Source organism: Spermophilus citellus, assembly GCF_964194105.1.
Source record: "Spermophilus citellus genome assembly, chromosome: 7".
Classification (NCBI taxonomy): domain Eukaryota; kingdom Metazoa; phylum Chordata; class Mammalia; order Rodentia; family Sciuridae; genus Spermophilus; species Spermophilus citellus.
The window spans coordinates 13,963,927-14,252,284 of NC_138188.1; positions in this window are offsets into that span (position 1 = coordinate 13,963,927).

Here is a 288,358-nt window from a genome sequence, read left to right on the forward strand (position 1 = left end):
TTGCCCATATTTCTGGAGATTTGTAATTTTAGGAAGCTTGGCAACCCCTTTCCATGAAAGTGTTTCTCCTCAGTCACTGCTTGGGGCTACATCAAGAGGAAACAAAACATAGAGATGGAATGTGAAATTACTTTATTGTGTCAAGTTTCAAGAAGCTAGCACAAACCGTGTTGGATTTAGAGTTCCAAATACATCTATCAATATAGGAGAAAACAGAGTGAAACCTAAAAATTCAAACTGTTACTGGAAACGAACGCTTCAACATAGAAGAATGACATTTGGGGAACCAAGTCGCCTTAGTGTACTGATCATTACCTGAAAGTATCATCCAGTTTGGGTGAAAAAAATATTTGCTGAGATTTCTGGAGATTCGTAATTTTGGGAAGCCTGGCAACCCCTTTCCATGAAAGTGTTTTTTGCCACTCACTGCTTAGGGCTACATCAAGAGGAAACAAAACATAGAGATAGAACGTGAAACTGCTTTATTGTGTCATGTTTCCAGAAGCTAGCACAAACCGTGTTGGATTTAGAGTTCCAAATACATCTATCAATATAGGAGAAAACAGAGTGAAACCTAAAAATTCAAACTGTTACTGGAAACGAACGCTTCAACATAGAAGAACGAAATTGGGGGAACCAAGTCGCGTTAGTGTAGTGATCATTACCTGAAAGTATCATCCTGTTTGGGTGAAAAAATATTTCCTGAGATTTCTGGAGATTCGTATATTTGGGAAGCCTGGCAACCCCTTTCCATGAAAGTGTTTCTCGCCGGTCACTGCTTAGGGCTACATCAAGAGGAAACAAAACATAGAGATAGAACGTGAAACTGCTTTATTGTGTCAAGTTTCAAGAAGCTAGCACAAACCGTGTTGGATTTAGAGTTCCAAATACATCTATCAATATAGGAGAAAACAGAGTGAAACCTAAAAATTCAAACTGTTACTGGAAACGAACGCTTCAACATAGAAGAACGAAATTTGGGGAACCAAGTCGCCTTAGTGTACTGATCATTACCTGAAAGTATCATCCAGTTTGGGTGAAAAAATATTTCCTGAGATTTCTGGAGATTCGTAATTTTGGGAAGCCACCCCTTTCCATGAAAGTGTTTATCGCCAGTCACTGCTTAGGGCTACATCAAGAGGAAACAAAACATAGATAGAACGTGAAACTACTTTATTGTGTCAAGTTTCAAGAACCTAGCACAAACCTTGTTGGATTCAGAGTTCCAAATACATCTATCAATATAGGAGAAAACAGAGTGAAACCTAAAAATTCAAACTGTTACTGGAAACGAACGCTTCAACATAGAAGAACGAAATTTGGGGAACCAAGTCGCCTTAGTGTACTGATCATTACCTGAAAGTATCATCCTGTTTGGGTGAAAAAATATTTCCTGAGATTTCTGGAGATTCGTATATTTGGGAAGCCTGGCAACCCCTTTCCATGAAAGTGTTTCTCGCCAGTCACTGTTAGGGCTACATCAAGAGGAAACAAAACATAGAGATAGAACGTGAAACTACTTTATTGTGTCAAGTTTCAAGAAGCTAGCACAAACCGTGTTGGATTTAGAGTTCCAAATACATCTATCAATATAGGAGAAAACAGAGTGAAACCTAAATTTCAAACTGTTACTGGAAACGAACGCTTCAACATAGAAGAACGAAATTTGGGGAACCAAGTCGCCTTAGTGTACTGATCATTACCTGAAAGTATCATCCTGTTTGGGTGAAAAAATATTTGCTGAGATTTCTGGAGATTTGTAATTTTAGGAAGCTTGGCAACCCCTTTTCATGAAAGTGTTTCTCCTCAGTCACTGCTTGGGGCTACATCAAGAGGAAACAAAACATAGAGATAGAACGTGAAATTACTATATTGTGTCAAGTTTCAAGAAGCTAGCGCAAACCGTGTTGGATTTAGAGTTCCAAATACATCTATCAATATAGGAGAAAACAGAGTGAAACCTAAAAATTCAAACTGTTACTGGAAACGAACGCTTCAACATAGAAGAACGACATTTGGGGAACCAAGTCGCCTTAGTGTACTGATCATTACCTGAAAGTATCATCCAGTTTGGGTGAAAAAATATTTGCTGAGATTTCTGGAGATTCGTAATTTTGGGAAGCATGGCAACCCCTTTCCATGAAAGTGTTTCTTGCCAGTCACTGCTTAGGGCTACATCAAGAGGAAACAAAACATAGAGATAGAACGTGAAACTGCTTTATTGTGTCAAGTTTCAAGAAGCTAGCACAAACCGTGTTGGATTTAGAGTTCCAAATACATCTATCAATATAGGAGAAAACAGAGTGAAACCTAAAAATTCAAACTGTTACTGGAAACGAACGCTTCAACATAGAAGAACGAAATTTGGGGAACCAAGTCGCGTTAGTGTAGTGATCATTACCTGAAAGTATCATCCAGTTTGGGTGAAAAAATATTTCCTGAGATTTCTGGAGATTCGTAATTTTGGGAAGCCACCCCTTTCCATGAAAGTGTTTATCGCCAGTCACTGCTTAGGGCTACATCAAGAGGAAACAAAACATAGAGATAGAACGTGAAACTACTTTATTGTGTCAAGTTTCAAGAAGCTAGCACAAACCGTGTTGGATTTAGAGTTCCAAATACATCTATCAATATAGGAGAAAACAGAGTGAAACCTAAAAATTCAAACTGTTACTGGAAACGAACGCTTCAACATAGAAGAACGAAATTTGGGGAACCAAGTCGCCTTAGTGTACTGATCATTACCTGAAAGTATCATCCTGTTTGGGTGAAAAAATATTTCCTGAGATTTCTGGAGATTCGTATATTTGGGAAGCCTGGCAACCCCTTTCCATGAAAGTGTTTCTCGCCAGTCACTGTTAGATCTACATCAAGAGGAAACAAAACATAGAGATAGAACGTGAAACTACTTTATTGTGTCAAGTTTCAAGAAGCTAGCACAAACCGTGTTGGATTTAGATTTCCAAATATATCTATCAATATAGGAGAAAACAGAGTGAAACCTAAAAATTCAAACTGTTACTGGAAACGAACGCTTCAACATAGAAGAACGAAATTTGGGGAACCAAGTCGCCTTAGTGTACTGATCATTACCTGAAAGTATCATCCAGTTTGGGTGAAAAAATATTTGCTGATATTTCTGGAGATTTGTAATTTTAGGAAGCTTGGCAACCCCTTTCCATGAAAGTGTTTCTCCTCAGTCACTGCTTGGGGCTACATCAAGAGGAAACAAAACATAGAGATGGAATGTGAAATTACTTTATTGTGTCAAGTTTCAAGAAGCTTTCACAAACCGTGTTGGATTTAGAGTTCCAAATACATCTATCAATATAGGAGAAAACAGAGTGAAACCTAAAAATTCAAACTGTTACTGGAAACGAATGCTTCAACATAGAAGAACGACATTTGGGGAACCAAGTCGCCTTAGTGTACTGATCATTACCTGAAAGTATCATCCAGTTTGGGTGAAAAAAAATATTTGCTGAGATTTCTGGAGATTCGTAATTTTGGGAAGCCTGGCAACCCCTTTCCATGAAAGTGTTTTTTGCCAGTCACTGCTTAGGGCTACATCAAGAGGAAACAAAACATAGAGATAGAACGTGAAACTGCTTTATTGTGTCATGTTTCCAGAAGCTAGCACAAACCGTGTTGGATTTAGAGTTCCAAATAAATCTATCAATATAGGAGAAATCAGAGTGAAACCTAAAAATTCAAACTGTTACTGGAAATGAACGCTTCAACATAGAAGAACGAAATTTGGGGAACCAAGTCGCGTTAGTGTAGTGATCATTACCTGAAAGTATCATCCTGTTTGGGTGAAAAAATATTTCCTGAGATTTCTGGAGATTCGTATATTTGGGAAGCCTGGCAACCCCTTTCCATGAAAGTGTTTCTCGCCGGTCACTGCTTAGGGCTACATCAAGAGGAAACAAAACATAGAGATAGAACGTGAAACTGCTTTATTGTGTCAAGTTTCCAGAAGCTAGCACAAACCGTGTTGGATTTAGAGTTCCAAATACATCTATCAATATAGGAGAAAACAGAGTGAAACCTAAAAATTCAAACTGTTACTGGAAATGAACGCTTCAACATAGAAGAACGAAATTTGGGGAACCAAGTCGCGTTAGTGTAGTGATCATTACCTGAAAGTATCATCCTGTTTGGGTGAAAAAATATTTCCTGAGATTTCTGGAGATTCGTATATTTGGGAAGCCTGGCAACCCCTTTCCATGAAAGTGTTTCTCGCCGGTCACTGTTAGGGCTACATCAAGAGGAAACAAAACATAGAGATAGAACGTGAAACTACTTTATTGTGTCAAGTTTCAAGAAGCTAGCACAAACCGTGTTGGATTTAGAGTTCCAAATACATCTATCAATATAGGAGAAAACAGAGTGAAACCTAAAAATTCAAACTGTTACTGGAAACGAACGCTTCAACATAGAAGAACGAAATTTGGGGAACCAAGTCGCATTAGTGTACTGATCATTACCTGAAAGTATCATCCTGTTTGGGTAAAAAAATATTTCCTGAGATTTCTGGAGATTCGCATATTTGGGAAGCCTGGCAACCCCTTTCCATGAAAGTGTTTCTCGCCAGTCACTGTTAGGGCTACATCAAGAGGAAACAAAACATAGAGATAGAACGTGAAACTACTTTATTGTGTCAAGTTTCAAGAAGCTAGCAAAAACCGTGTTGGATTTAGAGTTCCAAATACATCTATCAATATAGGAGAAAACAGAGTGAAACCTAAAAATTCAAACTGTTACTGGAAACGAACGCTTCAACATAGAAGAACGAAATTTGGGGAACCAAGTCGCCTTTGTGTACTGATCATTACCTGAAGGTATCATCCTGTTTGGGTGAAAAAATATTTCCTGAGATTTCTGGAGATTCGTATATTTGGGAAGCCTGGCAACCCCTTTCCATGAAAGTGTTTCTCGCCAGTCACTGTTAGGGCTACATCAAGAGGAAACAAAACATAGAGATAGAACGTGAAACTACTTTATTGTGTCAAGTTTCAAGAACCTAGCACAAACCTTGTTGGATTCAGAGTTCCAAATACATCTATCAATATAGGAGAAAACAGAGTGAAACCTAAAAATTCAAACTGTTACTGGAAACAAACGCTTCAACATAGAAGAACGAAATTGGGGGAACCACGTCGCCTTAGTGTACTGATCATTACCTGAAAGTATCATCCAGTTTGGGTGAAAAAATATTTGCTGAGATTTCTGGAGATTCGTAATTTTGGGAAGCCTGGCAACCCCTTTCCATGTAAGTGTTTTTTGCCAGTCACTGCTTAGGGCTACATCAAGAGGAAACAAAACCTAGAGATAGAACGTGAAACTGCTTTATTGTGTCAAGTTTCCAGAAGCTAGCACAAACCGTGTTGGATTTAGAGTTCCAAATACATCTATCAATATAGGAGAAAACAGAGTGAAACCTAAAAATTCAAACTGTTACTGGAAACGAACGCTTCAACATAGAAGTACGAAATTTGGGGAACCAAGTCGCCTTAGTGTACTGATCATTACCTGAAAGTATCATCCAGTTTGGGTGAAAAAATATTTGCTGAGATTTCTGGAGATTCGTAATTTTGGGAAGCCTGGCAACCCCTTTCCATGAAAGTGTTTCTCGCCAGTCACTGCTTAGGGCTACATCAAGAGGAAACAAAACATGGAGATAGAACGTGAAACTACTTTATTGCGTCAAGTTTCAAGAAGCTAGCACAAACCATGTTGGATTCAGAGTTCCAAATACATCTATCAATAGAGGAGAAAACAGAGTGAAACCTAAAAATTCAAACTGTTACTGGAAACGAACGCTTCAACATAGAAGAACGAAATTTGGGGAACCACGTCGCCTTAGTGTACTGATCATTACCTGAAAGTATCATCCAGTTTGGGTGAAAAAATATTTGCTGAGATTTCTGGAGATTCGTAATTTTGGGAAGCCTGGCAACCCCTTTCCATGTAAGTGTTTTTTGCCAGTCACTGCTTAGGGCTACATCAAGAGGAAACAAAACCTAGAGATAGAACGTGAAACTGCTTTATTGTGTCAAGTTTCCAGAAGCTAGCACAAACCGTGTTGGATTTAGAGTTCCAAATACATCTATCAATATAGGAGAAAACAGAGTGAAACCTAAAAATTCAAACTGTTACTGGAAATGAACGCTTCAACATAGAAGTACGAAATTTGGGGAACCAAGTCGCCTTAGTGTACTGATCATTACCTGAAAGTATCATCCAGTTTGGGTGAAAAAATATTTGCTGAGATTTCTGGAGATTCGTAATTTTGGGAAGCCTGGCAACCCCTTTCCATGAAAGTGTTTCTCGCCAGTCACTGCTTAGGGCTACATCAAGAGGAAACAAAACATGGAGATAGAACGTGAAACTACTTTATTGCGTCAAGTTTCAAGAAGCTAGCACAAACCGTGTTGGATTCAGAGTTCCAAATACATCTATCAATAGAGGAGAAAACAGAGTGAAACCTAAAAATTCAAACTGTTACTGGAAACGAACGCTTCAACATAGAAGAACGAAATTTGGGGAACCAAGTCGCCTTAGTGTACTGATCATTACCTGAAAGTATCATCCAGTTTGGGTGAAAAAATATTTGCTGAAATTTCTGGAGATTCGTAATTTTGGGAAGCCTGGCAACCCCTTTCCATGAAAGTGTTTCTCGCCAGTCACTGCTTAGGGCTACATCAAGAGGAAACAAAACATAGAGATAGAACGTGAAACTCCTTTATTGTGTCAAGTTTCAGGAAGCTAGCACAAACCGTGTTGGATTGAGAGTTCCAAATACATCTATCAATATAGGAGAAAACAGAGTGAAACCTAAAAATTCAAACTGTTACTGGAAACGAACGCTTCAACATAGAAGAACGAAATTTGGGGAACCAAGTCGCCTTAGTGTACTGATCATTACCTGAAAGTATCATCCTGTTTGGGTGAAAAAATATTTCCTGAGATTTCTGGAGATTCGTATATTTGGGAAGCCTGGCAACCCCTTTCCATGAAAGAGTTTATCGCCAGTCACTGCTTAGGGCTACATCAAGAGGAAACAAAACATAGAGATAGAACGTGAAACTCCTTTATTGTGTCAAGTTTCAAGAAGCTAGCACAAACCGTGTTGGATTTAGAGTTCCAAATACATCTATCAATATTGGAGAAAACAGAGTGAAACCTAAAAATTCAAACTGTTACTGGAAACGAACGCTTCAATATAGAAGAACGAAATTTGGGGAACCAAGTCGCCTTAGTGTACTGATCATTACCTGAAAGTATCATCCTGTTTGGGTGGAAAAATATATCCTGAGATTTCTGGAGATTCGCATATTTGGGAAGCCTGGCAACCCCTTTCCATGAAAGTGTTTCTCGTCAGTCACTGCTTAGGGCTACATCAAGAGGAAACAAAACATAGAGATAGAACGTGAAACTACTTTATTGTGTCAAGTTTCAAGAAGCTAGCACAAACCGTGTTGTATTCAGAGTTCCAAATACATCTATCAATATAGGAGAAAACAGAGTGAAACCTAAAAATTCAAACTGTTACTGGAAACGAACGCTTCAACATAGAAGAACGAAATTTGGGGAACCAAGTCGCGTTAGTGTAGTGATCATTACCTGAAAGTATCATCCAGTTTGGGTGAAAAAATATTTGCTGAGATTTCTGGAGATTCGTAATTTTGGGAAGCCACCCCTTTCCATGAAAGTGTTTCTCGCCAGTCAATGCTTAGGGCTACATCAAGAGGAAACAAAACATAGAGATAGAACGTGAAACTACTTTATTGTGTCAAGTTTCAAGAAGCTAGCACAAACCGTGTTGGATTTAGAGTTCCAAATACATCTATCAATATAGGAGAAAACAGAGTGAAACCTAAAAATTCAAACTGTTACTGGAAACGAACGCTTCAACATAGAAGAACGAAATTTGGGGAACCAAGTCACCTTAGTGTACTGATCATTACCTGAAAGTATCATCCTGTTTGGGTGAAAAAATATTTGCTGAGATTTCTGGAGATTCGTATATTTGGGAAGCCTGGCAACCCCTTTCCATGAAAGTGTTTATCGCCAGTCACTGTTAGGGCTACATCAAGAGGAAACAAAACATAGAGATAGAACGTGAAACTACTTTATTGTGTCAAGTTTCAAGAAGGTAGCACAAACCGTGTTGGATTTAGAGTTCCAAATACATCTATCAATATAGGAGAAAACAGAGTGAAACCTAAAAATTCAAACTGTTACTGGAAACGAACGCTTCAACATAGAAGAACGAAATTTGGGGAACCAAGTCGCCTTAGTGTACTGATCATTACCTGAAAGTATCATCCAGTTTGGGTGAAAAAATATTTGCTGAGATTTCTGGAGATTCGTAATTTTGGGAAGCCACCCCTCTCCATGAAAGTGTTTATCGCCAGTCACTGCTTAGGGCTACATCAAGAGGAAACAAAACATAGAGATAGAACGTGAAACTACTTTATTGTGTCAAGTTTCAAGAACCTAGCACAAACCTTGTTGGATTCAGAGTTCCAAATACATCTATCAATATAGGAGAAAACAGAGTGAAACCTAAAAATTCAAACTGTTACTGGAAACGAACGCTTCAACATAGAAGAACGAAATTTGGGGAACCAAGTCGCCTTAGTGTACTGATCATTACCTGAAAGTATCATCCTGTTTGGGTGAAAAAATATTTGCTGAGATTTCTGGAGATTCGTATATTTGGGAAGCCTGGCAACCCCTTTCCATGAAAGTGTTTCTCGCCAGTCACTGTTAGGGCTACATCAAGAGGAAACCAAACATAGAGATAGAACGTGAAACTACTTTATTGTGTCAAGTTTCAAGAAGCTAGCACAAACCGTGTTGGATTTAGAGTTCCAAATACATCTATCAATATAGGAGAAAACAGAGTGAAACCTAAAAATTCAAACTGTTACTGGAAACGAACGCTTCAACATAGAAGAACGAAATTTGGGGAACCAAGTCGCCTTAGTGTACTGATCATTACCTGAAAGTATCATCCTGTTTCGGTGAAAAAATATTTGCTGAGATTTCTGGAGATTTGTAATTTTAGGAAGCTTGGCAACCCCTTTCCATGAAAGTGTTTCTCCTCAGTCACTGCTTGGGGCTACATCAAGAGGAAACAAAACATAGAGATAGAACGTGAAACTGCTTTATTGTGTCAAGTTTCAAGAAGCTAGCACAAACCGTGTTGGATTTAGAGTTCCAAATACATCTATCAATATAGGAGAAAACAGAGTGAAACCTAAAAATTCAAACTGTTACTGGAAACGAACGCTTCAACATAGAAGAACGAAATTTGGGGAACCAAGTCGCGTTAGTGTAGTGATCATTACCTGAAAGTATCATCCAGTTTGGGTGAAAAAATATTTCCTGAGATTTCTGGAGATTCGTAATTTTGGGAAGCCACCCCTTTCCATGAAAGTGTTTATCGCCAGTCACTGCTTAGGGCTACATCAAGAGGAAACAAAACATAGAGATAGAACGTGAAAGTAGTTTATTGTGTCAAGTTTCAAGAAGCTAGCACAAACCGTGTTGGATTTAGAGTTCCAAATACATCTATCAATATAGGAGAAAACAGAGTGAAACCTAAAAATTCAAACTGTTACTGGAAACGAACGCTTCAACATAGAGGAACGAAATTTGGGGAACCAAGTCGCCTTAGTGTACTGATCATTACCTGAAAGTATCATCCTGTTTGGGTGAAAAAATATTTCCTGAGATTTCTGGAGATTCGTATATTTGGGAATCCTGGAAACCCCTTTACATGAAAGTGTTTCTCGCCGGTCACTGTTAGGGCTACATCAAGAGGAAACAAAACATAGAGATAGAACGTGAAACTACTTTATTGTGTCAAGTTTCAAGAAGCTAGCACAAACCGTGTTGGATTTAGAGTTCCAAATACATCTATCAATATAGGAGAAAACAGAGTGAAACCTAAAAATTCAAACTGTTATTGGAAACGAACGCTTCAACATAGAAGAACGAAATTTGGGGAACCAAGTCGCCTTAGTGTACTGATCATTACCTGAAAGTATCATCCTGTTTGGGTGAAAAAAATATTTCCTGAGATTTCTGGAGATTCGTATATTTGGGAAGCCTGGCAACCCCTTTCCATGAAAGTGTTTCTCGCCAGTCACTGTTAGGGCTACATCAAGAGGAAACAAAACATAGAGATAGAACGTGAAACTACTTTATTGTGTCAAGTTTCAAGAACCTAGCACAAACCTTGTTGGATTCAGAGTTCCAAATACCTCTATCAATATAGGAGAAAACAGAGTGAAACCTAAAAATTCAAACTGTTACTGGAAACGAACGCTTCAACATAGAAGAACGAAATTTGGGGAACCAAGTCGCCTTAGTGTACTGATCATTACCTGAAAGTATCATCCAGTTTGGGTGAAAAAATATTTGCTGAGATATCTGGAGATTTGTAATTTTAGGAAGCTTGGCAACCCCTTTCCATGAAAGTGTTTCTCCTCAGTCACTGCTTGGGGCTACATCAAGAGGAAACAAAACATAGAGATAGAACGTGAAACTACTTTATTGTGTCAAGTTTCCAGAAGCTAGCACAAACTGTGTTGGATTTAGAGTTCCAAATACATCTATCAATATAGGAGAAAACAGAGTGAAACCTAAAAATTCAAACTGTTACTGAAAACGAACGCTTCAACATAGAAGAACGAAATTTGGGGAACCAAGTCGCGTTAGTGTAGTGATCATTACCTGAAAGTATCATCCTGTTTGGGTGAAAAAATATTTCCTGAGATTTCTGGAGATTCGTATATTTGGGAAGCCTGGCAACCCCTTTCCATGAAAGTGTTTCTTGCCGGTCACTGCTTAGGGCTACATCAAGAGGAAACAAAACATAGAGATAGAACGTGAAACTACTTTATTGTGTCAAGTTTCAAGAAGCTAGCACAAACCGTGTTGGATTTAGAGTTCCAAATACATCTATCAATATAGGAGAAAACAGAGTGAAACCTAAAAATTCAAACTGTTACTGGAAACGAACGCTTCAACATAGAAGAACGAAATTTGGGGAACCAAGTCGCCTTAGTGTACTGATCATTACCTGAAAGTATCATCCTGTTTGGGTGAAAAAATATTTCTGAGATTTCTGGAGATTCGCATATTTGGGAAGCCTGGCAACCCCTTTCCATGAAAGTGTTTCTCGCCAGTCACTGTTAGGGCTACATCAAGAGGAAACAAATCATAGAGATAGAACGTGAAACTACTTTATTGTGTCAAGTTTCAAGAAGCTAGCAAAAACCGTGTTGGATTTAGAGTTCCAAATACCTCTATCAATATAGAAGAAAACAGAGTGAAACCTAAAAATTCAAACTGTTACTGGAAACGAACGCTTCCACATAGAAGAACGAAATTTGGGGAACCAAGTCGCCTTAGTGTACTGATCATTACCTGAAAGTATCATCCAGTTTGGGTGAAAAAATATTTGCTGCGATTTCTGGAGATTCGTAATTTTGGGAAGCCACCCCTTTCCATGAAAGTGTTTCTCGACAGTCAATGCTTAGGGCTACATCAAGAGGAAACAAAACATAGAGATAGAACGTGAAACTACGTTATTGTGTCAAGTTTTAAGAAGCTAGCACAAACCGTGTTGGATTTAGAGTTCCAAATACATCTATCAATATAGGAGAAAACAGAGTGAAACCTAAAAATTCAAACTGTTACTGGAAACGAACGCTTCAACATAGAAGAACGAAATTTGGGGAACCAAGTCGCCTTAGTGTACTGATCATTACCTGAGTATCATCCTGTTTGGGTGAGAAAATATTTGCTGAGATTTCTGGAGATTCGTAATTTTGGAAAGCCTGGCAACCCCTTTCCATGAAAGTGTTTCTCGCCAGTCACTGCTTAGGGCTACATCAAGAGGAAACAAAATATAGAGATAGAACGTGAAACTACTTTATTGTGTCAAGTTTCAAGAAGCTAGCAAAAACCGTGTTGGATTTAGAGTTCCAAATACATCTATCAATATAGGAGAAAACAGAGTGAAACCTAAAAATTCAAACTGTTATTGGAAACGAACGCTTCAACATAGAAGAACGAAATTTGGGGAACCAAGTCGCCTTAGTGTACTGATCATTACCTGAAAGTATCATCCTGTTTGGGTGAAAAAATATTTCCTGAGATTTCTGGAGATTCGTATATTTGGGAAGCCTGGCAACCCCTTTCCATGAAAGTGTTTCTCGCCAGTCACTGTTAGGGCTACATCAAGAGGAAACAAAACATAGAGATAGAACGTGAAACTACTTTATTGTGTCAAGTTTCAAGAACCTAGCACAAACCTTGTTGGATTCAGAGTTCCAAATACATCTATCAATATAGGAGAAAACAGAGTGAAACCTAAAAATTCAAACTGTTACTGGAAACGAACGCTTCAACATAGAAGAACGAAATTGGGGGAACCACGTCGCCTTAGTGTACTGATCATTACCTGAAAGTATCATCCAGTTTGGGTGAAAAAATATTTGCTGAGATTTCTGGAGATTCGTAATTTTGGGAAGCCTGGCAACCCCTTTCCATGTAAGTGTTTTTTGCCAGTCACTGCTTAGGGCTACATCAAGAGGAAACAAAACATAGAAATAGAACGTGAAACTGCTTTATTGTGTCAAGTTTCCAGAAGCTAGCACAAACCGTGTTGGATTTAGAGTTCCAAATACATCTATCAATATAGGAGAAAACAGAGAGAAACCTAAAAATTCAAACTGTTACTGGAAACGAACGCTTCAACATAGAAGAACGAAATTTGGGGAACCAAGTCGCCTTAGTGTACTGATCATTACCTGAAAGTATCATCCAGTTTGGGTGAAAAAATATTTGCTGAGATTTCTGGAGATTCGTAATTTTGGGAAGCCACCCCTTTCCATGAAAGTGTTTCTCGCCAGTCAATGCTTAGGGCTACATCAAGAGGAAACAAAACATAGAGATAGAACGTGAAACTACTTTATTGTGTCAAGTTTCAAGAAGCTAGCACAAACCGTGTTGGATTTAGAGTTCCAAATACATCTATCAATATAGGAGAAAACAGAGTGAAACCTAAAAATTCAAACTGTTACTGGAAACGAACGCTTCAACATAGAAGAACGAAATTTGGGGAACCAAGTCGCCTTAGTGTACTGATCATTACCTGAAAGTATCATCCAGTTTGGGTGAAAAAATATTTGCTGTGATTTCTGGAGATTCGTATATTTGGGAAGCCTGGCAACCCCTTTCCATGAAAGTGTTTCTCGCCAGTCACTGTTAGGGCTACATCAAGAGGAAACAAAACATAGAGATAGAACGTGAAACTACTTTATTGTGTCAAGTTTCAAGAAGGTAGCACAAACCGTGTTGGATTTAGAGTTCCAAATACATCTATCAATATAGGAGAAAACAGAGTGAAACCTAAAAATTCAAACTGTTACTGGAAACGAACGCTTCAACATAGAAGAACGAAATTTGGGGAACCAAGTCGCCTTAGTGTACTGATCATTACCTGAAAGTATCATCCAGTTTGGGTGAAAAAACATTTGCTGAGATTTCTAAAGATTCGTAATTTTGGGAAGCCACCCCTCTCCATGAAAGTGTTTATCGCCAGTCACTGCTTAGGGCTACATCAAGAGGAAACAAAATATAGAGATAGAACGTGAAACTACTTTATTGTGTCAAGTTTCAAGAACCTAGCACAAACCTTGTTGGATTCAGAGTTCCAAATACATCTATCAATATAGGAGAAAACAGAGTGAAACCTAAAAATTCAAACTGTTACTGGAAACGAACGCTTCAACATAGAAGAACGAAATTTGGGGAACCAAGTCGCCTTAGTGTACTGATCATTACCTGAAAGTATCATCCTGTTTGGGTGAAAAAATATTTCCTGAGATTTCTGGAGATTCGTATATTTGGGAAGCCTGGCAACCCCTTTCCATGAAAGTGTTTCTCGCCAGTCACTGTTAGGGCTACATCAAGAGGAAACAAAACATAGAGATAGAACGTGAAACTACTTTATTGTGTCAAGTTTCAAGAACCTAGCACAAACCTTGTTGGATTCAGAGTTCCAAATACATCTATCAATATAGGAGAAAACAGAGTGAAACCTAAAAATTCAAACTGTTACTGGAAACGAACGCTTCAACATAGAAGAACGAAATAGGGGGAACCACGTCGCCTTAGTGTACTGATCATTACCTGAAAGTATCATCCAGTTTGGGTGAAAAAATATTTGCTGAGATTTCTGGAGATTCGTAATTTTGGGAAGCCTGGCAACCCCTTTCCATGTAAGTGTTTTTTGCCAGTCACTGCTTAGGGCTACATCAAGAGGAAACAAAACATAGAAATAGAACGTGAAACTGCTTTATTGTGTCAAGTTTCCAGAAGCTAGCACAAACCGTGTTGGATTTAGAGTTCCAAATACATCTATCAATATAGGAGAAAACAGAGTGAAACCTAAAAATTCAAACTGTTACTGGAAACGAACGCTTCAACATAGAAGAACGAAATTTGGGGAACCAAGTCGCCTTAGTGTACTGATCATTACCTGAAAGTATCATCCAGTTTGGGTGAAAAAATATTTGCTGAGATTTCTGGAGATTCGTAATTTTGGGAAGCCACCCCTTTCCATGAAAGTGTTTCTCACCAGTCAATGCTTAGGGCTACATCAAGAGGAAACAAAACATAGAGATAGAACGTGAAACTACTTTATTGTGTCAAGTTTCAAGAAGCTAGCACAAACCGTGTTGGATTTAGAGTTTCAAATACATCTATCAATATAGGAGAAAACAGAGTGAAACCTAAAAATTCAAACTGTTACTGGAAACGAACGCTTCAACATAGAAGAACGAAATTTGGGGAACCAAGTCGCCTTAGTGTACTGATCATTACCTGAAAGTATCATCCTGTTTGGGTGAAAAAATATTTGCTGAGATTTCTGGAGATTCGTAATTTTGGGAAGCCTCCCCTCTCCATGAAAGTGTTTATCGCCAGTCACTGCTTAGGGCTACATCAAGAGGAAACAAAACATAGAGATAGAACGTGAAACTACTTTATTGTGTCAAGTTTCAAGAACCTAGCACAAACCTTGTTGGATTCAGAATTCCAAATACATCTATCAATATAGGAGAAAACAGAGTGAAACCTAAAAATTCAAACTGTTACTGGAAACGAACGCTTCAACATAGAAGAACGAAATTTGGGGAACCAAGTCGCCTTAGTGTACTGATCATTACCTGAAAGTATCATCCTGTTTGGGTGAAAAAATATTTGCTGAGATTTCTGGAGATTCGTATATTTGGGAAGCCTGGCAACCCCTTTCCATGAAAGTGTTTCTCGCCAGTCACTGTTAGGGCTACATCAAGAGGAAACAAAACATAGAGATAGAACGTGAAACTACTTTATTGTGTCAAGTTTCAAGAAGCTAGCACAAACCGTGTTGGATTTAGAGTTCCAAATACATCTATCAATATAGGAGAAAACAGAGTGAAACCTAAAAATTCAAACTGTTACTGGAAACGAACGCTTCAACATAGAAGAACGAAATTTGGGGAACCAAGTCGCCTTAGTGTACTGATCATTACCTGAAAGTATCATCCTGTTTGGGTGAAAAAATATTTCCTGAGATTTCTGGAGATTCGTATATTTGGGAAGCCTGGCAACCCCTTTCCATGAAAGTGTTTCTCGCCAGTCACTGTTAGGGCTACATCAAGAGGAAACAAAACATAGAGATAGAACGTGAAACTACTTTATTGTGTCAAGTTTCAAGAAGCTAGCACAAACCGTGTTGGATTTACAGTTCCAATTACATCTATCAATATAGGAGAAAACAGAGTGAAACCTAAAAATTCAAACTGTTACTGGAAATGAACGCTTCAACATAGAAGAACGAAATTTGGGGAACCAAGTCGCGTTAGTGTAGTGATCATTACCTGAAAGTATCATCCTGTTTGGGTGAAAAAATATTTCCTGAGATTTCTGGAGATTCGTATATTTGGGAAGCCTGGCAACCCCTTTCCATGAAAGTGTTTCTCGCTGGTCACTGCTTAGGGCTACATCAAGAGGAAACAAAACATAGAGATAGAACGTGAAACTGCTTTATTGTGTCAAGTTTCCAGAAGCTAGCACAAACCGTGTTGGATTTAGAGTTCCAAATACATCTATCAATATAGGAGAAAACAGAGTGAAACCTAAAAATTCAAACTGTTACTGGAAATGAACGCTTCAACATAGAAGAACGAAATTTGGGGAACCAAGTCGCGTTAGTGTAGTGATCATTACCTGAAAGTATCATCCTGTTTGGGTGAAAAAATATTTGCTGAGATTTCTGGAGATTCGTATATTTGGGAAGCCTGGCAACCCCTTTCCATGAAAGTGTTTCTCGCCGGTCACTGTTAGGGCTACATCAAGAGGAAACAAAACATAGAGATAGAACGTGAAACTACTTTATTGTGTCAAGTTTCAAGAAGCTAGCACAAACCGTGTTGGATTTAGAGTTCCAAATACATCTATCAATATAGGAGAAAACAGAGTGAAACCTAAAAATTCAAACTGTTACTGGAAACGAACGCTTCAACATAGAAGAACGAAATTTGGGGAACCAAGTCGCCTTAGTGTACTGATCATTACCTGAAAGTATCATCCTGTTTGGGTGAAAAAATATTTCCTGAGATTTCTGGAGATTCGCATATTTGGGAAGCCTGGCAACCCCTTTCCATGTAAGTGTTTTTTGCCAGTCACTGTTAGGGCTACATCAAGAGGAAACAAAACATAGAGATAGAACGTGAAACTACTTTATTGTGTCAAGTTTCAAGAAGCTAGCAAAAACCGTGTTGGATTTAGAGTTCCAAATACATCTATCAATATAGGAGAAAACAGAGTGAAACCTAAAAATTCAAACTGTTACTGGAAACGAACGCTTCAACATAGAAGAACGAAATTTGGGGAACCAAGTCGCCTTAGTGTACTGATCATTACCTGAAGGTATCATCCTGTTTGGGTGAAAAAATATTTCCTGAGATTTCTGGAGATTCGTATATTTGGGAAGCCTGGCAACCCCTTTCCATGAAAGTGTTTCTCGCCAGTCACTGTTAGGGCTACATCAAGAGGAAACAAAACATAGAGATAGAACGTTAAACTACTTTATTGTGTCAAGTTTCAAGAACCTAGCACAAACCTTGTTGGATTCAGAGTTCCAAATACATCTATCAATATAGGAGAAAACAGAGTGAAACCTAAAAATTCAAACTGTTACTGGAAACGAACGCTTCAACATAGAAGAACGAAATTGGGGGAACCACGTCGCCTTAGTGTACTGATCATTACCTGAAAGTATCATCCAGTTTGGGTGAAAAAATATTTGCTGAGATTTCTGGAGATTCGTAATTTTGGGAAGCCTGGCAACCCCTTTCCATGAAAGTGTTTCTCGCCAGTCACTGCTTAGGGCTACATCAAGAGGAAACAAAACATAGAGATAGAACGTGAAACTACTTTATTGCGTCAACTTTCAAGAAGCTAGCACAAACCGTGTTGGATTCAGAGTTCCAAATACATCTATCAATAGAGGAGAAAACAGAGTGAAACCTAAAAATTCAAACTGTTACTGGAAACGAACGCTTCAACATAGAAGAACGAAATTTGGGGAACCAAGTCGCCTTAGTGTACTGATCATTACCTGAAAGTATCATCCAGTTTGGGTGAAAAAATATTTGCTGAGATTTCTGGAGATTCGTAATTTTGGGAAGCCTGGCAACCCCTTTCCATGAAAGTGTTTCTCGCCAGTCACTGCTTAGGGCTACATCAAGAGGAAACAAAACATAGAGATAGAACGTGAAACTCCTTTATTGTGTCAAGTTTCAGGAAGCTAGCACAAACCGTGTTGGATTGAGAGTTCCAAATACATCTATCAATATAGGAGAAAACAGAGTGAAACCTAAAAATTCAAACTGTTACTGGAAACGAACGCTTCAACATAGAAGAACGAAATTTGGGGAACCAAGTCGCCTTAGTGTACTGATCATTACCTGAAAGTATCATCCAGTTTGGGTGAAAAAATATTTGCTGAGATTTCTGGAGATTCGTAATTTTGGGAAGCCTCCCCTCTCCATGAAAGTGTTTATCGCCAGTCACTGCTTAGGGCTACATCAAGAGGAAACAAAACATAGAGATAGAACGTGAAACTACTTTATTGTGTCAAGTTTCAAGAACCTAGCACAAACCTTGTTGGATTCAGAATTCCAAATACATCTATCAATATAGGAGAAAACAGAGTGAAACCTAAAAATTCAAACTGTTACTGGAAACGAACGCTTCAACATAGAAGAACGAAATTTGGGGAACCAAGTCGCCTTAGTGTACTGATCATTACCTGAAAGTATCATCCTGTTTGGGTGAAAAAATATTTGCTGAGATTTCTGGAGATTCGTATATTTGGGAAGCCTGGCAACCCCTTTCCATGAAAGTGTTTCTCGCCAGTCACTGTTAGGGCTACATCAAGAGGAAACAAAACATAGAGATAGAACGTGAAACTACTTTATTGTGTCAAGTTTCAAGAAGCTAGCACAAACCGTGTTGGATTTAGAGTTCCAAATACATCTATCAATATAGGAGAAAACAGAGTGAAACCTAAAAATTCAAACTGTTACTGGAAACGAACGCTTCAACATAGAAGAACGATATTTGGGGAACCAAGTCGCCTTAGTGTACTGATCATTACCTGAAAGTATCATCCTGTTTCGGTGAAAACATATTTGCTGAGATTTCTGGAGATTTGTAATTTTAGGAAGCTTGGCAACCCCTTTCCATGAAAGTGTTTCTCCTCAGTCACTGCTTGGGGCTACATCAAGAGGAAACAAAACATAGAGATAGAACGTGAAACTACTTTATTGTGTCAAGTTTCAAGAACCTAGCACAAACCTTGTTGGATTTAGAGTTCCAAATACATCTATCAATATAGGAGAAAACAGAGTGAAACCTAAAAATTCAAACTGTTACTGGAAACGAACGCTTCAACATAGAAGAACGACATTTGGGGAACCAAGTCGCCTTAGTGTACTGATTATTACCTGAAAGTATCATCCAGTTTGGGTGAAAAAATATTTGCTGAGATTTCTGGAGATTCGTAATTTTGGGAAGCCACCCCTCTCCATGAAAGTGTTTATCGCCAGTCACTGCTTAGGGCTACATCAAGAGGAAACAAAACATAGAGATAAAACGTGAAACTACTTTATTGTGTCAAGTTTCAAGAACCTAGCACAAACCTTCTTGGATTCAGAGTTCCAAATACATCTATCAATATAGGAGAAAACAGAGTGAAACCTAAAAATTCAAACTGTTACTGGAAACGAACGCTTCAACATAGAAGAACGAAATTTGGGGAACCAAGTCGCCTTAGTGTACTGATCATTACCTGAAAGTATCATCCTGTTTGGGTGAAAAAATATTTGCTGAGATTTCTGGAGATTCGTATATTTGGGAAGCCTGGCAACCCCTTTCCATGAAAGTGTTTCTCGCCAGTCACTGTTAGGGCTACATCAAGAGGAAACAAAACATAGAGATAGAACGTGAAACTACTTTATTGTGTCAAGTTTCAAGAAGCTAGCACAAACCGTGTTGGATTTAGAGTTCCAAATACATCTATCAATATAGGAGAAAACAGAGTGAAACCTAAAAATTCAAACTGTTACTGGAAACGAACGCTTCAACATAGAAGAACGAAATTTGGGGAACCAAGTCGCCTTAGTGTACTGATCATTACCTGAAAGTATCATCCTGTTTCGGTGAAAACATATTTGCTGAGATTTCTGGAGATTTGTAATTTTAGGAAGCTTGGCAACCCCTTTCCATGAAAGTGTTTCTCCTCAGTCACTGCTTGGGGCTACATCAAGAGGAAACAAAACATAGAGATAGAACGTGAAACTACTTTATTGTGTCAAGTTTCAAGAAGCTAGCACAAACCGTGTTGGATTTAGAGTTCCAAATACATCTATCAATATAGGAGAAAACAGAGTGAAACCTAAAAATTCAAACTGTTACTGGAAACGAACGCTTCAACATAGAAGAACGAAATTTGGGGAACCAAGTCGCCTTAGTGTACTGATCATTACCTGAAAGTATCATCCAGTTTGGGTGAAAAAATATTTGCTGAGATTTCTGGAGATTCGTAATTTTGGGAAGCCTCCCCTCTCCATGAAAGTGTTTATCGCCAGTCACTGCTTAGGGCTACATCAAGAGGAAACAAAACATAGATAGAACGTGAAACTACTTTATTGTGTCAAGTTTCAAGAACCTAGCACAAACCTTGTTGGATTCAGAATTCCAAATACATCTATCAATATAGGAGAAAACAGAGTGAAACCTAAAAATTCAAACTGTTACTGGAAACGAACGCTTCAACATAGAAGAACGAAATTTGGGGAACCAAGTCGCCTTAGTGTACTGATCATTACCTGAAAGTATCATCCTGTTTGGGTGAAAAAATATTTGCTGAGATTTCTGGAGATTCGTATATTTGGGAAGCCTGGCAACCCCTTTCCATGAAAGTGTTTCTCGCCAGTCACTGTTAGGGCTACATCAAGAGGAAACAAAACATAGAGATAGAACGTGAAACTACTTTATTGTGTCAAGTTTCAAGAAGCTAGCACAAACCGTGTTGGATTTAGAGTTCCAAATACATCTATCAATATAGGAGAAAACAGAGTGAAACCTAAAAATTCAAACTGTTACTGGAAACGAACGCTTCAACATAGAAGAACGATATTTGGGGAACCAAGTCGCCTTAGTGTACTGATCATTACCTGAAAGTATCATCCTGTTTCGGTGAAAACATATTTGCTGAGATTTCTGGAGATTTGTAATTTTAGGAAGCTTGGCAACCCCTTTCCATGAAAGTGTTTCTCCTCAGTCACTGCTTGGGGCTACATCAAGAGGAAACAAAACATAGAGATAGAACGTGAAACTACTTTATTGTGTCAAGTTTCAAGAACCTAGCACAAACCTTGTTGGATTTAGAGTTCCAAATACATCTATCAATATAGGAGAAAACAGAGTGAAACCTAAAAATTCAAACTGTTACTGGAAACGAACGCTTCAACATAGAAGAACGACATTTGGGGAACCAAGTCGCCTTAGTGTACTGATTATTACCTGAAAGTATCATCCAGTTTGGGTGAAAAAATATTTGCTGAGATTTCTGGAGATTCGTAATTTTGGGAAGCCACCCCTCTCCATGAAAGTGTTTATCGCCAGTCACTGCTTAGGGCTACATCAAGAGGAAACAAAACATAGAGATAAAACGTGAAACTACTTTATTGTGTCAAGTTTCAAGAACCTAGCACAAACCTTCTTGGATTCAGAGTTCCAAATACATCTATCAATATAGGAGAAAACAGAGTGAAACCTAAAAATTCAAACTGTTACTGGAAACGAACGCTTCAACATAGAAGAACGAAATTTGGGGAACCAAGTCGCCTTAGTGTACTGATCATTACCTGAAAGTATCATCCTGTTTGGGTGAAAAAATATTTGCTGAGATTTCTGGAGATTCGTATATTTGGGAAGCCTGGCAACCCCTTTCCATGAAAGTGTTTCTCGCCAGTCACTGTTAGGGCTACATCAAGAGGAAACAAAACATAGAGATAGAACGTGAAACTACTTTATTGTGTCAAGTTTCAAGAAGCTAGCACAAACCGTGTTGGATTTAGAGTTCCAAATACATCTATCAATATAGGAGAAAACAGAGTGAAACCTAAAAATTCAAACTGTTACTGGAAACGAACGCTTCAACATAGAAGAACGAAATTTGGGGAACCAAGTCGCCTTAGTGTACTGATCATTACCTGAAAGTATCATCCTGTTTCGGTGAAAACATATTTGCTGAGATTTCTGGAGATTTGTAATTTTAGGAAGCTTGGCAACCCCTTTCCATGAAAGTGTTTCTCCTCAGTCACTGCTTGGGGCTACATCAAGAGGAAACAAAACATAGAGATAGAACGTGAAACTACTTTATTGTGTCAAGTTTCAAGAAGCTAGCACAAACCGTGTTGGATTTAGAGTTCCAAATACATCTATCAATATAGGAGAAAACAGAGTGAAACCTAAAAATTCAAACTGTTACTGGAAACGAACGCTTCAACATAGAAGAATGACATTTGGGGAACCAAGTCGCCTTAGTGTACTGATCATTACCTGAAAGTATCATCCAGTTTGGGTGAAAAAATATTTGCTGAGATTTCTGGAGATTCGTAATTTTGGGAAGCATGGCAACCCCTTTCCATGAAAGTGTTTCTTGCCAGTCACTGCTTAGGGCTACATCAAGAGGAAACAAAACATAGAGATAGAACGTGAAACTGCTTTATTGTGTCAAGTTTCAAGAAGCTAGCACAAACCGTGTTGGATTTAGAGTTCCAAATACATCTATCAATATAGGAGAAAACAGAGTGAAACCTAAAAATTCAAACTGTTACTGGAAACGAACGCTTCAACATAGAAGAACGAAATTTGGGGAACCAAGTCGCGTTAGTGTAGTGATCATTACCTGAAAGTATCATCCAGTTTGGGTGAAAAAATATTTCCTGAGATTTCTGGAGATTCGTAATTTTGGGAAGCCACCCCTTTCCATGAAAGTGTTTATCGCCAGTCACTGCTTAGGGCTACATCAAGAGGAAACAAAACATAGAGATAGAACGTGAAAGTACTTTATTGTGTCAAGTTTCAAGAAGCTAGCACAAACCGTGTTGGATTTAGAGTTCCAAATACATCTATCAATATAGGAGAAAACAGAGTGAAACCTAAAAATTCAAACTGTTACTGGAAACGAACGCTTCAACATAGAAGAACGAAATTTGGGGAACCAAGTCGCCTTAGTGTACTGATCATTACCTGAAAGTATCATCCTGTTTGGGTGAAAAAATATTTCCTGAGATATCTGGAGATTCGTATATTTGGGAAGCCTGGCAACCCCTTTCCATGAAAGTGTTTCTCGCCAGTCACTGTTAGGGCTACATCAAGAGGAAACAAAACATAAAGATAGAACGTGAAACTACTTTATTGTGTCAAGTTTCAAGAAGCTAGCACAAACCGTGTTGGATTTAGAGTTCCAAATATATCTATCAATATAGGAGAAAACAGAGTGAAACCTAAAAATTCAAACTGTTACTGGAAACGAACGCTTCAACATAGAAGAACGAAATTTGGGGAACCAAGTCGCCTTAGTGTACTGATCATTACCTGAAAGTATCATCCAGTTTGGGTGAAAAAATATTTGCTGAGATATCTGGAGATTTGTAATTTTAGGAAGCTTGGCAACCCCTTTCCATGAAAGTGTTTCTCCTCAGTCACTGCTTGGGGCTACATCAAGAGGAAACAAAACATAGAGATAGAACGTGAAACTGCTTTATTGTGTCAAGTTTCCAGAAGCTAGCACAAACCGTGTTGGATTTAGAGTTCCAAATACATCTATCAATATAGGAGAAAACAGAGTGAAACCTAAAAATTCAAACTGTTACTGAAAACGAACGCTTCAACATAGAAGAACGAAATTTGGGGAACCAAGTCGCCTTAGTGTACTGATCATTACCTGAAAGTATCATCCTGTTTGGGTGAAAAAATATTTGCTGAGATTTCTGGAGATTCGTAATTTTGGGAAGCCTCCCCTCTCCATGAAAGTGTTTATCGCCAGTCACTGCTTAGGGCTACATCAAGAGGAAACAAAACATAGAGATAGAACGTGAAACTACTTTATTGTGTCAAGTTTCAAGAACCTAGCACAAACCTTGTTGGATTCAGAATTCCAAATACATCTATCAATATAGGAGAAAACAGAGTGAAACCTAAAAATTCAAACTGTTACTGGAAACGAACGCTTCAACATAGAAGAACGAAATTTGGGGAACCAAGTCGCCTTAGTGTACTGATCATTACCTGAAAGTATCATCCTGTTTGGGTGAAAAAATATTTGCTGAGATTTCTGGAGATTCGTATATTTGGGAAGCCTGGCAACCCCTTTCCATGAAAGTGTTTCTCGCCAGTCACTGTTAGGGCTACATCAAGAGGAAACAAAACATAGAGATAGAACGTGAAACTACTTTATTGTGTCAAGTTTCAAGAAGCTAGCACAAACCGTGTTGGATTTAGAGTTCCAAATACATCTATCAATATAGGAGAAAACAGAGTGAAACCTAAAAATTCAAACTGTTACTGGAAACGAACGCTTCAACATAGAAGAACGAAATTTGGGGAACCAAGTCGCCTTAGTGTACTGATCATTACCTGAAAGTATCATCCTGTTTGGGTGAAAAAATATTTCCTGAGATTTCTGGAGATTCGTATATTTGGGAAGCCTGGCAACCCCTTTCCATGAAAGTGTTTCTCGCCAGTCACTGTTAGGGCTACATCAAGAGGAAACAAAACATAGAGATAGAACGTGAAACTACTTTATTGTGTCAAGTTTCAAGAAGCTAGCACAAACCGTGTTGGATTTACAGTTCCAATTACATCTATCAATATAGGAGAAAACAGAGTGAAACCTAAAAATTCAAACTGTTACTGGAAATGAACGCTTCAACATAGAAGAACGAAATTTGGGGAACCAAGTCGCGTTAGTGTAGTGATCATTACCTGAAAGTATCATCCTGTTTGGGTGAAAAAATATTTCCTGAGATTTCTGGAGATTCGTATATTTGGGAAGCCTGGCAACCCCTTTCCATGAAAGTGTTTCTCGCTGGTCACTGCTTAGGGCTACATCAAGAGGAAACAAAACATAGAGATAGAACGTGAAACTGCTTTATTGTGTCAAGTTTCCAGAAGCTAGCACAAACCGTGTTGGATTTAGAGTTCCAAATACATCTATCAATATAGGAGAAAACAGAGTGAAACCTAAAAATTCAAACTGTTACTGGAAATGAACGCTTCAACATAGAAGAACGAAATTTGGGGAACCAAGTCGCGTTAGTGTAGTGATCATTACCTGAAAGTATCATCCTGTTTGGGTGAAAAAATATTTGCTGAGATTTCTGGAGATTCGTATATTTGGGAAGCCTGGCAACCCCTTTCCATGAAAGTGTTTCTCGCCGGTCACTGTTAGGGCTACATCAAGAGGAAACAAAACATAGAGATAGAACGTGAAACTACTTTATTGTGTCAAGTTTCAAGAAGCTAGCACAAACCGTGTTGGATTTAGAGTTCCAAATACATCTATCAATATAGGAGAAAACAGAGTGAAACCTAAAAATTCAAACTGTTACTGGAAACGAACGCTTCAACATAGAAGAACGAAATTTGGGGAACCAAGTCGCCTTAGTGTACTGATCATTACCTGAAAGTATCATCCTGTTTGGGTGAAAAAATATTTCCTGAGATTTCTGGAGATTCGCATATTTGGGAAGCCTGGCAACCCCTTTCCATGTAAGTGTTTTTTGCCAGTCACTGTTAGGGCTACATCAAGAGGAAACAAAACATAGAGATAGAACGTGAAACTACTTTATTGTGTCAAGTTTCAAGAAGCTAGCAAAAACCGTGTTGGATTTAGAGTTCCAAATACATCTATCAATATAGGAGAAAACAGAGTGAAACCTAAAAATTCAAACTGTTACTGGAAACGAACGCTTCAACATAGAAGAACGAAATTTGGGGAACCAAGTCGCCTTAGTGTACTGATCATTACCTGAAGGTATCATCCTGTTTGGGTGAAAAAATATTTCCTGAGATTTCTGGAGATTCGTATATTTGGGAAGCCTGGCAACCCCTTTCCATGAAAGTGTTTCTCGCCAGTCACTGTTAGGGCTACATCAAGAGGAAACAAAACATAGAGATAGAACGTGAAACTACTTTATTGTGTCAAGTTTCAAGAACCTAGCACAAACCTTGTTGGATTCAGAGTTCCAAATACATCTATCAATATAGGAGAAAACAGAGTGAAACCTAAAAATTCAAACTGTTACTGGAAACGAACGCTTCAACATAGAAGAACGAAATTGGGGGAACCACGTCGCCTTAGTGTACTGATCATTACCTGAAAGTATCATCCAGTTTGGGTGAAAAAATATTTGCTGAGATTTCTGGAGATTCGTAATTTTGGGAAGCCTGGCAACCCCTTTCCATGAAAGTGTTTCTCGCCAGTCACTGCTTAGGGCTACATCAAGAGGAAACAAAACATAGAGATAGAACGTGAAACTACTTTATTGCGTCAACTTTCAAGAAGCTAGCACAAACCGTGTTGGATTCAGAGTTCCAAATACATCTATCAATAGAGGAGAAAACAGAGTGAAACCTAAAAATTCAAACTGTTACTGGAAACGAACGCTTCAACATAGAAGAACGAAATTTGGGGAACCAAGTCGCCTTAGTGTACTGATCATTACCTGAAAGTATCATCCAGTTTGGGTGAAAAAATATTTGCTGAGATTTCTGGAGATTCGTAATTTTGGGAAGCCTGGCAACCCCTTTCCATGAAAGTGTTTCTCGCCAGTCACTGCTTAGGGCTACATCAAGAGGAAACAAAACATAGAGATAGAACGTGAAACTCCTTTATTGTGTCAAGTTTCAGGAAGCTAGCACAAACCGTGTTGGATTGAGAGTTCCAAATACATCTATCAATATAGGAGAAAACAGAGTGAAACCTAAAAATTCAAACTGTTACTGGAAACGAACGCTTCAACATAGAAGAACGAAATTTGGGGAACCAAGTCGCCTTAGTGTACTGATCATTACCTGAAAGTATCATCCAGTTTGGGTGAAAAAATATTTGCTGAGATTTCTGGAGATTCGTAATTTTGGGAAGCCTCCCCTCTCCATGAAAGTGTTTATCGCCAGTCACTGCTTAGGGCTACATCAAGAGGAAACAAAACATAGAGATAGAACGTGAAACTACTTTATTGTGTCAAGTTTCAAGAACCTAGCACAAACCTTGTTGGATTCAGAATTCCAAATACATCTATCAATATAGGAGAAAACAGAGTGAAACCTAAAAATTCAAACTGTTACTGGAAACGAACGCTTCAACATAGAAGAACGAAATTTGGGGAACCAAGTCGCCTTAGTGTACTGATCATTACCTGAAAGTATCATCCTGTTTGGGTGAAAAAATATTTGCTGAGATTTCTGGAGATTCGTATATTTGGGAAGCCTGGCAACCCCTTTCCATGAAAGTGTTTCTCGCCAGTCACTGTTAGGGCTACATCAAGAGGAAACAAAACATAGAGATAGAACGTGAAACTACTTTATTGTGTCAAGTTTCAAGAAGCTAGCACAAACCGTGTTGGATTTAGAGTTCCAAATACATCTATCAATATAGGAGAAAACAGAGTGAAACCTAAAAATTCAAACTGTTACTGGAAACGAACGCTTCAACATAGAAGAACGATATTTGGGGAACCAAGTCGCCTTAGTGTACTGATCATTACCTGAAAGTATCATCCTGTTTCGGTGAAAACATATTTGCTGAGATTTCTGGAGATTTGTAATTTTAGGAAGCTTGGCAACCCCTTTCCATGAAAGTGTTTCTCCTCAGTCACTGCTTGGGGCTACATCAAGAGGAAACAAAACATAGAGATAGAACGTGAAACTACTTTATTGTGTCAAGTTTCAAGAACCTAGCACAAACCTTGTTGGATTTAGAGTTCCAAATACATCTATCAATATAGGAGAAAACAGAGTGAAACCTAAAAATTCAAACTGTTACTGGAAACGAACGCTTCAACATAGAAGAACGACATTTGGGGAACCAAGTCGCCTTAGTGTACTGATTATTACCTGAAAGTATCATCCAGTTTGGGTGAAAAAATATTTGCTGAGATTTCTGGAGATTCGTAATTTTGGGAAGCCACCCCTCTCCATGAAAGTGTTTATCGCCAGTCACTGCTTAGGGCTACATCAAGAGGAAACAAAACATAGAGATAAAACGTGAAACTACTTTATTGTGTCAAGTTTCAAGAACCTAGCACAAACCTTCTTGGATTCAGAGTTCCAAATACATCTATCAATATAGGAGAAAACAGAGTGAAACCTAAAAATTCAAACTGTTACTGGAAACGAACGCTTCAACATAGAAGAACGAAATTTGGGGAACCAAGTCGCCTTAGTGTACTGATCATTACCTGAAAGTATCATCCTGTTTGGGTGAAAAAATATTTGCTGAGATTTCTGGAGATTCGTATATTTGGGAAGCCTGGCAACCCCTTTCCATGAAAGTGTTTCTCGCCAGTCACTGTTAGGGCTACATCAAGAGGAAACAAAACATAGAGATAGAACGTGAAACTACTTTATTGTGTCAAGTTTCAAGAAGCTAGCACAAACCGTGTTGGATTTAGAGTTCCAAATACATCTATCAATATAGGAGAAAACAGAGTGAAACCTAAAAATTCAAACTGTTACTGGAAACGAACGCTTCAACATAGAAGAACGAAATTTGGGGAACCAAGTCGCCTTAGTGTACTGATCATTACCTGAAAGTATCATCCTGTTTCGGTGAAAACATATTTGCTGAGATTTCTGGAGATTTGTAATTTTAGGAAGCTTGGCAACCCCTTTCCATGAAAGTGTTTCTCCTCAGTCACTGCTTGGGGCTACATCAAGAGGAAACAAAACATAGAGATAGAACGTGAAACTACTTTATTGTGTCAAGTTTCAAGAAGCTAGCACAAACCGTGTTGGATTTAGAGTTCCAAATACATCTATCAATATAGGAGAAAACAGAGTGAAACCTAAAAATTCAAACTGTTACTGGAAACGAACGCTTCAACATAGAAGAACGACATTTGGGGAACCAAGTCGCCTTAGTGTACTGATTATTACCTGAAAGTATCATCCAGTTTGGGTGAAAAAATATTTGCTGAGATTTCTGGAGATTCGTAATTTTGGGAAGCCACCCCTCTCCATGAAAGTGTTTATCGCCAGTCACTGCTTAGGGCTACATCAAGAGGAAACAAAACATAGAGATAAAACGTGAAACTACTTTATTGTGTCAAGTTTCAAGAACCTAGCACAAACCTTCTTGGATTCAGAGTTCCAAATACATCTATCAATATAGGAGAAAACAGAGTGAAACCTAAAAATTCAAACTGTTACTGGAAACGAACGCTTCAACATAGAAGAACGAAATTTGGGGAACCAAGTCGCCTTAGTGTACTGATCATTACCTGAAAGTATCATCCTGTTTGGGTGAAAAAATATTTGCTGAGATTTCTGGAGATTCGTATATTTGGGAAGCCTGGCAACCCCTTTCCATGAAAGTGTTTCTCGCCAGTCACTGTTAGGGCTACATCAAGAGGAAACAAAACATAGAGATAGAACGTGAAACTACTTTATTGTGTCAAGTTTCAAGAAGCTAGCACAAACCGTGTTGGATTTAGAGTTCCAAATACATCTATCAATATAGGAGAAAACAGAGTGAAACCTAAAAATTCAAACTGTTACTGGAAACGAATGCTTCAACATAGAAGAACGAAATTTGGGGAACCAAGTCGCCTTAGTGTACTGATCATTACCTGAAAGTATCATCCTGTTTCGGTGAAAACATATTTGCTGAGATTTCTGGAGATTTGTAATTTTAGGAAGCTTGGCAACCCCTTTCCATGAAAGTGTTTCTCCTCAGTCACTGCTTGGGGCTACATCAAGAGGAAACAAAACATAGAGATAGAACGTGAAACTACTTTATTGTGTCAAGTTTCAAGAAGCTAGCACAAACCGTGTTGGATTTAGAGTTCCAAATACATCTATCAATATAGGAGAAAACAGAGTGAAACCTAAAAATTCAAACTGTTACTGGAAACGAACGCTTCAACATAGAAGAATGACATTTGGGGAACCAAGTCGCCTTAGTGTACTGATCATTACCTGAAAGTATCATCCAGTTTGGGTGAAAAAATATTTGCTGAGATTTCTGGAGATTCGTAATTTTGGGAAGCATGGCAACCCCTTTCCATGAAAGTGTTTCTTGCCAGTCACTGCTTAGGGCTACATCAAGAGGAAACAAAACATAGAGATAGAACGTGAAACTGCTTTATTGTGTCAAGTTTCAAGAAGCTAGCACAAACCGTGTTGGATTTAGAGTTCCAAATACATCTATCAATATAGGAGAAAACAGAGTGAAACCTAAAAATTCAAACTGTTACTGGAAACGAACGCTTCAACATAGAAGAACGAAATTTGGGGAACCAAGTCGCGTTAGTGTAGTGATCATTACCTGAAAGTATCATCCAGTTTGGGTGAAAAAATATTTCCTGAGATTTCTGGAGATTCGTAATTTTGGGAAGCCACCCCTTTCCATGAAAGTGTTTATCGCCAGTCACTGCTTAGGGCTACATCAAGAGGAAACAAAACATAGAGATAGAACGTGAAAGTACTTTATTGTGTCAAGTTTCAAGAAGCTAGCACAAACCGTGTTGGATTTAGAGTTCCAAATACATCTATCAATATAGGAGAAAACAGAGTGAAACCTAAAAATTCAAACTGTTACTGGAAACGAACGCTTCAACATAGAAGAACGAAATTTGGGGAACCAAGTCGCCTTAGTGTACTGATCATTACCTGAAAGTATCATCCTGTTTGGGTGAAAAAATATTTCCTGAGATATCTGGAGATTCGTATATTTGGGAAGCCTGGCAACCCCTTTCCATGAAAGTGTTTCTCGCCAGTCACTGTTAGGGCTACATCAAGAGGAAACAAAACATAAAGATAGAACGTGAAACTACTTTATTGTGTCAAGTTTCAAGAAGCTAGCACAAACCGTGTTGGATTTAGAGTTCCAAATATATCTATCAATATAGGAGAAAACAGAGTGAAACCTAAAAATTCAAACTGTTACTGGAAACGAACGCTTCAACATAGAAGAACGAAATTTGGGGAACCAAGTCGCCTTAGTGTACTGATCATTACCTGAAAGTATCATCCAGTTTGGGTGAAAAAATATTTGCTGAGATATCTGGAGATTTGTAATTTTAGGAAGCTTGGCAACCCCTTTCCATGAAAGTGTTTCTCCTCAGTCACTGCTTGGGGCTACATCAAGAGGAAACAAAACATAGAGATAGAACGTGAAACTGCTTTATTGTGTCAAGTTTCCAGAAGCTAGCACAAACCGTGTTGGATTTAGAGTTCCAAATACATCTATCAATATAGGAGAAAACAGAGTGAAACCTAAAAATTCAAACTGTTACTGAAAACGAACGCTTCAACATAGAAGAACGAAATTTGGGGAACCAAGTCGCCTTAGTGTACTGATCATTACCTGAAAGTATCATCCTGTTTGGGTGAAAAAATATTTGCTGAGATTTCTGGAGATTCGTAATTTTGGGAAGCCTCCCCTCTCCATGAAAGTGTTTATCGCCAGTCACTGCTTAGGGCTACATCAAGAGGAAACAAAACATAGAGATAGAACGTGAAACTACTTTATTGTGTCAAGTTTCAAGAACCTAGCACAAACCTTGTTGGATTCAGAATTCCAAATACATCTATCAATATAGGAGAAAACAGAGTGAAACCTAAAAATTCAAACTGTTACTGGAAACGAATGCTTCAACATAGAAGAACGAAATTTGGGGAACCAAGTCGCCTTAGTGTACTGATCATTACCTGAAAGTATCATCCTGTTTGGGTGAAAAAATATTTGCTGAGATTTCTGGAGATTCGTATATTTGGGAAGCCTGGCAACCCCTTTCCATGAAAGTGTTTCTCGCCAGTCACTGTTAGGGCTACATCAAGAGGAAACAAAACATAGAGATAGAACGTGAAACTACTTTATTGTGTCAAGTTTCAAGAAGCTAGCACAAACCGTGTTGGATTTAGAGTTCCAAATACATCTATCAATATAGGAGAAAACAGAGTGAAACCTAAAAATTCAAACTGTTACTGGAAACGAACGCTTCAACATAGAAGAACGAAATTTGGGGAACCAAGTCGCCTTAGTGTACTGATCATTACCTGAAAGTATCATCCTGTTTGGGTGAAAAAATATTTCCTGAGATTTCTGGAGATTCGTATATTTGGGAAGCCTGGCAACCCCTTTCCATGAAAGTGTTTCTCGCCAGTCACTGTTAGGGCTACATCAAGAGGAAACAAAACATAGAGATAGAACGTGAAACTACTTTATTGTGTCAAGTTTCAAGAAGCTAGCACAAACCGTGTTGGATTTACAGTTCCAATTACATCTATCAATATAGGAGAAAACAGAGTGAAACCTAAAAATTCAAACTGTTACTGGAAATGAACGCTTCAACATAGAAGAACGAAATTTGGGGAACCAAGTCGCGTTAGTGTAGTGATCATTACCTGAAAGTATCATCCTGTTTGGGTGAAAAAATATTTCCTGAGATTTCTGGAGATTCGTATATTTGGGAAGCCTGGCAACCCCTTTCCATGAAAGTGTTTCTCGCTGGTCACTGCTTAGGGCTACATCAAGAGGAAACAAAACATAGAGATAGAACGTGAAACTGCTTTATTGTGTCAAGTTTCCAGAAGCTAGCACAAACCGTGTTGGATTTAGAGTTCCAAATACATCTATCAATATAGGAGAAAACAGAGTGAAACCTAAAAATTCAAACTGTTACTGGAAATGAACGCTTCAACATAGAAGAACGAAATTTGGGGAACCAAGTCGCGTTAGTGTAGTGATCATTACCTGAAAGTATCATCCTGTTTGGGTGAAAAAATATTTGCTGAGATTTCTGGAGATTCGTATATTTGGGAAGCCTGGCAACCCCTTTCCATGAAAGTGTTTCTCGCCGGTCACTGTTAGGGCTACATCAAGAGGAAACAAAACATAGAGATAGAACGTGAAACTACTTTATTGTGTCAAGTTTCAAGAAGCTAGCACAAACCGTGTTGGATTTAGAGTTCCAAATACATCTATCAATATAGGAGAAAACAGAGTGAAACCTAAAAATTCAAACTGTTACTGGAAACGAACGCTTCAACATAGAAGAACGAAATTTGGGGAACCAAGTCGCCTTAGTGTACTGATCATTACCTGAAAGTATCATCCTGTTTGGGTGAAAAAATATTTCCTGAGATTTCTGGAGATTCGCATATTTGGGAAGCCTGGCAACCCCTTTCCATGTAAGTGTTTTTTGCCAGTCACTGTTAGGGCTACATCAAGAGGAAACAAAACATAGAGATAGAACGTGAAACTACTTTATTGTGTCAAGTTTCAAGAAGCTAGCAAAAACCGTGTTGGATTTAGAGTTCCAAATACATCTATCAATATAGGAGAAAACAGAGTGAAACCTAAAAATTCAAACTGTTACTGGAAACGAACGCTTCAACATAGAAGAACGAAATTTGGGGAACCAAGTCGCCTTAGTGTACTGATCATTACCTGAAGGTATCATCCTGTTTGGGTGAAAAAATATTTCCTGAGATTTCTGGAGATTCGTATATTTGGGAAGCCTGGCAACCCCTTTCCATGAAAGTGTTTCTCGCCAGTCACTGTTAGGGCTACATCAAGAGGAAACAAAACATAGAGATAGAACGTGAAACTACTTTATTGTGTCAAGTTTCAAGAACCTAGCACAAACCTTGTTGGATTCAGAGTTCCAAATACATCTATCAATATAGGAGAAAACAGAGTGAAACCTAAAAATTCAAACTGTTACTGGAAACGAACGCTTCAACATAGAAGAACGATATTTGGGGAACCAAGTCGCCTTAGTGTACTGATCATTACCTGAAAGTATCATCCTGTTTCGGTGAAAACATATTTGCTGAGATTTCTGGAGATTTGTAATTTTAGGAAGCTTGGCAACCCCTTTCCATGAAAGTGTTTCTCCTCAGTCACTGCTTGGGGCTACATCAAGAGGAAACAAAACATAGAGATAGAACGTGAAACTACTTTATTGTGTCAAGTTTCAAGAACCTAGCACAAACCTTGTTGGATTTAGAGTTCCAAATACATCTATCAATATAGGAGAAAACAGAGTGAAACCTAAAAATTCAAACTGTTACTGGAAACGAACGCTTCAACATAGAAGAACGACATTTGGGGAACCAAGTCGCCTTAGTGTACTGATTATTACCTGAAAGTATCATCCAGTTTGGGTGAAAAAATATTTGCTGAGATTTCTGGAGATTCGTAATTTTGGGAAGCCACCCCTCTCCATGAAAGTGTTTATCGCCAGTCACTGCTTAGGGCTACATCAAGAGGAAACAAAACATAGAGATAAAACGTGAAACTACTTTATTGTGTCAAGTTTCAAGAACCTAGCACAAACCTTCTTGGATTCAGAGTTCCAAATACATCTATCAATATAGGAGAAAACAGAGTGAAACCTAAAAATTCAAACTGTTACTGGAAACGAACGCTTCAACATAGAAGAACGAAATTTGGGGAACCAAGTCGCCTTAGTGTACTGATCATTACCTGAAAGTATCATCCTGTTTGGGTGAAAAAATATTTGCTGAGATTTCTGGAGATTCGTATATTTGGGAAGCCTGGCAACCCCTTTCCATGAAAGTGTTTCTCGCCAGTCACTGTTAGGGCTACATCAAGAGGAAACAAAACATAGAGATAGAACGTGAAACTACTTTATTGTGTCAAGTTTCAAGAAGCTAGCACAAACCGTGTTGGATTTAGAGTTCCAAATACATCTATCAATATAGGAGAAAACAGAGTGAAACCTAAAAATTCAAACTGTTACTGGAAACGAACGCTTCAACATAGAAGAACGAAATTTGGGGAACCAAGTCGCCTTAGTGTACTGATCATTACCTGAAAGTATCATCCTGTTTCGGTGAAAACATATTTGCTGAGATTTCTGGAGATTTGTAATTTTAGGAAGCTTGGCAACCCCTTTCCATGAAAGTGTTTCTCCTCAGTCACTGCTTGGGGCTACATCAAGAGGAAACAAAACATAGAGATAGAACGTGAAACTACTTTATTGTGTCAAGTTTCAAGAAGCTAGCACAAACCGTGTTGGATTTAGAGTTCCAAATACATCTATCAATATAGGAGAAAACAGAGTGAAACCTAAAAATTCAAACTGTTACTGGAAACGAACGCTTCAACATAGAAGAACGACATTTGGGGAACCAAGTCGCCTTAGTGTACTGATTATTACCTGAAAGTATCATCCAGTTTGGGTGAAAAAATATTTGCTGAGATTTCTGGAGATTCGTAATTTTGGGAAGCCACCCCTCTCCATGAAAGTGTTTATCGCCAGTCACTGCTTAGGGCTACATCAAGAGGAAACAAAACATAGAGATAAAACGTGAAACTACTTTATTGTGTCAAGTTTCAAGAACCTAGCACAAACCTTCTTGGATTCAGAGTTCCAAATACATCTATCAATATAGGAGAAAACAGAGTGAAACCTAAAAATTCAAACTGTTACTGGAAACGAACGCTTCAACATAGAAGAACGAAATTTGGGGAACCAAGTCGCCTTAGTGTACTGATCATTACCTGAAAGTATCATCCTGTTTGGGTGAAAAAATATTTGCTGAGATTTCTGGAGATTCGTATATTTGGGAAGCCTGGCAACCCCTTTCCATGAAAGTGTTTCTCGCCAGTCACTGTTAGGGCTACATCAAGAGGAAACAAAACATAGAGATAGAACGTGAAACTACTTTATTGTGTCAAGTTTCAAGAAGCTAGCACAAACCGTGTTGGATTTAGAGTTCCAAATACATCTATCAATATAGGAGAAAACAGAGTGAAACCTAAAAATTCAAACTGTTACTGGAAACGAATGCTTCAACATAGAAGAACGAAATTTGGGGAACCAAGTCGCCTTAGTGTACTGATCATTACCTGAAAGTATCATCCTGTTTCGGTGAAAACATATTTGCTGAGATTTCTGGAGATTTGTAATTTTAGGAAGCTTGGCAACCCCTTTCCATGAAAGTGTTTCTCCTCAGTCACTGCTTGGGGCTACATCAAGAGGAAACAAAACATAGAGATAGAACGTGAAACTACTTTATTGTGTCAAGTTTCAAGAAGCTAGCACAAACCGTGTTGGATTTAGAGTTCCAAATACATCTATCAATATAGGAGAAAACAGAGTGAAACCTAAAAATTCAAACTGTTACTGGAAACGAACGCTTCAACATAGAAGAATGACATTTGGGGAACCAAGTCGCCTTAGTGTACTGATCATTACCTGAAAGTATCATCCAGTTTGGGTGAAAAAATATTTGCTGAGATTTCTGGAGATTCGTAATTTTGGGAAGCATGGCAACCCCTTTCCATGAAAGTGTTTCTTGCCAGTCACTGCTTAGGGCTACATCAAGAGGAAACAAAACATAGAGATAGAACGTGAAACTGCTTTATTGTGTCAAGTTTCAAGAAGCTAGCACAAACCGTGTTGGATTTAGAGTTCCAAATACATCTATCAATATAGGAGAAAACAGAGTGAAACCTAAAAATTCAAACTGTTACTGGAAACGAACGCTTCAACATAGAAGAACGAAATTTGGGGAACCAAGTCGCGTTAGTGTAGTGATCATTACCTGAAAGTATCATCCAGTTTGGGTGAAAAAATATTTCCTGAGATTTCTGGAGATTCGTAATTTTGGGAAGCCACCCCTTTCCATGAAAGTGTTTATCGCCAGTCACTGCTTAGGGCTACATCAAGAGGAAACAAAACATAGAGATAGAACGTGAAAGTACTTTATTGTGTCAAGTTTCAAGAAGCTAGCACAAACCGTGTTGGATTTAGAGTTCCAAATACATCTATCAATATAGGAGAAAACAGAGTGAAACCTAAAAATTCAAACTGTTACTGGAAACGAACGCTTCAACATAGAAGAACGAAATTTGGGGAACCAAGTCGCCTTAGTGTACTGATCATTACCTGAAAGTATCATCCTGTTTGGGTGAAAAAATATTTCCTGAGATATCTGGAGATTCTTATTTGGGAAGCCTGGCAACCCCTTTCCATGAAAGTGTTTCTCGCCAGTCACTGTTAGGGCTACATCAAGAGGAAACAAAACATAAAGATAGAACGTGAAACTACTTTATTGTGTCAAGTTTCAAGAAGCTAGCACAAACCGTGTTGGATTTAGAGTTCCAAATATATCTATCAATATAGGAGAAAACAGAGTGAAACCTAAAAATTCAAACTGTTACTGGAAACGAACGCTTCAACATAGAAGAACGAAATTTGGGGAACCAAGTCGCCTTAGTGTACTGATCATTACCTGAAAGTATCATCCAGTTTGGGTGAAAAAATATTTGCTGAGATATCTGGAGATTTGTAATTTTAGGAAGCTTGGCAACCCCTTTCCATGAAAGTGTTTCTCCTCAGTCACTGCTTGGGGCTACATCAAGAGGAAACAAAACATAGAGATAGAACGTGAAACTGCTTTATTGTGTCAAGTTTCCAGAAGCTAGCACAAACCGTGTTGGATTTAGAGTTCCAAATACATCTATCAATATAGGAGAAAACAGAGTGAAACCTAAAAATTCAAACTGTTACTGAAAACGAACGCTTCAACATAGAAGAACGAAATTTGGGGAACCAAGTCGCCTTAGTGTACTGATCATTACCTGAAAGTATCATCCTGTTTGGGTGAAAAAATATTTGCTGAGATTTCTGGAGATTCGTAATTTTGGGAAGCCTCCCCTCTCCATGAAAGTGTTTATCGCCAGTCACTGCTTAGGGCTACATCAAGAGGAAACAAAACATAGAGATAGAACGTGAAACTACTTTATTGTGTCAAGTTTCAAGAACCTAGCACAAACCTTGTTGGATTCAGAATTCCAAATACATCTATCAATATAGGAGAAAACAGAGTGAAACCTAAAAATTCAAACTGTTACTGGAAACGAATGCTTCAACATAGAAGAACGAAATTTGGGGAACCAAGTCGCCTTAGTGTACTGATCATTACCTGAAAGTATCATCCTGTTTGGGTGAAAAAATATTTGCTGAGATTTCTGGAGATTCGTATATTTGGGAAGCCTGGCAACCCCTTTCCATGAAAGTGTTTCTCGCCAGTCACTGTTAGGGCTACATCAAGAGGAAACAAAACATAGAGATAGAACGTGAAACTACTTTATTGTGTCAAGTTTCAAGAAGCTAGCACAAACCGTGTTGGATTTAGAGTTCCAAATACATCTATCAATATAGGAGAAAACAGAGTGAAACCTAAAAATTCAAACTGTTACTGGAAACGAACGCTTCAACATAGAAGAACGAAATTTGGGGAACCAAGTCGCCTTAGTGTACTGATCATTACCTGAAAGTATCATCCTGTTTGGGTGAAAAAATATTTCCTGAGATTTCTGGAGATTCGTATATTTGGGAAGCCTGGCAACCCCTTTCCATGAAAGTGTTTCTCGCCAGTCACTGTTAGGGCTACATCAAGAGGAAACAAAACATAGAGATAGAACGTGAAACTACTTTATTGTGTCAAGTTTCAAGAAGCTAGCACAAACCGTGTTGGATTTACAGTTCCAATTACATCTATCAATATAGGAGAAAACAGAGTGAAACCTAAAAATTCAAACTGTTACTGGAAATGAACGCTTCAACATAGAAGAACGAAATTTGGGGAACCAAGTCGCGTTAGTGTAGTGATCATTACCTGAAAGTATCATCCTGTTTGGGTGAAAAAATATTTCCTGAGATTTCTGGAGATTCGTATATTTGGGAAGCCTGGCAACCCCTTTCCATGAAAGTGTTTCTCGCTGGTCACTGCTTAGGGCTACATCAAGAGGAAACAAAACATAGAGATAGAACGTGAAACTGCTTTATTGTGTCAAGTTTCCAGAAGCTAGCACAAACCGTGTTGGATTTAGAGTTCCAAATACATCTATCAATATAGGAGAAAACAGAGTGAAACCTAAAAATTCAAACTGTTACTGGAAATGAACGCTTCAACATAGAAGAACGAAATTTGGGGAACCAAGTCGCGTTAGTGTAGTGATCATTACCTGAAAGTATCATCCTGTTTGGGTGAAAAAATATTTGCTGAGATTTCTGGAGATTCGTATATTTGGGAAGCCTGGCAACCCCTTTCCATGAAAGTGTTTCTCGCCGGTCACTGTTAGGGCTACATCAAGAGGAAACAAAACATAGAGATAGAACGTGAAACTACTTTATTGTGTCAAGTTTCAAGAAGCTAGCACAAACCGTGTTGGATTTAGAGTTCCAAATACATCTATCAATATAGGAGAAAACAGAGTGAAACCTAAAAATTCAAACTGTTACTGGAAACGAACGCTTCAACATAGAAGAACGAAATTTGGGGAACCAAGTCGCCTTAGTGTACTGATCATTACCTGAAAGTATCATCCTGTTTGGGTGAAAAAATATTTCCTGAGATTTCTGGAGATTCGCATATTTGGGAAGCCTGGCAACCCCTTTCCATGTAAGTGTTTTTTGCCAGTCACTGTTAGGGCTACATCAAGAGGAAACAAAACATAGAGATAGAACGTGAAACTACTTTATTGTGTCAAGTTTCAAGAAGCTAGCAAAAACCGTGTTGGATTTAGAGTTCCAAATACATCTATCAATATAGGAGAAAACAGAGTGAAACCTAAAAATTCAAACTGTTACTGGAAACGAACGCTTCAACATAGAAGAACGAAATTTGGGGAACCAAGTCGCCTTAGTGTACTGATCATTACCTGAAGGTATCATCCTGTTTGGGTGAAAAAATATTTCCTGAGATTTCTGGAGATTCGTATATTTGGGAAGCCTGGCAACCCCTTTCCATGAAAGTGTTTCTCGCCAGTCACTGTTAGGGCTACATCAAGAGGAAACAAAACATAGAGATAGAACGTGAAACTACTTTATTGTGTCAAGTTTCAAGAACCTAGCACAAACCTTGTTGGATTCAGAGTTCCAAATACATCTATCAATATAGGAGAAAACAGAGTGAAACCTAAAAATTCAAACTGTTACTGGAAACGAACGCTTCAACATAGAAGAACGAAATTGGGGGAACCACGTCGCCTTAGTGTACTGATCATTACCTGAAAGTATCATCCAGTTTGGGTGAAAAAATATTTGCTGAGATTTCTGGAGATTCGTAATTTTGGGAAGCCTGGCAACCCCTTTCCATGAAAGTGTTTCTCGCCAGTCACTGCTTAGGGCTACATCAAGAGGAAACAAAACATAGAGATAGAACGTGAAACTACTTTATTGCGTCAAGTTTCAAGAAGCTAGCACAAACCGTGTTGGATTCAGAGTTCCAAATACATCTATCAATAGAGGAGAAAACAGAGTGAAACCTAAAAATTCAAACTGTTACTGGAAACGAACGCTTCAACATAGAAGAACGAAATTTGGGGAACCAAGTCGCCTTAGTGTACTGATCATTACCTGAAAGTATCATCCAGTTTGGGTGAAAAAATATTTGCTGAGATTTCTGGAGATTCGTAATTTTGGGAAGCCTGGCAACCCCTTTCCATGAAAGTGTTTCTCGCCAGTCACTGCTTAGGGCTACATCAAGAGGAAACAAAACATAGAGATAGAACGTGAAACTCCTTTATTGTGTCAAGTTTCAGGAAGCTAGCACAAACCGTGTTGGATTGAGAGTTCCAAATACATCTATCAATATAGGAGAAAACAGAGTGAAACCTAAAAATTCAAACTGTTACTGGAAACGAACGCTTCAACATAGAAGAACGAAATTTGGGGAACCAAGTCGCCTTAGTGTACTGATCATTACCTGAAAGTATCATCCAGTTTGGGTGAAAAAATATTTGCTGAGATTTCTGGAGATTCGTAATTTTGGGAAGCCTCCCCTCTCCATGAAAGTGTTTATCGCCAGTCACTGCTTAGGGCTACATCAAGAGGAAACAAAACATAGAGATAGAACGTGAAACTACTTTATTGTGTCAAGTTTCAAGAACCTAGCACAAACCTTGTTGGATTCAGAATTCCAAATACATCTATCAATATAGGAGAAAACAGAGTGAAACCTAAAAATTCAAACTGTTACTGGAAACGAACGCTTCAACATAGAAGAACGAAATTTGGGGAACCAAGTCGCCTTAGTGTACTGATCATTACCTGAAAGTATCATCCTGTTTGGGTGAAAAAATATTTGCTGAGATTTCTGGAGATTCGTATATTTGGGAAGCCTGGCAACCCCTTTCCATGAAAGTGTTTCTCGCCAGTCACTGTTAGGGCTACATCAAGAGGAAACAAAACATAGAGATAGAACGTGAAACTACTTTATTGTGTCAAGTTTCAAGAAGCTAGCACAAACCGTGTTGGATTTAGAGTTCCAAATACATCTATCAATATAGGAGAAAACAGAGTGAAACCTAAAAATTCAAACTGTTACTGGAAACGAACGCTTCAACATAGAAGAACGATATTTGGGGAACCAAGTCGCCTTAGTGTACTGATCATTACCTGAAAGTATCATCCTGTTTCGGTGAAAACATATTTGCTGAGATTTCTGGAGATTTGTAATTTTAGGAAGCTTGGCAACCCCTTTCCATGAAAGTGTTTCTCCTCAGTCACTGCTTGGGGCTACATCAAGAGGAAACAAAACATAGAGATAGAACGTGAAACTACTTTATTGTGTCAAGTTTCAAGAACCTAGCACAAACCTTGTTGGATTTAGAGTTCCAAATACATCTATCAATATAGGAGAAAACAGAGTGAAACCTAAAAATTCAAACTGTTACTGGAAACGAACGCTTCAACATAGAAGAACGACATTTGGGGAACCAAGTCGCCTTAGTGTACTGATTATTACCTGAAAGTATCATCCAGTTTGGGTGAAAAAATATTTGCTGAGATTTCTGGAGATTCGTAATTTTGGGAAGCCACCCCTCTCCATGAAAGTGTTTATCGCCAGTCACTGCTTAGGGCTACATCAAGAGGAAACAAAACATAGAGATAAAACGTGAAACTACTTTATTGTGTCAAGTTTCAAGAACCTAGCACAAACCTTCTTGGATTCAGAGTTCCAAATACATCTATCAATATAGGAGAAAACAGAGTGAAACCTAAAAATTCAAACTGTTACTGGAAACGAACGCTTCAACATAGAAGAACGAAATTTGGGGAACCAAGTCGCCTTAGTGTACTGATCATTACCTGAAAGTATCATCCTGTTTGGGTGAAAAAATATTTGCTGAGATTTCTGGAGATTCGTATATTTGGGAAGCCTGGCAACCCCTTTCCATGAAAGTGTTTCTCGCCAGTCACTGTTAGGGCTACATCAAGAGGAAACAAAACATAGAGATAGAACGTGAAACTACTTTATTGTGTCAAGTTTCAAGAAGCTAGCACATACCGTGTTGGATTTAGAGTTCCAAATACATCTATCAATATAGGAGAAAACAGAGTGAAACCTAAAAATTCAAACTGTTACTGGAAACGAACGCTTCAACATAGAAGAACGAAATTTGGGGAACCAAGTCGCCTTAGTGTACTGATCATTACCTGAAAGTATCATCCTGTTTCGGTGAAAACATATTTGCTGAGATTTCTGGAGATTTGTAATTTTAGGAAGCTTGGCAACCCCTTTCCATGAAAGTGTTTCTCCTCAGTCACTGCTTGGGGCTACATCAAGAGGAAACAAAACATAGAGATAGAACGTGAAACTACTTTATTGTGTCAAGTTTCAAGAAGCTAGCACAAACCGTGTTGGATTTAGAGTTCCAAATACATCTATCAATATAGGAGAAAACAGAGTGAAACCTAAAAATTCAAACTGTTACTGGAAACGAACGCTTCAACATAGAAGAATGACATTTGGGGAACCAAGTCGTCTTAGTGTACTGATCATTACCTGAAAGTATCATCCAGTTTGGGTGAAAAAATATTTGCTGAGATTTCTGGAGATTCGTAATTTTGGGAAGCATGGCAACCCCTTTCCATGAAAGTGTTTCTTGCCAGTCACTGCTTAGGGCTACATCAAGAGGAAACAAAACATAGAGATAGAACGTGAAACTGCTTTATTGTGTCAAGTTTCAAGAAGCTAGCACAAACCGTGTTGGATTTAGAGTTCCAAATACATCTATCAATATAGGAGAAAACAGAGTGAAACCTAAAAATTCAAACTGTTACTGGAAACGAACGCTTCAACATAGAAGAACGAAATTTGGGGAACCAAGTCGCGTTAGTGTAGTGATCATTACCTGAAAGTATCATCCAGTTTGGGTGAAAAAATATTTCCTGAGATTTCTGGAGATTCGTAATTTTGGGAAGCCACCCCTTTCCATGAAAGTGTTTATCGCCAGTCACTGCTTAGGGCTACATCAAGAGGAAACAAAACATAGAGATAGAACGTGAAAGTACTTTATTGTGTCAAGTTTCAAGAAGCTAGCACAAACCGTGTTGGATTTAGAGTTCCAAATACATCTATCAATATAGAAGAAAACAGAGTGAAACCTAAAAATTCAAACTGTTACTGGAAACGAACGCTTCAACATAGAAGAACGAAATTTGGGGAACCAAGTCGCCTTAGTGTACTGATCATTACCTGAAAGTATCATCCAGTTTGGGTGAAAAAATATTTGCTGCGATTTCTGGAGATTCGTAATTTTGGGAAGCCACCCCTTTCCATGAAAGTGTTTCTCGACAGTCAATGCTTAGGGCTACATCAAGAGGAAACAAAACATAGAGATAGAACGTGAAACTACGTTATTGTGTCAAGTTTCAAGAAGCTAGCACAAACCGTGTTGGATTTAGAGTTCCAAATACATCTATCAATAGAGGAGAAAACAGAGTGAAACCTAAAAATTCAAACTGTTACTGGAAACGAACGCTTCAACATAGAAGAACGAAATTTGGGGAACCAAGTTGCCTTAGTGTACTGATCATTACCTGAAAGTATCATCCTGTTTGGGTGAGAAAATATTTGCTGAGATTTCTGGAGATTCGTAATTTTGGAAAGCCTGGCAACCCCTTTCCATGAAAGTGTTTCTCGCCAGTCACTGCTTAGGGCTACATCAAGAGGAAACAAAATATAGAGATAGAACGTGAAACTACTTTATTGTGTCAAGTTTCAAGAAGCTAGCACAAACCGTGTTGGATTTAGAGTTCCAAATACATCTATCAATATAGGAGAAAACAGAGTGAAACCTAAAAATTCAAACTGTTATTGGAAACGAACGCTTCAACATAGAAGAACGAAATTTGGGGAACCAAGTCGCCTTAGTGTACTGATCATTACCTGAAAGTATCATCCTGTTTGGGTGAAAAAATATTTCCTGAGATTTCTGGAGATTCGTATATTTGGGAAGCCTGGCAACCCCTTTCCATGAAAGTGTTTCTCGCCAGTCACTGTTAGGGCTACATCAAGAGGAAACAAAACATAGAGATAGAACGTGAAACTACTTTATTGTGTCAAGTTTCAAGAACCTAGCACAAACCTTGTTGGATTCAGAGTTCCAAATACATCTATCAATATAGGAGAAAACAGAGTGAAACCTAAAAATTCAAACTGTTACTGGAAACGAACGCTTCAACATAGAAGAACGAAATTGGGGGAACCACGTCGCCTTAGTGTACTGATCATTACCTGAAAGTATCATCCAGTTTGGGTGAAAACATATTTGCTGAGATTTCTGGAGATTTGTAATTTTAGGAAGCTTGGCAACCCCTTTCCATGAAAGTGTTTCTCCTCAGTCACTGCTTGGGGCTACATCAAGAGGAAACAAAACATAGAGATAGAACGTGAAACTACTTTATTGTGTCAAGTTTCAAGAAGCTAGCACAAACCGTGTTGGATTTAGAGTTCCAAATACATCTATCAATATAGGAGAAAACAGAGTGAAACCTAAAAATTCAAACTGTTACTGGAAACGAACGCTTCAACATAGAAGAACGAAATTTGGGGAACCAAGTCGCCTTAGTGTACTGATCATTACCTGAAAGTATCATCCAGTTTGGGTGAAAAAGTATTTGCTGAGATTTCTGGAGATTCGTAATTTTGGGAAGCCACCCCTCTCCATGAAAGTGTTTATCGCCAGTCACTGCTTAGGGCTACATCAAGAGGAAACAAAACATAGAGATAGAACGTGAAACTACTTTATTGTGTCAAGTTTCAAGAACCTAGCACAAACCTTGTTGGATTCAGAGTTCCAAATACATCTATCAATATAGGAGAAAACAGAGTGAAACCTAAAAATTCAAACTGTTACTGGAAACGAACGCTTCAACATAGAAGAACGAAATTTGGGGAACCAAGTCGCCTTAGTGTACTGATCATTACCTGAAAGTATCATCCTGTTTGGGTGAAAAAATATTTCCTGAGATATCTGGAGATTCGTATATTTGGGAAGCCTGGCAACCCCTTTCCATGAAAGTGTTTCTCGCCAGTCACTGTTAGGGCTACATCAAGAGGAAACAAAACATAGAGATAGAACGTGAAACTACTTTATTGTGTCAAGTTTCAAGAAGCTAGCAAAAACCGTGTTGGATTTAGAGTTCCAAATACCTCTATCAATATAGAAGAAAACAGAGTGAAACCTAAAAATTCAAACTGTTACTGGAAACGAACGCTTCAACATAGAAGAACGAAATTTGGGGAACCAAGTCGCGTTAGTGTAGTGATCATTACCTGAAAGTATCATCCAGTTTGGGTGAAAAAATATTTCCTGAGATTTCTGGAGATTCGTAATTTTGGGAAGCCACCCCTTTCCATGAAAGTGTTTATCGCCAGTCACTGCTTAGGGCTACATCAAGAGGAAACAAAACATAGAGATAGAACGTGAAAGTACTTTATTGTGTCAAGTTTCAAGAAGCTAGCACAAACCGTGTTGGATTTAGAGTTCCAAATACATCTATCAATATAGGAGAAAACAGAGTGAAACCTAAAAATTCAAACTGTTACTGGAAACGAACGCTTCAACATAGAAGAACGAAATTTGGGGAACCAAGTCGCCTTAGTGTAGTGATCATTACCTGAAAGTATCATCCTGTTTGGGTGAAAAAATATTTCCTGAGATATCTGGAGATTCGTATATTTGGGAAGCCTGGCAACCCCTTTCCATGAAAGTGTTTCTCGCCAGTCACTGTTAGGGCTACATCAAGAGGAAACAAAACATAGAGATAGAACGTGAAACTACTTTATTGTGTCAAGTTTCAAGAAGCTAGCACAAACCGTGTTGGATTTAGAGTTCCAAATATATCTATCAATATAGGAGAAAACAGAGTGAAACCTAAAAATTCAAACTGTTACTGGAAACGAACGCTTCAACATAGAAGAACGAAATTTGGGGAACCAAGTCGCCTTAGTGTACTGATCATTACCTGAAAGTATCATCCAGTTTGGGTGAAAAAATATTTGCTGAGATATCTGGAGATTTGTAATTTTAGGAAGCTTGGCAACCCCTTTCCATGAAAGTGTTTCTCCTCAGTCACTGCTTGGGGCTACATCAAGAGGAAACAAAACATAGAGATAGAACGTGAAACTGCTTTATTGTGTCAAGTTTCCAGAAGCTAGCACAAACCGTGTTGGATTTAGAGTTCCAAATACATCTATCAATATAGGAGAAAACAGAGTGAAACCTAAAAATTCAAACTGTTACTGAAAACGAACGCTTCAACATAGAAGAACGAAATTTGGGGAACCAAGTCGCGTTAGTGTAGTGATCATTACCTGAAAGTATCATCCTGTTTGGGTGAAAAAATATTTCCTGAGATTTCTGGAGATACGTATATTTGGGAAGCCTGGCAACCCCTTTCCATGAAAGTGTTTCTCGCCGGTCACTGTTAGGGCTACATCAAGAGGAAACAAAACATAGAGATAGAACGTGAAACTACTTTATTGTGTCAAGTTTCAAGAAGCTAGCACAAACCGTGTTGGATTTAGAGTTCCAAATACCTCTATCAATATAGAAGAAAACAGAGTGAAACCTAAAAATTCAAACTGTTACTGGAAACGAACGCTTCAACATAGAAGAACGAAATTTGGGGAACCAAGTCGCCTTAGTGTACTGATCATTACCTGAAAGTATCATCCAGTTTGGGTGAAAAAATATTTGCTGCGATTTCTGGAGATGCGTAATTTTGGGAAGCCACCCCTTTCCATGAAAGTGTTTCTCGACAGTCAATGCTTAGGGCTACATCAAGAGGAAACAAAACATAGAGATAGAACGTGAAACTACGTTATTGTGTCAAGTTTCAAGAAGCTAGCACAAACCGTGTTGGATTTAGAGTTCCAAATACATCTATCAATATAGGAGAAAACAGAGTGAAACCTAAAAATTCAAACTGTTACTGGAAACGAACGCTTCAACATAGAAGAACGAAATTTGGGGAACCAAGTCGCCTTAGTGTACTGATCATTACCTGAAAGTATCATCCTGTTTGGGTGAGAAAATATTTGCTGAGATTTCTGGAGATTCGTAATTTTGGAAAGCCTGGCAACCCCTTTCCATGAAAGTGTTTCTCGCCAGTCACTGCTTAGGGCTACATCAAGAGGAAACAAAATATAGAGATAGAACGTGAAACTACTTTATTGTGTAAAGTTTCAAGAAGCTAGCACAAACCGTGTTGGATTTAGAGTTCCAAATACATCTATCAATATAGGAGAAAACAGAGTGAAACCTAAAAATTCAAACTGTTATTGGAAACGAACGCTTCAACATAGAAGAACGAAATTTGGGGAACCAAGTCGCCTTAGTGTACTGATCATTACCTGAAAGTATCATCCTGTTTGGGTGAAAAAATATTTCCTGAGATTTCTGGAGATTCGTATATTTGGGAAGCCTGGCAACCCCTTTCCATGAAAGTGTTTCTCGCCAGTCACTGTTAGGGCTACATCAAGAGGAAACAAAACATAGAGATAGAACGTGAAACTACTTTATTGTGTCAAGTTTCAAGAACCTAGCACAAACCTTGTTGGATTCAGAGTTCCAAATACATCTATCAATATAGGAGAAAACAGAGTGAAACCTAAAAATTCAAACTGTTACTGGAAACGAACGCTTCAACATAGAAGAACGAAATTGGGGGAACCACGTCGCCTTAGTGTACTGATCATTACCTGAAAGTATCATCCAGTTTGGGTGAAAAAATATTTGCTGAGATTTCTGGAGATTCGTAATTTTGGGAAGCCTGGCAACCCCTTTCCATGTAAGTGTTTTTTGCCAGTCACTGCTTAGGGCTACATCAAGAGGAAACAAAACATAGAAATAGAACGTGAAACTGCTTTATTGTGTCAAGTTTCCAGAAGCTAGCACAAACCGTGTTGGATTTAGAGTTCCAAATACATCTATCAATATAGGAGAAAACAGAGTGAAACCTAAAAATTCAAACTGTTACTGGAAACGAACGCTTCAACATAGAAGAACGAAATTTGGGGAACCAAGTCGCCTTAGTGTACTGATCATTACCTGAAAGTCTCATCCAGTTTGGGTGAAAAAATATTTGCTGAGATTTCTGGAGATTCGTAATTTTGGGAAGCCACCCCTTTCGATGAAAGTGTTTCTCGCCAGTCAATGCTTAGGGCTACATCAAGAGGAAACAAAACATAGAGATAGAACGTGAAACTACTTTATTGTGTCAAGTTTCAAGAAGCTAGCACAAACCGTGTTGGATTTAGAGTTCCAAATACATCTATCAATATAGGAGAAAACAGAGTGAAACCTAAAAATTCAAACTGTTACTGGAAACGAACGCTTCAACATAGAAGAACGAAATTTGGGGAACCAAGTCGCCTTAGTGTACTGATCATTACCTGAAAGTATCATCCAGTTTGGGTGAAAAAACATTTGCTGAGATTTCTGGAGATTCGTAATTTTGGGAAGCCACCCCTCTCCATGAAAGTGTTTATCGCCAGTCACTGCTTAGGGCTACATCAAGAGGAAACAAAACATAGAGATAGAACGTGAAACTACTTTATTGTGTCAAGTTTCAAGAAGCTAGCACAAACCGTGTTGGATTCAGAGTTCCAAATACATCTATCAATATAGGAGAAAACGGAGTGAAACCTAAAAATTCAAACTGTTACTGGAAACGAACGCTTCAACATAGAAGAACGAAATTTGGGGAACCAAGTCGCCTTAGTGTACTGATCATTACCTGAAAGTATCATCCTTTTTGGGTGAAAAAATATTTGCTGTGATTTCTGGAGATTCGTATATTTGGGAAGCCTGGCAACCCCTTTCCATGAAAGTGTTTCTCGCCAGTCACTGTTAGGGCTACATCAAGAGGAAACAAAACATAGAGATAGAACGTGAAACTACTTTATTGTGTCAAGTTTCAAGATGGTAGCACAAACCGTGTTGGATTTAGAGTAACAAATACATCTATCAATATAGGAGAAAACAGAGTGAAACCTAAAAATTCAAACTGTTACTGGAAACGAACGCTTCAACATAGAAGAACGAAATTTGGGGAACCAAGTCGCCTTAGTGTACTGATCATTAACTGAAAGTATCATCCAGTTTGGGTGAAAAAACATTTGCTGAGATTTCTGGAGATTCGTAATTTTGGGAAGCCACCCCTCTCCATGAAAGTGTTTATCGCCAGTCACTGCTTAGGGCTAAATCAAGAGGAAACAAAACATAGAGATAGAACGTGAAACTACTTTATTGTGTCAAGTTTCAAGAACCTAGCACAAACCTTGTTGGATTCAGAGTTCCAAATACATCTATCAATATAGGAGAAAACAGAGTGAAACCTAAAAATTCAAACTGTTACTGGAAACGAACGCTTCAACATAGAAGAACGAAATTTGGGGAACCAAGTCGCCTTAGTGTACTGATCATTACCTGAAAGTATCATCTTGTTTGGGTGAAAAAATATTTGCTGAGATTTCTGGAGATTCGTATATTTGGGAAGCCTGGCAACCCCTTTCCATGAAAGTGTTTCTCGCCAGTCACTGTTAGGGCTACATCAAGAGGAAACAAAACATAGAGATAGAACGTGAAACTACTTTATTGTGTCAAGTTTCAAGAAGGTAGCACAAACCGTGTTGGATTTAGAGTTCCAAATACATCTATCAATATAGGAGAAAACAGAGTGAAACCTAAAAATTCAAACTGTTACTGGAAACGAACGCTTCAACATAGAAGAACGAAATTTGGGGAACCAAGTCGCCTTAGTGTACTGATCATTACCTGAAAGTATCATCCAGTTTGGGTGAAAAAAATATTTGCTGAGATTTCTGGAGATTCGTAATTTTGGGAAGCCTGGCAACCCCTTTCCATGAAAGTGTTTTTTGCCAGTCACTGCTTAGGGCTACATCAAGAGGAAACAAAACATAGAGATAGAACGTGAAACTGCTTTATTGTGTCAAGTTTCCAGAAGCTAGCACAAACCGTGTTGGATTTAGAGTTCCAAATACATCTATCAATATAGGAGAAAACAGAGTGAAACCTAAAAATTCAAACTGTTACTGGAAACGAACGCTTCAACATAGAAGAACGAAATTTGGGGAACCAAGTCGCCTTAGTGTACTGATCATTACCTGAAAGTATCATCCTGTTTGGGTGAAAAAATATTTGCTGAGATTTCTGGAGATTCGTATATTTGGGAAGCCTGGCAACCCCTTTCCATGAAAGTGTTTCTCGCCAGTCACTGTTAGGGCTACATCAAGAGGAAACAAAACATAGAGATAGAACGTGAAACTACTTTATTGTGTCAAGTTTCAAGAAGCTAGCACAAACCGTGTTGGATTTAGAGTTCCAAATACATCTATCAATATAGGAGAAAACAGAGTGAAACCTAAAAATTCAAACTGTTACTGGAAACGAACGCTTCAACATAGAAGAACGATATTTGGGGAACCAAGTCGCCTTAGTGTACTGATCATTACCTGAAAGTATCATCCTGTTTCGGTGAAAACATATTTGCTGAGATTTCTGGAGATTTGTAATTTTAGGAAGCTTGGCAACCCCTTTCCATGAAAGTGTTTCTCCTCAGTCACTGCTTGGGGCTACATCAAGAGGAAACAAAACATAGCGATAGAACGTGAAACTACTTTATTGTGTCAAGTTTCAAGAACCTAGCACAAACCTTGTTGGATTTAGAGTTCCAAATACATCTATCAATATAGGAGAAAACAGAGTGAAACCTAAAAATTCAAACTGTTACTGGAAACGAACGCTTCAACATAGAAGAACGACATTTGGGGAACCAAGTCGCCTTAGTGTACTGATTATTACCTGAAAGTATCATCCAGTTTGGGTGAAAAAATATTTGCTGAGATTTCTGGAGATTCGTAATTTTGGGAAGCCACCCCTCTCCATGAAAGTGTTTATCGCCAGTCACTGCTTAGGGCTACATCAAGAGGAAACAAAACATAGAGATAAAACGTGAAACTACTTTATTGTGTCAAGTTTCAAGAACCTAGCACAAACCTTCTTGGATTCAGAGTTCCAAATACATCTATCAATATAGGAGAAAACAGAGTGAAACCTAAAAATTCAAACTGTTACTGGAAACGAACGCTTCAACATAGAAGAATGAAATTTGGGGAACCAAGTCGCCTTAGTGTACTGATCATTACCTGAAAGTATCATCCTGTTTGGGTGAAAAAATATTTGCTGAGATTTCTGGAGATTCGTATATTTGGGAAGCCTGGCAACCCCTTTCCATGAAAGTGTTTCTCGCCAGTCACTGTTAGGGCTACATCAAGAGGAAACAAAACATAGAGATAGAACGTGAAACTACTTTATTGTGTCAAGTTTCAAGAAGCTAGCACAAACCGTGTTGGATTTAGAGTTCCAAATACATCTATCAATATAGGAGAAAACAGAGTGAAACCTAAAAATTCAAACTGTTACTGGAAACGAACGCTTCAACATAGAAGAACGAAATTTGGGGAACCAAGTCGCCTTAGTGTACTGATCATTACCTGAAAGTATCATCCTGTTTCGGTGAAAACATATTTGCTGAGATTTCTGGAGATTTGTAATTTTAGGAAGCTTGGCAACCCCTTTCCATGAAAGTGTTTCTCCTCAGTCACTGCTTGGGGCTACATCAAGAGGAAACAAAACATAGAGATAGAACGTGAAACTACTTTATTGTGTCAAGTTTCAAGAAGCTAGCACAAACCGTGTTGGATTTAGAGTTCCAAATACATCTATCAATATAGGAGAAAACAGAGTGAAACCTAAAAATTCAAACTGTTACTGGAAACGAACGCTTCAACATAGAAGAATGACATTTGGGGAACCAAGTCGCCTTAGTGTACTGATCATTACCTGAAAGTATCATCCAGTTTGGGTGAAAAAATATTTGCTGAGATTTCTGGAGATTCGTAATTTTGGGAAGCATGGCAACCCCTTTCCATGAAAGTGTTTCTTGCCAGTCACTGCTTAGGGCTACATCAAGAGGAAACAAAACATAGAGATAGAACGTGAAACTGCTTTATTGTGTCAAGTTTCAAGAAGCTAGCACAAACCGTGTTGGATTTAGAGTTCCAAATACATCTATCAATATAGGAGAAAACAGAGTGAAACCTAAAAATTCAAACTGTTACTGGAAACGAACGCTTCAACATAGAAGAACGAAATTTGGGGAACCAAGTCGCGTTAGTGTAGTGATCATTACCTGAAAGTATCATCCAGTTTGGGTGAAAAAATATTTCCTGAGATTTCTGGAGATTCGTAATTTTGGGAAGCCACCCCTTTCCATGAAAGTGTTTATCGCCAGTCACTGCTTAGGGCTACATCAAGAGGAAACAAAACATAGAGATAGAACGTGAAAGTACTTTATTGTGTCAAGTTTCAAGAAGCTAGCACAAACCGTGTTGGATTTAGAGTTCCAAATACATCTATCAATATAGGAGAAAACAGAGTGAAACCTAAAAATTCAAACTGTTACTGGAAACGAACGCTTCAACATAGAAGAACGAAATTTGGGGAACCAAGTCGCCTTAGTGTACTGATCATTACCTGAAAGTATCATCCTGTTTGGGTGAAAAAATATTTCCTGAGATATCTGGAGATTCGTATATTTGGGAAGCCTGGCAACCCCTTTCCATGAAAGTGTTTCTCGCCAGTCACTGTTAGGGCTACATCAAGAGGAAACAAAACATAAAGATAGAACGTGAAACTACTTTATTGTGTCAAGTTTCAAGAAGCTAGCACAAACCGTGTTGGATTTAGAGTTCCAAATATATCTATCAATATAGGAGAAAACAGAGTGAAACCTAAAAATTCAAACTGTTACTGGAAACGAACGCTTCAACATAGAAGAACGAAATTTGGGGAACCAAGTCGCCTTAGTGTACTGATCATTACCTGAAAGTATCATCCAGTTTGGGTGAAAAAATATTTGCTGAGATATCTGGAGATTTGTAATTTTAGGAAGCTTGGCAACCCCTTTCCATGAAAGTGTTTCTCCTCAGTCACTGCTTGGGGCTACATCAAGAGGAAACAAAACATAGAGATAGAACGTGAAACTGCTTTATTGTGTCAAGTTTCCAGAAGCTAGCACAAACCGTGTTGGATTTAGAGTTCCAAATACATCTATCAATATAGGAGAAAACAGAGTGAAACCTAAAAATTCAAACTGTTACTGAAAACGAACGCTTCAACATAGAAGAACGAAATTTGGGGAACCAAGTCGCCTTAGTGTACTGATCATTACCTGAAAGTATCATCCTGTTTGGGTGAAAAAATATTTCCTGAGATTTCTGGAGATTCGTATATTTGGGAAGCCTGGCAACCCCTTTCCATGAAAGTGTTTCTCGCCGGTCACTGTTAGGGCTACATCAAGAGGAAACAAAACATAGAGATAGAACGTGAAACTACTTTATTGTGTCAAGTTTCAAGAAGCTAGCACAAACCGTGTTGGATTTAGAGTTCCAAATACATCTATCAATATAGGAGAAAACAGAGTGAAACCTAAAAATTCAAACTGTTACTGGAAACGAACGCTTCAACATAGAAGAACGAAATTTGGGGAACCAAGTCGCCTTAGTGTACTGATCATTACCTGAAAGTATCATCCTGTTTGGGTGAAAAAATATTTCTGAGATTTCTGGAGATTCGCATATTTGGGAAGCCTGGCAACCCCTTTCCATGAAAGTGTTTCTCGCCAGTCACTGTTAGGGCTACATCAAGAGGAAACAAAACATAGAGATAGAACGTGAAACTACTTTATTGTGTCAAGTTTCAAGAAGCTAGCAAAAACCGTGTTGGATTTAGAGTTCCAAATACCTCTATCAATATAGAAGAAAACAGAGTGAAACCTAAAAATTCAAACTGTTACTGGAAACGAACGCTTCAACATAGAAGAACGAAATTTGGGGAACCAAGTCGCCTTAGTGTACTGATCATTACCTGAAAGTATCATCCAGTTTGGGTGAAAAAATATTTGCTGCGATTTCTGGAGATTCGTAATTTTGGGAAGCCACCCCTTTCCATGAAAGTGTTTCTCGACAGTCAATGCTTAGGGCTACATCAAGAGGAAACAAAACATAGAGATAGAACGTGAAACTACGTTATTGTGTCAAGTTTCAAGAAGCTAGCACAAACCGTGTTGGATTTAGAGTTCCAAATACATCTATCAATAGAGGAGAAAACAGAGTGAAACCTAAAAATTCAAACTGTTACTGGAAACGAACGCTTCAACATAGAAGAACGAAATTTGGGGAACCAAGTTGCCTTAGTGTACTGATCATTACCTGAAAGTATCATCCTGTTTGGGTGAGAAAATATTTGCTGAGATTTCTGGAGATTCGTAATTTTGGAAAGCCTGGCAACCCCTTTCCATGAAAGTGTTTCTCGCCAGTCACTGCTTAGGGCTACATCAAGAGGAAACAAAATATAGAGATAGAACGTGAAACTACTTTATTGTGTCAAGTTTCAAGAAGCTAGCACAAACCGTGTTGGATTTAGAGTTCCAAATACATCTATCAATATAGGAGAAAACAGAGTGAAACCTAAAAATTCAAACTGTTATTGGAAACGAACGCTTCAACATAGAAGAACGAAATTTGGGGAACCAAGTCGCCTTAGTGTACTGATCATTACCTGAAAGTATCATCCTGTTTGGGTGAAAAAATATTTCCTGAGATTTCTGGAGATTCGTATATTTGGGAAGCCTGGCAACCCCTTTCCATGAAAGTGTTTCTCGCCAGTCACTGTTAGGGCTACATCAAGAGGAAACAAAACATAGAGATAGAACGTGAAACTACTTTATTGTGTCAAGTTTCAAGAACCTAGCACAAACCTTGTTGGATTCAGAGTTCCAAATACATCTATCAATATAGGAGAAAACAGAGTGAAACCTAAAAATTCAAACTGTTACTGGAAACGAACGCTTCAACATAGAAGAACGAAATTGGGGGAACCACGTCGCCTTAGTGTACTGATCATTACCTGAAAGTATCATCCAGTTTGGGTGAAAACATATTTGCTGAGATTTCTGGAGATTTGTAATTTTAGGAAGCTTGGCAACCCCTTTCCATGAAAGTGTTTCTCCTCAGTCACTGCTTGTGGCTACATCAAGAGGAAACAAAACATAGAGATAGAACGTGAAACTACTTTATTGTGTCAAGTTTCAAGAAGCTAGCACAAACCGTGTTGGATTTAGAGTTCCAAATACATCTATCAATATAGGAGAAAACAGAGTGAAACCTAAAAATTCAAACTGTTACTGGAAACGAACGCTTCAACATAGAAGAACGAAATTTGGGGAACCAAGTCGCCTTAGTGTACTGATCATTACCTGAAAGTATCATCCAGTTTGGGTGAAAAAGTATTTGCTGAGATTTCTGGAGATTCGTAATTTTGGGAAGCCACCCCTCTCCATGAAAGTGTTTATCGCCAGTCACTGCTTAGGGCTACATCAAGAGGAAACAAAACATAGAGATAGAACGTGAAACTACTTTATTGTGTCAAGTTTCAAGAACCTAGCACAAACCTTGTTGGATTCAGAGTTCCAAATACATCTATCAATATAGGAGAAAACAGAGTGAAACCTAAAAATTCAAACTGTTACTGGAAACGAACGCTTCAACATAGAAGAACGAAATTTGGGGAACCAAGTCGCCTTAGTGTACTGATCATTACCTGAAAGTATCATCCAGTTTGGGTGAAAAAATATTTGCTGAGATATCTGGAGATTTGTAATTTTAGGAAGCTTGGCAACCCCTTTCCATGAAAGTGTTTCTCCTCAGTCACTGCTTGGGGCTACATCAAGAGGAAACAAAACATAGAGATAGAACGTGAAACTGCTTTATTGTGTCAAGTTTCCAGAAGCTAGCACAAACCGTGTTGGATTTAGAGTTCCAAATACATCTATCAATATAGGAGAAAACAGAGTGAAACCTAAAAATTCAAACTGTTACTGAAAACGAACGCTTCAACATAGAAGAACGAAATTTGGGGAACCAAGTCGCGTTAGTGTAGTGATCATTACCTGAAAGTATCATCCTGTTTGGGTGAAAAAATATTTCCTGAGATTTCTGGAGATTCGTATATTTGGGAAGCCTGGCAACCCCTTTCCATGAAAGTGTTTCTCGCCGGTCACTGTTAGGGCTACATCAAGAGGAAACAAAACATAGAGATAGAACGTGAAACTACTTTATTGTGTCAAGTTTCAAGAAGCTAGCACAAACCGTGTTGGATTTAGAGTTCCAAATACCTCTATCAATATAGAAGAAAACAGAGTGAAACCTAAAAATTCAAACTGTTACTGGAAACGAACGCTTCAACATAGAAGAACGAAATTTGGGGAACCAAGTCGCCTTAGTGTACTGATCATTACCTGAAAGTATCATCCAGTTTGGGTGAAAAAATATTTGCTGCGATTTCTGGAGATGCGTAATTTTGGGAAGCCACCCCTTTCCATGAAAGTGTTTCTCGACAGTCAATGCTTAGGGCTACATCAAGAGGAAACAAAACATAGAGATAGAACGTGAAACTACGTTATTGTGTCAAGTTTCAAGAAGCTAGCACAAACCGTGTTGGATTTAGAGTTCCAAATACATCTATCAATATAGGAGAAAACAGAGTGAAACCTAAAAATTCAAACTGTTACTGGAAACGAACGCTTCAACATAGAAGAACGAAATTTGGGGAACCAAGTCGCCTTAGTGTACTGATCATTACCTGAAAGTATCATCCTGTTTGGGTGAGAAAATATTTGCTGAGATTTCTGGAGATTCGTAATTTTGGAAAGCCTGGCAACCCCTTTCCATGAAAGTGTTTCTCGCCAGTCACTGCTTAGGGCTACATCAAGAGGAAACAAAATATAGAGATAGAACGTGAAACTACTTTATTGTGTAAAGTTTCAAGAAGCTAGCACAAACCGTGTTGGATTTAGAGTTCCAAATACATCTATCAATATAGGAGAAAACAGAGTGAAACCTAAAAATTCAAACTGTTATTGGAAACGAACGCTTCAACATAGAAGAACGAAATTTGGGGAACCAAGTCGCCTTAGTGTACTGATCATTACCTGAAAGTATCATCCTGTTTGGGTGAAAAAATATTTCCTGAGATTTCTGGAGATTCGTATATTTGGGAAGCCTGGCAACCCCTTTCCATGAAAGTGTTTCTCGCCAGTCACTGTTAGGGCTACATCAAGAGGAAACAAAACATAGAGATAGAACGTGAAACTACTTTATTGTGTCAAGTTTCAAGAACCTAGCACAAACCTTGTTGGATTCAGAGTTCCAAATACATCTATCAATATAGGAGAAAACAGAGTGAAACCTAAAAATTCAAACTGTTACTGGAAACGAACGCTTCAACATAGAAGAACGAAATTGGGGGAACCACGTCGCCTTAGTGTACTGATCATTACCTGAAAGTATCATCCAGTTTGGGTGAAAAAATATTTGCTGAGATTTCTGGAGATTCGTAATTTTGGGAAGCCTGGCAACCCCTTTCCATGTAAGTGTTTTTTGCCAGTCACTGCTTAGGGCTACATCAAGAGGAAACAAAACATAGAAATAGAACGTGAAACTGCTTTATTGTGTCAAGTTTCCAGAAGCTAGCACAAACCGTGTTGGATTTAGAGTTCCAAATACATCTATCAATATAGGAGAAAACAGAGTGAAACCTAAAAATTCAAACTGTTACTGGAAACGAACGCTTCAACATAGAAGAACGAAATTTGGGGAACCAAGTCGCCTTAGTGTACTGATCATTACCTGAAAGTCTCATCCAGTTTGGGTGAAAAAATATTTGCTGAGATTTCTGGAGATTCGTAATTTTGGGAAGCCACCCCTTTCGATGAAAGTGTTTCTCGCCAGTCACTGCTTAGGGCTACATCAAGAGGAAACAAAACATAGAGATAGAACGTGAAACTACTTTATTGTGTCAAGTTTCAAGAAGCTAGCACAAACCGTGTTGGATTCAGAGTTCCAAATACATCTATCAATATAGGAGAAAACAGAGTGAAACCTAAAAATTCAAACTGTTACTGGAAACGAACGCTTCAACATAGAAGAACGAAATTTGGGGAACCAAGTCGCCTTAGTGTACTGATCATTACCTGAAAGTATCATCCTTTTTGGGTGAAAAAATATTTGCTGTGATTTCTGGAGATTCGTATATTTGGGAAGCCTGGCAACCCCTTTCCATGAAAGTGTTTCTCGCCAGTCACTGTTAGGGCTACATCAAGAGGAAACAAAACATAGAGATAGAACGTGAAACTACTTTATTGTGTCAAGTTTCAAGAAGGTAGCACAAACCGTGTTGGATTTAGAGTTCCAAATACATCTATCAATATAGGAGAAAACAGAGTGAAACCTAAAAATTCAAACTGTTACTGGAAACGAACGCTTCAACATAGAAGAACGAAATTTGGGGAACCAAGTCGCCTTAGTGTACTGATCATTACCTGAAAGTATCATCCAGTTTGGGTGAAAAAACATTTGCTGAGATTTCTGGAGATTCGTAATTTTGGGAAGCCACCCCTCTCCATGAAAGTGTTTATCGCCAGTCACTGCTTAGGGCTAAATCAAGAGGAAACAAAACATAGAGATAGAACGTGAAACTACTTTATTGTGTCAAGTTTCAAGAACCTAGCACAAACCTTGTTGGATTCAGAGTTCCAAATACATCTATCAATATAGGAGAAAACAGAGTGAAACCTAAAAATTCAAACTGTTACTGGAAACGAACGCTTCAACATAGAAGAACGAAATTTGGGGAACCAAGTCGCCTTAGTGTACTGATCATTACCTGAAAGTATCATCTTGTTTGGGTGAAAAAATATTTGCTGAGATTTCTGGAGATTCGTATATTTGGGAAGCCTGGCAACCCCTTTCCATGAAAGTGTTTCTCGCCAGTCACTGTTAGGGCTACATCAAGAGGAAACAAAACATAGAGATAGAACGTGAAACTACTTTATTGTGTCAAGTTTCAAGAAGGTAGCACAAACCGTGTTGGATTTAGAGTTCCAAATACATCTATCAATATAGGAGAAAACAGAGTGAAACCTAAAAATTCAAACTGTTACTGGAAACGAACGCTTCAACATAGAAGAACGAAATTTGGGGAACCAAGTCGCCTTAGTGTACTGATCATTACCTGAAAGTATCATCCAGTTTGGGTGAAAAAAATATTTGCTGAGATTTCTGGAGATTCGTAATTTTGGGAAGCCTGGCAACCCCTTTCCATGAAAGTGTTTTTTGCCAGTCACTGCTTAGGGCTACATCAAGAGGAAACAAAACATAGAGATAGAACGTGAAACTGCTTTATTGTGTCAAGTTTCCAGAAGCTAGCACAAACCGTGTTGGATTTAGAGTTCCAAATACATCTATCAATATAGGAGAAAACAGAGTGAAACCTAAAAATTCAAACTGTTACTGGAAACGAACGCTTCAACATAGAAGAACGAAATTTGGGGAACCAAGTCGCCTTAGTGTACTGATCATTACCTGAAAGTATCATCCTGTTTGGGTGAAAAAATATTTCTGAGATTTCTGGAGATTCGCATATTTGGGAAGCCTGGCAACCCCTTTCCATGAAAGTGTTTCTCGCCAGTCACTGTTAGGGCTACATCAAGAGGAAACAAAACATAGAGATAGAACATGAAACTACTTTATTGTGTCAAGTTTCAAGAAGCTAGCAAAAACCGTGTTGGATTTAGAGTTCCAAATACCTCTATCAATATAGAAGAAAACAGAGTGAAACCTAAAAATTCAAACTGTTACTGGAAACGAACGCTTCAACATAGAAGAACGAAATTTGGGGAACCAAGTCGCCTTAGTGTACTGATCATTACCTGAAAGTATCATCCTGTTTGGGTGAAAAAATATTTCCTGAGATTTCTGGAGATTCGCATATTTGGGAAGCCAGGCAACCCCTTTCCATGAAAGTGTTTCTCGCCAGTCACTGTTAGGGCTACATCAAGAGGAAACAAAACATAGAGATAGAACGTGAAACTACTTTATTGTGTCAAGTTTCAAGAAGCTAGCACAAACCGTGTTGGATTCAGAGTTCCAAATACCTCTATCAATATAGGAGAAAACAGAGTGAAACCTAAAAATTCAAACTGTTACTGGAAACGAACGCTTCAACATAGAAAAACGAAATTTGGGGAACCAAGTCGCCATAGTGTACTGATCATTACCTGAAAGTATCATCCTGTTTGGGTGAAAAAATATTTCCTGAGATTTCTGGAGATTCGTATATTTGGGAAGCCTGGCAACCCCTTTCCATGAAAGTGTTTCTCGCCAGTCACTGTTAGGGCTACCTCAAGAGGAAACAAAACATAGAGATAGAACATGAAACTACTTTATTGTGTCAAGTTTCAAGAAGCTAGCACAAACCGTGTTGGATTTAGAGTTCCAAATACCTCTATCAATATAGGAGAAAACAGAGTGAAACCTAAAAATTCAAACTGTTACTGGAAACGAACGCTTCAATATAGAAAAACGACATTTGGGGAACCAAGTCGCCTTAGTGTACTGATCATTACCTGAAAGTATCATCCAGTTTGGGTGAAAAAATATTTGCTGCGATTTCTGGAGATTCGTAATTTTGGGAAGCCACCCCTTTCCATGAAAGTGTTTCTCGCCAGTCATTGCTTAGGGCTACATCATGAGGAAACAAAACATAGAGATAGAACGTGAAACTACTTTATTGTGTCAAGTTTCAAGAAGCTAGCACAAACCGTGTTGGATTTAGAGTTCCAAATACATCTATCAATATAGGAGAAAACAGAGTGAAACCTAAAAATTCAAACTGTTACTGGAAACGAACGCTTCAACATAGAAGAACGAAATTTGGGGAACCAAGTCGCCTTAGTGTACTGATCATTACCTGAAAGTATCATCCTGTTTGGGTGAAAAAATATTTGCTGAGATTTCTGGAGATTCGTAATTTTGGGAAGCCTGGCAACCCCTTTACATGAAAGTGTTTCTCGCCGGTCACTGTTAGGGCTACATCAAGAGGAAACAAAACATAGAGATAGAACGTGAAACTACTTTATTGTGTCAAGTTTCAAGAAGCTAGCACAAACCGTGTTGGATTTAGAGTTCCAAATACATCTATCAATATAGGAGAAAACAGAGTGAAACCTAAAAATTCAAACTGTTACTGGAAACGAACGCTTCAACATAGAAGAACGAAATTTGGGGAACCAAGTCGCCTTAGTGTACTGATCATTACCTGAAAGTATCATCCTGTTTGGGTGAAAAAATATTTGCTGAGATTTCTGGAGATTCGTAATTTTGGGAAGCCTGGCAACCCCTTTACATGAAAGTGTTTCTCGCCGGTCACTGTTAGGGCTACATCAAGAGGAAACAAAACATAGAGATAGAACGTGAAACTACTTTATTGTGTCAAGTTTCAAGAAGCTAGCACAAACCGTGTTGGATTTAGAGTTCCAAATACATCTATCAATATAGGAGAAAACAGAGTGAAACCTAAAAATTCAAACTGTTACTGGAAATGAACGCTTCAACATAGAAGAACGAAATTTGGGGAACCAAGTCGCCTTAGTGTACTGATCATTACCTGAAAGTATCATCCTGTTTGGGTGAAAAAATATTTCCTGAGATTTCTGGAGATTCGCATATTTGGGAAGCCTAGCAACCCCTTTCCATGAAAGTGTTTCTCGCCAGTCACTGTTAGGGCTACATCAAGAGGAAACAAAACATAGAGATAGAACGTGAAACTACTTTATTGTGTCAAGATTCAAGAAGCTAGCACAAACCGTGTTGGATTCAGAGTTCCAAATACCTCTATCAATATAGGAGAAAACAGAGTGAAACCTAAAAATTCAAACTGTTACTGGAAACGAACGCTTCAACATAGAAGAACGAAATTTGGGGAACCAAGTCGCCTTAGTGTACTGATCATTACCTGAAAGTATCATCCAGTTTGGGTGAAAAAATATTTGCTGAGATTTCTGGAGATTCGTAATTTTGGGAAGCCACCCCTTTCCATGAAAGTGTTTCTCGCCAGTCAATGCTTAGGGCTACATCATGAGGAAACAAAACATAGAGATAGAACGTGAAACTACTTTATTGTGTCAAGTTTCAAGAAGCTAGCACAAACCGTGTTGGATTTAGAGTTCCAAATACATCTATCAATATAGGAGAAAACAGAGTGAAACCTAAAAATTCAAACTGTTACTGGAAACGAACGCTTCAACATAGAAGAACGAAATTTGGGGAACCAAGTCGCCTTACTGTACTGATCATTACCTGAAAGTATCATCCTGTTTGGATGAAAAAATATTTGCTGAGATTTCTGGAGATTCGTAATTTTGGGAAGCCTGGCAACCCCTTTACATGAAAGTGTTTCTCGCCGGTCACTGTTAGGGCTACATCAAGAGGAAACAAAACATAGAGATAGAACGTGAAACTACATTATTGTGTCAAGTTTCAAGAAGCTAGCACAAACCGTGTTGGATTTAGAGTTCCAAATACATCTATCAATATAGGAGAAAACAGAGTGAAACCTAAAAATTCAAACTGTTACTGGAAACGAACGCTTCAACATAGAAGAACGAAATTTGGGGAACCAAGTCGCCTTAGTGTACTGATCATTACCTGAAAGTATCATCCTGTTTGGGTGAAAAAATATTTCCTGAGATTTCTGGAGATTCGCATATTTGGGAAGCCTGGCAACCCCTTTCCATGAAAGTGTTTCTCGCCAGTCACTGTTAGGGCTACATCAAGAGGAAACAAAACATAGAGATAGAACGTGAAACTACTTTATTGTGTCAAGTTTCAAGAAGCTAGCACAAACCGTGTTGGATTTAGAGTTCCAAATACATCTATCAATATAGGAGAAAACAGAGTGAAACCTAAAAATTCAAACTGTTACTGGAAACGAACGCTTCAACATAGAAGAACGAAATTTGGGGAACCAAGTCGCCTTAGTGTACTGATCATTACCTGAAAGTATCATCCAGTTTGGGTGAAAAAATATTTGCTGAGATTTCTGGAGATTCGTAATTTTGGGAAGCCTGGAAACCCCTTTCCATGAAAGTGTTTCTCGTCAGTCACTGCTTAGGGCTACATCAAGAGGAAACAAAACATAGAGATAGAACGTGAAACTACTTTATTGTGTCAAGTTTCAAGAAGCTAGCACAAACCGTGTTGTATTCAGAGTTCCAAATACATCTATCAATATAGGAGAAAACAGAGTGAAACCTAAAAATTCAAACTGTTACTGGAAACGAACGCTTCAACATAGAAGAACGAAATTTGGGGAACCAAGTCGCGTTAGTGTAGTGATCATTACCTGAAAGTATCATCCAGTTTGGGTGAAAAAATATTTGCTGAGATTTCTGGAGATTCGTAATTTTGGGAAGCCACACCTTTCCATGAAAGTGTTTCTCGCCAGTCAAATCTTAGGGCTACATCAAGAGGAAACAAAACATAGAGATAGAACGTGAAACTACTTTATTGTGTCAAGTTTCAAGAAGCTAGCACAAACCGTGTTGGATTTAGAGTTCCAAATACATCTATCAATATAGGAGAAAACAGAGTGAAACCTAAAAATTCAAACTGTTACTGGAAACGAACGCTTCAACATAGAAGAACGAAATTTGGGGAACCAAGTCGCCTTAGTGTACTGATCATTACCTGAAAGTATCATCCTGTTTGGGTGAAAAAATATTTGCTGAGATTTCTGGAGATTCGTATATTTGGGAAGCCTGGCAACCCCTTTCCATGAAAGTGTTTCTCGCCAGTCACTGTTAGGGCTACATCAAGAGGAAACAAAACATAGAGATAGAACGTGAAACTACTTTATTGTGTCAAGTTTCAAGAAGCTAGCACAAACCGTGTTGGATTTAGAGTTCCAAATACATCTATCAATATAGGAGAAAACAGAGTGAAACCTAAAAATTCAAACTGTTACTGGAAACGAACGCTTCAACATAGAAGAACGAAATTTGGGGAACCAAGTCGCCTTAGTGTACTGATCATTACCTGAAAGTATCATCCAGTTTGGGTGAAAAAATATTTGCTGAGATTTCTGGAGATTCGTAATTTTGGGAAGCCACCCCTCTCCATGAAAGTGTTTATCGCCAGTCACTGCTTAGGGCTACATCAAGAGGAAACAAAACATAGAGATAGAACGTGAAACTACTTTATTGTGTCAAGTTTCAAGAACCTAGCACAAACCTTGTTGGATTCAGAGTTCCAAATACATCTATCAATATAGGAGAAAACAGAGTGAAACCTAAAAATTCAAACTGTTACTGGAAACGAACGCTTCAACATAGAAGAACGAAATTTGGGGAACCAAGTCGCCTTAGTGTACTGATCATTACCTGAAAGTATCATCCTGTTTGGGTGAAAAAATATTTGCTGAGATTTCTGGAGATTCGTATATTTGGGAAGCCTGGCAACCCCTTTCCATGAAAGTGTTTCTCGCCAGTCACTGTTAGGGCTACATCAAGAGGAAACAAAACATAGAGATAGAACGTGAAACTACTTTATTGTGTCAAGTTTCAAGAAGCTAGCACAAACCGTGTTGGATTTAGAATTCCAAATACATCTATCAATATAGGAGAAAACAGAGTGAAACCTAAATTTCAAACTGTTACTGGAAACGAACGCTTCAACATAGAAGAACGAAATTTGGGGAACCAAGTCGCCTTAGTGTACTGATCATTACCTGAAAGTATCATCCTGTTTGGGTGAAAAAATATTTGCTGAGATTTCTGGAGATTTGTAATTTTAGGAAGCTTGGCAACCCCTTTCCATGAAAGTGTTTATCCTCAGTCACTGCTTGGGGCTACATCAAGAGGAAACAAAACATAGAGATAGAACGTGAAATTACTATATTGTGTCAAGTTTCAAGAAGCTAGCACAAACCGTGTTGGATTTAGAGTTCCAAATACATCTATCAATATAGGAGAAAACAGAGTGAAACCTAAAAATTCAAACTGTTACTGGAAACGAACGCTTCAACATAGAAGAACGACATTTGGGGAACCAAGTCGCCTTAGTGTACTGATCATTACCTGAAAGTATCATCCAGTTTGGGTGAAAAAATATTTGCTGAGATTTCTGGAGATTCGTATATTTGGGAAGCCTGGCAACCCCTTTCCATGAAAGTGTTTCTCGCCAGTCACTGTTAGGGCTACATCAAGAGGAAACAAAACATAGAGATAGAACGTGAAACTACTTTATTGTGTCAAGTTTCAAGAAGGTAGCACAAACCGTGTTGGATTTAGAGTTCCAAATACATCTATCAATATAGGAGAAAACAGAGTGAAACCTAAAAATTCAAACTGTTACTGGAAACGAACGCTTCAACATAGAAGAACGAAATTTGGGGAACCAAGTCGCCTTAGTGTACTGATCATTACCTGAAAGTATCATCCAGTTTGGGTGAGAAAACATTTGCTGAGATTTCTGGAGATTCGTAATTTTGGGAAGCCACCCCTCTCCATGAAAATGTTTATCGCCAGTCACTGCTTAGGGCTACATCAAGAGGAAACAAAACATAGAGATAGAACGTGAAACTACTTTATTGTGTCAAGTTTCAAGAACCTAGCACAAACCTTGTTGGATTCAGAGTTCCAAATACATCTATCAATATAGGAGAAAACAGAGTGAAACCTAAAAATTCAAACTGTTACTGGAAACGAACGCTTCAACATAGAAGAACGAAATTTGGGGAACCAAGTCGCCTTAGTGTACTGATCATTACCTGAAAGTATCATCCTGTTTGGGTGAAAAAATATTTCCTGAGATTTCTGGAGATTCGTATATTTGGGAAGCCTGGCAACCCCTTTCCATGAAAGTGTTTCTCGCCAGTCACTGTTAGGGCTACATCAAGAGGAAAGAAAACATAGAGATAGAACGTGAAACTACTTTATTGTGTCAAGTTTCAAGAAGCTAGCACAAACCGTGTTGGATTTAGAATTCCAAATACATCTATCAATATAGGAGAAAACAGAGTGAAACCTAAATTTCAAACTGTTACTGGAAACGAACGCTTCAACATAGAAGAACGAAATTTGGGGAACCAAGTCGCCTTAGTGTACTGATCATTACCTGAAAGTATCATCCTGTTTGGGTGAAAAAATATTTGCTGAGATTTCTGGAGATTTGTAATTTTAGGAAGCTTGGCAACCCCTTTCCATGAAAGTGTTTATCCTCAGTCACTGCTTGGGGCTACATCAAGAGGAAACAAAACATAGAGATAGAACGTGAAATTACTATATTGTGTCAAGTTTCAAGAAGCTAGCACAAACCGTGTTGGATTTAGAGTTCCAAATACATCTATCAATATAGGAGAAAACAGAGTGAAACCTAAAAATTCAAACTGTTACTGGAAACGAACGCTTCAACATAGAAGAACGACATTTGGGGAACCAAGTCGCCTTAGTGTACTGATCATTACCTGAAAGTATCATCCAGTTTGGGTGAAAAAATATTTGCTGAGATTTCTGGAGATTCGTATATTTGGGAAGCCTGGCAACCCCTTTCCATGAAAGTGTTTCTCGCCAGTCACTGTTAGGGCTACATCAAGAGGAAACAAAACATAGAGATAGAACGTGAAACTACTTTATTGTGTCAAGTTTCAAGAAGGTAGCACAAACCGTGTTGGATTTAGAGTTCCAAATACATCTATCAATATAGGAGAAAACAGAGTGAAACCTAAAAATTCAAACTGTTACTGGAAACGAACGCTTCAACATAGAAGAACGAAATTTGGGGAACCAAGTCGCCTTAGTGTACTGATCATTACCTGAAAGTATCATCCAGTTTGGGTGAGAAAACATTTGCTGAGATTTCTGGAGATTCGTAATTTTGGGAAGCCACCCCTCTCCATGAAAGTGTTTATCGCCAGTCACTGCTTAGGGCTACATCAAGAGGAAACAAAACATAGAGATAGAACGTGAAACTACTTTATTGTGTCAAGTTTCAAGAACCTAGCACAAACCTTATTGGATTCAGAGTTCCAAATACATCTATCAATATAGGAGAAAACAGAGTGAAACCTAAAAATTCAAACTGTTACTGGAAACGAACGCTTCAACATAGAAGAACGAAATTTGGGGAACCAAGTCACCTTAGTGTACTGATCATTACCTGAAAGTATCATCCTGTTTGGGTGAAAAAATATTTGCTGAGATTTCTGGAGATTCGTATATTTGGGAAGCCTGGCAACCCCTTTCCATGAAAGTGTTTCTCGCCAGTCACTGTTAGGGCTACATCAAGAGGAAACAAAACATAGAGATAGAACGTGAAACTACTTTTTTGTGTCAAGTTTCAAGAAGCTAGCACAAACCGTGTTGGATTTAGAGTTCCAAATACATCTATCAATATAGGAGAAAACAGAGTGAAACCTAAAAATTCAAACTGTTACTGGAAACGAACGCTTCAACATAGAAGAACGAAATTTGGGGAACCAAGTCGCCTTAGTGTACTGATCATTACCTGAAAGTATCATCCAGTTTGGGTGAAAAAAATATTTGCTGAGATTTCTGGAGATTCGTAATTTTGGGAAGCCTGGCAACCCCTTTCCATGAAAGTGTTTTTTGCCAGTCACTGCTTAGGGCTACATCAAGAGGAAACAAAACATAGAGATAGAACGTGAAACTGCTTTATTGTGTCAAGTTTCCAGAAGCTAGCACAAACCGTGTTGGATTTAGAGTTCCAAATACATCTATCAATATAGGAGAAAACAGAGTGAAACCTAAAAATTCAAACTGTTACTGGAAACGAACGCTTCAACATAGAAGAACGAAATTTGGGGAACCAAGTCGCCTTAGTGTACTGATCATTACCTGAATGTATCATCCTGTTTGGGTGAAAAAATATTTCTGAGATTTCTGGAGATTCGCATATTTGGGAAGCCTGGCAACCTCTTTCCATGAAAGTGTTTCTCGCCAGTCACTGTTAGGGCTACATCAAGAGGAAACAAAACATAGAGATAGAACATGAAACTACTTTATTGTGTCAAGTTTCAAGAAGCTAGCAAAAACCGTGTTGGATTTAGAGTTCCAAATACCTCTATCAATATAGAAGAAAACAGAGTGAAACCTAAAAATTCAAACTGTTACTGGAAACGAACGCTTCAACATAGAAGAACGAAATTTGGGGAACCAAGTCGCCTTAGTGTACTGATCATTACCTGAAAGTATCATCCTGTTTGGGTGAAAAAATATTTGCTGAGATTTCTGGAGATTTGTAATTTTAGGAAGCTTGGCAACCCCTTTCCATGAAAGTGTTTCTCCTCAGTCACTGCTTGGGGCTACATCAAGAGGAAACAAAACATAGAGATAGAACGTGAAATTACTTTATTGTGTCAAGTTTCAAGAAGCTAGCACAAACCGTGTTGGATTTAGAGTTCCAAATACATCTATCAATATAGGAGAAAACAGAGTGAAACCTAAAAATTCAAACTGTTACTGGAAACGAACGCTTCAACATAGAAGAACGACATTTGGGGAACCAAGTCGGCTTAGTGTACTGATCATTACCTGAAAGTATCATCCAGTTTGGGTGAAAAAATATTTGCTGAGATTTCTGGAGATTCGTAATTTTGGGAAGCATGGCAACCCCTTTCCATGAAAGTGTTTCTTGCCAGTCACTGCTTAGGGCTACATCAAGAGGAAACAAAACATAGAGATAGAACGTGAAACTGCTTTATTGTGTCAAGTTTCAAGAAGCTAGCACAAACCGTGTTGGATTTAGAGTTCCAAATACATCTATCAATATAGGAGAAAACAGAGTGAAACCTAAAAATTCAAACTGTTACTGGAAACGAACGCTTCAACATAGAAGAACGAAATTTGGGGAACCAAGTCGCGTTAGTGTAGTGATCATTACCTGAAAGTATCATCCAGTTTGGGTGAAAAAACATTTCCTGAGATTTCTGGAGATTCGTAATTTTGGGAAGCCACCCCTTTCCATGAAAGTGTTTATCGCCAGTCACTGCTTAGGGCTACATCAAGAGGAAACAAAACATAGAGATAGAACGTGAAATTACTTTATTGTGTCAAGTTTCAAGAAGCTAGCACAAACCGTGTTGGATTTAGAGTTCCAAATACATCTATCAATATAGGAGAAAACAGAGTGAAACCTAAAAATTCAAACTGTTACTGGAAACGAACGCTTCAACATAGAAGAACGAAATTTGGGGAACCAAGTCGCCTTAGTGTTCTGATCATTACCTGAAAGTATCATCCTGTTTGGGTGAAAAAATATTTCCTAAGATTTCTGGAGATTCGTATATTTGGGAAGCCTGGCAACCCCTTTACATGAAAGTGTTTCTCGCCGGTCACTGTTAGGGCTACATCAAGAGGAAACAAAACATAGAGATAGAACGTGAAACTACTTTATTGTGTCAAGTTTCAAGAAGGTAGCACAAACCGTGTTGGATTTAGAGTTCCAAATACATCTATCAATATAGGAGAAAACAGAGTGAAACCTAAAAATTCAAACTGTTACTGGAAACGAACGCTTCAACATAGAAGAACGAAATTTGGGGAACCAAGTCGCCTTAGTGTACTGATCATTACCTGAAAGTATCATCCAGTTTGGGTGAGAAAACATTTGCTGAGATTTCTGGAGATTCGTAATTTTGGGAAGCCACCCCTCTCCATGAAAGTGTTTATCGCCAGTCACTGCTTAGGGCTACATCAAGAGGAAACAAAACATAGAGATAGAACGTGAAACTACTTTATTGTGTCAAGTTTCAAGAACCTAGCACAAACCTTGTTGGATTCAGAGTTCCAAATACATCTATCAATATAGGAGAAAACAGAGTGAAACCTAAAAATTCAAACTGTTACTGGAAACGAACGCTTCAACATAGAAGAACGAAATTTGGGGAACCAAGTCGGCTTAGTGTACTGATCATTACCTGAAAGTATCATCCTGTTTGGGTGAAAAAATATTTGCTGAGATTTCTGGAGATTCGTATATTTGGGAAGCCTGGCAACCCCTTTCCATGAAAGTGTTTCTCGCCAGTCACTGTTAGGGCTACATCAAGAGGAAACAAAACATAGAGATAGAACGTGAAACTACTTTATTGTGTCAAGTTTCAAGAAGCTAGCACAAACCGTGTTGGATTTAGAGTTCCAAATACATCTATCAATATAGGAGAAAACAGAGTGAAACCTAAAAATTCAAACTGTTACTGGAAACGAACGCTTCAACATAGAAGAACGAAATTTGGGGAACCAAGTCGCCTTAGTGTACTGATCATTACCTGAAAGTATCATCCAGTTTGGGTGAAAAAAATATTTGCTGAGATTTCTGGAGATTCGTAATTTTGGGAAGCCTGGCAACCCCTTTCCATGAAAGTGTTTTTTGCCAGTCACTGCTTAGGGCTACATCAAGAGGAAACAAAACATAGAGATAGAACGTGAAACTGCTTTATTGTGTCAAGTTTCCAGAAGCTAGCACAAACCGTGTTGGATTTAGAGTTCCAAATACATCTATCAATATAGGAGAAAACAGAGTGAAACCTAAAAATTCAAACTGTTACTGGAAACGAACGCTTCAACATAGAAGAACGAAATTTGGGGAACCAAGTCGCCTTAGTGTACTGATCATTACCTGAATGTATCATCCTGTTTGGGTGAAAAAATATTTCTGAGATTTCTGGAGATTCGCATATTTGGGAAGCCTGGCAACCCCTTTCCATGAAAGTGTTTCTCGCCAGTCACTGTTAGGGCTACATCAAGAGGAAACAAAACATAGAGATAGAACATGAAACTACTTTATTGTGTCAAGTTTCAAGAAGCTAGCAAAAACCGTGTTGGATTTAGAGTTCCAAATACCTCTATCAATATAGAAGAAAACAGAGTGAAACCTAAAAATTCAAACTGTTACTGGAAACGAACGCTTCAACATAGAAGAACGAAATTTGGGGAACCAAGTCGCCTTAGTGTACTGATCATTACCTGAAAGTATCATCCTGTTTGGGTGAAAAAATATTTGCTGAGATTTCTGGAGATTTGTAATTTTAGGAAGCTTGGCAACCCCTTTCCATGAAAGTGTTTCTCCTCAGTCACTGCTTGGGGCTACATCAAGAGGAAACAAAACATAGAGATAGAACGTGAAACTACTTTATTGTGTCAAGTTTCAAGAAGCTAGCACAAACCGTGTTGGATTTAGAGTTCCAAATACATCTATCAATATAGGAGAAAACAGAGTGAAACCTAAAAATTCAAACTGTTACTGGAAACGAACGCTTCAACATAGAAGAACGACATTTGAGGAACCAAGTCGGCTTAGTGTACTGATCATTACCTGAAAGTATCATCCAGTTTGGGTGAAAAAATATTTGCTGAGATTTCTGGAGATTCGTAATTTTGGGAAGCATGGCAACCCCTTTCCATGAAAGTGTTTCTTGCCAGTCACTGCTTAGGGCTACATCAAGAGGAAACAAAACATAGAGATAGAACGTGAAACTGCTTTATTGTGTCAAGTTTCAAGAAGCTAGCACAAACCGTGTTGGATTTAGAGTTCCAAATACATCTATCAATATAGGAGAAAACAGAGTGAAACCTAAAAATTCAAACTGTTACTGGAAACGAACGCTTCAACATAGAAGAACGAAATTTGGGGAACCAAGTCGCGTTAGTGTAGTGATCATTACCTGAAAGTATCATCCAGTTTGGGTGAAAAAACATTTCCTGAGATTTCTGGAGATTCGTAATTTTGGGAAGCCACCCCTTTCCATGAAAGTGTTTATCGCCAGTCACTGCTTAGGGCTACATCAAGAGGAAACAAAACATAGAGATAGAACGTGAAATTACTTTATTGTGTCAAGTTTCAAGAAGCTAGCACAAACCGTGTTGGATTTAGAGTTCCAAATACATCTATCAATATAGGAGAAAACAGAGTGAAACCTAAAAATTCAAACTGTTACTGGAAACGAACGCTTCAACATAGAAGAACGAAATTTGGGGAACCAAGTCGCCTTAGTGTACTGATCATTACCTGAAAGTATCATCCTGTTTGGGTGAAAAAATATTTCCTGAGATTTCTGGAGATTCGTATATTTGGGAAGCCTGGCAACCCCTTTCCATGAAAGTGTTTCTCGCCAGTCACTGTTAGGGCTACATCAAGAGGAAACAAAACATAGAGATAGAACGTGAAACTACTTTATTGTGTCAAGTTTCAAGAAGCTAGCACAAACCGTGTTGGATTTAGAGTTCCAAATACATCTATCAATATAGGAGAAAACAGAGTGAAACCTAAAAATTCAAACTGTTACTGGAAACGAACGCTTCAACATAGAAGAACGAAATTTGGGGAACCAAGTCGCCTTAGTGTACTGATCATTACCTGAAAGTATCATCCAGTTTGGGTGAAAAAATATTTGCTGAGATTTATGGAGATTCGTAATTTTGGGAAGCCTGGCAACCCCTTTACATGAAAGTGTTTCTCGCCGGTCACTGTTAGGGCTACATCAAGAGGAAACAAAACATAGAGATAGAACGTGAAACTACTTTATTGTGTCAAGTTTCAAGAAGCTAGCACAAACCGTGTTGGATTCAGAGTTCCAAATACCTCTATCAATATAGGAGAAAACAGAGTGAAACCTAAAAATTCAAACTGTTACTGGAAACGAACGCTTCAACATAGAAAAACGAAATTTGGGGAACCAAGTCGCCATAGTGTACTGATCATTACCTGAAAGTATCATCCTGTTTGGGTGAAAAAATATTTCCTGAGATTTCTGGAGATTCGTAATTTTGGGAAGCCTGGCAACCCCTTTCCATGAAAGTGTTTCTCGCCAGTCACTGTTAGGGCTACATCAAGAGGAAACAAAACATAGAGATAGAACGTGAAACTACTTTATTGTGTCAAGTTTCAAGAAGCTAGCACAAACCGTGTTGTATTCAGAGTTCCAAATACATCTATCAATATAGGAGAAAACAGAGTGAAACCTAAAAATTCAAACTGTTACTGGAAACGAACGCTTCAACATAGAAGAACGAAATTTGGGGAACCAAGTCGCGTTAGTGTAGTGATCATTACCTGAAAGTATCATCCAGTTTGGGTGAAAAAATATTTGCTGAGATTTCTGGAGATTCGTAATTTTGGGAAGCCACACCTTTCCATGAAAGTGTTTCTCGCCAGTCAATGCTTAGGGCTACATCAAGAGGAAACAAAACATAGAGATAGAACGTGAAACTACTTTATTGTGTCAAGTTTCAAGAAGCTAGCACAAACCTTGTTGGATTTAGAGTTCCAAATACATCTATCAATATAGGAGAAAACAGAGTGAAACCTAAAAATTCAAACTGTTACTGGAAACGAACGCTTCAACATAGAAGAACGAAATTTGGGGAACCAAGTCGCCTTAGTGTACTGATCATTACCTGAAAGTATCATCCTGTTTGGGTGAAAAAATATTTCCTGAGATTTCTGGAGATTCGTATATTTGGGAAGCCTGGCAACCCCTTTCCATGAAAGTGTTTCTCGCCGGTCACTGTTAGGGCTACATCAAGAGGAAACAAAACATAGAGATAGAACGTGAAACTACTTTATTGTGTCAAGTTTCAAGAAGCTAGCACAAACCGTGTTGGATTTAGAGTTCCAAATACATCTATCAATATAGGAGAAAACAGAGTGAAACCTAAAAATTCAAACTGTTACTGGAAACGAACGCTTCAACATAGAAGAACGAAATTTGGGGAACCAAGTCGCCTTAGTGTACTGATCATTACCTGAAAGTATCATCCTGTTTGGGTGAAAAAATATTTCCTGAGATTTCTGGAGATTCGTATATTTGGGAAGCCTGGCAACCCCTTTCCATGAAAGTGTTTCTCGCCAGTCACTGTTAGGGCTACATCAAGAGGAAACAAAACATAGAGATAGAACGTGAAACTACTTTATTGTGTCAAGTTTCAAGAAGCTAGCACAAACCGTGTTGGATTTAGAGTTCCAAATACATCTATCAATATAGGAGAAAACAGAGTGAAACCTAAAAATTCAAACTGTTACTGGAAACGAACGCTTCAACATAGAAGAACGAAATTTGGGGAACCAAGTCGCCTTAGTGTACTGATCATTACCTGAAAGTATCATCCAGTTTGGGTGAAAAAATATTTGCTGAGATTTATGGAGATTCGTAATTTTGGGAAGCCTGGCAACCCCTTTACATGAAAGTGTTTCTCGCCGGTCACTGTTAGGGCTACATCAAGAGGAAACAAAACATAGAGATAGAACGTGAAACTACTTTATTGTGTCAAGTTTCAAGAAGCTAGCACAAACCGTGTTGGATTCAGAGTTCCAAATACCTCTATCAATATAGGAGAAAACAGAGTGAAACCTAAAAATTCAAACTGTTACTGGAAACGAACGCTTCAACATAGAAAAACGAAATTTGGGGAACCAAGTCGCCATAGTGTACTGATCATTACCTGAAAGTATCATCCTGTTTGGGTGAAAAAATATTTCCTGAGATTTCTGGAGATTCGCATATTTGGGAAGCCTGGCAACCCCTTTCCATGAAAGTGTTTCTCGCCAGTCACTGTTAGGGCTACATCAAGAGGAAACAAAACATAGAGATAGAACGTGAAACTACTTTATTGTGTCAAGTTTCAAGAAGCTAGCACAAACCGTGTTGGATTGAGAGTTCCAAATACCTCTATCAATATAGGAGAAAACAGAGTGAAACCTAAAAATTCAAACTGTTACTGGAAACGAACGCTTCAACATAGAAGAACGAAATTTGGGGAACCAAGTCGCCTTAGTGTACTGATCATTACCTGAAAGTATCATCCAGTTTGGGTGAAAAAATATTTGCTGAGATTTCTGGAGATTCGTAATTTTGGGAAGCCACCCCTTTCCATGAAAGTGTTTCTCGCCAGTCAATGCTTAAGGCTACATAATGAGGAAACAAAACATAGAGATAGAACGTGAAACTACTTTATTGTGTCAAGTTTCAAGAAGCTAGCACAAACCGTGTTGGATTTAGAGTTCCAAATACATCTATCAATATAGGAGAAAACAGAGTGAAACCTAAAAATTCAAACTGTTACTGGAAACGAACGCTTCAACATAGAAGAACGAAATTTGGGGAAGCAAGTCGCCTTACTGTACTGATCATTACCTGAAAGTATCATCCTGTTTGGGTGAAAAAATATTTGCTGAGATTTCTGGAGATTCGTAATTTTGGGAAGCCTGGCAACCCCTTTACATGAAAGTGTTTCTCGCCGGTCACTGTTAGGGCTACATCAAGAGGAAACAAAACATAGAGATAGAACGTGAAACTACTTTATTGTGTCAAGTTTCAAGAAGCTAGCACAAACCGTGTTGGATTTAGAGTTCCAAATACATCTATCAATATAGGAGAAAACAGAGTGAAACCTAAAAATTCAAACTGTTACTGGAAACGAACGCTTCAACATAGAAGAACGAAATTTGGGGAACCAAGTCGCCTTAGTGTACTGATCATTACCTGAAAGTATCATCCTGTTTGGGTGAAAAAATATTTCCTGAGATTTCTGGAGATTCGCATATTTGTGAAGCCTGGCAACCCCTTTCCATGAAAGTGTTTCTCGCCAGTCACTGTTAGGGCTACATCAAGAGGAAACAAAACATAGAGATAGAACGTGAAACTACTTTATTGTGTCAAGTTTCAAGAAGCTAGCACAAACCGTGTTGGATTTAGAGTTCCAAATACATCTATCAATATAGGAGAAAACAGAGTGAAACCTAAAAATTCAAACTGTTACTGGAAACGAACGCTTCAACATAGAAGAACGAAATTTGGGGAACCAAGTCGCCTTAGTGTACTGATCATTACCTGAAAGTATCATCCTGTTTGGGTGAAAAAATATTTGCTGAGATTTCTGGAGATTCGTAATTTTGGGAAGCCTGGCAACCCCTTTACATGAAAGTGTTTCTCGCCGGTCACTGTTAGGGCTACATCAAGAGGAAACAAAACATAGAGATAGAACGTGAAACTACTTTATTGTGTCAAGTTTCAAGAAGCTAGCACAAACCGTGTTGGATTTAGAGTTCCAAATACATCTATCAATATAGGAGAAAACAGAGTGAAACCTAAAAATTCAAACTGTTACTGGAAACGAACGCTTCAACATAGAAGAACGAAATTTGGGGAACCAAGTCGCCTTAGTGTACTGATCATTACCTGAAAGTATCATCCTGTTTGGGTGAAAAAATATTTGCTGAGATTTCTGGAGATTCGTAATTTTGGGAAGCCTGGCAACCCCTTTACATGAAAGTGTTTCTCGCCGGTCACTGTTAGGGCTACATCAAGAGGAAACAAAACATAGAGATAGAACGTGAAACTACTTTATTGTGTCAAGTTTCAAGAAGCTAGCACAAACCGTGTTGGATTTAGAGTTCCAAATACATCTATCAATATAGGAGAAAACAGAGTGAAACCTAAAAATTCAAACTGTTACTGGAAACGAACGCTTCAACATAGAAGAACGAAATTTGGGGAACCAAGTCGCCTTAGTGTACTGATCATTACCTGAAAGTATCATCCTGTTTGGGTGAAAAAATATTTCCTGAGATTTCTGGAGATTCGCATATTTGGGAAGCCACCCCTTTCCATGAAAGTGTTTCTCGCCAGTCTCTGTTAGGGCTACATCAAGAGGAAACAAAACATAGAGATAGAACATGAAACTACTTTATTGTGTCAAGTTTCAAGAAGCTAGCAAAAACCGTGTTGGATTTAGAGTTCCAAATACCTCTATCAATATAGAAGAAAACAGAGTGAAACCTAAAAATTCAAACTGTTACTGGAAACGAACGCTTCAACATAGAAGAACGAAATTTGGGGAACCAAGTCGCCTTAGTGTACTGATCATTACCTGAAAGTATCATCCTGTTTGGGTGAAAAAATATTTGCTGAGATTTCTGGAGATTTGTAATTTTAGGAAGCTTGGCAACCCCTTTCCATGAAAGTGTTTCTCCTCAGTCACTGCTTGGGGCTACATCAAGAGGAAACAAAACATAGAGATAGAACGTGAAATTACTTTATTGTGTCAAGTTTCAAGAAGCTAGCACAAACCGTGTTGGATTTAGAGTTCCAAATACATCTATCAATATAGGAGAAAACAGAGTGAAACCTAAAAATTCAAACTGTTACTGGAAACGAACGCTTCAACATAGAAGAACGACATTTGGGGAACCAAGTCGGCTTAGTGTACTGATCATTACCTGAAAGTATCATCCAGTTTGGGTGAAAAAATATTTGCTGAGATTTCTGGAGATTCGTAATTTTGGGAAGCATGGCAACCCCTTTCCATGAAAGTGTTTCTTGCCAGTCACTGCTTAGGGCTACATCAAGAGGAAACAAAACCTAGAGATAGAACGTGAAACTGCTTTATTGTGTCAAGTTTCCAGAAGCTAGCACAAACCGTGTTGGATTTAGAGTTCCAAATACATCTATCAATATAGGAGAAAACAGAGTGAAACCTAAAAATTCAAACTGTTACTGGAAACGAACGCTTCAACATAGAAGAACGAAATTTGGGGAACCAAGTCGCGTTAGTGTAGTGATCATTACCTGAAAGTATCATCCAGTTTGGGTGAAAAAATATTTGCTGAGATTTCTGGAGATTCGTAATTTTGGGAAGCCACCCCTCTCCATGAAAATGTTTATCGCCAGTCACTGCTTAGGGCTACATCAAGAGGAAACAAAACATAGAGATAGAACGTGAAACTACTTTATTGTGTCAAGTTTCAAGAACCTAGCACAAACCTTGTTGGATTCAGAGTTCCAAATACATCTATCAATATAGGAGAAAACAGAGTGAAACCTAAAAATTCAAACTGTTACTGGAAACGAACGCTTCAACATAGAAGAACGAAATTTGGGGAACCAAGTCGCCTTAGTGTACTGATCATTACCTGAAAGTATCATCCTGTTTGGGTGAAAAAATATTTCCTGAGATTTCTGGAGATTCGTATATTTGGGAAGCCTGGCAACCCCTTTCCATGAAAGTGTTTCTCGCCAGTCACTGTTAGGGCTACATCAAGAGGAAACAAAACATAGAGATAGAACGTGAAACTACTTTATTGTGTCAAGTTTCAAGAAGCTAGCACAAACCGTGTTGGATTTAGAATTCCAAATACATCTATCAATATAGGAGAAAACAGAGTGAAACCTAAATTTCAAACTGTTACTGGAAACGAACGCTTCAACATAGAAGAACGAAATTTGGGGAACCAAGTCGCCTTAGTGTACTGATCATTACCTGAAAGTATCATCCTGTTTGGGTGAAAAAATATTTGCTGAGATTTCTGGAGATTTGTAATTTTAGGAAGCTTGGCAACCCCTTTCCATGAAAGTGTTTATCCTCAGTCACTGCTTGGGGCTACATCAAGAGGAAACAAAACATAGAGATAGAACGTGAAATTACTATATTGTGTCAAGTTTCAAGAAGCTAGCACAAACCGTGTTGGATTTAGAGTTCCAAATACATCTATCAATATAGGAGAAAACAGAGTGAAACCTAAAAATTCAAACTGTTACTGGAAACGAACGCTTCAACATAGAAGAACGACATTTGGGGAACCAAGTCGCCTTAGTGTACTGATCATTACCTGAAAGTATCATCCAGTTTGGGTGAAAAAATATTTGCTGAGATTTCTGGAGATTCGTATATTTGGGAAGCCTGGCAACCCCTTTCCATGAAAGTGTTTCTCGCCAGTCACTGTTAGGGCTACATCAAGAGGAAACAAAACATAGAGATAGAACGTGAAACTACTTTATTGTGTCAAGTTTCAAGAAGGTAGCACAAACCGTGTTGGATTTAGAGTTCCAAATACATCTATCAATATAGGAGAAAACAGAGTGAAACCTAAAAATTCAAACTGTTACTGGAAACGAACGCTTCAACATAGAAGAACGAAATTTGGGGAACCAAGTCGCCTTAGTGTACTGATCATTACCTGAAAGTATCATCCAGTTTGGGTGAGAAAACATTTGCTGAGATTTCTGGAGATTCGTAATTTTGGGAACCACCCCTCTCCATGAAAGTGTTTATCGCCAGTCACTGCTTAGGTCTACATCAAGAGGAAACAAAACATAGAGATAGAACGTGAAACTACTTTATTGTGTCAAGTTTCAAGAACCTAGCACAAACCTTGTTGGATTCAGAGTTCCAAATACATCTATCAATATAGGAGAAAACAGAGTGAAACCTAAAAATTCAAACTGTTACTGGAAACGAACGCTTCAACATAGAAGAACGAAATTTGGGGAACCAAGTCACCTTAGTGTACTGATCATTACCTGAAAGTATCATCCTGTTTGGGTGAAAAAATATTTGCTGAGATTTCTGGAGATTCGTATATTTGGGAAGCCTGGCAACCCCTTTCCATGAAAGTGTTTCTCGCCAGTCACTGTTAGGGCTACATCAAGAGGAAACAAAACATAGAGATAGAACGTGAAACTACTTTATTGTGTCAAGTTTCAAGAAGCTAGCACAAACCGTGTTGGATTTAGAGTTCCAAATACATCTATCAATATAGGAGAAAACAGAGTGAAACCTAAAAATTCAAACTGTTACTGGAAACGAACGCTTCAACATAGAAGAACGAAATTTGGGGAACCAAGTCGCCTTAGTGTACTGATCATTACCTGAAAGTATCATCCAGTTTGGGTGAAAAAAATATTTGCTGAGATTTCTGGAGATTCGTAATTTTGGGAAGCCTGGCAACCCCTTTCCATGAAAGTGTTTTTTGCCAGTCACTGCTTAGGGCTACATCAAGAGGAAACAAAACATAGAGATAGAACGTGAAACTGCTTTATTGTGTCAAGTTTCCAGAAGCTAGCACAAACCGTGTTGGATTTAGAGTTCCAAATACATCTATCAATATAGGAGAAAACAGAGTGAAACCTAAAAATTCAAACTGTTACTGGAAACGAACGCTTCAACATAGAAGAACGAAATTTGGGGAACCAAGTCGCCTTAGTGTACTGATCATTACCTGAATGTATCATCCTGTTTGGGTGAAAAAATATTTCTGAGATTTCTGGAGATTCGCATATTTGGGAAGCCTGGCAACCCCTTTCCATGAAAGTGTTTCTCGCCAGTCACTGTTAGGGCTACATCAAGAGGAAACAAAACATAGAGATAGAACATGAAACTACTTTATTGTGTCAAGTTTCAAGAAGCTAGCAAAAACCGTGTTGGATTTAGAGTTCCAAATACCTCTATCAATATAGAAGAAAACAGAGTGAAACCTAAAAATTCAAACTGTTACTGGAAACGAACGCTTCAACATAGAAGAACGAAATTTGGGGAACCAAGTCGCCTTAGTGTACTGATCATTACCTGAAAGTATCATCCTGTTTGGGTGAAAAAATATTTGCTGAGATTTCTGGAGATTTGTAATTTTAGGAAGCTTGGCAACCCCTTTCCATGAAAGTGTTTCTCCTCAGTCACTGCTTGGGGCTACATCAAGAGGAAACAAAACATAGAGATAGAACGTGAAATTACTTTATTGTGTCAAGTTTCAAGAAGCTAGCACAAACCGTGTTGGATTTAGAGTTCCAAATACATCTATCAATATAGGAGAAAACAGAGTGAAACCTAAAAATTCAAACTGTTACTGGAAACGAACGCTTCAACATAGAAGAACGACATTTGGGGAACCAAGTCGGCTTAGTGTACTGATCATTACCTGAAAGTATAATCCAGTTTGGGTGAAAAAATATTTGCTGAGATTTCTGGAGATTCGTAATTTTGGGAAGCATGGCAACCCCTTTCCATGAAAGTGTTTCTTGCCAGTCACTGCTTAGGGCTACATCAAGAGGAAACAAAACATAGAGATAGAACGTGAAACTGCTTTATTCTGTCAAGTTTCAAGAAGCTAGCACAAACCGTGTTGGATTTAGAGTTCCAAATACATCTATCAATATAGGAGAAAACAGAGTGTAACCTAAAAATTCAAACTGTTACTGGAAACGAACGCTTCAACATAGAAGAACGAAATTTGGGGAACCAAGTCGCGTTAGTGTAGTGATCATTACCTGAAAGTATCATCCAGTTTGGGTGAAAAAACATTTCCTGAGATTTCTGGAGATTCGTAATTTTGGGAAGCCACCCCTTTCCATGAAAGTGTTTATCGCCAGTCACTGCTTAGGGCTACATCAAGAGGAAACAAAACATAAAGATAGAACGTGAAATTACTTTATTGTGTCAAGTTTCAAGAAGCTAGCACAAACCGTGTTGGATTTAGAGTTCCAAATACATCTATCAATATAGGAGAAAACAGAGTGAAACCTAAAAATTCAAACTGTTACTGGAAACGAACGCTTCAACATAGAAGAACGAAATTTGGGGAACCAAGTCGCCTTAGTGTACTGATCATTACCTGAAAGTATCATCCTGTTTGGGTGAAAAAATATTTCCTAAGATTTCTGGAGATTCGTATATTTGGGAAGCCTGGCAACCCCTTTACATGAAAGTGTTTCTCGCCGGTCACTGTTAGGGCTACATCAAGAGGAAACAAAACATAGAGATAGAACGTGAAACTACTTTATTGTGTCAAGTTTCAAGAAGGTAGCACAAACCGTGTTGGATTTAGAGTTCCAAATACATCTATCAATATAGGAGAAAACAGAGTGAAACCTAAAAATTCAAACTGTTACTGGAAACGAACGCTTCAACATAGAAGAACGAAATTTGGGGAACCAAGTCGCCTTAGTGTACTGATCATTACCTGAAAGTATCATCCAGTTTCGGTGAGAAAACATTTGCTGAGATTTCTGGAGATTCGTAATTTTGGGAAGCCACCCCTCTCCATGAAAGTGTTTATCGCCAGTCACTGCTTAGGGCTACATCAAGAGGAAACAAAACATAGAGATAGAACGTGAAACTACTTTATTGTGTCAAGTTTCAAGAACCTAGCACAAACCTTGTTGGATTCAGAGTTCCAAATACATCTATCAATATAGGAGAAAACAGAGTGAAACCTAAAAATTCAAACTGTTACTGGAAACGAACGCTTCAACATAGAAGAACGAAATTTGGGGAACCAAGTCACCTTAGTGTACTGATCATTACCTGAAAGTATCATCCTGTTTGGGTGAAAAAATATTTGCTGAGATTTCTGGAGATTCGTATATTTGGGAAGCCTGGCAACCCCTTTCCATGAAAGTGTTTCTCGCCAGTCACTGTTAGGGCTACATCAAGAGGAAACAAAACATAGAGATAGAACGTGAAATTACTTTATTGTGTCAAGTTTCAAGAAGCTAGCACAAACCGTGTTGGATTTAGAGTTCCAAATACATCTATCAATATAGGAGAAAACAGAGTGAAACCTAAAAATTCAAACTGTTACTGGAAACGAACGCTTCAACATAGAAGAACGACATTTGGGGAACCAAGTCGGCTTAGTGTACTGATCATTACCTGAAAGTATAATCCAGTTTGGGTGAAAAAATATTTGCTGAGATTTCTGGAGATTCGTAATTTTGGGAAGCATGGCAACCCCTTTCCATGAAAGTGTTTCTTGCCAGTCACTGCTTAGGGCTACATCAAGAGGAAACAAAACATAGAGATAGAACGTGAAACTGCTTTATTCTGTCAAGTTTCAAGAAGCTAGCACAAACCGTGTTGGATTTAGAGTTCCAAATACATCTATCAATATAGGAGAAAACAGAGTGTAACCTAAAAATTCAAACTGTTACTGGAAACGAACGCTTCAACATAGAAGAACGAAATTTGGGGAACCAAGTCGCGTTAGTGTAGTGATCATTACCTGAAAGTATCATCCAGTTTGGGTGAAAAAACATTTCCTGAGATTTCTGGAGATTCGTAATTTTGGGAAGCCACCCCTTTCCATGAAAGTGTTTATCGCCAGTCACTGCTTAGGGCTACATCAAGAGGAAACAAAACATAAAGATAGAACGTGAAATTACTTTATTGTGTCAAGTTTCAAGAAGCTAGCACAAACCGTGTTGGATTTAGAGTTCCAAATACATCTATCAATATAGGAGAAAACAGAGTGAAACCTAAAAATTCAAACTGTTACTGGAAACGAACGCTTCAACATAGAAGAACGAAATTTGGGGAACCAAGTCGCCTTAGTGTACTGATCATTACCTGAAAGTATCATCCTGTTTGGGTGAAAAAATATTTCCTAAGATTTCTGGAGATTCGTATATTTGGGAAGCCTGGCAACCCCTTTACATGAAAGTGTTTCTCGCCGGTCACTGTTAGGGCTACATCAAGAGGAAACAAAACATAGAGATAGAACGTGAAACTACTTTATTGTGTCAAGTTTCAAGAAGGTAGCACAAACCGTGTTGGATTTAGAGTTCCAAATACATCTATCAATATAGGAGAAAACAGAGTGAAACCTAAAAATTCAAACTGTTACTGGAAACGAACGCTTCAACATAGAAGAACGAAATTTGGGGAACCAAGTCGCCTTAGTGTACTGATCATTACCTGAAAGTATCATCCAGTTTCGGTGAGAAAACATTTGCTGAGATTTCTGGAGATTCGTAATTTTGGGAAGCCACCCCTCTCCATGAAAGTGTTTATCGCCAGTCACTGCTTAGGGCTACATCAAGAGGAAACAAAACATAGAGATAGAACGTGAAACTACTTTATTGTGTCAAGTTTCAAGAACCTAGCACAAACCTTGTTGGATTCAGAGTTCCAAATACATCTATCAATATAGGAGAAAACAGAGTGAAACCTAAAAATTCAAACTGTTACTGGAAACGAACGCTTCAACATAGAAGAACGAAATTTGGGGAACCAAGTCACCTTAGTGTACTGATCATTACCTGAAAGTATCATCCTGTTTGGGTGAAAAAATATTTGCTGAGATTTCTGGAGATTCGTATATTTGGGAAGCCTGGCAACCCCTTTCCATGAAAGTGTTTCTCGCCAGTCACTGTTAGGGCTACATCAAGAGGAAACAAAACATAGAGATAGAACGTGAAACTACTTTATTGTGTCAAGTTTCAAGAAGCTAGCACAAACCGTGTTGGATTTAGAGTTCCAAATACATCTATCAATATAGGAGAAAACAGAGTGAAACCTAAAAATTCAAACTGTTACTGGAAATGAACGCTTCAACATAGAAGAACGAAATTTGGGGAACCAAGTCGCCTTAGTGTACTGATCATTACCTGAAAGTATCATCCAGTTTGGGTGAAAAAAATATTTGCTGAGATTTCTGGAGATTCGTAATTTTGGGAAGCCTGGCAACCCCTTTCCATGAAAGTGTTTTTTGCCAGTCACTGCTTAGGGCTACATCAAGAGGAAACAAAACATAGAGATAGAACGTGAAACTGCTTTATTGTGTCAAGTTTCCAGAAGCTAGCACAAACCGTGTTGGATTTAGAGTTCCAAATACATCTATCAATATAGGAGAAAACAGAGTGAAACCTAAAAATTCAAACTGTTACTGGAAACGAACGCTTCAACATAGAAGAACGAAATTTGGGGAACCAAGTCGCCTTAGTGTACTGATCATTACCTGAATGTATCATCCTGTTTGGGTGAAAAAATATTTCTGAGATTTCTGGAGATTCGCATATTTGGGAAGCCTGGCAACCCCTTTCCATGAAAGTGTTTCTCGCCAGTCACTGTTAGGGCTACATCAAGAGGAAACAAAACATAGAGATAGAACATGAAACTACTTTATTGTGTCAAGTTTCAAGAAGCTAGCAAAAACCGTGTTGGATTTAGAGTTCCAAATACCTCTATCAATATAGAAGAAAACAGAGTGAAACCTAAAAATTCAAACTGTTACTGGAAACGAACGCTTCAACATAGAAGAACGAAATTTGGGGAACCAAGTCGCCTTAGTGTACTGATCATTACCTGAAAGTATCATCCTGTTTGGGTGAAAAAATATTTGCTGAGATTTCTGGAGATTTGTAATTTTAGGAAGCTTGGCAACCCCTTTCCATGAAAGTGTTTCTCCTCAGTCACTGCTTGGGGCTACATCAAGAGGAAACAAAACATAGAGATAGAACGTGAAATTACTTTATTGTGTCAAGTTTCAAGAAGCTAGCACAAACCGTGTTGGATTTAGAGTTCCAAATACATCTATCAATATAGGAGAAAACAGAGTGAAACCTAAAAATTCAAACTGTTACTGGAAATGAACGCTTCAACATAGAAGAACGACATTTGGGGAACCAAGTCGGCTTAGTGTACTGATCATTACCTGAAAGTATCATCCAGTTTGGGTGAAAAAATATTTGCTGAGATTTCTGGAGATTCGTAATTTTGGGAAGCATGGCAACCCCTTTCCATGAAAGTGTTTCTTGCCAGTCACTGCTTAGGGCTACATCAAGAGGAAACAAAACATAGAGATAGAACGTGAAACTGCTTTATTGTGTCAAGTTTCAAGAAGCTAGCACAAACCGTGTTGGATTTAGAGTTCCAAATACATCTATCAATATAGGAGAAAACAGAGTGAAACCTAAAAATTCAAACTGTTACTGGAAACGAACGCTTCAACATAGAAGAACGAAATTTGGGGAACCAAGTCGCGTTAGTGTAGTGATCATTACCTGAAAGTATCATCCAGTTTGGGTGAAAAAACATTTCCTGAGATTTCTGGAGATTCGTAATTTTGGGAAGCCACCCCTTTCCATGAAAGTGTTTATCGCCAGTCACTGCTTAGGGCTACATCAAGAGGAAACAAAACATAGAGATAGAACGTGAAATTACTTTATTGTGTCAAGTTTCAAGAAGCTAGCACAAACCGTGTTGGATTTAGAGTTCCAAATACATCTATCAATATAGGAGAAAACAGAGTGAAACCTAAAAATTCAAACTGTTACTGGAAACGAACGCTTCAACATAGAAGAACGAAATTTGGGGAACCAAGTCGCCTTAGTGTACTGATCATTACCTGAAAGTATCATCCTGTTTGGGTGAAAAAATATTTCCTAAGATTTCTGGAGATTCGTATATTTGGGAAGCCTGGCAACCCCTTTACATGAAAGTGTTTCTCGCCGGTCACTGTTAGGGCTACATCAAGAGGAAACAAAACATAGAGATAGAACGTGAAACTACTTTATTGTGTCAAGTTTCAAGAAGCTAGCACAAACCGTGTTGGATTCAGAGTTCCAAATACCTCTATCAATATAGGAGAAAACAGAGTGAAACCTAAAAATTCAAACTGTTACTGAAAACGAACGCTTCAACATAGAAAAACGAAATTTGGGGAACCAAGTCGCCATAGTGTACTGATCATTACCTGAAAGTATCATCCTGTTTGGGTGAAAAAATATTTCCTGAGATTTCTGGAGATTCGTATATTTGGGAAGCCTGGCAACCCCTTTCCATGAAAGTGTTTCTCGCCAGTCACTGTTAGGGCTACCTCAAGAGGAAACAAACATAGAGATAGAACATGAAACTACTTTATTGTGTCAAGTTTCAAGAAGCTAGCACAAACCGTGTTGGATTTAGAGTTCCAAATACCTCTATCAATATAGGAGAAAACAGAGTGAAACCTAAAAATTCAAACTGTTACTGGAAACGAACGCTTCAATATAGAAAAACGACATTTGGGGAACCAAGTCGCCTTAGTGTACTGATCATTACCTGAAAGTATCATCCAGTTTGGGTGAAAAAATATTTGCTGCGATTTCTGGAGATTCGTAATTTTGGGAAGCCACCCCTTTCCATGAAAGTGTTTCTCGCCAGTCAATGCTTAGGGCTACATCATGAGGAAACAAAACATAGAGATAGAACGTGAAACTACTTTATTGTGTCAAGTTTCAAGAAGCTAGCACAAACCGTGTTGGATTTAGAGTTCCAAATACATCTATCAATATAGGAGAAAACAGAGTGAAACCTAAAAATTCAAACTGTTACTGGAAACGAACGCTTCAACATAGAAGAACGAAATTTGGGGAACCAAGTCGCCTTAGTGTACTGATCATTACCTGAAAGTATCATCCTGTTTGGGTGAAAAAATATTTCCTGAGATTTCTGGAGATTCGTAATTTTGGGAAGCCTGGCAACCCCTTTACATGAAAGTGTTTCTCGCCGGTCACTGTTAGGGCTACATCAAGAGGAAACAAAACATAGAGATAGAACGTGAAACTACTTTATTGTGTCAAGTTTCAAGAAGCTAGCACAAACCGTGTTGGATTTAGAGTTCCAAATACATCTATCAATATAGGAGAAAACAGAGTGAAATCTAAAAATTCAAACTGTTACTGGAAACGAACGCTTCAACATAGAAGAACGAAATTTGGGGAACCAAGTCGCCTTAGTGTACTGATCATTACCTGAAAGTATCATCCTGTTTGGGTGAAAAAATATTTGCTGAGATTTCTGGAGATTCGTAATTTTGGGAAGCCTGGCAACCCCTTTACATGAAAGTGTTTCTCGCCGGTCACTGTTAGGGCTACATCAAGAGGAAACAAAACATAGAGATAGAACGTGAAACTACTTTATTGTGTCAAGTTTCAAGAAGCTAGCACAAACCGTGTTGGATTTAGAGTTCCAAATACATCTATCAATATAGGAGAAAACAGAGTGAAACCTAAAAATTCAAACTGTTACTGGAAACGAACGCTTCAACATAGAAGAACGAAATTTGGGGAACCAAGTCGCCTTAGTGTACTGATCATTACCTGAAAGTATCATCCTGTTTGGGTGAAAAAATATTTCCTGAGATTTCTGGAGATTTGTAATTTTAGGAAGCTTGGCAACCCCTTTCCATGAAAGTGTTTCTCCTCAGTCACTGCTTGGGGCTACATCAAGAGGAAACAAAACATAGAGATAGAACGTGAAATTACTTTATTGTGTCAAGTTTCAAGAAGCTAGCACAAACCGTGTTGGATTTAGAGTTCCAAATACATCTATCAATATAGGAGAAAACAGAGTGAAACCTAAAAATTCAAACTGTTACTGGAAACGAACGCTTCAACATAGAAGAACGACATTTGGGGAACCAAGTCGGCTTAGTGTACTGATCATTACCTGAAAGTATCATCCAGTTTGGGTGAAAAAATATTTGCTGAGATTTCTGGAGATTCGTAATTTTGGGAAGCATGGCAACCCCTTTCCATGAAAGTGTTTCTTGCCAGTCACTGCTTAGGGCTACATCAAGAGGAAACAAAACATAGAGATAGAACGTGAAACTGCTTTATTGTGTCAAGTTTCAAGAAGCTAGCACAAACCGTGTTGGATTTAGAGTTCCAAATACATCTATCAATATAGGAGAAAACAGAGTGAAACCTAAAAATTCAAACTGTTACTGGAAACGAACGCTTCAACATAGAAGAACGAAATTTGGGGAACCAAGTCGCGTTAGTGTAGTGATCATTACCTGAAAGTATCATCCAGTTTGGGTGAAAAAACATTTCCTGAGATTTCTGGAGATTCGTAATTTTGGGAAGCCACCCCTTTCCATGAAAGTGTTTATCGCCAGTCACTGCTTAGGGCTACATCAAGAGGAAACAAAACATAGAGATAGAACGTGAAATTACTTTATTGTGTCAAGTTTCAAGAAGCTAGCACAAACCGTGTTGGATTTAGAGTTCCAAATACATCTATCAATATAGGAGAAAACAGAGTGAAACCTAAAAATTCAAACTGTTACTGGAAACGAACGCTTCAACATAGAAGAACGAAATTTGGGGAACCAAGTCGCCTTAGTGTACTGATCATTACCTGAAAGTATCATCCTGTTTGGGTGAAAAAATATTTCCTAAGATTTCTGGAGATTCGTATATTTGGGAAGCCTGGCAACCCCTTTACATGAAAGTGTTTCTCGCCGGTCACTGTTAGGGCTACATCAAGAGGAAACAAAACATAGAGATAGAACGTGAAACTACTTTATAGTGTCAAGTTTCAAGAAGCTAGCACAAACCGTGTTGGATTTAGAGTTCCAAATACATCTATCAATATAGGAGAAAACAGAGTGAAACCTAAAAATTCAAACTGTTACTGGAAACGAACGCTTCAACATAGAAGAACGAAATTTGGGGAACCAAGTCGCCTTAGTGTACTGATCATTACCTGAAAGTATCATCCTGTTTGGGTGAAAAAATATTTCCTGAGATTTCTGGAGATTCGCATATTGGGAAGCCTGGCAACCCCTTTCCATGAAAGAGTTTCTCGCCAGTCACTGTTAGGGCTACATCAAGAGGAAACAAAACATAGAGATAGAACGTGAAACTACTTTATTGTGTCAAGTTTCAAGAAGCTAGCACAAACCGTGTTGGATTCAGAGTTCCAAATACCTCTATCAATATAGGAGAAAACAGAGTGAAACCTAAAAATTCAAACTGTTACTGGAAACGAACGCTTCAACATAGAAAAACGAAATTTGGGGAACCAAGTCGCCATAGTGTACTGATCATTACCTGAAAGTATCATCCTGTTTGGGTGAAAAAATATTTCCTGAGATTTCTGGAGATTCGTATATTTGGGAAGCCTGGCAACCCCTTTCCATGAAAGTGTTTCTCGCCAGTCACTGCTTAGGGCTACCTCAAGAGGAAACAAAACATAGAGATAGAACATGAAACTACTTTATTGTGTCAAGTTTCAAGAAGCTAGCACAAACCGTGTTGGATTTAGAGTTCCAAATACCTCTATCAATATAGGAGAAAACAGAGTGAAACCTAAAAATTCAAACTGTTACTGGAAACGAACGCTTCAATATAGAAAAACGACATTTGGGGAACCAAGTCGCCTTAGTGTACTGATCATTACCTGAAAGTATCATCCAGTTTGGGTGAAAAAATATTTGCTGCGATTTCTGGAGATTCGTAATTTTGGGAAGCCACCCCTTTCCATGAAAGTGTTTCTCGCCAGTCAATGCTTAGGGCTACATCATGAGGAAAAAAAACATAGAGATAGAACGTGAAACTACTTTATTGTGTCAAGTTTCAAGAAGCTAGCACAAACCGTGTTGGATTTAGAGTTCCAAATACATCTATCAATATAGGAGAAAACAGAGTGAAACCTAAAAATTCAAACTGTTACTGGAAACGAACGCTTCAACATAGAAGAACGAAATTTGGGGAACCAAGTCGCCTTAGTGTACTGATCATTACCTGAAAGTATCATCCTGTTTGGGTGAAAAAATATTTGCTGAGATTTCTGGAGATTCGTAATTTTGGGAAGCCTGGCAACCCCTTTACATGAAAGTGTTTCTCGCCGGTCACTGTTAGGGCTACATCAAGAGGAAACAAAACATAGAGATAGAACTTGAAACTACTTTATTGTGTCAAGTTTCAAGAAGCTAGCACAAACCGTGTTGGATTTAGAGTTCCAAATACATCTATCAATATAGGAGAAAACAGAGTGAAATCTAAAAATTCAAACTGTTACTGGAAACGAACGCTTCAACATAGAAGAACGAAATTTGGGGAACCAAGTCGCCTTAGTGTACTGATCATTACCTGAAAGTATCATCCTGTTTGGGTGAAAAAATATTTGCTGAGATTTCTGGAGATTCGTAATTTTGGGAAGCCTGGCAACCCCTTTACATGAAAGTGTTTCTCGCCGGTCACTGTTAGGGCTACATCAAGAGGAAACAAAACATAGAGATAGAACGTGAAACTACTTTATTGTGTCAAGTTTCAAGAAGCTAGCACAAACCGTGTTGGATTTAGAGTTCCAAATACATCTATCAATATAGGAGAAAACAGAGTGAAACCTAAAAATTCAAACTGTTACTGGAAACGAACGCTTCAACATAGAAGAACGAAATTTGGGGAACCAAGTCGCCTTAGTGTACTGATCATTACCTGAAAGTATCATCCTGTTTGGGTGAAAAAATATTTCCTGAGATTTCTGGAGATTCGCATATTTGGGAAGCCTGGCAACCCCTTTCCATGAAAGTGTTTCTCGCCAGTCACTGTTAGGGCTACATCAAGAGGAAACAAAACATAGAGATAGAACGTGAAACTACTTTATTGTGTCAAGTTTCAAGAAGCTAGCACAAACCGTGTTGGATTCAGAGTTCCAAATACCTCTATCAATATAGGAGAAAACAGAGTGAAACCTAAAAATTCAAACTGTTACTGGAAACGAACGCTTCAACATAGAAGAACGAAATTTGGGGAACCAAGTCGCCTTAGTGTACTGATCATTACCTGAAAGTATCATCCAGTTTGGGTGAAAAAATATTTGCTGAGATTTCTGGAGATTCGTAATTTTGGGAAGCCACCCCTTTCCATGAAAGTGTTTCTCGCCAGTCAATGCTTAGGGCTACATAATGAGGAAACAAAACATAGAGATAGAACGTGAAACTACTTTATTGTGTCAAGTTTCAAGAAGCTAGCACAAACCGTGTTGGATTTAGAGTTCCAAATACATCTATCAATATAGGAGAAAACAGAGTGAAACCTAAAAATTCAAACTGTTACTGGAAACGAACGCTTCAACATAGAAGAACGAAATTTGGGGAACCAAGTCGCCTTACTGTACTGATCATTACCTGAAAGTATCATCCTGTTTGGGTGAAAAAATATTTGCTGAGATTTCTGGAGATTCGTAATTTTGGGAAGCCTGGCAACCCCTTTACATGAAAGTGTTTCTCGCCGGTCACTGTTAGGGCTACATCAAGAGGAAACAAAACATAGAGATAGAACGTGAAACTACTTTATTGTGTCAAGTTTCAAGAAGCTAGCACAAACCGTGTTGGATTTAGAGTTCCAAATACATCTATCAATATAGGAGAAAACAGAGTGAAACCTAAAAATTCAAACTGTTACTGGAAACGAACGCTTCAACATAGAAGAACGAAATTTGGGGAACCAAGTCGCCTTAGTGTACTGATCATTACCTGAAAGTATCATCCTGTTTGGGTGAAAAAATATTTCCTGAGATTTCTGGAGATTCGCATATTTGTGAAGCCTGGCAACCCCTTTCCATGAAAGTGTTTCTCGCCAGTCACTGTTAGGGCTACATCAAGAGGAAACAAAACATAGAGATAGAACGTGAAACTACTTTATTGTGTCAAGTTTCAAGAAGCTAGCACAAACCGTGTTGGATTTAGAGTTCCAAATACATCTATCAATATAGGAGAAAACAGAGTGAAACCTAAAAATTCAAACTGTTACTGGAAACGAACGCTTCAACATAGAAGAACGAAATTTGGGGAACCAAGTCGCCTTAGTGTACTGATCATTACCTGAAAGTATCATCCTGTTTGGGTGAAAAAATATTTCCTGAGATTTCTGGAGATTCGTAATTTTGGGAAGCCTGGCAACCCCTTTACATGAAAGTGTTTCTCGCCGGTCACTGTTAGGGCTACATCAAGAGGAAACAAAACATAGAGATAGAACGTGAAACTACTTTATTGTGTCAAGTTTCAAGAAGCTAGCACAAACCGTGTTGGATTTAGAGTTCCAAATACATCTATCAATATAGGAGAAAACAGAGTGAAACCTAAAAATTCAAACTGTTACTGGAAACGAACGCTTCAACATAGAAGAACGAAATTTGGGGAACCAAGTCGCCTTAGTGTACTGATCATTACCTGAAAGTATCATCCTGTTTGGGTGAAAAAATATTTGCTGAGATTTCTGGAGATTCGTAATTTTGGGAAGCCTGGCAACCCCTTTACATGAAAGTGTTTCTCGCCTGTCACTGTTAGGGCTACATCAAGAGGAAACAAAACATAGAGATAGAACGTGAAACTACTTTATTGTGTCAAGTTTCAAGAAGCTAGCACAAACCGTGTTGGATTTAGAGTTCCAAATACATCTATCAATATAGGAGAAAACAGAGTGAAACCTAAAAATTCAAACTGTTACTGGAAACGAACGCTTCAACATAGAAGAACGAAATTTGGGGAACCAAGTCGCCTTAGTGTACTGATCATTACCTGAAAGTATCATCCTGTTTGGGTGAAAAAATATTTCCTGAGATTTCTGGAGATTCGCATATTTGGGAAGCCTGGCAACCCCTTTCCATGAAAGTGTTTCTCGCCAGTCACTGTTAGGGCTACATCAAGAGGAAACAAAACATAGAGATAGAACGTGAAACTACTTTATTGTGTCAAGTTTCAAGAAGCTAGCACAAACCGTGTTGGATTCAGAGTTCCAAATACCTCTATCAATATAGGAGAAAACAGAGTGAAACCTAAAAATTCAAACTGTTACTGGAAACGAACGCTTCAACATAGAAGAACGAAATTTGGGGAACCAAGTCGCCTTAGTGTACTGATCATTACCTGAAAGTATCATCCAGTTTGGGTGAAAAAATATTTGCTGAGATTTCTGGAGATTCGTAATTTTGGGAAGCCACCCCTTTCCATGAAAGTGTTTCTCGCCAGTCAATGCTTAGGGCTACATAATGAGGAAACAAAACATAGAGATAGAACGTGAAACTACTTTATTGTGTCAAGTTTCAAGAAGCTAGCACAAACCGTGTTGGATTTAGAGTTCCAAATACATCTATCAATATAGGAGAAAACAGAGTGAAACCTAAAAATTCAAACTGTTACTGGAAACGAACGCTTCAACATAGAAGAACGAAATTTGGGGAACCAAGTCGCCTTACTGTACTGATCATTACCTGAAAGTATCATCCTGTTTGGGTGAAAAAATATTTGCTGAGATTTCTGGAGATTCGTAATTTTGGGAAGCCTGGCAACCCCTTTCCATGAAAGTGTTTCTCGCCGGTCACTGTTAGGGCTACATCAAGAGGAAACAAAACATAGAGATAGAACGTGAAACTACTTTATTGTGTCAAGTTTCAAGAAGCTAGCACAAACCGTGTTGGATTTAGAGTTCCAAATACATCTATCAATATAGGAGAAAACAGAGTGAAACCTAAAAATTCAAACTGTTACTGGAAACGAACGCTTCAACATAGAAGAACGAAATTTGGGGAACCAAGTCGCCTTAGTGTACTGATCATTACCTGAAAGTATCATCCTGTTTGGGTGAAAAAATATTTCCTGAGATTTCTGGAGATTCGCATATTTGTGAAGCCTGGCAACCCCTTTCCATGAAAGTGTTTCTCGCCAGTCACTGTTAGGGCTACATCAAGAGGAAACAAAACATAGAGATAGAACGTGAAACTACTTTATTGTGTCAAGTTTGAAGAAGCTAGCACAAACCGTGTTGGATTTAGAGTTCCAAATACATCTATCAATATAGGAGAAAACAGAGTGAAACCTAAAAATTCAAACTGTTACTGGAAACGAACGCTTCAACATAGAAGAACGAAATTTGGGGAACCAAGTCGCCTTAGTGTACTGATCATTACCTGAAAGTATCATCCAGTTTGGGTGAAAAAATATTTGCTGAGATTTCTGGAGATTCGTAATTTTGGGAAGCCTGGCAACCCCTTTCCATGAAAGTGTTTCTCGTCAGTCACTGCTTAGGGCTACATCAAGAGGAAACAAAACATAGAGATAGAACGTGAAACTGCTTTATTGTGTCAAGTTTCAAGAAGCTAGCACAAACCGTGTTGGATTTAGAGTTCCAAATACATCTATCAATATAGGAGAAAACAGAGTGAAACCTAAAAATTCAAACTGTTACTGGAAACGAACGCTTCAACATAGAAGAACGACATTTGGGGAACCAAGTCGCCTTAGTGTACTGATCATTACCTGAAAGTATCATCCTGTTTGGGTGAAAAAATATTTGCTGAGATTTCTGGAGATTCGTAATTTTGGGAAGCATGGCAACCCCTTTCCATGAAAGTGTTTCTTGCCAGTCACTGCTTAGGGCTACATCAAGAGGAAACAAAACATAGAGATAGAACGTGAAACTGCTTTATTGTGTCAAGTTTCAAGAAGCTAGCACAAACCGTGTTGGATTTAGAGTTCCAAATACATCTATCAATATAGGAGAAAACAGAGTGAAACCTAAAAATTCAAACTGTTACTGGAAACGAACGCTTCAACATAGAAGAACGACATTTGGGGAACCAAGTCGCCTTAGTGTACTGATCATTACCTGAAAGTATCATCCAGTTTGGGTGAAAAAATATTTGCTGAGATTTCTGGAGATTCGTAATTTTGGGAAGCATGGCAACCCCTTTCCATGAAAGTGTTTCTTGCCAGTCACTGCTTAGGGCTACATCAAGAGGAAACAAAACATAGAGATAGAACGTGAAACTGCTTTATTGTGTCAAGTTTCAAGAAGCTAGCACAAACCGTGTTGGATTTAGAGTTCCAAATACATCTATCAATATAGGAGAAAACAGAGTGAAACCTAAAAATTCAAACTGTTACTGGAAACGAACGCTTCAACATAGAAGAACGAAATTTGGGGAACCAATTCGCGTTAGTGTAGTGATCATTACCTGAAAGTATCATCCAGTTTGGGTGAAAAAATATTTCCTGAGATTTCTGGAGATTCGTAATTTTGGGAAGCCACCCCTTTCCATGAAAGTGTTTATCGCCAGTCACTGCTTAGGGCTACATCAAGAGGAAACAAAACATAGAGATAGAACGTGAAACTACTTTATTGTGTCAAGTTTCAAGAAGCTAGCACAAACCGTGTTGGATTTAGAGTTCCAAATACATCTATCAATATAGGAGAAAACAGAGTGAAACCTAAAAATTCAAACTGTTACTGGAAACGAACGCTTCAACATAGAAGAACGAAATTTGGGGAACCAAGTCGCCTTAGTGTACTGATCATTACCTGAAAGTATCATCCTGTTTGGGTGAAAAAATATTTCCTGAGATATCTGGAGATTCGTATATTTGGGAAGCCTGGCAACCCCTTTCCATGAAAGTGTTTCTCGCCAGTCACTGTTAGGGCTACATCAAGAGGAAACAAAACATAGAGATAGAACGTGAAACTACTTTATTGTGTCAAGTTTGAAGAAGCTAGCACAAACCGTGTTGGATTTAGAGTTCCAAATATATCTATCAATATAGGAGAAAACAGAGTGAAACCTAAAAATTCAAACTGTTACTGGAAACGAACGCTTCAACATAGAAGAACGAAATTTGGGGAACCAAGTCGCCTTAGTGTACTGATCATTACCTGAAAGTATCATCCAGTTTGGGTGAAAAAATATTTGCTGAGATATCTGGAGATTTGTAATTTTAGGAAGGTTGGCAACCCCTTTCCATGAAAGTGTTTCTCGCCAGTCACTGTTAGGGCTACCTCAAGAGGAAACAAAACATAGAGATAGAACATGAAACTACTTTATTGTGTCAAGTTTCAAGAAGCTAGCACAAACCGTGTTGGATTTAGAGTTCCAAATACATCTATCAATATAGGAGAAAACAGAGTGAAACCTAAAAATTCAAACTGTTACTGGAAACGAACGCTTCTATATAGAAAAACGACATTTGGGGAACCAAGTCGCCTTAGTGTACTGATCATTACCTGAAAGTATCATCCAGTTTGGGTGAAAAAATATTTGCTGCGATTTCTGGAGATTCGTAATTTTGGGAAGCCACCCCTTTCCATGAAAGTGTTTCTCGCCAGTCAATGCTTAGGGCTACATCATGAGGAAACAAAACATAGAGATAGAACGTGAAACTACTTTATTGTGTCAAGTTTCAAGAAGCTAGCACAAACCGTGTTGGATTTAGAGTTCCAAATACATCTATCAATATAGGAGAAAACAGAGTGAAACCTAAAAATTCAAACTGTTACTGGAAACGAACGCTTCAACATAGAAGAACGAAATTTGGGGAACCAAGTCGCCTTACTGTACTGATCATTACCTGAAAGTATCATCCTGTTTGGGTGAAAAAATATTTGCTGAGATTTCTGGAGATTCGTAATTTTGGGAAGCCTGGCAACCCCTTTACATGAAAGTGTTTCTCGCCGGTCACTGTTAGGGCTACATCAAGAGGAAACAAAACATAGAGATAGAACGTGAAACTACTTTATTGTGTCAAGTTTCAAGAAGCTAGCACAAACCGTGTTGGATTTAGAGTTCCAAATACATCTATCAATATAGGAGAAAACAGAGTGAAACCTAAAAATTCAAACTGTTACTGGAAACGAACGCTTCAACATAGAAGAACGAAATTTGGGGAACCAAGTCGCCTTAGTGTACTGATCATTACCTGAAAGTATCATCCAGTTTGGGTGAAAAAATATTTGCTGAGATTTCTGGAGATTCGTAATTTTGGGAAGCCTGGCAACCCCTTTCCATGAAAGTGTTTCTCGTCAGTCACTGCTTAGGGCTACATCAAGAGGAAACAAAACATAGAGATAGAACGTGAAACTACTTTATTGTGTCAAGTTTCAAGAAGCTAGCACAAACCGTGTTGTATTCAGAGTTCCAAATATATCTATCAATATAGGAGAAAACAGAGTGAAACCTAAAAATTCAAACTGTTACTGGAAACGAACGCTTCAACATAGAAGAACGAAATTTGGGGAACCAAGTCGCGTTAGTGTAGTGATCATTACCTGAAAGTATCATCCAGTTTGGGTGAAAAAATATTTGCTGAGATTTCTGGAGATTCGTAATTTTGGGAAGCCACCCCTTTCCATGAAAGTGTTTCTCGCCAGTCAATGCTTAGGGCTACATGAAGAGGAAACAAAACATAGAGATAGAACGTGAAACTACTTTATTGTGTCAAGTTTCAAGAAGCTAGCACAAACCGTGTTGGATTTAGAGTTCCAAATACATCTATCAATATAGGAGAAAACAGAGTGAAACCTAAATTTCAAACTGTTACTGGAAACGAACGCTTCAACATAGAAGAACGAAATTTGGGGAACCAAGTCGCCTTAGTGTACTGATCATTACCTGAAAGTATCATCCTGTTTGGGTGAAAAAATATTTGCTGAGATTTCTGGAGATTTGTAATTTTAGGAAGCTTGGCAACCCCTTTCCATGAAAGTGTTTCTCCTCAGTCACTGCTTGGGGCTACATCAAGAGGAAACAAAACATAGAGATAGAACGTGAAATTACTATATTGTGTCAAGTTTCAAGAAGCTAGCACAAACCGTGTTGGATTTAGAGTTCCAAATACATCTATCAATATAGGAGAAAACAGAGTGAAACCTAAAAATTCAAACTGTTACTGGAAACGAACGCTTCAACATAGAAGAACGACATTTGGGAACCAAGTAGCCTTAGTGTACTGATCATTACCTGAAAGTATCATCCAGTTTGGGTGAAAAAATATTTGCTGAGATTTCTGGAGATTCGTAATTTTGGGAAGCATGGCAACCCCTTTCCATGAAAGTGTTTCTTGCCAGTCACTGCTTAGGGCTACATCAAGAGGAAACAAAACATAGAGATAGAACGTGAAACTGCTTTATTGTGTCAAGTTTCAAGAAGCTAGCACAAACCGTGTTGGATTTAGAGTTCCAAATACATCTATCAATATAGGAGAAAACAGAGTGAAACCTAAAAATTCAAACTGTTACTGGAAACGAACGCTTCAACATAGAAGAACGACATTTGGGGAACCAAGTCGCCTTAGTGTACTGATCATTACCTGAAAGTATCATCCAGTTTGGGTGAAAAAATATTTGCTGAGATTTCTGGAGATTCGTAATTTTGGGAAGCATGGCAACCCCTTTCCATGAAAGTGTTTCTTGCCAGTCACTGCTTAGTGCTACATCAAGAGGAAACAAAACATAGAGATAGAACGTGAAACTGCTTTATTGTGTCAAGTTTCAAGAAGCTAGCACAAACCGTGTTGGATTTAGAGTTCCAAATACATCTATCAATATAGGAGAAAACAGAGTGAAACCTAAAAATTCAAACTGTTACTGGAAACGAACGCTTCAACATAGAAGAACGAAATTTGGGGAACCAAGTCGCCTTAGTGTACTGATCATTACCTGAAAGTATCATCCTGTTTGGGTGAAAAAATATTTCCTGAGATTTCTGGAGATTCGCATATTTGGGAAGCCTGGCAACCCCTTTCCATGAAAGTGTTTCTCGCCAGTCACTGTTAGGGCTACATCAAGAGGAAACAAAACATAGAGATAGAACGTGAAACTACTTTATTGTGTCAAGTTTCAAGAAGCTAGCACAAACCGTGTTGGATTTAGAGTTCCAAATACATCTATCAATATAGGAGAAAACAGAGTGAAACCTAAAAATTCAAACTGTTACTGGAAACGAACGCTTCAACATAGAAGAACGAAATTTGGGGAACCAAGTCGCCTTAGTGTACTGATCATTACCTGAAAGTATCATCCAGTTTGGGTGAAAAAATATTTGCTGAGATTTCTGGAGATTCGTAATTTTGGGAAGCCTGGCAACCCCTTTCCATGAAAGTGTTTCTCGTCAGTCACTGCTTAGGGCTACATCAAGAGGAAACAAAACATAGAGATAGAACGTGAAACTACTTTATTGTGTCAAGTTTCAAGAAGCTAGCACAAACCGTGTTGTATTCAGAGTTCCAAATATATCTATCAATATAGGAGAAAACAGAGTGAAACCTAAAAATTCAAACTGTTACTGGAAACGAACGCTTCAACATAGAAGAACGAAATTTGGGGAACCAAGTCGCGTTAGTGTAGTGATCATTACCTGAAAGTATCATCCAGTTTGGGTGAAAAAATATTTGCTGAGATTTCTGGAGATTCGTAATTTTGGGAAGCCACCCCTTTCCATGAAAGTGTTTCTCGCCAGTCAATGCTTAGGGCTACATGAAGAGAAAACAAAACATAGAGATAGAACGTGAAACTACTTTATTGTGTCAAGTTTCAAGAAGCTAGCACAAACCGTGTTGGATTTAGAGTTCCAAATACATCTATCAATATAGGAGAAAACAGAGTGAAACCTAAATTTCAAACTGTTACTGGAAACGAACGCTTCAACATAGAAGAACGAAATTTGGGGAACCAAGTCGCCTTAGTGTACTGATCATTACCTGAAAGTATCATCCTGTTTGGGTGAAAAAATATTTGCTGAGATTTCTGGAGATTTGTAATTTTAGGAAGCTTGGCAACCCCTTTCCATGAAAGTGTTTCTCCTCAGTCACTGCTTGGGGCTACATCAAGAGGAAACAAAACATAGAGATAGAACGTGAAATTACTATATTGTGTCAAGTTTCAAGAAGCTAGCACAAACCGTGTTGGATTTAGAGTTCCAAATACATCTATCAATATAGGAGAAAACAGAGTGAAACCTAAAAATTCAAACTGTTACTGGAAACGAACGCTTCAACATAGAAGAACGACATTTGGGAACCAAGTAGCCTTAGTGTACTGATCATTACCTGAAAGTATCATCCAGTTTGGGTGAAAAAATATTTGCTGAGATTTCTGGAGATTCGTAATTTTGGGAAGCATGGCAACCCCTTTCCATGAAAGTGTTTCTTGCCAGTCACTGCTTAGGGCTACATCAAGAGGAAACAAAACATAGAGATAGAACGTGAAACTGCTTTATTGTGTCAAGTTTCAAGAAGCTAGCACAAACCGTGTTGGATTTAGAGTTCCAAATACATCTATCAATATAGGAGAAAACAGAGTGAAACCTAAAAATTCAAACTGTTACTGGAAACGAACGCTTCAACATAGAAGAACGACATTTGGGGAACCAAGTCACCTTAGTGTACTGATCATTACCTGAAAGTATCATCCTGTTTGGGTGAAAAAATATTTGCTGAGATTTCTGGAGATTCGTAATTTTGGGAAGCATGGCAACCCCTTTCCATGAAAGTGTTTCTTGCCAGTCACTGCTTAGTGCTACATCAAGAGGAAACAAAACATAGAGATAGAACGTGAAACTGCTTTATTGTGTCAAGTTTCAAGAAGCTAGCACAAACCGTGTTGGATTTAGAGTTCCAAATACATCTATCAATATAGGAGAAAACAGAGTGAAACCTAAAAATTCAAACTGTTACTGGAAACGAACGCTTCAACATAGAAGAACGAAATTTGGGGAACCAAGTCGCGTTAGTGTAGTGATCATTACCTGAAAGTATCATCCAGTTTGGGTGAAAAAATATTTCCTGAGATTTCTGGAGATTCGTAATATGGGAAGCTACCCCTTTCCATGAAAGTGTTTATCGCCAGTCACTGCTTAGGGCTACATCAAGAGGAAACAAAACATAGAGATAGAACATGAAACTACTTTATTGTGTCAAGTTTCAAGAAGCTAGCACAAACCGTGTTGGATTTAGAGTTCCAAATACATCTATCAATATAGGAGAAAACAGAGTGAAACCTAAAAATTCAAACTGTTACTGGAAACGAACGCTTCAATATAGAAAAACGACATTTGGGGAACCAAGTCGCCTTAGTGTACTGATCATTACCTGAAAGTATCATCCAGTTTGGGTGAAAAAATATTTGCTGCGATTTCTGGAGATTCGTAATTTTGGGAAGCCACCCCTTTCCATGAAAGTGTTTCTCGCCAGTCAATGCTTAGGGCTACATCATGAGGAAACAAAACATAGAGATAGAACGTGAAACTACTTTATTGTGTCAAGTTTCAAGAAGCTAGCACAAACCGTGTTGGATTTAGAGTTCCAAATACATCTATCAATATAGGAGAAAACAGAGTGAAACCTAAAAATTCAAACTGTTACTGGAAACGAACGCTTCAACATAGAAGAACGAAATTTGGGGAACCAAGTCGCCTTAGTGTACTGATCATTACCTGAAAGTATCATCCTGTTTGGGTGAAAAAATATTTGCTGAGATTTCTGGAGATTCGTAATTTTGGGAAGCCTGGCAACCCCTTTACATGAAAGTGTTTCTCGCCGGTCACTGTTAGGGCTACATCAAGAGGAAACAAAACATAGAGATAGAACGTGAAACTACTTTATTGTGTCAAGTTTCAAGAAGCTAGCACAAACCGTGTTGGATTTAGAGTTCCAAATACATCTATCAATATAGGAGAAAACAGAGTGAAACCTAAAAATTCAAACTGTTACTGGAAACGAACGCTTCAACATAGAAGAACGAAATTTGGGGAACCAAGTCGCCTTAGTGTACTGATCATTACCTGAAAGTATCATCCTGTTTGGGTGAAAAAATATTTCCTGAGATTTCTGGAGATTCGCATATTTGGGAAGCCTGGCAACCCCTTTCCATGAAAGTGTTTCTCGCCAGTCACTGTTAGGGCTACATCAAGAGGAAACAAAACATAGAGATAGAACGTGAAACTACTTTATTGTGTCAAGTTTCATGAAGCTAGCAAAAACCGTGTTGGATTTAGAGTTCCAAATACATCTATCAATATAGGAGAAAACAGAGTGAAACCTAAAAATTCAAACTGTTACTGGAAACGAACGCTTCAATATAGAAAAACGAAATTTGGGGAACCAAGTCGCCATAGTGTACTGATCATTACCTGAAAGTATCATCCTGTTTGGGTGAAAAAATATTTCCTGAGATTTCTGGAGATTCGTATATTTGGGAAGCCTGGCAACCCCTTTCCATGAAAGTGTTTCTCGCCAGTCACTGTTAGGGCTACATCAAGAGGAAACAAAACATAGAGATAGAACGTGAAACTACTTTATTGTGTCAAGTTTCAAGAAGCTAGCACAAACCGTGTTGGATTTAGAGTTCCAAATACATCTATCAATATAGGAGAAAACAGAGTGAAACCTAAAAATTCAAACTGTTACTGGAAACGAACGCTTCAATATAGAAGAACGAAATTTGGGGAACCAAGTCGCCTTAGTGTACTGATCATTACCTGAAAGTATCATCCAGTTTGGGTGAAAAAATATTTGCTGAGATTTCTGGAGATTCGTAATTTTGGGAAGCCACCCCTTTCCATGAAAGTGTTTCTCGCCAGTCAATGCTTAGGGCTACATCAAGAGGAAACAAAACATAGAGATAGAACGTGAAACTACTTTATTGTGTCAAGTTTCAAGAAGCTAGCACAAACCGTGTTGGATTTAGAGTTCCAAATACATCTATCAATATAGGAGAAAACAGAGTGAAACCTAAAAATTCAAACTGTTACTGGAAACGAACACTTCAACATAGAAGAACGAAATTTGGGGAACCAAGTCGCCTTAGTGTACTGATCATTACCTGAAAGTATCATCCTGTTTGGGTGAAAAAATATTTGCTGAGATTTCTGGAGATTCGTATATTTGGGAAGCCTGGCAACCCCTTTCCATGAAAGTGTTTCTCGCCAGTCACTGTTAGGGCTACATCAAGAGGAAACAAAACATAGAGATAGAACGTGAAACTACTTTATTGTGTCAAGTTTCAAGAAGCTAGCACAAACCGTGTTGGATTTAGAGTTCCAAATACATCTATCAATATAGGAGAAAACAGAGTGAAACCTAAAAATTCAAACTGTTACTGGAAACGAACGCTTCAACATAGAAGAACGAAATTTGGGGAACCAAGTCGCCTTAGTGTACTGATCATTACCTGAAAGTATCATCCAGTTTGGGTGAAAAAATATTTGCTGAGATTTCTGGAGATTCGTAATTTTGGGAGGCCACCCCTCTCCATGAAAGTGTTTATCGCCAGTCACTGCTTAGGGCTACATCAAGAGGAAACAAAACATAGAGATAGAACGTGAAACTGCTTTATTGTGTCAAGTTTCAAGAAGCTAGCACAAACCGTGTTGGATTTAGAGTTCCAAATACATCTATCAATATAGGAGAAAACAGAGTGAAACCTAAAAATTCAAACTGTTACTGGAAACGAACGCTTCAACATAGAAGAACGAAATTTGGGGAACCAAGTCGCGTTAGTGTAGTGATCATTACCTGAAAGTATCATCCAGTTTGGGTGAAAAAATATTTCCTGAGATTTCTGGAGATTCGTAATTTTGGGAAGCCACCCCTTTCCATGAAAGTGTTTATCGCCAGTCACTGCTTAGGGCTACATCAAGAGGAAACAAAACATAGAGATAGAACGTGAAACTACTTTATTGTGTCAAGTTTCAAGAAGCTAGCACAAACCGTGTTGGATTTAGAGTTCCAAATACATCTATCAATATAGGAGAAAACAGAGTGAAACCTAAAAATTCAAACTGTTACTGGAAACGAACGCTTCAACATAGAAGAACGAAATTTGGGGAACCAAGTCGCCTTAGTGTACTGATCATTACCTGAAAGTATCATCCTGTTTGGGTGAAAAAATATTTGCTGAGATTTCTGGAGATTCGTAATTTTGGAAAGCCTGGCAACCCCTTTCCATGAAAGTGTTTCTCGCCAGTCACTGCTTAGGGCTACATCAAGAGGAAACAAAACATAGAGATAGAACGTGAAACTACTTTATTGTGTCAAGTTTCAAGAAGCTAGCACAAACCGTGTTGGGTTTAGAGTTCCAAATACATCTATCAATATAGGAGAAAACAGAGTGAAACCTAAAAATTCAAACTGTTACTGGAAACGAACGCTTCAACATAGAAAAACGAAATTTGGGGAACCAAGTCGCCATAGTGTACTGATCATTACCTGAAAGTATCATCCTGTTTGGGTGAAAAAATATTTGCTGAGATTTCTGGAGATTCGTATATTTGGGAAGCCTGGCAACCCCTTTCCATGAAAGTGTTTCTCGCCAGTCACTGTTAGGGCTACCTCAAGAGGAAACAAAACATAGAAATAGAACATGAAACTACTTTATTGTGTCAAGTTTCAAGAAGCTAGCACAAACCGTGTTGGATTTAGAGTTCCAAATACATCTATCAATATAGGAGAAAACAGAGTGAAACCTAAAAATTCAAACTGTTACTGGAAACGAACGCTTCAATATAGAAAAACGACATTTGGGGAACCAAGTCGCCTTAGTGTACTGATCATTACCTGAAAGTATCATCCAGTTTGGGTGAAAAAATATTTGCTGCGATTTCTGGAGATTCGTAATTTTGGGAAGCCACCCCTTTCCATGAAAGTGTTTCTCGCCAGTCAATGCTTAGGGCTACATCATGAGGAAACAAAACATAGAGATAGAACGTGAAACTACTTTATTGTGTCAAGTTTCAAGAAGCTAGCACAAACCGTGTTGGATTTAGAGTTCCAAATACATCTATCAATATAGGAGAAAACAGAGTGAAACCTAAAAATTCAAACTGTTACTGGAAACGAACGCTTCAACATAGAAGAACGAAATTTGGGGAACCAAGTCGCCTTAGTGTACTGATCATTACCTGAAAGTATCATCCTGTTTGGGTGAAAAAATATTTGCTGAGATTTCTGGAGATTCGTAATTTTGGGAAGCCTGGCAACCCCTTTACATGAAAGTGTTTCTCGCCGGTCACTGTTAGGGCTACATCAAGAGGAAACAAAACATAGAGATAGAACGTGAAACTACTTTATTGTGTCAAGTTTCAAGAAGCTAGCACAAACCGTGTTGGATTTAGAGTTCCAAATACATCTATCAATATAGGAGAAAACAGAGTGAAACCTAAAAATTCAAACTGTTACTGGAAACGAACGCTTCAACATAGAAGAACGAAATTTGGGGAACCAAGTCGCCTTAGTGTACTGATCATTACCTGAAAGTATCATCCTGTTTGGGTGAAAAAATATTTCCTGAGATTTCTGGAGATTCGCATATTTGGGAAGCCTGGCAACCCCTTTCCATGAAAGTGTTTCTCGCCAGTCACTGTTAGGGCTACATCAAGAGGAAACAAAACATAGAGATAGAACGTGAAACTACTTTATTGTGTCAAGTTTCATGAAGCTAGCAAAAACCGTGTTGGATTTAGAGTTCCAAATACATCTATCAATATAGGAGAAAACAGAGTGAAACCTAAAAATTCAAACTGTTACTGGAAACGAACGCTTCAATATAGAAAAACGAAATTTGGGGAACCAAGTCGCCATAGTGTACTGATCATTACCTGAAAGTATCATCCTGTTTGGGTGAAAAAATATTTCCTGAGATTTCTGGAGATTCGTATATTTGGGAAGCCTGGCAACCCCTTTCCATGAAAGTGTTTCTCGCCAGTCACTGTTAGGGCTACATCAAGAGGAAACAAAACATAGAGATAGAACGTGAAACTACTTTATTGTGTCAAGTTTCAAGAAGCTAGCACAAACCGTGTTGGATTTAGAGTTCCAAATACATCTATCAATATAGGAGAAAACAGAGTGAAACCTAAAAATTCAAACTGTTACTGGAAACGAACGCTTCAATATAGAAGAACGAAATTTGGGGAACCAAGTCGCCTTAGTGTACTGATCATTACCTGAAAGTATCATCCAGTTTGGGTGAAAAAATATTTGCTGAGATTTCTGGAGATTCGTAATTTTGGGAAGCCACCCCTTTCCATGAAAGTGTTTCTCGCCAGTCAATGCTTAGGGCTACATCAAGAGGAAACAAAACATAGAGATAGAACGTGAAACTACTTTATTGTGTCAAGTTTCAAGAAGCTAGCACAAACCGTGTTGGATTTAGAGTTCCAAATACATCTATCAATATAGGAGAAAACAGAGTGAAACCTAAAAATTCAAACTGTTACTGGAAACGAACACTTCAACATAGAAGAACGAAATTTGGGGAACCAAGTCGCCTTAGTGTACTGATCATTACCTGAAAGTATCATCCTGTTTGGGTGAAAAAATATTTGCTGAGATTTCTGGAGATTCGTATATTTGGGAAGCCTGGCAACCCCTTTCCATGAAAGTGTTTCTCGCCAGTCACTGTTAGGGCTACATCAAGAGGAAACAAAACATAGAGATAGAACGTGAAACTACTTTATTGTGTCAAGTTTCAAGAAGCTAGCACAAACCGTGTTGGATTTAGAGTTCCAAATACATCTATCAATATAGGAGAAAACAGAGTGAAACCTAAAAATTCAAACTGTTACTGGAAACGAACGCTTCAACATAGAAGAACGAAATTTGGGGAACCAAGTCGCCTTAGTGTACTGATCATTACCTGAAAGTATCATCCAGTTTGGGTGAAAAAATATTTGCTGAGATTTCTGGAGATTCGTAATTTTGGGAGGCCACCCCTCTCCATGAAAGTGTTTATCGCCAGTCACTGCTTAGGGCTACATCAAGAGGAAACAAAACATAGAGATAGAACGTGAAACTGCTTTATTGTGTCAAGTTTCAAGAAGCTAGCACAAACCGTGTTGGATTTAGAGTTCCAAATACATCTATCAATATAGGAGAAAACAGAGTGAAACCTAAAAATTCAAACTGTTACTGGAAACGAACGCTTCAACATAGAAGAACGAAATTTGGGGAACCAAGTCGCGTTAGTGTAGTGATCATTACCTGAAAGTATCATCCAGTTTGGGTGAAAAAATATTTCCTGAGATTTCTGGAGATTCGTAATTTTGGGAAGCCACCCCTTTCCATGAAAGTGTTTATCGCCAGTCACTGCTTAGGGCTACATCAAGAGGAAACAAAACATAGAGATAGAACGTGAAACTACTTTATTGTGTCAAGTTTCAAGAAGCTAGCACAAACCGTGTTGGATTTAGAGTTCCAAATACATCTATCAATATAGGAGAAAACAGAGTGAAACCTAAAAATTCAAACTGTTACTGGAAACGAACGCTTCAACATAGAAGAACGAAATTTGGGGAACCAAGTCGCCTTAGTGTACTGATCATTACCTGAAAGTATCATCCTGTTTGGGTGAAAAAATATTTGCTGAGATTTCTGGAGATTCGTAATTTTGGAAAGCCTGGCAACCCCTTTCCATGAAAGTGTTTCTCGCCAGTCACTGCTTAGGGCTACATCAAGAGGAAACAAAACATAGAGATAGAACGTGAAACTACTTTATTGTGTCAAGTTTCAAGAAGCTAGCACAAACCGTGTTGGGTTTAGAGTTCCAAATACATCTATCAATATAGGAGAAAACAGAGTGAAACCTAAAAATTCAAACTGTTACTGGAAACGAACGCTTCAACATAGAAAAACGAAATTTGGGGAACCAAGTCGCCATAGTGTACTGATCATTACCTGAAAGTATCATCCTGTTTGGGTGAAAAAATATTTGCTGAGATTTCTGGAGATTCGTATATTTGGGAAGCCTGGCAACCCCTTTCCATGAAAGTGTTTCTCGCCAGTCACTGTTAGGGCTACCTCAAGAGGAAACAAAACATAGAAATAGAACATGAAACTACTTTATTGTGTCAAGTTTCAAGAAGCTAGCACAAACCGTGTTGGATTTAGAGTTCCAAATACATCTATCAATATAGGAGAAAACAGAGTGAAACCTACAAATTCAAACTGTTACTGGAAACGAACGCTTCAATATAGGAAAACGACATTTGGGGAACCAAGTCGCCTTAGTGTACTGATCATTACCTGAAAGTATCATCCAGTTTGGGTGAAAAAATATTTGCTGCGATTTCTGGAGATTCGTAATTTTGGGAAGCCACCCCTTTCCATGAAAGTGTTTCTCGCCAGTCAATGCTTAGGGCTACATCATGAGGAAACAAAACATAGAGATAGAACGTGAAACTACTTTATTGTGTCAAGTTTCAAGAAGCTAGCACAAACCGTGTTGGATTTAGAGTTCCAAATACATCTATCAATATAGGAGAAAACAGAGTGAAACCTAAAAATTCAAACTGTTACTGGAAACGAACGCTTCAACATAGAAGAACGAAATTTGGGGAACCAAGTCGCCTTAGTGTACTGATCATTACCTGAAAGTATCATCCTGTTTGGGTGAAAAAATATTTGCTGAGATTTCTGGAGATTCGTAATTTTGGGAAGCCTGGCAACCCCTTTACATGAAAGTGTTTCTCGCCGGTCACTGTTAGGGCTACATCAAGAGGAAACAAAACATAGAGATAGAACGTGAAACTACTTTATTGTGTCAAGTTTCAAGAACCTAGCACAAACCGTGTTGGATTTAGAGTTCCAAATACATCTATCAATATAGGAGAAAACAGAGTGAAACCTAAAAATTCAAACTGTTACTGGAAACGAACGCTTCAACATAGAAGAACGAAATTTGGGGAACCAAGTCGCCTTAGTGTACTGATCATTACCTGAAAGTATCATCCAGTTTGGGTGAAAAAATATTTGCTGAGATTTCTGGAGATTCGTAATATTGGAAAGCCTGGCAACCCCTTTCCATGAAAGTGTTTCTCGCCAGTCACTGCTTAGGGCTACATCAAGAGGAAACAAAACATAGAGATAGAACGTGAAACTACTTTATTGTGTCAAGTTTCAAGAAGCTAGCACAAACCGTGTTGGGTTTAGAGTTCCAAATACATCTATCAATATAGAAGAAAACAGAGTGAAACCTAAAAATTCAAACTGTTACTGGAAACGAACGCTTCAACATAGAAAAACGAAATTTGGGGAACCAAGTCGCCATAGTGTACTGATCATTACCTGAAAGTATCATCCTGTTTGGGTGAAAAAATATTTCCTGAGATTTCTGGAGATTCGTATATTTGGGAAGCCTGGCAACCCCTTTCCATGAAAGTGTTTCTCGCCAGTCACTGTTAGGGCTACCTCAAGAGGAAACAAAACATAGAGATAGAACATGAAACTACTTTATTGTGTCAAGTTTCAAGAAGCTAGCACAAACCGTGTTGGATTTAGAGTTCCAAATACATCTATCAATATAGGAGAAAACAGAGTGAAACCTAAAAATTCAAACTGTTACTGGAAACGAACGCTTCAATATAGAAAAACGACATTTGGGGAACCAAGTCGCCTTAGTGTACTGATCATTACCTGAAAGTATCATCCAGTTTGGGTGAAAAAATATTTGCTGCGATTTCTGGAGATTCGTAATTTTGGGAAGCCACCCCTTTCCATGAAAGTGTTTCTCGCCAGTCAATGCTTAGGGCTACATCATGAGGAAACAAAACATAGAGATAGAACGTGAAACTACTTTATTGTGTCAAGTTTCAAGAAGCTAGCACAAACCGTGTTGGATTTAGAGTTCCAAATACATCTATCAATATAGGAGAAAACAGAGTGAAACCTAAAAATTCAAACTGTTACTGGAAACGAACGCTTCAACATAGAAGAACGAAATTTGGGGAACCAAGTCGCCTTAGTGTACTGATCATTACCTGAAAGTATCATCCTGTTTGGGTGAAAAAATATTTGCTGAGATTTCTGGAGATTCGTAATTTTGGGAAGCCTGGCAACCCCTTTACATGAAAGTGTTTCTCGCCGGTCACTGTTAGGGCTACATCAAGAGGAAACAAAGCATAGAGATAGAACGTGAAACTACTTTATTGTGTCAAGTTTCAAGAAGCTAGCACAAACCGTGTTGGATTTAGAGTTCCAAATACATCTATCAATATAGGAGAAAACAGAGTGAAACCTAAAAATTCAAACTGTTACTGGAAACGAACGCTTCAACATAGAAAAACGAAATTTGGGGAACCAAGTCGCCATAGTGTACTGATCATTACCTGAAAGTATCATCCTGTTTGGGTGAAAAAATATTTCCTGAGATTTCTGGAGATTCGTATATTTGGGAAGCCTGGCAACCCCTTTCCATGAAAGTGTTTCTCGCCAGTCACTGTTAGGGCTACCTCAAGAGGAAACAAAACATAGAGATAGAACATGAAACTACTTTATTGTGTCAAGTTTCAAGAAGCTAGCACAAACCGTGTTGGATTTAGAGTTCCAAATACATCTATCAATATAGGAGAAAACAGAGTGAAACCTAAAAATTCAAACTGTTACTGGAAACGAACGCTTCAATATAGAAAAACGACATTTGGGGAACCAAGTCGCCTTAGTGTACTGATCATTACCTGAAAGTATCATCCAGTTTGGGTGAAAAAATATTTGCTGCGATTTCTGGAGATTCGTAATTTTGGGAAGCCACCCCTTTCCATGAAAGTGTTTCTCGCCAGTCAATGCTTAGGGCTACATCATGAGGAAAAAAAACATAGAGATAGAACGTGAAACTACTTTATTGTGTCAAGTTTCAAGAAGCTAGCACAAACCGTGTTGGATTTAGAGTTCCAAATACATCTATCAATATAGGAGAAAACAGAGTGAAACCTAAAAATTCAAACTGTTACTGGAAACGAACGCTTCAACATAGAAGAACGAAATTTGGGGAACCAAGTCGCCTTAGTGTACTGATCATTACCTGAAAGTATCATCCTGTTTGGGTGAAAAAATATTTGCTGAGATTTCTGGAGATTCGTAATTTTGGGAAGCCTGGCAACCCCTTTACATGAAAGTGTTTCTCGCCGGTCACTGTTAGGGCTACATCAAGAGGAAACAAAGCATAGAGATAGAACGTGAAACTACTTTATTGTGTCAAGTTTCAAGAAGCTAGCACAAACCGTGTTGGATTTAGAGTTCCAAATACATCTATCAATATAGGAGAAAACAGAGTGAAACCTAAAAATTCAAACTGTTACTGGAAACGAACGCTTCAACATAGAAGAACGAAATTTGGGGAACCAAGTCGCCTTAGTGTACTGATCATTACCTGAAAGTATCATCCTGTTTGGGTGAAAAAATATTTGCTGAGATTTCTGGAGATTCGTAATTTTGGAAAGCCTGGCAACCCCTTTCCATGAAAGTGTTTCTCGCCAGTCACTGCTTAGGGCTACATCAAGAGGAAACAAAACATAGAGATAGAACGTGAAACTACTTTATTGTGTCAAGTTTCAAGAAGCTAGCACAAACCGTGTTGGGTTTAGAGTTCCAAATACATCTATCAATATAGGAGAAAACAGAGTGAAACCTAAAAATTCAAACTGTTACTGGAAACGAACGCTTCAACATAGAAAAACGAAATTTGGGGAACCAAGTCGCCATAGTGTACTGATCATTACCTGAAAGTATCATCCTGTTTGGGTGAAAAAATATTTCCTGAGATTTCTGGAGATTCGTATATTTGGGAAGCCTGGCAACCCCTTTCCATGAAAGTGTTTCTCGCCAGTCACTGTTAGGGCTACCTCAAGAGGAAACAAAACATAGAGATAGAACATGAAACTACTTTATTGTGTCAAGTTTCAAGAAGCTAGCACAAACCGTGTTGGATTTAGAGTTCCAAATACATCTATCAATATAGGAGAAAACAGAGTGAAACCTAAAAATTCAAACTGTTACTGGAAACGAACGCTTCAATATAGAAAAACGACATTTGGGGAACCAAGTCGCCTTAGTGTACTGATCATTACCTGAAAGTATCATCCAGTTTGGGTGAAAAAATATTTGCTGCGATTTCTGGAGATTCGTAATTTTGGGAAGCCACCCCTTTCCATGAAAGTGTTTCTCGCCAGTCAATGCTTAGGGCTACATCATGAGGAAAAAAAACATAGAGATAGAACGTGAAACTACTTTATTGTGTCAAGTTTCAAGAAGCTAGCACAAACCGTGTTGGATTTAGAGTTCCAAATACATCTATCAATATAGGAGAAAACAGAGTGAAACCTAAAAATTCAAACTGTTACTGGAAACGAACGCTTCAACATAGAAGAACGAAATTTGGGGAACCAAGTCGCCTTAGTGTACTGATCATTACCTGAAAGTATCATCCTGTTTGGGTGAAAAAATATTTGCTGAGATTTCTGGAGATTCGTAATTTTGGGAAGCCTGGCAACCCCTTTACATGAAAGTGTTTCTCGCCGGTCACTGTTAGGGCTACATCAAGAGGAAACAAAGCATAGAGATAGAACGTGAAACTACTTTATTGTGTCAAGTTTCAAGAAGCTAGCACAAACCGTGTTGGATTTAGAGTTCCAAATACATCTATCAATATAGGAGAAAACAGAGTGAAACCTAAAAATTCAAACTGTTACTGGAAACGAACGCTTCAACATAGAAGAACGAAATTTGGGGAACCAAGTCGCCTTAGTGTACTGATCATTACCTGAAAGTATCATCCTGTTTGGGTGAAAAAATATTTGCTGAGATTTCTGGAGATTCGTAATTTTGGGAAGCCTGGCAACCCCTTTACATGAAAGTGTTTCTCGCCGGTCACTGTTAGGGCTACATCAAGAGGAAACAAAGCATAGAGATAGAACGTGAAACTACTTTATTGTGTCAAGTTTCAAGAAGCTAGCACAAACCGTGTTGGATTTAGAGTTCCAAATACATCTATCAATATAGGAGAAAACAGAGTGAAACCTAAAAATTCAAACTGTTACTGGAAACGAACGCTTCAACATAGAAGAACGAAATTTGGGGAACCAAGTCGCCTTAGTGTACTGATCATTACCTGAAAGTATCATCCTGTTTGGGTGAAAAAATATTTGCTGAGATTTCTGGAGATTCGTAATTTTGGAAAGCCTGGCAACCCCTTTCCATGAAAGTGTTTCTCGCCAGTCACTGCTTAGGGCTACATCAAGAGGAAACAAAACATAGAGATAGAACGTGAAACTACTTTATTGTGTCAAGTTTCAAGAAGCTAGCACAAACCGTGTTGGGTTTAGAGTTCCAAATACATCTATCAATATAGGAGAAAACAGAGTGAAACCTAAAAATTCAAACTGTTACTGGAAACGAACGCTTCAACATAGAAAAACGAAATTTGGGGAACCAATCGCCATAGTGTACTGATCATTACCTGAAAGTATCATCCTGTTTGGGTGAAAAAATATTTGCTGAGATTTCTGGAGAATCGTAATTTTGGGAAGCCTGGCAACCCCTTTACATGAAAGTGTTTCTCGCCGGTCACTGTTAGGGCTACATCAAGAGGAAACAAAGCATAGAGATAGAACGTGAAACTACTTTATTGTGTCAAGTTTCAAGAAGCTAGCACAAACCGTGTTGGATTTAGAGTTCCAAATACATCTATCAATATAGGAGAAAACAGAGTGAAACCTAAAAATTCAAACTGTTACTGGAAACGAACGCTTCAACATAGAAGAACGAAATTTGGGGAACCAAGTCGCCTTAGTGTACAGATCATTACCTGAAAGTATCATCCTGTTTGGGTGAAAAAATATTTGCTGAGATTTCTGGAGATTCGTAATTTTGGAAAGCCTGGCAACCCCTTTCCATGAAAGTGTTTCTCGCCAGTCACTGCTTAGGGCTACATCAAGAGGAAACAAAACATAGAGATAGAACGTGAAACTACTTTATTGTGTCAAGTTTCAAGAAGCTAGCACAAACCGTGTTGGGTTTAGAGTTCCAAATACATCTATCAATATAGGAGAAAACAGAGTGAAACCTAAAAATTCAAACTGTTACTGGAAACGAACGCTTCAATATACAAAAACGACATTTGGGGAACCAAGTCGCCTTAGTGTACTGATCATTACCTGAAAGTATCATCCAGTTTGGGTGAAAAAATATTTGCTGCGATTTCTGGAGATTCGTAATTTTGGGAAGCCACCCCTTTCCATGAAAGTGTTTCTCGCCAGTCAATGCTTAGGGCTACATCATGAGGAAACAAAACATAGAGATAGAACGTGAAACTACTTTATTGTGTCAAGTTTCAAGAAGCTAGCACAAACCGTGTTGGATTTAGAGTTCCAAATACATCTATCAATATAGGAGAAAACAGAGTGAAACCTAAAAATTCAAACTGTTACTGGAAACGAACGCTTCAACATAGAAGAACGAAATTTGGGGAACCAAGTCGCCTTAGTGTACTGATCATTACCTGAAAGTATCATCCTGTTTGGGTGAAAAAATATTTGCTGAGATTTCTGGAGATTCGTAATTTTGGGAAGCCTGGCAACCCCTTTACATGAAAGTGTTTCTCGCCGGTCACTGTTAGGGCTACATCAAGAGGAAACAAAGCATAGAGATAGAACATGAAACTACTTTATTGTGTCAAGTTTCAAGAAGCTAGCACAAACCGTGTTGGATTTAGAGTTCCAAATACATCTATCAATATAGGAGAAAACAGAGTGAAACCTAAAAATTCAAACTGTTACTGGAAACGAACGCTTCAACATAGAAGAACGAAATTTGGGGAACCAAGTCGCCTTAGTGTACTGATCATTACCTGAAAGTATCATCCTGTTTGGGTGAAAAAATATTTGCTGAGATTTCTGGAGATTCGTAATTTTGGAAAGCCTGGCAACCCCTTTCCATGAAAGTGTTTCTCGCCAGTCACTGTTAGGGCTACATCAAGAGGAAAAAAAACATAGAGATAGAACATGAAACTACTTTATTGTGTCAAGTTTCAAGAAGCTAGCACAAACCGTGTTGGATTTAGAGTTCCAAATACATCTATCAATATAGGAGAAAACAGAGTGAAACCTAAAAATTCAAACTGTTACTGGAAACGAACGCTTCAATATAGAAAAACGACATTTGGGGAACCAAGTCGCCTTAGTGTACTGATCATTACCTGAAAGTATCATCCAGTTTGGGTGAAAAAATATTTGCTGCGATTTCTGGAGATTCGTAATTCTGGGAAGCCACCCCTTTCCATGAAAGTGTTTCTCGCCAGTCAATGCTTAGGGCTTCATCATGAGGAAACAAAACATAGAGATAGAACGTGAAACTACTTTATTGTGTCAAGTTTCAAGAAGCTAGCACAAACCGTGTTGGATTTAGAGTTCCAAATACATCTATCAATATAGGAGAAAACAGAGTGAAACCTAAAAATTCAAACTGTTACTGGAAACGAACGCTTCAACATAGAAGAACGAAATTTGGGGAACCAAGTCGCCTTAGTGTACTGATCATTACCTGAAAGTATCATCCAGTTTGGGTGAAAAAATATTTGCTGAGATTTCTGGAGATTCGTAATTTTGGGAAGCCACCCCTTTCCATGAAAGTGTTTATCGCCAGTCACTGCTTAGGGCTACATCAAGAGGAAACAAAACATAGAGATAGAACGTGAAACTACTTTATTGTGTCAAGTTTCAAGAAGCTAGCAAAAACCGTGTTGGATTTAGAGTTCCAAATACATCTATCAATATAGGAGAAAACAGAGTGAAACCTAAAAATTCAAACTGTTACTGGAAACGAACGCTTCAACATAGAAGAACGAAATTTGGGGAACCAAGTCGCCTTAGTGTACTGATCATTACCTGAAAGTATCATCCTGTTTGGGTGAAAAAATATTTGCTGAGATTTCTGGAGATTCGTAATTTTGGAAAGCCTGGCAACCCCTTTCCATGAAAGTGTTTCTCGCCAGTCACTGCTTAGGGCTACATCAAGAGGAAACAAAACATAGAGATAGAACGTGAAACTACTTTATTGTGTCAAGTTTCAAGAAGCTAGCACAAACCGTGTTGGGTTTAGAGTTCCAAATACATCTATCAATATAGGAGAAAACAGAGTGAAACCTAAAAATTCAAACTGTTACTGGAAACGAACGCTTCAACATAGAAAAACGAAATTTGGGGAACCAAGTCGCCATAGTGTACTGATCATTACCTGAAAGTATCATCCTGTTTGGGTGAAAAAATATTTCCTGAGATTTCTGGAGATTCGTATATTTGGGAAGCCTGGCAACCCCTTTCCATGAAAGTGTTTCTCGCCAGTCACTGTTAGGGCTACCTCAAGAGGAAACAAAACATAGAGATAGAACATGAAACTACTTTATTGTGTCAAGTTTCAAGAAGCTAGCACAAACCGTGTTGGATTTAGAGTTCCAAATACATCTATCAATATAGGAGAAAACAGAGTGAAACCTAAAAATTCAAACTGTTACTGGAAACGAACGCTTCAATATAGAAAAACGACATTTGGGGAACCAAGTCGCCTTAGTGTACTGATCATTACCTGAAAGTATCATCCAGTTTGGGTGAAAAAATATTTGCTGCGATTTCTGGAGATTCGTAATTTTGGGAAGCCACCACTTTCCATGAAAGTGTTTCTCGCCAGTCAATGCTTAGGGCTACATCATGAGGAAACAAAACATAGAGATAGAACGTGAAACTACTTTATTGTGTCAAGTTTCAAGAAGCTAGCACAAACCGTGTTGGATTTAGAGTTCCAAATACATCTATCAATATAGGAGAAAACAGAGTGAAACCTAAAAATTCAAACTGTTACTGGAAACGAACGCTTCAACATAGAAGAACGAAATTTGGGGAACCAAGTCGCCTTAGTGTACTGATCATTACCTGAAAGTATCATCCTGTTTGGGTGAAAAAATATTTGCTGAGATTTCTGGAGATTCGTAATTTTGGGAAGCCTGGCAACCCCTTTACATGAAAGTGTTTCTCGCCGGTCACTGTTAGGGCTACATCAAGAGGAAACAAAGCATAGAGATAGAACGTGAAACTACTTTATTGTGTCAAGTTTCAAGAAGCTAGCACAAACCGTGTTGGATTTAGAGTTCCAAATACATCTATCAATATAGGAGAAAACAGAGTGAAACCTAAAAATTCAAACTGTTACTGGAAACGAACGCTTCAACATAGAAGAACGAAATTTGGGGAACCAAGTCGCCTTAGTGTACTGATCATTACCTGAAAGTATCATCCTGTTTGGGTGAAAAAATATTTGCTGCGATTTCTGGAGATTCGTAATTTTGGGAAGCCACCCCTTTCCATGAAAGTGTTTCTCGCCAATCAATGCTTAGGGCTACATCATGAGGAAACAAAACATAGAGATAGAACGTGAAACTACTTTATTGTGTCAAGTTTCAAGAAGCTAGCACAAACCGTGTTGGATTTAGAGTTCCAAATACATCTATCAATATAGGAGAAAACAGAGTGAAACCTAAAAATTCAAACTGTTACTGGAAACGAACGCTTCAACATAGAAGAACGAAATTTGGGGAACCAAGTCCCCTTAGTGTACTGATCATTACCTGAAAGTATCATCCAGTTTGGGTGAAAAAATATTTGCTGAGATTTCTGGAGATTCGTAATTTTGGAAAGCCTGGCAACCCCTTTCCATGAAAGTGTTTCTCGCCAGTCAATGCTTAGGGCTACATCATGAGGAAACAAAACATAGAGATGGAACGTGAAATTACTTTATTGTGTCAAGTTTCAAGAAGCTAGCACATACCGTGTTGGATTTAGAGTTCCAAATACATCTATCAATATACGAGAAAACAGAGTGAAACCTAAAAATTCAAACTGTTACTGGAAACGAACGCTTCAACATAGAAGAACGACATTTGGGGAACCAAGTCGCCTTAGTGTACTGATCATTACCTGAAAGTATCATCCAGTTTGGGTGAAAAAAATATTTGCTGAGATTTCTGGAGATTCGTAATTTTGGGAAGCCTGGCAACCCCTTTCCATGAAAGTGTTTTTTGCCAGTCACTGCTTAGGGCTACATCAAGAGGAAACAAAACATAGAGATAGAACGTGAAACTGCTTTATTGTGTCATGTTTCCAGAAGCTAGCACAAACCTTGTTGGATTTAGAGTTCCAAATACATCTATCAATATAGGAGAAAACAGAGTGAAACCTAAAAATTCAAACTGTTACTGGAAATGAACGCTTCAACATAGAAGAACGAAATTTGGGGAACCAAGTCGCGTTAGTGTAGTGATCATTACCTGAAAGTATCATCCTGTTTGGGTGAAAAAATATTTCCTGAGATTTCTGGAGATTCGTATATTTGGGAAGCCTGGCAACCCCTTTCCATGAAAGTGTTTCTCGCCGGTCACTGCTTAGGGCTACATCAAGAGGAAACAAAACATAGAGATAGAACGTGAAACTGCTTTATTGTGTCAAGTTTCCAGAAGCTAGCACAAACCGTGTTGGATTTAGAGTTCCAAATACATCTATCAATATAGGAGAAAACAGAGTGAAACCTAAAAATTCAAACTGTTACTGGAAATGAACGCTTCAACATAGAAGAACGAAATTTGGGGAACCAAGTCGCGTAGTGTAGTGATCATTACCTGAAAGTATCATCCTGTTTGGGTGAAAAAATATTTCCTGAGATTTCTGGAGATTCGTATATTTGGGAAGCCTGGCAACCCCTTTCCATGAAAGTGTTTCTCGCCGGTCACTGTTAGCGCTACATCAAGAGGAAACAAAACATAGAGATAGAACGTGAAACTACTTTATTGTGTCAAGTTTCAAGAAGCTAGCACAAACCGTGTTGGATTTAGAGTTCCAAATACATCTATCAATAGAGGAGAAAACAGAGTGAAACCTAAAAATTCAAACTGTTACTGGAAACGAACGCTTCAACATAGAAGAACGAAATTTGGGGAACCAAGTCGCCTTAGTGTACTGATCATTACCTGAAAGTATCATCCTGTTTGGGTGAAAAAATATTTCCTGAGATTTCTGGAGATTCGCATATTTGGGAAGCCTGGCAACCCCTTTCCATGAAAGTGTTTCTCGCCAGTCACTGTTAGGGCTACATCAAGAGGAAACAAAACATAGAGATAGAACGTGAAACTACTTTATTGTGTCAAGTTTCAAGAAGCTAGCACAAACCGTGTTGGATTTAGAGTTCCAAATACATCTATCAATATAGGAGAAAACAGAGTGAAACCTAAAAATTCAAACTGTTACTGGAAACGAACGCTTCAACATAGAAGAACGAAATTTGGGGAACCAAGTCGCCTTAGTGTACTGATCATTACCTGAAAGTATCATCCTGTTTGGGTGAAAAAATATTTGCTGAGATTTCTGGAGATTCGTAATTTTGGGAAGCCTGGCAACCCCTTTACATGAAAGTGTTTCTCGCCGGTCACTGTTAGGGCTACATCAAGAGGAAACAAAGCATAGAGATAGAACGTGAAACTGCTTTATTGTGTCAAGTTTCAAGAAGCTAGCACAAACCGTGTTGGATTTAGAGTTCCAAATACATCTATCAATATAGGAGAAAACAGAGTGAAACCTAAAAATTCAAACTGTTACTGGAAACGAACGCTTCAACATAGAAGAACGAAATTTGGGGAACCAAGTCGCCTTAGTGTACTGATCATTACCTGAAAGTATCATCCTGTTTGGGTGAAAAAATATTTGCTGAGATTTCTGGAGATTCGTAATTTTGGAAAGCCTGGCAACCCCTTTCCATGAAAGTGTTTCTCGCCAGTCACTGCTTAGGGCTACATCAAGAGGAAACAAAACATAGAGATAGAACATGAAACTACTTTATTGTGTCAAGTTTCAAGAAGCTAGCACAAACCGTGTTGGGTTTAGAGTTCCAAATACATCTATCAATATAGGAGAAAACAGAGTGAAACCTAAAAATTCAAACTGTTACTGGAAACGAACGCTTCAACATAGAAAAACGAAATTTGGGGAACCAAGTCGCCATAGTGTACTGATCATTACCTGAAAGTATCATCCTGTTTGGGTGAAAAAATATTTCCTGAGATTTCTGGAGATTCGTATATTTGGGAAGCCTGGCAACCCCTTTCCATGAAAGTGTTTCTCGCCAGTCACTGTTAGGGCTACCTCAAGAGGAAACAAAACATAGAGATAGAACATGAAACTACTTTATTGTGTCAAGTTTCAAGAAGCTAGCACAAACCGTGTTGGATTTAGAGTTCCAAATACATCTATCAATATAGGAGAAAACAGAGTGAAACCTAAAAATTCAAACTGTTACTGGAAACGAACGCTTCAACATAGAAGAACGAAATTTGGGGAACCAAGTCGCCTTAGTGTACTGATCATTACCTGAAAGTATCATCCTGTTTGGGTGAAAAAATATTTGCTGAGATTTCTGGAGATTCGTAATTTTGGGAAGCCTGGCAACCCCTTTACATGAAAGTGTTTCTCGCCGGTCACTGTTAGGGCTACATCAAGAGGAAACAAAGCATAGAGATAGAACGTGAAACTACTTTATTGTGTCAAGTTTCAAGAAGCTAGCACAAACCGTGTTGGATTTAGAGTTCCAAATACATCTATCAATATAGGAGAAAACAGAGTGAAACCTAAAAATTCAAACTGTTACTGGAAACGAACGCTTCAACATAGAAGAACGAAATTTGGGGAACCAAGTCGCCTTAGTGTACTGATCATTACCTGAAAGTATCATCCTGTTTGGGTGAAAAAATATTTGCTGAGATTTCTGGAGATTCGTAATTTTGGAAAGCCTGGCAACCCCTTTCCATGAAAGTGTTTCTCGCCAGTCAATGCTTAGGGCTACATCATGAGGAAACAAAACATAGAGATGGAACGTGAAATTACTTTATTGTGTCAAGTTTCAAGAAGCTAGCACAAACCGTGTTGGATTTAGAGTTCCAAATACATCTATCAATATACGAGAAAACAGAGTGAAACCTAAAAATTCAAACTGTTACTGGAAACGAACGCTTCAACATAGAAGAACGACATTTGGGGAACCAAGTCGCCTTAGTGTACTGATCATTACCTGAAAGTATCATCCAGTTTGGGTGAAAAAAATATTTGCTGAGATTTCTGGAGATTCGTAATTTTGGGAAGCCTGGCAACCCCTTTCCATGAAAGTGTTTTTTGCCAGTCACTGCTTAGGGCTACATCAAGAGGAAACAAAACATAGAGATAGAACGTGAAACTGCTTTATTGTGTCATGTTTCCAGAAGCTAGCACAAACCTTGTTGGATTTAGAGTTCCAAATACATCTATCAATATAGGAGAAAACAGAGTGAAACCTAAAAATTCAAACTGTTACTGGAAATGAACGCTTCAACATAGAAGAACGAAATTTTGGGAACCAAGTCGCGTTAGTGTAGTGATCATTACCTGAAAGTATCATCCTGTTTGGGTGAAAAAATATTTCCTGAGATTTCTGGAGATTCGTATATTTGGGAAGCCTGGCAACCCCTTTCCATGAAAGTGTTTCTCGCCGGTCACTGCTTAGGGCTACATCAAGAGGAAACAAAACAAAGAGATAGAACGTGAAACTGCTTTATTGTGTCAAGTTTCCAGAAGCTAGCACAAACCGTGTTGGATTTAGAGTTCCAAATACATCTATCAATATAGGAGAAAACAGAGTGAAACCTAAAAATTCAAACTGTTACTGGAAATGAACGCTTCAACATAGAAGAACGAAATTTGGGGAACCAAGTCGCGTTAGTGTAGTGATCATTACCTGAAAGTATCATCCTGTTTGGGTGAAAAAATATTTCCTGAGATTTCTGGAGATTCGTATATTTGGGAAGCCTGGCAACCCCTTTCCATGAAAGTGTTTCTCGCCGGTCACTGTTAGCGCTACATCAAGAGGAAACAAAACATAGAGATAGAACGTGAAACTACTTTATTGTGTCAAGTTTCAAGAAGCTAGCAAAAACCGTGTTGGATTCAGAGTTCCAAATACCTCTATCAATATAGGAGAAAACAGAGTGAAACCTAAAAATTCAAACTGTTACTGGAAACGAACGCTTCAACATAGAAGAACGAAATTTGGGGAACCAAGTCGCCTTAGTGTACTGATCATTACCTGAAGGTATCATCCTGTTTGGGTGAAAAAATATTTCCTGAGATTTCTGGAGATTCGTATATTTGGGAAGCCTGGCAACCCCTTTCCATGAAAGTGTTTCTCGCCAGTCACTGTTAGGGCTACATCAAAAGGAAACAAAACATAGAGATAGAACGTGAAACTACTTTATTGTGTCAAGTTTCAAGAACCTAGCACAAACCTTGTTGGATTCAGAGTTCCAAATACATCTATCAATATAGGAGAAAACAGAGTGAAACCTAAAAATTCAAACTGTTACTGGAAACGAACGCTTCAACATAGAAGAACGAAATTGGGGGAACCACGTCGCCTTAGTGTACTGATCATTACCTGAAAGTATCATCCAGTTTGGGTGAAAAAATATTTGCTGAGATTTCTGGAGATTCGTAATTTTGGGAAGCCTGGCAACCCCTTTCCATGTAAGTGTTTTTTGCCAGTCACTGCTTAGGGCTACATCAAGAGGAAACAAAACCTAGAGATAGAACGTGAAACTGCTTTATTGTGTCAAGTTTCCAGAAGCTAGCACAAACCGTGTTGGATTTAGAGTTCCAAATACATCTATCAATATAGGAGAAAACAGAGTGAAACCTAAAAATTCAAACTGTTACTGGAAACGAACGCTTCAACATAGAAGTACGAAATTTGGGGAACCAAGTCGCCTTAGTGTACTGATCATTACCTGAAAGTATCATCCAGTTTGGGTGAAAAAATATTTGCTGAGATTTCTGGAGATTCGTAATTTTGGGAAGCCTGGCAACCCCTTTCCATGAAAGTGTTTCTCGCCAGTCACTGCTTAGGGCTACATCAAGAGGAAACAAAACATAGAGATAGAACGTGAAACTACTTTATTGCGTCAAGTTTCAAGAAGCTAGCACAAACCGTGTTGGATTCAGAGTTCCAAATACATCTATCAATAGAGGAGAAAACAGAGTGAAACCTAAAAATTCAAACTGTTACTGGAAACGAACGCTTCAACATAGAAGAACGAAATTTGGGGAACCAAGTCCCCTTAGTGTACTGATCATTACCTGAAAGTATCATCCAGTTTGGGTGAAAAAATATTTGCTGAGATTTCTGGAGATTCGTAATTTTGGGAAGCCTGGCAACCCCTTTCCATGAAAGTGTTTCTCGCCAGTCACTGCTTAGGGCTACATCAAGAGGAAACAAAACATAGAGATAGAACGTGAAACTCCTTTATTGTGTCAAGTTTCAGGAAGCTAGCACAAACCGTGTTGGATTGAGAGTTCCAAATACATCTATCAATATAGGAGAAAACAGAGTGAAACCTAAAAATTCAAACTGTTACTGGAAACGAACGCTTCAACATAGAAGAACGAAATTTGGGGAACCAAGTCGCCTTAGTGTACTGATCATTACCTGAAAGTATCATCCTGTTTGGGTGAAAAAATATTTCCTGAGATTTCTGGAGATTCGTATATTTGGGAAGCCTGGCAACCCCTTTCCATGAAAGTGTTTATCGCCAGTCACTGCTTAGGGCTACATCAAGAGGAAACAAAACATAGAGATAGAACGTGAAACTCCTTTATTGTGTCAAGTTTCAAGAAGCTAGCACAAACCGTGTTGGATTTAGAGTTCCAAATACATCTATCAATATAGGAGAAAACAGAGTGAAACCTAAAAATTCAAACTGTTACTGGAAACGAACGCTTCAATATAGAAGAACGAAATTTGGGGAACCAAGCCGCCTTAGTGTACTGATCATTACCTGAAAGTATCATGCAGTTTGGGTGAAAAAATATTTGCTGAGATTTCTGGAGATTCGTAATTTTGGGAAGCCTGGCAACCCCTTTCCATGAAAGTGTTTCTCGTCAGTCACTGCTTAGGGCTACATCAAGAGGAAACAAAACATAGAGATAGAACGTGAAACTACTTTATTGTGTCAGGTTTCAAGAAGCTAGCACAAACCGTGTTGGATTTAGAGTTCCAAATACATCTATCAATAGAGGAGAAAACAGAGTGAAACCTAAAAATTCAAACTGTTACTGGAAACGAACGCTTCAACATAGAAGAACGAAATTTGGGGAACCAAGTCGCCTTAGTGTACTGATCATTACCTGAAAGTATCATCCTGTTTGGGTGAAAAAATATTTCCTGAGATTTCTGGAGATTCGCATATTTGGGAAGCCTGGCAACCCCTTTCCATGAAAGTGTTTCTCGCCAGTCACTGCTTAGGGCTACATCAAGAGGAAACAAAACATAGAGATAGAACGTGAAACTACTTTATTGTGTCAAGTTTCAAGAACCTAGCACAAACCTTGTTGGATTCAGAGTTCCAAATACCTCTATCAATATAGGAGAAAACAGAGTGAAACCTAAAAATTCAAACTGTTACTGGAAACGAACGCTTCAACATAGAAGAACGAAATTTGGGGAACCAAGTCGCCTTAGTGTACTGATCATTACCTGAAGGTATCATCCTGTTTGGGTGAAAAAATATTTCCTGAGATTTCTGGAGATTCGTATATTTGGGAAGCCTGGCAACCCCTTTCCATGAAAGTGTTTCTCGCCAGTCACTGTTAGGGCTACATCAAAAGGAAACAAAACATAGAGATAGAACGTGAAACTACTTTATTGTGTCAAGTTTCAAGAACCTAGCACAAACCTTGTTGGATTCAGAGTTCCAAATACATCTATCAATATAGGAGAAAACAGAGTGAAACCTAAAAATTCAAACTGTTACTGGAAACGAACGCTTCAACATAGAAGAACGAAATTGGGGGAACCACGTCGCCTTAGTGTACTGATCATTACCTGAAAGTATCATCCAGTTTGGGTGAAAAAATATTTGCTGAGATTTCTGGAGATTCGTAATTTTGGGAAGCCTGGCAACCCCTTTCCATGTAAGTGTTTTTTGCCAGTCACTGCTTAGGGCTACATCAAGAGGAAACAAAACCTAGAGATAGAACGTGAAACTGCTTTATTGTGTCAAGTTTCCAGAAGCTAGCACAAACCGTGTTGGATTTAGAGTTCCAAATACATCTATCAATATAGGAGAAAACAGAGTGAAACCTAAAAATTCAAACTGTTACTGGAAACGAACGCTTCAACATAGAAGTACGAAATTTGGGGAACCAAGTCGCCTTAGTGTACTGATCATTACCTGAAAGTATCATCCAGTTTGGGTGAAAAAATATTTGCTGAGATTTCTGGAGATTCGTAATTTTGGGAAGCCTGGCAACCCCTTTCCATGAAAGTGTTTCTCGCCAGTCACTGCTTAGGGCTACATCAAGAGGAAACAAAACATAGAGATAGAACGTGAAACTACTTTATTGCGTCAAGTTTCAAGAAGCTAGCACAAACCGTGTTGGATTCAGAGTTCCAAATACATCTATCAATAGAGGAGAAAACAGAGTGAAACCTAAAAATTCAAACTGTTACTGGAAACGAACGCTTCAACATAGAAGAACGAAATTGGGGGAACCACGTCGCCTTAGTGTACTGATCATTACCTGAAAGTATCATCCAGTTTGGGTGAAAAAATATTTGCTGAGATTTCTGGAGATTCGTAATTTTGGGAAGCCTGGCAACCCCTTTCCATGTAAGTGTTTTTTGCCAGTCACTGCTTAGGGCTACATCAAGAGGAAACAAAACCTAGAGATAGAACGTGAAACTGCTTTATTGTGTCAAGTTTCCAGAAGCTAGCACAAACCGTGTTGGATTTAGAGTTCCAAATACATCTATCAATATAGGAGAAAACAGAGTGAAACCTAAAAATTCAAACTGTTACTGGAAACGAACGCTTCAACATAGAAGTACGAAATTTGGGGAACCAAGTCGCCTTAGTGTACTGATCATTACCTGAAAGTATCATCCAGTTTGGGTGAAAAAATATTTGCTGAGATTTCTGGAGATTCGTAATTTTGGGAAGCCTGGCAACCCCTTTCCATGTAAGTGTTTTTTGCCAGTCACTGCTTAGGGCTACATCAAGAGGAAACAAAACCTAGAGATAGAACGTGAAACTGCTTTATTGTGTCAAGTTTCCAGAAGCTAGCACAAACCGTGTTGGATTTAGAGTTCCAAATACATCTATCAATATAGGAGAAAACAGAGTGAAACCTAAAAATTCAAACTGTTACTGGAAACGAACGCTTCAACATAGAAGTACGAAATTTGGGGAACCAAGTCGCCTTAGTGTACTGATCATTACCTGAAAGTATCATCCAGTTTGGGTGAAAAAATATTTGCTGAGATTTCTGGAGATTCGTAATTTTGGGAAGCCTGGCAACCCCTTTCCATGAAAGTGTTTCTCGCCAGTCACTGCTTAGGGCTACATCAAGAGGAAACAAAACATAGAGATAGAACGTGAAACTACTTTATTGCGTCAAGTTTCAAGAAGCTAGCACAAACCGTGTTGGATTCAGAGTTCCAAATACATCTATCAATAGAGGAGAAAACAGAGTGAAACCTAAAAATTCAAACTGTTACTGGAAACGAACGCTTCAACATAGAAGAACGAAATTTGGGGAACCAAGTCCCCTTAGTGTACTGATCATTACCTGAAAGTATCATCCAGTTTGGGTGAAAAAATATTTGCTGAGATTTCTGGAGATTCGTAATTTTGGGAAGCCTGGCAACCCCTTTCCATGAAAGTGTTTCTCGCCAGTCACTGCTTAGGGCTACATCAAGAGGAAACAAAACATAGAGATAGAACGTGAAACTCCTTTATTGTGTCAAGTTTCAGGAAGCTAGCACAAACCGTGTTGGATTGAGAGTTCCAAATACATCTATCAATATAGGAGAAAACAGAGTGAAACCTAAAAATTCAAACTGTTACTGGAAACGAACGCTTCAACATAGAAGAACGAAATTTGGGGAACCAAGTCGCCTTAGTGTACTGATCATTACCTGAAAGTATCATCCTGTTTGGGTGAAAAAATATTTCCTGAGATTTCTGGAGATTCGTATATTTGGGAAGCCTGGCAACCCCTTTCCATGAAAGTGTTTATCGCCAGTCACTGCTTAGGGCTACATCAAGAGGAAACAAAACATAGAGATAGAACGTGAAACTCCTTTATTGTGTCAAGTTTCAAGAAGCTAGCACAAACCGTGTTGGATTTAGAGTTCCAAATACATCTATCAATATAGGAGAAAACAGAGTGAAACCTAAAAATTCAAACTGTTACTGGAAACGAACGCTTCAATATAGAAGAACGAAATTTGGGGAACCAAGCCGCCTTAGTGTACTGATCATTACCTGAAAGTATCATGCAGTTTGGGTGAAAAAATATTTGCTGAGATTTCTGGAGATTCGTAATTTTGGGAAGCCTGGCAACCCCTTTCCATGAAAGTGTTTCTCGTCAGTCACTGCTTAGGGCTACATCAAGAGGAAACAAAACATAGAGATAGAACGTGAAACTACTTTATTGTGTCAGGTTTCAAGAAGCTAGCACAAACCGTGTTGGATTTAGAGTTCCAAATACATCTATCAATAGAGGAGAAAACAGAGTGAAACCTAAAAATTCAAACTGTTACTGGAAACGAACGCTTCAACATAGAAGAACGAAATTTGGGGAACCAAGTCGCCTTAGTGTACTGATCATTACCTGAAAGTATCATCCTGTTTGGGTGAAAAAATATTTCCTGAGATTTCTGGAGATTCGCATATTTGGGAAGCCTGGCAACCCCTTTCCATGAAAGTGTTTCTCGCCAGTCACTGCTTAGGGCTACATCAAGAGGAAACAAAACATAGAGATAGAACGTGAAACTACTTTATTGTGTCAAGTTTCAAGAACCTAGCACAAACCTTGTTGGATTCAGAGTTCCAAATACCTCTATCAATATAGGAGAAAACAGAGTGAAACCTAAAAATTCAAACTGTTACTGGAAACGAACGCTTCAACATAGAAGAACGAAATTTGGGGAACCAAGTCGCCTTAGTGTACTGATCATTACCTGAAGGTATCATCCTGTTTGGGTGAAAAAATATTTCCTGAGATTTCTGGAGATTCGTATATTTGGGAAGCCTGGCAACCCCTTTCCATGAAAGTGTTTCTCGCCAGTCACTGTTAGGGCTACATCAAAAGGAAACAAAACATAGAGATAGAACGTGAAACTACTTTATTGTGTCAAGTTTCAAGAACCTAGCACAAACCTTGTTGGATTCAGAGTTCCAAATACATCTATCAATATAGGAGAAAACAGAGTGAAACCTAAAAATTCAAACTGTTACTGGAAACGAACGCTTCAACATAGAAGAACGAAATTGGGGGAACCACGTCGCCTTAGTGTACTGATCATTACCTGAAAGTATCATCCAGTTTGGGTGAAAAAATATTTGCTGAGATTTCTGGAGATTCGTAATTTTGGGAAGCCTGGCAACCCCTTTCCATGTAAGTGTTTTTTGCCAGTCACTGCTTAGGGCTACATCAAGAGGAAACAAAACCTAGAGATAGAACGTGAAACTGCTTTATTGTGTCAAGTTTCCAGAAGCTAGCACAAACCGTGTTGGATTTAGAGTTCCAAATACATCTATCAATATAGGAGAAAACAGAGTGAAACCTAAAAATTCAAACTGTTACTGGAAACGAACGCTTCAACATAGAAGTACGAAATTTGGGGAACCAAGTCGCCTTAGTGTACTGATCATTACCTGAAAGTATCATCCAGTTTGGGTGAAAAAATATTTGCTGAGATTTCTGGAGATTCGTAATTTTGGGAAGCCTGGCAACCCCTTTCCATGAAAGTGTTTCTCGCCAGTCACTGCTTAGGGCTACATCAAGAGGAAACAAAACATAGAGGTAGAACGTGAAACTACTTTATTGCGTCAAGTTTCAAGAAGCTAGCACAAACCGTGTTGGATTCAGAGTTCCAAATACATCTATCAATAGAGGAGAAAACAGAGTGAAACCTAAAAATTCAAACTGTTACTGGAAACGAACGCTTCAACATAGAAGAACGAAATTTGGGGAACCAAGTCCCCTTAGTGTACTGATCATTACCTGAAAGTATCATCCAGTTTGGGTGAAAAAATATTTGCTGAGATTTCTGGAGATTCGTAATTTTGGGAAGCCTGGCAACCCCTTTCCATGAAAGTGTTTCTCGCCAGTCACTGCTTAGGGCTACATCAAGAGGAAACAAAACATAGAGATAGAACGTGAAACTCCTTTATTGTGTCAAGTTTCAGGAAGCTAGCACAAACCGTGTTGGATTGAGAGTTCCAAATACATCTATCAATATAGGAGAAAACAGAGTGAAACCTAAATTTCAAACTGTTACTGGAAACGAACGCTTCAACATAGAAGAACGAAATTTGGGGAACCAAGTCGCCTTAGTGTACTGATCATTACCTGAAAGTATCATCCTGTTTGGGTGAAAAAATATTTCCTGAGATTTCTGGAGATTCGTATATTTGGGAAGCCTGGCAACCCCTTTCCATGAAAGTGTTTATCGCCAGTCACTGCTTAGGGCTACATCAAGAGGAAACAAAACATAGAGATAGAACGTGAAACTCCTTTATTGTGTCAAGTTTCAAGAAGCTAGCACAAACCGTGTTGGATTTAGAGTTCCAAATACATCTATCAATATAGGAGAAAACAGAGTGAAACCTAAAAATTCAAACTGTTACTGGAAACGAACGCTTCAATATAGAAGAACAAAATTTGGGGAACCAAGCCGCCTTAGTGTACTGATCATTACCTGAAAGTATCATCCAGTTTGGGTGAAAAAATATTTGCTGAGATTTCTGGAGATTCGTAATTTTGGGAAGCCTGGCAACCCCTTTCCATGAAAGTGTTTCTCGTCAGTCACTGCTTAGGGCTACATCAAGAGGAAACAAAACATAGAGATAGAACGTGAAACTACTTTATTGTGTCAAGTTTCAAGAAGCTAGCACAAACCGTGTTGGATTTAGAGTTCCAAATACATCTATCAATAGAGGAGAAAACAGAGTGAAACCTAAAAATTCAAACTGTTACTGGAAACGAACGCTTCAACATAGAAGAACGAAATTTGGGGAACCAAGTCGCCTTAGTGTACTGATCATTACCTGAAAGTATCATCCTGTTTGGGTGAAAAAATATTTCCTGAGATTTCTGGAGATTCGCATATTTGGGTAGCCTGGCAACCCCTTTCCATGAAAGTGTTTCTCGCCAGTCACTGCTTAGGGCTACATCAAGAGGAAACAAAACATAGAGATAGAACGTGAAACTACTTTATTGTGTCAAGTTTCAAGAACCTAGCACAAACCTTGTTGGATTCAGAGTTCCAAATACCTCTATCAATATAGGAGAAAACAGAGTGAAACCTAAAAATTCAAACTGTTACTGGAAACGAACGCTTCAAAATAGAAGAACGAAATTTGGGGAACCAAGTCGCCTTAGTGTACTGATCATTACCTGAAGGTATCATCCTGTTTGGGTGAAAAAATATTTCCTGAGATTTCTGGAGATTCGTATATTTGGGAAGCCTGGCAACCCCTTTCCATGAAAGTGTTTCTCGCCAGTCACTGTTAGGGCTACATCAAAAGGAAACAAAACATAGAGATAGAACGTGAAACTACTTTATTGTGTCAAGTTTCAAGAACCTAGCACAAACCTTGTTGGATTCAGAGTTCCAAATACATCTATCAATATAGGAGAAAACAGAGTGAAACCTAAAAATTCAAACTGTTACTGGAAACGAACGCTTCAACATAGAAGAACGAAATTGGGGGAACCACGTCGCCTTAGTGTACTGATCATTACCTGAAAGTATCATCCAGTTTGGGTGAAAAAATATTTGCTGAGATTTCTGGAGATTCGTAATTTTGGGAAGCCTGGCAACCCCTTTCCATGTAAGTGTTTTTTGCCAGTCACTGCTTAGGGCTACATCAAGAGGAAACAAAACCTAGAGATAGAACGTGAAACTGCTTTATTGTGTCAAGTTTCCAGAAGCTAGCACAAACCGTGTTGGATTTAGAGTTCCAAATACATCTATCAATATAGGAGAAAACAGAGTGAAACCTAAAAATTCAAACTGTTACTGGAAACGAACGCTTCAACATAGAAGTACGAAATATGGGGAACCAAGTCGCCTTAGTGTACTGATCATTACCTGAAAGTATCATCCAGTTTGGGTGAAAAAATATTTGCTGAGATTTCTGGAGATTCGTAATTTTGGGAAGCCTGGCAACCCCTTTCCATGAAAGTGTTTCTCGCCAGTCACTGCTTAGGGCTACATCAAGAGGAAACAAAACATAGAGATAGAACGTGAAACTACTTTATTGCGTCAAGTTTCAAGAAGCTAGCACAAACCGTGTTGGATTCAGAGTTCCAAATACATCTATCAATAGAGGAGAAAACAGAGTGAAACCTAAAAATTCAAACTGTTACTGGAAACGAACGCTTCAAAATAGAAGAACGAAATTTGGGGAACCAAGTCCCCTTAGTGTACTGATCATTACCTGAAAGTATCATCCAGTTTGGGTGAAAAAATATTTGCTGAGATTTCTGGAGATTCGTAATTTTGGGAAGCCTGGCAACCCCTTTCCATGAAAGTGTTTCTCGCCAGTCACTGCTTAGGGCTACATCAAGAGGAAACAAAACATAGAGATAGAACGTGAAACTCCTTTATTGTGTCAAGTTTCAGGAAGCTAGTACAAACCGTGTTGGATTGAGAGTTCCAAATACATCTATCAATATAGGAGAAAACAGAGTGAAACCTAAAAATTCAAACTGTTACTGGAAACGAACGCTTCAATATAGAAGAACGAAATTTGGGGAACCAAGTCGCCTTAGTGTACTGATCATTACCTGAAAGTATCATCCTGTTTGGGTGAAAAAATATTTCCTGAGATTTCTGGAGATTCCTATATTTGGGAAGCCTGGCAACCCCTTTCCATGAAAGTGTTTATCGCCAGTCACTGCTTAGGGCTACATCAAGAGGAAACAAAACATAGAGATAGAACGTGAAACTCCTTTATTGTGTCAAGTTTCAAGAAGCTAGCACAAACCGTGTTGGATTTAGAGTTCCAAATACATCTATCAATATAGGAGAAAACAGAGTGAAACCTAAAAATTCAAACTGTTACTGGAAACGAACGCTTCAATATAGAAGAACGAAATTTGAGGAACCAAGTCGCCTTAGTGTACTGATCATTACCTGAAAGTATCATCCAGTTTGGGTGAAAAAATATTTGCTGAGATTTCTGGAGATTCGTAATTTTGGGAAGCCTGGCGCCCCTTTCCATGAAAGTCTTTCTCGTCAGTCACTGCTTAGGGCTACATCAAGGGGAAACAAAACATAGAGATAGAACGTGAAACTACTTTATTGTGTCAAGTTTCAAGAAGCTAGCACAAACCTTGTTGGATTCAGAGTTCCAAATACATCTATCAATATAGGAGAAAACAGAGTGAAACCTAAAAATTCAAACTGTTACTGGAAACGAACGCTTCAACATAGAAGAACGAAATTGGGGGAACCACGTCGCCTTAGTGTACTGATCATTACCTGAAAGTATCATCCAGTTTGGGTGAAAAAATATTTGCTGAGATTTCTGGAGATTCGTAATTTTGGGAAGCCTGGCAACCCCTTTCCATGTAAGTGTTTTTTGCCAGTCACTGCTTAGGGCTACATCAAGAGGAAACAAAACCTAGAGATAGAACGTGAAACTGCTTTATTGTGTCAAGTTTCCAGAAGCTAGCACAAACCGTGTTGGATTTAGAGTTCCAAATACATCTATCAATATAGGAGAAAACAGAGTGAAACCTAAAAATTCAAACTGTTACTGGAAACGAACGCTTCAACATAGAAGTACGAAATTTGGGGAACCAAGTCGCCTTAGTGTACTGATCATTACCTGAAAGTATCATCCAGTTTGGGTGAAAAAATATTTGCTGAGATTTCTGGAGATTCGTAATTTTGGGAAGCCTGGCAACCCCTTTCCATGAAAGTGTTTCTCGCCAGTCACTGCTTAGGGCTACATCAAGAGGAAACAAAACATAGAGATAGAACGTGAAACTACTTTATTGCGTCAAGTTTCAAGAAGCTAGCACAAACCGTGTTGGATTCAGAGTTCCAAATACATCTATCAATAGAGGAGAAAACAGAGTGAAACCTAAAAATTCAAACTGTTACTGGAAACGAACGCTTCAACATAGAAGAACGAAATTTGGGGAACCAAGTCCCCTTAGTGTACTGATCATTACCTGAAAGTATCATCCAGTTTGGGTGAAAAAATATTTGCTGAGATTTCTGGAGATTCGTAATTTTGGGAAGCCTGGCAACCCCTTTCCATGAAAGTGTTTCTCGCCAGTCACTGCTTAGGGCTACATCAAGAGGAAAAAAAACATAGAGATAGAACGTGAAACTCCTTTATTGTGTCAAGTTTCAGGAAGCTAGCACAAACCGTGTTGGATTGAGAGTTCCAAATACATCTATCAATATAGGAGAAAACAGAGTGAAACCTAAAAATTCAAACTGTTACTGGAAACGAACGCTTCAATATAGAAGAACGAAATTTGGGGAACCAAGTCGCCTTAGTGTACTGATCATTACCTGAAAGTATCATCCAGTTTGGGTGAAAAAATATTTGCTGAGATTTCTGGAGATTCGTAATTTTGGGAAGCCTGGCAACCCCTTTCCATGAAAGTGTTTCTCGCCAGTCACTGCTTAGGGCTACATCAAGAGGAAACAAAACATAGAGATAGAAGGTGAAACTCCTTTATTGTGTCAAGTTTCAGGAAGCTAGCACAAACCGTGTTGGATTGAGAGTTCCAAATACATCTATCAATATAGGAGAAAACAGAGTGAAACCTAAAAATTCAAACTGTTACTGGAAACGAACGCTTCAACATAGAAGAACGAAATTTGGGGAACCAAGTCGCCTTAGTGTACTGATCATTACCTGAAAGTATCATCCTGTTTGGGTGAAAAAATATTTCCTGAGATTTCTGGAGATTCGTATATTTGGGAAGCCTGGCAACCCCTTTCCATGAAAGTGTTTATCGCCAGTCACTGCTTAGGGCTACATCAAGAGGAAACAAAACATAGAGATAGAACGTGAAACTCCTTTATTGTGTCAAGTTTCAAGAAGCTAGCACAAACCGTGTTGGATTTAGAGTTCCAAATACATCTATCAATATAGGAGAAAACAGAGTGAAACCTAAAAATTCAAACTGTTACTGGAAACGAACGCTTCAATATAGAAGAACGAAATTTGGGGAACCAAGTCGCCTTAGTGTACTGATCATTACCTGAAAGTATCATCCAGTTTGGGTGAAAAAATATTTGCTGAGATTTCTGGAGATTCGTAATTTTGGGAAGCCTGGCAACCCCTTTCCATGAAAGTGTTTCTCGTCAGTCACTGCTTAGGGCTACATCAAGAGGAAACAAAACATAGAGATAGAACGTGAAACTACTTTATTGTGTCAAGTTTCAAGAAGCTAGCACAAACCCTGTTGTATTCAGAGTTCCAAATACATCTATCAATATAGGAGAAAACAGAGTGAAACCTAAAAATTCAAACTGTTACTGGAAACGAACGCTTCAACATAGAAGAACGAAATTTGGGGAACCAAGTCGCCTTAGTGTACTGATCATTACCTGAAAGTATCATCCTGTTTGGGTGAAAAAATATTTCCTGAGATTTCTGGAGATTCGTATATTTGGGAAGCCTGGCAACCCCTTTCCATGAAAGTGTTTCTCGCCAGTCACTGTTAGGGCTACATCAAGAGGAAACAAAACATAGAGATAGAACGTGAAACTACTTTATTGTGTCAAGTTTCAAGAAGCTAGCACAAACCGTGTTGGATTTAGAGTTCCAAATACATCTATCAATATAGGAGAAAACAGAGTGAAACCTAAAAATTCAAACTGTTACTGGAAACGAACGCTTCAACATAGAAGAACGACATTTGGGGAACCAAGTCGCCTTAGTGTACTGATCATTACCTGAAAGTATCATCCAGTTTGGGTGAAAAAATATTTGCTGAGATTTCTGGAGATTCGTAATTTTGGGAAGCATGGCAACCCCTTTCCATGAAAGTGTTTCTTGCCAGTCACTGCTTAGGGCTACATCAAGAGGAAACAAAACATAGAGATAGAACGTGAAACTGCTTTATTGTGTCAAGTTTCAAGAAGCTAGCACAAACCGTGTTGGATTTAGAGTTCCAAATACATCTATCAATATAGGAGAAAACAGAGTGAAACCTAAAAATTCAAACTGTTACTGGAAACGAACGCTTCAACATAGAAGAACGAAATTTGGGGAACCAAGTCGCGTTAGTGTAGTGATCATTACCTGAAAGTATCATCCAGTTTGGGTGAAAAAATATTTCCTGAGATTTCTGGAGATTCGTAATTTTGGGAAGCCACCCCTTTCCATGAAAGTGTTTATCGCCAGTCACTGCTTAGGGCTACATCAAGAGGAAACAAACATAGAGATAGAACGTGAAAGTACTTTATTGTGTCAAGTTTCAAGAAGCTAGCACAAACCGTGTTGGATTTAGAGTTCCAAATACATCTATCAATATAGGAGAAAACAGAGTGAAACCTAAAAATTCAAACTGTTACTGGAAACGAACGCTTCAACATAGAAGAACGAAATTTGGGGAACCAAGTCGCCTTAGTGTACTGATCATTACCTGAAAGTATCATCCAGTTTGGGTGAAAAAATATTTGCTGAGATATCTGGAGATTTGTAATTTTAGGAAGGTTGGCAACCCCTTTCCATGAAAGTGTTTCTCCTCAGTCACTGCTTGGGGCTACATCAAGAGGAAACAAAACATAGAGATAGAACGTGAAATTACTTTATTGTGTCAAGTTTCAAGAAGCTAGCACAAACCGTGTTGGATTTAGAGTTCCAAATACATCTATCAATATAGGAGAAAACAGAGTGAAACCTAAAAATTCAAACTGTTACTGGAAACGAACGCTTCAACATAGAAGAACGAAATTTGGGGAACCAAGTCGCCTTAGTGTACTGATCATTACCTGAAAGTATCATCCAGTTTGGGTGAAAAAAATATTTGCTGAGATTTCTGGAGATTCGTAATTTTGGGAAGCCTGGCAACCCCTTTCCATGAAAGTGTTTTTTGCCAGTCACTGCTTAGGCCTACATCAAGAGGAAACAAAACATAGAGATAGAACGTGAAACTGCTTTATTGTGTCAAGTTTCCAGAAGCTAGCACAAACCGTGTTGGATTTAGAGTTCCAAATACATCTATCAATATAGGAGAAAACAGAGTGAAACCTAAAAATTCAAACTGTTACTGGAAACGAACGCTTCAACATAGAAGAACGAAATTTGGGGAACCAAGTCGCGTTAGTGTAGTGATCATTACCTGAAAGTATCATCCTGTTTGGGTGAAAAAATATTTCCTGAGATTTCTGGAGATTCGTATATTTGGGAAGCCTGGCAACCCCTTTCCATGAAAGTGTTTCTCGCCGGTCACTGTTAGGGCTACATCAAGAGGAAACAAAACATAGAGATAGAACGTGAAACTACTTTATTGTGTCAAGTTTCAAGAAGCTAGCACAAACCGTGTTGGATTTAGAGTTCCAAATACATCTATCAATATAGGAGAAAACAGAGTGAAACCTAAAAATTCAAACTGTTACTGGAAACGAACGCTTCAACATAGAAGAACGAAATTTGGGGAACCAAGTCGCCTTAGTGTACTGATCATTACCTGAAAGTATCATCCTGTTTGGGTGAAAAAATATTTCTGAGATTTCTGGAGATTCGCATATTTGGGAAGCCTGGCAACCCCTTTCCATGAAAGTGTTTCTCGCCAGTCACTGTTAGGGCTACATCAAGAGGAAACAAAACATAGAGATAGAACGTGAAACTACTTTATTGTGTCAAGTTTCAAGAAGCTAGCAAAAACCGTGTTGGATTTAGAGTTCCAAATACCTCTATCAATATAGAAGAAAACAGAGTGAAACCTAAAATTTCAAACTGTTACTGGAAACGAACGCTTCAACATAGAAGAACGAAATTTGGGGAACCAAGTCGCCTTAGTGTACTGATCATTACCTGAAAGTATCATCCAGTTTGGGTGAAAAAATATTTGCTGCGATTTCTGGAGATTCGTAATTTTGGGAAGCCACCCCTTTCCATGAAAGTGTTTCTCGACAGTCAATGCTTAGGGCTACATCAAGAGGAAACAAAACATAGAGATAGAACGTGAAACTACGTTATTGTGTCAAGTTTCAAGAAGCTAGCACAAACCGTGTTGGATTTAGAGTTCCAAATACATCTATCAATATAGGAGAAAACAGAGTGAAACCTAAAAATTCAAACTGTTACTGGAAACGAACGCTTCAACATAGAAGAACGAAATTTGGGGAACCAAGTCGCCTTAGTGTACTGATCATTACCTGAAGGTATCATCCTGTTTGGGTGAAAAAATATTTCCTGAGATTTCTGGAGATTCGTATATTTGGGAAGCCTGGCAACCCCTTTCCATGAAAGTGTTTCTCGCCAGTCACTGTTCGGGCTACATCAAAAGGAAACAAAACATAGAGATAGAACGTGAAACTACTTTATTGTGTCAAGTTTCAAGAACCTAGCACAAACCTTGTTGGATTCAGAGTTCCAAATACATCTATCAATATAGGAGAAAACAGAGTGAAACCTAAAAATTCAAACTGTTACTGGAAACGAACGCTTCAACATAGAAGAACGAAATTGGGGGAACCACGTCGCCTTAGTGTACTGATCATTACCTGAAAGTATCATCCAGTTTGGGTGAAAAAATATTTGCTGAGATTTCTGGAGATTCGTAATTTTGGGAAGCCTGGCAACCCCTTTCCATGTAAGTGTTTTTTGCCAGTCACTGCTTAGGGCTACATCAAGAGGAAACAAAACCTAGAGATAGAACGTGAAACTGCTTTATTGTGTCAAGTTTCCAGAAGCTAGCACAAACCGTGTTGGATTTAGAGTTCCAAATACATCTATCAATATAGGAGAAAACAGAGTGAAACCTAAAAATTCAAACTGTTACTGGAAACGAACGCTTCAACATAGAAGTACGAAATTTGGGGAACCAAGTCGCCTTAGTGTACTGATCATTACCTGAAAGTATCATCCAGTTTGGGTGAAAAAATATTTGCTGAGATTTCTGGAGATTCGTAATTTTGGGAAGCCTGGCAACCCCTTTCCATGAAAGTGTTTCTCGCCAGTCACTGCTTAGGGCTACATCAAGAGGAAACAAAACATAGAGATAGAACGTGAAACTACTTTATTGCGTCAAGTTTCAAGAAGCTAGCACAAACCGTGTTGGATTCAGAGTTCCAAATACATCTATCAATAGAGGAGAAAACAGAGTGAAACCTAAAAATTCAAACTGTTACTGGAAACGAACACTTCAACATAGAAGAACGAAATTTGGGGAACCAAGTCCCCTTAGTGTACTGATCATTACCTGAAAGTATCATCCAGTTTGGGTGAAAAAATATTTGCTGAGATTTCTGGAGATTCGTAATTTTGGGAAGCCTGGCAACCCCTTTCCATGAAAGTGTTTCTCGCCAGTCACTGCTTAGGGCTACATCAAGAGGAAACAAAACATAGAGATAGAACGTGAAACTCCTTTATTGTGTCAAGTTTCAGGAAGCTAGCACAAACCGTGTTGGATTGAGAGTTCCAAATACATCTATCAATATAGGAGAAAACAGAGTGAAACCTAAAAATTCAAACTGTTACTGGAAACGAACGCTTCAACATAGAAGAACGAAATTTGGGGAACCAAGTCGCCTTAGTGTACTGATCATTACCTGAAAGTATCATCCTGTTTGGGTGAAAAAATATTTCCTGAGATTTCTGGAGATTCGTATATTTGGGAAGCCTGGCAACCCCTTTCCATGAAAGTGTTTATCGCCAGTCACTGCTTAGGGCTACATCAAGAGGAAACAAAACATAGAGATAGAACGTGAAACTCCTTTATTGTGTCAAGTTTCAAGAAGCTAGCACAAACCGTGTTGGATTTAGAGTTCCAAATACATCTATCAATATAGGAGAAAACAGAGTGAAACCTAAAAATTCAAACTGTTACTGGAAACGAACGCTTCAATATAGAAGAACGAAATTTCGGGAACCAAGTCGCCTTAGTGTACTGATCATTACCTGAAAGTATCATCCAGTTTGGGTGAAAAAATATTTGCTGAGATTTCTGGAGATTCGTAATTTTGGGAAGCCTGGCAACCCCTTTCCATGAAAGTGTTTCTCGTCAGTCACTGCTTAGGGCTACATCAAGAGGAAACAAAACATAGAGATAGAACGTGAAACTACTTTATTGTGTCAAGTTTCAAGAAGCTAGCACAAACCCTGATGTATTCAGAGTTCCAAATACATCTATCAATACAGGAGAAAACAGAGTGAAACCTAAAAATTCAAACTGTTACTGGAAACGAACGCTTCAACATAGAAGAACGAAATTTGGGGAACCAAGTCGCCTTTGTGTACTGATCTTTACCTGAAAGTATCATCCTGTTTGGGTGAAAAAATATTTCCTGAGATTTCTGGAGATTCATATATTTGGGAAGCCTGGCAACCCCTTTCCATGAAAGTGTTTCTCGCCAGTCACTGTTAGGGCTACATCAAGAGGAAACAAAACATAGAGATAGAACGTGAAACTACTTTATTGTGTCAAGTTTCAAGAAGCTAGCACAAACCGTGTTGGATTTAGAGTTCCAAATACATCTATCAATATAGGAGAAAACAGAGTGAAACCTAAAAATTCAAACTGTTACTGGAAACGAACGCTTCAACATAGAAGAACGACATTTGGGGAACCAAGTCGCCTTAGTGTACTGATCATTACCTGAAAGTATCATCCAGTTTGGGTGAAAAAATATTTGCTGAGATTTCTGGAGATTCGTAATTTTGGGAAGCATGGCAACCCCTTTCCATGAAAGTGTTTCTTGCCAGTCACTGCTTAGGGCTACATCAAGAGGAAACAAAACATAGAGATAGAACGTGAAACTGCTTTATTGTGTCAAGTTTCAAGAAGCTAGCACAAACCGTGTTGGATTTAGAGTTCCAAATACATCTATCAATATAGGAGAAAACAGAGTGAAACCTAAAAATTCAAACTGTTACTGGAAACGAACGCTTCAACATAGAAGAACGAAATTTGGGGAACCAAGTCGCGTTAGTGTAGTGATCATTTCCTGAAAGTATCATCCAGTTTGGGTGAAAAAATATTTCCTGAGATTTCTGGAGATTCGTAATTTTGGGAAGCCACCCCTTTCCATGAAAGTGTTTATCGCCAGTCACTGCTTAGGGCTACATCAAGAGGAAACAAAACATAGAGATAGAACGTGAAAGTACTTTATTGTGTCAAGTTTCAAGAAGCTAGCACAAACCGTGTTGGATTTAGAGTTCCAAATACATCTATCAATATAGGAGAAAACAGAGTGAAACCTAAAAATTCAAACTGTTACTGGAAACGAACGCTTCAACATAGAAGAACGAAATTTGGGGAACCAAGTCGCCTTAGTGTACTGATCATTACCTGAAAGTATCATCCTGTTTGGGTGAGAAAATATTTGCTGAGATTTCTGGAGATTCGTAATTTTGGGAAGCCTGGCAACCCCTTTCCATGAAAGTGTTTCTCGCCGGTCACTGTTAGGGCTACATCAAGTGGAAACAAAACATAGAGATAGAACGTGAAACTACTTTATTGTGTCAAGTTTCAAGAAGCTAGCACAAACCGTGTTGGATTTAGAGTTCCAAATACATCTATCAATATAGGAGAAAACAGAGTGAAACCTAAAAATTCAAACTGTTTCTGGAAACGAACGCTTCAACATAGAAGAACGAAATTTGGGGAACCAAGTCGCCTTAGTGTACTGATCATTACCTGAAAGTATCATCCTGTTTGGGTGAAAAAATATTTCTGAGATTTCTGGAGATTCGCATATTTGGGAAGCCTGGCAACCCCTTTCCATGAAAGTGTTTCTCGCCAGTCACTGTTAGGGCTACATCAAGAGGAAACAAAACATAGAGATAGAACGTGAAACTACTTTATTGTGTCAAGTTTCAAGAAGCTAGCAAAAACCGTGTTGGATTTAGAGTTCCAAATACCTCTATCAATATAGAAGAAAACAGAGTGAAACCTAAAAATTCAAACTGTTACTGGAAACGAACGCTTCAACATAGAAGAACGAAATTTGGGGAACCAAGTCGCCTTAGTGTACTGATCATTACCTGAAAGTATCATCCAGTTTGGGTGAAAAAATATTTCCTGAGATTTCTGGAGATTCGTAATTTTGGGAAGCCACCCCTTTCCATGAAAGTGTTTCTCGACAGTCAATGCTTAGGGCTACATCAAGAGGAAACAAAACATAGAGATAGAACGTGAAACTACGTTATTGTGTCAAGTTTCAAGAAGCTAGCACAAACCGTGTTGGATTTAGAGTTCCAAATACATCTATCAATATAGGAGAAAACAGAGTGAAACCTAAAAATTCAAACTGTTACTGGAAACGAACGCTTCAACATAGAAGAACGAAATTTGGGGAACCAAGTCGCCTTAGTGTACTGATCATTACCTGAAAGTATCATCCTGTTTGGGTGAGAAAATATTTGCTGAGATTTCTGGAGATTCGTAATTTTGGAAAGCCTGGCAACCCCTTTCCATGAAAGTGTTTCTCGCCAGTCACTGCTTAGGGCTACATCAAGAGGAAACAAAATATAGAGATAGAACGTGAAACTACTTTATTGTGTCAAGTTTCAAGAAGCTAGCACAAACCGTGTTGGATTTAGAGTTCCAAATACATCTATCAATATAGGAGAAAACAGAGTGAAACCTAAAAATTCAAACTGTTATTGGAAACGAACGCTTCAACATAGAAGAACGAAATTTGGGGAACCAAGTCGCCTTAGTGTACTGATCATTACCTGAAAGTATCATCCTGTTTGGGTGAAAAAATATTTCCTGAGATTTCTGGAGATTCGTATATTTGGGAAGCCTGGCAACCCCTTTCCATGAAAGTGTTTCTCGCCAGTCACTGTTAGGGCTACATCAAGAGGAAACAAAACATAGAGATAGAACGTGAAACTACTTTATTGTGTCAAGTTTCAAGAACCTAGCACAAACCTTGTTGGATTCAGAGTTCCAAATACATCTATCAATATAGGAGAAAACAGAGTGAAACCTAAAAATTCAAACTGTTACTGGAAACGAACGCTTCAACATAGAAGAACGAAATTGGGGGAACCACGTCGCCTTAGTGTACTGATCATTACCTGAAAGTATCATCCAGTTTGGGTGAAAAAATATTTGCTGAGATTTCTGGAGATTCGTAATTTTGGGAAGCCTGGCAACCCCTTTCCATGTAAGTGTTTTTTGCCAGTCACTGCTTAGGGCTACATCAAGAGGAAACAAAACATAGAAATAGAACGTGAAACTGCTTTATTGTGTCAAGTTTCCAGAAGCTAGCACAAACCGTGTTGGATTTAGAGTTCCAAATACATCTATCAATATAGGAGAAAACAGAGTGAAACCTAAAAATTCAAACTGTTACTGGAAACGAACGCTTCAACATAGAAGAACGAAATTTGGGGAACCAAGTCGCCTTAGTGTACTGATCATTACCTGAAAGTATCATCCTGTTTGGGTGAAAAAATATTTGCTGTATTTTCTGGAGATTCGTATATTTGGGAAGCCTGGCAACCCCTTTCCATGAAAGTGTTTCTCGCCAGTCACTGTTAGGGCTACATCAAGAGGAAACAAAACATAGAGATAGAACGTGAAACTACTTTATTGTGTCAAGTTTCAAGAAGGTAGCACAAACCGTGTTGGATTTAGAGTTCCAAATACATCTATCAATATAGGAGAAAACAGAGTGAAACCTAAAAATTCAAACTGTTACTGGAAACGAACGCTTCAACATAGAAGAACGAAATTTGGGGAACCAAGTCGCCTTAGTGTACTGATCATTACCTGAAAGTATAATCCAGTTTGGGTGAAAAAATATTTGCTGAGGGTTCTGGAGATTCGTAATTTTGAGAAGCCAACCCTCTCCATGAAAGTGTTTCTCGCCAGTCACTGTTAGGGCTACATCAAGAGGAAACAAAACATAGAGATAGAACGTGAAACTACTTTATTGTGTCAAGTTTCAAGAAGCTAGCACAAACCTTGTTGGATTCAGAGTTCCAAATACATCTATCAATATAGGAGAAAACAGAGTGAAACCTAAAAATTCAAACTGTTACTGGAAACGAACGCTTCAACATAGAAGAACGAAATTTGGGGAACCAAGTCGCCTTAGTGTACTGATCATTACCTGAAAGTATCATCCAGTTTGGGTGAAAAAACATTTCCTGAGATTTCTGGAGATTCGTAATTTTGGGAAGCCACCCCTTTCCATGAAAGTGTTTATCGCCAGTCACTGCTTAGGGCTACATCAAGAGGAAACAAAACATAGAGATAGAACGTGAAATTACTTTATTGTGTCAAGTTTCAAGAAGCTAGCACAAACCGTGTTGGATTTAGAGTTCCAAATACATCTATCAATATAGGAGAAAACAGAGTGAAACCTAAAAATTCAAACTGTTACTGGAAACGAACGCTTCAACATAGAAGAACGAAATTTGGGGAACCAAGTCGCCTTAGTGTACTGATCATTACCTGAAAGTATCATCCTGTTTGGGTGAAAAAATATTTCCTGAGATTTCTGGAGATTCGTAATTTTGGAAAGCCTGGCAACCCCTTTCCATGAAAGTGTTTCTCGCCGGTCACTGTTAGGGCTACATCAAGAGGAAACAAAACATAGAGATAGAACGTGAAACTATTGTGTCAAGTTTCAAGAAGCTAGCACAAACCGTGTTGGATTTAGAGTTCCAAATACATCTATCAATATAGGAGAAAACAGAGTGAAACCTAAAAATTCAAACTGTTACTGGAAACGAACGCTTCAACATAGAAGAACGAAATTTGGGGAACCAAGTCGCCTTAGTGTACTGATCATTACCTGAAAGTATCATCCTGTTTGGGTGAAAAAATATTTCTGAGATTTCTGGAGATTCGCATATTTGGGAAGCCTGGCAACCCCTTTCCATGAAAGTGTTTCTCGCCAGTCACTGTTAGGGCTACATCAAGAGGAAACAAAACATAGAGATAGAACGTGAAACTACTTTATTGTGTCAAGTTTCAAGAAGCTAGCAAAAACCGTGTTGGATTTAGAGTTCCAAATACTTCTATCAATGTAGAAGAAAACAGATTGAAACCTAAAAATTCAAACTGTTACTGGAAACGAACGCTTCAACATAGAAGAACGAAATTTGGGGAACCAAGTCGCCTTAGTGTACTGATCATTACCTGAAAGTATCATCCAGTTTGGGTGAAAAAATATTTGCTGCGATTTCTGGAGATTCGTAATTTTGGGAAGCCACCCCTTTCCATGAAAGTGTTTCTCGACAGTCAATGCTTAGGGCTACATCAAGAGGAAACAAAACATAGAGATAGAACGTGAAACTACGTTATTGTGTCAAGTTTCAAGAAGCTAGCACAAACCGTGTTGGATTTAGAGTTCCAAATACATCTATCAATATAGGAGAAAACAGAGTGAAACCTAAAAATTCAAACTGTTACTGGAAACGAACGCTTCAACATAGAAGAACGAAATTTGGGGAACCAAGTCGCCTTAGTGTACTGATCATTACCTGAAAGTATCATCCTGTTTGGGTGAGAAAATATTTGCTGAGATTTCTGGAGATTCGTAATTTTGGGAAGCCTGGCAACCCCTTTCCATGAAAGTGTTTCTCGCCATTCACTGCTTAGGGCTACATCAAGAGGAAACAAAATATAGAGATAGAACGTGAAACTACTTTATTGTGTCAAGTTTCAAGAAGCTAGCACAAACCGTGTTGGATTTAGAGTTCCAAATACATCTATCAATATAGGAGAAAACAGAGTGAAACCTAAAAATTCAAACTGTTATTGGAAACGAACGCTTCAACATAGAAGAACGAAATTTGGGGAACCAAGTCGCCTTAGTGTACTGATCATTACCTGAAAGTATCATCCTGTTTGGGTGAAAAAATATTTCCTGAGATTTCTGGAGATTCGTATATTTGGGAAGCCTGGCAACCCCTTTCCATGAAAGTGTTTCTCGCCAGTCACTGTTAGGGCTACATCAAGAGGAAACAAAACATAGAGATAGAACGTGAAACTACTTTATTGTGTCAAGTTTCAAGAAGCTAGCACAAACCGTGTTGGATTTAGAGTTCCAAATACATCTATCAATATAGGAGAAAACAGAGTGAAACCTAAAAATTCAAACTGTTACTGGAAACGAACGCTTCAACATAGAAGAACGAAATTTGGGGAACCAAGTCGCCTTAGTGTACTGATCATTACCTGAAAGTATCATCCAGTTTGGGTGAAAAAATATTTGCTGCGATTTCTGGAGATTCGTAACTTTGGGAAGCCACCCCTTTCCATGAAAGTGTTTCTCGACAGTCAATGCTTAGGGCTACATCAAGAGGAAACAAACCATAGAGATAGAACGTGAAACTACGTTATTGTGTCAAGTTTCAAGAAGCTAGCACAAACCGTGTTGGATTTAGAGTTCCAAATACATCTATCAATATAGGAGAAAACAGAGTGAAACCTAAAAATTCAAACTGTTACTGGAAACGAACGCTTCAACATAGAAGAACGAAATTTGGGGAACCAAGTCGCGTTAGTGTAGTGATCATTACCTGAAAGTATCATCCTGTTTGGGTGAAAAAATATATCCTGAGATTTCTGGAGATTCGTATATTTGGGAAGCCTGGCAACCCCTTTCCATGAAAGTGTTTCTCGCCGGTCACTGTTAGGGCTACATCAAGAGGAAACAAAACATAGAGATAGAACGTGAAACTACTTTATTGTGTCAAGTTTCAAGAAGCTAGCACAAACCGTGTTGGATTTAGAGTTCCAAATACATCTATCAATATAGGAGAAAACAGAGTGAAACCTAAAAATTCAAACTGTTTCTGGAAACGAACGCTTCAACATAGAAGAACGAAATTTGGGGAACCAAGTCGCCTTAGTGTACTGATCATTACCTGAAAGTATCATCCTGTTTGGGTGAAAAAATATTTCTGAGATTTCTGGAGATTCGCATATTTGGGAAGCCTGGCAACCCCTTTCCATGAAAGTGTTTCTCGCCAGTCACTGTTAGGGCTACATCAAGAGGAAACAAAACATAGAGATAGAACGTGAAACTACTTTATTGTGTCAAGTTTCAAGAAGCTAGCAAAAACCGTGTTGGATTTAGAGTTCCAAATACCTCTATCAATATAGAAGAAAACAGAGTGAAACCTAAAAATTCAAACTGTTACTGGAAACGAACGCTTCAACATAGAAGAACGAAATTTGGGGAACCAAGTCGCCTTAGTGTACTGATCATTACCTGAAAGTATCATCCAGTTTGGGTGAAAAAATATTTGCTGCGATTTCTGGAGATTCGTAATTTTGGGAAGCCACCCCTTTCCATGAAAGTGTTTCTCGACAGTCAATGCTTAGGGCTACATCAAGAGGAAACAAAACATAGAGATAGAACGTGAAACTACGTTATTGTGTCAAGTTTCAAGAAGCTAGCACAAACCGTGTTGGATTTAGAGTTCCAAATACATCTATCAATATAGGAGAAAACAGAGTGAAACCTAAAAATTCAAACTGTTACTGGAAACGAACGCTTCAACATAGAAGAACGAAATTTGGGGAACCAAGTCGCCTTAGTGTACTGATCATTACCTGAAAGTATCATCCTGTTTGGGTGAGAAAATATTTGCTGAGATTTCTGGAGATTCGTAATTTTGGAAAGCCTGGCAACCCCTTTCCATGAAAGTGTTTCTCGCCAGTCACTGCTTAGGGCTACATCAAGAGGAAACAAAATATAGAGATAGAACGTGAAACTACTTTATTGTGTCAAGTTTCAAGAAGCTAGCACAAACCGTGTTGGATTTAGAGTTCCAAATACATCTATCAATATAGGAGAAAACAGAGTGAAACCTAAAAATTCAAACTGTTACTGGAAACGAACGCTTCAACATAGAAGAACGACATTTGGGGAACCAAGTCGCCTTAGTGTACTGATCATTACCTGAAAGTATCATCCAGTTTGGGTGAAAAAATATTTGCTGAGATTTCTGGAGATTCGTAATTTTGGGAAACATGGCAACCCCTTTCCATGAAAGTGTTTCTCGCCATTCACTGCTTAGGGCTACATCAAGAGGAAACAAAACATAGAGATAGAACGTGAAACTGCTTTATTGTGTCAAGTTTCAAGAAGCTAGCACAAACCGTGTTGGATTTAGAGTTCCAAATACATCTATCAATATAGGAGAAAACAGAGTGAAACCTAAAAATTCAAACTGTTACTGGAAACGAACGCTTCAACATAGAAGAACGAAATTTGGGGAACCAAGTCGCGTTAGTGTAGTGATCATTTCCTGAAAGTATCATCCAGTTTGGGTGAAAAAATATTTCCTGAGATTTCTGGAGATTCGTAATTTTGGGAAGCCACCCCTTTCCATGAAAGTGTTTATCGCCAGTCACTGCTTAGGGCTACATCAAGAGGAAACAAAACATAGAGATAGAACGTGAAAGTACTTTATTGTGTCAAGTTTCAAGAAGCTAGCACAAACCGTGTTGGATTTAGAGTTCCAAATACATCTATCAATATAGGAGAAAACAGAGTGAAACCTAAAAATTCAAACTGTTACTGGAAACGAACGCTTCAACATAGAAGAACGAAATTTGGGGAACCAAGTCGCCTTAGTGTACTGATCATTACCTGAAAGTATCATCCTGTTTGGGTGAAAAAATATTTCCTGAGATATCTGGAGATTCGTATATTTGGGAAGCCTGGCAACCCCTTTCCATGAAAGTGTTTCTCGCCAGTCACTGTTAGGGCTACATCAAGAGGAAACAAAACATAGAGATAGAACGTGAAACTACTTTATTGTGTCAAGTTTCAAGAAGCTAGCACAAACCGTGTTGGATTTAGAGTTCCAAATATATCTATCAATATAGGAGAAAACAGAGTGAAACCTAAAAATTCAAACTGTTACTGGAAACGAACGCTTCAACATAGAAGAACGAAATTTGGGGAACCAAGTCGCCTTAGTGTACTGATCATTACCTGAAAGTATCATCCAGTTTGGGTGAAAAAATATTTGCTGAGATATCTGGAGATTTGTAATTTTAGGAAGGTTGGCAACCCCTTTCCATGAAAGTGTTTCTCCTCAGTCACTGCTTGGGGCTACATCAAGAGGAAACAAAACATAGAGATAGAACGTGAAATTACTTTATTGTGTCAAGTTTCAAGAAGCTAGCACAAACCGTGTTGGATTTAGAGTTCCAAATACATCTATCAATATAGGAGAAAACAGAGTGAAACCTAAAAATTCAAACTGTTACTGGAAACAAACGCTTCAACATAGAAGAACGAAATTTGGGGAACCAAGTCGCCTTAGTGTACTGATCATTACCTGAAAGTATCATCCAGTTTGGGTGAAAAAAATATTTGCTGAGATTTCTGGAGATTCGTAATTTTGGGAAGCCTGGCATCCCCTTTCCATGAAAGTGTTTTTTGCCAGTCACTGCTTAGGCCTACATCAAGAGGAAACAAAACATAGAGATAGAACGTGAAACTGCTTTATTGTGTCAAGTTTCCAGAAGCTAGCACAAACCGTGTTGGATTTAGAGTTCCAAATACATCTATCAATATAGGAGAAAACAGAGTGAAACCTAAAAATTCAAACTGTTACTGGAAACGAACGCTTCAACATAGAAGAACGAAATTTGGGGAACCAAGTCGCGTTAGTGTAGTGATCATTACCTGAAAGTATCATCCTGTTTGGGTGAAAAAATATATCCTGAGATTTCTGGAGATTCGTATATTTGGGAAGCCTGGCAACCCCTTTCCATGAAAGTGTTTCTCGCCGGTCACTGTTAGGGCTACATCAAGTGGAAACAAAACATAGAGATAGAACGTGAAACTACTTTATTGTGTCAAGTTTCAAGAAGCTAGCACAAACCGTGTTGGATTTAGAGTTCCAAATACATCTATCAATATAGGAGAAAACAGAGTGAAACCTAAAAATTCAAACTGTTTCTGGAAACGAACGCTTCAACATAGAAGAACGAAATTTGGGGAACCAAGTCGCCTTAGTGTACTGATCATTACCTGAAAGTATCATCCTGTTTGGGTGAAAAAATATTTCTGAGATTTCTGGAGATTCGCATATTTGGGAAGCCTGGCAACCCCTTTCCATGAAAGTGTTTCTCGCCAGTCACTGTTAGGGCTACATCAAGAGGAAACAAAACATAGAGATAGAACGTGAAACTACTTTATTGTGTCAAGTTTCAAGAAGCTAGCAAAAACCGTGTTGGATTTAGAGTTCCAAATACCTCTATCAATATAGAAGAAAACAGAGTGAAACCTAAAAATTCAAACTGTTACTGGAAACGAACGCTTCAACATAGAAGAACGAAATTTGGGGAACCAAGTCGCCTTAGTGTACTGATCATTACCTGAAAGTATCATCCAGTTTGGGTGAAAAAATATTTCCTGAGATTTCTGGAGATTCGTAATTTTGGGAAGCCACCCCTTTCCATGAAAGTGTTTCTCGACACTCAATGCTTAGGGCTACATCAAGAGGAAACAAAACATAGAGATAGAACGTGAAACTACGTTATTGTGTCAAGTTTCAAGAAGCTAGCACAAACCGTGTTGGATTTAGAGTTCCAAATACATCTATCAATATAGGAGAAAACAGAGTGAAACCTAAAAATTCAAACTGTTACTGGAAACGAACGCTTCAACATAGAAGAACGAAATTTGGGGAACCAAGTCGCCTTAGTGTACTGATCATTACCTGAAAGTATCATCCTGTTTGGGTGAGAAAATATTTGCTGAGATTTCTGGAGATTCGTAATTTTGGAAAGCCTGGCAACCCCTTTCCATGAAAGTGTTTCTCGCCAGTCACTGCTTAGGGCTACATCAAGAGGAAACAAAATATAGAGATAGAACGTGAAACTACTTTATTGTGTCAAGTTTCAAGAAGCTAGCACAAACCGTGTTGGATTTAGAGTTCCAAATACATCTATCAATATAGGAGAAAACAGAGTGAAACCTAAAAATTCAAACTGTTATTGGAAACGAACGCTTCAACATAGAAGAACGAAATTTGGGGAACCAAGTCGCCTTAGTGTACTGATCATTACCTGAAAGTATCATCCTGTTTGGGTGAAAAAATATTTCCTGAGATTTCTGGAGATTCGTATATTTGGGAAGCCTGGCAACCCCTTTCCATGAAAGTGTTTCTCGCCAGTCACTGTTAGGGCTACATCAAGAGGAAACAAAACATAGAGATAGAACGTGAAACTACTTTATTGTGTCAAGTTTCAAGAACCTAGCACAAACCTTGTTGGATTCAGAGTTCCAAATACATCTATCAATATAGGAGAAAACAGAGTGAAACCTAAAAATTCAAACTGTTACTGGAAACGAACGCTTCAACATAGAAGAACGAAATTGGGGGAACCACGTCGCCTTAGTGTACTGATCATTACCTGAAAGTATCATCCAGTTTGGGTGAAAAAATATTTGCTGAGATTTCTGGAGATTCGTAATTTTGGGAAGCCTGGCAACCCCTTTCCATGTAAGTGTTTTTTGCCAGTCACTGCTTAGGGCTACATCAAGAGGAAACAAAACATAGAAATAGAACGTGAAACTGCTTTATTGTGTCAAGTTTCCAGAAGCTAGCACAAACCGTGTTGGATTTAGAGTTCCAAATACATCTATCAATATAGGAGAAAACAGAGTGAAACCTAAAAATTCAAACTGTTACTGGAAACGAACGCTTCAACATAGAAGAACGAAATTTGGGGAACCAAGTCGCCTTAGTGTACTGATCATTACCTGAAAGTATCATCCTGTTTGGGTGAAAAAATATTTGCTGTGATTTCTGGAGATTCATATATTTGGGAAGCCTGGCAACCCCTTTCCATGAAAGTGTTTCTCGCCAGTCACTGTTAGGGCTACATCAAGAGGAAACAAAACATAGAGATAGAACGTGAAACTACTTTATTGTGTCAAGTTTCAAGAAGGTAGCACAAACCGTGTTGGATTTAGAGTTCCAAATACATCTATCAATATAGGAGAAAACAGAGTGAAACCTAAAAATTCAAACTGTTACTGGAAACGAACGCTTCAACATAGAAGAACGAAATTTGGGGAACCAAGTCGCCTTAGTGTACTGATCATTACCTGAAAGTATAATCCAGTTTGGGTGAAAAAATATTTGCTGAGGGTTCTGGAGATTCGTAATTTTGAGAAGCCAACCCTCTCCATGAAAGTGTTTCTCGCCAGTCACTGTTAGGGCTACATCAAGAAGAAACAAAACATAGAGATAGAACGTGAAACTACTTTATTGTGTCAAGTTTCAAGAAGCTAGCACAAACCTTGTTGGATTCAGAGTTCCAAATACATCTATCAATATAGGAGAAAACAGAGTGAAACCTAAAAATTCAAACTGTTACTGGAAACGAACGCTTCAACATAGAAGAACGAAATTTGGGGAACCAAGTCGCCTTAGTGTACTGATCATTACCTGAAAGTATCATCCAGTTTGGGTGAAAAAACATTTCCTGAGATTTCTGGAGATTCGTAATTTTGGGAAGCCACCCCTTTCCATGAAAGTGTTTATCGCCAGTCACTGCTTAGGGCTACATCAAGAGGAAACAAAACATAGAGATAGAACGTGAAATTACTTTATTGTGTCAAGTTTCAAGAAGCTAGCACAAACCGTGTTGGATTTAGAGTTCCAAATACATCTATCAATATAGGAGAAAACAGAGTGAAACCTAAAAATTCAAACTGTTACTGGAAACGAACGCTTCAACATAGAAGAACGAAATTTGGGGAACCAAGTCGCCTTAGTGTACTGATCATTACCTGAAAGTATCATCCTGTTTGGGTGAAAAAATATTTCCTGAGATTTCTGGAGATTCGTAATTTTGGAAAGCCTGGCAACCCCTTTCCATGAAAGTGTTTCTCGCCGGTCACTGTTAGGGCTACATCAAGAGGAAACAAAACATAGAGATAGAACGTGAAACTATTGTGTCAAGTTTCAAGAAGCTAGCACAAACCGTGTTGGATTTAGAGTTCCAAATACATCTATCAATATAGGAGAAAACAGAGTGAAACCTAAAAATTCAAACTGTTACTGGAAACGAACGCTTCAACATAGAAGAACGAAATTTGGGGAACCAAGTCGCCTTAGTGTACTGATCATTACCTGAAAGTATCATCCTGTTTGGGTGAAAAAATATTTCTGAGATTTCTGGAGATTCGCATATTTGGGAAGCCTGGCAACCCCTTTCCATGAAAGTGTTTCTCGCCAGTCACTGTTAGGGCTACATCAAGAGGAAACAAAACATAGAGATAGAACGTGAAACTACTTTATTGTGTCAAGTTTCAAGAAGCTAGCAAAAACCGTGTTGGATTTAGAGTTCCAAATACCTCTATCAATGTAGAAGAAAACAGAGTGAAACCTAAAAATTCAAACTGTTACTGGAAACGAACGCTTCAACATAGAAGAACGAAATTTGGGGAACCAAGTCGCCTTAGTGTACTGATCATTACCTGAAAGTATCATCCAGTTTGGGTGAAAAAATATTTGCTGCGATTTCTGGAGATTCGTAATTTTGGGAAGCCACCCCTTTCCATGAAAGTGTTTCTCGACAGTCAATGCTTAGGGCTACATCAAGAGGAAACAAAACATAGAGATAGAACGTGAAACTACGTTATTGTGTCAAGTTTCAAGAAGCTAGCACAAACCGTGTTGGATTTAGAGTTCCAAATACATCTATCAATATAGGAGAAAACAGAGTGAAACCTAAAAATTCAAACTGTTACTGGAAACGAACGCTTCAACATAGAAGAACGAAATTTGGGGAACCAAGTCGCCTTAGTGTACTGATCATTACCTGAAAGTATCATCCTGTTTGGGTGAGAAAATATTTGCTGAGATTTCTGGAGATTCGTAATTTTGGGAAGCCTGGCAACCCCTTTCCATGAAAGTGTTTCTCGCCATTCACTGCTTAGGGCTACATCAAGAGGAAACAAAATATAGAGATAGAACGTGAAACTACTTTATTGTGTCAAGTTTCAAGAAGCTAGCACAAACCGTGTTGGATTTAGAGTTCCAAATACATCTATCAATATAGGAGAAAACAGAGTGAAACCTAAAAATTCAAACTGTTATTGGAAACGAACACTTCAACATAGAAGAACGAAATTTGGGGAACCAAGTCGCCTTAGTGTACTGATCATTACCTGAAAGTATCATCCTGTTTGGGTGAAAAAATATTTCCTGAGATTTCTGGAGATTCGTATATTTGGGAAGCCTGGCAACCCCTTTCCATGAAAGTGTTTCTCGCCAGTCACTGTTAGGGCTACATCAAGAGGAAACAAAACATAGAGATAGAACGTGAAACTACTTTATTGTGTCAAGTTTCAAGAAGCTAGCACAAACCGTGTTGGATTTAGAGTTCCAAATACATCTATCAATATAGGAGAAAACAGAGTGAAACCTAAAAATTCAAACTGTTACTGGAAACGAACGCTTCAACATAGAAGAACGAAATTTGGGGAACCAAGTCGCCTTAGTGTACTGATCATTACCTGAAAGTATCATCCAGTTTGGGTGAAAAAATATTTGCTGCGATTTCTGGAGATTCGTAACTTTGGGAAGCCACCCCTTTCCATGAAAGTGTTTCTCGACAGTCAATGCTTAGGGCTACATCAAGAGGAAACAAACCATAGAGATAGAACGTGAAACTACGTTATTGTGTCAAGTTTCAAGAAGCTAGCACAAACCGTGTTGGATTTAGAGTTCCAAATACATCTATCAATATAGGAGAAAACAGAGTGAAACCTAAAAATTCAAACTGTTACTGGAAACGAACGCTTCAACATAGAAGAACGAAATTTGGGGAACCAAGTCGCGTTAGTGTAGTGATCATTACCTGAAAGTATCATCCTGTTTGGGTGAAAAAATATATCCTGAGATTTCTGGAGATTCGTATATTTGGGAAGCCTGGCAACCCCTTTCCATGAAAGTGTTTCTCGCCGGTCACTGTTAGGGCTACATCAAGAGGAAACAAAACATAGAGATAGAACGTGAAACTACTTTATTGTGTCAAGTTTCAAGAAGCTAGCACAAACCGTGTTGGATTTAGAGTTCCAAATACATCTATCAATATAGGAGAAAACAGAGTGAAACCTAAAAATTCAAACTGTTTCTGGAAACGAACGCTTCAACATAGAAGAACGAAATTTGGGGAACCAAGTCGCCTTAGTGTACTGATCATTACCTGAAAGTATCATCCTGTTTGGGTGAAAAAATATTTCTGAGATTTCTGGAGATTCGCATATTTGGGAAGCCTGGCAACCCCTTTCCATGAAAGTGTTTCTCGCCAGTCACTGTTAGGGCTACATCAAGAGGAAACAAAACATAGAGATAGAACGTGAAACTACTTTATTGTGTCAAGTTTCAAGAAGCTAGCAAAAACCGTGTTGGATTTAGAGTTCCAAATACCTCTATCAATATAGAAGAAAACAGAGTGAAACCTAAAAATTCAAACTGTTACTGGAAACGAACGCTTCAACATAGAAGAACGAAATTTGGGGAACCAAGTCGCCTTAGTGTACTGATCATTACCTGAAAGTATCATCCAGTTTGGGTGAAAAAATATTTGCTGCGATTTCTGGAGATTCGTAATTTTGGGAAGCCACCCCTTTCCATGAAAGTGTTTCTCGACAGTCAATGCTTAGGGCTACATCAAGAGGAAACAAAACATAGAGATAGAACGTGAAACTACGTTATTGTGTCAAGTTTCAAGAAGCTAGCACAAACCGTGTTGGATTTAGAGTTCCAAATACATCTATCAATATAGGAGAAAACAGAGTGAAACCTAAAAATTCAAACTGTTACTGGAAACGAACGCTTCAACATAGAAGAACGAAATTTGGGGAACCAAGTCGCCTTAGTGTACTGATCATTACCTGAAAGTATCATCCTGTTTGGGTGAGAAAATATTTGCTGAGATTTCTGGAGATTCGTAATTTTGGAAAGCCTGGCAACCCCTTTCCATGAAAGTGTTTCTCGCCAGTCACTGCTTAGGGCTACATCAAGAGGAAACAAAATATAGAGATAGAACGTGAAACTACTTTATTGTGTCAAGTTTCAAGAAGCTAGCACAAACCGTGTTGGATTTAGAGTTCCAAATACATCTATCAATATAGGAGAAAACAGAGTGAAACCTAAAAATTCAAACTGTTATTGGAAACGAACGCTTCAACATAGAAGAACGAAATTTGGGGAACCAAGTCGCCTTAGTGTACTGATCATTACCTGAAAGTATCATCCTGTTTGGGTGAAAAAATATTTCCTGAGATTTCTGGAGATTCGTATATTTGGGAAGCCTGGCAACCCCTTTCCATGAAAGTGTTTCTCGCCAGTCACTGTTAGGGCTACATCAAGAGGAAACAAAACATAGAGATAGAACGTGAAACTACTTTATTGTGTCAAGTTTCAAGAACCTAGCACAAACCTTGTTGGATTCAGAGTTCCAAATACATCTATCAATATAGGAGAAAACAGAGTGAAACCTAAAAATTCAAACTGTTACTGGAAACGAACGCTTCAACATAGAAGAACGAAATTGGGGGAACCACGTCGCCTTAGTGTACTGATCATTACCTGAAAGTATCATCCAGTTTGGGTGAAAAAATATTTGCTGAGATTTCTGGAGATTCGTAATTTTGGGAAGCCTGGCAACCCCTTTCCATGTAAGTGTTTTTTGCCAGTCACTGCTTAGGGCTACATCAAGAGGAAACAAAACATAGAAATAGAACGTGAAACTGCTTTATTGTGTCAAGTTTCCAGAAGCTAGCACAAACCGTGTTGGATTTAGAGTTCCAAATACATCTATCAATATAGGAGAAAACAGAGTGAAACCTAAAAATTCAAACTGTTACTGGAAACGAACGCTTCAACATAGAAGAACGAAATTTGGGGAACCAAGTCGCCTTAGTGTACTGATCATTACCTGAAAGTATCATCCTGTTTGGGTGAAAAAATATTTGCTGTGATTTCTGGAGATTCGTATATTTGGGAAGCCTGGCAACCCCTTTCCATGAAAGTGTTTCTCGCCAGTCACTGTTAGGGCTACATCAAGAGGAAACAAAACATAGAGATAGAACGTGAAACTACTTTATTGTGTCAAGTTTCAAGAAGGTAGCACAAACCGTGTTGGATTTAGAGTTCCAAATACATCTATCAATATAGGAGAAAACAGAGTGAAACCTAAAAATTCAAACTGTTACTGGAAACGAACGCTTCAACATAGAAGAACGAAATTTGGGGAACCAAGTCGCCTTAGTGTACTGATCAATACCTGAAAGTATAATCCAGTTTGGGTGAAAAAATATTTGCTGAGGGTTCTGGAGATTCGTAATTTTGAGAAGCCAACCCTCTCCATGAAAGTGTTTCTCGCCAGTCACTGTTAGGGCTACATCAAGAGGAAACAAAACATAGAGATAGAACGTGAAACTACTTTATTGTGTCAAGTTTCAAGAAGCTAGCACAAACCTTGTTGGATTCAGAGTTCCAAATACATCTATCAATATAGGAGAAAACAGAGTGAAACCTAAAAATTCAAACTGTTACTGGAAACGAACGCTTCAACATAGAAGAACGAAATTTGGGGAACCAAGTCGCCTTAGTGTACTGATCATTACCTGAAAGTATCATCCAGTTTGGGTGAAAAAACATTTCCTGAGATTTCTGGAGATTCGTAATTTTGGGAAGCCACCCCTTTCCATGAAAGTGTTTATCGCCAGTCACTGCTTAGGGCTACATCAAGAGGAAACAAAACATAGAGATAGAACGTGAAATTACTTTATTGTGTCAAGTTTCAAGAAGCTAGCACAAACCGTGTTGGATTTAGAGTTCCAAATACATCTATCAATATAGGAGAAAACAGAGTGAAACCTAAAAATTCAAACTGTTACTGGAAACGAACGCTTCAACATAGAAGAACGAAATTTGGGGAACCAAGTCGCCTTAGTGTACTGATCATTACCTGAAAGTATCATCCTGTTTGGGTGAAAAAATATTTCCTGAGATTTCTGGAGATTCGTAATTTTGGAAAGCCTGGCAACCCCTTTCCATGAAAGTGTTTCTCGCCGGTCACTGTTAGGGCTACATCAAGAGGAAACAAAACATAGAGATAGAACGTGAAACTATTGTGTCAAGTTTCAAGAAGCTAGCACAAACCGTGTTGGATTTAGAGTTCCAAATACATCTATCAATATAGGAGAAAACAGAGTGAAACCTAAAAATTCAAACTGTTACTGGAAACGAACGCTTCAACATAGAAGAACGAAATTTGGGGAACCAAGTCGCCTTAGTGTACTGATCATTACCTGAAAGTATCATCCTGTTTGGGTGAAAAAATATTTCTGAGATTTCTGGAGATTCGCATATTTGGGAAGCCTGGCAACCCCTTTCCATGAAAGTGTTTCTCGCCAGTCACTGTTAGGGCTACATCAAGAGGAAACAAAACATAGAGATAGAACGTGAAACTACTTTATTGTGTCAAGTTTCAAGAAGCTAGCAAAAACCGTGTTGGATTTAGAGTTCCAAATACCTCTATCAATATAGAAGAAAACAGAGTGAAACCTAAAAATTCAAACTGTTACTGGAAACGAACGCTTCAACATAGAAGAACGAAATTTGGGGAACCAAGTCGCATTAGTGTACTGATCATTACCTGAAAGTATCATCCAGTTTGGGTGAAAAAATATTTGCTGCGATTTCTGGAGATTCGTAATTTTGGGAAGCCACCCCTTTCCATGAAAGTGTTTCTCGACAGTCAATGCTTAGGGCTACATCAAGAGGAAACAAAACATAGAGATAGAACGTGAAACTACGTTATTGTGTCAAGTTTCAAGAAGCTAGCACAAACCGTGTTGGATTTAGAGTTCCAAATACATCTATCAATATAGGAGAAAACAGAGTGAAACCTAAAAATTCAAACTGTTACTGGAAACGAACGCTTCAACATAGAAGAACGAAATTTGGGGAACCAAGTCGCCTTAGTGTACTGATCATTACCTGAAAGTATCATCCTGTTTGGGTGAGAAAATATTTGCTGAGATTTCTGGAGATTCGTAATTTTGGGAAGCCTGGCAACCCCTTTCCATGAAAGTGTTTCTCGCCATTCACTGCTTAGGGCTACATCAAGAGGAAACAAAATATAGAGATAGAACGTGAAACTACTTTATTGTGTCAAGTTTCAAGAAGCTAGCACAAACCGTGTTGGATTTAGAGTTCCAAATACATCTATCAATATAGGAGAAAACAGAGTGAAACCTAAAAATTCAAACTGTTATTGGAAACGAACGCTTCAACATAGAAGAACGAAATTTGGGGAACCAAGTCGCCTTAGTGTACTGATCATTACCTGAAAGTATCATCCTGTTTGGGTGAAAAAATATTTCCTGAGATTTCTGGAGATTCGTATATTTGGGAAGCCTGGCAACCCCTTTCCATGAAAGTGTTTCTCGCCAGTCACTGTTAGGGCTACATCAAGAGGAAACAAAACATAGAGATAGAACGTGAAACTACTTTATTGTGTCAAGTTTCAAGAAGCTAGCACAAACCGTGTTGGATTTAGAGTTCCAAATACATCTATCAATATAGGAGAAAACAGAGTGAAACCTAAAAATTCAAACTGTTACTGGAAACGAACGCTTCAACATAGAAGAACGAAATTTGGGGAACCAAGTCGCCTTAGTGTACTGATCATTACCTGAAAGTATCATCCAGTTTGGGTGAAAAAATATTTGCTGCGATTTCTGGAGATTCGTAATTTTGGGAAGCCACCCCTTTCCATGAAAGTGTTTCTCGACAGTCAATGCTTAGGGCTACATCAAGAGGAAACAAACCATAGAGATAGAACGTGAAACTACGTTATTGTGTCAAGTTTCAAGAAGCTAGCACAAACCGTGTTGGATTTAGAGTTCCAAATACATCTATCAATATAGGAGAAAACAGAGTGAAACCTAAAAATTCAAACTGTTACTGGAAACGAACGCTTCAACATAGAAGAACGAAATTTGGGGAACCAAGTCGCCTTAGTGTACTGATCATTACCTGAAAGTATCATCCTGTTTGGGTGAGAAAATATTTGCTGAGATTTCTGGAGATTCGTAATTTTGGAAAGCCTGGCAACCCCTTTCCATGAAAGTGTTTCTCGCCAGTCACTGCTTAGGGCTACATCAAGAGGAAACAAAATATAGAGATAGAACGTGAAACTACTTTATTGTGTCAAGTTTCAAGAAGCTAGCACAAAACGTGTTGGATTTAGAGTTCCAAATACATCTATCAATATAGGAGAAAACAGAGTGAAACCTAAAAATTCAAACTGTTATTGGAAACGAACGCTTCAACATAGAAGAACGAAATTTGGGGAACCAAGTCGCCTTAGTGTACTGATCATTACCTGAAAGTATCATCCTGTTTGGGTGAAAAAATATTTCCTGAGATTTCTGGAGATTCGTATATTTGGGAAGCCTGGCAACCCCTTTCCATGAAAGTGTTTCTCGCCAGTCACTGTTAGGGCTACATCAAGAGGAAACAAAACATAGAGATAGAACGTGAAACTACTTTATTGTGTCAAGTTTCAAGAACCTAGCACAAACCTTGTTGGATTCAGAGTTCCAAATACATCTATCAATATAGGAGAAAACAGAGTGAAACCTAAAAATTCAAACTGTTACTGGAAACGAACGCTTCAACATAGAAGAACGAAATTGGGGGAACCACGTCGCCTTAGTGTACTGATCATTACCTGAAAGTATCATCCAGTTTGGGTGAAAAAATATTTGCTGAGATTTCTGGAGATTCGTAATTTTGGGAAGCCTGGCAACCCCTTTCCATGTAAGTGTTTTTTGCCAGTCACTGCTTAGGGCTACATCAAGAGGAAACAAAACATAGAAATAGAACGTGAAACTGCTTTATTGTGTCAAGTTTCCAGAAGCTAGCACAAACCGTGTTGGATTTAGAGTTCCAAATACATCTATCAATATAGGAGAAAACAGAGTGAAACCTAAAAATTCAAACTGTTACTGGAAACGAACGCTTCAACATAGAAGAACGAAATTTGGGGAACCAAGTCGCCTTAGTGTACTGATCATTACCTGAAAGTATCATCCTGTTTGGGTGAAAAAATATTTCTGAGATTTCTGGAGATTCGCATATTTGGGAAGCCTGGCAACCCCTTTCCATGAAAGTGTTTCTCGCCAGTCACTGTTAGGGCTACATCAAGAGGAAACAAAACATAGAGATAGAACGTGAAACTACTTTATTGTGTCAAGTTTCAAGAAGCTAGCAAAAACCGTGTTGGATTTAGAGTTCCAAATACCTCTATCAATATAGAAGAAAACAGAGTGAAACCTAAAAATTCAAACTGTTACTGGAAACGAACGCTTCAACATAGAAGAACGAAATTTGGGGAACCAAGTCGCCTTAGTGTACTGATCATTACCTGAAAGTATCATCCAGTTTGGGTGAAAAAATATTTGCTGCGATTTCTGGAGATTCGTAATTTTGGGAAGCCACCCCTTTCCATGAAAGTGTTTCTCGACAGTCAATGCTTAGGGCTACATCAAGAGGAAACAAAACATAGAGATAGAACGTGAAACTACGTTATTGTGTCAAGTTTCAAGAAGCTAGCACAAACCGTGTTGGATTTAGAGTTCCAAATACATCTATCAATATAGGAGAAAACAGAGTGAAACCTAAAAATTCAAACTGTTACTGGAAACGAACGCTTCAACATAGAAGAACGAAATTTGGGGAACCAAGTCGCCTTAGTGTACTGATCATTACCTGAAAGTATCATCCTGTTTGGGTGAGAAAATATTTGCTGAGATTTCTGGAGATTCGTAATTTTGGGAAGCCTGGCAACCCCTTTCCATGAAAGTGTTTCTCGCCAGTCACTGCTTAGGGCTACATCAAGAGGAAACAAAATATAGAGATAGAACGTGAAACTACTTTATTGTGTCAAGTTTCAAGAAGCTAGCACAAACCGTGTTGGATTTAGAGTTCCAAATACATCTATCAATATAGGAGAAAACAGAGTGAAACCTAAAAATTCAAACTGTTATTGGAAACGAACGCTTCAACATAGAAGAACGAAATTTGGGGAACCAAGTCGCCTTAGTGTACTGATCATTACCTGAAAGTATCATCCTGTTTGGGTGAAAAAATATTTCCTGAGATTTCTGGAGATTCGTATATTTGGGAAGCCTGGCAACCCCTTTCCATGAAAGTGTTTCTCGCCAGTCACTGTTAGGGCTACATCAAGAGGAAACAAAACATAGAGATAGAACGTGAAATTACTTTATTGTGTCAAGTTTCAAGAAGCTAGCACAAACCGTGTTGGATTTAGAGTTCCAAATACCTCTATCAATATAGGAGAAAACAGAGTGAAACCTAAAAATTCAAACTGTTACTGGAAACGAACGCTTCAACATAGAAGAACGAAATTTGGGGAACCAAGTCGCCTTAGTGTACTGATCATTACCTGAAAGTATCATCCAGTTTGGGTGAAAAAATATTTGCTGCGATTTCTGGAGATTCGTAATTTTGGGAAGCCACCCCTTTCCATGAAAGTGTTTCTCGACAGTCAATGCTTAGGGCTACATCAAGAGGAAACAAAACATAGAGATAGAACGTGAAACTACGTTATTGTGTCAAGTTTCAAGAAGCTAGCACAAACCGTGTTGGATTTAGAGTTCCAAATACATCTATCAATATAGGAGAAAACAGAGTGAAACCTAAAAATTCAAACTGTTACTGGAAACGAACGCTTCAACATAGAAGAACGAAATTTGGGGAACCAAGTCGCCTTAGTGTACTGATCATTACCTGAAAGTATCATCCTGTTTGGGTGAGAAAATATTTGCTGAGATTTCTGGAGATTCGTAATTTTGGAAAGCCTGGCAACCCCTTTCCATGAAAGTGTTTCTCGCCAGTCACTGCTTAGGGCTACATCAAGAGGAAACAAAATATAGAGATAGAACGTGAAACTACTTTATTGTGTCAAGTTTCAAGAAGCTAGCACAAACCGTGTTGGATTTAGAGTTCCAAATACATCTATCAATATAGGAGAAAACAGAGTGAAACCTAAAAATTCAAACTGTTATTGGAAACGAACGCTTCAACATAGAAGAACGAAATTTGGGGAACCAAGTCGCCTTAGTGTACTGATCATTACCTGAAAGTATCATCCTGTTTGGGTGAAAAAATATTTCCTGAGATTTCTGGAGATTCGTATATTTGGGAAGCCTGGCAACCCCTTTCCATGAAAGTGTTTCTCGCCAGTCACTGTTAGGGCTACATCAAGAGGAAACAAAACATAGAGATAGAACGTGAAACTACTTTATTGTGTCAAGTTTCAAGAACCTAGCACAAACCTTGTTGGATTCAGAGTTCCAAATACATCTATCAATATAGGAGAAAACAGAGTGAAACCTAAAAATTCAAACTGTTACTGGAAACGAACGCTTCAACATAGAAGAACGAAATTGGGGGAACCACGTCGCCTTAGTGTACTGATCATTACCTGAAAGTATCATCCAGTTTGGGTGAAAAAATATTTGCTGAGATTTCTGGAGATTCGTAATTTTGGGAAGCCTGGCAACCCCTTTCCATGTAAGTGTTTTTTGCCAGTCACTGCTTAGGGCTACATCAAGAGGAAACAAAACATAGAAATAGAACGTGAAACTGCTTTATTGTGTCAAGTTTCCAGAAGCTAGCACAAACCGTGTTGGATTTAGAGTTCCAAATACATCTATCAATATAGGAGAAAACAGAGTGAAACCTAAAAATTCAAACTGTTACTGGAAACGAACGCTTCAACATAGAAGAACGAAATTTGGGGAACCAAGTCGCCTTAGTGTACTGATCATTACCTGAAAGTATCATCCTGTTTGGGTGAAAAAATATTTGCTGTGATTTCTGGAGATTCGTATATTTGGGAAGCCTGGCAACCCCTTTCCATGAAAGTGTTTCTCGCCAGTCACTGTTAGGGCTACATCAAGAGGAAACAAAACATAGAGATAGAACGTGAAACTACTTTATTGTGTCAAGTTTCAAGAAGGTAGCACAAACCGTGTTGGATTTAGAGTTCCAAATACATCTATCAATATAGGAGAAAACAGAGTGAAACCTAAAAATTCAAACTGTTACTGGAAACGAACGCTTCAACATAGAAGAACGAAATTTGGGGAACCAAGTCGCCTTAGTGTACTGATCATTACCTGAAAGTATAATCCAGTTTGGGTGAAAAAATATTTGCTGAGATTTCTGGAGATTCGTAATTTTGAGAAGCCACCCCTCTCCATGAAAGTGTTTCTCGCCAGTCACTGTTAGGGCTACATCAAGAGGAAACAAAACATAGAGATAGAACGTGAAACTACTTTATTGTGTCAAGTTTCAAGAAGCTAGCACAAACCTTGTTGGATTCAGAGTTCCAAATACATCTATCAATATAGGAGAAAACAGAGTGAAACCTAAAAATTCAAACTGTTACTGGAAACGAACGATTCAACATAGAAGAACGAAATTTGGGGAACCAAGTCGCCTTAGTGTACTGATCATTACCTGAAAGTATCATCCAGTTTGGGTGAAAAAACGTTTCCTGAGATTTCTGGAGATTCGTAATTTTGGGAAGCCACCCCTTTCCATGAAAGTGTTTATCGCCAGTCACTGCTTAGGGCTACATCAAGAGGAAACAAAACATAGAGATAGAACGTGAAATTACTTTATTGTGTCAAGTTTCAAGAAGCTAGCACAAACCGTGTTGGATTTAGAGTTCCAAATACATCTATCAATATAGGAGAAAACAGAGTGAAACCTAAAAATTCAAACTGTTACTGGAAACGAACGCTTCAACATAGAAGAACGAAACTTGGGGAACCAAGTCGCCTTAGTGTACTGATCATTACCTGAAAGTATCATCCTGTTTGGGTGAAAAAATATTTCCTGAGATTTCTGGAGATTCGTATATTTGGGAAGCCTGGCAAACCCTTTACATGAAAGTGTTTCTCGCCGGTCACTGTTAGGGCTACATCAAGAGGAAACAAAACATAGAGATAGAACGTGAAACTACTTTATTGTGTCAAGTTTCAAGAAGCTAGCACAAACCGTGTTGGATTTAGAGTTCCAAATACATCTATCAATATAGGAGAAAACAGAGTGAAACCTAAAAATTCAAACTGTTACTGGAAACGAACGCTTCAACATAGAAGAACGAAATTTGGGGAACCAAGTCGCCTTAGTGTACTGATCATTACCTGAAAGTATCATCCTGTTTGGGTGAAAAAATATTTCTGAGATTTCTGGAGATTCGCATATTTGGGAAGCCTGGCAACCCCTTTCCATGAAAGTGTTTCTCGCCAGTCACTGTTAGGGCTACATCAAGAGGAAACAAAACATAGAGATAGAACGTGAAACTACTTTATTGTGTCAAGTTTCAAGAAGCTAGCAAAAACCGTGTTGGATTTAGAGTTCCAAATACCTCTATCAATATAGAAGAAAACAGAGTGAAACCTAAAAATTCAAACTGTTACTGGAAACGAACGCTTCAACATAGAAGAACGAAATTTGGGGAACCAAGTCGCCTTAGTGTACTGATCATTACCTGAAAGTATCATCCAGTTTGGGTGAAAAAATATTTGCTGAGATTTCTGGAGATTCGTAATTTTGGAAAGCCTGGCAACCCCTTTCCATGAAAGTGTTTCTCGCCAGTCACTGCTTAGGGCTACATCAAGAGGAAACAAAACATAGAGATAGAACGTGAAACTACGTTATTGTGTCAAGTTTCAAGAAGCTAGCACAAACCGTGTTGGATTTAGAGTTCCAAATACATCTATCAATATAGGAGAAAACAGAGTGAAACCTAAAAATTCAAACTGTTACTGGAAACGAACGCTTCAACATAGAAGAACGAAATTTGGGGAACCAAGTCGCCTTAGTGTACTGATCATTACCTGAAAGTATCATCCTGTTTGGGTGAGAAAATATTTGCTGAGATTTCTGGAGATTCGTAATTTTGGGAAGCCTGGCAACCCCTTTCCATGAAAGTGTTTCTCGCCAGTCACTGTTAGGGCTACATCAAGAGGAAACAAAACATAGAGATAGAACGTGAAACTACTTTATTGTGTCAAGTTTCAAGAAGCTAGCACAAACCGTGTTGGATTTAGAGTTCCAAATACATCTATCAATATAGGAGAAAACAGAGTGAAACCTAAAAATTCAAACTGTTATTGGAAACGAACGCTTCAACATAGAAGAAGGAAATTTGGGGAACCAAGTCGCCTTAGTGTACTGATCATTACCTGAAAGTATCATCCTGTTTGGGTGAAAAAATATTTCCTGAGATTTCTGGAGATTCGTATATTTGGGAAGCCTGGCAACCCCTTTCCATGAAAGTGTTTCTCGCCAGTCAATGTTAGGGCTACATCAAGAGGAAACAAAACATAGAGATAGAACGTGAAACTACTTTATTGTGTCAAGTTTCAAGAAGCTAGCACAAACCGTGTTGGATTTAGAGTTCCAAATACATCTATCAATATAGGAGAAAACAGAGTGAAACCTAAAAATTCAAACTGTTACTGGAAACGAACGCTTCAACATAGAAGAACGAAATTTGGGGACCAAGTCGCGTTAGTGTAGTGATCATTACCTGAAAGTATCATCCTGTTTGGGTGAAAAAATATATCCTGAGATTTCTGGAGATTCGTATATTTGGGAAGCCTGGCAACCCCTTTCCATGAAAGTGTTTCTCGCCGGTCACTGTTAGGGCTACATCAAGAGGAAACAAAACATAGAGATAGAACGTGAAACTACTTTATTGTGTCAAGTTTCAAGAAGCTAGCACAAACCGTGTTGGATTTAGAGTTCCAAATACATCTATCAATATAGGAGAAAACAGAGTGAAACCTAAAAATTCAAACTGTTTCTGGAAACGAACGCTTCAACATAGAAGAACGAAATTTGGGGAACCAAGTCGCCTTAGTGTACTGATCATTACCTGAAAGTATCATCCTGTTTGGGTGAAAAAATATTTCTGAGATTTCTGGAGATTCGCATATTTGGGAAGCCTGGCAACCCCTTTCCATGAAAGTGTTTCTCGCCAGTCACTGTTAGGGCTACATCAAGAGGAAACAAAACATAGAGATAGAACGTGAAACTACTTTATTGTGTCAAGTTTCAAGAAGCTAGCAAAAACCGTGTTGGATTTAGAGTTCCAAATACCTCTATCAATATAGAAGAAAACAGAGTGAAACCTAAAAATTCAAACTGTTACTGGAAACGAACGCTTCAACATAGAAGAACGAAATTTGGGGAACCAAGTCGCCTTAGTGTACTGATCATTACCTGAAAGTATCATCCAGTTTGGGTGAAAAAATATTTGCTGCGATTTCTGGAGATTCGTAATTTTGGGAAGCCACCCCTTTCCATGAAAGTGTTTCTCGACAGTCAATGCTTAGGGCTACATCAAGAGGAAACAAAACATAGAGATAGAACGTGAAACTACGTTATTGTGTCAAGTTTCAAGAAGCTAGCACAAACCGTGTTGGATTTAGAGTTCCAAATACATCTATCAATATAGGAGAAAACAGAGTGAAACCTAAAAATTCAAACTGTTACTGGAAACGAACGCTTCAACATAGAAGAACGAAATTTGGGGAACCAAGTCGCCTTAGTGTACTGATCATTACCTGAAAGTATCATCCTGTTTGGGTGAGAAAATATTTGCTGAGATTTCTGGAGATTCGTAATTTTGGAAAGCCTGGCAACCCCTTTCCATGAAAGTGTTTCTCGCCAGTCACTGCTTAGGGCTACATCAAGAGGAAACAAAATATAGAGATAGAACGTGAAACTACTTTATTGTGTCAAGTTTCAAGAAGCTAGCACAAACCGTGTTGGATTTAGAGTTCCAAATACATCTATCAATATAGGAGAAAACAGAGTGAAACCTAAAAATTCAAACTGTTATTGGAAACGAACGCTTCAACATAGAAGAACGAAATTTGGGGAACCAAGTCGCCTTAGTGTACTGATCATTACCTGAAAGTATCATCCTGTTTGGGTGAAAAAATATTTCCTGAGATTTCTGGAGATTCGTATATTTGGGAAGCCTGGCAACCCCTTTCCATGAAAGTGTTTCTCGCCAGTCACTGTTAGGGCTACATCAAGAGGAAACAAAACATAGAGATAGAACGTGAAACTACTTTATTGTGTCAAGTTTCAAGAACCTAGCACAAACCTTGTTGGATTCAGAGTTCCAAATACATCTATCAATATAGGAGAAAACAGAGTGAAACCTAAAAATTCAAACTGTTACTGGAAACGAACGCTTCAACATAGAAGAACGAAATTGGGGGAACCACGTCGCCTTAGTGTACTGATCATTACCTGAAAGTATCATCCAGTTTGGGTGAAAAAATATTTGCTGAGATTTCTGGAGATTCGTAATTTTGGGAAGCCTGGCAACCCCTTTCCATGTAAGTGTTTTTTGCCAGTCACTGCTTAGGGCTACATCAAGAGGAAACAAAACATAGAAATAGAACGTGAAACTGCTTTATTGTGTCAAGTTTCCAGAAGCTAGCACAAACCGTGTTGGATTTAGAGTTCCAAATACATCTATCAATATAGGAGAAAACAGAGTGAAACCTAAAAATTCAAACTGTTACTGGAAACGAACGCTTCAACATAGAAGAACGAAATTTGGGGAACCAAGTCGCCTTAGTGTACTGATCATTACCTGAAAGTATCATCCTGTTTGGGTGAAAAAATATTTGCTGTGATTTCTGGAGATTCGTATATTTGGGAAGCCTGGCAACCCCTTTCCATGAAAGTGTTTCTCGCCAGTCACTGTTAGGGCTACATCAAGAGGAAACAAAACATAGAGATAGAACGTGAAACTACTTTATTGTGTCAAGTTTCAAGAAGGTAGCACAAACCGTGTTGGATTTAGAGTTCCAAATACATCTATCAATATAGGAGAAAACAGAGTGAAACCTAAAAATTCAAACTGTTACTGGAAACGAACGCTTCAACATAGAAGAACGAAATTTGGGGAACCAAGTCGCCTTAGTGTACTGATCATTACCTGAAAGTATAATCCAGTTTGGGTGAAAAAATATTTGCTGAGGGTTCTGGAGATTCGTAATTTTGAGAAGCCAACCCTCTCCATGAAAGTGTTTCTCGCCAGTCACTGTTAGGGCTACATCAAGAGGAAACAAAACATAGAGATAGAACGTGAAACTACTTTATTGTGTCAAGTTTCAAGAAGCTAGCACAAACCTTGTTGGATTCAGAGTTCCAAATACATCTATCAATATAGGAGAAAACAGAGTGAAACCTAAAAATTCAAACTGTTACTGGAAACGAACGCTTCAACATAGAAGAACGAAATTTGGGGAACCAAGTCGCCTTAGTGTACTGATCATTACCTGAAAGTATCATCCAGTTTGGGTGAAAAAACATTTCCTGAGATTTCTGGAGATTCGTAATTTTGGGAAGCCACCCCTTTCCATGAAAGTGTTTATCGCCAGTCACTGCTTAGGGCTACATCAAGAGGAAACAAAACATAGAGATAGAACGTGAAATTACTTTATTGTGTCAAGTTTCAAGAAGCTAGCACAAACCGTGTTGGATTTAGAGTTCCAAATACATCTATCAATATAGGAGAAAACAGAGTGAAACCTAAAAATTCAAACTGTTACTGGAAACGAACGCTTCAACATAGAAGAACGAAATTTGGGGAACCAAGTCGCCTTAGTGTACTGATCATTACCTGAAAGTATCATCCTGTTTGGGTGAAAAAATATTTCCTGAGATTTCTGGAGATTCGTAATTTTGGAAAGCCTGGCAACCCCTTTCCATGAAAGTGTTTCTCGCCGGTCACTGTTAGGGCTACATCAAGAGGAAACAAAACATAGAGATAGAACGTGAAACTATTGTGTCAAGTTTCAAGAAGCTAGCACAAACCGTGTTGGATTTAGAGTTCCAAATACATCTATCAATATAGGAGAAAACAGAGTGAAACCTAAAAATTCAAACTGTTACTGGAAACGAACGCTTCAACATAGAAGAACGAAATTTGGGGAACCAAGTCGCCTTAGTGTACTGATCATTACCTGAAAGTATCATCCTGTTTGGGTGAAAAAATATTTCTGAGATTTCTGGAGATTCGCATATTTGGGAAGCCTGGCAACCCCTTTCCATGAAAGTGTTTCTCGCCAGTCACTGTTAGGGCTACATCAAGAGGAAACAAAACATAGAGATAGAACGTGAAACTACTTTATTGTGTCAAGTTTCAAGAAGCTAGCAAAAACCGTGTTGGATTTAGAGTTCCAAATACCTCTATCAATATAGAAGAAAACAGAGTGAAACCTAAAAATTCAAACTGTTACTGGAAACGAACGCTTCAACATAGAAGAACGAAATTTGGGGAACCAAGTCGCCTTAGTGTACTGATCATTACCTGAAAGTATCATCCAGTTTGGGTGAAAAAATATTTGCTGCGATTTCTGGAGATTCGTAATTTTGGGAAGCCACCCCTTTCCATGAAAGTGTTTCTCGACAGTCAATGCTTAGGGCTACATCAAGAGGAAACAAAACATAGAGATAGAACGTGAAACTACGTTATTGTGTCAAGTTTCAAGAAGCTAGCACAAACCGTGTTGGATTTAGAGTTCCAAATACATCTATCAATATAGGAGAAAACAGAGTGAAACCTAAAAATTCAAACTGTTACTGGAAACGAACGCTTCAACATAGAAGAACGAAATTTGGGGAACCAAGTCGCCTTAGTGTACTGATCATTACCTGAAAGTATCATCCTGTTTGGGTGAGAAAATATTTGCTGAGATTTCTGGAGATTCGTAATTTTGGGAAGCCTGGCAACCCCTTTCCATGAAAGTGTTTCTCGCCATTCACTGCTTAGGGCTACATCAAGAGGAAACAAAATATAGAGATAGAACGTGAAACTACTTTATTGTGTCAAGTTTCAAGAAGCTAGCACAAACCGTGTTGGATTTAGAGTTCCAAATACATCTATCAATATAGGAGAAAACAGAGTGAAACCTAAAAATTCAAACTGTTATTGGAAACGAACGCTTCAACATAGAAGAACGAAATTTGGGGAACCAAGTCGCCTTAGTGTACTGATCATTACCTGAAAGTATCATCCTGTTTGGGTGAAAAAATATTTCCTGAGATTTCTGGAGATTCGTATATTTGGGAAGCCTGGCAACCCCTTTCCATGAAAGTGTTTCTCGCCAGTCACTGTTAGGGCTACATCAAGAGGAAACAAAACATAGAGATAGAACGTGAAACTACTTTATTGTGTCAAGTTTCAAGAAGCTAGCACAAACCGTGTTGGATTTAGAGTTCCAAATACATCTATCAATATAGGAGAAAACAGAGTGAAACCTAAAAATTCAAACTGTTACTGGAAACGAACGCTTCAACATAGAAGAACGAAATTTGGGGAACCAAGTCGCCTTAGTGTACTGATCATTACCTGAAAGTATCATCCAGTTTGGGTGAAAAAATATTTGCTGCGATTTCTGGAGATTCGTAATTTTGGGAAGCCACCCCTTTCCATGAAAGTGTTTCTCGACAGTCAATGCTTAGGGCTACATCAAGAGGAAACAAACCATAGAGATAGAACGTGAAACTACGTTATTGTGTCAAGTTTCAAGAAGCTAGCACAAACCGTGTTGGATTTAGAGTTCCAAATACATCTATCAATATAGGAGAAAACAGAGTGAAACCTAAAAATTCAAACTGTTACTGGAAACGAACGCTTCAACATAGAAGAACGAAATTTGGGGAACCAAGTCGCCTTAGTGTACTGATCATTACCTGAAAGTATCATCCTGTTTGGGTGAGAAAATATTTGCTGAGATTTCTGGAGATTCGTAATTTTGGAAAGCCTGGCAACCCCTTTCCATGAAAGTGTTTCTCGCCAGTCACTGCTTAGGGCTACATCAAGAGGAAACAAAATATAGAGATAGAACGTGAAACTACTTTATTGTGTCAAGTTTCAAGAAGCTAGCACAAAACGTGTTGGATTTAGAGTTCCAAATACATCTATCAATATAGGAGAAAACAGAGTGAAACCTAAAAATTCAAACTGTTATTGGAAACGAACGCTTCAACATAGAAGAACGAAATTTGGGGAACCAAGTCGCCTTAGTGTACTGATCATTACCTGAAAGTATCATCCTGTTTGGGTGAAAAAATATTTCCTGAGATTTCTGGAGATTCGTATATTTGGGAAGCCTGGCAACCCCTTTCCATGAAAGTGTTTCTCGCCAGTCACTGTTAGGGCTACATCAAGAGGAAACAAAACATAGAGATAGAACGTGAAACTACTTTATTGTGTCAAGTTTCAAGAACCTAGCACAAACCTTGTTGGATTCAGAGTTCCAAATACATCTATCAATATAGGAGAAAACAGAGTGAAACCTAAAAATTCAAACTGTTACTGGAAACGAACGCTTCAACATAGAAGAACGAAATTGGGGGAACCACGTCGCCTTAGTGTACTGATCATTACCTGAAAGTATCATCCAGTTTGGGTGAAAAAATATTTGCTGAGATTTCTGGAGATTCGTAATTTTGGGAAGCCTGGCAACCCCTTTCCATGTAAGTGTTTTTTGCCAGTCACTGCTTAGGGCTACATCAAGAGGAAACAAAACATAGAAATAGAACGTGAAACTGCTTTATTGTGTCAAGTTTCCAGAAGCTAGCACAAACCGTGTTGGATTTAGAGTTCCAAATACATCTATCAATATAGGAGAAAACAGAGTGAAACCTAAAAATTCAAACTGTTACTGGAAACGAACGCTTCAACATAGAAGAACGAAATTTGGGGAACCAAGTCGCCTTAGTGTACTGATCATTACCTGAAAGTATCATCCTGTTTGGGTGAAAAAATATTTCTGAGATTTCTGGAGATTCGCATATTTGGGAAGCCTGGCAACCCCTTTCCATGAAAGTGTTTCTCGCCAGTCACTGTTAGGGCTACATCAAGAGGAAACAAAACATAGAGATAGAACGTGAAACTACTTTATTGTGTCAAGTTTCAAGAAGCTAGCAAAAACCGTGTTGGATTTAGAGTTCCAAATACCTCTATCAATATAGAAGAAAACAGAGTGAAACCTAAAAATTCAAACTGTTACTGGAAACGAACGCTTCAACATAGAAGAACGAAATTTGGGGAACCAAGTCGCCTTAGTGTACTGATCATTACCTGAAAGTATCATCCAGTTTGGGTGAAAAAATATTTGCTGCGATTTCTGGAGATTCGTAATTTTGGGAAGCCACCCCTTTCCATGAAAGTGTTTCTCGACAGTCAATGCTTAGGGCTACATCAAGAGGAAACAAAACATAGAGATAGAACGTGAAACTACGTTATTGTGTCAAGTTTCAAGAAGCTAGCACAAACCGTGTTGGATTTAGAGTTCCAAATACATCTATCAATATAGGAGAAAACAGAGTGAAACCTAAAAATTCAAACTGTTACTGGAAACGAACGCTTCAACATAGAAGAACGAAATTTGGGGAACCAAGTCGCCTTAGTGTACTGATCATTATTTGAAAGTATCATCCTGTTTGGGTGAGAAAATATTTGCTGAGATTTCTGGAGATTCGTAATTTTGGGAAGCCTGGCAACCCCTTTCCATGAAAGTGTTTCTCGCCAGTCACTGCTTAGGGCTACATCAAGAGGAAACAAAATATAGAGATAGAACGTGAAACTACTTTATTGTGTCAAGTTTCAAGAAGCTAGCACAAACCGTGTTGGATTTAGAGTTCCAAATACATCTATCAATATAGGAGAAAACAGAGTGAAACCTAAAAATTCAAACTGTTATTGGAAACGAACGCTTCAACATAGAAGAACGAAATTTGGGGAACCAAGTCGCCTTAGTGTACTGATCATTACCTGAAAGTATCATCCTGTTTGGGTGAAAAAATATTTCCTGAGATTTCTGGAGATTCGTATATTTGGGAAGCCTGGCAACCCCTTTCCATGAAAGTGTTTCTCGCCAGTCACTGTTAGGGCTACATCAAGAGGAAACAAAACATAGAGATAGAACGTGAAATTACTTTATTGTGTCAAGTTTCAAGAAGCTAGCACAAACCGTGTTGGATTTAGAGTTCCAAATACCTCTATCAATATAGGAGAAAACAGAGTGAAACCTAAAAATTCAAACTGTTACTGGAAACGAACGCTTCAACATAGAAGAACGAAATTTGGGGAACCAAGTCGCCTTAGTGTACTGATCATTACCTGAAAGTATCATCCAGTTTGGGTGAAAAAATATTTGCTGCGATTTCTGGAGATTCGTAATTTTGGGAAGCCACCCCTTTCCATGAAAGTGTTTCTCGACAGTCAATGCTTAGGGCTACATCAAGAGGAAACAAAACATAGAGATAGAACGTGAAACTACGTTATTGTGTCAAGTTTCAAGAAGCTAGCACAAACCGTGTTGGATTTAGAGTTCCAAATACATCTATCAATATAGGAGAAAACAGAGTGAAACCTAAAAATTCAAACTGTTACTGGAAACGAACGCTTCAACATAGAAGAACGAAATTTGGGGAACCAAGTCGCCTTAGTGTACTGATCATTACCTGAAAGTATCATCCTGTTTGGGTGAGAAAATATTTGCTGAGATTTCTGGAGATTCGTAATTTTGGAAAGCCTGGCAACCCCTTTCCATGAAAGTGTTTCTCGCCAGTCACTGCTTAGGGCTACATCAAGAGGAAACAAAATATAGAGATAGAACGTGAAACTACTTTATTGTGTCAAGTTTCAAGAAGCTAGCACAAACCGTGTTGGATTTAGAGTTCCAAATACATCTATCAATATAGGAGAAAACAGAGTGAAACCTAAAAATTCAAACTGTTATTGGAAACGAACGCTTCAACATAGAAGAACGAAATTTGGGGAACCAAGTCGCCTTAGTGTACTGATCATTACCTGAAAGTATCATCCTGTTTGGGTGAAAAAATATTTCCTGAGATTTCTGGAGATTCGTATATTTGGGAAGCCTGGCAACCCCTTTCCATGAAAGTGTTTCTCGCCAGTCACTGTTAGGGCTACATCAAGAGGAAACAAAACATAGAGATAGAACGTGAAACTACTTTATTGTGTCAAGTTTCAAGAACCTAGCACAAACCTTGTTGGATTCAGAGTTCCAAATACATCTATCAATATAGGAGAAAACAGAGTGAAACCTAAAAATTCAAACTGTTACTGGAAACGAACGCTTCAACATAGAAGAACGAAATTGGGGGAACCACGTCGCCTTAGTGTACTGATCATTACCTGAAAGTATCATCCAGTTTGGGTGAAAAAATATTTGCTGAGATTTCTGGAGATTCGTAATTTTGGGAAGCCTGGCAACCCCTTTCCATGTAAGAGTTTTTTGCCAGTCACTGCTTAGGGCTACATCAAGAGGAAACAAAACATAGAAATAGAACGTGAAACTGCTTTATTGTGTCAAGTTTCCAGAAGCTAGCACAAACCGTGTTGGATTTAGAGTTCCAAATACATCTATCAATATAGGAGAAAACAGAGTGAAACCTAAAAATTCAAACTGTTACTGGAAACGAACGCTTCAACATAGAAGAACGAAATTTGGGGAACCAAGTCGCCTTAGTGTACTGATCATTACCTGAAAGTATCATCCTGTTTGGGTGAAAAAATATTTGCTGTGATTTCTGGAGATTCGTATATTTGGGAAGCCTGGCAACCCCTTTCCATGAAAGTGTTTCTCGCCAGTCACTGTTAGGGCTACATCAAGAGGAAACAAAACATAGAGATAGAACGTGAAACTACTTTATTGTGTCAAGTTTCAAGAAGGTAGCACAAACCGTGTTGGATTTAGAGTTCCAAATACATCTATCAATATAGGAGAAAACAGAGTGAAACCTAAAAATTCAAACTGTTACTGGAAACGAACGCTTCAACATAGAAGAACGAAATTTGGGGAACCAAGTCGCCTTAGTGTACTGATCATTACCTGAAAGTATAATCCAGTTTGGGTGAAAAAATATTTGCTGAGATTTCTGGAGATTCGTAATTTTGAGAAGCCACCCCTCTCCATGAAAGTGTTTCTCGCCAGTCACTGTTAGGGCTACATCAAGAGGAAACAAAACATAGAGATAGAACGTGAAACTACTTTATTGTGTCAAGTTTCAAGAAGCTAGCACAAACCTTGTTGGATTCAGAGTTCCAAATACATCTATCAATATAGGAGAAAACAGAGTGAAACCTAAAAATTCAAACTGTTACTGGAAACGAACGATTCAACATAGAAGAACGAAATTTGGGGAACCAAGTCGCCTTAGTGTACTGATCATTACCTGAAAGTATCATCCAGTTTGGGTGAAAAAACGTTTCCTGAGATTTCTGGAGATTCGTAATTTTGGGAAGCCACCCCTTTCCATGAAAGTGTTTATCGCCAGTCACTGCTTAGGGCTACATCAAGAGGAAACAAAACATAGAGATAGAACGTGAAATTACTTTATTGTGTCAAGTTTCAAGAAGCTAGCACAAACCGTGTTGGATTTAGAGTTCCAAATACATCTATCAATATAGGAGAAAACAGAGTGAAACCTAAAAATTCAAACTGTTACTGGAAACGAACGCTTCAACATAGAAGAACGAAACTTGGGGAACCAAGTCGCCTTAGTGTACTGATCATTACCTGAAAGTATCATCCAGTTTGGGTGAAAAAACATTTGCTGAGATTTCTAAAGATTCGTAATTTTGGGAAGCCACCCCTCTCCATGAAAGTGTTTCTCGCCAGTCACTGCTTAGGGCTACATCAAGAGGAAACAAAATATAGAGATAGAACGTGAAACTACTTTATTGTGTCAAGTTTCAAGAAGCTAGCACAAACCGTGTTGGATTTAGAGTTCCAAATACATCTATCAATATAGGAGAAAACAGAGTGAAACCTAAAAATTCAAACTGTTATTGGAAACGAACGCTTCAACATAGAAGAACGAAATTTGGGGAACCAAGTCGCCTTAGTGTACTGATCATTACCTGAAAGTATCATCCTGTTTGGGTGAAAAAATATTTCCTGAGATTTCTGGAGATTCGTATATTTGGGAAGCCTGGCAACCCCTTTCCATGAAAGTGTTTCTCGCCAGTCACTGTTAGGGCTACATCAAGAGGAAACAAAACATAGAGATAGAACGTGAAACTACTTTATTGTGTCAAGTTTCAAGAACCTAGCACAAACCTTGTTGGATTCAGAGTTCCAAATACATCTATCAATATAGGAGAAAACAGAGTGAAACCTAAAAATTCAAACTGTTACTGGAAACGAACGCTTCAACATAGAAGAACGAAATTGGGGGAACCACGTCGCCTTAGTGTACTGATCATTACCTGAAAGTATCATCCAGTTTGGGTGAAAAAATATTTGCTGAGATTTCTGGAGATTCGTAATTTTGGGAAGCCTGGCAACCCCTTTCCATGTAAGTGTTTTTTGCCAGTCACTGCTTAGGGCTACATCAAGAGGAAACAAAACATAGAAATAGAACGTGAAACTGCTTTATTGTGTCAAGTTTCCAGAAGCTAGCACAAACCGTGTTGGATTTAGAGTTCCAAATACATCTATCAATATAGGAGAAAACAGAGTGAAACCTAAAAATTCAAACTGTTACTGGAAACGAACGCTTCAACATAGAAGAACGAAATTTGGGGAACCAAGTCGCCTTAGTGTACTGATCATTACCTGAAAGTATCATCCTGTTTGGGTGAAAAAATATTTGCTGTGATTTCTGGAGATTCGTATATTTGGGAAGCCTGGCAACCCCTTTCCATGAAAGTGTTTCTCGCCAGTCACTGTTAGGGCTACATCAAGAGGAAACAAAACATAGAGATAGAACGTGAAACTACTTTATTGTGTCAAGTTTCAAGAAGGTAGCACAAACCGTGTTGGATTTAGAGTTCCAAATACATCTATCAATATAGGAGAAAACAGAGTGAAACCTAAAAATTCAAACTGTTACTGGAAACGAACGCTTCAACATAGAAGAACGAAATTTGGGGAACCAAGTCGCCTTAGTGTACTGATCATTACCTGAAAGTATAATCCAGTTTGGGTGAAAAAATATTTGCTGAGATTTCTGGAGATTCGTAATTTTGAGAAGCCACCCCTCTCCATGAAAGTGTTTCTCGCCAGTCACTGTTAGGGCTACATCAAGAGGAAACAAAACATAGAGATAGAACGTGAAACTACTTTATTGTGTCAAGTTTCAAGAAGCTAGCACAAACCTTGTTGGATTCAGAGTTCCAAATACATCTATCAATATAGGAGAAAACAGAGTGAAACCTAAAAATTCAAACTGTTACTGGAAACGAACGATTCAACATAGAAGAACGAAATTTGGGGAACCAAGTCGCCTTAGTGTACTGATCATTACCTGAAAGTATCATCCAGTTTGGGTGAAAAAACGTTTCCTGAGATTTCTGGAGATTCGTAATTTTGGGAAGCCACCCCTTTCCATGAAAGTGTTTATCGCCAGTCACTGCTTAGGGCTACATCAAGAGGAAACAAAACATAGAGATAGAACGTGAAATTACTTTATTGTGTCAAGTTTCAAGAAGCTAGCACAAACCGTGTTGGATTTAGAGTTCCAAATACATCTATCAATATAGGAGAAAACAGAGTGAAACCTAAAAATTCAAACTGTTACTGGAAACGAACGCTTCAACATAGAAGAACGAAACTTGGGGAACCAAGTCGCCTTAGTGTACTGATCATTACCTGAAAGTATCATCCTGTTTGGGTGAAAAAATATTTCCTGAGATTTCTGGAGATTCGTATATTTGGGAAGCCTGGCAAACCCTTTACATGAAAGTGTTTCTCGCCGGTCACTGTTAGGGCTACATCAAGAGGAAACAAAACATAGAGATAGAACGTGAAACTACTTTATTGTGTCAAGTTTCAAGAAGCTAGCACAAACCGTGTTGGATTTAGAGTTCCAAATACATCTATCAATATAGGAGAAAACAGAGTGAAACCTAAAAATTCAAACTGTTACTGGAAACGAACGCTTCAACATAGAAGAACGAAATTTGGGGAACCAAGTCGCCTTAGTGTACTGATCATTACCTGAAAGTATCATCCTGTTTGGGTGAAAAAATATTTCTGAGATTTCTGGAGATTCGCATATTTGGGAAGCCTGGCAACCCCTTTCCATGAAAGTGTTTCTCGCCAGTCACTGTTAGGGCTACATCAAGAGGAAACAAAACATAGAGATAGAACGTGAAACTACTTTATTGTGTCAAGTTTCAAGAAGCTAGCAAAAACCGTGTTGGATTTAGAGTTCCAAATACCTCTATCAATATAGAAGAAAACAGAGTGAAACCTAAAAATTCAAACTGTTACTGGAAACGAACGCTTCAACATAGAAGAACGAAATTTGGGGAACCAAGTCGCCTTAGTGTACTGATCATTACCTGAAAGTATCATCCAGTTTGGGTGAAAAAATATTTGCTGCGATTTCTGGAGATTCGTAATTTTGGGAAGCCACCCCTTTCCATGAAAGTGTTTCTCGACAGTCAATGCTTAGGGCTACATCAAGAGGAAACAAAACATAGAGATAGAACGTGAAACTACGTTATTGTGTCAAGTTTCAAGAAGCTAGCACAAACCGTGTTGGATTTAGAGTTCCAAATACATCTATCAATATAGGAGAAAACAGAGTGAAACCTAAAAATTCAAACTGTTACTGGAAACGAACGCTTCAACATAGAAGAACGAAATTTGGGGAACCAAGTCGCCTTAGTGTACTGATCATTACCTGAAAGTATCATCCTGTTTGGGTGAGAAAATATTTGCTGAGATTTCTGGAGATTCGTAATTTTGGGAAGCCTGGCAACCCCTTTCCATGAAAGTGTTTCTCGCCAGTCACTGCTTAGGGCTACATCAAGAGGAAACAAAATATAGAGATAGAACGTGAAACTACTTTATTGTGTCAAGTTTCAAGAAGCTAGCACAAACCGTGTTGGATTTAGAGTTCCAAATACATCTATCAATATAGGAGAAAACAGAGTGAAACCTAAAAATTCAAACTGTTATTGGAAACGAACGCTTCAACATAGAAGAACGAAATTTGGGGAACCAAGTCGCCTTAGTGTACTGATCATTACCTGAAAGTATCATCCAGTTTGGGTGAAAAAATATTTGCTGCGATTTCTGGAGATTCGTAATTTTGGGAAGCCACCCCTTTCCATGAAAGTGTTTCTCGCCAGTCAATGCTTAGGGCTACATCATGAGGAAACAAAACATAGAGATAGAACGTGAAACTACTTTATTGTGTCAAGTTTCAAGAAGCTAGCACAAACCGTGTTGGATTTAGAGTTCCAAATACATCTATCAATATAGGAGAAAACAGAGTGAAACCTAAAAATTCAAACTGTTACTGGAAACGAACGCTTCAACATAGAAGAACGAAACTTGGGGAACCAAGTCGCCTTAGTGTACTGATCATTACCTGAAAGTATCATCCTGTTTGGGTGAAAAAATATTTCCTGAGATTTCTGGAGATTCGTATATTTGGGAAGCCTGGCAAACCCTTTACATGAAAGTGTTTCTCGCCGGTCACTGTTAGGGCTACATCAAGAGGAAACAAAACATAGAGATAGAACGTGAAACTACTTTATTGTGTCAAGTTTCAAGAAGCTAGCACAAACCGTGTTGGATTTAGAGTTCCAAATACATCTATCAATATAGGAGAAAACAGAGTGAAACCTAAAAATTCAAACTGTTACTGGAAACGAACGCTTCAACATAGAAGAACGAAATTTGGGGAACCAAGTCGCCTTAGTGTACTGATCATTACCTGAAAGTATCATCCTGTTTGGGTGAAAAAATATTTCTGAGATTTCTGGAGATTCGCATATTTGGGAAGCCTGGCAACCCCTTTCCATGAAAGTGTTTCTCGCCAGTCACTGTTAGGGCTACATCAAGAGGAAACAAAACATAGAGATAGAACGTGAAACTACTTTATTGTGTCAAGTTTCAAGAAGCTAGCAAAAACCGTGTTGGATTTAGAGTTCCAAATACCTCTATCAATATAGAAGAAAACAGAGTGAAACCTAAAAATTCAAACTGTTACTGGAAACGAACGCTTCAACATAGAAGAACGAAATTTGGGGAACCAAGTCGCCTTAGTGTACTGATCATTACCTGAAAGTATCATCCAGTTTGGGTGAAAAAATATTTGCTGCGATTTCTGGAGATTCGTAATTTTGGGAAGCCACCCCTTTCCATGAAAGTGTTTCTCGACAGTCAATGCTTAGGGCTACATCAAGAGGAAACAAAACATAGAGATAGAACGTGAAACTACGTTATTGTGTCAAGTTTCAAGAAGCTAGCACAAACCGTGTTGGATTTAGAGTTCCAAATACATCTATCAATATAGGAGAAAACAGAGTGAAACCTAAAAATTCAAACTGTTACTGGAAACGAACGCTTCAACATAGAAGAACGAAATTTGGGGAACCAAGTCGCCTTAGTGTACTGATCATTACCTGAAAGTATCATCCTGTTTGGGTGAGAAAATATTTGCTGAGATTTCTGGAGATTCGTAATTTTGGGAAGCCTGGCAACCCCTTTCCATGAAAGTGTTTCTCGCCAGTCACTGCTTAGGGCTACATCAAGAGGAAACAAAATATAGAGATAGAACGTGAAACTACTTTATTGTGTCAAGTTTCAAGAAGCTAGCACAAACCGTGTTGGATTTAGAGTTCCAAATACATCTATCAATATAGGAGAAAACAGAGTGAAACCTAAAAATTCAAACTGTTATTGGAAACGAACGCTTCAACATAGAAGAACGAAATTTGGGGAACCAAGTCGCCTTAGTGTACTGATCATTACCTGAAAGTATCATCCTGTTTGGATGAAAAAATATTTCCTGAGATTTCTGGAGATTCGTATATTTGGGAAGCCTGGCAACCCCTTTCCATGAAAGTGTTTCTCGCCAGTCACTGTTAGGGCTACATCAAGAGGAAACAAAACATAGAGATAGAACGTGAAACTACTTTATTGTGTCAAGTTTCAAGAAGCTAGCACAAACCGTGTTGGATTTAGAGTTCCAAATACATCTATCAATATAGGAGAAAACAGAGTGAAACCTAAAAATTCAAACTGTTATTGGAAACGAACGCTTCAACATAGAAGAAGGAAATTTGGGGAACCAAGTCGCCTTAGTGTACTGATCATTACCTGAAAGTATCATCCTGTTTGGGTGAAAAAATATTTCCTGAGATTTCTGGAGATTCGTATATTTGGGAAGCCTGGCAACCCCTTTCCATGAAAGTGTTTCTCGCCAGTCAATGTTAGGGCTACATCAAGAGGAAACAAAACATAGAGATAGAACGTGAAACTACTTTATTGTGTCAAGTTTCAAGAAGCTAGCACAAACCGTGTTGGATTTAGAGTTCCAAATACATCTATCAATATAGGAGAAAACAGAGTGAAACCTAAAAATTCAAACTGTTACTGGAAACGAACGCTTCAACATAGAAGAACGAAATTTGGGGAACCAAGTCGCCTTAGTGTACTGATCATTACCTGAAAGTATCATCCAGTTTGGGTGAAAAAATATTTGCTGCGATTTCTGGAGATTCGTAATTTTGGGAAGCCACCCCTTTCCATGAAAGTGTTTCTCGACAGTCAATGCTTAGGGCTACATCAAGAGGAAACAAAACATAGAGATAGAACGTGAAACTACGTTATTGTGTCAAGTTTCAAGAAGCTAGCACAAACCGTGTTGGATTTAGAGTTCCAAATACATCTATCAATATAAGAGAAAACAGAGTGAAACCTAAAAATTCAAACTGTTACTGGAAACGAACGCTTCAACATAGAAGAACGAAATTTGGGGAACCAAGTCGCCTTAGTGTACTGATCATTACCTGAAAGTATCATCCTGTTTGGGTGAGAAAATATTTGCTGAGATTTCTGGAGATTCGTAATTTTGGAAAGCCTGGCAACCCCTTTCCATGAAAGTGTTTCTCGCCAGTCACTGCTTAGGGCTACATCAAGAGGAAACAAAATATAGAGATAGAACGTGAAACTACTTTATTGTGTCAAGTTTCAAGAAGCTAGCACAAACCGTGTTGGATTTAGAGTTCCAAATACATCTATCAATATAGGAGAAAACAGAGTGAAACCTAAAAATTCAAACTGTTATTGGAAACGAACGCTTCAACATAGAAGAACGAAATTTGGGGAACCAAGTCGCCTTAGTGTACTGATCATTACCTGAAAGTATCATCCTGTTTGGGTGAAAAAATATTTCCTGAGATTTCTGGAGATTCGTATATTTGGGAAGCCTGGCAACCCCTTTCCATGAAAGTGTTTCTCGCCAGTCACTGTTAGGGCTACATCAAGAGGAAACAAAACATAGAGATAGAACGTGAAACTACTTTATTGTGTCAAGTTTCAAGAACCTAGCACAAACCTTGTTGGATTCAGAGTTCCAAATACATCTATCAATATAGGAGAAAACAGAGTGAAACCTAAAAATTCAAACTGTTACTGGAAACGAACGCTTCAACATAGAAGAACGAAATTGGGGGAACCACGTCGCCTTAGTGTACTGATCATTACCTGAAAGTAGCATCCAGTTTGGGTGAAAAAATATTTGCTGAGATTTCTGGAGATTCGTAATTTTGGGAAGCCTGGCAACCCCTTTCCATGTAAGTGTTTTTTGCCAGTCACTGCTTAGGGCTACATCAAGAGGAAACAAAACATAGAAATAGAACGTGAAACTGCTTTATTGTGTCAAGTTTCCAGAAGCTAGCACAAACCGTGTTGGATTTAGAGTTCCAAATACATCTATCAATATAGGAGAAAACAGAGTGAAACCTAAAAATTCAAACTGTTACTGGAAACGAACGCTTCAACATAGAAGAACGAAATTTGGGGAACCAAGTCGCCTTAGTGTACTGATCATTACCTGAAAGTATCATCCTGTTTGGGTGAAAAAATATTTGCTGTGATTTCTGGAGATTCGTATATTTGGGAAGCCTGGCAACCCCTTTCCATGAAAGTGTTTCTCGCCAGTCACTGTTAGGGCTACATCAAGAGGAAACAAAACATAGAGATAGAACGTGAAACTACTTTATTGTGTCAAGTTTCAAGAAGGTAGCACAAACCGTGTTGGATTTAGAGTTCCAAATACATCTATCAATATAGGAGAAAACAGAGTGAAACCTAAAAATTCAAACTGTTACTGGAAACGAACGCTTCAACATAGAAGAACGAAATTTGGGGAACCAAGTCGCCTTAGTGTACTGATCATTACCTGAAAGTATAATCCAGTTTGGGTGAAAAAATATTTGCTGAGATTTCTGGAGATTCGTAATTTTGAGAAGCCACCCCTCTCCATGAAAGTGTTTCTCGCCAGTCACTGTTAGGGCTACATCAAGAGGAAACAAAACATAGAGATAGAACGTGAAACTACTTTATTGTGTCAAGTTTCAAGAAGCTAGCACAAACCTTGTTGGATTCAGAGTTCCAAATACATCTATCAATATAGGAGAAAACAGAGTGAAACCTAAAAATTCAAACTGTTACTGGAAACGAACGCTTCAACATAGAAGAACGAAATTTGGGGAACCAAGTCGCCTTAGTGTACTGATCATTACCTGAAAGTATCATCCAGTTTGGGTGAAAAAACATTTCCTGAGATTTCTGGAGATTCGTAATTTTGGGAAGCCACCCCTTTCCATGAAAGTGTTTATCGCCAGTCACTGCTTAGGGCTACATCAAGAGGAAACAAAACATAGAGATAGAACGTGAAATTACTTTATTGTGTCAAGTTTCAAGAAGCTAGCACAAACCGTGTTGGATTTAGAGTTCCAAATACATCTATCAATATAGGAGAAAACAGAGTGAAACCTAAAAATTCAAACTGTTACTGGAAACGAACGCTTCAACATAGAAGAACGAAATTGGGGGAACCACGTCGCCTTAGTGTACTGATCATTACCTGAAAGTAGCATCCAGTTTGGGTGAAAAAATATTTGCTGAGATTTCTGGAGATTCGTAATTTTGGGAAGCCTGGCAACCCCTTTCCATGTAAGTGTTTTTTGCCAGTCACTGCTTAGGGCTACATCAAGAGGAAACAAAACATAGAAATAGAACGTGAAACTGCTTTATTGTGTCAAGTTTCCAGAAGCTAGCACAAACCGTGTTGGATTTAGAGTTCCAAATACATCTATCAATATAGGAGAAAACAGAGTGAAACCTAAAAATTCAAACTGTTACTGGAAACGAACGCTTCAACATAGAAGAACGAAATTTGGGGAACCAAGTCGCCTTAGTGTACTGATCATTACCTGAAAGTATCATCCTGTTTGGGTGAAAAAATATTTGCTGTGATTTCTGGAGATTCGTATATTTGGGAAGCCTGGCAACCCCTTTCCATGAAAGTGTTTCTCGCCAGTCACTGTTAGGGCTACATCAAGAGGAAACAAAACATAGAGATAGAACGTGAAACTACTTTATTGTGTCAAGTTTCAAGAAGGTAGCACAAACCGTGTTGGATTTAGAGTTCCAAATACATCTATCAATATAGGAGAAAACAGAGTGAAACCTAAAAATTCAAACTGTTACTGGAAACGAACGCTTCAACATAGAAGAACGAAATTTGGGGAACCAAGTCGCCTTAGTGTACTGATCATTACCTGAAAGTATAATCCAGTTTGGGTGAAAAAATATTTGCTGAGATTTCTGGAGATTCGTAATTTTGAGAAGCCACCCCTCTCCATGAAAGTGTTTCTCGCCAGTCACTGTTAGGGCTACATCAAGAGGAAACAAAACATAGAGATAGAACGTGAAACTACTTTATTGTGTCAAGTTTCAAGAAGCTAGCACAAACCTTGTTGGATTCAGAGTTCCAAATACATCTATCAATATAGGAGAAAACAGAGTGAAACCTAAAAATTCAAACTGTTACTGGAAACGAACGCTTCAACATAGAAGAACGAAATTTGGGGAACCAAGTCGCCTTAGTGTACTGATCATTACCTGAAAGTATCATCCAGTTTGGGTGAAAAAACATTTCCTGAGATTTCTGGAGATTCGTAATTTTGGGAAGCCACCCCTTTCCATGAAAGTGTTTATCGCCAGTCACTGCTTAGGGCTACATCAAGAGGAAACAAAACATAGAGATAGAACGTGAAATTACTTTATTGTGTCAAGTTTCAAGAAGCTAGCACAAACCGTGTTAGATTTAGAGTTCCAAATACATCTATCAATATAGGAGAAAACAGAGTGAAACCTAAAAATTCAAACTGTTACTGGAAACGAACGCTTCAACATAGAAGAACGAAATTTGGGGAACCAAGTCGCCTTAGTGTACTGATCATTACCTGAAAGTATCATCCTGTTTGGGTGAAAAAATATTTCCTGAGATTTCTGGAGATTCGTATATTTGGGAAGCCTGGCAAACCCTTTACATGAAAGTGTTTCTCGCCGGTCACTGTTAGGGCTACATCAAGAGGAAACAAAACATAGAGATAGAACGTGAAACTACTTTATTGTGTCAAGTTTCAAGAAGCTAGCAAAAACCGTGTTGGATTTAGAGTTCCAAATACATCTATCAATATAGGAGAAAACAGAGTGAAACCTAAAAATTCAAACTGTTACTGGAAACGAACGCTTCAACATAGAAGAACGAAATTTGGGGAACCAAGTCGCCTTAGTGTACTGATCATTACCTGAAAGTATCATCCTGTTTGGGTGAAAAAATATTTCTGAGATTTCTGGAGATTCGCATATTTGGGAAGCCTGGCAACCCCTTTCCATGAAAGTGTTTCTCGCCAGTCACTGTTAGGGCTACATCAAGAGGAAACAAAACATAGAGATAGAACGTGAAACTACTTTATTGTGTCAAGTTTCAAGAAGCTAGCAAAAACCGTGTTGGATTTAGAGTTCCAAATACCTCTATCAATATAGAAGAAAACAGAGTGAAACCTAAAAATTCAAACTGTTACTGGAAACGAACGCTTCAACATAGAAGAACGAAATTTGGGGAACCAAGTCGCCTTAGTGTACTGATCATTACCTGAAAGTATCATCCAGTTTGGGTGAAAAAATATTTGCTGCGATTTCTGGAGATTCGTAATTTTGGGAAGCCACCCCTTTCCATGAAAGTGTTTCTCGACAGTCAATGCTTAGGGCTACATCAAGAGGAAACAAAACCTAGAGATAGAACGTGAAACTACGTTATTGTGTCAAGTTTCAAGAAGCTAGCACAAACCGTGTTGGATTTAGAGTTCCAAATACATCTATCAATATAGGAGAAAACAGAGTGAAACCTAAAAATTCAAACTGTTACTGGAAACGAACGCTTCAACATAGAAGAACGAAATTTGGGGAACCAAGTCGCCTTAGTGTACTGATCATTACCTGAAAGTATCATCCTGTTTGGGTGAGAAAATATTTGCTGAGATTTCTGGAGATTCGTAATTTTGGGAAGCCTGGCAACCCCTTTCCATGAAAGTGTTTCTCGCCAGTCACTGCTTAGGGCTACATCAAGAGGAAACAAAATATAGAGATAGAACGTGAAACTACTTTATTGTGTCAAGTTTCAAGAAGCTAGCACAAACCGTGTTGGATTTAGAGTTCCAAATACATCTATCAATATAGGAGAAAACAGAGTGAAACCTAAAAATTCAAACTGTTATTGGCAACGAACGCTTCAACATAGAAGAACGAAATTTGGGGAACCAAGTCGCCTTAGTGTACTGATCATTACCTGAAAGTATCATCCTGTTTGGGTGAAAAAATATTTCCTGAGATTTCTGGAGATTCGTATATTTGGGAAGCCTGGCAACCCCTTTCCATGAAAGTGTTTCTCGCCAGTCACTGTTAGGGCTACATCAAGAGGAAACAAAACATAGAGATAGAACGTGAAACTACTTTATTGTGTCAAGTTTCAAGAAGCTAGCACAAACCGTGTTGGATTTAGAGTTCCAAATACATCTATCAATATAGGAGAAAACAGAGTGAAACCTAAAAATTCAAACTGTTATTGGAAACGAACGCTTCAACATAGAAGAAGGAAATTTGGGGAACCAAGTCGCCTTAGTGTACTGATCATTACCTGAAAGTATCATCCTGTTTGGGTGAAAAAATATTTCCTGAGATTTCTGGAGATTCGTATATTTGGGAAGCCTGGCAACCCCTTTCCATGAAAGTGTTTCTCGCCAGTCAATGTTAGGGCTACATCAAGAGGAAACAAAACATAGAGATAGAACGTGAAACTACTTTATTGTGTCAAGTTTCAAGAAGCTAGCACAAACCGTGTTGGATTTAGAGTTCCAAATACATCTATCAATATAGGAGAAAACAGAGTGAAACCTAAAAATTCAAACTGTTACTGGAAACGAACGCTTCAACATAGAAGAACGAAATTTGGGGAACCAAGTCGCCTTAGTGTACTGATCATTACCTGAAAGTATCATCCAGTTTGGGTGAAAAAATATTTGCTGCGATTTCTGGAGATTCGTAATTTTGGGAAGCCACCCCTTTCCATGAAAGTGTTTCTCGACAGTCAATGCTTAGGGCTACATCAAGAGGAAACAAAACATAGAGATAGAACGTGAAACTACGTTATTGTGTCAAGTTTCAAGAAGCTAGCACAAACCGTGTTGGATTTAGAGTTCCAAATACATCTATCAATATAGGAGAAAACAGAGTGAAACCTAAAAATTCAAACTGTTACTGGAAACGAACGCTTCAACATAGAAGAACGAAATTTGGGGAACCAAGTCGCCTTAGTGTACTGATCATTACCTGAAAGTATCATCCTGTTTGGGTGAGAAAATATTTGCTGAGATTTCTGGAGATTCGTAATTTTGGAAAGCCTGGCAACCCCTTTCCATGAAAGTGTTTCTCGCCAGTCACTACTTAGGGCTACATCAAGAGGAAACAAAATATAGAGATAGAACGTGAAACTACTTTATTGTGTCAAGTTTCAAGAAGCTAGCACAAACCGTGTTGGATTTAGAGTTCCAAATACATCTATCAATATAGGAGAAAACAGAGTGAAACCTAAAAATTCAAACTGTTATTGGAAACGAACGCTTCAACATAGAAGAACGAAATTTGGGGAACCAAGTCGCCTTAGTGTACTGATCATTACCTGAAAGTATCATCCTGTTTGGGTGAAAAAATATTTCCTGAGATTTCTGGAGATTCGTATATTTGGGAAGCCTGGCAACCCCTTTCCATGAAAGTGTTTCTCGCCAGTCACTGTTAGGGCTACATCAAGAGGAAACAAAACATAGAGATAGAACGTGAAACTACTTTATTGTGTCAAGTTTCAAGAACCTAGCACAAACCTTGTTGGATTCAGAGTTCCAAATACATCTATCAATATAGGAGAAAACAGAGTGAAACCTAAAAATTCAAACTGTTACTGGAAACGAACGCTTCAACATAGAAGAACGAAATTGGGGGAACCACGTCGCCTTAGTGTACTGATCATTACCTGAAAGTATCATCCAGTTTGGGTTAAAAAATATTTGCTGAGATTTCTGGAGATTCGTAATTTTGGGAAGCCTGGCAACCCCTTTCCATGTAAGTGTTTTTTGCCAGTCACTGCTTAGGGCTACATCAAGAGGAAACAAAACATAGAAATAGAACGTGAAACTGCTTTATTGTGTCAAGTTTCCAGAAGCTAGCACAAACCGTGTTGGATTTAGAGTTCCAAATACATCTATCAATATAGGAGAAAACAGAGTGAAACCTAAAAATTCAAACTGTTACTGGAAACGAACGCTTCCACATAGAAGAACGAAATTTGGGGAACCAAGTCGCCTTAGTGTACTGATCATTACCTGAAAGTATCATCCTGTTTGGGTGAAAAAATATTTGCTGTGATTTCTGGAGATTCGTATATTTGGGAAGCCTGGCAACCCCTTTCCATGAAAGTGTTTCTCGCCAGTCACTGTTAGGGCTACATCAAGAGGAAACAAAACATAGAGATAGAACGTGAAACTACTTTATTGTGTCAAGTTTCAAGAAGCTAGCACAAACCGTGTTGGATTTAGAGTTCCAAATACATCTATCAATATAGGAGAAAACAGAGTGAAACCTAAAAATTCAAACTGTTACTGGAAACGAACGCTTCAACATAGAAGAACGAAATTTGGGGAACCAAGTCGCCTTAGTGTACTGATCATTACCTGAAAGTATAATCCAGTTTGGGTGAAAAAATATTTGCTGAGATTTCTGGAGATTCGTAATTTTGAGAAGCCACCCCTCTCCATGAAAGTGTTTCTCGCCAGTCACTGTTAGGGCTACATCAAGAGGAAACAAAACATAGAGATAGAACGTGAAACTACTTTATTGTGTCAAGTTTCAAGAAGCTAGCACAAACCTTGTTGGATTCAGAGTTCCAAATACATCTATCAATATAGGAGAAAACAGAGTGAAACCTAAAAATTCAAACTGTTACTGGAAACGAACGCTTCAACATAGAAGAACGAAATTTGGGGAACCAAGTCGCCTTAGTGTACTGATCATTACCTGAAAGTATCATCCAGTTTGGGTGAAAAAACATTTCCTGAGATTTCTGGAGATTCGTAATTTTGGGAAGCCACCCCTTTCCATGAAAGTGTTTATCGCCAGTCACTGCTTAGGGCTACATCAAGAGGAAACAAAACATAGAGATAGAACGTGAAATTACTTTATTGTGTCAAGTTTCAAGAAGCTAGCACAAACCGTGTTGGATTTAGAGTTCCAAATACATCTATCAATATAGTAGAAAACAGAGTGAAACCTAAAAATTCAAACTGTTACTGGAAACGAACGCTTCAACATAGAAGAACGAAATTTGGGGAACCAAGTCGCCTTAGTGTACTGATCATTACCTGAAAGTATCATCCTGTTTGGGTGAAAAAATATTTCCTGAGATTTCTGGAGATTCGTATATTTGGGAAGCCTGGCAACCCCTTTACATGAAAGTGTTTCTCGCCGGTCACTGTTAGGGCTACATCAAGAGGAAACAAAACATAGAGATAGAACGTGAAACTACTTTATTGTGTCAAGTTTCAAGAAGCTAGCACAAACCGTGTTGGATTTAGAGTTCCAAATACATCTATCAATATAGGAGAAAACAGAGTGAAACCTAAAAATTCAAACTGTTACTGGAAACGAACGCTTCAACATAGAAGAACGAAATTTGGGGATCCAAGTCGCCTTAGTGTACTGATCATTACCTGAAAGTATCATCCTGTTTGGGTGAAAAAATATTTCTGAGATTTCTGGAGATTCGCATATTTGGGAAGCCTGGCAACCCCTTTCCATGAAAGTGTTTCTCGCCAGTCACTGTTAGGGCTACATCAAGAGGAAACAAAACATAGAGATAGAACGTGAAACTACGTTATTGTGTCAAGTTTCAAGAAGCTAGCACAAACCGTGTTGGATTTAGAGTTCCAAATACCTCTATCAATATAGAAGAAAACAGAGTGAAACCTAAAAATTCAAACTGTTACTGGAAACGAACGCTTCAACATAGAAGAACGAAATTTGGGGAACCAAGTCGCCTTAGTGTACTGATCATTACCTGAAAGTATCATCCTGTTTGGGTGAAAAAATATTTCTGAGATTTCTGGAGATTCGCATATTTGGGAAGCCTGGCAACCCCTTTCCATGAAAGTGTTTCTCGCCAGTCACTGTTAGGGCTACATCAAGAGGAAACAAAACATAGAGATAGAACGTGAAACTACTTTATTGTGTCAAGTTTCAAGAAGCTAGCAAAAACCGTGTTGGATTTAGAGTTCCAAATACCTCTATCAATATAGAAGAAAACAGAGTGAAACCTAAAAATTCAAACTGTTACTGGAAACGAACGCTTCAACATAGAAGAACGAAATTTGGGGAACCAAGTCGCCTTAGTGTACTGATCATTACCTGAAAGTATCATCCAGTTTGGGTGAAAAAATATTTGCTGCGATTTCTGGAGATTCGTAATTTTGGGAAGCCACCCCTTTCCATGAAAGTGTTTCTCGACAGACAATGCTTAGGGCTACATCAAGAGGAAACAAAACATAGAGATAGAACGTGAAACTACGTTATTGTGTCAAGTTTCAAGAAGCTAGCACAAACCGTGTTGGATTTAGAGTTCCAAATACATCTATCAATATAGGAGAAAACAGAGTGAAACCTAAAAATTCAAACTGTTACTGGAAACGAACGCTTCAACATAGAAGAACGAAATTTGGGGAACCAAGTCGCCTTAGTGTACTGATCATTACCTGAAAGTATCATCCTGTTTGGGTGAGAAAATATTTGCTGAGATTTCTGGAGATTCGTAATTTTGGGAAGCCTGGCAACCCCTTTCCATGAAAGTGTTTCTCGCCAGTCACTGCTTAGGGCTACATCAAGAGGAAACAAAATATAGAGATAGAACGTGAAACTACTTTATTGTGTCAAGTTTCAAGAAGCTAGCACAAACCGTGTTGGATTTAGAGTTCCAAATACATCTATCAATATAGGAGAAAACAGAGTGAAACCTAAAAATTCCAACTGTTATTGGAAACGAACGCTTCAACATAGAAGAACGAAATTTGGGGAACCAAGTCGCCTTAGTGTACTGATCATTACCTGAAAGTATCATCCTGTTTGGGTGAAAAAATATTTCCTGAGATTTCTGGAGATTCGTATATTTGGGAAGCCTGGCAACCCCTTTCCATGAAAGTGTTTCTCGCCAGTCACTGTTAGGGCTACATCAAGAGGAAACAAAACATAGAGATAGAACGTGAAACTACTTTATTGTGTCAAGTTTCAAGAACCTAGCACAAACCTTGTTGGATTCAGAGTTCCAAATACATCTATCAATATAGGAGAAAACAGAGTGAAACCTAAAAATTCAAACTGTTACTGGAAACGAACGCTTCAACATAGAAGAACGAAATTGGGGGAACCACGTCGCCTTAGTGTACTGATCATTACCTGAAAGTATCATCCAGTTTGGGTGAAAAAATATTTGCTGAGATTTCTGGAGATTCGCATATTTGGGAAGCCTGGCACCCCCTTTCCATGAAAGTGTTTCTCGCCAGTCACTGTTAGGGCTACATCAAGAGGAAACAAAACATAGAGATAGAACGTGAAACTACTTTATTGTGTCAAGTTTCAAGAAGCTAGCAAAAACCGTGTTGGATTTAGAGTTCCAAATACCTCTATCAATATAGAAGAAAACAGAGTGAAACCTAAAAATTCAAACTGTTACTGGAAACGAACGCTTCAACATAGAAGAACGAAATTTGGGGAACCAAGTCGCCTTAGTGTACTGATCATTACCTGAAAGTATCATCCAGTTTGGGTGAAAAAATATTTGCTGCGATTTCTGGAGATTCGTAATTTTGGGAAGCCACCCCTTTCCATGAAAGTGTTTCTCGACAGTCAATGCTTAGGGCTACATCAAGAGGAAACAAAACATAGAGATAGAACGTGAAACTACGTTATTGTGTCAAGTTTCAAGAAGCTAGCACAAACCGTGTTGGATTTAGAGTTCCAAATACATCTATCAATATAGGAGAAAACAGAGTGAAACCTAAAAATTCAAACTGTTACTGGAAACGAACGCTTCAACATAGAAGAACGAAATTTGGGGAACCAAGTCGCCTTAGTGTACTGATCATTACCTGAAAGTATCATCCTGTTTGGGTGAGAAAATATTTGCTGAGATTTCTGGAGATTCGTAATTTTGGGAAGCCTGGCAACCCCTTTCCATGAAAGTGTTTCTCGCCAGTCACTGCTTAGGGCTACATCAAGAGGAAACAAAATATAGAGATAGAACGTGAAACTACTTTATTGTGTCAAGTTTCAAGAAGCTAGCACAAACCGTGTTGGATTTAGAGTTCCAAATACATCTATCAATATAGGAGAAAACAGAGTGAAACCTAAAAATTCAAACTGTTATTGGCAACGAATGCTTCAACATAGAAGAACGAAATTTGGGGAACCAAGTCGCCTTAGTGTACTGATCATTACCTGAAAGTATCATCCTGTTTGGGTGAAAAAATATTTCCTGAGATTTCTGGAGATTCGTATATTTGGGAAGCCTGGCAACCCCTTTCCATGAAAGTGTTTCTCGCCAGTCACTGTTAGGGCTACATCAAGAGGAAACAAAACATAGAGATAGAACGTGAAACTACTTTATTGTGTCAAGTTTCAAGAAGCTAGCACAAACCGTGTTGGATTTAGAGTTCCAAATACATCTATCAATATAGGAGAAAACAGAGTGAAACCTAAAAATTCAAACTGTTATTGGAAACGAACGCTTCAACATAGAAGAAGGAAATTTGGGGAACCAAGTCGCCTTAGTGTACTGATCATTACCTGAAAGTATCATCCTGTTTGGGTGAAAAAATATTTCCTGAGATTTCTGGAGATTCGTATATTTGGGAAGCCTGGCAACCCCTTTCCATGAAAGTGTTTCTCGCCAGTCAATGTTAGGGCTACATCAAGAGGAAACAAAACATAGAGATAGAACGTGAAACTACTTTATTGTGTCAAGTTTCAAGAAGCTAGCACAAACCTTGTTGGATTTAGAGTTCCAAATACATCTATCAATATAGGAGAAAACAGAGTGAAACCTAAAAATTCAAACTGTTACTGGAAACGAACGCTTCAACATAGAAGAACGAAATTTGGGGAACCAAGTCGCCTTAGTGTACTGATCATTACCTGAAAGTATCATCCAGTTTGGGTGAAAAAATATTTGCTGCGATTTCTGGAGATTCGTAATTTTGGGAAGCCACCCCTTTCCATGAAAGTGTTTCTCGACAGTCAATGCTTAGGGCTACATCAAGAGGAAACAAAACATAGAGATAGAACGTGAAACTACGTTATTGTGTCAAGTTTCAAGAAGCTAGCACAAACCGTGTTGGATTTAGAGTTCCAAATACATCTATCAATATAGGAGAAAACAGAGTGAAACCTAAAAATTCAAACTGTTACTGGAAACGAACGCTTCAACATAGAAGAACGAAATTTGGGGAACCAAGTCGCCTTAGTGTACTGATCATTACCTGAAAGTATCATCCTGTTTGGGTGAAAAAATATTTGCTGTGATTTCTGGAGATTCGTATATTTGGGAAGCCTGGCAACCCCTTTCCATGAAAGTGTTTCTCGCCAGTCACTGTTAGGGCTACATCAAGAGGAAACAAAACATAGAGATAGAACGTGAAACTACTTTATTGTGTCAAGTTTCAAGAAGCTAGCACAAACCGTGTTGGATTTAGAGTTCCAAATACATCTATCAATATAGGAGAAAACAGAGTGAAACCTAAAAATTCAAACTGTTACTGGAAACGAACGCTTCAACATAGAAGAACGAAATTTGGGGAACCAAGTCGCCTTAGTGTACTGATCATTACCTGAAAGTATAATCCAGTTTGGGTGAAAAAATATTTGCTGAGATTTCTGGAGATTCGTAATTTTGAGAAGCCACCCCTCTCCATGAAAGTGTTTCTCGCCAGTCACTGTTAGGGCTACATCAAGAGGAAACAAAACATAGAGATAGAACGTGAAACTACTTTATTGTGTCAAGTTTCAAGAAGCTAGCACAAACCTTGTTGGATTCAGAGTTCCAAATACATCTATCAATATAGGAGAAAACAGAGTGAAACCTAAAAATTCAAACTGTTACTGGAAACGAACGCTTCAACATAGAAGAACGAAATTTGGGGAACCAAGTCACCTTAGTGTACTGATCATTACCTGAAAGTATCATCCAGTTTGGGTGAAAAAACATTTCCTGAGATTTCTGGAGATTCGTAATTTTGGGAAGCCACCCCTTTCCATGAAAGTGTTTATCGCCAGTCACTGCTTAGGGCTACATCAAGAGGAAACAAAACATAGAGATAGAACGTGAAATTACTTTATTGTGTCAAGTTTCAAGAAGCTAGCACAAACCGTGTTGGATTTAGAGTTCCAAATACATCTATCAATATAGGAGAAAACAGAGTGAAACCTAAAAATTCAAATTGTTACTGGAAACGAACGCTTCAACATAGAAGAACGAAATTTGGGGAACCAAGTCGCCTTAGTGTACTGATCATTACCTGAAAGTATCATCCTGTTTGGGTGAAAAAATATTTCCTGAGATTTCTGGAGATTCGTATATTTGGGAAGCCTGGCAACCCCTTTACATGAAAGTGTTTCTCACCGGTCACTGTTAGGGCTACATCAAGAGGAAACAAAACATAGAGATAGAACGTGAAACTACTTTATTGTGTCAAGTTTCAAAAGCTAGCACAAACCGTTTTGGATTTAGAGTTCCAAATACATCTATCAATATAGGAGAAAACAGAGTGAAACCTAAAAATTCAAACTGTTACTGGAAACGAACGCTTCAACATAGAAGAACGAAATTTGGGGAACCAAGTCGCCTTAGTGTACTGATCATTACCTGAAAGTATCATCCTGTTTGGGTGAAAAAATATTTCTGAGATTTCTGGAGATTCGCATATTTGGGAAGCCTGGCAACCCCTTTCCATGAAAGTGTTTCTCGCCAGTCACTGTTAGGGCTACATCAAGAGGAAACAAAACATAGAGATAGAACGTGAAACTACTTTATTGTGTCAAGTTTCAAGAAGCTAGCAAAAACCGTGTTGGATTTAGAGTTCCAAATACCTCTATCAATATAGAAGAAAACAGAGTGAAACCTAAAAATTCAAACTGTTACTGGAAACGAACGCTTCAACATAGAAGAACGAAATTTGGGGAACCAAGTCGCCTTAGTGTACTGATCATTACCTGAAAGTATCATCCAGTTTGGGTGAAAAAATATTTGCTGCGATTTCTGGAGATTCGTAATTTTGGGAAGCCACCTCTTTCCATGAAAGTGTTTCTCGACAGTCAATGCTTAGGGCTACATCAAGAGGAAACAAAACATAGAGATAGAACGTGAAACTACGTTATTGTGTCAAGTTTCAAGAAGCTAGCACAAACCGTGTTGGATTTAGAGTTCCAAATACATCTATCAATATAGGAGAAAACAGAGTGAAACCTAAAAATTCAAACTGTTACTGGAAACGAACGCTTCAACATAGAAGAACGAAATTTGGGGAACCAAGTCGCCTTAGTGTACTGATCATTACCTGAAAGTATCATCCTGTTTGGGTGAGAAAATATTTGCTGAGATTTCTGGAGATTCGTAATTTTGGGAAGCCTGGCAACCCCTTTCCATGAAAGTGTTTCTCGCCAGTCACTGCTTAGGGCTACATCAAGAGGAAACAAAACATAGAGATAGAACGTGAAACTACTTTATTGTGTCAAGTTTCAAGAAGCTAGCACAAACCGTGTTGGATTTAGAGTTCCAAATACATCTATCAATATAGGAGAAAACAGAGTGAAACCTAAAAATTCAAACTGTTATTGGAAACGAACGCTTCAACATAGAAGAACGAAATTTGGGGAACCAAGTCGCCTTAGTGTACTGATCATTACCTGAGGGTATCATCCTGTTTGGGTGAAAAAATATTTCCTGAGATTTCTGGAGATTCGTATATTTGGGAAGCCTGGCAACCCCTTTCCATGAAAGTGTTTCTCGCCAGTCACTGTTAGGGCTACATCAAGAGGAAACAAAACATAGAGATAGAACGTGAAACTACTTTATTGTGTCAAGTTTCAAGAAGCTAGCACAAACCGTGTTGGATTTAGAGTTCCAAATACATCTATCAATATAGGAGAAAACAGAGTGAAACCTAAAAATTCAAACTGTTACTGGAAACGAACGCTTCAACATAGAAGAACGAAATTTGGGGAACCAAGTCGCCTTAGTGTACTGATCATTACCTGAAAGTATCATCCTGTTTGGGTGAAAAAATATTTCTGAGATTTCTGGAGATTCGCATATTTGGGAAGCCTGGCAACCCCTTTCCATGAAAGTGTTTCTCGCCAGTCACTGTTAGGGCTACATCAAGAGGAAACAAAACATAGAGATAGAACGTGAAACTACTTTATTGTGTCAAGTTTCAAGAAGCTAGCACAAACCGTGTTGGATTTAGAGTTCCAAATACCTCTATCAATATAGAAGAAAACAGAGTGAAACCTAAAAATTCAAACTGTTACTGGAAACGAACGCTTCAACATAGAAGAACGAAATTTGGGGAACCAAGTCGCCTTAGTGTACTGATCATTACCTGAAAGTATCATCCAGTTTGGGTGAAAAAATATTTGCTGCGATTTCTGGAGATTCGTAATTTTGGGAAGCCACCCCTTTCCATGAAAGTGTTTCTCCACAGTCAATGCTTAGGGCTACATCAAGAGGAAACAAAACATAGAGATAGAACGTGAAACTACGTTATTGTGTCAAGTTTCAAGAAGCTAGCACAAACCGTGTTGGATTTAGAGTTCCAAATACATCTATCAATATAGGAGAAAACAGAGTGAAACCTAAAAATTCAAACTGTTACTGGAAACGAACGCTTCAACATAGAAGAACGAAATTTGGGGAACCAAGTCGCCTTAGTGTACTGATCATTACCTGAAAGTATCATCCTGTTTGGGTGAGAAAATATTTGCTGAGATTTCTGGAGATTCGTAATTTTGGAAAGCCTGGCAACCCCTTTCCATGAAAGTGTTTCTCGCCAGTCACTGCTTAGGGCTACATCAAGAGGAAACAAAATATAGAGATAGAACGTGAAACTACTTTATTGTGTCAAGTTTCAAGAAGCTAGCACAAACCGTGTTGGATTTAGAGTTCCAAATACATCTATCAATATAGGAGAAAACAGAGTGAAACCGAAAAATTCAAACTGTTATTGGAAACGAACGCTTCAACATAGAAGAACGAAATTTGGGGAACCAAGTCGCCTTAGTGTACTGATCATTACCTGAAAGTATCATCCTGTTTGGGTGAAAAAATATTTCCTGAGATTTCTGGAGATTCGTATATTTGGGAAGCCTGGCAACCCCTTTCCATGAAAGTGTTTCTCGCCAGTCACTGTTAGGGCTACATCAAGAGGAAACAAAACATAGAGATAGAACGTGAAACTACTTTATTGTGTCAAGTTTCAAGAAGCTAGCACAAACCTTGTTGGATTCAGAGTTCCAAATACATCTATCAATATAGGAGAAAACAGAGTGAAACCTAAAAATTCAAACTGTTACTGGAAACGAACGCTTCAACATAGAAGAACGAAATTTGGGGAACCAAGTCGCCTTAGTGTACTGATCATTACCTGAAAGTATCATCCAGTTTGGGTGAAAAAACATTTCCTGAGATTTCTGGAGATTCGTAATTTTGGGAAGCCACCCCTTTCCATGAAAGTGTTTATCGCCAGTCACTGCTTAGGGCTACATCAAGAGGAAACAAAACATAGAGATAGAACGTGAAATTACTTTATTGTGTCAAGTTTCAAGAAGCTAGCACAAACCGTGTTGGATTTAGAGTTCCAAATACATCTATCAATATAGGAGAAAACAGAGTGAAACCTAAAAATTCAAACTGTTACTGGAAACGAACGCTTCAACATAGAAGAACGACATTTGGGGAACCAAGTCACCTTAGTGTACTGATCATTACCTGAAAGTATCATCCTGTTTGGGTGAAAAAATATTTCCTGAGATTTCTGGAGATTCGTATATTTGGGAAGCCTGGCAACCCCTTTACATGAAAGTGTTTCTCGCCGGTCACTGTTAGGGCTACATCAAGAGGAAACAAAACATAGAGATAGAACGTGAAACTACTTTATTGTGTCAAGTTTCAAGAAGCTAGCACAAACCGTGTTGGATTTAGAGTTCCAAATACATCTATCAATATAGGAGAAAACAGAGTGAAACCTAAAAATTCAAACTGTTACTGGAAACGAACGCTTCAACATAGAAGAACGAAATTTGGGGAACCAAGTCGCCTTAGTGTACTGATCATTACCTGAAAGTATCATCCTGTTTGGGTGAAAAAATATTTCTGAGATTTCTGGAGATTCGCATATTTGGGAAGCCTGGCAACCCCTTTCCATGAAAGTGTTTCTCGCCAGTCACTGTTAGGGCTACATCAAGAGGAAACAAAACATAGAGATAGAACGTGAAACTACTTTATTCTGTCAAGTTTCAAGAAGCTAGCACAAACCGTGTTGGATTTAGAGTTCCAAATACCTCTATCAATATAGAAGAAAACAGAGTGAAACCTAAAAATTCAAACTGTTACTGGAAACGAACGCTTCAACATAGAAGAACGAAATTTGGGGAACCAAGTCGCCTTAGTGTACTGATCATTACCTGAAAGTATCATCCAGTTTGGGTGAAAAAATATTTGCTGCGATTTCTGGAGATTCATAATTTTGGGAAGCCACCCCTTTCCATGAAAGTGTTTCTCGACAGTCAATGCTTAGGGCTACATCAAGAGGAAACAAAACATAGAGATAGAACGTGAAACTACGTTATTGTGTCAAGTTTCAAGAAGCTAGCACAAACCGTGTTGGATTTAGAGTTCCAAATACATCTATCAATATAGGAGAAAACAGAGTGAAACCTAAAAATTCAAACTGTTACTGGAAACGAACGCTTCAACATAGAAGAACGAAATTTGGGGAACCAAGTCGCCTTAGTGTACTGATCATTACCTGAAAGTATCATCCTGTTTGGGTGAGAAAATATTTGCTGAGATTTCTGGAGATTCGTAATTTTGGGAAGCCTGGCAACCCCTTTCCATGAAAGTGTTTCTCGCCAGTCACTGCTTAGGGTTACATCAAGAGGAAACAAAATATAGAGATAGAACGTGAAACTACTTTATTGTGTCAAGTTTCAAGAAGCTAGCACAAACCGTGTTGGATTTAGAGTTCCAAATACATCTATCAATATAGGAGAAAACAGAGTGAAACCTAAAAATTCAAACTGTTATTGGAAACGAACGCTTCAACATAGAAGAACGAAATTTGGGGAACCAAGTCGCCTTAGTGTACTGATCATTACCTGAAAGTATCATCCTGTTTGGGTGAAAAAATATTTCCTGAGATTTCTGGAGATTCGTATATTTGGGAAGCCTGGCAACCCCTTTCCATGAAAGTGTTTCTCGCCAGTCACTGTTAGGGCTACATCAAGAGGAAACAAAACATAGAGATAGAATGTGAAACTACTTTATTGTGTCAAGTTTCAAGAAGCTAGCACAAACCTTGTTGGATTCAGAGTTCCAAATACATCTATCAATATAGGAGAAAACAGAGTGAAACCTAAAAATTCAAACTGTTACTGGAAACGAACGCTTCAACATAGAAGAACGAAATTTGGGGAACCAAGTCGCCTTAGTGTACTGATCATTACCTGAAAGTATCATCCAGTTTGGGTGAAAAAACATTTCCTGAGATTTCTGGAGATTCGTAATTTTGGGAAGCCACCCCTTTCCATGAAAGTGTTTATCGCCAGTCACTGCTTAGGGCTACATCAAGAGGAAACAAAACATAGAGATAGAACGTGAAATTACTTTATTGTGTCAAGTTTCAAGAAGCTAGCACAAACCGTGTTGGATTTAGAGTTCCAAATACATCTATCAATATAGGAGAAAACAGAGTGAAACCTAAAAATTCAAACTGTTACTGGAAACGAACGCTTCAACATAGAAGAACGAAATTTGGGGAACCAAGTCGCCTTAGTGTACTGATCATTACCTGAAAGTATCATCCTGTTTGGGTGAAAAAATATTTCTGAGATTTCTGGAGATTCGCATATTTGGGAAGCCTGGCAACCCCTTTCCATGAAAGTGTTTCTCGCCAGTCACTGTTAGGGCTACATCAAGAGGAAACAAAACATAGAGATAGAACGTGAAACTACTTTATTGTGTCAAGTTTCAAGAAGCTAGCACAAACCGTGTTGGATTTAGAGTTCCAAATACCTCTATCAATATAGAAGAAAACAGAGTGAAACCTAAAAATTCAAACTGTTACTGGAAACGAACGCTTCAACATAGAAGAACGAAATTTGGGGAACCAAGTCGCCTTAGTGTACTGATCATTACCTGAAAGTATCATCCAGTTTGGGTGAAAAAATATTTGCTGCGATTTCTGGAGATTCGTAATTTTGGGAAGCCACCCCTTTCCATGAAAGTGTTTCTCGACAGTCAATGCTTAGGGCTACATCAAGAGGAAACAAAACATAGAGATAGAACGTGAAACTACGTTATTGTGTCAAGTTTCAAGAAGCTAGCACAAACCGTGTTGGATTTAGAGTTCCAAATACATCTATCAATATAGGAGAAAACAGAGTGAAACCTAAAAATTCAAACTGTTACTGGAAACGAACGCTTCAACATAGAAGAACGAAATTTGGGGAACCAAGTCGCCTTAGTGTACTGATCATTACCTGAAAGTATCATCCTGTTTGGGTGAGAAAATATTTGCTGAGATTTCTGGAGATTCGTAATTTTGGGAAGCCTGGCAACCCCTTTCCATGAAAGTGTTTCTCGCCAGTCACTGCTTAGGGCTACATCAAGAGGAAACAAAATATAGAGATAGAACGTGAAACTACTTTATTGTGTCAAGTTTCAAGAAGCTAGCACAAACCGTGTTGGATTTAGAGTTCCAAATACATCTATCAATATAGGAGAAAACAGAGTGAAACCTAAAAATTCAAACTGTTATTGGAAACGAACGCTTCAACATAGAAGAACGAAATTTGGGGAACCAAGTCGCCTTAGTGTACTGATCATTACCTGAAAGTATCATCCTGTTTGGGTGAAAAAATATTTCCTGAGATTTCTGGAGATTCGTATATTTGGGAAGCCTGGCAACCCCTTTCCATGAAAGTGTTTCTCGCCAGTCACTGTTAGGGCTACATCAAGAGGAAACAAAACATAGAGATAGAACGTGAAACTACTTTATTGTGTCAAGTTTCAAGAAGCTAGCACAAACCGTGTTGGATTTAGAGTTCCAAATACATCTATCAATATAGGAGAAAACAGAGTGAAACCTAAAAATTCAAACTGTTACTGGAAACGAACGCTTCAACATAGAAGAACGAAATTTGGGGAACCAAGTCGCCTTAGTGTACTGATCACTACCTGAAAGTATCATCCTGTTTGGGTGAAAAAATATTTCTGAGATTTCTGGAGATTCGCATATTTGGGAAGCCTGGCAACCCCTTTCCATGAAAGTGTTTCTCGCCAGTCACTGTTAGGGCTACATCAAGAGGAAACAAAACATAGAGATAGAACGTGAAACTACTTTATTGTGTCAAGTTTCAAGAAGCTAGCACAAACCGTGTTGGATTTAGAGTTCCAAATACCTCTATCAATATAGAAGAAAACAGAGTGAAACCTAAAAATTCAAACTGTTACTGGAAACGAACGCTTCAACATAGAAGAACGAAATTTGGGGAACCAAGTCGCCTTAGTGTACTGATCATTACCTGAAAGTATCATCCAGTTTGGGTGAAAAAATATTTGCTGCGATTTCTGGAGATTCGTAATTTTGGGAAGCCACCCCTTTCCATGAAAGTGTTTCTCGACAGTCAATGCTTAGGGCTACATCAAGAGGAAACAAAACATAGAGATAGAACGTGAAACTACGTTATTGTGTCAAGTTTCAAGAAGCTAGCACAAACCGTGTTGGATTTAGAGTTCCAAATACATCTATCAATATAGGAGAAAACAGAGTGAAACCTAAAAATTCAAACTGTTACTGGAAACGAACGCTTCAACATAGAAGAACGAAATTTGGGGAACCAAGTCGCCTTAGTGTACTGATCATTACCTGAAAGTATCATCCTGTTTGGGTGAGAAAATATTTGCTGAGATTTCTGGAGATTCGTAATTTTGGAAAGCCTGGCAACCACTTTCCATGAAAGTGTTTCTCGCCAGTCACTGCTTAGGGCTACATCAAGAGGAAACAAAATATAGAGATAGAACGTGAAACTACTTTATTGTGTCAAGTTTCAAGAAGCTAGCACAAACCGTGTTGGATTTAGAGTTCCAAATACATCTATCAATATAGGAGAAAACAGAGTGAAACCTAAAAATTCAAACTGTTATTGGAAACGAACGCTTCAACATAGAAGAACGAAATTTGGGGAACCAAGTCGCCTTAGTGTACTGATCATTACCTGAAAGTATAATCCAGTTTGGGTGAAAAAATATTTGCTGAGATTTCTGGAGATTCGTAATTTTGAGAAGCCACCCCTCTCCATGAAAGTGTTTCTCGCCAGTCACTGTTAGGGCTACATCAAGAGGAAACAAAACATAGAGATAGAACGTGAAACTACTTTATTGTGTCAAGTTTCAAGAAGCTAGCACAAACCTTGTTGGATTCAGAGTTCCAAATACATCTATCAATATATGAGAAAACAGAGTGAAACCTAAAAATTCAAACTGTTACTGGAAACGAACGCTTCAACATAGAAGAACGAAATTTGGGGAACCAAGTCGCCTTAGTGTACTGATCATTACCTGAAAGTATCATCCAGTTTGGGTGAAAAAACATTTCCTGAGATTTCTGGAGATTCGTAATTTTGGGAAGCCACCCCTTTCCATGAAAGTGTTTATCGCCAGTCACTGCTTAGGGCTACATCAAGAGGAAACAAAACATAGAGATAGAACGTGAAATTACTTTATTGTGTCAAGTTTCAAGAAGCTAGCACAAACCGTGTTGGATTTAGAGTTCCAAATACATCTATCAATATAGGAGAAAACAGAGTGAAACCTAAAAATTCAAACTGTTACTGGAAACGAACGCTTCAACATAGAAGAACGAAATTTGGGGAATCAAGTCACCTTAGTGTACTGATCATTACCTGAAAGTATCATCCTGTTTGGGTGAAAAAATATTTCCTGAGATTTCTGGAGATTCGTATATTTGGGAAGCCTGGCAACCCCTTTCCATGAAAGTGTTTCTCGCCAGTCACTGTTAGGGCTACATCAAGAGGAAACAAAACATAGAGATAGAACGTGAAACTACTTTATTGTGTCAAGTTTCAAGAAGCTAGCAAAAACCGTGTTGGATTTAGAGTTCCAAATACATCTATCAATATAGGAGAAAACAGAGTGAAACCTAAAAATTCAAACTGTTACTGGAAACGAACGCTTCAACATAGAAGAACGAAATTTGGGGAACCAAGTCGCCTTAGTGTACTGATCATTACCTGAAAGTATCATCCTGTTTGGGTGAAAAAATATTTCTGAGATTTCTGGAGATTCGCATATTTGGGAAGCCTGGCAACCCCTTTCCATGAAAGTGTTTCTCGCCAGTCACTGTTAGGGCTACATCAAGAGGAAACAAAACATAGAGATAGAACGTGAAACTACTTTATTGTGTCAAGTTTCAAGAAGCTAGCAAAAACCGTGTTGGATTTAGAGTTCCAAATACCTCTATCAATATAGAAGAAAACAGAGTGAAACCTAAAAATTCAAACTGTTACTGGAAACGAACGCTTCAACATAGAAGAACGAAATTTGGGGAACCAAGTCGCCTTAGTGTACTGATCATTACCTGAAAGTATCATCCTGTTTGGGTGAAAAAATATTTGCTGCGATTTCTGGAGATTCGTAATTTTGGGAAGCCACCCCTTTCCATGAAAGTGTTTCTCGACAGTCAATGCTTAGGGCTACATCAAGAGGAAACAAAACATAGAGATAGAACGTGAAACTACGTTATTGTGTCAAGTTTCAAGAAGCTAGCACAAACCGTGTTGGATTTAGAGTTCCAAATACATCTATCAATATAGGAGAAAACAGAGGGAAACCTAAAAATTCAAACTGTTACTGGAAACGAACGCTTCAACATAGAAGAACGAAATTTGGGGAACCAAGTCGCCTTAGTGTACTGATCATTACCTGAAAGTATCATCCTGTTTGGGTGAGAAAATATTTGCTGAGATTTCTGGAGATTCGTAATTTTGGAAAGCCTGGCAACCCCTTTCCATGAAAGTGTTTCTCGCCAGTCACTGCTTAGGGCTACATCAAGAGGAAACAAAATATAGAGATAGAACGTGAAACTACTTTATTGTGTCAAGTTTCAAGAAGCTAGCACAAACCGTGTTGGATTTAGAGTTCCAAATACATCTATCAATATAGGAGAAAACAGAGTGAAACCTAAAAATTCAAACTGTTACTGGAAACGAACGCTTCAACATAGAAGAACGAAATTTGGGGAACCAAGTCGCCTTAGTGTACTGATCATTACCTGAAAGTATCATCCTGTTTGGGTGAAAAAATATTTGCTGTGATTTCTGGAGATTCGTATATTTGGGAAGCCTGGCAACCCCTTTCCATGAAAGTGTTTCTCGCCAGTCACTGTTAGGGCTACATCAAGAGGAAACAAAACATAGAGATAGAACGTGAAACTACGTTATTGTGTCAAGTTTCAAGAAGCTAGCACAAACCGTGTTGGATTTAGAGTTCCAAATACATCTATCAATATAGGAGAAAACAGAGTGAAACCTAAAAATTCAAACTGTTACTGGAAACGAACGCTTCAACATAGAAGAACGAAATTTGGGGAACCAAGTCGCCTTAGTGTACTGATCATTACCTGAAAGTATCATCCAGTTTGGGTGAAAAAATATTTGCTGAGATTTCTGGAGATTCGTAATTTTGGGAAGCCACCCCTCTCCATGAAAGTGTTTCTCGCCAGTCACTGTTAGGGCTACATCAAGAGGAAACAAAACATAGAGATAGAACGTGAAACTACTTTATTGTGTCAAGTTTCAAGAAGCTAGCACAAACCTTGTTGGATTCAGAGTTCCAAATACATCTATCAATATAGGAGAAAACAGAGTGAAACCTAAAAATTCAAACTGTTACTGGAAACGAACGCTTCAACATAGAAGAACGAAATTTGGGGAACCAAGTCGCCTTAGTGTACTGATCATTACCTGAAAGTATCATCCAGTTTGGGTGAAAAAACATTTCCTGAGATTTCTGGAGATTCGTAATTTTGGGAAGCCACCCCTTTCCATGAAAGTGTTTATCGCCAGTCACTGCTTAGGGCTACATCAAGAGGAAACAAAACATAGAGATAGAACGTGAAACTACTTTATTGTGTCAAGTTTCAAGAAGCTAGCACAAACCGTGTTGGATTTAGAGTTCCAAATACATCTATCAATATAGGAGAAAACAGAGTGAAACCTAAAAATTCAAACTGTTACTGGAAACGAACGCTTCAACATAGAAGAACGAAATTTGGGGAACCAAGTCGCCTTAGTGTACTGATCATTACCTGAAAGTATCATCCTGTTTGGGTGAAAAAATATTTCTGAGATTTCTGGAGATTCGCATATTTGGGAAGCCTGGCAACCCCTTTCCATGAAAGTGTTTCTCGCCAGTCACTGTTAGGGCTACATCAAGAGGAAACAAAACATAGAGATAGAACGTGAAACTACTTTATTGTGTCAAGTTTCAAGAAGCTAGCAAAAACCGTGTTGGATTTAGAGTTCCAAATACCTCTATCAATATAGAAGAAAACAGAGTGAAACCTAAAAATTCAAACTGTTACTGGAAACGAACGCTTCAACATAGAAGAACGAAATTTGGGGAACCAAGTCGCCTTAGTGTACTGATCATTACCTGAAAGTATCATCCAGTTTGGGTGAAAAAATATTTGCTGCGATTTCTGGAGATTCGTAATTTTGGGAAGCCACCCCTTTCCATGAAAGTGTTTCTCGACAGTCAATGCTTAGGGCTACATCAAGAGGAAACAAAACATAGAGATAGAACGTGAAACTACGTTATTGTGTCAAGTTTCAAGAAGCTAGCACAAACCGTGTTGGATTTAGAGTTCCAAATACATCTATCAATATAGGAGAAAACAGAGTGAAACCTAAAAATTCAAACTGTTACTGGAAACGAACGCTTCAACATAGAAGAACGAAATTTGGGGAACCAAGTCGCCTTAGTGTACTGATCATTACCTGAAAGTATCATCCAGTTTGGGTGAAAAAACATTTCCTGAGATTTCTGGAGATTCGTAATTTTGGGAAGCCACCCCTTTCCATGAAAGTGTTTATCGCCAGTCACTGCTTAGGGCTACATCAAGAGGAAACAAAACATAGAGATAGAACGTGAAATTACTTTATTGTGTCAAGTTTCAAGAAGCTAGCACAAACCGTGTTGGATTTAGAGTTCCAAATACATCTATCAATATAGGAGAAAACAGAGTGAAACCTAAAAATTCAAACTGTTACTGGAAACGAACGCTTCAACATAGAAGAACGAAATTTGGGGAACCAAGTCGCCTTAGTGTACTGATCATTACCTGAAAGTATCATCCTGTTTGGGTGAAAAAATATTTCCTGAGATTTCTGGAGATTCATATATTTGGGAAGCCTAGCAACCCCTTTACATGAAAGTGTTTCTCGCCAGTCACTGTTAGGGCTACATCAAGAGGAAACAAAACATAGAGATAGAACGTGAAACTACTTTATTGTGTCAAGTTTCAAGAAGCTAGCACAAACCGTGTTGGATTTAGAGTTCCAAATACATCTATCAATATAGGAGAAAACAGAGTGAAACCTAAAAATTCAAACTGTTACTGGAAACGAACGCTTCAACATAGAAGAACGAAATTTGGGGAACCAAGTCGCCTTAGTGTACTGATCATTACCTGAAAGTATCATCCTGTTTGGGTGAAAAAAATATTTCTGAGATTTCTGGAGATTCGTAATTTTGGGAAGCCTGGCAACCCCTTTCCATGAAAGTGTTTCTCGCCAGTCACTGCTTAGGGCTACATCAAGAGGAAACAAAATATAGAGATAGAACGTGAAACTACTTTATTGTGTCAAGTTTCAAGAAGCTAGCACAAACCGTGTTGGATTTAGAGTTCCAAATACATCTATCAATATAGGAGAAAACAGAGTGAAACCTAAAAATTCAAACTGTTATTGGCAACGAACGCTTCAACATAGAAGAACGAAATTTGGGGAACCAAGTCGCCTTAGTGTACTGATCATTACCTGAAAGTATCATCCTGTTTGGGTGAAAAAATATTTCCTGAGATTTCTGGAGATTCGTATATTTGGGAAGCCTGGCAACCCCTTTCCATGAAAGTGTTTCTCGCCAGTCACTGTTAGGGCTACATCAAGAGGAAACAAAACATAGAGATAGAACGTGAAACTACTTTATTGTGTCAAGTTTCAAGAAGCTAGCACAAACCGTGTTGGATTTAGAGTTCCAAATACATCTATCAATATAGGAGAAAACAGAGTGAAACCTAAAAATTCAAACTGTTATTGGAAACGAACGCTTCAACATAGAAGAAGGAAATTTGGGGAACCAAGTCGCCTTAGTGTACTGATCATTACCTGAAAGTATCATCCTGTTTGGGTGAAAAAATATTTCCTGAGATTTCTGGAGATTCGTATATTTGGGAAGCCTGGCAACCCCTTTCCATGAAAGTGTTTCTCGCCAGTCAATGTTAGGGCTACATCAAGAGGAAACAAAACATAGAGATAGAACGTGAAACTACTTTATTGTGTCAAGTTTCAAGAAGCTAGCACAAACCGTGTTGGATTTAGAGTTCCAAATACATCTATCAATATAGGAGAAAACAGAGTGAAACCTAAAAATTCAAACTGTTACTGGAAACGAACGCTTCAACATAGAAGAACGAAATTTGGGGAACCAAGTCGCCTTAGTGTACTGATCATTACCTGAAAGTATCATCCAGTTTGGGTGAAAAAATATTTGCTGCGATTTCTGGAGATTCGTAATTTTGGGAAGCCACCCCTTTCCATGAAAGTGTTTCTCGACAGTCAATGCTTAGGGCTACATCAAGAGGAAACAAAACATAGAGATAGAACGTGAAACTACGTTATTGTGTCAAGTTTCAAGAAGCTAGCACAAACCGTGTTGGATTTAGAGTTCCAAATACATCTATCAATATAGGAGAAAACAGAGTGAAACCTAAAAATTCAAACTGTTACTGGAAACGAACGCTTCAACATAGAAGAACGAAATTTGGGGAACCAAGTCGCCTTAGTGTACTGATCATTACCTGAAAGTATCATCCTGTTTGGGTGAGAAAATATTTGCTGAGATTTCTGGAGATTCGTAATTTTGGAAAGCCTGGCAACCCCTTTCCATGAAAGTGTTTCTCGCCAGTCACTACTTAGGGCTACATCAAGAGGAAACAAAATATAGAGATAGAACGTGAAACTACTTTATTGTGTCAAGTTTCAAGAAGCTAGCACAAACCGTGTTGGATTTAGAGTTCCAAATACATCTATCAATATAGGAGAAAACAGAGTGAAACCTAAAAATTCAAACTGTTATTGGAAACGAACGCTTCAACATAGAAGAACGAAATTTGGGGAACCAAGTCGCCTTAGTGTACTGATCATTACCTGAAAGTATCATCCTGTTTGGGTGAAAAAATATTTCCTGAGATTTCTGGAGATTCGTATATTTGGGAAGCCTGGCAACCCCTTTCCATGAAAGTGTTTCTCGCCAGTCACTGTTAGGGCTACATCAAGAGGAAACAAAACATAGAGATAGAACGTGAAACTACTTTATTGTGTCAAGTTTCAAGAACCTAGCACAAACCTTGTTGGATTCAGAGTTCCAAATACATCTATCAATATAGGAGAAAACAGAGTGAAACCTAAAAATTCAAACTGTTACTGGAAACGAACGCTTCAACATAGAAGAACGAAATTGGGGGAACCACGTCGCCTTAGTGTACTGATCATTACCTGAAAGTATCATCCAGTTTGGGTTAAAAAATATTTGCTGAGATTTCTGGAGATTCGTAATTTTGGGAAGCCTGGCAACCCCTTTCCATGTAAGTGTTTTTTGCCAGTCACTGCTTAGGGCTACATCAAGAGGAAACAAAACATAGAAATAGAACGTGAAACTGCTTTATTGTGTCAAGTTTCCAGAAGCTAGCACAAACCGTGTTGGATTTAGAGTTCCAAATACATCTATCAATATAGGAGAAAACAGAGTGAAACCTAAAAATTCAAACTGTTACTGGAAACGAACGCTTCAACATAGAAGAACGAAATTTGGGGAACCAAGTCGCCTTAGTGTACTGATCATTACCTGAAAGTATCATCCTGTTTGGGTGAAAAAATATTTGCTGTGATTTCTGGAGATTCGTATATTTGGGAAGCCTGGCAACCCCTTTCCATGAAAGTGTTTCTCGCCAGTCACTGTTAGGGCTACATCAAGAGGAAACAAAACATAGAGATAGAACGTGAAACTACTTTATTGTGTCAAGTTTCAAGAAGCTAGCACAAACCGTGTTGGATTTAGAGTTCCAAATACATCTATCAATATAGGAGAAAACAGAGTGAAACCTAAAAATTCAAACTGTTACTGGAAACGAACGCTTCAACATAGAAGAACGAAATTTGGGGAACCAAGTCGCCTTAGTGTACTGATCATTACCTGAAAGTATAATCCAGTTTGGGTGAAAAAATATTTGCTGAGATTTCTGGAGATTCGTAATTTTGAGAAGCCACCCCTCTCCATGAAAGTGTTTCTCGCCAGTCACTGTTAGGGCTACATCAAGAGGAAACAAAACATAGAGATAGAACGTGAAACTACTTTATTGTGTCAAGTTTCAAGAAGCTAGCACAAACCTTGTTGGATTCAGAGTTCCAAATACATCTATCAATATAGGAGAAAACAGAGTGAAACCTAAAAATTCAAACTGTTACTGGAAACGAACGCTTCAACATAGAAGAACGAAATTTGGGGAACCAAGTCGCCTTAGTGTACTGATCATTACCTGAAAGTATCATCCAGTTTGGGTGAAAAAACATTTCCTGAGATTTCTGGAGATTCGTAATTTTGGGAAGCCACCCCTTTCCATGAAAGTGTTTATCGCCAGTCACTGCTTAGGGCTACATCAAGAGGAAACAAAACATAGAGATAGAACGTGAAATTACTTTATTGTGTCAAGTTTCAAGAAGCTAGCACAAACCGTGTTGGATTTAGAGTTCCAAATACATCTATCAATATAGTAGAAAACAGAGTGAAACCTAAAAATTCAAACTGTTACTGGAAACGAACGCTTCAACATAGAAGAACGAAATTTGGGGAACCAAGTCGCCTTAGTGTACTGATCATTACCTGAAAGTATCATCCTGTTTGGGTGAAAAAATATTTCCTGAGATTTCTGGAGATTCGTATATTTGGGAAGCCTGGCAACCCCTTTACATGAAAGTGTTTCTCGCCGGTCACTGTTAGGGCTACATCAAGAGGAAACAAAACATAGAGATAGAACGTGAAACTACTTTATTGTGTCAAGTTTCAAGAAGCTAGCACAAACCGTGTTGGATTTAGAGTTCCAAATACATCTATCAATATAGGAGAAAACAGAGTGAAACCTAAAAATTCAAACTGTTACTGGAAACGAACGCTTCAACATAGAAGAACGAAATTTGGGGATCCAAGTCGCCTTAGTGTACTGATCATTACCTGAAAGTATCATCCTGTTTGGGTGAAAAAATATTTCTGAGATTTCTGGAGATTCGCATATTTGGGAAGCCTGGCAACCCCTTTCCATGAAAGTGTTTCTCGCCAGTCACTGTTAGGGCTACATCAAGAGGAAACAAAACATAGAGATAGAACGTGAAACTACGTTATTGTGTCAAGTTTCAAGAAGCTAGCACAAACCGTGTTGGATTTAGAGTTCCAAATACCTCTATCAATATAGAAGAAAACAGAGTGAAACCTAAAAATTCAAACTGTTACTGGAAACGAACGCTTCAACATAGAAGAACGAAATTTGGGGAACCAAGTCGCCTTAGTGTACTGATCATTACCTGAAAGTATCATCCTGTTTGGGTGAAAAAATATTTCTGAGATTTCTGGAGATTCGCATATTTGGGAAGCCTGGCAACCCCTTTCCATGAAAGTGTTTCTCGCCAGTCACTGTTAGGGCTACATCAAGAGGAAACAAAACATAGAGATAGAACGTGAAACTACTTTATTGTGTCAAGTTTCAAGAAGCTAGCAAAAACCGTGTTGGATTTAGAGTTCCAAATACCTCTATCAATATAGAAGAAAACAGAGTGAAACCTAAAAATTCAAACTGTTACTGGAAACGAACGCTTCAACATAGAAGAACGAAATTTGGGGAACCAAGTCGCCTTAGTGTACTGATCATTACCTGAAAGTATCATCCAGTTTGGGTGAAAAAATATTTGCTGCGATTTCTGGAGATTCGTAATTTTGGGAAGCCACCCCTTTCCATGAAAGTGTTTCTCGACAGACAATGCTTAGGGCTACATCAAGAGGAAACAAAACATAGAGATAGAACGTGAAACTACGTTATTGTGTCAAGTTTCAAGAAGCTAGCACAAACCGTGTTGGATTTAGAGTTCCAAATACATCTATCAATATAGGAGAAAACAGAGTGAAACCTAAAAATTCAAACTGTTACTGGAAACGAACGCTTCAACATAGAAGAACGAAATTTGGGGAACCAAGTCGCCTTAGTGTACTGATCATTACCTGAAAGTATCATCCTGTTTGGGTGAGAAAATATTTGCTGAGATTTCTGGAGATTCGTAATTTTGGGAAGCCTGGCAACCCCTTTCCATGAAAGTGTTTCTCGCCAGTCACTGCTTAGGGCTACATCAAGAGGAAACAAAATATAGAGATAGAACGTGAAACTACTTTATTGTGTCAAGTTTCAAGAAGCTAGCACAAACCGTGTTGGATTTAGAGTTCCAAATACATCTATCAATATAGGAGAAAACAGAGTGAAACCTAAAAATTCCAACTGTTATTGGAAACGAACGCTTCAACATAGAAGAACGAAATTTGGGGAACCAAGTCGCCTTAGTGTACTGATCATTACCTGAAAGTATCATCCTGTTTGGGTGAAAAAATATTTCCTGAGATTTCTGGAGATTCGTATATTTGGGAAGCCTGGCAACCCCTTTCCATGAAAGTGTTTCTCGCCAGTCACTGTTAGGGCTACATCAAGAGGAAACAAAACATAGAGATAGAACGTGAAACTACTTTATTGTGTCAAGTTTCAAGAACCTAGCACAAACCTTGTTGGATTCAGAGTTCCAAATACATCTATCAATATAGGAGAAAACAGAGTGAAACCTAAAAATTCAAACTGTTACTGGAAACGAACGCTTCAACATAGAAGAACGAAATTGGGGGAACCACGTCGCCTTAGTGTACTGATCATTACCTGAAAGTATCATCCAGTTTGGGTGAAAAAATATTTGCTGAGATTTCTGGAGATTCGCATATTTGGGAAGCCTGGCACCCCCTTTCCATGAAAGTGTTTCTCGCCAGTCACTGTTAGGGCTACATCAAGAGGAAACAAAACATAGAGATAGAACGTGAAACTACTTTATTGTGTCAAGTTTCAAGAAGCTAGCAAAAACCGTGTTGGATTTAGAGTTCCAAATACCTCTATCAATATAGAAGAAAACAGAGTGAAACCTAAAAATTCAAACTGTTACTGGAAACGAACGCTTCAACATAGAAGAACGAAATTTGGGGAACCAAGTCGCCTTAGTGTACTGATCATTACCTGAAAGTATCATCCAGTTTGGGTGAAAAAATATTTGCTGCGATTTCTGGAGATTCGTAATTTTGGGAAGCCACCCCTTTCCATGAAAGTGTTTCTCGACAGTCAATGCTTAGGGCTACATCAAGAGGAAACAAAACATAGAGATAGAACGTGAAACTACGTTATTGTGTCAAGTTTCAAGAAGCTAGCACAAACCGTGTTGGATTTAGAGTTCCAAATACATCTATCAATATAGGAGAAAACAGAGTGAAACCTAAAAATTCAAACTGTTACTGGAAACGAACGCTTCAACATAGAAGAACGAAATTTGGGGAACCAAGTCGCCTTAGTGTACTGATCATTACCTGAAAGTATCATCCTGTTTGGGTGAGAAAATATTTGCTGAGATTTCTGGAGATTCGTAATTTTGGGAAGCCTGGCAACCCCTTTCCATGAAAGTGTTTCTCGCCAGTCACTGCTTAGGGCTACATCAAGAGGAAACAAAATATAGAGATAGAACGTGAAACTACTTTATTGTGTCAAGTTTCAAGAAGCTAGCACAAACCGTGTTGGATTTAGAGTTCCAAATACATCTATCAATATAGGAGAAAACAGAGTGAAACCTAAAAATTCAAACTGTTATTGGCAACGAATGCTTCAACATAGAAGAACGAAATTTGGGGAACCAAGTCGCCTTAGTGTACTGATCATTACCTGAAAGTATCATCCTGTTTGGGTGAAAAAATATTTCCTGAGATTTCTGGAGATTCGTATATTTGGGAAGCCTGGCAACCCCTTTCCATGAAAGTGTTTCTCGCCAGTCACTGTTAGGGCTACATCAAGAGGAAACAAAACATAGAGATAGAACGTGAAACTACTTTATTGTGTCAAGTTTCAAGAAGCTAGCACAAACCGTGTTGGATTTAGAGTTCCAAATACATCTATCAATATAGGAGAAAACAGAGTGAAACCTAAAAATTCAAACTGTTATTGGAAACGAACGCTTCAACATAGAAGAAGGAAATTTGGGGAACCAAGTCGCCTTAGTGTACTGATCATTACCTGAAAGTATCATCCTGTTTGGGTGAAAAAATATTTCCTGAGATTTCTGGAGATTCGTATATTTGGGAAGCCTGGCAACCCCTTTCCATGAAAGTGTTTCTCGCCAGTCAATGTTAGGGCTACATCAAGAGGAAACAAAACATAGAGATAGAACGTGAAACTACTTTATTGTGTCAAGTTTCAAGAAGCTAGCACAAACCTTGTTGGATTTAGAGTTCCAAATACATCTATCAATATAGGAGAAAACAGAGTGAAACCTAAAAATTCAAACTGTTACTGGAAACGAACGCTTCAACATAGAAGAACGAAATTTGGGGAACCAAGTCGCCTTAGTGTACTGATCATTACCTGAAAGTATCATCCAGTTTGGGTGAAAAAATATTTGCTGCGATTTCTGGAGATTCGTAATTTTGGGAAGCCACCCCTTTCCATGAAAGTGTTTCTCGACAGTCAATGCTTAGGGCTACATCAAGAGGAAACAAAACATAGAGATAGAACGTGAAACTACGTTATTGTGTCAAGTTTCAAGAAGCTAGCACAAACCGTGTTGGATTTAGAGTTCCAAATACATCTATCAATATAGGAGAAAACAGAGTGAAACCTAAAAATTCAAACTGTTACTGGAAACGAACGCTTCAACATAGAAGAACGAAATTTGGGGAACCAAGTCGCCTTAGTGTACTGATCATTACCTGAAAGTATCATCCTGTTTGGGTGAAAAAATATTTGCTGTGATTTCTGGAGATTCGTATATTTGGGAAGCCTGGCAACCCCTTTCCATGAAAGTGTTTCTCGCCAGTCACTGTTAGGGCTACATCAAGAGGAAACAAAACATAGAGATAGAACGTGAAACTACTTTATTGTGTCAAGTTTCAAGAAGCTAGCACAAACCGTGTTGGATTTAGAGTTCCAAATACATCTATCAATATAGGAGAAAACAGAGTGAAACCTAAAAATTCAAACTGTTACTGGAAACGAACGCTTCAACATAGAAGAACGAAATTTGGGGAACCAAGTCGCCTTAGTGTACTGATCATTACCTGAAAGTATAATCCAGTTTGGGTGAAAAAATATTTGCTGAGATTTCTGGAGATTCGTAATTTTGAGAAGCCACCCCTCTCCATGAAAGTGTTTCTCGCCAGTCACTGTTAGGGCTACATCAAGAGGAAACAAAACATAGAGATAGAACGTGAAACTACTTTATTGTGTCAAGTTTCAAGAAGCTAGCACAAACCTTGTTGGATTCAGAGTTCCAAATACATCTATCAATATAGGAGAAAACAGAGTGAAACCTAAAAATTCAAACTGTTACTGGAAACGAACGCTTCAACATAGAAGAACGAAATTTGGGGAACCAAGTCACCTTAGTGTACTGATCATTACCTGAAAGTATCATCCAGTTTGGGTGAAAAAACATTTCCTGAGATTTCTGGAGATTCGTAATTTTGGGAAGCCACCCCTTTCCATGAAAGTGTTTATCGCCAGTCACTGCTTAGGGCTACATCAAGAGGAAACAAAACATAGAGATAGAACGTGAAATTACTTTATTGTGTCAAGTTTCAAGAAGCTAGCACAAACCGTGTTGGATTTAGAGTTCCAAATACATCTATCAATATAGGAGAAAACAGAGTGAAACCTAAAAATTCAAATTGTTACTGGAAACGAACGCTTCAACATAGAAGAACGAAATTTGGGGAACCAAGTCGCCTTAGTGTACTGATCATTACCTGAAAGTATCATCCTGTTTGGGTGAAAAAATATTTCCTGAGATTTCTGGAGATTCGTATATTTGGGAAGCCTGGCAACCCCTTTACATGAAAGTGTTTCTCACCGGTCACTGTTAGGGCTACATCAAGAGGAAACAAAACATAGAGATAGAACGTGAAACTACTTTATTGTGTCAAGTTTCAAAAGCTAGCACAAACCGTGTTGGATTTAGAGTTCCAAATACATCTATCAATATAGGAGAAAACAGAGTGAAACCTAAAAATTCAAACTGTTACTGGAAACGAACGCTTCAACATAGAAGAACGAAATTTGGGGAACCAAGTCGCCTTAGTGTACTGATCATTACCTGAAAGTATCATCCTGTTTGGGTGAAAAAATATTTCTGAGATTTCTGGAGATTCGCATATTTGGGAAGCCTGGCAACCCCTTTCCATGAAAGTGTTTCTCGCCAGTCACTGTTAGGGCTACATCAAGAGGAAACAAAACATAGAGATAGAACGTGAAACTACTTTATTGTGTCAAGTTTCAAGAAGCTAGCAAAAACCGTGTTGGATTTAGAGTTCCAAATACCTCTATCAATATAGAAGAAAACAGAGTGAAACCTAAAAATTCAAACTGTTACTGGAAACGAACGCTTCAACATAGAAGAACGAAATTTGGGGAACCAAGTCGCCTTAGTGTACTGATCATTACCTGAAAGTATCATCCAGTTTGGGTGAAAAAATATTTGCTGCGATTTCTGGAGATTCGTAATTTTGGGAAGCCACCTCTTTCCATGAAAGTGTTTCTCGACAGTCAATGCTTAGGGCTACATCAAGAGGAAACAAAACATAGAGATAGAACGTGAAACTACGTTATTGTGTCAAGTTTCAAGAAGCTAGCACAAACCGTGTTGGATTTAGAGTTCCAAATACATCTATCAATATAGGAGAAAACAGAGTGAAACCTAAAAATTCAAACTGTTACTGGAAACGAACGCTTCAACATAGAAGAACGAAATTTGGGGAACCAAGTCGCCTTAGTGTACTGATCATTACCTGAAAGTATCATCCTGTTTGGGTGAGAAAATATTTGCTGAGATTTCTGGAGATTCGTAATTTTGGGAAGCCTGGCAACCCCTTTCCATGAAAGTGTTTCTCGCCAGTCACTGCTTAGGGCTACATCAAGAGGAAACAAAACATAGAGATAGAACGTGAAACTACTTTATTGTGTCAAGTTTCAAGAAGCTAGCACAAACCGTGTTGGATTTAGAGTTCCAAATACATCTATCAATATAGGAGAAAACAGAGTGAAACCTAAAAATTCAAACTGTTATTGGAAACGAACGCTTCAACATAGAAGAACGAAATTTGGGGAACCAAGTCGCCTTAGTGTACTGATCATTACCTGAGGGTATCATCCTGTTTGGGTGAAAAAATATTTCCTGAGATTTCTGGAGATTCGTATATTTGGGAAGCCTGGCAACCCCTTTCCATGAAAGTGTTTCTCGCCAGTCACTGTTAGGGCTACATCAAGAGGAAACAAAACATAGAGATAGAACGTGAAACTACTTTATTGTGTCAAGTTTCAAGAAGCTAGCACAAACCGTGTTGGATTTAGAGTTCCAAATACATCTATCAATATAGGAGAAAACAGAGTGAAACCTAAAAATTCAAACTGTTACTGGAAACGAACGCTTCAACATAGAAGAACGAAATTTGGGGAACCAAGTCGCCTTAGTGTACTGATCATTACCTGAAAGTATCATCCTGTTTGGGTGAAAAAATATTTCTGAGATTTCTGGAGATTCGCATATTTGGGAAGCCTGGCAACCCCTTTCCATGAAAGTGTTTCTCGCCAGTCACTGTTAGGGCTACATCAAGAGGAAACAAAACATAGAGATAGAACGTGAAACTACTTTATTGTGTCAAGTTTCAAGAAGCTAGCACAAACCGTGTTGGATTTAGAGTTCCAAATACCTCTATCAATATAGAAGAAAACAGAGTGAAACCTAAAAATTCAAACTGTTACTGGAAACGAACGCTTCAACATAGAAGAACGAAATTTGGGGAACCAAGTCGCCTTAGTGTACTGATCATTACCTGAAAGTATCATCCAGTTTGGGTGAAAAAATATTTGCTGCGATTTCTGGAGATTCGTAATTTTGGGAAGCCACCCCTTTCCATGAAAGTGTTTCTCCACAGTCAATGCTTAGGGCTACATCAAGAGGAAACAAAACATAGAGATAGAACGTGAAACTACGTTATTGTGTCAAGTTTCAAGAAGCTAGCACAAACCGTGTTGGATTTAGAGTTCCAAATACATCTATCAATATAGGAGAAAACAGAGTGAAACCTAAAAATTCAAACTGTTACTGGAAACGAACGCTTCAACATAGAAGAACGAAATTTGGGGAACCAAGTCGCCTTAGTGTACTGATCATTACCTGAAAGTATCATCCTGTTTGGGTGAGAAAATATTTGCTGAGATTTCTGGAGATTCGTAATTTTGGAAAGCCTGGCAACCCCTTTCCATGAAAGTGTTTCTCGCCAGTCACTGCTTAGGGCTACATCAAGAGGAAACAAAATATAGAGATAGAACGTGAAACTACTTTATTGTGTCAAGTTTCAAGAAGCTAGCACAAACCGTGTTGGATTTAGAGTTCCAAATACATCTATCAATATAGGAGAAAACAGAGTGAAACCGAAAAATTCAAACTGTTATTGGAAACGAACGCTTCAACATAGAAGAACGAAATTTGGGGAACCAAGTCGCCTTAGTGTACTGATCATTACCTGAAAGTATCATCCTGTTTGGGTGAAAAAATATTTCCTGAGATTTCTGGAGATTCGTATATTTGGGAAGCCTGGCAACCCCTTTCCATGAAAGTGTTTCTCGCCAGTCACTGTTAGGGCTACATCAAGAGGAAACAAAACATAGAGATAGAACGTGAAACTACTTTATTGTGTCAAGTTTCAAGAAGCTAGCACAAACCTTGTTGGATTCAGAGTTCCAAATACATCTATCAATATAGGAGAAAACAGAGTGAAACCTAAAAATTCAAACTGTTACTGGAAACGAACGCTTCAACATAGAAGAACGAAATTTGGGGAACCAAGTCGCCTTAGTGTACTGATCATTACCTGAAAGTATCATCCAGTTTGGGTGAAAAAACATTTCCTGAGATTTCTGGAGATTCGTAATTTTGGGAAGCCACCCCTTTCCATGAAAGTGTTTATCGCCAGTCACTGCTTAGGGCTACATCAAGAGGAAACAAAACATAGAGATAGAACGTGAAATTACTTTATTGTGTCAAGTTTCAAGAAGCTAGCACAAACCGTGTTGGATTTAGAGTTCCAAATACATCTATCAATATAGGAGAAAACAGAGTGAAACCTAAAAATTCAAACTGTTACTGGAAACGAACGCTTCAACATAGAAGAACGACATTTGGGGAACCAAGTCACCTTAGTGTACTGATCATTACCTGAAAGTATCATCCTGTTTGGGTGAAAAAATATTTCCTGAGATTTCTGGAGATTCGTATATTTGGGAAGCCTGGCAACCCCTTTACATGAAAGTGTTTCTCGCCGGTCACTGTTAGGGCTACATCAAGAGGAAACAAAACATAGAGATAGAACGTGAAACTACTTTATTGTGTCAAGTTTCAAGAAGCTAGCACAAACCGTGTTGGATTTAGAGTTCCAAATACATCTATCAATATAGGAGAAAACAGAGTGAAACCTAAAAATTCAAACTGTTACTGGAAACGAACGCTTCAACATAGAAGAACGAAATTTGGGGAACCAAGTCGCCTTAGTGTACTGATCATTACCTGAAAGTATCATCCTGTTTGGGTGAAAAAATATTTCTGAGATTTCTGGAGATTCGCATATTTGGGAAGCCTGGCAACCCCTTTCCATGAAAGTGTTTCTCGCCAGTCACTGTTAGGGCTACATCAAGAGGAAACAAAACATAGAGATAGAACGTGAAACTACTTTATTCTGTCAAGTTTCAAGAAGCTAGCACAAACCGTGTTGGATTTAGAGTTCCAAATACCTCTATCAATATAGAAGAAAACAGAGTGAAACCTAAAAATTCAAACTGTTACTGGAAACGAACGCTTCAACATAGAAGAACGAAATTTGGGGAACCAAGTCGCCTTAGTGTACTGATCATTACCTGAAAGTATCATCCAGTTTGGGTGAAAAAATATTTGCTGCGATTTCTGGAGATTCATAATTTTGGGAAGCCACCCCTTTCCATGAAAGTGTTTCTCGACAGTCAATGCTTAGGGCTACATCAAGAGGAAACAAAACATAGAGATAGAACGTGAAACTACGTTATTGTGTCAAGTTTCAAGAAGCTAGCACAAACCGTGTTGGATTTAGAGTTCCAAATACATCTATCAATATAGGAGAAAACAGAGTGAAACCTAAAAATTCAAACTGTTACTGGAAACGAACGCTTCAACATAGAAGAACGAAATTTGGGGAACCAAGTCGCCTTAGTGTACTGATCATTACCTGAAAGTATCATCCTGTTTGGGTGAGAAAATATTTGCTGAGATTTCTGGAGATTCGTAATTTTGGGAAGCCTGGCAACCCCTTTCCATGAAAGTGTTTCTCGCCAGTCACTGCTTAGGGTTACATCAAGAGGAAACAAAATATAGAGATAGAACGTGAAACTACTTTATTGTGTCAAGTTTCAAGAAGCTAGCACAAACCGTGTTGGATTTAGAGTTCCAAATACATCTATCAATATAGGAGAAAACAGAGTGAAACCTAAAAATTCAAACTGTTATTGGAAACGAACGCTTCAACATAGAAGAACGAAATTTGGGGAACCAAGTCGCCTTAGTGTACTGATCATTACCTGAAAGTATCATCCTGTTTGGGTGAAAAAATATTTCCTGAGATTTCTGGAGATTCGTATATTTGGGAAGCCTGGCAACCCCTTTCCATGAAAGTGTTTCTCGCCAGTCACTGTTAGGGCTACATCAAGAGGAAACAAAACATAGAGATAGAATGTGAAACTACTTTATTGTGTCAAGTTTCAAGAAGCTAGCACAAACCTTGTTGGATTCAGAGTTCCAAATACATCTATCAATATAGGAGAAAACAGAGTGAAACCTAAAAATTCAAACTGTTACTGGAAACGAACGCTTCAACATAGAAGAACGAAATTTGGGGAACCAAGTCGCCTTAGTGTACTGATCATTACCTGAAAGTATCATCCAGTTTGGGTGAAAAAACATTTCCTGAGATTTCTGGAGATTCGTAATTTTGGGAAGCCACCCCTTTCCATGAAAGTGTTTATCGCCAGTCACTGCTTAGGGCTACATCAAGAGGAAACAAAACATAGAGATAGAACGTGAAATTACTTTATTGTGTCAAGTTTCAAGAAGCTAGCACAAACCGTGTTGGATTTAGAGTTCCAAATACATCTATCAATATAGGAGAAAACAGAGTGAAACCTAAAAATTCAAACTGTTACTGGAAACGAACGCTTCAACATAGAAGAACGAAATTTGGGGAACCAAGTCGCCTTAGTGTACTGATCATTACCTGAAAGTATCATCCTGTTTGGGTGAAAAAATATTTCTGAGATTTCTGGAGATTCGCATATTTGGGAAGCCTGGCAACCCCTTTCCATGAAAGTGTTTCTCGCCAGTCACTGTTAGGGCTACATCAAGAGGAAACAAAACATAGAGATAGAACGTGAAACTACTTTATTGTGTCAAGTTTCAAGAAGCTAGCACAAACCGTGTTGGATTTAGAGTTCCAAATACCTCTATCAATATAGAAGAAAACAGAGTGAAACCTAAAAATTCAAACTGTTACTGGAAACGAACGCTTCAACATAGAAGAACGAAATTTGGGGAACCAAGTCGCCTTAGTGTACTGATCATTACCTGAAAGTATCATCCAGTTTGGGTGAAAAAATATTTGCTGCGATTTCTGGAGATTCGTAATTTTGGGAAGCCACCCCTTTCCATGAAAGTGTTTCTCGACAGTCAATGCTTAGGGCTACATCAAGAGGAAACAAAACATAGAGATAGAACGTGAAACTACGTTATTGTGTCAAGTTTCAAGAAGCTAGCACAAACCGTGTTGGATTTAGAGTTCCAAATACATCTATCAATATAGGAGAAAACAGAGTGAAACCTAAAAATTCAAACTGTTACTGGAAACGAACGCTTCAACATAGAAGAACGAAATTTGGGGAACCAAGTCGCCTTAGTGTACTGATCATTACCTGAAAGTATCATCCTGTTTGGGTGAGAAAATATTTGCTGAGATTTCTGGAGATTCGTAATTTTGGGAAGCCTGGCAACCCCTTTCCATGAAAGTGTTTCTCGCCAGTCACTGCTTAGGGCTACATCAAGAGGAAACAAAATATAGAGATAGAACGTGAAACTACTTTATTGTGTCAAGTTTCAAGAAGCTAGCACAAACCGTGTTGGATTTAGAGTTCCAAATACATCTATCAATATAGGAGAAAACAGAGTGAAACCTAAAAATTCAAACTGTTATTGGAAACGAACGCTTCAACATAGAAGAACGAAATTTGGGGAACCAAGTCGCCTTAGTGTACTGATCATTACCTGAAAGTATCATCCTGTTTGGGTGAAAAAATATTTCCTGAGATTTCTGGAGATTCGTATATTTGGGAAGCCTGGCAACCCCTTTCCATGAAAGTGTTTCTCGCCAGTCACTGTTAGGGCTACATCAAGAGGAAACAAAACATAGAGATAGAACGTGAAACTACTTTATTGTGTCAAGTTTCAAGAAGCTAGCACAAACCGTGTTGGATTTAGAGTTCCAAATACATCTATCAATATAGGAGAAAACAGAGTGAAACCTAAAAATTCAAACTGTTACTGGAAACGAACGCTTCAACATAGAAGAACGAAATTTGGGGAACCAAGTCGCCTTAGTGTACTGATCACTACCTGAAAGTATCATCCTGTTTGGGTGAAAAAATATTTCTGAGATTTCTGGAGATTCGCATATTTGGGAAGCCTGGCAACCCCTTTCCATGAAAGTGTTTCTCGCCAGTCACTGTTAGGGCTACATCAAGAGGAAACAAAACATAGAGATAGAACGTGAAACTACTTTATTGTGTCAAGTTTCAAGAAGCTAGCACAAACCGTGTTGGATTTAGAGTTCCAAATACCTCTATCAATATAGAAGAAAACAGAGTGAAACCTAAAAATTCAAACTGTTACTGGAAACGAACGCTTCAACATAGAAGAACGAAATTTGGGGAACCAAGTCGCCTTAGTGTACTGATCATTACCTGAAAGTATCATCCAGTTTGGGTGAAAAAATATTTGCTGCGATTTCTGGAGATTCGTAATTTTGGGAAGCCACCCCTTTCCATGAAAGTGTTTCTCGACAGTCAATGCTTAGGGCTACATCAAGAGGAAACAAAACATAGAGATAGAACGTGAAACTACGTTATTGTGTCAAGTTTCAAGAAGCTAGCACAAACCGTGTTGGATTTAGAGTTCCAAATACATCTATCAATATAGGAGAAAACAGAGTGAAACCTAAAAATTCAAACTGTTACTGGAAACGAACGCTTCAACATAGAAGAACGAAATTTGGGGAACCAAGTCGCCTTAGTGTACTGATCATTACCTGAAAGTATCATCCTGTTTGGGTGAGAAAATATTTGCTGAGATTTCTGGAGATTCGTAATTTTGGAAAGCCTGGCAACCACTTTCCATGAAAGTGTTTCTCGCCAGTCACTGCTTAGGGCTACATCAAGAGGAAACAAAATATAGAGATAGAACGTGAAACTACTTTATTGTGTCAAGTTTCAAGAAGCTAGCACAAACCGTGTTGGATTTAGAGTTCCAAATACATCTATCAATATAGGAGAAAACAGAGTGAAACCTAAAAATTCAAACTGTTATTGGAAACGAACGCTTCAACATAGAAGAACGAAATTTGGGGAACCAAGTCGCCTTAGTGTACTGATCATTACCTGAAAGTATAATCCAGTTTGGGTGAAAAAATATTTGCTGAGATTTCTGGAGATTCGTAATTTTGAGAAGCCACCCCTCTCCATGAAAGTGTTTCTCGCCAGTCACTGTTAGGGCTACATCAAGAGGAAACAAAACATAGAGATAGAACGTGAAACTACTTTATTGTGTCAAGTTTCAAGAAGCTAGCACAAACCTTGTTGGATTCAGAGTTCCAAATACATCTATCAATATATGAGAAAACAGAGTGAAACCTAAAAATTCAAACTGTTACTGGAAACGAACGCTTCAACATAGAAGAACGAAATTTGGGGAACCAAGTCGCCTTAGTGTACTGATCATTACCTGAAAGTATCATCCAGTTTGGGTGAAAAAACATTTCCTGAGATTTCTGGAGATTCGTAATTTTGGGAAGCCACCCCTTTCCATGAAAGTGTTTATCGCCAGTCACTGCTTAGGGCTACATCAAGAGGAAACAAAACATAGAGATAGAACGTGAAATTACTTTATTGTGTCAAGTTTCAAGAAGCTAGCACAAACCGTGTTGGATTTAGAGTTCCAAATACATCTATCAATATAGGAGAAAACAGAGTGAAACCTAAAAATTCAAACTGTTACTGGAAACGAACGCTTCAACATAGAAGAACGAAATTTGGGGAATCAAGTCACCTTAGTGTACTGATCATTACCTGAAAGTATCATCCTGTTTGGGTGAAAAAATATTTCCTGAGATTTCTGGAGATTCGTATATTTGGGAAGCCTGGCAACCCCTTTCCATGAAAGTGTTTCTCGCCAGTCACTGTTAGGGCTACATCAAGAGGAAACAAAACATAGAGATAGAACGTGAAACTACTTTATTGTGTCAAGTTTCAAGAAGCTAGCAAAAACCGTGTTGGATTTAGAGTTCCAAATACATCTATCAATATAGGAGAAAACAGAGTGAAACCTAAAAATTCAAACTGTTACTGGAAACGAACGCTTCAACATAGAAGAACGAAATTTGGGGAACCAAGTCGCCTTAGTGTACTGATCATTACCTGAAAGTATCATCCTGTTTGGGTGAAAAAATATTTCTGAGATTTCTGGAGATTCGCATATTTGGGAAGCCTGGCAACCCCTTTCCATGAAAGTGTTTCTCGCCAGTCACTGTTAGGGCTACATCAAGAGGAAACAAAACATAGAGATAGAACGTGAAACTACTTTATTGTGTCAAGTTTCAAGAAGCTAGCAAAAACCGTGTTGGATTTAGAGTTCCAAATACCTCTATCAATATAGAAGAAAACAGAGTGAAACCTAAAAATTCAAACTGTTACTGGAAACGAACGCTTCAACATAGAAGAACGAAATTTGGGGAACCAAGTCGCCTTAGTGTACTGATCATTACCTGAAAGTATCATCCTGTTTGGGTGAAAAAATATTTGCTGCGATTTCTGGAGATTCGTAATTTTGGGAAGCCACCCCTTTCCATGAAAGTGTTTCTCGACAGTCAATGCTTAGGGCTACATCAAGAGGAAACAAAACATAGAGATAGAACGTGAAACTACGTTATTGTGTCAAGTTTCAAGAAGCTAGCACAAACCGTGTTGGATTTAGAGTTCCAAATACATCTATCAATATAGGAGAAAACAGAGGGAAACCTAAAAATTCAAACTGTTACTGGAAACGAACGCTTCAACATAGAAGAACGAAATTTGGGGAACCAAGTCGCCTTAGTGTACTGATCATTACCTGAAAGTATCATCCTGTTTGGGTGAGAAAATATTTGCTGAGATTTCTGGAGATTCGTAATTTTGGAAAGCCTGGCAACCCCTTTCCATGAAAGTGTTTCTCGCCAGTCACTGCTTAGGGCTACATCAAGAGGAAACAAAATATAGAGATAGAACGTGAAACTACTTTATTGTGTCAAGTTTCAAGAAGCTAGCACAAACCGTGTTGGATTTAGAGTTCCAAATACATCTATCAATATAGGAGAAAACAGAGTGAAACCTAAAAATTCAAACTGTTACTGGAAACGAACGCTTCAACATAGAAGAACGAAATTTGGGGAACCAAGTCGCCTTAGTGTACTGATCATTACCTGAAAGTATCATCCTGTTTGGGTGAAAAAATATTTGCTGTGATTTCTGGAGATTCGTATATTTGGGAAGCCTGGCAACCCCTTTCCATGAAAGTGTTTCTCGCCAGTCACTGTTAGGGCTACATCAAGAGGAAACAAAACATAGAGATAGAACGTGAAACTACGTTATTGTGTCAAGTTTCAAGAAGCTAGCACAAACCGTGTTGGATTTAGAGTTCCAAATACATCTATCAATATAGGAGAAAACAGAGTGAAACCTAAAAATTCAAACTGTTACTGGAAACGAACGCTTCAACATAGAAGAACGAAATTTGGGGAACCAAGTCGCCTTAGTGTACTGATCATTACCTGAAAGTATCATCCAGTTTGGGTGAAAAAATATTTGCTGAGATTTCTGGAGATTCGTAATTTTGGGAAGCCACCCCTCTCCATGAAAGTGTTTCTCGCCAGTCACTGTTAGGGCTACATCAAGAGGAAACAAAACATAGAGATAGAACGTGAAACTACTTTATTGTGTCAAGTTTCAAGAAGCTAGCACAAACCTTGTTGGATTCAGAGTTCCAAATACATCTATCAATATAGGAGAAAACAGAGTGAAACCTAAAAATTCAAACTGTTACTGGAAACGAACGCTTCAACATAGAAGAACGAAATTTGGGGAACCAAGTCGCCTTAGTGTACTGATCATTACCTGAAAGTATCATCCAGTTTGGGTGAAAAAACATTTCCTGAGATTTCTGGAGATTCGTAATTTTGGGAAGCCACCCCTTTCCATGAAAGTGTTTATCGCCAGTCACTGCTTAGGGCTACATCAAGAGGAAACAAAACATAGAGATAGAACGTGAAACTACTTTATTGTGTCAAGTTTCAAGAAGCTAGCACAAACCGTGTTGGATTTAGAGTTCCAAATACATCTATCAATATAGGAGAAAACAGAGTGAAACCTAAAAATTCAAACTGTTACTGGAAACGAACGCTTCAACATAGAAGAACGAAATTTGGGGAACCAAGTCGCCTTAGTGTACTGATCATTACCTGAAAGTATCATCCTGTTTGGGTGAAAAAATATTTCTGAGATTTCTGGAGATTCGCATATTTGGGAAGCCTGGCAACCCCTTTCCATGAAAGTGTTTCTCGCCAGTCACTGTTAGGGCTACATCAAGAGGAAACAAAACATAGAGATAGAACGTGAAACTACTTTATTGTGTCAAGTTTCAAGAAGCTAGCAAAAACCGTGTTGGATTTAGAGTTCCAAATACCTCTATCAATATAGAAGAAAACAGAGTGAAACCTAAAAATTCAAACTGTTACTGGAAACGAACGCTTCAACATAGAAGAACGAAATTTGGGGAACCAAGTCGCCTTAGTGTACTGATCATTACCTGAAAGTATCATCCAGTTTGGGTGAAAAAATATTTGCTGCGATTTCTGGAGATTCGTAATTTTGGGAAGCCACCCCTTTCCATGAAAGTGTTTCTCGACAGTCAATGCTTAGGGCTACATCAAGAGGAAACAAAACATAGAGATAGAACGTGAAACTACGTTATTGTGTCAAGTTTCAAGAAGCTAGCACAAACCGTGTTGGATTTAGAGTTCCAAATACATCTATCAATATAGGAGAAAACAGAGTGAAACCTAAAAATTCAAACTGTTACTGGAAACGAACGCTTCAACATAGAAGAACGAAATTTGGGGAACCAAGTCGCCTTAGTGTACTGATCATTACCTGAAAGTATCATCCAGTTTGGGTGAAAAAACATTTCCTGAGATTTCTGGAGATTCGTAATTTTGGGAAGCCACCCCTTTCCATGAAAGTGTTTATCGCCAGTCACTGCTTAGGGCTACATCAAGAGGAAACAAAACATAGAGATAGAACGTGAAATTACTTTATTGTGTCAAGTTTCAAGAAGCTAGCACAAACCGTGTTGGATTTAGAGTTCCAAATACATCTATCAATATAGGAGAAAACAGAGTGAAACCTAAAAATTCAAACTGTTACTGGAAACGAACGCTTCAACATAGAAGAACGAAATTTGGGGAACCAAGTCGCCTTAGTGTACTGATCATTACCTGAAAGTATCATCCTGTTTGGGTGAAAAAATATTTCCTGAGATTTCTGGAGATTCATATATTTGGGAAGCCTAGCAACCCCTTTACATGAAAGTGTTTCTCGCCAGTCACTGTTAGGGCTACATCAAGAGGAAACAAAACATAGAGATAGAACGTGAAACTACTTTATTGTGTCAAGTTTCAAGAAGCTAGCACAAACCGTGTTGGATTTAGAGTTCCAAATACATCTATCAATATAGGAGAAAACAGAGTGAAACCTAAAAATTCAAACTGTTACTGGAAACGAACGCTTCAACATAGAAGAACGAAATTTGGGGAACCAAGTCGCCTTAGTGTACTGATCATTACCTGAAAGTATCATCCTGTTTGGGTGAAAAAAATATTTCTGAGATTTCTGGAGATTCGCATATTTGGGAAGCCTGGCAACCCCTTTCCATGAAAGTGTTTCTCGCCAGTCACTGTTAGGGCTACATCAAGAGGAAACAAAACATAGAGATAGAACGTGAAACTACTTTATTGTGTCAAGTTTCAAGAAGCTAGCAAAAACCGTGTTGGATTTAGAGTTCCAAATACCTCTATCAATATAGAAGAAAACAGAGTGAAACCTAAAAATTCAAACTGTTACTGGAAACGAACGCTTCAACATAGAAGAACGAAATTTGGGGAACCAAGTCGCCTTAGTGTACTGATCATTACCTGAAAGTATCATCCTGTTTGGGTGAGAAAATATTTGCTGAGAATTCTGGAGATTCGTAATTTTGGGAAGCCTGGCAACCCCTTTCCATGAAAGTGTTTCTCGCCAATCACTGCTTAGGGCTACATCAAGAGGAAACAAAATATAGAGATAGAACGTGAAACTACTTTATTGTGTCAAGTTTCAAGAAGGTAGCACAAACCGTGTTGGATTTAGAGTTCCAAATACATCTATCAATATAGGAGAAAACAGAGTGAAACCTAAAAATTCAAACTGTTATTGGAAACGAACGCTTCAACATAGAAGAACGAAATTTGGGGAACCAAGTCGCCTTAGTGTACTGATCATTACCTGAAAGTATCATCCAGTTTGGGTGAAAAAATATTTGCTGCGATTTCTGGAGATTCGTAATTTTGGGAAGCCACCCCTTTCCATGAAAGTGTTTCTCGACAGTCAATGCTTAGGGCTACATCAAGAGGAAACAAAACATAGAGATAGAACGTGAAACTACGTTATTGTGTCAAGTTTCAAGAAGCTAGCACAAACCGTGTTGGATTTAGAGTTCCAAATACATCTATCAATATAGGAGAAAACAGAGTGAAACCTAAAAATTCAAACTGTTACTGGAAACGAACGCTTCAACATAGAAGAACGAAATTTGGGGAACCAAGTCGCCTTAGTGTACTGATCATTACCTGAAAGTATCATCCAGTTTGGGTGAAAAAACATTTCCTGAGATTTCTGGAGATTCGTAATTTTGGGAAGCCACCCCTTTCCATGAAAGTGTTTATCGCCAGTCACTGCTTAGGGCTACATCAAGAGGAAACAAAACATAGAGATAGAACGTGAAATTACTTTATTGTGTCAAGTTTCAAGAAGCTAGCACAAACCGTGTTGGATTTAGAGTTCCAAATACATCTATCAATATAGGAGAAAACAGAGTGAAACCTAAAAATTCAAACTGTTACTGGAAACGAACGCTTCAACATAGAAGAACGAAATTTGGGGAACCAAGTCGCCTTAGTGTACTGATCATTACCTGAAAGTATCATCCTGTTTGGGTGAAAAAATATTTCCTGAGATTTCTGGAGATTCGTATATTTGGGAAGCCTAGCAACCCCTTTACATGAAAGTGTTTCTCGCCAGTCACTGTTAGGGCTACATCAAGAGGAAACAAAACATAGAGATAGAACGTGAAACTACTTTATTGTGTCAAGTTTCAAGAAGCTAGCACAAACCGTGTTGGATTTAGAGTTCCAAATACATCTATCAATATAGGAGAAAACAGAGTGAAACCTAAAAATTCAAACTGTTACTGGAAACGAACGCTTCAACATAGAAGAACGAAATATGGGGAACCAAGTCGCCTTAGTGTACTGATCATTACCTGAAAGTATCATCCTGTTTGGGTGAAAAAATATTTGCTGTGATTTCTGGAGATTCGTATATTTGGGAAGCCTGGCAACCCCTTTCCATGAAAGTGTTTCTCGCCAGTCACTGTTAGGGCTACATCAAGAGGAAACAAAACATAGAGATAGAACGTGAAACTACTTTATTGTGTCAAGTTTCAAGAAGCTAGCACAAACCGTGTTGGATTTAGAGTTCCAAATACATCTATCAATATAGGAGAAAACAGAGTGAAACCTAAAAATTCAAACTGTTACTGGAAACGAACGCTTCAACATAGAAGAACGAAATTTGGGGAACCAAGTCGCCTTAGTGTACTGATCATTACCTGAAAGTATAATCCAGTTTGGGTGAAAAAATATTTGCTGAGATTTCTGGAGATTCGTAATTTTGGGAAGCCACCCCTCTCCATGAAAGTGTTTCTCGCCAGTCACTGTTAGGGCTACATCAAGAGGAAACAAAACATAGAGATAGAACGTGAAACTACTTTATTGTGTCAAGTTTCAAGAAGCTAGCACAAACCTTGTTGGATTCAGAGTTCCAAATACATCTATCAATATAGGAGAAAACAGAGTGAAACCTAAAAATTCAAACTGTTACTGGAAACGAACGCTTCAACATAGAAGAACGAAATTTGGGGAACCAAGTCGCCTTAGTGTACTGATCATTACCTGAAAGTATCATCCAGTTTGGGTGAAAAAACATTTCCTGAGATTTCTGGAGATTCGTAATTTTGGGAAGCCACCCCTTTCCATGAAAGTGTTTATCGCCAGTCACTGCTTAGGGCTACATCAAGAGGAAACAAAACATAGAGATAGAACGTGAAATTACTTTATTGTGTCAAGTTTCAAGAAGCTAGCACAAACCGTGTTGGATTTAGAGTTCCAAATACATCTATCAATATAGGAGAAAACAGAGTGAAACCTAAAAATTCAAACTGTTACTGGAAACGAACGCTTCAACATAGAAGAACGAAATTTGGGGAACCAAGTCGCCTTAGTGTACTGATCATTACCTGAAAGTATCATCCTGTTTGGGTGAAAAAATATTTCCTGAGGTTTCTGGAGATTCGTATATTTGGGAAGCCTGGCAACCCCTTTACATGAAAGTGTTTCTCGCCGGTCACTGTTAGGGCTACATCAAGAGGAAACAAAACATAGAGATAGAACGTGAAACTACTTTATTGTGTCAAGTTTCAAGAAGCTAGCACAAACCGTGTTGGATTTAGAGTTCCAAATACATCTATCAATATAGGAGAAAACAGCGTGAAACCTAAAAATTCAAACTGTTACTGGAAACGAACGCTTCAACATAGAAGAACGAAATTTGGGGAACCAAGTCGCCTTAGTGTACTGATCATTACCTGAAAGTATCATCCTGTTTGGGTGAAAAAATATTTCTGAGATTTCTGGAGATTCGCATATTTGGGAAGCCTGGCAACCCCTTTCCATGAAAGTGTTTCTCGCCAGTCACTGTTAGGGCTACATCAAGAGGAAACAAAACATAGAGATAGAACGTGAAACTACTTTATTGTGTCAAGTTTCAAGAAGCTAGCAAAAACCGTGTTGGATTTAGAGTTCCAAATACCTCTATCAATATAGAAGAAAACAGAGTGAAACCTAAAAATTCAAACTGTTACTGGAAACGAACGCTTCAACATAGAAGAACGAAATTTGGGGAACCAAGTCGCCTTAGTGTACTGATCATTACCTGAAAGTATCATCCAGTTTGGGTGAAAAAATATTTGCTGCGATTTCTGGAGATTCGTAATTTTGGGAAGCCACCCCTTTCCATGAAAGTGTTTCTCGACAGTCAATGCTTAGGGCTACATCAAGAGGAAACAAAACATAGAGATAGAACGTGAAACTACGTTATTGTGTCAAGTTTCAAGAAGCTAGCACAAACCGTGTTGGATTTAGAGTTCCAAATACATCTATCAATATAGGAGAAAACAGAGTGAAACCTAAAAATTCAAACTGTTACTGGAAACGAACGCTTCAACATAGAAGAACGAAATTTGGGGAACCAAGTCGCCTTAGTGTACTGATCATTACCTGAAAGTATCATCCAGTTTGGGTGAAAAAACATTTCCTGAGATTTCTGGAGATTCGTAATTTTGGGAAGCCACCCCTTTCCATGAAAGTGTTTATCGCCAGTCACTGCTTAGGGCTACATCAAGAGGAAACAAAACATAGAGATAGAACGTGAAATTACTTTATTGTGTCAAGTTTCAAGAAGCTAGCACAAACCGTGTTGGATTTAGAGTTCCAAATACATCTATCAATATAGGAGAAAACAGAGTGAAACCTAAAAATTCAAACTGTTACTGGAAACGAACGCTTCAACATAGAAGAACGAAATTTGGGGAACCAAGTCGCCTTAGTGTACTGATCATTACCTGAAAGTATCATCCTGTTTGGGTGAAAAAATATTTCCTGAGATTTCTGGAGATTCGTATATTTGGGAAGCCTGGCAACCCCTTTACATGAAAGTGTTTCTCGCCAGTCACTGTTAGGGCTACATCAAGAGGAAACAAAACATAGAGATAGAACGTGAAACTACTTTATTGTGTCAAGTTTCAAGAAGCTAGCACAAACCGTGTTGGATTTAGAGTTCCAAATACATCTATCAATATAGGAGAAAACAGAGTGAAACCTAAAAATTCAAACTGTTACTGGAAACGAACGCTTCAACATAGAAGAACGAAATTTGGGGAACCAAGTCGCCTTAGTGTACTGATCATTACCTGAAAGTATAATCCAGTTTGGGTGAAAAAATATTTGCTGAGATTTCTGGAGATTCGTAATTTTGGGAAGCCACCCCTCTCCATGAAAGTGTTTCTCGCCAGTCACTGTTAGGGCTACATCAAGAGGAAACAAAACATAGAGATAGAACGTGAAACTACTTTATTGTGTCAAGTTTCAAGAAGCTAGCACAAACCTTGTTGGATTCAGAGTTCCAAATACATCTATCAATATAGGAGAAAACAGAGTGAAACCTAAAAATTCAAACTGTTACTGGAAACGAACGCTTCAACATAGAAGAACGAAATTTGGGGAACCAAGTCGCCTTAGTGTACTGATCATTACCTGAAAGTATCATCCAGTTTGGGTGAAAAAACATTTCCTGAGATTTCTGGAGATTCGTAATTTTGGGAAGCCACCCCTTTCCATGAAAGTGTTTATCGCCAGTCACTGCTTAGGGCTACATCAAGAGGAAACAAAACATAGAGATAGAACGTGAAATTACTTTATTGTGTCAAGTTTCAAGAAGCTAGCACAAACCGTGTTGGATTTAGAGTTCCAAATACATCTATCAATATAGGAGAAAACAGAGTGAAACCTAAAAATTCAAACTGTTACTGGAAACGAACGCTTCAACATAGAAGAACGAAATTTGGGGAACCAAGTCGCCTTAGTGTACTGATCATTACCTGAAAGTATCATCCTGTTTGGGTGAAAAAATATTTCCTGAGATTTCTGGAGATTCGTATATTTGGGAAGCCTGGCAACCCCTTTACATGAAAGTGTTTCTCGCCGGTCACTGTTAGGGCTACATCAAGAGGAAACAAAACATAGAGATAGAACGTGAAACTACTTTATTGTGTCAAGTTTCAAGAAGCTAGCACAAACCGTGTTGGATTTAGAGTTCCAAATACATCTATCAATATAGGAGAAAACAGAGTGAAACCTAAAAATTCAAACTGTTACTGGAAACGAACGCTTCAACATAGAAGAACGAAATTTGGGGAACCAAGTCGCCTTAGTGTACTGATCATTACCTGAAAGTATCATCCTGTTTGGGTGAAAAAATATTTCTGAGATTTCTGGAGATTCGCATATTTGGGAAGCCTGGCAACCCCTTTCCATGAAAGTGTTTCTCGCCAGTCACTGTTAGGGCTACATCAAGAGGAAACAAAACATAGAGATAGAACGTGAAACTACTTTATTGTGTCAAGTTTCAAGAAGCTAGCAAAAACCGTGTTGGATTTAGAGTTCCAAATACCTCTATCAATATAGAAGAAAACAGAGTGAAACCTAAAAATTCAAACTGTTACTGGAAACGAACGCTTCAACATAGAAGAACGAAATTTGGGGAACCAAGTCGCCTTAGTGTACTGATCATTACCTGAAAGTATCATCCAGTTTGGGTGAAAAAATATTTGCTGCGATTTCTGGAGATTCGTAATTTTGGGAAGCCACCCCTTTCCATGAAAGTGTTTCTCGACAGTCAATGCTTAGGGCTACATCAAGAGGAAACAAAACATAGAGATAGAACGTGAAACTACGTTATTGTGTCAAGTTTCAAGAAGCTAGCACAAACCGTGTTGGATTTAGAGTTCCAAATACATCTATCAATATAGGAGAAAACAGAGTGAAACCGAAAAATTCAAACTGTTACTGGAAACGAACGCTTCAACATAGAAGAACGAAATTTGGGGAACCAAGTCGCCTTAGTGTACTGATCATTACCTGAAAGTATCATCCAGTTTGGGTGAAAAAACATTTCCTGAGATTTCTGGAGATTCGTAATTTTGGGAAGCCACCCCTTTCCATGAAAGTGTTTATCGCCAGTCACTGCTTAGGGCTACATCAAGAGGAAACAAAACATAGAGATAGAACGTGAAATTACTTTATTGTGTCAAGTTTCAAGAAGCTAGCACAAACCGTGTTGGATTTAGAGTTCCAAATACATCTATCAATATAGGAGAAAACAGAGTGAAACCTAAAAATTCAAACTGTTACTGGAAACGAACGCTTCAACATAGAAGAACGAAATTTGGGGAACCAAGTCGCCTTAGTGTACTGATCATTACCTGAAAGTATCATCCTGTTTGGGTGAAAAAATATTTCCTGAGATTTCTGGAGATTCGTATATTTGGGAAGCCTGGCAACCCCTTTACATGAAAGTGTTTCTCGCCAGTCACTGTTAGGGCTACATCAAGAGGAAACAAAACATAGAGATAGAACGTGAAACTACTTTATTGTGTCAAGTTTCAAGAAGCTAGCACAAACCGTGTTGGATTTAGAGTTCCAAATACATCTATCAATATAGGAGAAAACAGAGTGAAACCTAAAAATTCAAACTGTTACTGGAAACGAACGCTTCAACATAGAAGAACGAAATTTGGGGAACCAAGTCGCCTTAGTGTACTGATCATTACCTGAAAGTATAATCCAGTTTGGGTGAAAAAATATTTGCTGAGATTTCTGGAGATTCGTAATTTTGGGAAGCCACCCCTCTCCATGAAAGTGTTTCTCGCCAGTCACTGTTAGGGCTACATCAAGAGGAAACAAAACATAGAGATAGAACGTGAAACTACTTTATTGTGTCAAGTTTCAAGAAGCTAGCACAAACCTTGTTGGATTCAGAGTTCCAAATACATCTATCAATATAGGAGAAAACAGAGTGAAACCTAAAAATTCAAACTGTTACTGGAAACGAACGCTTCAACATAGAAGAACGAAATTTGGGGAACCAAGTCGCCTTAGTGTACTGATCATTACCTGAAAGTATCATCCAGTTTGGGTGAAAAAACATTTCCTGAGATTTCTGGAGATTCGTAATTTTGGGAAGCCACCCCTTTCCATGAAAGTGTTTATCGCCAGTCACTGCTTAGGGCTACATCAAGAGGAAACAAAACATAGAGATAGAACGTGAAATTACTTTATTGTGTCAAGTTTCAAGAAGCTAGCACAAACCGTGTTGGATTTAGAGTTCCAAATACATCTATCAATATAGGAGAAAACAGAGTGAAACCTAAAAATTCAAACTGTTACTGGAAACGAACGCTTCAACATAGAAGAACGAAATTTGGGGAACCAAGTCGCCTTAGTGTACTGATCATTACCTGAAAGTATCATCCTGTTTGGGTGAAAAAATATTTCCTGAGATTTCTGGAGATTCGTATATTTGGGAAGCCTGGCAACCCCTTTACATGAAAGTGTTTCTCGCCGGTCACTGTTAGGGCTACATCAAGAGGAAACAAAACATAGAGATAGAACGTGAAACTACTTTATTGTGTCAAGTTTCAAGAAGCTAGCACAAACCGTGTTGGATTTAGAGTTCCAAATACATCTATCAATATAGGAGAAAACAGAGTGAAACCTAAAAATTCAAACTGTTACTGGAAACGAACGCTTCAACATAGAAGAACGAAATTTGGGGAACCAAGTCGCCTTAGTGTACTGATCATTACCTGAAAGTATCATCCAGTTTGGGTGAAAAAATATTTCTGAGATTTCTGGAGATTCGCATATTTGGGAAGCCTGGCAACCCCTTTCCATGAAAGTGTTTCTCGCCAGTCACTGTTAGGGCTACATCAAGAGGAAACAAAACATAGAGATAGAACATGAAACTACTTTATTGTGTCAAGTTTCAAGAAGCTAGCAAAAACCGTGTTGGATTTAGAGTTCCAAATACCTCTATCAATATAGAAGAAAACAGAGTGAAACCTAAAAATTCAAACTGTTACTGGAAACGAACGCTTCAACATAGAAGAACGAAATTTGGGGAACCAAGTCGCCTTAGTGTACTGATCATTACCTGAAAGTATCATCCAGTTTGGGTGAAAAAATATTTGCTGCGATTTCTGGAGATTCGTAATTTTGGGAAGCCACCCCTTTCCATGAAAGTGTTTCTCGACAGTCAATGCTTAGGGCTACATCAAGAGGAAACAAAACATAGAGATAGAACGTGAAACTACTTTATTGTGTCAAGTTTCAAGAAGCTAGCACAAACCGTGTTGGATTTAGAGTTCCAAATACATCTATCAATATAGGAGAAAACAGAGTGAAACCTAAAAATTCAAACTGTTACTGGAAACGAACGCTTCAACATAGAAGAACGAAATTTGGGGAACCAAGTCGCCTTAGTGTACTGATCATTACCTGAAAGTATCATCCTGTTTGGGTGAAAAAATATTTCTGAGATTTCTGGAGATTCGCATATTTGGGAAGCCTGGCAACCCCTTTCCATGAAAGTGTTTCTCGCCAGTCACTGTTAGGGCTACATCAAGAGGAAACAAAACATAGAGATAGAACGTGAAACTACTTTATTGTGTCAAGTTTCAAGAAGCTAGCAAAAACCGTGTTGGATTTAGAGTTCCAAATACCTCTATCAATATAGAAGAAAACAGAGTGAAACCTAAAAATTCAAACTGTTACTGGAAACGAACGCTTCAACATAGAAGAACGAAATTTGGGGAACCAGTCGCCTTAGTGTACTGATCATTACCTGAAAGTATCATCCAGTTTGGGTGAAAAAATATTTGCTGCGATTTCTGGAGATTCGTAATTTTGGGAAGCCACCCCTTTCCATGAAAGTGTTTCTCGACAGTCAATGCTTAGGGCTACATCAAGAGGAAACAAAACATAGAGATAGAACGTGAAACTACGTTATTGTGTCAAGTTTCAAGAAGCTAGCACAAACCGTGTTGGATTTAGAGTTCCAAATACATCTATCAATATAGGAGAAAACAGAGTGAAACCTAAAAATTCAAACTGTTACTGGAAACGAACGCTTCAACATAGAAGAACGAAATTTGGGGAACCAAGTCGCCTTAGTGTACTGATCATTACCTGAAAGTATCATCCAGTTTGGGTGAAAAAACATTTCCTGAGATTTCTGGAGATTCGTAATTTTGGGAAGCCACCCCTTTCCATGAAAGTGTTTATCGCCAGTCACTGCTTAGGGCTACATCAAGAGGAAACAAAACATAGAGATAGAACGTGAAATTACTTTATTGTGTCAAGTTTCAAGAAGCTAGCACAAACCGTGTTGGATTTAGAGTTCCAAATACATCTATCAATATAGGAGAAAACAGAGTGAAACCTAAAAATTCAAACTGTTACTGGAAACGAACGCTTCAACATAGAAGAACGAAATTTGGGGAACCAAGTCGCCTTAGTGTACTGATCATTACCTGAAAGTATCATCCTGTTTGGGTGAAAAAATATTTCCTGAGATTTCTGGAGATTCGTATATTTGGGAAGCCTAGCAACCCCTTTACATGAAAGTGTTTCTCGCCAGTCACTGTTAGGGCTACATCAAGAGGAAACAAAACATAGAGATAGAACGTGAAACTACTTTATTGTGTCAAGTTTCAAGAAGCTAGCACAAACCGTGTTGGATTTAGAGTTCCAAATACATCTATCAATATAGGAGAAAACAGAGTGAAACCTAAAAATTCAAACTGTTACTGGAAACGAACGCTTCAACATAGAAGAACGAAATTTGGGGAACCAAGTCGCCTTAGTGTACTGATCATTACCTGAAAGTATCATCCTGTTTGGGTGAAAAAATATTTGCTGTGATTTCTGGAGATTCGTATATTTGGGAAGCCTGGCAACCCCTTTCCATGAAAGTGTTTCTCGCCAGTCACTGTTAGGGCTACATCAAGAGGAAACAAAACATAGAGATAGAACGTGAAACTACTTTATTGTGTCAAGTTTCAAGAAGCTAGCACAAACCGTGTTGGATTTAGAGTTCCAAATACATCTATCAATATAGGAGAAAACAGAGTGAAACCTAAAAATTCAAACTGTTACTGGAAACGAACGCTTCAACATAGAAGAACGAAATTTGGGGAACCAAGTCGCCTTAGTGTACTGATCATTACCTGAAAGTATAATCCAGTTTGGGTGAAAAAATATTTGCTGAGATTTCTGGAGATTCGTAATTTTGGGAAGCCACCCCTCTCCATGAAAGTGTTTCTCGCCAGTCACTGTTAGGGCTACATCAAGAGGAAACAAAACATAGAGATAGAACGTGAAACTACTTTATTGTGTCAAGTTTCAAGAAGCTAGCACAAACCTTGTTGGATTCAGAGTTCCAAATACATCTATCAATATAGGAGAAAACAGAGTGAAACCTAAAAATTCAAACTGTTACTGGAAACGAACGCTTCAACATAGAAGAACGAAATTTGGGGAACCAAGTCGCCTTAGTGTACTGATCATTACCTGAAAGTATCATCCAGTTTGGGTGAAAAAACATTTCCTGAGATTTCTGGAGATTCGTAATTTTGGGAAGCCACCCCTTTCCATGAAAGTGTTTATCGCCAGTCACTGCTTGGGCTACATCAAGAGGAAACAAAACATAGAGATAGAACGTGAAATTACTTTATTGTGTCAAGTTTCAAGAAGCTAGCACAAACCGTGTTGGATTTAGAGTTCCAAATACATCTATCAATATAGGAGAAAACAGAGTGAAACCTAAAAATTCAAACTGTTACTGGAAACGAACGCTTCAACATAGAAGAACGAAATTTGGGGAACCAAGTCGCCTTAGTGTACTGATCATTACCTGAAAGTATCATCCTGTTTGGGTGAAAAAATATTTCCTGAGGTTTCTGGAGATTCGTATATTTGGGAAGCCTGGCAACCCCTTTACATGAAAGTGTTTCTCGCCGGTCACTGTTAGGGCTACATCAAGAGGAAACAAAACATAGAGATAGAACGTGAAACTACTTTATTGTGTCAAGTTTCAAGAAGCTAGCACAAACCGTGTTGGATTTAGAGTTCCAAATACATCTATCAATATAGGAGAAAACAGAGTGAAACCTAAAAATTCAAACTGTTACTGGAAACGAACGCTTCAACATAGAAGAACGAAATTTGGGGAACCAAGTCGCCTTAGTGTACTGATCATAACCTGAAAGTATCATCCTGTTTGGGTGAAAAAATATTTCTGAGATTTCTGGAGATTCGCATATTTGGGAAGCCTGGCAACCCCTTTCCATGAAAGTATTTCTCGCCAGTCACTGTTAGGGCTACATCAAGAGGAAACAAAACATAGAGATAGAACGTGAAACTACTTTATTGTGTCAAGTTTCAAGAAGCTAGCAAAAACCGTGTTGGATTTAGAGTTCCAAATACCTCTATCAATATAGAAGAAAACAGAGTGAAACCTAAAAATTCAAACTGTTACTGGAAACGAACGCTTCAACATAGAAGAACGAAATTTGGGGAACCAAGTCGCCTTAGTGTACTGATCATTACCTGAAAGTATCATCCAGTTTGGGTGAAAAAATATTTGCTGCGATTTCTGGAGATTCGTAATTTTGGGAAGCCACCCCTTTCCATGAAAGTGTTTCTCGACAGTCAATGCTTAGGGCTACATCAAGAGGAAACAAAACATAGAGATAGAACGTGAAACTACGTTATTGTGTCAAGTTTCAAGAAGCTAGCACAAACCGTGTTGGATTTAGAGTTCCAAATACATCTATCAATATAGGAGAAAACAGAGTGAAACCTAAAAATTCAAACTGTTACTGGAAACGAACGCTTCAACATAGAAGAACGAAATTTGGGGAACCAAGTCGCCTTAGTGTACTGATCATTACCTGAAAGTATCATCCAGTTTGGGTGAAAAAACATTTCCTGAGATTTCTGGAGATTCGTAATTTTGGGAAGCCACCCCTTTCCATGAAAGTGTTTATCGCCAGTCACTGCTTAGGGCTACATCAAGAGGAAACAAAACATAGAGATAGAACGTGAAATTACTTTATTGTGTCAAGTTTCAAGAAGCTAGCACAAACCGTGTTGGATTTAGAGTTCCAAATACATCTATCAATATAGGAGAAAACAGAGTGAAACCTAAAAATTCAAACTGTTACTGGAAACGAACGCTTCAACATAGAAGAACGAAATTTGGGGAACCAAGTCGCCTTAGTGTACTGATCATTACCTGAAAGTATCATCCTGTTTGGGTGAAAAAATATTTCCTGAGATTTCTGGAGATTCGTATATTTGGGAAGCCTGGCAACCCCTTTACATGAAAGTGTTTCTCGCCAGTCACTGTTAGGGCTACATCAAGAGGAAACAAAACATAGAGATAGAACGTGAAACTACTTTATTGTGTCAAGTTTCAAGAAGCTAGCACAAACCGTGTTGGATTTAGAGTTCCAAATACATCTATCAATATAGGAGAAAACAGAGTGAAACCTAAAAATTCAAACTGTTACTGGAAACGAACGCTTCAACATAGAAGAACGAAATTTGGGGAACCAAGTCGCCTTAGTGTACTGATCATTACCTGAAAGTATCATCCAGTTTGGGTGAAAAAATATTTGCTGAGATTTCTGGAGATTCGTAATTTTGGGAAGCCACCCCTCTCCATGAAAGTGTTTCTCGCCAGTCACTGTTAGGGCTACATCAAGAGGAAACAAAACATAGAGATAGAACGTGAAACTACTTTATTGTGTCAAGTTTCAAGAAGCTAGCACAAACCTTGTTGGATTCAGAGTTCCAAATACATCTATCAATATAGGAGAAAACAGAGTGAAACCTAAAAATTCAAACTGTTACTGGAAACGAACGCTTCAACATAGAAGAACGAAATTTGGGGAACCAAGTCGCCTTAGTGTACTGATCATTACCTGAAAGTATCATCCAGTTTGGGTGAAAAAACATTTCCTGAGATTTCTGGAGATTCGTAAATTTGGGAAGCCACCCCTTTCCATGAAAGTGTTTATCGCCAGTCACTGCTTAGGGCTACATCAAGAGGAAACAAAACATAGAGATAGAACGTGAAATTACTTTATTGTGTCAAGTTTCAAGAAGCTAGCACAAACCGTGTTGGAATTAGAGTTCCAAATACATCTATCAATATAGGAGAAAACAGAGTGAAACCTAAAAATTCAAACTGTTACTGGAAACGAACGCTTCAACATAGAAGAACGAAATTTGGGGAACCAAGTCGCCTTAGTGTACTGATCATTACCTGAAAGTATCATCCTGTTTGGGTGAAAAAATATTTCCTGAGATTTCTGCAGATTCGTATATTTGGGAAGCCTGGCAACCCCTTTACATGAAAGTGTTTCTCGCCGGTCACTGTTAGGGCTACATCAAGAGGAAACAAAACATAGAGATAGAACGTGAAACTACTTTATTGTGTCAAGTTTCAAGAAGCTAGCACAAACCGTGTTGGATTTAGAGTTCCAAATACATCTATCAATATAGGAGAAAACAGAGTGAAACCTAAAAATTCAAACTGTTACTGGAAACGAACGCTTCAACATAGAAGAACGAAATTTGGGGAACCAAGTCGCCTTAGTGTACTGATCATTACCTGAAAGTATCATCCTGTTTGGGTGAAAAAATATTTCCTGAGGTTTCTGGAGATTCGTATATTTGGGAAGCCTGGCAACCCCTTTACATGAAAGTGTTTCTCGCCGGTCACTGTTAGGGCTACATCAAGAGGAAACAAAACATAGAGATAGAACGTGAAACTACTTTATTGTGTCAAGTTTCAAGAAGCTAGCACAAACCGTGTTGGATTTAGAGTTCCAAATACATCTATCAATATAGGAGAAAACAGAGTGAAACCTAAAAATTCAAACTGTTACTGGAAACGAACGCTTCAACATAGAAGAACGAAATTTGGGGAACCAAGTCGCCTTAGTGTACTGATCATAACCTGAAAGTATCATCCTGTTTGGGTGAAAAAATATTTCTGAGATTTCTGGAGATTCGCATATTTGGGAAGCCTGGCAACCCCTTTCCATGAAAGTATTTCTCGCCAGTCACTGTTAGGGCTACATCAAGAGGAAACAAAACATAGAGATAGAACGTGAAACTACTTTATTGTGTCAAGTTTCAAGAAGCTAGCAAAAACCGTGTTGGATTTAGAGTTCCAAATACCTCTATCAATATAGAAGAAAACAGAGTGAAACCTAAAAATTCAAACTGTTACTGGAAACGAACGCTTCAACATAGAAGAACGAAATTTGGGGAACCAAGTCGCCTTAGTGTACTGATCATTACCTGAAAGTATCATCCAGTTTGGGTGAAAAAATATTTGCTGCGATTTCTGGAGATTCGTAATTTTGGGAAGCCACCCCTTTCCATGAAAGTGTTTCTCGACAGTCAATGCTTAGGGCTACATCAAGAGGAAACAAAACATAGAGATAGAACGTGAAACTACGTTATTGTGTCAAGTTTCAAGAAGCTAGCACAAACCGTGTTGGATTTAGAGTTCCAAATACATCTATCAATATAGGAGAAAACAGAGTGAAACCTAAAAATTCAAACTGTTACTGGAAACGAACGCTTCAACATAGAAGAACGAAATTTGGGGAACCAAGTCGCCTTAGTGTACTGATCATTACCTGAAAGTATCATCCAGTTTGGGTGAAAAAACATTTCCTGAGATTTCTGGAGATTCGTAATTTTGGGAAGCCACCCCTTTCCATGAAAGTGTTTATCGCCAGTCACTGCTTAGGGCTACATCAAGAGGAAACAAAACATAGAGATAGAACGTGAAATTACTTTATTGTGTCAAGTTTCAAGAAGCTAGCACAAACCGTGTTGGATTTAGAGTTCCAAATACATCTATCAATATAGGAGAAAACAGAGTGAAACCTAAAAATTCAAACTGTTACTGGAAACGAACGCTTCAACATAGAAGAACGAAATTTGGGGAACCAAGTCGCCTTAGTGTACTGATCATTACCTGAAAGTATCATCCTGTTTGGGTGAAAAAATATTTCCTGAGATTTCTGGAGATTCGTATATTTGGGAAGCCTGGCAACCCCTTTACATGAAAGTGTTTCTCGCCAGTCACTGTTAGGGCTACATCAAGAGGAAACAAAACATAGAGATAGAACGTGAAACTACTTTATTGTGTCAAGTTTCAAGAAGCTAGCACAAACCGTGTTGGATTTAGAGTTCCAAATACATCTATCAATATAGGAGAAAACAGAGTGAAACCTAAAAATTCAAACTGTTACTGGAAACGAACGCTTCAACATAGAAGAACGAAATTTGGGGAACCAAGTCGCCTTAGTGTACTGATCATTACCTGAAAGTATCATCCAGTTTGGGTGAAAAAATATTTGCTGAGATTTCTGGAGATTCGTAATTTTGGGAAGCCACCCCTCTCCATGAAAGTGTTTCTCGCCAGTCACTGTTAGGGCTACATCAAGAGGAAACAAAACATAGAGATAGAACGTGAAACTACTTTATTGTGTCAAGTTTCAAGAAGCTAGCACAAACCTTGTTGGATTCAGAGTTCCAAATACATCTATCAATATAGGAGAAAACAGAGTGAAACCTAAAAATTCAAACTGTTACTGGAAACGAACGCTTCAACATAGAAGAACGAAATTTGGGGAACCAAGTCGCCTTAGTGTACTGATCATTACCTGAAAGTATCATCCAGTTTGGGTGAAAAAACATTTCCTGAGATTTCTGGAGATTCGTAAATTTGGGAAGCCACCCCTTTCCATGAAAGTGTTTATCGCCAGTCACTGCTTAGGGCTACATCAAGAGGAAACAAAACATAGAGATAGAACGTGAAATTACTTTATTGTGTCAAGTTTCAAGAAGCTAGCACAAACCGTGTTGGAATTAGAGTTCCAAATACATCTATCAATATAGGAGAAAACAGAGTGAAACCTAAAAATTCAAACTGTTACTGGAAACGAACGCTTCAACATAGAAGAACGAAATTTGGGGAACCAAGTCGCCTTAGTGTACTGATCATTACCTGAAAGTATCATCCTGTTTGGGTGAAAAAATATTTCCTGAGATTTCTGCAGATTCGTATATTTGGGAAGCCTGGCAACCCCTTTACATGAAAGTGTTTCTCGCCGGTCACTGTTAGGGCTACATCAAGAGGAAACAAAACATAGAGATAGAACGTGAAACTACTTTATTGTGTCAAGTTTCAAGAAGCTAGCACAAACCGTGTTGGATTTAGAGTTCCAAATACATCTATCAATATAGGAGAAAACAGAGTGAAACCTAAAAATTCAAACTGTTACTGGAAACGAACGCTTCAACATAGAAGAACGAAATTTGGGGAACCAAGTCGCCTTAGTGTACTGATCATTACCTGAAAGTATCATCCTGTTTGGGTGAAAAAATATTTCCTGAGATTTCTGGAGATTCGTATATTTGGGAAGCCTGGCAACCCCTTTACATGAAAGTGTTTCTCGCCGGTCACTGTTAGGGCTACATCAAGAGGAAACAAAACATAGAGATAGAACGTGAAACTACTTTATTGTGTCAAGTTTCAAGAAGCTAGCACAAACCGTGTTGGATTTAGAGTTCCAAATACATCTATCAATATAGGAGAAAACAGAGTGAAACCTAAAAATTCAAACTGTTACTGGAAACGAACGCTTCAACATAGAAGAACGAAATTTGGGGAACCAAGTCGCCTTAGTGTACTGATCATTACCTGAAAGTATCATCCTGTTTGGGTGAAAAAATATTTCTGAGATTTCTGGAGATTCGCATATTTGGGAAGCCTGGCAACCCCTTTCCATGAAAGTGTTTCTCGCCAGTCACTGTTAGGGCTACATCAAGAGGAAACAAAACATAGAGATAGAACGTGAAACTACTTTATTGTGTCAAGTTTCAAGAAGCTAGCAAAAACCTTGTTGGATTCAGAGTTCCAAATACATCTATCAATATAGGAGAAAACAGAGTGAAACCTAAAAATTCAAACTGTTACTGGAAACGAACGCTTCAACATAGAAGAACGAAATTTGGGGAACCAAGTCGCCTTAGTGTACTGATCATTACCTGAAAGTATCATCCAGTTTGGGTGAAAAAACATTTCCTGAGATTTCTGGAGATTCGTAATTTTGGGAAGCCACCCCTTTCCATGAAAGTGTTTATCGCCAGTCACTGCTTAGGGCTACATCAAGAGGAAACAAAACATAGAGATAGAACGTGAAATTACTTTATTGTGTCAAGTTTCAAGAAGCTAGCACAAACCGTGTTGGATTTAGAGTTCCAAATACATCTATCAATATAGGAGAAAACAGAGTGAAACCTAAAAATTCAAACTGTTACTGGAAACGAACGCTTCAACATAGAAGAACGAAATTTGGGGAACCAAGTCGCCTTAGTGTACTGATCATTACCTGAAAGTATCATCCTGTTTGGGTGAAAAAATATTTCCTGAGATTTCTGGAGATTCGTATATTTGGGAAGCCTGGCAACCCCTTTACATGAAAGTGTTTCTCGCCGGTCACTGTTAGGGCTACATCAAGAGGAAACAAAACATAGAGATAGAACGTGAAACTACTTTATTGTGTCAAGTTTCAAGAAGCTAGCACAAACCGTGTTGGATTTAGAGTTCCAAATACATCTATCAATATAGGAGAAAACAGAGTGAAACCTAAAAATTCAAACTGTTACTGGAAACGAACGCTTCAACATAGAAGAACGAAATTTGGGGAACCAAGTCGCCTTAGTGTACTGATCATTACCTGAAAGTATCATCCAGTTTGGGTGAAAAAATATTTCTGAGATTTCTGGAGATTCGCATATTTGGGAAGCCTGGCAACCCCTTTCCATGAAAGTGTTTCTCGCCAGTCACTGTTAGGGCTACATCAAGAGGAAACAAAACATAGAGATAGAACATGAAACTACTTTATTGTGTCAAGTTTCAAGAAGCTAGCAAAAACCGTGTTGGATTTAGAGTTCCAAATACCTCTATCAATATAGAAGAAAACAGAGTGAAACCTAAAAATTCAAACTGTTACTGGAAACGAACGCTTCAACATAGAAGAACGAAATTTGGGGAACCAAGTCGCCTTAGTGTACTGATCATTACCTGAAAGTATCATCCAGTTTGGGTGAAAAAATATTTGCTGCGATTTCTGGAGATTCGTAATTTTGGGAAGCCACCCCTTTCCATGAAAGTGTTTCTCGACAGTCAATGCTTAGGGCTACATCAAGAGGAAACAAAACATAGAGATAGAACGTGAAACTACTTTATTGTGTCAAGTTTCAAGAAGCTAGCACAAACCGTGTTGGATTTAGAGTTCCAAATACATCTATCAATATAGGAGAAAACAGAGTGAAACCTAAAAATTCAAACTGTTACTGGAAACGAACGCTTCAACATAGAAGAACGAAATTTGGGGAACCAAGTCGCCTTAGTGTACTGATCATTACCTGAAAGTATCATCCTGTTTGGGTGAAAAAATATTTCTGAGATTTCTGGAGATTCGCATATTTGGGAAGCCTGGCAACCCCTTTCCATGAAAGTGTTTCTCGCCAGTCACTGTTAGGGCTACATCAAGAGGAAACAAAACATAGAGATAGAACGTGAAACTACTTTATTGTGTCAAGTTTCAAGAAGCTAGCAAAAACCGTGTTGGATTTAGAGTTCCAAATACCTCTATCAATATAGAAGAAAACAGAGTGAAACCTAAAAATTCAAACTGTTACTGGAAACGAACGCTTCAACATAGAAGAACGAAATTTGGGGAACCAGTCGCCTTAGTGTACTGATCATTACCTGAAAGTATCATCCAGTTTGGGTGAAAAAATATTTGCTGCGATTTCTGGAGATTCGTAATTTTGGGAAGCCACCCCTTTCCATGAAAGTGTTTCTCGACAGTCAATGCTTAGGGCTACATCAAGAGGAAACAAAACATAGAGATAGAACGTGAAACTACGTTATTGTGTCAAGTTTCAAGAAGCTAGCACAAACCGTGTTGGATTTAGAGTTCCAAATACATCTATCAATATAGGAGAAAACAGAGTGAAACCTAAAAATTCAAACTGTTACTGGAAACGAACGCTTCAACATAGAAGAACGAAATTTGGGGAACCAAGTCGCCTTAGTGTACTGATCATTACCTGAAAGTATCATCCAGTTTGGGTGAAAAAACATTTCCTGAGATTTCTGGAGATTCGTAATTTTGGGAAGCCACCCCTTTCCATGAAAGTGTTTATCGCCAGTCACTGCTTAGGGCTACATCAAGAGGAAACAAAACATAGAGATAGAACGTGAAATTACTTTATTGTGTCAAGTTTCAAGAAGCTAGCACAAACCGTGTTGGATTTAGAGTTCCAAATACATCTATCAATATAGGAGAAAACAGAGTGAAACCTAAAAATTCAAACTGTTACTGGAAACGAACGCTTCAACATAGAAGAACGAAATTTGGGGAACCAAGTCGCCTTAGTGTACTGATCATTACCTGAAAGTATCATCCTGTTTGGGTGAAAAAATATTTCCTGAGATTTCTGGAGATTCGTATATTTGGGAAGCCTAGCAACCCCTTTACATGAAAGTGTTTCTCGCCAGTCACTGTTAGGGCTACATCAAGAGGAAACAAAACATAGAGATAGAACGTGAAACTACTTTATTGTGTCAAGTTTCAAGAAGCTAGCACAAACCGTGTTGGATTTAGAGTTCCAAATACATCTATCAATATAGGAGAAAACAGAGTGAAACCTAAAAATTCAAACTGTTACTGGAAACGAACGCTTCAACATAGAAGAACGAAATTTGGGGAACCAAGTCGCCTTAGTGTACTGATCATTACCTGAAAGTATCATCCTGTTTGGGTGAAAAAATATTTGCTGTGATTTCTGGAGATTCGTATATTTGGGAAGCCTGGCAACCCCTTTCCATGAAAGTGTTTCTCGCCAGTCACTGTTAGGGCTACATCAAGAGGAAACAAAACATAGAGATAGAACGTGAAACTACTTTATTGTGTCAAGTTTCAAGAAGCTAGCACAAACCGTGTTGGATTTAGAGTTCCAAATACATCTATCAATATAGGAGAAAACAGAGTGAAACCTAAAAATTCAAACTGTTACTGGAAACGAACGCTTCAACATAGAAGAACGAAATTTGGGGAACCAAGTCGCCTTAGTGTACTGATCATTACCTGAAAGTATAATCCAGTTTGGGTGAAAAAATATTTGCTGAGATTTCTGGAGATTCGTAATTTTGGGAAGCCACCCCTCTCCATGAAAGTGTTTCTCGCCAGTCACTGTTAGGGCTACATCAAGAGGAAACAAAACATAGAGATAGAACGTGAAACTACTTTATTGTGTCAAGTTTCAAGAAGCTAGCACAAACCTTGTTGGATTCAGAGTTCCAAATACATCTATCAATATAGGAGAAAACAGAGTGAAACCTAAAAATTCAAACTGTTACTGGAAACGAACGCTTCAACATAGAAGAACGAAATTTGGGGAACCAAGTCGCCTTAGTGTACTGATCATTACCTGAAAGTATCATCCAGTTTGGGTGAAAAAACATTTCCTGAGATTTCTGGAGATTCGTAATTTTGGGAAGCCACCCCTTTCCATGAAAGTGTTTATCGCCAGTCACTGCTTGGGCTACATCAAGAGGAAACAAAACATAGAGATAGAACGTGAAATTACTTTATTGTGTCAAGTTTCAAGAAGCTAGCACAAACCGTGTTGGATTTAGAGTTCCAAATACATCTATCAATATAGGAGAAAACAGAGTGAAACCTAAAAATTCAAACTGTTACTGGAAACGAACGCTTCAACATAGAAGAACGAAATTTGGGGAACCAAGTCGCCTTAGTGTACTGATCATTACCTGAAAGTATCATCCTGTTTGGGTGAAAAAATATTTCCTGAGGTTTCTGGAGATTCGTATATTTGGGAAGCCTGGCAACCCCTTTACATGAAAGTGTTTCTCGCCGGTCACTGTTAGGGCTACATCAAGAGGAAACAAAACATAGAGATAGAACGTGAAACTACTTTATTGTGTCAAGTTTCAAGAAGCTAGCACAAACCGTGTTGGATTTAGAGTTCCAAATACATCTATCAATATAGGAGAAAACAGAGTGAAACCTAAAAATTCAAACTGTTACTGGAAACGAACGCTTCAACATAGAAGAACGAAATTTGGGGAACCAAGTCGCCTTAGTGTACTGATCATAACCTGAAAGTATCATCCTGTTTGGGTGAAAAAATATTTCTGAGATTTCTGGAGATTCGCATATTTGGGAAGCCTGGCAACCCCTTTCCATGAAAGTATTTCTCGCCAGTCACTGTTAGGGCTACATCAAGAGGAAACAAAACATAGAGATAGAACGTGAAACTACTTTATTGTGTCAAGTTTCAAGAAGCTAGCAAAAACCGTGTTGGATTTAGAGTTCCAAATACCTCTATCAATATAGAAGAAAACAGAGTGAAACCTAAAAATTCAAACTGTTACTGGAAACGAACGCTTCAACATAGAAGAACGAAATTTGGGGAACCAAGTCGCCTTAGTGTACTGATCATTACCTGAAAGTATCATCCAGTTTGGGTGAAAAAATATTTGCTGCGATTTCTGGAGATTCGTAATTTTGGGAAGCCACCCCTTTCCATGAAAGTGTTTCTCGACAGTCAATGCTTAGGGCTACATCAAGAGGAAACAAAACATAGAGATAGAACGTGAAACTACGTTATTGTGTCAAGTTTCAAGAAGCTAGCACAAACCGTGTTGGATTTAGAGTTCCAAATACATCTATCAATATAGGAGAAAACAGAGTGAAACCTAAAAATTCAAACTGTTACTGGAAACGAACGCTTCAACATAGAAGAACGAAATTTGGGGAACCAAGTCGCCTTAGTGTACTGATCATTACCTGAAAGTATCATCCAGTTTGGGTGAAAAAACATTTCCTGAGATTTCTGGAGATTCGTAATTTTGGGAAGCCACCCCTTTCCATGAAAGTGTTTATCGCCAGTCACTGCTTAGGGCTACATCAAGAGGAAACAAAACATAGAGATAGAACGTGAAATTACTTTATTGTGTCAAGTTTCAAGAAGCTAGCACAAACCGTGTTGGATTTAGAGTTCCAAATACATCTATCAATATAGGAGAAAACAGAGTGAAACCTAAAAATTCAAACTGTTACTGGAAACGAACGCTTCAACATAGAAGAACGAAATTTGGGGAACCAAGTCGCCTTAGTGTACTGATCATTACCTGAAAGTATCATCCTGTTTGGGTGAAAAAATATTTCCTGAGATTTCTGGAGATTCGTATATTTGGGAAGCCTGGCAACCCCTTTACATGAAAGTGTTTCTCGCCAGTCACTGTTAGGGCTACATCAAGAGGAAACAAAACATAGAGATAGAACGTGAAACTACTTTATTGTGTCAAGTTTCAAGAAGCTAGCACAAACCGTGTTGGATTTAGAGTTCCAAATACATCTATCAATATAGGAGAAAACAGAGTGAAACCTAAAAATTCAAACTGTTACTGGAAACGAACGCTTCAACATAGAAGAACGAAATTTGGGGAACCAAGTCGCCTTAGTGTACTGATCATTACCTGAAAGTATCATCCAGTTTGGGTGAAAAAATATTTGCTGAGATTTCTGGAGATTCGTAATTTTGGGAAGCCACCCCTCTCCATGAAAGTGTTTCTCGCCAGTCACTGTTAGGGCTACATCAAGAGGAAACAAAACATAGAGATAGAACGTGAAACTACTTTATTGTGTCAAGTTTCAAGAAGCTAGCACAAACCTTGTTGGATTCAGAGTTCCAAATACATCTATCAATATAGGAGAAAACAGAGTGAAACCTAAAAATTCAAACTGTTACTGGAAACGAACGCTTCAACATAGAAGAACGAAATTTGGGGAACCAAGTCGCCTTAGTGTACTGATCATTACCTGAAAGTATCATCCAGTTTGGGTGAAAAAACATTTCCTGAGATTTCTGGAGATTCGTAAATTTGGGAAGCCACCCCTTTCCATGAAAGTGTTTATCGCCAGTCACTGCTTAGGGCTACATCAAGAGGAAACAAAACATAGAGATAGAACGTGAAATTACTTTATTGTGTCAAGTTTCAAGAAGCTAGCACAAACCGTGTTGGAATTAGAGTTCCAAATACATCTATCAATATAGGAGAAAACAGAGTGAAACCTAAAAATTCAAACTGTTACTGGAAACGAACGCTTCAACATAGAAGAACGAAATTTGGGGAACCAAGTCGCCTTAGTGTACTGATCATTACCTGAAAGTATCATCCTGTTTGGGTGAAAAAATATTTCCTGAGATTTCTGCAGATTCGTATATTTGGGAAGCCTGGCAACCCCTTTACATGAAAGTGTTTCTCGCCGGTCACTGTTAGGGCTACATCAAGAGGAAACAAAACATAGAGATAGAACGTGAAACTACTTTATTGTGTCAAGTTTCAAGAAGCTAGCACAAACCGTGTTGGATTTAGAGTTCCAAATACATCTATCAATATAGGAGAAAACAGAGTGAAACCTAAAAATTCAAACTGTTACTGGAAACGAACGCTTCAACATAGAAGAACGAAATTTGGGGAACCAAGTCGCCTTAGTGTACTGATCATTACCTGAAAGTATCATCCTGTTTGGGTGAAAAAATATTTCCTGAGATTTCTGGAGATTCGTATATTTGGGAAGCCTGGCAACCCCTTTACATGAAAGTGTTTCTCGCCGGTCACTGTTAGGGCTACATCAAGAGGAAACAAAACATAGAGATAGAACGTGAAACTACTTTATTGTGTCAAGTTTCAAGAAGCTAGCACAAACCGTGTTGGATTTAGAGTTCCAAATACATCTATCAATATAGGAGAAAACAGAGTGAAACCTAAAAATTCAAACTGTTACTGGAAACGAACGCTTCAACATAGAAGAACGAAATTTGGGGAACCAAGTCGCCTTAGTGTACTGATCATTACCTGAAAGTATCATCCTGTTTGGGTGAAAAAATATTTCTGAGATTTCTGGAGATTCGCATATTTGGGAAGCCTGGCAACCCCTTTCCATGAAAGTGTTTCTCGCCAGTCACTGTTAGGGCTACATCAAGAGGAAACAAAACATAGAGATAGAACGTGAAACTACTTTATTGTGTCAAGTTTCAAGAAGCTAGCAAAAACCGTGTTGGATTTAGAGTTCCAAATACCTCTATCAATATAGAAGAAAACAGAGTGAAACCTAAAAATTCAAACTGTTACTGGAAACGAACGCTTCAACATAGAAGAACGAAATTTGGGGAACCAAGTCGCCTTAGTGTACTGATCATTACCTGAAAGTATCATCCAGTTTGGGTGAAAAAATATTTGCTGCGATTTCTGGAGATTCGTAATTTTGGGAAGCCACCCCTTTCCATGAAAGTGTTTCTCGACAGTCAATGCTTAGGGCTACATCAAGAGGAAACAAAACATAGAGATAGAACGTGAAACTACGTTATTGTGTCAAGTTTCAAGAAGCTAGCACAAACCGTGTTGGATTTAGAGTTCCAAATACATCTATCAATATAGGAGAAAACAGAGTGAAACCTAAAAATTCAAACTGTTACTGGAAACGAACGCTTCAACATAGAAGAACGAAATTTGGGGAACCAAGTCGCCTTAGTGTACTGATCATTACCTGAAAGTATCATCCAGTTTGGGTGAAAAAACATTTCCTGAGATTTCTGGAGATTCGTAATTTTGGGAAGCCACCCCTTTCCATGAAAGTGTTTATCGCCAGTCACTGCTTAGGGCTACATCAAGAGGAAACAAAACATAGAGATAGAACGTGAAATTACTTTATTGTGTCAAGTTTCAAGAAGCTAGCACAAACCGTGTTGGATTTAGAGTTCCAAATACATCTATCAATATAGGAGAAAACAGAGTGAAACCTAAAAATTCAAACTGTTACTGGAAACGAACGCTTCAACATAGAAGAACGAAATTTGGGGAACCAAGTCGCCTTAGTGTACTGATCATTACCTGAAAGTATCATCCTGTTTGGGTGAAAAAATATTTCCTGAGATTTCTGGAGATTCGTATATTTGGGAAGCCTAGCAACCCCTTTACATGAAAGTGTTTCTCGCCAGTCACTGTTAGGGCTACATCAAGAGGAAACAAAACATAGAGATAGAACGTGAAACTACTTTATTGTGTCAAGTTTCAAGAAGCTAGCACAAACCGTGTTGGATTTAGAGTTCCAAATACATCTATCAATATAGGAGAAAACAGAGTGAAACCTAAAAATTCAAACTGTTACTGGAAACGAACGCTTCAACATAGAAGAACGAAATTTGGGGAACCAAGTCGCCTTAGTGTACTGATCATTACCTGAAAGTATCATCCTGTTTGGGTGAAAAAAATATTTCTGAGATTTCTGGAGATTCGCATATTTGGGAAGCCTGGCAACCCCTTTCCATGAAAGTGTTTCTCGCCAGTCACTGTTAGGGCTACATCAAGAGGAAACAAAACATAGAGATAGAACGTGAAACTACTTTATTGTGTCAAGTTTCAAGAAGCTAGCAAAAACCGTGTTGGATTTAGAGTTCCAAATACCTCTATCAATATAGAAGAAAACAGAGTGAAACCTAAAAATTCAAACTGTTACTGGAAACGAACGCTTCAACATAGAAGAACGAAATTTGGGGAACCAAGTCGCCTTAGTGTACTGATCATTACCTGAAAGTATCATCCAGTTTGGGTGAAAAAATATTTGCTGCGATTTCTGGAGATTCGTAATTTTGGGAAGCCACCCCTTTCCATGAAAGTGTTTCTCGACAGTCAATGCTTAGGGCTACATCAAGAGGAAACAAAACATAGAGATAGAACGTGAAACTACGTTATTGTGTCAAGTTTCAAGAAGCTAGCACAAACCGTGTTGGATTTAGAGTTCCAAATACGTCTATCAATATAGGAGAAAACAGAGTGAAACCTAAAAATTCAAACTGTTACTGGAAACGAACGCTTCAACATAGAAGAACGAAATTTGGGGAACCAAGTCGCCTTAGTGTACTGATCATTACCTGAAAGTATCATCCTGTTTGGGTGAGAAAATATTTGCTGAGATTTCTGGAGATTCGTAATTTTGGGAAGCCTGGCAACCCCTTTCCATGAAAGTGTTTCTCGCCAGTCACTGCTTAGGGCTACATCAAGAGGAAACAAAATATAGAGATAGAACGTGAAACTACTTTATTGTGTCAAGTTTCAAGAAGCTAGCACAAACCGTGTTGGATTTAGAGTTCCAAATACATCTATCAATATAGGAGAAAACAGAGTGAAACCTAAAAATTCAAACTGTTATTGGAAACGAACGCTTCAACATAGAAGAACGAAATTTGGGGAACCAAGTCGCCTTAGTGTACTGATCATTACCTGAAAGTATCATCCTGTTTGGGTGAAAAAATATTTCCTGAGATTTCTGGAGATTCGTATATTTGGGAAGCCTGGCAACCCCTTTCCATGAAAGTGTTTCTCGCCAGTCACTGTTAGGGCTACATCAAGAGGAAACAAAACATAGAGATAGAACGTGAAACTACTTTATTGTGTCAAGTTTCAAGAAGCTAGCACAAACCGTGTTGGATTTAGAGTTCCAAATACATCTATCAATATAGGAGAAAACAGAGTGAAACCTAAAAATTCAAACTGTTACTGGAAACGAACGCTTCAACATAGAAGAACGAAATTTGGGGAACCAAGTCGCCTTAGTGTACTGATCATTACCTGAAAGTATCATCCTGTTTGGGTGAAAAAATATTTCTGAGATTTCTGGAGATTCGCATATTTGGGAAGCCTGGCAACCCCTTTCCATGAAAGTGTTTCTCGCCAGTCACTGTTAGGGCTACATCAAGAGGAAACAAAACATAGAGATAGAACGTGAAACTACTTTATTGTGTCAAGTTTCAAGAAGCTAGCAAAAACCGTGTTGGATTTAGAGTTCCAAATACCTCTATCAATATAGAAGAAAACAGAGTGAAACCTAAAAATTCAAACTGTTACTGGAAACGAACGCTTCAACATAGAAGAACGAAATTTGGGGAACCAAGTCGCCTTAGTGTACTGATCATTACCTGAAAGTATCATCCAGTTTGGGTGAAAAAATATTTGCTGCGATTTCTGGAGATTCGTAATTTTGGGAAGCCACCCCTTTCCATGAAAGTGTTTCTCGACAGTCAATGCTTAGGGCTACATCAAGAGGAAACAAAACATAGAGATAGAACGTGAAACTACGTTATTGTGTCAAGTTTCAAGAAGCTAGCACAAACCGTGTTGGATTTAGAGTTCCAAATACATCTATCAATATAGGAGAAAACAGAGTGAAACCTAAAAATTCAAACTGTTACTGGAAACGAACGCTTCAACATAGAAGAACGAAATTTGGGGAACCAAGTCGCCTTAGTGTACTGATCATTACCTGAAAGTATCATCCAGTTTGGGTGAAAAAACATTTCCTGAGATTTCTGGAGATTCGTAATTTTGGGAAGCCACCCCTTTCCATGAAAGTGTTTATCGCCAGTCACTGCTTAGGGCTACATCAAGAGGAAACAAAACATAGAGATAGAACGTGAAATTACTTTATTGTGTCAAGTTTCAAGAAGCTAGCACAAACCGTGTTGGATTTAGAGTTCCAAATACATCTATCAATATAGGAGAAAACAGAGTGAAACCTAAAAATTCAAACTGTTACTGGAAACGAACGCTTCAACATAGAAGAACGAAATTTGGGGAACCAAGTCGCCTTAGTGTACTGATCATTACCTGAAAGTATCATCCTGTTTGGGTGAAAAAATATTTCCTGAGATTTCTGGAGATTCATATATTTGGGAAGCCTAGCAACCCCTTTACATGAAAGTGTTTCTCGCCAGTCACTGTTAGGGCTACATCAAGAGGAAACAAAACATAGAGATAGAACGTGAAACTACTTTATTGTGTCAAGTTTCAAGAAGCTAGCACAAACCGTGTTGGATTTAGAGTTCCAAATACATCTATCAATATAGGAGAAAACAGAGTGAAACCTAAAAATTCAAACTGTTACTGGAAACGAACGCTTCAACATAGAAGAACGAAATTTGGGGAACCAAGTCGCCTTAGTGTACTGATCATTACCTGAAAGTATCATCCTGTTTGGGTGAAAAAAATATTTCTGAGATTTCTGGAGATTCGCATATTTGGGAAGCCTGGCAACCCCTTTCCATGAAAGTGTTTCTCGCCAGTCACTGTTAGGGCTACATCAAGAGGAAACAAAACATAGAGATAGAACGTGAAACTACTTTATTGTGTCAAGTTTCAAGAAGCTAGCAAAAACCGTGTTGGATTTAGAGTTCCAAATACCTCTATCAATATAGAAGAAAACAGAGTGAAACCTAAAAATTCAAACTGCTACTGGAAACGAACGCTTCAACATAGAAGAACGAAATTTGGGGAACCAAGTCGCCTTAGTGTACTGATCATTACCTGAAAGTATCATCCAGTTTGGGTGAAAAAATATTTGCTGCGATTTCTGGAGATTCGTAATTTTGGGAAGCCACCCCTTTCCATGAAAGTGTTTCTCGACAGTCAATGCTTAGGGCTACATCAAGAGGAAACAAAACATAGAGATAGAACGTGAAACTACGTTATTGTGTCAAGTTTCAAGAAGCTAGCACAAACCGTGTTGGATTTAGAGTTCCAAATACATCTATCAATATAGGAGAAAACAGAGTGAAACCTAAAAATTCAAACTGTTACTGGAAACGAACGCTTCAACATAGAAGAACGAAATTTGGGGAACCAAGTCGCCTTAGTGTACTGATCATTACCTGAAAGTATCATCCTGTTTGGGTGAGAAAATATTTGCTGAGAATTCTGGAGATTCGTAATTTTGGGAAGCCTGGCAACCCCTTTCCATGAAAGTGTTTCTCGCCAATCACTGCTTAGGGCTACATCAAGAGGAAACAAAATATAGAGATAGAACGTGAAACTACTTTATTGTGTCAAGTTTCAAGAAGGTAGCACAAACCGTGTTGGATTTAGAGTTCCAAATACATCTATCAATATAGGAGAAAACAGAGTGAAACCTAAAAATTCAAACTGTTATTGGAAACGAACGCTTCAACATAGAAGAATGAAATTTGGGGAACCAAGTCGCCTTAGTGTACTGATCATTACCTGAAAGTATCATCCTGTTTGGGTGAAAAAATATTTCCTGAGATTTCTGGAGATTCGTATATTTGGGAAGCCTGGCAACCCCTTTCCATGAAAGTGTTTCTCGCCAGTCACTGTTAGGGCTACATCAAGAGGAAACAAAACATAGAGATAGAACGTGAAACTACTTTATTGTGTCAAGTTTCAAGAAGCTAGCACAAACCGTGTTGGATTTAGAGTTCCAAATACATCTATCAATATAGGAGAAAACAGAGTGAAACCTAAAAATTCAAACTGTTACTGGAAACGAACGCTTCAACATAGAAGAACGAAATTTGGGGAACCAAGTCGCCTTAGTGTACTGATCATTACCTGAAAGTATCATCCTGTTTGGGTGAAAAAATATTTCTGAGATTTCTGGAGATTCGCATATTTGGGAAGCCTGGCAACCCCTTTCCATGAAAGTGTTTCTCGCCAGTCACTGTTAGGGCTACATCAAGAGGAAACAAAACATAGAGATAGAACGTGAAACTACTTTATTGTGTCAAGTTTCAAGAAGCTAGCAAAAACCGTGTTGGATTTAGAGTTCCAAATACCTCTATCAATATAGAAGAAAACAGAGTGAAACCTAAAAATTCAAACTGCTACTGGAAACGAACGCTTCAACATAGAAGAACGAAATTTGGGGAACCAAGTCGCCTTAGTGTACTGATCATTACCTGAAAGTATCATCCAGTTTGGGTGAAAAAATATTTGCTGCGATTTCTGGAGATTCGTAATTTTGGGAAGCCACCCCTTTCCATGAAAGTGTTTCTCGACAGTCAATGCTTAGGGCTACATCAAGAGGAAACAAAACATAGAGATAGAACGTGAAACTACGTTATTGTGTCAAGTTTCAAGAAGCTAGCACAAACCGTGTTGGATTTAGTGTTCCAAATACATCTATCAATATAGGAGAAAACAGAGTGAAACCTAAAAATTCAAACTGTTACTGGAAACGAACGCTTCAACATAGAAGAACGAAATTTGGGGAACCAAGTCGCCTTAGTGTACTGATCATTACCTGAAAGTATCATCCTGTTTGGGTGAGAAAATATTTGCTGAGATTTCTGGAGATTCGTAATTTTGGGAAGCCTGGCAACCCCTTTCCATGAAAGTGTTTCTCGCCAGTCACTGCTTAGGGCTACATCAAGAGGAAACAAAATATAGAGATAGAACGTGAAACTACTTTATTGTGTCAAGTTTCAAGAAGTTAGCACAAACCGTGTTGGATTTAGAGTTCCAAATACATCTATCAATATAGGAGCAAACAGAGTGAAACCTAAAAATTCAAACTGTTATTGGAAACGAACGCTTCAACATAGAAGAACGAAATTTGGGGAACCAAGTCGCCTTAGTGTACTGATCATTACCTGAAAGTATCATCCAGTTTGGGTGAAAAAAATATTTGCTGAGATTTCTGGAGATTCGTAATTTTGGGAAGCCTGGCAACCCCTTTCCATGAAAGTGTTTTTAGCCAGTCACTGCTTAGGGCTACATCAAGAGGAAACAAAACATAGAGATAGAACGTGAAACTGCTTTATTGTGTCAAGTTTCCAGAAGCTAGCACAAACCGTGTTGGATTTAGAGTTCCAAATACATCTATCAATATAGGAGAAAACAGAGTGAAACCTAAAAATTCAAACTGTTACTGGAAACGAACGCTTCAACATAGAAGAACGAAATTTGGGGAACCAAGTCGCGTTAGTGTAGTGATCATTACCTGAAAGTATCATCCTGTTTGGGTGAAAAAATATTTCCTGAGATTTCTGGAGATTCGTATATTTGGGAAGCCTGGCAACCCCTTTCCATGAAAGTGTTTCTCGCCGGTCACTGTTAGGGCTACATCAAGAGGAAACAAAACATAGAGATAGAACGTGAAACTACTTTATTGTGTCAAGTTCAAGAAGCTAGCACAAACCGTGTTGGATTTAGAGTTCCAAATACATCTATCAATATAGGAGAAAACAGAGTGAAACCTAAAAATTCAAACTGTTACTGGAAACGAACGCTTCAACATAGAAGAACGAAATTTGGGGAACCAAGTCGCCTTAGTGTACTGATCATTACCTGAAAGTATCATCCTGTTTGGGTGAAAAAATATTTCTGAGATTTCTGGAGATTCGCATATTTGGGAAGCCTGGCAACCCCTTTCCATGAAAGTGTTTCTCGCCAGTCACTGTTAGGGCTACATCAAGAGGAAACAAAACATAGAGATAGAACGTGAAACTACTTTATTGTGTCAAGTTTCAAGAAGCTAGCACAAACCGTGTTGGATTTAGAGTTCCAAATACATCTATCAATATAGGAGAAAACAGAGTGAAACCTAAAAATTCAAACTGTTACTGGAAACGAACGCTTCAACATAGAAGAACGAAATTTGGGGAACCAAGTCGCCTTAGTGTACTGATCATTACATGAAAGTATCATCCTGTTTGGGTGAAAAAATATTTCTGAGATTTCTGGAGATTCGCATATTTGGGAAGCCTGGCAACCCCTTTCCATGAAAGTGTTTCTCGCCAGTCACTGTTAGGGCTACATCAAGAGGAAACAAAACATAGAGATAGAACGTGAAACTACTTTATTGTGTCAAGTTTCAAGAAGCTAGCAAAAACCGTGTTGGATTTAGAGTTCCAAATACCTCTATCAATATAGAAGAAAACAGAGTGAAACCTAAAAATTCAAACTGTTACTGGAAACGAACGCTTCAACATAGAAGAACGAAATTTGGGGAACCAAGTCGCCTTAGTGTACTGATCATTACCTGAAAGTATCATCCAGTTTGGGTGAAAAAATATTTGCTGCGATTTCTGGAGATTCGTAATTTTGGGAAGCCACCCCTTTCCATGAAAGTGTTTCTCGACAGTCAATGCTTAGGGCTACATCAAGAGGAAACAAAACATAGAGATAGAACGTGAAACTACGTTATTGTGTCAAGTTTCAAGAAGCTAGCACAAACCGTGTTGGATTTAGAGTTCCAAATACATCTATCAATATAGGAGAAAACAGAGTGAAACCGAAAAATTCAAACTGTTACTGGAAACGAACGCTTCAACATAGAAGAACGAAATTTGGGGAACCAAGTCGCCTTAGTGTACTGATCATTACCTGAAAGTATCATCCAGTTTGGGTGAAAAAACATTTCCTGAGATTTCTGGAGATTCGTAATTTTGGGAAGCCACCCCTTTCCATGAAAGTGTTTATCGCCAGTCACTGCTTAGGGCTACATCAAGAGGAAACAAAACATAGAGATAGAACGTGAAATTACTTTATTGTGTCAAGTTTCAAGAAGCTAGCACAAACCGTGTTGGATTTAGAGTTCCAAATACATCTATCAATATAGGAGAAAACAGAGTGAAACCTAAAAATTCAAACTGTTACTGGAAACGAACGCTTCAACATAGAAGAACGAAATTTGGGGAACCAAGTCGCCTTAGTGTACTGATCATTACCTGAAAGTATCATCCTGTTTGGGTGAAAAAATATTTCTGAGATTTCTGGAGATTCGCATATTTGGGAAGCCTGGCAACCCCTTTCCATGAAAGTGTTTCTCGCCAGTCACTGTTAGGGCTACATCAAGAGGAAACAAAACATAGAGATAGAACGTGAAACTACTTTATTGTGTCAAGTTTCAAGAAGCTAGCACAAACCGTGTTGGATTTAGAGTTCCAAATACATCTATCAATATAGGAGAAAACAGAGTGAAACCTAAAAATTCAAACTGTTACTGGAAACGAACGCTTCAACATAGAAGAACGAAATTTGGGGAACCAAGTCGCCTTAGTGTACTGATCATTACCTGAAAGTATCATCCTGTTTGGGTGAAAAAATATTTCTGAGATTTCTGGAGATTCGCATATTTGGGAAGCCTGGCAACCCCTTTCCATGAAAGTGTTTCTCGCCAGTCACTGTTAGGGCTACATCAAGAGGAAACAAAACATAGAGATAGAACGTGAAACTACTTTATTGTGTCAAGTTTCAAGAAGCTAGCAAAAACCGTGTTGGATTTAGAGTTCCAAATACCTCTATCAATATAGAAGAAAACAGAGTGAAACCTAAAAATTCAAACTGTTACTGGAAACGAACGCTTCAACATAGAAGAACGAAATTTGGGGAACCAAGTCGCCTTAGTGTACTGATCATTACCTGAAAGTATCATCCAGTTTGGGTGAAAAAATATTTGCTGCGATTTCTGGAGATTCGTAATTTTGGGAAGCCACCCCTTTCCATGAAAGTGTTTCTCGACAGTCAATGCTTAGGGCTACATCAAGAGGAAACAAAACATAGAGATAGAACGTGAAACTACGTTATTGTGTCAAGTTTCAAGAAGCTAGCACAAACCGTGTTGGATTTAGAGTTCCAAATACATCTATCAATATAGGAGAAAACAGAGTGAAACCTAAAAATTCAAACTGTTACTGGAAACGAACGCTTCAACATAGAAGAACGAAATTTGGGGAACCAAGTCGCCTTAGTGTACTGATCATTACCTGAAAGTATCATCCAGTTTGGGTGAAAAAACATTTCCTGAGATTTCTGGAGATTCGTAATTTTGGGAAGCCACCCCTTTCCATGAAAGTGTTTATCGCCAGTCACTGCTTAGGGCTACATCAAGAGGAAACAAAACATAGAGATAGAACGTGAAATTACTTTATTGTGTCAAGTTTCAAGAAGCTAGCACAAACCGTGTTGGATTTAGAGTTCCAAATACATCTATCAATATAGGAGAAAACAGAGTGAAACCTAAAAATTCAAACTGTTACTGGAAACGAACGCTTCAACATAGAAGAACGAAATTTGGGGAACCAAGTCGCCTTAGTGTACTGATCATTACCTGAAAGTATCATCCTGTTTGGGTGAAAAAATATTTCCTGAGATTTCTGGAGATTCGTATATTTGGGAAGCCTAGCAACCCCTTTACATGAAAGTGTTTCTTGCCAGTCACTGTTAGGGCTACATCAAGAGGAAACAAAACATAGAGATAGAACGTGAAACTACTTTATTGTGTCAAGTTTCAAGAAGCTAGCACAAACCGTGTTGGATTTAGAGTTCCAAATACATCTATCAATATAGGAGAAAACAGAGTGAAACCTAAAAATTCAAACTGTTACTGGAAACGAACGCTTCAACATAGAAGAACGAAATTTGGGGAACCAAGTCGCCTTAGTGTACTGATCATTACCTGAAAGTATCATCCTGTTTGGGTGAAAAAAATATTTCTGAGATTTCTGGAGATTCGCATATTTGGGAAGCCTGGCAACCCCTTTCCATGAAAGTGTTTCTCGCCAGTCACTGTTAGGGCTACATCAAGAGGAAACAAAACATAGAGATAGAACGTGAAACTACTTTATTGTGTCAAGTTTCAAGAAGCTAGCAAAAACCGTGTTGGATTTAGAGTTCCAAATACCTCTATCAATATAGAAGAAAACAGAGTGAAACCTAAAAATTCAAACTGTTACTGGAAACGAACGCTTCAACATAGAAGAACGAAATTTGGGGAACCAAGTCGCCTTAGTGTACTGATCATTACCTGAAAGTATCATCCTGTTTGGGTGAGAAAATATTTGCTGAGAATTCTGGAGATTCGTAATTTTGGGAAGCCTGGCAACCCCTTTCCATGAAAGTGTTTCTCGCCAGTCACTGCTTAGGGCTACATCAAGAGGAAACAAAATATAGAGATAGAACGTGAAACTACTTTATTGTGTCAAGTTTCAAGAAGGTAGCACAAACCGTGTTGGATTTAGAGTTCCAAATACATCTATCAATATAGGAGAAAACAGAGTGAAACCTAAAAATTCAAACTGTTATTGGAAACGAACGCTTCAACATAGAAGAACGAAATTTGGGGAACCAAGTCGCCTTAGTGTACTGATCATTACCTGAAAGTATCATCCTGTTTGGGTGAAAAAATATTTCCTGAGATTTCTGGAGATTCGTATATTTGGGAAGCCTGGCAACCCCTTTCCATGAAAGTGTTTCTCGCCAGTCACTGTTAGGGCTACATCAAGAGGAAACAAAACATAGAGATAGAACGTGAAACTACTTTATTGTGTCAAGTTTCAAGAAGCTAGCACAAACCGTGTTGGATTTAGAGTTCCAAATACATCTATCAATATAGGAGAAAACAGAGTGAAACCTAAAAATTCAAACTGTTACTGGAAACGAACGCTTCAACATAGAAGAACGAAATTTGGGGAACCAAGTCGCCTTAGTGTACTGATCATTACCTGAAAGTATCATCCTGTTTGGGTGAAAAAATATTTCTGAGATTTCTGGAGATTCGCATATTTGGGAAGCCTGGCAACCCCTTTCCATGAAAGTGTTTCTCGCCAGTCACTGTTAGGGCTACATCAAGAGGAAACAAAACATAGAGATAGAACGTGAAACTACTTTATTGTGTCAAGTTTCAAGAAGCTAGCAAAAACCGTGTTGGATTTAGAGTTCCAAATACCTCTATCAATATAGAAGAAAACAGAGTGAAACCTAAAAATTCAAACTGTTACTGGAAACGAACGCTTCAACATAGAAGAACGAAATTTGGGGAACCAAGTCGCCTTAGTGTACTGATCATTACCTGAAAGTATCATCCAGTTTGGGTGAAAAAATATTTGCTGCGATTTCTGGAGATTCGTAATTTTGGGAAGCCACCCCTTTCCATGAAAGTGTTTCTCGACAGTCAATGCTTAGGGCTACATCAAGAGGAAACAAAACATAGAGATAGAACGTGAAACTACGTTATTGTGTCAAGTTTCAAGAAGCTAGCACAAACCGTGTTGGATTTAGAGTTCCAAATACATCTATCAATATAGGAGAAAACAGAGTGAAACCTAAAAATTCAAACTGTTACTGGAAACGAACGCTTCAACATAGAAGAACGAAATTTGGGGAACCAAGTCGCCTTAGTGTACTGATCATTACCTGAAAGTATCATCCTGTTTGGGTGAGAAAATATTTGCTGAGATTTCTGGAGATTCGTAATTTTGGGAAGCCTGGCAACCCCTTTCCATGAAAGTGTTTCTCGCCAGTCACTGCTTAGGGCTACATCAAGAGGAAACAAAATATAGAGATAGAACGTGAAACTACTTTATTGTGTCAAGTTTCAAGAAGTTAGCACAAACCGTGTTGGATTTAGAGTTCCAAATACATCTATCAATATAGGAGCAAACAGAGTGAAACCTAAAAATTCAAACTGTTATTGGAAACGAACGCTTCAACATAGAAGAACGAAATTTGGGGAACCAAGTCGCCTTAGTGTACTGATCATTACCTGAAAGTATCATCCAGTTTGGGTGAAAAAAATATTTGCTGAGATTTCTGGAGATTCGTAATTTTGGGAAGCCTGGCAACCCCTTTCCATGAAAGTGTTTTTAGCCAGTCACTGCTTAGGCCTACATCAAGAGGAAACAAAACATAGAGATAGAACGTGAAACTGCTTTATTGTGTCAAGTTTCCAGAAGCTAGCACAAACCGTGTTGGATTTAGAGTTCCAAATACATCTATCAATATAGGAGAAAACAGAGTGAAACCTAAAAATTCAAACTGTTACTGGAAACGAACGCTTCAACATAGAAGAACGAAATTTGGGGAACCAAGTCGCGTTAGTGTAGTGATCATTACCTGAAAGTATCATCCTGTTTGGGTGAAAAAATATTTCCTGAGATTTCTGGAGATTCGTATATTTGGGAAGCCTGGCAACCCCTTTCCATGAAAGTGTTTCTCGCCGGTCACTGTTAGGGCTACATCAAGAGGAAACAAAACATAGAGATAGAACGTGAAACTACTTTATTGTGTCAAGTTTCAAGAAGCTAGCACAAACCGTGTTGGATTTAGAGTTCCAAATACATCTATCAATATAGGAGAAAACAGAGTGAAACCTAAAAATTCAAACTGTTACTGGAAACGAACGCTTCAACATAGAAGAACGAAATTTGGGGAACCAAGTCGCCTTAGTGTACTGATCATTACCTGAAAGTATCATCCTGTTTGGGTGAAAAAATATTTCTGAGATTTCTGGAGATTCGCATATTTGGGAAGCCTGGCAACCCCTTTCCATGAAAGTGTTTCTCGCCAGTCACTGTTAGGGCTACATCAAGAGGAAACAAAACATAGAGATAGAACGTGAAACTACTTTATTGTGTCAAGTTTCAAGAAGCTAGCAAAAACCGTGTTGGATTTAGAGTTCCAAATACCTCTATCAATATAGGAGAAAACAGAGTGAAACCTAAAAATTCAAACTGTTACTGGAAACGAACGCTTCAACATAGAAGAACGAAATTTGGGGAACCAAGTCGCCTTAGTGTACTGATCATTACCTGAAAGTATCATCCTGTTTGGGTGAAAAAATATTTGCTGTGATTTCTGGAGATTCGTATATTTGGGAAGCCTGGCAACCCCTTTCCATGAAAGTGTTTCTCGCCAGTCACTGTTAGGGCTACATCAAGAGGAAACAAAACATAGAGATAGAACGTGAAACTACTTTATTGTGTCAAGTTTCAAGAAGCTAGCACAAACCGTGTTGGATTTAGAGTTCCAAATACATCTATCAATATAGGAGAAAACAGAGTGAAACCTAAAAATTCAAACTGTTACTGGAAACGAACGCTTCAACATAGAAGAACGAAATTTGGGGAACCAAGTCGCCTTAGTGTACTGATCATTACCTGAAAGTATAATCCAGTTTGGGTGAAAAAATATTTGCTGAGATTTCTGGAGATTCGTAATTTTGGGAAGCCACCCCTCTCCATGAAAGTGTTTCTCGCCAGTCACTGTTAGGGCTACATCAAGAGGAAACAAAACATAGAGATAGAACGTGAAACTACTTTATTGTGTCAAGTTTCAAGAAGCTAGCACAAACCTTGTTGGATTCAGAGTTCCAAATACATCTATCAATATAGGAGAAAACAGAGTGAAACCTAAAAATTCAAACTGTTACTGGAAACGAACGCTTCAACATAGAAGAACGAAATTTGGGGAACCAAGTCGCCTTAGTGTACTGATCATTACCTGAAAGTATCATCCAGTTAGGGTGAAAAAACATTTCCTGAGATTTCTGGAGATTCGTAATTTTGGGAAGCCACCCCTTTCCATGAAAGTGTTTATCGCCAGTCACTGCTTAGGGCTACATCAAGAGGAAACAAAACATAGAGATAGAACGTGAAATTACTTTATTGTGTCAAGTTTCAAGAAGCTAGCACAAACCGTGTTGGATTTAGAGTTCCAAATACATCTATCAATATAGGAGAAAACAGAGTGAAACCTAAAAATTCAAACTGTTACTGGAAACGAACGCTTCAACATAGAAGAACGAAATTTGGGGAACCAAGTCGCCTTAGTGTACTGATCATTACCTGAAAGTATCATCCTGTTTGGGTGAAAAAATATTTCCTGAGATTTCTGGAGATTCGTATATTTGGGAAGCCTGGCAACCCCTTTCCATGAAAGTGTTTCTCGCCGGTCACTGTTAGGGCTACAACAAGAGGAAACAAAACATAGAGATAGAACGTGAAACTACTTTATTGTGTCAAGTTTCAAGAAGCTAGCACAAACCGTGTTGGATTTAGAGTTCCAAATACATCTATCAATATAGGAGAAAACAGAGTGAAACCTAAAAATTCAAACTGTTACTGGAAACGAACGCTTCAACATAGAAGAACGAAATTTGGGGAACCAAGTCGCCTTAGTGTATTGATCATTACCTGAAAGTATCATCCTGTTTGGGTGAAAAAATATTTCTGAGATTTCTGGAGATTCGCATATTTGGGAAGCCTGGCAACCCCTTTCCATGAAAGTGTTTCTCGCCAGTCACTGTTAGGGCTACATCAAGAGGAAACAAAACATAGAGATAGAACGTGAAACTACTTTATTGTGTCAAGTTTCAAGAAGCTAGCAAAAACCGTGTTGGATTTAGAGTTCCAAATACCTCTATCAATATCGAAGAAAACAGAGTGAAACCTAAAAATTCAAACTGTTACTGGAAACGAACGCTTCAACATAGAAGAACGAAATTTGGGGAACCAAGTCGCCTTAGTGTACTGATCATTACCTGAAAGTATCATCCAGTTTGGGTGAAAAAATATTTGCTGCGATTTCTGGAGATTCGTAATTTTGGGAAGCCACCCCTTTCCATGAAAGTGTTTCTCGACAGTCAATGCTTAGGGCTACATCAAGAGGAAACAAAACATAGAGATAGAACGTGAAACTACGTTATTGTGTCAAGTTTCAAGAAGCTAGCACAAACCGTGTTGGATTTAGAGTTCCAAATACATCTATCAATATAGGAGAAAACAGAGTGAAACCTAAAAATTCAAACTGTTACTGGAAACGAACGCTTCAACATAGAAGAACGAAATTTGGGGAACCAAGTCGCCTTAGTGTACTGATCATTACCTGAAAGTATCATCCTGTTTGGGTGAGAAAATATTTGCTGAGATTTCTGGAGATTCGTAATATTGGGAAGCCTGGCAACCCCTTTCCATGAAAGTGTTTCTCGCCAGTCACTGCTTAGGGCTACATCAAGAGGAAACAAAATATAGAGATAGAACGTGAAACTACTTTATTGTGTCAAGTTTCAAGAAGCTAGCACAAACCGTGTTGGATTTAGAGTTCCAAATACATCTATCAATATAGGAGAAAACAGAGTGAAACCTAAAAATTCAAACTGTTATTGGAAACGAACGCTTCAACATAGAAGAACGAAATTTGGGGAACCAAGTCGCCTTAGTGTACTGATCATTACCTGAAAGTATCATCCTGTTTGGGTGAAAAAATATTTGCTGAGATTTCTGGAGATTCGTATATTTGGGAAGCCTGGCAACCCCTTTCAATGAAAGTGTTTCTCGCCAGTCACTGTTAGGGCTACATCAAGAAGAAACAAAACATAGAGATAGAACGTGAAACTACTTTATTGTGTCAAGTTTCAAGAACCTAGCACAAACCTTGTTGGATTCAGAGTTCCAAATACATCTATCAATATAGGAGAAAACAGAGTGAAACCTAAAAATTCAAACTGTTACTGGAAACGAACGCTTCAACATAGAAGAACGAAATTTGGGGAACCAAGTCGCCTTAGTGTACTGATCATTACCTGAAAGTATCATCCTGTTTGGGTGAAAAAATATTTGCTGAGATTTCTGGAGATTCGTATATTTGGGAAGCCTGGCAACCCCTTTCCATGAAAGTGTTTCTCGCCAGTCACTGTTAGGGCTACATCAAGAGGAAACAAAACATAGAGATAGAACGTGAAACTACTTTATTGTGTCAAGTTTCAAGAAGGTAGCACAAACCGTGTTGGATTTAGAGTTCCAAATACATCTATCAATATAGGAGAAAACAGAGTGAAACCTAAAAATTCAAACTGTTACTGGAAACGAACGCTTCAACATAGAAGAACGAAATTTGGGGAACCAAGTCGCCTTAGTGTACTGATCATTACCTGAAAGTATCATCCTGTTTGGGTGAAAAAATATTTCTGAGATTTCTGGAGATTCGTATATTTGGGAAGCCTGGCAACCCCTTTCCATGAAAGTGTTTCTCGCCAGTCACTGTTAGGGCTACATCAAGAGGAAACAAAACATAGAGATAGAACGTGAAACTACTTTATTGTGTCAAGTTTCAAGAAGCTAGCACAAACCGTGTTGGATTTAGAGTTCCAAATACATCTATCAATATAGGAGAAAACAGAGTGAAACCTAAAAATTCAAACTGTTACTGGAAACGAACGCTTCAACATAGAAGAACGAAATTTGGGGAACCAAGTCGCCTTAGTGTACTGATCATTACCTGAAAGTATCATCCTGTTTGGGTGAGAAAATATTTGCTGAGATTTCTGGAGATTCGTAATTTTGGGAAGCCTGGCAACCCCTTTCCATGAAAGTGTTTCTCGCCAGTCACTGCTTAGGGCTACATCAAGAGGAAACAAAATATAGAGATAGAACGTGAAACTACTTTATTGTGTCAAGTTTCAAGAAGCTAGCACAAACCGTGTTGGATTTAGAGTTCCAAATACATCTATCAATATAGGAGAAAACAGAGTGAAACCTAAAAATTCAAACTGTTACTGGAAACGAACGCTTCAACATAGAAGAACGAAATTTGGGGAACCAAGTCGCCTTAGTGTACTGATCATTACCTGAAAGTATCATCCTGTTTAGGTGAGAAAATATTTGCTGAGATTTCTGGAGATTCGTAATTTTGGGAAGCCTGGCAACCCCTTTCCATGAAAGTGTTTCTCGCCAGTCACTGCTTAGGGCTACATCAAGAGGAAACAAAATATAGAGATAGAACGTGAAACTACTTTATTGTGTCAAGTTTCAAGAAGCTAGCACAAACCGTGTTGGATTTAGAGTTCCAAATACATCTATCAATATAGGAGAAAACAGAGTGAAACCTAAAAATTCAAACTGTTATTGGAAACGAACGCTTCAACATAGAAGAACGAAATTTGGGGAACCAAGTCGCCTTAGTGTACTTATCATTACCTGAAAGTATCATCCTGTTTGGGTGAAAAAATATTTCCTGAGATTTCTGGAGATTCGTATATTTGGGAAGCCTGGCAACCCCTTTCCATGAAAGTGTTTCTCGCCAGTCACTGTTAGGGCTACATCAAGAGGAAACAAAACATAGAGATAGAACGTGAAACTACTTTATTGTGTCAAGTTTCAAGAAGCTAGCACAAACCGTGTTGGATTTAGAGTTCCAAATACATCTATCAATATAGGAGAAAACAGAGTGAAACCTAAAAATTCAAACTGTTACTGGAAACGAACGCTTCAACATAGAAGAACGAAATTTGGGGAACCAAGTTGCCTTAGTGTACTGATCATTACCTGAAAGTATCATCCTGTTTGGGTGAAAAAATATTTCTGAGATTTCTGGAGATTCGCATATTTGGGAAGCCTGGCAACCCCTTTCCATGAAAGTGTTTCTCGCCAGTCACTGTTAGGGCTACATCAAGAGGAAACAAAACATAGAGATAGAACGTGAAACTACTTTATTGTGTCAAGTTTCAAGAAGCTAGCAAAAACCGTGTTGGATTTAGAGTTCCAAATACCTCTATCAATATAGAAGAAAACAGAGTGAAACCTAAAAATTCAAACTGTTACTGGAAACGAACGCTTCAACATAGAAGAACGAAATTTGGGGAACCAAGTCGCCTTAGTGTACTGATCATTACCTGAAAGTATCATCCAGTTTGGGTGAAAAAATATTTGCTGCGATTTCTGGAGATTCGTAATTTTGGGAAGCCACCCCTTTCCATGAAAGTGTTTCACGACAGTCAATGCTTAGGGCTACATCAAGAGGAAACAAAACATAGAGATAGAACGTGAAACTACGTTATTGTGTCAAGTTTCAAGAAGCTAGCACAAACCGTGTTGGATTTAGAGTTCCAAATACATCTATCAATATAGGAGAAAACAGAGTGAAACCTAAAAATTCAAACTGTTACTGGAAACGAACGCTTCAACATAGAAGAACGAAATTTGGGGAACCAAGTCGCCTTAGTGTACTGATCATTACCTGAAAGTATCATCCTGTTTGGGTGAGAAAATATTTGCCGAGATTTCTGGAGATTCGTAATTTTGGGAAGCCTGGCAACCCCTTTCCATGAAAGTGTTTCTCGCCAGTCACTGCTTAGGGCTACATCAAGAGGAAACAAAATATAGAGATAGAACGTGAAACTACTTTATTGTGTCAAGTTTCAAGAAGCTAGCACAAACCGTGTTGGATTTAGAGTTCCAAATACATCTATCAATATAGGAGAAAACAGAGTGAAACCTAAAAATTCAAACTGTTATTGGAAACGAACGCTTCAACATAGAAGAACGAAATTTGGGGAACCAAGTCGCCTTAGTGTACTGATCATTACCTGAAAGTATCATCCAGTTTGGGTGAAAAAATATTTCCTGAGATTTCTGGAGATTCGTATATTTGGGAAGCCTGGCAACCCCTTTCCATGAAAGTGTTTCTCGCCAGTCACTGTTAGGGCTACATCAAGAGGAAACAAAACATAGAGATAGAACGTGAAACTACTTTATTGTGTCAAGTTTCAAGAACCTAGCACAAACCTTGTTGGATTCAGAGTTCCAAATACATCTATCAATATAGGAGAAAACAGAGTGAAACCTAAAAATTCAAACTGTTACTGGAAACGAACGCTTCAACATAGAAGAACGAAATTTGGGGAACCAAGTCGCCTTAGTGTACTGATCATTACCTGAAAGTATCATCCTGTTTGGGTGAAAAAATATTTGCTGAGATTTCTGGAGATTCGTATATTTGGGAAGCCTGGCAACCCCTTTCCATGAAAGTGTTTCTCGCCAGTCACTGTTAGGGCTACATCAAGAGGAAACAAAACATAGAGATAGAACGTGAAACTACTTTATTGTGTCAAGTTTCAAGAAGCTAGCACAAACCGTGTTGGATTTAGAGTTCCAAATACATCTATCAATATAGGAGAAAACAGAGTGAAACCTAAAAATTCAAACTGTTACTGGAAACGAACGCTTCAACATAGAAGAACGAAATTTGGGGAACCAAGTCGCCTTAGTGTACTGATCATTACCTGAAAGTATCATCCAGTTTGGGTGAAAAAATATTTGCTGAGATTTCTGGAGATTCGTAATTTTGGGAAGCCACCCCTCTCCATGAAAGTGTTTATCGCCAGTCACTGCTTAGGGCTACATCAAGAGGAAACAAAACATAGAGATAGAACGTGAAACTACTTTATTGTGTCAAGTTTCAAGAACCTAGCACAAACCTTGTTGGATTCAGAGTTCCAAATACATCTATCAATATAGGAGAAAACAGAGTGAAACCTAAAAATTCAAACTGTTACTGGAAACGAACGCTTCAACATAGAAGAACGAAATTTGGGGAACCAAGTCGCCTTAGTGTACTGATCATTACCTGAAAGTATCTTCCTGTTTGGGTGAAAAAATATTTCTGAGATTTCTGGAGATTCGTATATTTGGGAAGCCTGGCAACCCCTTTCCATGAAAGTGTTTCTCGCCAGTCACTGTTAGGGCTACATCAAGAGGAAACAAAACATAGAGATAGAACGTGAAACTACTTTATTGTGTCAAGTTTCAAGAAGCTAGCACAAACCGTGTTGGATTTAGAGTTCCAAATACATCTATCAATATAGGAGAAAACAGAGTGAAACCTAAAAATTCAAACTGTTACTGGAAACGAACGCTTCAACATAGAAGAACGAAATTTGGGGAACCAAGTCGCCTTAGTGTACTGATCATTACCTGAAAGTATCATCCTGTTTGGGTGAAAAAATATTTGCTGAGATTTCTGGAGATTTGTAATTTTAGGAAGCTTGGCAACCCCTTTCCATGAAAGTGTTTCTCCTCAGTCACTGCTTGGGGCTACATCAAGAGGAAACAAAACATAGAGATAGAACGTGAAATTACTTTATTGTGTCAAGTTTCAAGAAGCTAGCACAAACCGTGTTGGATTTAGAGTTCCAAATACATCTATCAATATAGGAGAAAACAGAGTGAAACCTAAAAATTCAAACTGTTATTGGAAACGAACGCTTCAACATAGAAGAACGAAATTTGGGGAACCAAGTCGCCTTAGTGTACTGATCATTACCTGAAAGTATCATCCTGTTTGGGTGAAAAAATATTTCCTGAGATTTCTGGAGATTCGTATATTTGGGAAGCCTGGCAACCCCTTTCCATGAAAGTGTTTCTCGCCAGTCACTGTTAGGGCTACATCAAGAGGAAACAAAACATAGAGATAGAACGTGAAACTACTTTATTGTGTCAAGTTTCAAGAAGCTAGCACAAACCGTGTTGGATTTAGAGCTCCAAATACATCTATCAATATAGGAGAAAACAGAGTGAAACCTAAAAATTCAAACTGTTACTGGAAACGAACGCTTCAACATAGAAGAACGAAATTTGGGGAACCAAGTCGCCTTAGTGTACTGATCATTACCTGAAAGTATCATCCTGTTTGGGTGAAAAAATATTTCTGAGATTTCTGGAGATTCGCATATTTGGGAAGCCTGGCAACCCCTTTCCATGAAAGTGTTTCTCGCCAGTCACTGTTAGGGCTACATCAAGAGGAAACAAAACATAGAGATAGAACGTGAAACTACTTTATTGTGTCAAGTTTCAAGAAGCTAGCAAAAACCGTGTTGGATTTAGAGTTCCAAATACCTCTATCAATATAGAAGAAAACAGAGTGAAACCTAAAAATTCAAACTGTTACTGGAAACGAACGCTTCAACATAGAAGAACGAAATTTGGGGAACCAAGTCGCCTTAGTGTACTGATCATTACCTGAAAGTATCATCCAGTTTGGGTGAAAAAATATTTGCTGCGATTTCTGGAGATTCGTAATTTTGGGAAGCCACGCCTTTCCATGAAAGTGTTTCTCGACAGTCAATGCTTAGGGCTACATCAAGAGGAAACAAAACATAGAGATAGAACGTGAAACTACTTTATTGTGTCAAGTTTCAAGAAGCTAGCACAAACCGTGTTGGATTTAGAGTTCCAAATACATCTATCAATATAGGAGAAAACAGAGTGAAACCTAAAAATTCAAACTGTTACTGGAAACGAACGCTTCAACATAGAAGAACGAAATTTGGGGAACCAAGTCGCCTTAGTGTACTGATCATTACCTGAAAGTATCATCCTGTTTGGGTGAGAAAATATTTGCTGAGATTTCTGGAGATTCGTAATTTTGGGAAGCCTGGCAACCCCTTTCCATGAAAGTGTTTCTCGCCAGTCACTGCTTAGGGCTACATCAAGAGGAAACAAAATATAGAGATAGAACGTGAAACTACTTTATTGTGTCAAGTTTCAAGAAGCTAGCACAAACCGTGTTGGATTTAGAGTTCCAAATACATCTATCAATATAGGAGAAAACAGAGTGAAACCTAAAAATTCAAACTGTTATTGGAAACGAACGCTTCAACATAGAAGAACGAAATTTGGGGAACCAAGTCGCCTTAGTGTACTGATCATTACCTGAAAGTATCATCCTGTTTGGGTGAAAAAATATTTCCTGAGATTTCTGGAGATTCGTATATTTGGGAAGCCTGGCAACCCCTTTCAATGAAAGTGTTTCTCGCCAGTCACTGTTAGGGCTACATCAAGAAAAAACAAAACATAGAGATAGAACGTGAAACTACTTTATTGTGTCAAGTTTCAAGAACCTAGCACAAACCTTGTTGGATTCAGAGTTCCAAATACATCTATCAATATAGGAGAAAACAGAGTGAAACCTAAAAATTCAAACTGTTACTGGAAACGAACGCTTCAACATAGAAGAACGAAATTTGGGGAACCAAGTCGCCTTAGTGTACTGATCATTACCTGAAAGTATCATCCTGTTTGGGTGAAAAAATATTTGCTGAGATTTCTGGAGATTCGTATATTTGGGAAGCCTGGCAACCCCTTTCCATGAAAGTGTTTCTCGCCAGTCACTGTTAGGGCTACATCAAGAGGAAACAAAACATAGAGATAGAACGTGAAACTACTTTATTGTGTCAAGTTTCAAGAAGGTAGCACAAACCGTGTTGGATTTAGAGTTCCAAATACATCTATCAATATAGGAGAAAACAGAGTGAAACCTAAAAATTCAAACTGTTACTGGAAACGAACGCTTCAACATAGAAGAACGACATTTGGGGAACCAAGTCGCCTTAGTGTACTGATCATTACCTGAAAGTATCATCCTGTTTGGGTGAAAAAATATTTGCTGAGATTTCTGGAGATTCGTATATTTGGGAAGCCTGGCAACCCCTTTCCATGAAAGTGTTTCTCGCCAGTCACTGTTAGGGCTACATCAAGAGGAAACAAAACATAGAGATAGAACGTGAAACTACTTTATTGTGTCAAGTTTCAAGAAGCTAGCACAAACCGTGTTGGATTTAGAGTTCCAAATACATCTATCAATATAGGAGAAAACAGAGTGAAACCTAAAAATTCAAACTGTTACTGGAAACGAACGCTTCAACATAGAAGAACGAAATTTGGGGAACCAAGTCGCGTTAGTGTAGTGATCATTACCTGAAAGTATCATCCAGTTTGGGTGAAAAAACATTTCCTGAGATTTCTGGAGATTCGTAATTTTGGGAAGCCACCCCTTTCCATGAAAGTGTTTATCGCCAGTCACTGCTTAGGGCTACATCAAGAGGAAACAAAACATAGAGATAGAACGTGAAATTACTTTATTGTGTCAAGTTTCAAGAAGCTAGCACAAACCGTGTTGGATTTAGAGTTCCAAATACATCTATCAATATAGGAGAAAACAGAGTGAAACCTAAAAATTCAAACTGTTACTGGAAACGAACGCTTCAACATAGAAGAACGAAATTTGGGGAACCAAGTCGCCTTAGTGTACTGATCATTACCTGAAAGTATCATCCTGTTTGGGTGAAAAAATATTTCCTGAGATTTCTGGAGATTCGTATATTTGGGAAGCCTGGCAACCCCTTTACATGAAAGTGTTTCTCGCCGGTCACTGTTAGGGCTACATCAAGAGGAAACAAAACATAGAGATAGAACGTGAAACTACTTTATTGTGTCAAGTTTCAAGAAGCTAGCACAAACCGTGTTGGATTTAGAGTTCCAAATACATCTATCAATATAGGAGAAAACAGAGTGAAACCTAAAAATTCAAACTGTTACTGGAAACGAACGCTTCAACATAGAAGAACGAAATTTGGGGAACCAAGTCGCCTTAGTGTACTGATCATTACCTGAAAGTATCATCCTGTTTGGGTGAAAAAATATTTCTGAGATTTCTGGAGATTCGCATATTTGGGAAGCCTGGCAACCCCTTTCCATGAAAGTGTTTCTCGCCAGTCACTGTTAGGGCTACATCAAGAGGAAACAAAACATAGAGATAGAACGTGAAACTACTTTATTGTGTCAAGTTTCAAGAAGCTAGCAAAAACCGTGTTGGATTTAGAGTTCCAAATACCTCTATCAATATAGAAGAAAACAGAGTGAAACCTAAAAATTCAAACTGTTACTGGAAACGAACGCTTCAACATAGAATAACGAAATTTGGGGAACCAAGTCGCCTTAGTGTACTGATCATTACCTGAAAGTATCATCCAGTTTGCGTGAAAAAATATTTGCTGCGATTTCTGGAGATTCGTAATTTTGGGAAGCCACCCCTTTCCATGAAAGTGTTTCTCGACAGTCAATGCTTAGGGCTACATCAAGAGGAAACAAAACATAGAGATAGAACGTGAAACTACGTTATTGTGTCAAGTTTCAAGAAGCTAGCACAAACCGTGTTGGATTTAGAGTTCCAAATACATCTATCAATATAGGAGAAAACAGAGTGAAACCTAAAAATTCAAACTGTTACTGGAAACGAACGCTTCAACATAGAAGAACGAAATTTGGGGAACCAAGTCGCCTTAGTGTACTGATCATTACCTGAAAGTATCATCCTGTTTGGGTGAGAAAATATTTCCTGAGATTTCTGGAGATTCGTATATTTGGGAAGCCTGGCAACCCCTTTCCATGAAAGTGTTTCTCGCCAGTCACTGTTAGGGCTACATCAAGAGGAAACAAAACATAGAGATAGAACGTGAAATTACTTTATTGTGTCAAGTTTCAAGAAGCTAGCACAAACCGTGTTGGATTTAGAGTTCCAAATACATCTATCAATATAGGAGAAAACAGAGTGAAACCTAAAAATTCAAACTGTTACTGGAAACGAACGCTTCAACATAGAAGAACGAAATTTGGGGAACCAAGTCGCCTTAGTGTACTGATCATTACCTGAAAGTATCATCCTGTTTGGGTGAAAAAATATTTCCTGAGATTTCTGGAGATTCGTATATTTGGGAAGCCTGGCAACCCCTTTACATGAAAGTGTTTCTCGCCGGTCACTGTTAGGGCTACATCAAGAGGAAACAAAACATAGAGATAGAACGTGAAAGTACTTTATTGTGTCAAGTTTCAAGAAGCTAGCACAAACCGTGTTGGATTTAGAGTTCCAAATACATCTATCAATATAGGAGAAAACAGAGTGAAACCTAAAAATTCAAACTGTTACTGGAAACGAACGCTTCAACATAGAAGAACGAAATTTGGGGAACCAAGTCGCCTTAGTGTACTGATCATTACCTGAAAGTATCATCCTGTTTGGGTGAAAAAATATTTCCTGAGATTTCTGGAGATTCGTATATTTGGGAAGCCTGGCAACCACTTTCCATGAAAGTGTTTCTCGCCAGTCACTGTTAGGGCTACATCAAGAGGAAACAAAACATAGAGATAGAACGTGAAATTACTTTATTGTGTCAAGTTTCAAGAAGCTAGCACAAACCGTGTTGGATTTAGAGTTCCAAATACATCTATCAATATAGGAGAAAACAGAGTGAAACCTAAAAATTCAAACTGTTACTGGAAACGAACGCTTCAACATAGAAGAACGAAATTTGGGGAACCAAGTCGCCTTAGTGTACTGATCATTACCTGAAAGTATCATCCTGTTTGGGTGAAAAAATATTTCTGAGATTTCTGGAGATTCGCATATTTGGGAAGCCTGGCAACCCCTTTCCATGAAAGTGTTTCTCGCCAGTCACTGTTAGGGCTACATCAAGAGGAAACAAAACATAGAGATAGAACGTGAAACTACTTTATTGTGTCAAGTTTCAAGAAGCTAGAAAAAACCGTGTTGGATTTAGAGTTCCAAATACCTCTATCAATATAGAAGAAAACAGAGTGAAACCTAAAAATTCAAACTGTTACTGGAAACGAATGCTTCAACATAGAAGAACGAAATTTGGGGAACCAAGTCGCCTTAGTGTACTGATCATTACCTGAAAGTATCATCCTGTTTGGGTGAAAAAATATTTCTGAGATTTCTGGAGATTCGCATATTTGGGAAGCCTGGCAACCCCTTTCCATGAAAGTGTTTCTCGCCAGTCACTGTTAGGGCTACATCAAGAGGAAACAAAACATAGAGATAGAACGTGAAACTACTTTATTGTGTCAAGTTTCAAGAAGCTAGCAAAAACCGTGTTGGATTTAGAGTTCCAAATACCTCTATCAATATAGAAGAAAACAGAGTGAAACCTAAAAATTCAAACTGTTACTGGAAACGAACGCTTCAACATAGAAGAACGAAATTTGGGGAACCAAGTCGCCTTAGTGTACTGATCATTACCTGAAAGTATCATCCAGTTTGGGTGAAAAAATATTTGCTGCGATTTCTGGAGATTCGTAATTTTGGGAAGCCACCCCTTTCCATGAAAGTGTTTCTCGACAGTCAATGCTTAGGGCTACATCAAGAGGAAACAAAACATAGAGATAGAACGTGAAACTACGTTATTGTGTCAAGTTTCAAGAAGCTAGCACAAACCGTGTTGGATTTAGAGTTCCAAATACATCTATCAATATAGGAGAAAACAGAGTGAAACCTAAAAATTCAAACTGTTACTGGAAACGAACGCTTCAACATAGAAGAACGAAATTTGGGGAACCAAGTCGCCTTAGTGTACTGATCATTACCTGAAAGTATCATCCTGTTTGGGTGAGAAAATATTTGCTGAGATTTCTGGAGATTCGTAATTTTGGGAAGCCTGGCAACCCCTTTCCATGAAAGTGTTTCTCGCCAGTCACTGCTTAGGGCTACATCAAGAGGAAACAAAATATAGAGATAGAACGTGAAACTACTTTATTGTGTCAAGTTTCAAGAAGCTAGCACAAACCGTGTTGGATTTAGAGTTCCAAATACATCTATCAATATAGGAGAAAACAGAGTGAAACCTAAATATTCAAACTCTTATTGGAAACGAACGCTTCAACATAGAAGAACGAAATTTGGGGAACCAAGTCGCCTTAGTGTACTGATCATTACCTGAAAGTATCATCCTGTTTGGGTGAAAAAATATTTCCTGAGATTTCTGGAGATTCGTATATTTGGGAAGCCTGGCAACCCCTTTCCATGAAAGTGTTTCTCGCCAGTCACTGTTAGGGCTACATCAAGAGGAAACAAAACATAGAGATAGAATGTGAAACTACTTTATTGTGTCAAGTTTCAAGAACCTAGCACAAACCTTGTTGGATTCAGAGTTCCAAATACATCTATCAATATAGGAGAAAACAGAGTGAAACCTAAAAATTCAAACTGTTACTGGAAACGAACGCTTCAACATAGAAGAACGAAATTGGGGGAACCACGTCGCCTTAGTGTACTGATCATTACCTGAAAGTATCATCCAGTTTGGGTGAAAAAATATTTGCTGAGATTTCTGGAGATTCGTAATTTTGGGAAGCCTGGCAACCCCTTTCCATGTAAGTGTTTTTTGCCAGTCACTGTTTAGGGCTACATCAAGAGGAAACAAAACATAGAAATAGAACGTGAAACTGCTTTATTGTGTCAAGTTTCCAGAAGCTAGCACAAACCGTGTTGGATTTAGAGTTCCAAATACATCTATCAATATAGGAGAAAACAGAGTGAAACCTAAAAATTCAAACTGTTACTGGAAACGAACGCTTCAACATAGAAGAACGAAATTTGGGGAACCAAGTCGCCTTAGTGTACTGATCATTACCTGAAAGTATCATCCTGTTTGGGTGAAAAAATATTTGCTGTGATTTCTGGAGATTCGTATATTTGGGAAGCCTGGCAACCCCTTTCCATGAAAGTGTTTCTCGCCAGTCACTGTTAGGGCTACATCAAGAGGAAACAAAACATAGAGATAGAACGTGAAACTACTTTATTGTGTCAAGTTTCAAGAAGGTAGCACAAACCGTGTTGGATTTAGAGTTCCAAATACATCTATCAATATAGGAGAAAACAGAGTGAAACCTAAAAATTCAAACTGTTACTGGAAACGAACGCTTCAACATAGAAGAACGAAATTTGGGGAATCAAGTCGCCTTAGTGTACTGATCATTACCTGAAAGTATCATCCTGTTTGGGTGAAAAAATATTTCCTGAGATTTCTGGAGATTCGCATATTTGGGAAGCCTGGCAACCCCTTTCCATGAAAGTGTTTCTCGCCAGTCACTGTTAGGGCTACATCAAGAGGAAACAAAACATAGAGATAGAACGTGAAACTACTTTATTGTGTCAAGTTTCAAGAAGCTAGCACAAACCGTGTTGGATTCAGAGTTCCAAATACCTCTATCAATATAGGAGAAAACAGAGTGAAACCTAAAAATTCAAACTGTTACTGGAAACGAACGCTTCAACATAGAAGAACGAAATTTGGGGAACCAAGTCGCCTTAGTGTACTGATCATTACCTGAAAGTATCATCCAGTTTGGGTGAAAAAATATTTGCTGAGATTTCTGGAGATTCGTAATTTTGGGAAGCCACCCCTTTCCATGAAAGTGTTTCTCGCCAGTCAATGCTTAGGGCTACATCATGAGGAAACAAAACATAGAGATAGAACGTGAAACTACTTTATTGTGTCAAGTTTCAAGAAGCTAGCACAAACCGTGTTGGATTTAGAGTTCCAAATACATCTATCAATATAGGAGAAAACAGAGTGAAACCTAAAAATTCAAACTGTTACTGGAAACGAACGCTTCAACATAGAGAAAGGAAATTTGGGGAACCAAGTCGCCTTACTGTACTGATCATTACCTGAAAGTATCATCCTGTTTGGGTGAAAAAATATTTGCTGCGATTTCTGGAGATTCGTAATTTTGGGAAGCCACCCCTTTCCATGAAAGTGTTTCTCGCCAGTCAATGCTTAGGGCTACATCATGAGGAAACAAAACATAGAGATAGAACGTGAAACTACTTTATTGTGTCAAGTTTCAAGAAGCTAGCACAAACCGTGTTGGATTTAGAGTTCCAAATACATCTATCAATATAGGAGAAAACAGAGTGAAACCTAAAAATTCAAACTGTTACTGGAAACGAACGCTTCAACATAGAAGAACGAAATTTGGGGAACCAAGTCGCCTTAGTGTACTGATCATTACCTGAAAGTATCATCCTGTTTGGGTGAAAAAATATTTGCTGAGATTTCTGGAGATTCGTAATTTTGGGAAGCCTGGCAACCCCTTTACATGAAAGTGTTTCTCGCCGGTCACTGTTAGGGCTACATCAAGAGGAAACAAAACATAGAGATAGAACGTGAAACTACTTTATTGTGTCAAGTTTCAAGAAGCTAGCACAAACCGTGTTGGATTTAGAGTTCCAAATACATCTATCAATATAGGAGAAAACAGAGTGAAACCTAAAAATTCAAACTGTTACTGGAAACGAACGCTTCAACATAGAAGAACGAAATTTGGGGAACCAAGTCGCCTTAGTGTACTGATCATTACCTGAAAGTATCATCCTGTTTGGGTGAAAAAATATTTGCTGAGATTTCTGGAGATTCGTAATTTTGGGAAGCCTGGCAACCCCTTTACATGAAAGTGTTTCTCGCCGGTCACTGTTAGGGCTACATCAAGAGGAAACAAAACATAGAGATAGAACGTGAAACTACTTTATTGTGTCAAGTTTCAAGAAGCTAGCACAAACCGTGTTGGATTCAGAGTTCCAAATACATCTATCAATATAGGAGAAAACAGAGTGAAACCTAAAAATTCAAACTGTTACTGGAAACGAACGCTTCAATATAGAAAAACGAAATTTGGGGAACCAAGTCGCCTTAGTGTACTGATCATTACCTGAAAGTATCATCCAGTTTGGGTGAAAAAATATTTGCTGCGATTTCTGGAGATTCGTAATTTTGGGAAGCCACCCCTTTCCATGAAAGTGTTTCTCGCCAGTCAATGCTTAGGGCTACATCATGAGGAAACAAAACATAGAGATAGAACGTGAAACTACTTTATTGTGTCAAGTTTCAAGAAGCTAGCACAAACCGTGTTGGATTTAGAGTTCCAAATACATCTATCAATATAGGAGAAAACAGAGTGAAACCTAAAAATTCAAACTGTTACTGGAAACGAACGCTTCAACATAGAAGAACGAAATTTGGGGAACGAAGTCGCCTTAGTGTACTGATCATTACCTGAAAGTATCATCCTGTTTGGGTGAAAAAATATTTGCTGAGATTTCTGGAGATTCGTAATTTTGGGAAGCCTGGCAACCCCTTTACATGAAAGTGTTTCTCGCCGGTCACTGTTAGGGCTACATCAAGAGGAAACAAAACATAGAGATAGAACGTGAAACTACTTTATTGTGTCAAGTTTCAAGAAGCTAGCACAAACCGTGTTGGATTTAGAGTTCCAAATACATCTATCAATATAGGAGAAAACAGAGTGAAACCTAAAAATTCAAACTGTTACTGGAAACGAACGCTTCAACATAGAAGAACGAAATTTGGGGAACCAAGTCGCCTTAGTGTACTGATCATTACCTGAAAGTATCATCCTGTTTGGGTGAAAAAATATTTGCTGAGATTTCTGGAGATTCGTAATTTTGGGAAGCCTGGCAACCCCTTTACATGAAAGTGTTTCTCGCCGGTCACTGTTAGGGCTACATCAAGAGGAAACAAAACATAGAGATAGAACGTGAAACTACTTTATTGTGTCAAGTTTCAAGAAGCTAGCACAAACCGTGTTGGATTCAGAGTTCCAAATACATCTATCAATATAGGAGAAAACAGAGTGAAACCTAAAAATTCAAACTGTTACTGGAAACGAACGCTTCAATATAGAAAAACGAAATTTGGGGAACCAAGTCGCCATAGTGTACTGATCATTACCTGAAAGTATCATCCTGTTTGGGTGAAAAAATATTTCCTGAGATTTCTGGAGATTCGTATATTTGGGAAGCCTGGCAACCCCTTTCCATGAAAGTGTTTCTCGACAGTCACTGTTAGGGCTACATCAAGAGGAAACAAAACATAGAGATAGAACGTGAAACTACTTTATTGTGTCAAGTTTCAAGAAGCTAGCACAAACCGTGTTGGATTTAGAGTTCCAAATACATCTATCAATATAGGAGAAAACAGAGTGAAACCTAAAAATTCAAACTGTTACTGGAAACGAACGCTTCAATATAGAAGAACGAAATTTGGGGAACCAAGTCGCCTTAGTGTACTGATCATTACCTGAAAGTATCATCCTGTTTGGGTGAAAAAATATTTGCTGAGATTTCTGGAGATTCGTAATTTTGGGAAGCCTGGCAACCCCTTTCCATGAAAGTGTTTCTCGTCAGTCACTGCTTAGGGCTACATCAAGAGGAAACAAAACACAGAGATAGAACGTGAAACTACTTTATTGTGTCAAGTTTCAAGAAGCTAGCACAAACCGTGTTGTATTCAGAGTTCCAAATACATCTATCAATATAGGAGAAAACAGAGTGAAACCTAAAAATTCAAACTGTTACTGGAAACGAACGCTTCAACATAGAAGAACGAAATTTGGGGAACCAAGTCGCCTTAGTGTACTGATCATTACCTGAAAGTATCATCCTGTTTGGGTGAAAAAATATTTGCTGAGATTTCTGGAGATTCGTAATTTTGGAAAGCCTGGCAACCCCTTTCCATGAAAGTGTTTCTCGCCAGTCACTGCTTAGGGCTACATCAAGAGGAAACAAAACATAGAGATAGAACGTGAAACTACTTTATTGTGTCAAGTTTCAAGAAGCTAGCACAAACCGTGTTGGATTTAGAGTTCCAAATACATCTATCAATATAGGAGAAAACAGAGTGAAACCTAAAAATTCAAACTGTTACTGGAAACGAACACTTCAACATAGAAGAACGAAATTTGGGGAACCACGTCGCCTTAGTGTACTGATCATTACCTGAAAGTATCATCCTGTTTGGGTGAAAAAATATTTGCTGAGATTTCTGGAGATTCGTATATTTGGGAAGCCTGGCAACCCCTTTCCATGAAAGTGTTTCTCGCCAGTCACTGTTAGGGCTACATCAAGAGGAAACAAAACATAGAGATAGAACGTGAAACTACTTTATTGTGTCAAGTTTCAAGAAGCTAGCACAAACCGTGTTGGATTTAGAGTTCCAAATACATCTATCAATATAGGAGAAAACAGAGTGAAACCTAAAAATTCAAACTGTTACTGGAAACGAACGCTTCAACATAGAAGAACGAAATTTGGGGAACCAAGTCGCCTTAGTGTACTGATCATTACCTGAAAGTATCATCCAGTTTGGGTGAAAAAATATTTGCTGCGATTTCTGGAGATTCGTAATTTTGGGAAGCCACCCCTTTCCATGAAAGTGTTTCTCGCCAGTCAATGCTTAGGGCTACATCATGAGGAAACAAAACATAGAGATAGAACGTGAAACTACTTTATTGTGTCAAGTTTCAAGAAGCTAGCACAAACCGTGTTGGATTTAGAGTTCCAAATACATCTATCAATATAGGAGAAAACAGAGTGAAACCTAAAAATTCAAACTGTTACTGGAAACGAACGCTTCAACATAGAAGAACGAAATTTGGGGAACCAAGTCGCCTTAGTGTACTGATCATTACCTGAAAGTATCATCCTGTTTGGGTGAAAAAATATTTGCTGAGATTTCTGGAGATTCGTAATTTTGGGAAGCCTGGCAACCCCTTTACATGAAAGTGTTTCTCGCCGGTCACTGTTAGGGCTACATCAAGAGGAAACAAAACATAGAGATAGAACGTGAAACTACTTTATTGTGTCAAGTTTCAAGAAGCTAGCACAAACCGTGTTGGATTTAGAGTTCCAAATACATCTATCAATATAGGAGAAAACAGAGTGAAACCTAAAAATTCAAACTGTTACTGGAAACGAACGCTTCAACATAGAAGAACGAAATTTGGGGAACCAAGTCGCCTTAGTGTACTGATCATTACCTGAAAGTATCATCCTGTTTGGGTGAAAAAATATTTGCTGAGATTTCTGGAGATTCGTAATTTTGGGAAGCCTGGCAACCCATTTACATGAAAGTGTTTCTCGCCGGTCACTGTTAGGGCTACATCAAGAGGAAACAAAACATAGAGATAGAACGTGAAACTACTTTATTGTGTCAAGTTTCAAGAAGCTAGCACAAACCGTGTTGGATTCAGAGTTCCAAATACATCTATCAATATAGGAGAAAACAGAGTGAAACCTAAAAATTCAAACTGTTACTGGAAACGAACGCTTCAATATAGAAAAACGAAATTTGGGGAACCAAGTCGCCATAGTGTACTGATCATTACCTGAAAGTATCATCCTGTTTGGGTGAAAAAATATTTCCTGAGATTTCTGGAGATTCGTATATTTGGGAAGCCTGGCAACCCCTTTCCATGAAAGTGTTTCTCGCCAGTCACTGTTAGGGCTACATCAAGAGGAAACAAAACATAGAGATAGAACGTGAAACTACTTTATTGTGTCAAGTTTCAAGAAGCTAGCACAAACCGTGTTGGATTTAGAGTTCCAAATACATCTATCAATATAGGAGAAAACAGAGTGAAACCTAAAAATTCAAACTGTTACTGGAAACGAACGCTTCAATATAGAAGAACGAAATTTGGGGAACCAAGTCGCCTTAGTGTACTGATCATTACCTGAAAGTATCATCCTGTTTGGGTGAAAAAATATTTGCTGAGATTTCTGGAGATTCGTAATTTTGGGAAGCCTGGCAACCCCTTTCCATGAAAGTGTTTCTCGTCAGTCACTGCTTAGGGCTACATCAAGAGGAAACAAAACACAGAGATAGAACGTGAAACTACTTTATTGTGTCAAGTTTCAAGAAGCTAGCACAAACCGTGTTGTATTCAGAGTTCCAAATACATCTATCAATATAGGAGAAAACAGAGTGAAACCTAAAAATTCAAACTGTTACTGGAAACGAACGCTTCAACATAGAAGAACGAAATTTGGGGAACCAAGTCGCCTTAGTGTACTGATCATTACCTGAAAGTATCATCCTGTTTGGGTGAAAAAATATTTGCTGAGATTTCTGGAGATTCGTAATTTTGGAAAGCCTGGCAACCCCTTTCCATGAAAGTGTTTCTCGCCAGTCACTGCTTAGGGCTACATCAAGAGGAAACAAAACATAGAGATAGAACGTGAAACTACTTTATTGTGTCAAGTTTCAAGAAGCTAGCACAAACCGTGTTGGATTTAGAGTTCCAAATACATCTATCAATATAGGAGAAAACAGAGTGAAACCTAAAAATTCAAACTGTTACTGGAAACGAACACTTCAACATAGAAGAACGAAATTTGGGGAACCACGTCGCCTTAGTGTACTGATCATTACCTGAAAGTATCATCCTGTTTGGGTGAAAAAATATTTGCTGAGATTTCTGGAGATTCGCATATTTGGGAAGCCTGGCAACCCCTTTCCATGAAAGTGTTTCTCGCCAGTCACTGTTAGGGCTACATCAAGAGGAAACAAAACATAGAGATAGAACGTGAAACTACTTTATTGTGTCAAGTTTCAAGAAGCTAGCAAAAACCGTGTTGGATTTAGAGTTCCAAATACCTCTATCAATATAGAAGAAAACAGAGTGAAACCTAAAAATTCAAACTGTTACTGGAAACGAACGCTTCAACATAGAAGAACGAAATTTGGGGAACCAAGTCGCCTTAGTGTACTGATCATTACCTGAAAGTATCATCCAGTTTGGGTGAAAAAATATTTGCTGCGATTTCTGGAGATTCGTAATTTTGGGAAGCCACCCCTTTCCATGAAAGTGTTTCTCGACAGTCAATGCTTAGGGCTACATCAAGAGGAAACAAAACATAGAGATAGAACGTGAAACTACGTTATTGTGTCAAGTTTCAAGAAGCTAGCACAAACCGTGTTGGATTTAGAGTTCCAAATACATCTATCAATATAGGAGAAAACAGAGTGAAACCTAAAAATTCAAACTGTTACTGGAAACGAACGCTTCAACATAGAAGAACGAAATTTGGGGAACCAAGTCGCCTTAGTGTACTGATCATTACCTGAAAGTATCATCCTGTTTGGGTGAGAAAATATTTGCTGAGATTTCTGGAGATTCGTA